This window comes from Rhineura floridana, chromosome 21 (genome assembly GCF_030035675.1).
Source record: "Rhineura floridana isolate rRhiFlo1 chromosome 21, rRhiFlo1.hap2, whole genome shotgun sequence".
Taxonomy (NCBI): Eukaryota; Metazoa; Chordata; class Lepidosauria; order Squamata; family Rhineuridae; genus Rhineura; species Rhineura floridana.
In genome coordinates this window covers 2530495-2803677 of record NC_084500.1, presented here as the reverse complement: position 1 = coordinate 2803677, position 273183 = coordinate 2530495, and the positions used below count along the sequence as shown (strand labels likewise).

At 47.8% G+C, this 273183-nt stretch overlaps 8 protein-coding genes and 1 non-coding gene across 29 annotated transcripts; 4 read left to right on the top strand and 5 right to left on the bottom strand.

Annotated features, from left to right (window-relative positions):
• Nucleotides 1–1809: 1809 nt before the first annotated feature.
• GAS2L2 (growth arrest specific 2 like 2) lies at nt 1810–16682 on the top strand. The gene is made up of 6 exons (XM_061605153.1): nt 1810–2816; nt 5559–5797; nt 6732–6839; nt 10202–10298; nt 11668–11983; nt 14511–16682. The coding sequence occupies exons 1-6, from the start codon at nt 2459–2461 to the stop codon at nt 16402–16404; spliced, it is 3012 nt and encodes a 1003-aa protein (XP_061461137.1). The 5' UTR covers nt 1810–2458; the 3' UTR covers nt 16405–16682.
• A 16671-nt stretch (nt 16683–33353) lies between these two features.
• RASL10B (RAS like family 10 member B) lies at nt 33354–49671 on the bottom strand. Its single transcript, XM_061605046.1, has 3 exons — nt 49456–49671; nt 35650–35774; nt 33354–33624 (listed from the first exon to the last, which is right to left on the bottom strand). The coding sequence occupies exons 1-3, from the start codon at nt 49669–49671 to the stop codon at nt 33354–33356; spliced, it is 612 nt and encodes a 203-aa protein (XP_061461030.1).
• A 14189-nt stretch (nt 49672–63860) lies between these two features.
• AP2B1 (adaptor related protein complex 2 subunit beta 1) lies at nt 63861–133800 on the bottom strand. 3 transcript variants are annotated; one of them, XM_061604734.1, is made up of 22 exons: nt 133567–133798; nt 126715–126772; nt 125890–125995; nt 124082–124217; nt 121552–121797; nt 112113–112303; nt 111387–111608; nt 109292–109412; nt 108543–108638; nt 107598–107713; nt 106404–106569; nt 104637–104735; nt 100726–100985; nt 99423–99615; nt 89800–89841; nt 86602–86748; nt 85966–86111; nt 84202–84331; nt 80829–80913; nt 79402–79488; nt 67926–68080; nt 63861–67615 (listed from the first exon to the last, which is right to left on the bottom strand). In XM_061604734.1, exons 2-22 carry the CDS (start codon nt 126749–126751, stop codon nt 67541–67543), a joined length of 2856 nt encoding a protein of 951 aa, XP_061460718.1. In that variant the 5' UTR covers nt 126752–126772; nt 133567–133798; the 3' UTR covers nt 63861–67540. The 3 variants fall into 3 exon arrangements, with proteins under 3 accessions (XP_061460718.1, XP_061460719.1, XP_061460720.1); XM_061604735.1 differs by lacking the exon at nt 89800–89841 and having other exon boundaries at nt 133567–133797; XM_061604736.1 differs by lacking the exons at nt 63861–67615; nt 67926–68080 and adding an exon at nt 72536–72713 and having other exon boundaries at nt 133567–133800.
• Nucleotides 133801–135937: 2137 nt separating this feature from the next.
• Nucleotides 135938–141793, top strand: PEX12 (peroxisomal biogenesis factor 12). 3 transcript variants are annotated; one of them, XM_061605058.1, is made up of 4 exons: nt 135938–136041; nt 136946–137111; nt 138321–138886; nt 140299–141793. In XM_061605058.1, exons 2-4 carry the CDS (start codon nt 136986–136988, stop codon nt 140696–140698), a joined length of 1092 nt encoding a protein of 363 aa, XP_061461042.1. In that variant the 5' UTR covers nt 135938–136041; nt 136946–136985; the 3' UTR covers nt 140699–141793. The 3 variants fall into 3 exon arrangements, with proteins under 3 accessions (XP_061461042.1, XP_061461041.1, XP_061461040.1); XM_061605057.1 differs by having other exon boundaries at nt 135938–136050; XM_061605056.1 differs by having other exon boundaries at nt 135938–136054.
• A 3655-nt stretch (nt 141794–145448) lies between these two features.
• Nucleotides 145449–145545, bottom strand: LOC133374515 (Z30 small nucleolar RNA). Its single transcript, XR_009759910.1, has one exon. It is a non-coding gene; the product is annotated as a Z30 small nucleolar RNA (small nucleolar RNA).
• A 2896-nt stretch (nt 145546–148441) lies between these two features.
• On the bottom strand, nt 148442–179591 carry UNC45B (unc-45 myosin chaperone B). 2 transcript variants are annotated; one of them, XM_061605044.1, is made up of 20 exons: nt 179363–179591; nt 177513–177674; nt 176721–176757; nt 175495–175670; nt 173879–173968; nt 171106–171273; nt 168947–169115; nt 167021–167191; nt 166452–166623; nt 163580–163880; nt 162469–162563; nt 160846–160987; nt 158354–158494; nt 157696–157823; nt 157301–157367; nt 156352–156465; nt 155625–155740; nt 154243–154360; nt 150931–151086; nt 148442–149181 (listed from the first exon to the last, which is right to left on the bottom strand). In XM_061605044.1, exons 2-20 carry the CDS (start codon nt 177672–177674, stop codon nt 148915–148917), a joined length of 2790 nt encoding a protein of 929 aa, XP_061461028.1. In that variant the 5' UTR covers nt 179363–179591; the 3' UTR covers nt 148442–148914. The 2 variants fall into 2 exon arrangements, with proteins under 2 accessions (XP_061461028.1, XP_061461029.1); XM_061605045.1 differs by lacking the exon at nt 179363–179591 and having other exon boundaries at nt 175495–175986; nt 177513–177527.
• Nucleotides 179592–181443: 1852 nt separating this feature from the next.
• RAD51D (RAD51 paralog D) lies at nt 181444–201551 on the top strand. Of its 5 annotated transcripts, none has more exons than XM_061605378.1 (11): nt 181444–181532; nt 183781–183874; nt 185358–185419; nt 186223–186341; nt 188073–188154; nt 190467–190601; nt 191438–191533; nt 193323–193413; nt 195309–195379; nt 197056–197223; nt 200776–201035. In XM_061605378.1, the coding sequence occupies exons 2-11, from the start codon at nt 183796–183798 to the stop codon at nt 200932–200934; spliced, it is 1062 nt and encodes a 353-aa protein (XP_061461362.1). In that variant the 5' UTR covers nt 181444–181532; nt 183781–183795; the 3' UTR covers nt 200935–201035. The 5 variants fall into 5 exon arrangements, with proteins under 5 accessions (XP_061461362.1, XP_061461363.1, XP_061461361.1 ...); XM_061605379.1 differs by lacking the exon at nt 181444–181532 and adding an exon at nt 183310–183338 and having other exon boundaries at nt 200848–201035; XM_061605377.1 differs by lacking the exon at nt 181444–181532 and adding an exon at nt 183310–183338.
• A 166-nt stretch (nt 201552–201717) lies between these two features.
• Nucleotides 201718–236227, top strand: RFFL (ring finger and FYVE like domain containing E3 ubiquitin protein ligase). Of its 6 annotated transcripts, XM_061605374.1 has the most exons (9): nt 201719–201831; nt 210741–212277; nt 215771–215868; nt 221078–221278; nt 223711–224097; nt 228164–228247; nt 229345–229552; nt 230961–230984; nt 232446–236227. In XM_061605374.1, the coding sequence occupies exons 3-9, from the start codon at nt 215860–215862 to the stop codon at nt 232634–232636; spliced, it is 1104 nt and encodes a 367-aa protein (XP_061461358.1). In that variant the 5' UTR covers nt 201719–201831; nt 210741–212277; nt 215771–215859; the 3' UTR covers nt 232637–236227. The 6 variants fall into 6 exon arrangements, with proteins under 6 accessions (XP_061461354.1, XP_061461358.1, XP_061461356.1 ...); XM_061605370.1 differs by lacking the exon at nt 215771–215868 and having other exon boundaries at nt 201718–201831; XM_061605372.1 differs by lacking the exon at nt 210741–212277.
• On the bottom strand, nt 235965–262596 carry LIG3 (DNA ligase 3). Of its 7 annotated transcripts, none has more exons than XM_061605364.1 (20): nt 262490–262596; nt 260104–260682; nt 259208–259351; nt 257831–258028; nt 257122–257273; nt 255769–255935; nt 254698–254775; nt 253036–253204; nt 251007–251162; nt 249985–250116; nt 249109–249188; nt 248909–248996; nt 247121–247198; nt 245770–245893; nt 245309–245451; nt 243690–243764; nt 242821–242967; nt 241913–242087; nt 241032–241126; nt 235966–237100 (listed from the first exon to the last, which is right to left on the bottom strand). In XM_061605364.1, exons 2-20 carry the CDS (start codon nt 260642–260644, stop codon nt 236864–236866), a joined length of 2979 nt encoding a protein of 992 aa, XP_061461348.1. In that variant the 5' UTR covers nt 260645–260682; nt 262490–262596; the 3' UTR covers nt 235966–236863. The 7 variants fall into 7 exon arrangements, with proteins under 7 accessions (XP_061461353.1, XP_061461348.1, XP_061461347.1 ...); XM_061605363.1 differs by lacking the exon at nt 262490–262596 and adding an exon at nt 262187–262472; XM_061605366.1 differs by lacking the exon at nt 262490–262596 and adding an exon at nt 262187–262472 and having other exon boundaries at nt 235966–237097.
• Between the last annotated feature and the right edge of the window lie 10587 nt (nt 262597–273183).

The window sequence follows — 273183 nt, the reverse complement described above, 5'->3', positions numbered from 1 at the left end:
TGAGAATCCCAAGGGCCGGATACAGAACTCTGCAGGGCCGCATTCAGCCTGAGGCTTTCCACCCCTGCCCTTAAAGTAAGATTCTTGGAAACGTAAGAGTGAACTGAGTTCCCAGGTTTAGTTGGGGGGGTGGATCCTAGTGTTCAGAGGTTTCCTCAAAAGATGAGGAAATTGTGAGTTTTACCCAATGATCCGCCAAAGATGCGGGCTGGTCTCCACCAAACGCCACACCTTCAAGCCGGTTCCGTGGAGGCACACTGGCTTATGGCCATTGTGACATCACACAGATTCTCCTGGCAAACGCTGGAGAGGCAGTGCTTTGTGATAGGTAGGAAGAGGAGGGTCTTCACTACCCTGAGGTGGGGAAGGTGTGAGAGTTAAGCAGCAAGTGTGGAAGAAAAAGAGAGTGCCATTTTGGTCTCCCTCTCTTGTCATGGCTGCTGCATTTCCGAAAGGACATGTGTTGGCATTAATGCCTCTCCCAATATGAACCTACCCGGACCCTTGGCTCTTCTTTCAAGGCCTTTCTCCAGGTCCCCCTTTGAGGGCCTGAATGGTGGTGACAAGGAGACGGCCTTTTCAGTTGTGGCTCCTTGTTGGTGGAATGTGCTCCCCAGGGAGGTCCACCTGGCACCTTCATTGACATCCTTTTAGCGCCACGTAAAGCATAGAATCATTGAGTCGTAGAGTTGGAAGGGGCTTGTAAGGCCCTCAAGTCCAACCCCCTGCTTAATGCAGGAATCCAACTAAAAACATCCCCGACAGGTGGCTGTCCAGCTGCCTCTTGAAGGCTTCCAGCATTGGGGAGCCCACCACCTCCCTAGGTCATTGGTTCCATTGTTGTACCACTCTGACAGGAAGTTTTTCCTGATGTCCAGCCAAAATCTGGCTTCCTATCACTTGAGCCCATTATTCCATGTCCTGCACTCTGGGACGATCGAGAAGTGATCCTGACCCTCATCTGTGGGACAGCCTTTCAAGTCCTTGAAGAGCACTTGTCCCCCAGGCATGAGATAATGTCTTGTTATTAGTGTGCTGCCAAAACTTCCCATGGCTGCATAGGGGCGTGTTGTTGCATTGTTTTGTTTTATAGTATGATACTTTGTTTTTGTTTTTAATATTGTTGTAAATCACTTGGAGACCTTTGGGTGGCCAGCGACTAATAAATCTAATAAATAAAATTATGATGATGATGATGATAATTATTTCTAGATTTGCCTCGCAACATATAAATTAGCAGATTCGAATTTTATGCAAACATAAGAACATAAGAAGAGCCTGCTGGATCAGGCCAGTGGCCCATCTAGTCCAGCATCCTGTTCTCACAGTGGCCAACCAGGTGCCCGGGGGAAGCCCGCAAGCAGGACCTGAGTGCGAGAACACTCTCCCCTCCTGAGGCTTCCGGCAACTGGTTTTCAGAAGCATGCTGCCTCTGACTAGGGTGGCAGAGCACAGCCATCAAAGCTCTGCCCCCGCTAGTCCTCACTTTTGGGGGGTGCGTGCATGATCGCCCTGAGTGGTGAAGCCTGAAACAATACGTCTTGTTTGTAGTTTTCTTTCTAAACATGCTGAAGTTGTGTCTACTGAGGTGCAAACATGTGTGCGTTGCATCTTATTGCATTAAATCGGAAGCTGGACCCTGCACCAAGCCAGATGCCCCTTCTCCATGGTTTCCAGTGAGTGGACATTTTTTTCTCCACCTCCACCCACCCCTTTGCTTTCCCATTATCTCATTTGCTCGGGGCTGATCAGCATTGCGAAAAGGAGGCAGAGCTGTTTGCTCCAGCTGATGGAAAGCGACATCCGATCTAGGAGGGTTTAACAGGGAGTGTTTTGTCGGGAGTTGCCTGTCACCAAGGAGAAGGCGAACAGGACTCTCAAGAGGAAACACAACAGAGCGTTGACCAGGCCCTGAAAAAGAGTGTCTCCCTCTTTTTCTGGATCTTGCACCAGAAATTCTGAAAATTCCTTAAGGGGTGGTGAAGGTGAGGGTGTAAAATGGGAGGCTTGTGGTTTAAGGGGGATGCGAGAGTTGCCTCGTGGAGCGTTTGCTGACCAACGGGAGAGACATTCACCTGCTTGCTGAGAAGGAATATTCAACTGGTGACCAGAACTAACCATCAGGACCGCGAGGTCATGAGATGCGGATCTTGGGAAGTCCTCTCAGAGAAGCTCCTGTCTTACTGGTATTTTGATAAGAGGATTTGGCCATGTTGCTTAGGGGATCAAATGTTCCCTGGTTCTGTGAGAACTGATGGAGAACAAAGGAAGGGACGAGAGGAGGGAGTAAGTTGGCTCCATACACAATACAACCTCCATGGGGATTCTTTGATGCCTCAGGTGGTTGGGAGCCGTTCAAGGAATGGGGGCTCATAAATGTCAAGGAGAAAACTGGAATTCTAAAGGCTGATAAGCAACTTTCTCACTGAGTCCCCTTCAGGGCTCTTCTTGCAGGAAAATGCCAGGAATGCAAGAGACTCGCATGAAGAGCATCCGTCTGTATAAGACCAGCGAGCAATACCTCTACGCCATGAAGGAGGATTTGGCGGAGTGGCTCAAGGAACTCTATGATCTGGACATCGACGTGGGGTCCTTTCTGGAAGTCCTGGAGACGGGGATCTTGCTTTGCCACCATGCCAATAGCACCACCCAAGTGGCTCATGACTTCAAGCAGAGGTACCCGGGTCTGGGCAACAATCTCCAGCTGCCCATGTGTCAGGTGACTTGCAATGACTTGGCCCAGCCGGGGACATTCCAAGCCAGAGACAACGTGTCCAACTACATTCAGTGGTGCCGGAAGGAGATGGGCATTCAAGGTACCCAACAAGGCAGGATTGTCAAATATGGACAGATTGTGGCCCTGCCCTCTGGAGCAACACAGAACAAGCCTGCTCAAAGATTTGAAGGGTTCTGTTGCACAGAAGATGAAGCAGACCTAGTTTTGGTGGTTTTAGAGAAGTGACAAATGGCGACTCCATGTCAATGGGGTAACAGAATCCGCTCCAGGTTTTAATCTGAACTTTCAAGGAGTCGTCCAAGGTTCTGAAACATAGGTTTCAGAACTTTGGACAACTCCTTGAAAGTTTGGACTAAAACCTGGAATGGATTCTTCTGCCCAACTGACATGGAGCCACCAGCCTCTGCTTCAGAGGGCAGGACTAACACCAATGGGGGGAAATTGCAAGGAAGCAGATTTCAGCTGAACATTCAGCCAAATGTCCTGCTCATCAGAGTTGTTTGATGGTGGGACAGGCTGCTTCAGGAAGTGGTGGGGTTCTCCTTCACTGGAGGTATTGAAGCAGAGGAGGGAGGACCAGCCTGAAATGAGCACAGGGGTTGGGCTAGATGACCGCCAAGATCCTCTCCCAATTCTGTGATTCATTTTTATCTGCCCTTTCCCCTAATATATCTAACATGGTTTGGTTGGAGAATTTCATTGCAAAATTCAGATAAGTGCAAATTTCTGTTCTCATATTGTGTGGATTTTATAGAATCGGCTTTAAATGCGAACCGAATTGAATTTTTCTCTTTTCCCTACCATATGCTGTGTTTAAGATTTTATTTGGAGATTCACCTAAAATGTGGGATACAAACGGATGAAATCAGGGGTGGGGAACCTGTGGCCCTCCAGATGTTGCAGGACTAGAACTTCCATCTTCCCTGACCATTGGCCATGTTGGCTACTGGAGCCGATGGAAGTTGGAATGCAACAGGATTTTAGAAGGCCACTGGGTCTCCATTCTGTTATTACAGAACATATGCTCTGCTTGTAGAAGGTCCCAGGTTCAATCCCCTGCCTCTGCAGGTAGGGCAGGGAATGTCCTATGCCTGAAATCCTTGAGAGCTGCTGCCAGTCAGTGTAGACAACACTAAGCTAGATGGACCAAGGGTCTGACCCAGTCAAACTCCTACGTTTCTGTGATGAAGGGCTATCCCTTAGATCTGGGGTGAGGAACCTCCTCCCACTCTGATGGACCAACTTGCGCAGGTGGCTGAGGCCACCCACCTGTCAGTTACCTGACATCAGGATGATGCCAAGTGACTGAGGAGTGGAGAATTCAATCTTGCTTTATGCAGGGGTCTAAGCAGGATTGAACCCCCTGCTCTTTGGTTAAATCCTGCTGCTTTGGCTTCATGCGCCGGTTCCCAGTGGAAGTCTCAGGATTCCTATCAGGGTGATGCTAGCTGATTGATGGGTGGGCATAGTTTTGGGAAAACGGCCTTGCAGGCCAAATTAGACCCCCCCCAGCAGGCTAATATTGGTTCCCTACCCCTGACTCAGACCACATCCACACCATACATTTATTCCACTATTATTCCACTTGAAACAGTCATTCCCAAAGAATCCTGGGAAGTGTCATTTGTGAAGGGCACTGAGAGTTGTTGGGAGATCCACCCCCATCCCCTCCCAGAGCTATAATTCCCAGAATGGTGTAACAGTCATTCTCTCTTCTCAGAGAACTCTGGGAATTGTAGCTCTGTGAGGGGAATAATGGTCCCGACAATTCTCAGCATCCTTCACAAACTACATTTCCCAGGATTCTTTGGGAAAAGCCACAACTGTTTAAAGTGGAATAATAATGGAATAAATGTATGGTGTGGATGTGGCCATAGGTGACGTACCAAATTTGTTTTCTCCAGAGGGTAACACCGGAACCAAGGGGTTCGTAATACAATACAGCAGATTATTGAGTACATATTAAAAAAAACTTCCTGACTGGTACAAGCTGAATGAGACTGGAAGAGGTTGATTTGGGAGTGGGCACACTCTCTTTCATTAGAAGCTTCTAAGCAGAGGTTAGATGGCCACCTTGCAGGGGTGTTGTATTATTTATTCGTTTGTTTATTTCATATGTTAGTCACCTAATAGCAAACATACACAAATTTAAAACAAGAATCACAGATAAAAACACACCGGTGCCCTTGAAAAAGCCTAAAATTCATCAATTCACTGAAAGCCAATCAAAGACGTACATGCTAGCCAATAAAACCTTGAACAACCCATGAAACAGCAAATAATAATAATAACAGGGATAGTACACATCAAGGGGGTTGGACTTGGTGGCCTTATAGGCCCATTCCAACTCTACTATTCTATGATTCTATAAGGGCCAAAGGCCTGAGGTAAGAAGGAGGTCTTTGTGTGGTGCCTAAAGAGGAATACAGAAGGGGCCAGGTGTGCCTCCCTGGGGAGAGCATTCTACAGCTTAGGGGGGCCACCACTGAAAAGATCTGTCCTCATGTTGCCACCCTCTGAACCTCCCGTGGTGTGGGCACATGGAGAAGGGCCTCTGGGGACGAATACAAGGTCTGGGTCAGTTCATACGGGGGGAGGCAGTCCTAGAGATTTTCTAATAGTAGATGTTTGAAGACTGGAAGGGCCATAGCTCAGTGGCAGAGCACCTGATTTGCATGCAGAATGTCCCAGGTTCAGTCCCCAAGGGCATCTCCCAGTATAGAGAGACACCACGAGTCTGACTCCGTTTCCCCTTGGCCTTTCCCCACCGTTGGGTGCCCACCCTTCCTGCCCTCCTCCCCGCCCCTCTGGTGTGTTTCAGAAGTCCTGATGTTTGAGACGGAGGACCTGGTCTTGCGCAAAAATGAAAAGAACTTTGTCCTCTGCCTCTTGGAGGTGGCCCGGCGAGCCGCCCGCTTCGGCATGAGCGCCCCCACCCTCGTCCAACTGGAGGAGGAGATCGAGGAGGAGATCCGCGAGGACTTGAACCTGCCGCCAGAGGAGACGCCCCTCCCCAGGGCCCGGAGGAAGCCTGACAACTTCAGGAACCTGGACCAGATGGTAAAAAATGGCTCCGAGGCAGGTGGAAATACTCTTTACAGGGGGAAAACACAGGGCCCCTAAACTGAGCATGCTGGGAGACCGATTTGTGGCGGGGAGGGGAAGCGGGGGGGAGGAAGGCCATGCTGCATAAGTCATCCACCCTCCCTGCCCCTTTGAAGCCATCATCTCCTTTTGCAGTTGGTTATTGGTCCCTTAACTCAACCCAACCCAACCTGGCCAGCTAGTCTGCAAACCTGAAAAAGCTACGTCAGCAGAGGAACTGGGAGGGAGAATCTGAGAGCTGGAGGGAGGCCTTTGGAACCTAGTCCATGGGATTGGAAACTTTATCAGCCTGGCGGCCACATTCCCTTCTATGCAACCTTCTGGGGCCCACGTGGCCCTGGTGGGTGGCACAGGAGGCTAAAGTGGAACAGGGCAAGGAATGTGAATGCCACCTCTGTGCAGTCGGCTAGTTTCTACACGGACTCACTCGCCCCTCTCGATGCAGGCAAGCAAGAATGTGATCAGCGTTCGAGGACATGTACCAGCCATGCAAAAACACTCCAGAAGGGTGCGAAGCAGAACTGATGATGGATATCTTCTAGGGAGAGGCCACAGTTTTCCCACCCCCAAATGAAAGATTAGACATCCCTGTTATTTATTTGGGTATTTCTTTTTACATTTATATCCCGACTTTCCTCCTGGAGCTCAAGGGGGGCGTACAGTGTTCTCGTCCTCCCAACAACCCTGAGAGGTAGGTTAGGCTGCAGGATGGTGGTTGGCCCCAAGGTCACCTGGTGAGCTTCAGGGCTAGGTGAGGGATTTGAACCCTGGCCTCTCAGGTCAGGTCTTGCCAAACACTTTAACCATTACACCACACTGTCTCTCATCACCATTGTCGCTGTTGCTATTCTTACTCATTGCTCTTCATCTTTTCACCCTTTCCATGAAGGTCCAGAACCTCGTCAGCTGTTGCACCTGCCCCGTTCAGTTCTCTATGACCAAAGTCTCCGAAGGGAAGTACCGCGTGGGCGATTCGAGCGCGCTCATTTTTGTTAGGGTGAGTCTGCTTGAAAGTGATTTGAAGAGCTGCTGCCATTGTCATAGGAAAAGTGGAAGCTGCCCTAGGCCACATCCACACCATACATTTATTCCATTATGATTCTGCTTTAAACAGTCATGGCTTCCCCCCAAAGAATCCTGGGAAGTGCAATTTGGGAATGGTGCTGTGAGTGGTTATTCCCCTCACAGAGCTGAAATTCCCAGAGTTCCCTGGGAAAAGAGAGTGACTGCTAATCCACTCTGGGAATTGTAGCTCTGTGAGGGGAACAGGGGGTCTCCTAATAACTCTCGAACTTTCACAAATGACACTTCCCAGGATTCTTTGGGGGAAGCCATGACTGATTAAAGTGGAATAACAGTGGAATAAATCTATGGGGTGAATGTGGCCCTATCCTGAGACCTCTGGTCCATCTAGCTTACATCAGGAACATGAGATGCAGGGCTGGCACCAGGCATGACTGGGTCCTAGAGCACCAGCCTGCCCTGGTCTCGTGGCTCCGTAGTCCAACCGCCTCATACAGGCAGCACAGGGCTAATAAGCCCACCCACGCATCCCACCTAACTCTCCTGTTAATTACAAGCATGCATGCATGCCATCAACCAAGATGGCGGCGGGAGTGTCAGACCCTTAATGATGCCTCCGCTACTATCTTGGTTGATGGCAGGCATGTGCATATAGTGCGCATGTCATTCACAAGGACAGAAGAGGTAAGTGGGGCGAGTGTGAGGGCTTATTGAAGCCCGCACTGACTGTATTGGGGGGGGTGTCTGGGAGCTGACACCACTGCGGATCCCAGAATGGGAGCGCTACCCTCCCACCCTACAGAGGGACCCTTCAGGGGCCCCTCTGGGCCACCACGGCCCTCGGCCAGGGCCCAATCTGGCCGCCCTTTGGCACCAGCCCTGATGAGATGGAAACCTCCTTCATCCCAAGAACCTGTTGCAGCCATTGCAATGTGTTGTGCCTGGTGCGGTGCGATTTTTAGCTATATTTTTATGGCTGCTATTATTTCTTATATAGAAATAAATTGTACAAAATCATAATACAATAAAATACAATGGAAGAAATAAAAGTACAAATACAGTTAAAATTAATATGAGTATTTAATACAGACATGCCATGGACCACCTGAATGACGTTCATGGACCACTGGTGGTTCATGGACCACAGTTTGGGAACCCCTGATCTCAGTGATCTTCCAAGTCTGTACAAGAGCAGACAGTCTTTCCGGTAACACAGTTTATCTGTTAGAAACAAGACCTTGAACTTGCCCCGGTAGCTGATTGGCAGCCATGTAAACATGCCCTTCCTCTGCAAACACCAAACCAAAAGAAGGATTGTCTTTGATTAAAAGACTGCTAGCAGATCTGTCAGAAATATATTTAGATCAAAGTGAGCAATTTCAAGACAGGAGAATTTGCTTGAGAATGCCCAGCCAAAAAACCCCCCAAACAAAACCATGCACTATAAAATTGTTTTGGCTCTGCCGTTTCGAAAGCCGTCGCCTTTCAGCTGCCAAGTGGATTCCAACAAAATCCTAGTCCATTGTGTGACTGATTTTTTTTGGGGGGGTTGCTTTTTCTATGGTTTGTGGATGGCGGTCCTCAAGTCTTTGGCTCTACTGCTGTTTCCTAGTCATCTGAAAATATAAAACATTATTTTGGACTAAGGATGGAAGGATCTGTCAATTTCGGTTCTCTCTGCACCTTATTTTTCTAATCTTAAATTTGGTTCTCCACATTTCTGCAGCAATTTGCAATTTTTTTAAAAAAATCCGCATGAAAATTCTTCAGTGTGAACGTCTAATATACACATTTTTGTATGCATTTTTGACTCATCTCCACAATTTTGCAAGCAATTTCTCCCACTGTATATCATGCATTTTATATGTTATTTTCATGACTATATTCATTTTTATGCCCACCTTCCCCTAGAATATGCACAATATACACATTTTGTAAGCATTGTTTGGTTGGAGAAATGCATTGCAAAATTCAGATAAGTGCAAACTTCTAAGAATGGCTCTGTTTTGCTTCTCATATTGTTTTGGAAAGTGTACATTTCATAAATTTGGCTTGAAATATGAACTGAACTGAATGCCTTCCCAATCCCTAGCTTGGGTTAAATGGGATTTTTTAGAAACAAAAACCTACCAGTATGTAGGACCTAGAGATGAAGAAATATCATGTGACCTACCATAGTGTGTTGCTTTTATATATGCAGATAAACAGGCTTGTGAAACAATGATTAACAATCTATTTATTCACTGCCTAACGCATGACAGTCTCTAGGCAACTTACAATCAAGCTGTAAAACTTCAGATTCCCAGGAAAAATGTTAACCTGGTGCCAAAAAGATGTCTGTGTCAGTGCCAGGTAGGCATCACACGGGCAGGAATTTTGATTCTGTTTACATTTCAAGCTGAATTTATCAAATTTGCACTTTGCGAAACAATATGCGGACCGAAATACAGCCATCCTTTGAAATTTGCACTCATTTGAATTTTGCGACGCAGTTCACCAACCAAGCAGCATTTATAAAATGCATCTGTTAGGGGAAAGTGTGCATATGAGTGAAAACAGCGTGCCAAAACGTACACATCAGTAAAACTCCCTACTGCTAGGGCCAAATTTAAGATCCTGGCTTTAACTTTCAAGGCGCTCCACGAGGCTGGCCCACTTTACCCAAAGAGTCGCCTCCACTCCCACCAGGGGCGCCGGCTTACAAGATCGTCCTTGAATGGTTCGCTTCTTATTCCCCCAACAAAAGCAGCGAGATTGGGGAGGACACGGTCCAGAGCCTTTTCAGTAGTGGCTCCCTCACTTTGGAATTCTTTGCCAACTGACCTCCGTCAGGCCCCTTCCTTGTTATGCTTTCGTCGGGCCTTGAAAACCTGGCTCTTTAACCAGGCTTGGGAAGGGGGTTAGGGTGGCAGAGGGTAGTTCCGTGGGGGGTTGTTCAGTTTTTAAATTTTATGCTGTTTGCTTTTTGAATTGTTTTTACATGGATTGTATTGTATTTTGTTGTACGTCGCCCAGAGTGGCAGATTAACCTCTGCCAGATGGGCGTCTAACAAATCTAATAAATAAATAAATAAAAATAAATACAAAAGTTTATTAGGAAAGCTTGGTATTAAAATGCTAGAGAATTTTCATGAGGTTTTTTTTAAAAAAGCTACAGAAATGTGAATAACTGAATTTACGATTGGAAAAAAGGAGAAACAGCGAGGACCAAAATTGACAGATCTTTCCATCCCTACTTTCGGGAGAGCAGTCCACAGGAATTGGTGCATAGGAATGCATGTGTGGTTGTGGCTCCAGGTCAGTGCATGGCGCTCACCTGTGTCATTTCTGCCCTAGATCCTGCGGAATCATGTGATGGTCCGAGTGGGCGGTGGCTGGGACACCCTGGAACACTACTTGGATAAGCACGATCCCTGCCGATGCACCTCGCTCTGTATGTCACCTTGGGCTTGTTGCATGTAGAGTAAGGCCATGTCTGTGCCTATCGCTTTAAACCCAAAACATATCTGTGCCATGCTTCTTCACGTCTTTAACCCAGCATTTCTCAAAAGCACATGCTGTTGTACATCAGAGACGTTTGGCCATCCGTCAGCATGGCTGCGGTTGTCCAGCGTCCAGAGCAGAGGGGAGGGACAAACAAATCTGTCCGTTTCCATTTCTCTCTGTTTCACATTTTTCCAGTCCTAAATGCAGTATGCCACATTTCTGCAGCAATGTGAGGTGTTTTTTTTTTTTAAACCTGGTGAAAATTCTCCAACAATTTAGTGCAAATTTCTCCTAATAAACTATATTTTTTGTAGGGAATTTTGACTAAGCTACACATTTTTGCAAGCCATTTCTCATTATATAATGCATTTTTGCATGTTAATTTAACTCATATATTCATTTTTATGCACGCTTTCCCCTAACAGATGCATTTGTGTCAACACTCTTCAAATAAGTGCGAATTTCAAAGGATGGCTAGGTTCCCATTCTCATATTGTTTCAGAAAGTGCAAATATGATAAATTCGGCTTGAAACGCAAACTGAATTGAAATTCTTGCCCATCCCTAATCTACTTGGAGTGCCCTATTGTAGGGTCGAAGGGAGGGATGGAAATATTTTAAATAAAATAATAAGAATCTGTGGAATATGCTTCCCAGCGAGGTCCCACCTGGTGCCATCATTGACCTCTTTTCAGTGCCAGGTATAGATGTATCTTTTCTCCCAGGCATTAGATAGATTGAGATGATGTTTTGTTTTTAATATGCTACCAAACTTTTATGTGGCTGTGGGGGTATTGCTATTGTTTTGCTGCTGTTTATTGTTTTTGTTGCCTTTTATTTATTTTGTTTTAACATTGTGTAAGTTGCTTGGGGACCTTCAGGTATCAAGCGACTAAGAAATCTAATTAACAACAACAACATCTGTCTAGGACTAGCATTGGATACAACACCTACAATGCAGTCCTTCTAGGGTGGTGGGAATCTTAGGCTCAGGAGTCCCAGGCTATGGTCTGAAGGCACATGAGGCCAGCACCCTGCTGCACCTAAGCAGGGTCCAATCTGGTCAATGCCTGGATGGGAGACCGCCTGGGAACCACATGCAAGCCGCCTTGGTTTTCTATCATGAAAAGAAAGGCAGGGTAGAAATGTAATAAATAATAATAAACATGAGTTCAATGCAGCCAGGACAAGACAAGCCACATTCGTGAGCAACTTAACCCTCACAAAATAGATTCTAGTCCCTGAAAGTGAACGCCATAATAAATGTGTTAGGTGTGAAGGTGCCACCAGACTCCTTGCTGTTGTTCCTTTCTGCAGCTCACAAACAAGCCTTGAAGATGGGCAGTCCTCAGAAGGTTCAAGCCACGCAGGTCCAACACGAGATCACAGCCCGCTTAACGCCCAGGAAAAACAACCCCCACAAGCCCCAGCCTGCTTTAATTGTCACCCGGTCCCAAAGCCCACTGCCCCCAGTGGAGTGGAGGACCTATACGCTCCACAGCCAAGGCACAGGGGGGAAGGTTCCACCTTCATCTTCATCACCACCAAACAACGGTGGTCGCAGTGACAGGAAAACGGCAGGCCTGCTGATCTCCCCGGAGCCCTCGGAACATCGCAGGGTCCCTTCAATCAGGTGATGTTAGATAATCTGTGGAGAGATGGGTAGGATTTGTTTTCCCAAGAGGCTCTTTAAGGGTCTGCTTCTGAGCAAACCAGATTTGGGGCTCAGGGTAGCTGGAAGAGTGCGCTGCAGAGGTTCCCAGACCTTTCCCCCCCATGGACTGCTTGAAAATTGCTGATGGTTTTGGCAGGCCACATAATGAAGCAATTGTAGCATGTAATTGTCGCAATTGAAATATGCTATGCTAGATGCTAGATGTTTTTTAATTGCATTTTGATTGCTGCTTTTGTTTCTTATATTGCATTGTATGGTATTACAATTTGCTTTCTGTAGAATAAGAAATATTTATAACAAATAAACAAAGCACTAAAATAGTTAAAAGTCAATAAGGATATTTATTGCAGATGTGACGTGGACCACCTAAATGAAGCTCATGGACCACTGGTGGTCCGTGGACCAGATTTTGGGAACCCCTGGTGTAATGGTTAAGAACATGAGCTACAAGCTAATTTTTTTTAATCCATTGGTGTTCCACTTTTCCTGCAAGGATTTCAAAGATTATTTAGCTCTTCAGAAGACCCATAGCAGTGGCTTTCAGTCCTGTTCACCCTCCACAGACCATCTGAAATTGCCGGAAGACTTGGCAGACCACCTAATACATTTTTTTTGTATGTTCTACAAATCAAAGCACATACATCTACTATGTCTGAAGGCACATGAGGCCACCACCTTGCTGAAGCTAAGTAGATCTGGTCAGTGCCTGCATGGGAGATCGCCACATGCATGCCACCTTGGGTTCCATGATGAAAGGTCTAAGATGGGGTATAAATGTGAGAAATAAATAAATAAAATATTTTTGAACGTTGTTCGCTATACATTTGGACGCCTCTTAAAATAGCATTATCAAATTTTGCATTATAGTTCCTGAGGCCAAAGGGAAGGTTTTTGACTATGTTTGGATGTAGCTGGATGCCATTTTGAATCAATATGGCGGACTGAACCTTTCAACACTGCACTGATTTTGAGCAAATTTTGCATGATGGTTTCTGAGATTAAAAAGAGGGTTTTTATCTGTGCTTGGGTGCAATTGGACACAAGTTTGAATCAAGATGGTGGACTGAACTTTTTGAAACTGCACTGATTTTACCCACTGATTTCAAAGCTGCACTGATTTTTTTGGCTTCTTAGAATTCTCAAGAAACACTGGGAACAACTCTGCTAGTAACTTATATTTTAATAACCATAGCCTTGCCTTTCTAATGTGATGGAAGCACCTTTTTTTTTTGTGAGCGAAGTTCTGGGAAGTCGGGTGTCATGTTTGCTATTTTTTTTTAATGACCTTTCCTAGCCCTGGTCAAAATGGCCTCAATATCTGTAATCAGAAAAAAAAAAAGTGCCAAGTCACATATAGATATTTTCAGCTGTTCCACAGCCTTTCCACGGAGCACCTAAACAGAGCTCGTGGGGTAGAAGTGGTCCGCCGGCCAGCTCTTACCAGTCCAAGTACTGGCTTAGATTAAGGGATGAAGAGATCAGCCTGTTTGGGGGTCCTGTCAGTTACTCATGTGCTCATTCATAAGTCTCTTTCCTCACATTTCCGCAAAATTTTGCTTTCTTTTTTTAAAAAAAATATATATACAGAAATTCACATTTGTCCTAAACAAAGTGTGAAGAACATTTGCCCTCTAGATGTTACTGAGCTACAAGTCACATCAGCCCCAGCAAGCATGGTGAGTTGCAATTCGGCAACATCTGGAGGGCCAACATTTACCCCACACTTGCCCTAAACTATACATTTTTGTTTGCAATTAACCTTGAAATGTGCATTTGTGCATGCATTTTATCCTAAAATATTAATTTCTGTGTGCATTTTAACCTAAAACAGAAATATCTATGTGCAGGTTTGGTACATTTTTGTGTGGAGATTTGTATTTCAAAATTCAAAGACAGTGTGAAAGCTAATGGGCAACTGCATTCTGATCCACTTGTTACTCAGAAAGGTACGAATAAGGCTGATGCACTTAAAAATGCAGTCTGAACAAAATCCTTGAGGATACTTAACTAGATGACCCTATGGTATGTCTTAGTAGAAGGAAGTGCTCTAAGTTGCATTTTGTATGAAATAAATGCCCCCTCCTTTGCTTTTGTTATTAGCAGAGTGGCTTGAATAAAGCAGGCAGAGTCCAGAGAGAAAAGAAATCCTGATAATATTTTACTGTGGGAAACTGAAAAAGAACAGGGTATAGCTTGAGGAGAAATAACAGACAGGTTTGTCTTTCTTAGGTCAGGCCTTGTTCATAGCAGGAAGTCATTCAACAACTAAACATGTACAGGGAAAACTCCCTCAAAACTACACAGCCAATCAGAGCATGAGTTACCTCAGCAAGGATCATGCCACTCTGACTGGTTGCTAGACAACACCTCTACCTGCCCCCTTCTTGGCTAGTTTACTTGCTCATAACAGAATTAACCCTTACACTGCAAACTGAATGATCCCTGCTGGTGTACTTCCAACATTTACAGTATTTTCCTTTTTCAGGGTGAGGGAACGCTCTGTTACTCCAGTCCGGAAGTTGTCAGCCCCTGAAGAGAGACCCGGATCCAAGCTAGCTCTCTCGGCACAGAGTGGAAGAGAGGCCTGTTGTGTCCTGTTCCAGCAGAATGGAAACATGGAGAACAACTTGCATGTTCAGCAACCTCTTCTGGAGCCACAACGTGGATGGTCACCCAACAGAGTCCAGATGCTGGCTCCTCAGAAACAGAAACCAGAGAGGCTGGCACTGCCTGGAACCGTTGCAAGGAGGGATGCAGTGATTCGGCTACCAGGAAAGTTCCAGCAAGAAATGAATGGCCCACAGACTCGTTCATCTAGCCCAACCAAGTCCTTCCAGGCACCTTACCAACAGCCTGCCAAGGCCCTGATGGAAAGCTCAGTGGGACCGCAAGGAGGGGTTACTGGAAATGGATGGAGGAAGGACTTGATAGCCCGGCGATCACCCTCTCCAATAAAACACGTGTGTCTGGTTCAGAAAGAGAATGGCAGCCCCAAGACCTCAGGTAAAGTTGTTCCAACTTCCAGAAGGCCTCCAGCTCTTAGTAAGAGCTATCAGGAGACCTTCTGCCTTAGAAATGGGGGTAATAACTTGGACAAAGGCCCAGCCAGCTTGCACAGCAAAGGACTGCTCAAGAATGAGGCTGCTCTTCAGAGAGAACGGGACAAGATGGGCAATCTGGAAGAATCAATTGTCAGGCTTTCTGATAGCTCAGGGGATGGAATTGGCCAATTGACCTTGGGACCAAAAATGAAAGGCAGCAGGACATCATTGGGGCAAGAGAGCATTCCAGGAAGCCCTTGTAAGGATGATCAAAAGAGTTATGAAGACACTAAGGAACCTGCAGGGGAAAAGGAACGTGTCTATACACCGCTGCCTATTAACCTAGCTGAAGAGCAAGCTTTGTATAGGAGCCTAGAGGATGAGATTTTGGCCAATATCAGGGAGCTGGAGGAAGTCTCTGAAGGCAGCTACCTTTCTAGAGGACCTCAGTCGGAAGGGTTTGGAATGGACCATGATCGAGGGAGAGACTGTATGGCCTTATCCCCTAATGGGCAGAAGTCATTCACACCCACCCTGTCCCCTTTGCAGAACACCACAATCAGGACCTCAGTCTCTGGGGAAGGTGTGCCTCGGAGTGGAGTGTATGTGCCCAAAAGAGAGGTGAGATGGCTGGGCACAGCTGGGCTGCACTATGACAGTGTGATCCAAGAGCTCTCCATGACACTCAACCAGGAACGCGCGGGGACTGAGGAAAGTTTGCCTCTGTTGAGTCGTTCTCTGGTGAATGGAAACCAAGCTGAAAAGACATTTCTGGGGAGACAGGGAGCTCCTGAGGAGAACTGTGTAGCCCCTGAAATGGAAGATGAAGAACCATCTCACACAGTCCATGAAGCTCAAGCAGAAGTCAACACAAATGGTGGAAACTCTCAAGAAGTGCCAGATGGAGTCTTTGATTCTCCAGAGAGTCTTACCGCTCCTGGGGACACAAAACTGCCTCAGAGTAAGCTGAGGCGGTCTCTGAAGAAACCGGAGCGCGTGCCCTCCATTTACAAGCTGAAGCTGCGCCCCAAAATCCGACCACGCAGAGACAACAGGCCGGAAAAGAGGCCTTCAAAGATTCCCACTCCGGTTGCATGCAGACACGCCCAGAGAGGGTCCCGTGTTAAGGGCCAGGCAAAAGCCCACAGCACCAAATCCCAGACCCCAGATGGCCCAGTTAGTGGGAGGCAAAATAACTCAGGGAACACTGGGTCTGAAGGCCGGGCTGTGCTTTCTGAGTACAGCCCATCCTCCAAGCAAGATGGGGATCCTGGGAGGAAAACAACCATGACAGAGGGGAAAATGGAGGTGTCAGATGAAGAGGAATCCTGGGTGTGACATTTTCTAAATATGCAATTGCAGTCTCACTGTTGCAATTGCAGTCTCACAATTGCAATTGCAGTCTTTTGATCTGCTTAACCCCCATCTCCAAGCTTTGCAACCAGCAGCCTCACTTTTTTTTGCAAGAAGGATGCATTGAGATTTGCATCACATGTGTTTACAGTTATGTGTTAGCTACATGATATGTTGAATGGTTACCTCCCTCCTACTCTCTCAGCTTCCTAAATAATTAGCAGGCACTGATTGCAGGTCTTTGCTTATAACCATAAGGACTAGATGCTTCCAACCTTTTGAAAATGAAAGCTCAGGTTCCGTGGATTCAACATGGGTCACCATATGTCTGTGGCTGTATTGATCCCTAGACTACCTGGATTTTGCGCCACGGAATAAAGGTTGCCAAGGGAGAATTGTGTCTATTGATCATTATCTTTGATCTTTTTTGGGGGGGGCAGAGAAGTAGACTTTCTGGAAAGAAACTCCAGCTTGGATGAATACAGGTGTTGGGGTAAGGTGGGGAGTATTTAGTTGAGTAGTATCTGTATGTCTGTGTCTTAGTTCACAAAATGAAGATGGCTCATTTGACCAGAGTCTAGTGTTCTGGTTGTGCTAGAGTAGGCATGGGCAGCTGCCCATGGGACAATTTTGACCTGCCCCTCAACCTTTATCTTGGTTGTCCTGCTAGTCCAGGGTCAAAAAACCTGTGGCTCTCCAGATGTTGGACTCCCAATTCCCATCAGCCCCAGCCAGCATGGCCAATGGTCAGAGACCATGGGAGTTGGAGTCCAATGACCTCTGGAGGGCCTTCATCCCAGTCCTGCACCAAGAAAAATTAAATTCCACTCCTGGATTTTGTGGGATAATGAATCCGGGTTTTAGTCTGCACTTTCGAGGATCTGTCCAAGGTGCTGAACCTATTTTGGGAATAGGTTCAGCACCTCAGACAGCTCCTTGAAAGTGCAGACTAAAACCTGGAGCAGATTTACTGCCCCACTGATACCGGAGTCACCAGTCTCTATTGGGTATGGGTAGTAGCCAGTGTTAGTCCAACTCCAGTAGACCCTCCATGCTTGAAAGCCCCGTGATTAGCTTTGAAGTCTCAAAAATCGAGACTTCAAAAGGAGGCATCACTTGATGTCACTATGATGTCAGGCAGGTGACTGCTTCCATCTGCCAAGTTTGGCCCACCAAGGGGTTGAGGAGATGAAGGTCTGGCCTTCCGGCTGGAAAAAATTCCCCACCCCTGCTCTAGATTTTATTTTGAAAATCTCTCTTCATAAGGACTAGAAGCTTGGTCATTCCCCCCCAAAAAACTCTGAAAGCTGAGATTCTCAGCATGCTCAGAAGCTGATACAAAATACTGTGGCTTTTCTGCATCGAAATGGATTGGCAGAAACCTCCTGACCCTCTTTTGTAGAAGCAGATTTATCTGTAAATTATTGGAGGAAATGATTATGCCTCAGAATATAGCCTTTGAGGGTGCAGACTAAGGTTGCCATGATATAGACTATGCATGTTTCTGTTAAAATAGGGAAAGCCCTGACAGAAACTAATTCCAGGTGTTTCACTTATAATCATGAGTTCTGGAAACTGTTTAGTAGCCAGTGGAAAGAACAAGCAACATAATGTCTGAAACTCTTACTCAGCGAATTGTCTGTTTGTCCATTAAAAAAATACCCTCTGTACACGCAATAAGGCATTAAAATGCTTACTGGCCATGCCATGGTATGTGTGTTATAATTTGGGGTGCAGTCTGTCTGCAGTGACCATGTGGGGAAGATTTTTTTAAAAATATTTTAAAAGTTGGACACACTTTGTGGTCAGTCTCAGAGATGCAGAGTCCCTGCACTCTTAGCAAAAGCTGACTGTGTCTCTCCACATTTTCCTTCACTACCCACAGCACTAGAAACTTGACTTTTGAAATGAAAGCAGAGGGTCAAAGTAGATGCAAGGACCAAGTTATGCCGGTGCATAAAATGGCAGCTATATGTCTTCCTTGTCCATAACATCAAATAATGTCTGCGCTGGCCGGGACTGATGGGAGTTGTAGTCCAAAAAATGTGGAGGGCAGTTGGAAAGCGTTCTGTTGACCTAACAGGCTGGTATTGATCTGAGTTCATTCTTTGTCTACTGCTTTTACCAATCCATTTTCTCTTCCTGCAAAAGAAATTTAATATTAATATTGATATTTTGAAATATCAACAAATGAAAGGAAATAGTGATACAATTATTGTTCTTAATATCGATATTTTAGAGGCAGGTTTTTTTTAAAAATCCATTTGCAAAAATAGCAGCTGAAAATCACTACATAAAAATCCAACTCACAACGATACAGAATAAGAGAATTAATGGAAAATTTGGTACCAAATCTGAATTGGGCAGAATTCTAGCACATCCCTAACCAGTAGGTTCAGGAAGGCTGCTTTAAACTTTATGGAGGGGATGGGCTGGGATGCCATTCACCACAACCCTGCGATTCCTGTGATCCTTTGATCGGTCTCAGACTCGCTTGCACTGATCCCATGAGAAAGAACTCAGGTGGAAATGGGAACAGGCAGAAGACGTACATTTCCTCAGGCTTGCAACCCGATCTAAAGTCCCAGGTCATCTCTTTGGGAGGATCAGCGTTGCCGTCTGGCTAGGCCTTTGGGGCAGATGTTCATGACTCCTTTTGGCAGAATTAGTAGGAGGGTCCCGAGCCCAACAGGGCTTGCATACTACCTTTGGAAATAAGGAATAGCCCATGTGAAGCCTTCCGGTTGTTGTTGGATTCCAAGTCCCATCACCCTGCCTGTTTCAGGAGAAAGTTGGATTTTGTGGCGAGAGGAAGAAGGAGTGGGGGAGAGGTGACTCATAAGAACATCAGAAGAGCCTGCCGGATCAGGCCAGTGGCCCATCTAGTCCTAGGTTTCACAGTGGCCAACCAGAAGCCTTTTACAGGAAGCTCACAAGCAGGACCTGAGTGCCAGAGCACTCTCCCCTCCTGCGATTTCCAGCAACTGGTGTTTGGAAGCATACCTCTTCTGAATCATAGAATCATAGAATAGTAGAGTTGGAAGGGGCCTATAAGGCCATCAAGTCCAGCCCCCTGCTCAATGCAGGAATCCAAATCAAAGCATTCCCCACAGATGGCTGTCCAGCTGCCCCTTGAAGGCCTCCAGTGTCAGAGAGCCCACTACCTCTCTAGGTCATTGGTTCCATTGTCGTATGGCTCTAACAGTTAGGAAGTTTTTCCTGATGTCCAGTCGAAATCTGGCTTCCTGCAACTTGAGCCCATTATTCCATCTCCTGCACTCTGGGACGATCGAGAAGAGGCCGGCCCTCCTCTATGTGACAACCTTTCATGTACTTGAAGAGTGCTATCACATCTCCCTCAGTCTTCTCTTCTCCAGGCTAACCATGCCCAGTTCTTTCAGTCTCTCCTCACAGGGCTTGGTTTCCAGTCCCCTGATCATCCTTGTTGCCCTCCTCGGAACCTGTTCCTGTTCTGAACCTGTCCACGAAGGCAGAGCACAGCCATCCTGGCTAGTAGCCACTGACAGCCTTTTTACCCTCCATGAATTGGTCTAATCTTCTTTTAAAGCCATCCCAGCTGGTAGCCATCACTGCCTCCCGGGGGAGCGAATTTCATGTTCTGTGTGAAGAAATAATTTCTTTTGTCTGTCCTGAATCTTCCAACATTCAGCTTCATTATAGTCGATGGGAGTTGGGGTTCAAAACAGGAAGGCACCAGGTAGGGGAAGGTTGCTCTGGGGATAGCAAAGAAGAAGGAATGCCATCTTTTTTTCTTTTTTTAAAAATGAAGGATTGAAAGAGTTTAGCCACCTCAACAGTGCCGTTTCAACAGTCTGCTGCTCTGATTGCCTTTCCGTTTCTAACGTCTCTGCTGGATAGCGTCTCAAAATGGGAAACTTTGAAAGCAGTCGTTCTAATTCTCCTCCATGAGTCATCACTCCTCCTCATCTTTGAATGATAGTGAGTGTGCTTTTAAGCCACAATTGACTGATTGTTCCCAAGTTGAAAGGGATGAAGCAGCTCTGGTGGATGATGGCAGAGAGAGAGAGAGAAGCGTCTGAGTCAGGTGCACATGTGAGACTTCAGTGGAGAACGTCACCCCAAACTCTGTGAATGACGTAAGAGGAGCCCTGCTAGATCAGACCAGGGAAGGAATGGGGATTTCAGCCATGATGGAGCTCTCCCAGCAGCGGTGCTGAACTAAAATCCAATTGCCAGACAGTTTGCTTCTATATATGGAAGGGGGGGGGCATTGTCTTAGTCCTTTGTCCTCAGGCAGCAAAATATCTTGGCCCAACAGGAAAAGTATTATGATATAATCAGGTATATCAGGGGTGGGGAACCTCAGGCACAGAGGTTCCAAATGTGGCCCTCCAGACCTCTCCGTCTGGCCCTTGGAACTTTCCCCATGCCACACCCCTATCCCCAGGCCACACCCCTCGCTGGACCTGTTTCACACCCCGGGTGGTTTTGCCTGGCTGCTGGACTCGCTTGCTTGTCTAGGTTAACAGGGAGAGGGGTGAGGGAGGGTGCGTAGAAATTAGCCTGCTGTGCAGAGGCAAAATGTATTGCTCCGCCCACTTTTTCCTCTAGTCCCGCTCACCACTGTTATGTGGCCCTCGGAAGATTGCCAAGCAGGGAATGCGGCCCTCAGGCTAAAAACGGTTCTCCACCCTTGAGATATATGACCATATCGAAACAGGGCCGGCTTTACCATTAGGCAACGTGAGCCAGTGGCTTCAGATGGTAAATACAGCAGGGATCTCAGTTCCCCATTTTTCCAATCTTAAATTCAGTTTTCCACACGTCTGCAGCAATTTGCGGCATTTTTTTAAAAAAAATCCTTGTGAACATTCCTCAGCATATTAGTGGGAATTTCTCCTAATAAACACATTTTTGTGTGTGCAGTTTTGACTAATTTGTGCGTTTTTGCAAGCCTTTCCCTCTAATATAATACAATTTGGTATGTTGTTGTCACTCATATGTTTATCTTTATGCACCCTTTTCCCCCGAAGAGACGCATTTTGGTAAACCTTGTTGGGAGACCTGCATTGCAGAATTTGGATCGGTGTGAATTTGACAGGGTGGCTGCGTTTCGGTCCTCATATTGTTTCAGAAAGGGTGAATTGGATAGATCCGCCTTTAAATGCAAACTGAATTGAAATGCTCCCCCACCCATAGCTGGCAGTGGTGGTGAGATGTTGGACAGTGGAATTGCATGTCCCACGGGGTCTGTCCTGTACCCCCTACGCTAGCTTGGCGATAGCCATGCTGAAGATTCAACTGCTAAGCCGGTTGGTTTCTGCACCCAGAATGCGGTGGAGGAGGTGTCCCCTTGTCCTTCACCTCAGGCAACAATGGATATTTATAATCACTGCCATCTAGAGCAGGGAAAGGAGCTGAAGAAGAACTGAAAAGCCCAAACCAAACTGCAAAACGCTCTGGAAATAATTTTAGAAACTCTCCTGGCTAAACCAGAATTCAGGGAGCGTGGAAGGCAGGGCCGAATGAATGAGAGAAGCGGTAAAGGCATGGGACCCGGGGGTGAGCACAGCTCATCGTCATAAGTGCTGCCTTGTATTTATCTGTGCTTGCGAAGTCCTGTGCTCAGGGTTGGCAAAGCGCTTTGTGCAATGCTTCCCAAGTGCCCAACACTTCTTCTTGGGCTTCTCCTCCTGGTATTCCAGGTTTTAAAACGGATTGCATGGAATGGCACTGTGAAATAAACGGACCGTTTGGCATTGTAATATGCTGTTTTGTATTAGCTAGACATATAAACCTGGTGTATATGTTTGTTTGGGGATTATGGGGTTAATTCGTTATACCTGTCCTGGTATCACAGGGGCCCTGTTCAGGGCTCAAACTGGTAGGTGGGAAATTCACTGCAGATGTGACAGTTTGTACATTAACACGTCTGCTGTGGGCAGAAAGACCCCAGCAATTTGTTGAGGCTTTGGAGGGGGGGTTATGTAGCCCCAGGCTTTATCTGCCTTGAGAGTGGCTTCGAGAGACAGATCCAAGGCAGAATCTCAGAGACAAAGGATCACACACCAGGCAAATGGACATGAGAAAATCTGCAAGTGTCGTAAGTTGGTAGAGACAATAAGGATGTGTGTTTAAACCCTTGTTCATTTGATCTTTCTGCTCTGTTGGTGGCATTTGCTGGATTTCTGTCACCTTTCCTTTGTAAAACCCTTTTCCTGAGAAAGATCTTTTTTTTGGTAAACTTTTGTCTTTGTTTCATCCAGACCTTGCGGTCTCACCCACGTCTAAAAGCCAAGACGCACATTACTTTGAGGGAAGCTTTTGGCTGTTTGATGGAAGGTACCCAGGGGTAAAATAACACTTTCACCTGCTGGCAGTGGAACAGACCAAAGGAAAGGGTGCGCAAACAGAGGGGGAAAGTCTGTTTTGGCCAGATCTTCCTTCCCTGTATGGCACAGGACCCAGGATGCAGCTTAGGATGCCATCACAGGCACACTCTGGCTTTATATTGTTAACACCCCTACTTTAATCAGTGCCCTTTCTTTGGAGGTATATTTTAACACCACACCTCTTGCACAAAATGTGCCGTTGGAAAAACAATCCATTCACTTTGTGTGTGGTTTTTCCATATATATTCAACTGCTGGCTGCTATAACAGTGGCCTCCAAGAGAGTAGCAACCAGGGTGGTCATTTTTTAAAATACACCCCAAAAAAAGCACTGAGAAAAACAAGATGGCGGCCTCTTTGATTCTCATCCCTGCCCCCAGCAAACAGATTACAGATTGCACCTGAAATATAATCAGAGCTGAAACAGAACAGCCAATTTGAGTTGGGTGAAAGAGCTGAGAAGTGGACCTTGTCAATGGTCAATCCATGGAGGATCAGGCTATCTGTGGCTGCTAGCCATGATGGCTATGATCTGCCTCCATGGCCAGAGTCAGTATGCTTCTGAATGCCAGTTGCTGGAAACCACAAGAGGGGAGAGTTGTGTCGCACTCAGTTCTTGCTTGCGGGCTTCCCATTGTGGGTATCTGGACTAGATGGATCTTGGACTAGATGGGCCACTGGCCTGATCCAGCAGGCTCTTCTTCTTAAAGCTATCCCTGAGATTAAAGACTGTGGTTTGCTGGAGGTGGGTCATATCAAGACATCTTAGATAAGCGCTTGGCCAGAGACTGGCCTGACCATCAATAGGCCACCAGGGTGTGGTTCCCAAAATGTTGGAGGACAGACACTGAGACCTACCTGATTTCTTCTTTCAATTTGATCTCTATCTCATAACAAGGGTTGTTTTACAAGTTTTATGGTCACCTGAAAGACCTCCCAGCAAGAAATCCATGCTGAAACAGTGAGGCTGCAATCCGATACTCACATGCCTGGGAGCAAGCCTCGTTGAACTCAACCGGACTTACTTTTCCAGGAGACCTGCATGGCATTGCCCTGTAAATCTGAAAATAAAAACAAAAATAACCCCCCTTTCCAAAACATCAGGTCCTTTGAAAACCATATAAAAATATTCTGCTGAGTCTCACCCTTGCCCAGAATAACATGTTTGCCATGTCCTCTGCACACTCCCTGGAAGAGGATCATTACGGCACAAAGATTCGTGTGGACATTTCCTCCATCGGTGACAGGAGAATATGGAGAATTTGTAAACTCCACCGGATTGCAGAAAGTAAAGGAAAATCCTCTAGTCACCTCCCCAACATCTCTCGCGAGGAATGGAGAAGGCCCGTGTACTTATCCCCTTTTGTGACAGAAGACAGGAGGGGAAAACAGGCTTGAACCAACATCCGCGGAAAGATCTTACATACAAAAGATCTTATTAACTCCAAGCGCCGCCTACCTGAGAATGCACAAATGACAGCTGGGAAACTATAGAGTTTGGATGAACGTTGCAGGGATGGAGCTCTAGACCCAGTCCTGAGAATTGCATTCCTTAGCATTGCTGCTGGGAATTAGACCTCAAGAGTTCCGACAGAGCCACAAGGGGCGCATCGAATGGACACACATGCCCCTTTTGTGTTACTTGCAACGGGGTGGAATGCGATGTTCCCTAGCGAGAGCCTGCAATCAGGAGAGACCTCCAATGCTATCCTTGCAATTCCCATTGAACTTTTTGGAAGAGTATCCAATTTAAAAAAAAACAAAAAAAACCCCCTGACATTAAAAGCAGCAGCAATGAACTCCTGTGTAGTTCTGCATTTCTTAGCCAGTGGCAATCCAGATGTCAGTCACAGTATTGAAGGAACTTGCATATAGAAAGAAAGGAAAATAAAGAAGAAACAAACAGGATGATCTGATTGCTTGCACGGGGAGCTAACATCCAGGCCTTCCACCTCTACATCCAGGCGAGAGGTCAGGAGGAGAGCTGGTGGGTGGAAATTGATCTGGATTGAATTGGATTCATCTGACTAGTTAGAACTCTCTAATCGTCCCTCGCCCATTAATCTCAACAGGCATTTAGCTAATAAGTTAATCAACGGAGCCAAGACTGTGCCTTGGTAAAGCAAGATGAAATAAAGCATAAAGTGGTAGATGACTTATTCCAAATGGATACATTCGCCTTGAGCAGGTAAAAATTCACTTACTAACTCTTTCTGTGCTGGAAGGTAGATATCAAAATGTTCTATATAATTTGCAGTTTTGCATCCGTGGTGATAACAGAAGTGAGGATTTGTTGCATGATGACTGCCCTTTGTCTCAAGGCATCGTAAGAGTTTTTTTTTAATGGAAATATAAAACACATTAGGAAGGCTGGTCAAATCTCCAAGAGACAGCATACCTTTGACAGGGGTCCCCAACCTTTTTGCACTCAGGGGCGCCTTTGGAAATCTAAAGAAACTGTCATGGGCACCACAAAGTACCCATTTCATAGAAGAAAAATGGGGGATGCTCAGCAAAACAACTACAAGACTCTAAAACAAGTAAAGAATAAAAAAAAAGTCATCCCCCATAGGTAACCTTCTCAGCAATCAATCAATCATCAGGAGGGGGACGGGATCTTGGGGAATGCGTAAGGGCAACCCATTGGGGACTTCTGGATTATGGCAATGACTCAGAATGTACCCTGCTTGGATCTTGCATTGGCCAAAATCCTGTGTGTGGATGTAGCTAAATCTCAAGCTTGAACATCCATCTTCATTTGCAAAACTGTTCTAAATTATTGCATATGGGCTGCCATGGCAAATGGCCAAAAGAACTGAAGCAGAACTGAGTCTATAATGTGTCTATACATTATTATAATGTATAATTCTGAATACCAGTTGTCGGAAATGGCAGGAGGGGAGAATGCTCTCGCGCTTAGGTCCTCTGTGGGCTTCTCATAATAATGGGCATCTGGTTGGCCACTGTGAGAACGGGATGCTGGACTAGAGAAGCCACAAGCCTGATCCAGCTAGGAATGGAAAGATCTGTCCATTTTGGTCCTCTCTATTTCTCCATTTTTAAATTCAGTTCACATGTCTGCAGCAATCTGAAGATCTTCCTGAAGCTTCTCCAGCATTTTAGGGAAAAATTCTCTTAATAATAAAACATATTTTTGTAGGCAGTTTGGCGAATGTATACATTTCTGCAAGCCGTTTCTCATCATAAAATGCATGTTTGCAAGTTATTCGTGCTCATTTTTATGCACTTTCCCCTACCAGACGCATTTTTGTAAACACTGGTTGCAAAATTTGAATAAGTGTGAACTTCGAAGGATGGTTGTGTTTCGCTTCTCATATTGTCTCAGAAAGCGCAAAGATTGGGCTTGAAATGAGAATGGAATCAATTTTTTTCCGCCATCGCTAGCTTCAGCAGGCTCTTATCTCCTTATGACTAACTAACGTAGGTTCATTAGTTTCAGTGGGTCTACTCTGTAGAGTTGAATACAGCGTTGAATATTAGTTGAATAAAACCCAGTGGGCTCCAGTCATTGGTTTTAACAGTTTATGGGGAAAAAAATTATTATTGGATTTGTTAATGTCTCATCTTTGATTGGTTGTACCACTGAGATTTCAGTTTGTTGTTCAGTGCCCTGCACGGTGCTTAACATGCCCAGTTAAAATTTCATTGAAAGATTGTCACTAAGTAAGTTCTACTCAGAGTAGGCCCATTCGAATTAATGCATCTAAGTTAGTCATGCGTTTCAGTGAGTCACCTCTGAATATGGGCGTTTCCAGATGACCTGGTTATTGAGCATTCATCCTGCTTTGTGCGTAGGGAGATTAGATTATGTTGGCTATTTAAGGAGCGTTCATTCCGATTTGTTTGTGGGCGCCAGAGAGGGCTAGATGATTTTGTGTTAAACCAGTGCATTTTCCTGTTGTTTTCCTTGTTGCAAGAAGTCTGATAAGAAAGCGGGTTTGTTGCACAAGAGAGCCAATCCAACTTTAATTGCACAGCCTGGATTTGCAGGTACATGATAGAGTCCCACCTGAAAAATAGCAACAGTCTGAAAGCAGCCTATGACTGATGTTGGGTGCAGCACCAAAATAAGTCCCTGGATGTGCTGCATAGAGTCCAACATAGTACACCTCGGGCATAGTTTAGGACTGATGTAGGTTTCCCGCTCATGTTAATAAATCCATGATTCTATCCTGGAACAAATTGCTAACATTTGGCAAAACTTTTTTTTTGGACACCTGCAGAGCAGCTGGGTACAATGCTGTTTAATGTTGGGTTACTCAAGCTCCCTGTAATATCATCTCCAAACATTTCTGACCGTAAGATCTGTGTTGTAATTTGGCTGAAGATACCAAAATGGACTTTGAATGTAAGCCTTTAGCTTAATATATGAAAGTCCACAGCTTAATATATGAAGTCCAACCATAAAAAGGTGCCTTATCTGGGGGAATGAACTCTGCTTTTCATATTAGACATGCATTTACGTAGCTTAGATTTCACACTATGCCCACAGAATATCTGACTAATAAATTCTTTAATAAACAAATGAAGGACCATCTCTGTGTATGACTGGGCCAGGCAGAAGATGTTGCACATTATACCCTGCACTGCCCTTCATACGGGTCACCTAGATATAGATTCTTTGATTCATTTTGGAATTTTCTGGGTGGTTTATCAAATGATTGCAAAATTAGATGGTTGCTGGTCAATATAGAATAGAGTATTATTTGTAGGATAGCTTTATATGGGGAAGGGCAGAGCATCTATTCCACAGGCAGAAGGCCAAGGTTCAATCCGCAATGGTATCTCCACAAAGAGCTGAGGGAGCGTCCCTCTCTGAAACCCTGCAGAGCTGCTGCCAGTCAGTGCAGACAATATTGAGCTAGATGGCCTGCCTAAGGCAGCTTCCTATATTCCAAATCTGTCGATTTCGGTTTCTCTGTTTCTCGTTTTCCCAGTTTTGAATTCAGTTCCCAAACCTTTTCCCCCCAGACCACTGCTAACCATGGAATGAGTTTTCTGCCTTCTGTAGCAATTGAAGTGTGCTGTGGCTGGATGCTGTGTGATTTTTCAGTTGCATTTGTATCGCTTCTTTTATTTCTAATGTCTTGCATTTTATTGCACTACAATTTGCATTCCGCAGAATTCAGATTGTAATGCCATAAAATGCCAGCTAAGAAATGAAACGATCCACAAAAATGCGATGACAAACCACTATGAATATTGAATGCGGACAATGCCACGGGCCACCTGAATGAAGCTCACAGACCACGCGTGGTCCACGGACCACAGTCGGGAACCCCTGGTGCAGATCATATTAGGCTGGATGGTCCAATGGTCTGACAGCTTCCTAGGCACTACCAGCGAGAAAATGCCGGGCTACATTTTAAACCCCAAAACAGCGTTGCCTGCCAGGGGGATTCTTCTTTAATTTAAATGACACAATTTTAGGTTTTAACAGCTTGCATCTCCCCCAAAATGTGCATCTTGGATTATCTTGATTGTTTCTATGATTTATGCTACAATGGGCGATGGCTGGGAACAATAAAAATCTGATGGAAGGACCGTGCGTAAGTACTAGGAAGGTGAGATACATTTGTATCAGGATGAGGAGCCTGGCACCCTCCAGCGGTCGAAGGGCTCCAACTCCTACCCTCCTCTCCGGCCACTTCTGCCACTGCTACCCCACAACCTATTCCGTATAAATTAAATTCTAAAAACACAGAAAGCAGCAGGCACCATCTTAGAAGAGGCATTTACTTCTGCAAGAGAGAAAGGCAATACCATCTCACAAGTGTGGGTAGCAATTGTATTTTAAAAAAAAAAAAAAAAACCAAACAACTGCTGTCAGATGAACTGGAGGTACATTTTTCATCAGGAGGAAGGTTTTTTAATGGATCTATAGAAGTAACTCATTGGCTAAGCCTTGCATCCGTTATCCCACAGTTCTTCAACCTTGGGTCTCCGGCCAGCTCAGCCAACGACGAAGGATGATGGGAGTTGTAGTCCAACAACATCTGGGGACCCAAGGCTGAAGAACAGTGCTTTCTACAGCAGGTGTGAGGAAGCCGGATGTTGTTGGACTACAACTCCCAGCATCCCCTAGGCAGCTCGGCCCAAGGTCCGGGATGATGGGAATCTGAGCCCAGCAACACTTGGACAGCAATGGGTTCTCCATCCCTGATGTCGCATTGTCTGCTCTGAACTTCTCAGCGGAAAAGTGGAGTATTGTGTAATAAATTATAAATCCCATTGCGAGAGAGTTAATAGTATTATGAATGCTCTGGTCTGAAGTCAGCAGTGCAGTGGCAAACCCAGAAGCACACAGTCCCTTCATGATAGTCATGCCACCCCCGATGCAACCACACCCCATCAATCGCTTGCTTGCTCTCCATCATCATTTCCACACTCTTCAGTCCTTCTTGTGCAAGCCTTCTCCCATAACAGCAAAAGTCCCTAGGAACCCATCAGCATGAAAGGGGAGTGTGTTAGCTACTGAGAAGAGTCTTCTCTGTGGCTGACTCACCTCCTTTCACTCTGATTGGCTCCAATGAGCAAGAAAGAACAAGGAAGCATGTTAGAAGACTCTTCTCAGTGGCTAACACATTCCCCTTTCACGCCGATTGGCTTGTAGGATGCTAGAGACATAGGGACCTGGCTGGGACCCTGCTCCCAAAAAAGTACGGGGGGATCTAGGACCCCCTCTGAGACCCTGGATGACTACACCCCTGTCTAACACAATTAGAATCCTCCAACATGCAAAGCCAAATTTTGCAACTCTGACCAAGGCTGCAATCTTACACGGGTTTACTTGGGAGTCAGCCCTACTGAACGCAATGGGGCTTACTCTCAGGTTAAAAAAAAAAAAAAATCCCCCAGCACCACACAATGCCAAATTTTGCAAATCTGACCAAGGGTACACAGGTGTGCTGGGGAGTTGGCCCCAGTGATCTTAATGGGATGTATTCCCAAGTTTAAAAAGAAAAGCACAGGACCGCACTCTGAATTAAATGCCACTGCATGAATTCATGTCTATTGCATCCTTTTGTTTGCAATATGGGGAGGGGCTTCATAGCCCTGCAGCCCCACCCTCTCGAGGCCACTGTAAGCCCCACTGCTGCCACTTTCTCCCAAGTTAAAGCTAGCAATTGCGCTCAGCGGAGGTGGTCGGGCCTTTTCACATTTCGGGAATTGCCATGCTCAGTTTGCCACTGGGCTTATCAGGAGGGGGAGCTTCCTGTGTCCCTGGCAGATGGCCTCAGAGGCCCAGCAGCCCACAAAGCCAATGGTCAGGGGTGACGGGAGTTGCTGTAGTTCAACAACATTTGGAGCCAGTGGACGCTGGTGGCGCCGCTGTCAGTGTGCAGTGAATCTGCTCCGGGTTTCCGTTGGAGCTTCAAGGAGCTGTCCAAGGCGCTGAAGCCTATTCCCAAAATATGGCCAACTCCTTGAAAGTTCAGACTAAAACACGGAGTGGATTCACTGCAATGACATCGGAGCCATTAGTGTGCATTGTCTGGAGGACCACTGTCTCTCCTAGGATACAGTACATGCTCAACAGGGAGTTGCAGCCAACCAAGAGCCTCATGAATGTACATTCCTGCAGTCTTCCCTTGACAGCTGCCACATTTGTTGTTTGAATGAGAGAATCACAGAGACAGCACCACACAGCGATGGTTCTCATCACTTTGCATCAACTCCAACTTGCCTGCAAAGCCAGTTTCACACAACCTATTGCTGGTCGTGGACAGGCAGGGCTGGAGCATGTGTGCAAGCTGTTGTCAATGCACTGTCTGCAGTCTTATACCTGGGACAGTCATCTGTGGAAGCTGCTATGTGGCAGCTATCAAGTGATGAATGTGCATGTATGGATCACCCTTTTGTGGCCCCAGTGCTTTTGCAGAAACAAGCCGGTGCTCACTTGTGGTCCTGATGTTGCATGCTCAAATGCCCACTTTAAGCATCTTTGTTGCGCACCATTGAAATGTAATGTGTGATTTGGCCTTTTGTCTTCACTGTCCACAACACATTCCTCATTCTTACAGGAGACTCAGCTTCAAAGCAGCTTTCGCAGCAGGAAGTTAAAGGCATGTTTTTATCCAAAAGAGCATATCTAAACAGGTAAACCTAAAAATGGTAAACCTGGGCTGTCCCACTGCAAAGGATGAGCCACATAACTGAATGATTCCACTTTAATTAAAAAAACAACAACCCTGCACACAGAAAGTTAGCATGCCAGGGAGAACCATAGAAACATTGTGTTGGAAAGCCATCAAAGGACATTCAGTCTAACCCTCTTCCAATGCAGGAAACCCGCTACTGCAGCATGCAGAATGTTAGCCTAGAACCCTTCTCCCTGACATGCTAGTTTTCTATGGGCAAGGAGTTCTTAAGCTTACTCCCCCTGTGCACCAAGTGAGGACCACACATGCTTAAAGAGAGAAGTCCTCATTTGTTGTCCTTCAACTCTGGAACGTTCTCCCCTCCTTAGGGGACTGATCAACTCCTGAGCCCATATATCTCCTAAAAGAGGTGCAAGTCAGTAACGGGGAAACTGAGGCTGTCCAGATGTTGCTGGTCTCCAGCTCCTTAGCCAACACACCTGTAGGTCAAAGACGATGGGAGCTGTAGATCAGCAACATCCGGAGAGCCACAGACTCTGGGGCATATCGGGATGAAGTTTGCTTTTGTTGGCTAAGCACAGGTGTTTAATCTCAAGACAACAGCATTTAAAATCACTTAACTAAAGCATTTGCTATTAATGTATAATTACTCACCCTGAGCTTTTGGGGCATGGGGGATAGGGATGGAAGGACCTATCAATTTCGGTTGTCTCATTTTTCCATCCTTAAAAAATCCTCATAAAAATTCTCCAGCATTGTAGTGAGAATTTCTCCTAATAAAACACATTTTTGTCGGCAGCTTTCACTAATCCACACATTTGTTTGCAAGCCATAGAGTGCATTTGTGTGTGTGTGTGTGTTATTTTCACTCATATATTCATTTTTATCCACACTTACCCCTAACATATGCGTTTTTGTAAACGTCGTTTGGTTGGCAAAAGGCATTGCTGAAGTCGAATAAGTGTGAATTTCAAAGGATGGCTGTGTTTTGGTGCTCATATTGTTTCAGAAAGTACAAATTTGATCGATTCCGCTTGAACTGCGAACCGAATTGAATCCCTCGCCCATCCCTACACAGGGGGCTACAGATGAAATAAAATAAATCCATAGACGAGGAGCAAGGAACAGAGTGTGTGAAGAGACCCTTTAAAAAAAGGAGCCCGCCCCCCAAATAAAGGCCCTTGTGGAAGGGCCATAGCTCAATGGCAGCACATTTGCTGGACATGCAGATGGTCCCAGGTTCAACCCCTAATGGCATCTCTAGGTAGGATTGGAAAAAGATCCCTGCCTAAATCTCTGGAGAGCCGCTGCCAGCCAGAGTAAGCAGGACAGAGCTTGATGGACCCAAAGTCTGTCTTGGTTTAAGGCAGCTTCCTGCATTCAGCTATGTTCCAGTTGGTCATTGCAATTACATGTCTAATGTCGATTCCCTAGATCATTCCTGGGTAAGACAGGGGAACATGCGGTCTTGTCATCATAACCCCTGGGCTGCTCCATTCCCTATGTTTTTTAGGTGTACTCCAAAAGTTTATTACATGCGCCTGGAAATGTGACACGCAAACATCTCGGCACCTGTGGCTCCCTGTTGTGCTTAGAGGGCAGTGGCAAACCTGGTGTTATGTGTGTCGTGGTTGAAAAGGCCCACGCAACAAACGCCCTCCCGGATCCCTGCGCAATCTCAGCGCGGAGACGATTTGAGGGTTCCACCCTTCCCCTCCTTAGCTGTTGCCCTGTTAGCTCTTCCCAGCCTCACCCCACCCTGGGCCCTCTCCCAAGGCCACCTCCACCTCTCCAATCCCTTTATCCAATCCCTAAGGGCCTTCCTCTCCCATTGAGCATCACTTGGGCAGCCCCCAGCCAGGATCTGAGCAGAACTTCAAACTGTGTAAGGTTGTGATCAAGCAGGATTTTCTTCCTGTGGGTTGAGAGATGTGCATTCCACCTCCCTACCAACCTCCCACATTCTCATTCCCCCCCCCCCACAAATCATTCACTGATTGCACACTTGGAAAATCCAGGATCCAGCTAGCTGCATGAGGCAACCAGGTGCCCTCTGAAGGCTCAATCTTGGATGATTCCCAAGAACATCAGTTTCATCAGCCGATGACTCTCATCTTCTGGCTCATGATCCACAGCAGGGGGAAGGCCCTTTTGCCTTTGAAAGAACCAAACCTCCTCTGTGACTCTCCTGCACCAAGGATCCAGCAAACAAAATGGGACAAAACGAAACAAAAATATCCCAAAACCTGGATTGTCTCCATGGGGCTGTGGACGGATGCCTTGTTTGAAAAGAGTCATGTGTGGCCTCCAGTGCCCACCCACACCCTCCAGATTGAAAGAAGGGCTCCTCCTATACACATGGCAGGTGGGCGGGTGCAGGTGATGCCCATAGAGGGGGAGGGGCCAGCAGCAACAGGAGGAGGTTGCCCTTAAAGGTCTCACATAATAGTGCACCGGTTCCTCCGCAGCGCCCCCTGGAAACGAATGGTGGTGTGGACGTGCTTGCACCGGGCGCACCCCACACTCTTGAGGAGTTCACTGAAGAGCAAGAGGATGTGCCAGTTGTACTTGGCCGAACACTCGATGTAGCCGCACTTCCAAGTCTTCTTCACCAGGTTGGAGACATTCCAGCGGGGGATTACTCGCCCTTTCTGGAGGTCCCGTTTGTTCCCCACGATAATGATGGGTGTCTCTGAGGTGCCGATGACCCTTCAGAGAGAAAGAGAGAGAGAGGGATGGAGGAAGGGTTGATAAGCACAAGTCAGGGGAGGGGGAATGAGAAAGGAGAAGGGAAATGTAGATGCTCCATCTGCGGAAGGGCTCAGAGGTCCCAGCAATAAGCTGTGGTAGTAATCCAGCACATTACTTCTGGCTCACACAATAGCTTCTGCCTTGAAGGCACAAGAAGAATCCTTATGAATTACAATCAGGGGTGTAGTCATCTGGGCCCCCAGGGGATCTCAGACCCCTTAAGTTTTGGGGAGCCAGGTCCTATGTCTCCAGCATCCTACGAGCCAATCCGCATGAAAAGGGAGTGTGTTAGCCACTGAGAAGAGCCCCAATGAATCTCCATGGCAAGCTAGCCTTTTTTAGTTCAAAAAGCCAAGACAAGTTATGGCGAGGGGAAATTCTGTAACTGCAGAAGAAGAGACGGTGAATCCTGAGGATAGCATCCCATCTACATCATCCAAGCAGTTTGGTAGCAGCAGGAGATAAAATGTGTAGACACTGAATCCAGACATCCAAGCAGCATCTCTGACAGGGAGAAAGGGCAGTCAAATGGTGACAGTGACAGAGAAGCAGAAGGCAGCATTCGAACCTGATCAGAGTGGTTTATCATCTTAGAAGGTTGTGTGATCTTAGAAGGGGGCACGGCTGTGTCTATCAGGAAGGGACCCTGCGCTTCCAAATTGGTCACTACACTACTGATTACAATGAATGTGAATTCTCCTTTGTGCTGTGGGCTAGTTTCTACACCCCCACACACCCCTCTCTCTGTCCTCCATTCAGGCACGCAAGAAGCATGGTCAGAGTTGAAGGACACATCCCAGCCAGGCAAAATACGAAAGAAAAAAGGAAGAAGGATTCAAAACAGGGTGCAAAAGAAGGTGTGACTGGGGGCCAGACGGAGAGCTCTGGAGGGCCGCTTCCCCCCCAAATACCAGACTCCAGCTTTGCGTGTTTGTTTAAAGGGCTATGAATATGCAACGAAGTCCATGCTTTGGTCTACTTTATTGGACTGAGGTGCTTGCTTTTAACAGAAGTATGAATTATTAGGGATGAGAGAATCTGTCGGGTTTGGCTCCTCATTTTTTCCAGTCGTAAGTTTGGTTCACCCCATTTCTGTACCCATTGGCAATGAGAAACACAGTCGATACAAAAATTCATGTGCCCATTTCTCTCACGGCAAGCATTTTTTCGACATATACGCTTGCCTCATTTCTGCATTTCTGCAAGCTATTTCCTCTCACGTAATGCACGTTCGCGTGTCATTTTATGTATGCATATCCTTGTGTTGGTGAACTGCACCACAACACCCAGAGAAGTGTGGATCTCATAGAAAAGCTGCATTTCAGCTCTCACATTGGTTGGGGGAAATGCGGACGAAATGAGCTGCCATTAACAATGCAAACTCACACCTTGCTTCCCCCCATCCCTTTGAGTGAGTGCTGTAAGAAAGAGGGGGGCACCCCAGTTAGTCAGCCATGAAGCCAATGTGAAGAAAAAAATACTCATGGACAGTGCATCCGATATCCACGGACTCTTGCTGTTTTTGGGCAGTGGGGCAGTGAATCTGCTCTGGGTGTTGGTCGGAAATTTCAAGGAGCTGTTCAACGTGTTGAAACCTATTCCCCAAACAGGCTCAGCACCTTGGACAGCTCCCGACAGCAAATTTGCTCCAGGTCCTACTCTGGCCTTTCAAGGAGCTTTCCAAGGTGCTGACAGTGGCTAAAAATTAGATTCAGCACCTTGGGAAGCTCCTTGAAAGTAAATCCACCCTGGTTGGTTCAGGCTTTCCAAGGTGCTGAAATCCACTCCCAAAATAGGTTCAGCACCTTGGACAGCTCCTTGAAAGGTCAGACTAAAACCCGGAGCGGAATAACCGCCCCTCTAACACCAAAGCCACCAGTCACCACTGTTTTCAAGACTCCCCAAATTAACACCTGGATCCAGCACCACCACCCTTTTCTCCAGTCACATCCAGGACAGGATGAAGAAGAGGCATATTTTTACCTTGTTTCTAGGATCTGCTGCCTAATGGTTTTGACATACTCAAAGCTGTCAAAACAACAGATGTCATAGACCAAGATGTAGGCATGAACACTCCGGAGGCCCCTGCAGCACACGTCCGCCCACTCCTGCGAGACAGACAGGGAGAGAGGGACAGATCAGGGAACACACAGCACAAAACTCCGCCATGGCAACATCCCCTCCCAGCCCACCCACAACCTTGGAGGGAGAGTTCACTCTCACTCATCAGCTCAGTTGTGGAAGCAGCTCCTCAGGTGTCCAGATCAGGAAGATACCCACCCTCCCCCCAGGGCTGGCCCTAAGATAAATAGCACCCTTGGCACACACGCATACCCCTGTCAGCTTTGCAGGGCCACCCAGAGGTTTTATTTGCAACACATAATGATTGGTAATGTTGCATTAAAGTAACGCTGTGCTCCACCAATTTTTATCACAAATGACATCCAAGTGGACATTGGAAAAGAAACATAATTTAAAGCTGGCTGAAGATCATTATTTTCTTGTTAGTACCCAAACAACCTGTAGAACCTTGGGGGGGGGGGGGAAGGTTCCATACACTTGCTTTTTGCCACCCGAGAAAACATTTAAACATTATTAAAAAAACAGCCACTAGGTACCAGGAAGGTACCAGAAAAATAAATGGGAAGCTGACAGCGGAACATCCTTATAATGTTCTTATAATGCTCCATTCATTCATGCCTTACACACAATAATAGAGTGTATTAAATCCACTCTAGTCAGCCTTGGCCAACATATCAGGATCATAAATCGGGAACAACGTTCAAAACATTCAAAAAACACAGCCACTAAGTTGAGCGAGGCACCTCCCTCCGCTTGCTCACTCCTAAGGCCAGGCCTGCCCCTCCTCCCACATTGTCTCTTTATCCAGTAAAAAAAAAAGTGAGGAGTGGGAGAGCTGCAAAGGAAAGCATCCTCAGTGGGTGCAACACAAAGGAGCTTGAGGGGAACTGGAATTTCTTCAAATATTTTGCTCCGAGAAAAGCCCAACCACTGACCCCCTCCCGCACATACATACGCACCTTGGAGAAAATGAAGGTACCTTTGCAGAATTTCCTCCAAATATTCTCTATCATTGCACAGGGGGGGGGGAGAGGGAGAGACCACAACCATTTTTGTTTCTACCACCTCCAATCATGTCCCAGAATGATGGTAGGTCTGGCGGATTGTGGAGGATGCAAAATGGCAGCCACGATGTCAGTGCTTTGTCTATTATCGCCCCTTGCAAGGACAACAAGGGAAAAAAAGAAAAATCAAGTTGGAGGAGGCACGGGGGGGGGGGAGAAAGATACTAATTTCCTGGCACTCTGAGAAACAGTTGATTTTGTCCTTCCCACCGAACTTCTCTACCCACAAATAGGGTGGAGAGAAGTTGAAGTGGCTATTTGTGCACAGAACTATATGGAAGAACACCGAGCGAAGACATGGAAAAGGGTGCAGGATGCGGGGCTGAGCTTAAATTTTTTTGTCAGAAGACAAGCTTCCAGACCCCATGATTCCAAACACAGGATTGAGAGTGTGGGGGCAGTAAATTCTTTCAGAAGCCAGGGCAGTTAGTGAACGTAAGGTTTCTAGTGAATGGGTGGGGGCAGGGGAAGAGATATTATTACAGAAAAAAGGAGCATTGTAGAGTAATATTCTGCGAGAGAACGGAAATGGTCCAAATGTGCCACATTTATACAGGTCACGCCATCCAGTTTTACATGATGCAGAAATCGCCTCACCTTCTCAGATGCTTTCTTAATTTGTTAATTAAATTATTATTTCTTTATTAAATTTATATTCCACCCTTCCTCCTAGCAGAGGCCCACACGGTATGTAGGTCAGGGATGGAGCACCTCAGGCCCAGGGGCTGAACGCAGATTGCCCATTCAACCCTCAGGACTCTCTCCAGGCCCTGCCTCTCACCAGCCTTGCTCTTCACCCTCCTTCAGTGCTTTTGCCTGGTGGAATGATAATGAAGATTTGAATTTACTGTATATCCTGACCTTCCACTTGAAGGAGCCCAGGGCAACAAACAAGAACAAAACCATTGAACAAGAAAAAGGAAAATGTACTAAAAACAGTTTAAAAAGTTCCTAAAAACACAATTAACGATTAAAAGAAAACATTCTGTGGAGGGCAACAAGGATGATCAGGGAACTGGAAACAAAGCCCTCTGAGGAGAGACTGAAAGAACTGGGCATGTTTAGCCTGGAGAAGACTGAGGGAGATGGGATAGCACTCTTCAAGTACATGAAAGGTTGCCACACAGAGGAGGGCCAGGATCTCTTCTCGATCATCCCAGAGTGCAGGACATGGAATAATGGGTTCAAGTTGCAGGAAGCCAGATTTTGGCTGAACATCAGGAAAAATTTCCTAACTGTTAGAGCCATACGACAATGGAACCAATGACCTAAAGAGGTAGTGGGCTGTCTGACACTGGAGGCCTTCAAGGGGCAGCTTTACAGCCATCTGTCGAGAATGTTTTGATTTGGATTCCTGCATTGAGCCGCGGGTTGGAATTGATAGCCTTAAAGGCCCCTTCCAACTCTACTATTCTATGATTCTATCGTTTTATGATACTATGATTCTATGGTTCTAAAACACGGCTCAAAATATTCTAAAACCCAGTGAAAAACATTCTAAAAGATAGTGAAAAAGTTTCATCAACGATCTTCAGGTTCCCAGGGACAGTCCTCGTCAGCCATCCAATGCCTGGGTAAACAGGAATGCTTTCAAATTCCTCCTGGAAGTCAATAGCGACAGAGACAGACGCACCTCAGAGTGGAGGGCATTCCACAAATGGTGAGCCACCACTGAAAAGGCCCTATCACCAGTCAGGGCCAACTGGGCAGCGCTCGGTGGTGACAGCACCAACAAGGCCTCGTCTACCGATTGTAGGCTCCAAGATGGTTATACTGGAGAAGGCACCCATTTAGATACTTCGGTCCCAAGGCATTTAGGGTTTTATAGGCTAGGACTAGCATCTTGAATTGGGCCCAGTAGCTCACTGACAGAGCCACCGGCTGTCCTTGAACTGGGCTAATGATTCCTGCTTACCTGGATGGAAGAGATGGATGGAAGAAATGTATGCACAGACATCTCTGACTTCTATGTGACTGGCATGGACCCTCCTGTACAATGGTAAGAGTCACATCTATGGCTCTGCCTGCATTTGTCCACCACTGGCATGGAGGCCCTGGAAGGCTGCCCGTGAGAGAATGGGGCCCTTTGGCAGGAAAAAAAGGTTCCTTCCTTCTCTCCTGTGTAGATTTTGTTTATGTTGTTATTTATTTATTTATTTATTTATTATTTGATTTATATCCCACCCTTTCTCCCAGCAGGAGCCCAGGGCGGCCAACAAAAGCCCTAAAAACACTTCAAAACATCATAAAAACAGACTTTAAGACACATTAAAACAAAACATCTTAAAAAAATGTTTTAAAAAGCTTTCAAGGCATCTTTTTAAAAAGGTTAAAAACATTGTTTTTTAAAAAAAGGTTTAGCAACATATTAATAAGCAATAGCTTTAAAAAGTAATGCATCCTTAAGCATGGCATTTTATATTTTTCCATGGAAAATGGAAATGGACTGCCTTCAAGTCGATCCTGACTTACGGTGACCCTATGATAGAGGGGTTTCAAATTATTCACGGTGTGGACAGGAGGGCATTTTCGCTTCTGTCATCACACTAGGGCCAATTGGCGTCTTTCGACGAAGATTCAGGACAGACAAAGGGAAGGACTTTTTCGGCACCGCGCAGAGTTAAGCTACGGAACTTGCTCCCATGGGAGGCAGCGGGGGGGGGTTTGCCAACTTGAAAAGGGGATTTGACAAATTCATGGAGATGAAAGCGGTTAGCAGTGGCTACGAGCCACAACCGTCGGAGGCAATACACTTCTGAATACCAGCTGCTGGGAATCACAGATGGGGAGAGTGCTCTTGCACTCAAGGCCTGCTTACGGGCTTTCCAGAAGGCGCATCTGGCTGGCCACTGTGAGAAGAGGCTTCTTCTCCTTGGCGATCACTCGTGACCGAGTAAGATTGTCTTCCAAAATAAAGTCCTTAACAAAGGATCCATCTGAATCTATATCCACCACCGATGCACCAGTTCATGACTAGGGGCTTCTGGATTTCACAGTCCTGCCCCCGTTGCCATTCGCCGATCGCCACGGGACTTTTGTTATGGAAGACACCTGTGCATGAATTTGTTTTATGTGGGGAGATCGGCACACGATGACCAACACACAATCTTGACAGAAAAAGGCTTTGATCCAATGGCATGGGTACCACGATGATCGGAAGTCTTTTATCTGCTGCTGCCTTCATCCGCCTTCACAGCCGTTGTAACATACACATTGTTATCCTCCACCTGTTCTGCCGTTGAGGACTTTCTTGGATCGTTCTTTGTCTGGCTCCTCTCCCTTGACCTTACCGCCGTGGGTGACCCTGCTGGGAGTACATGACTCCCGACGGCATCGCTCACAGAGTTCATTGGAACACGCAAGGCCACTCACCACTGCAAGGTGACGATCCAGCCAGGGGTGCAAGAAGAGGATATGCTGGGCTGGTTGGGCCCCCCTGTGATTCAACCCAGCAGGCAGGCTCTTCTTTTCTGATTAAGCTTCGTTTGAGAGTGGAGCAGGCTGACTCAAGAGGTGGGGTGAGCCGTCATTCGCTGGAGGCATTTAATCTTCGCATCCTTTTTCCTCTCCGACGCTCACATCTGCTCTCTTTGTGTGGGCAGGCCACTCTCAGGACAGTCAACCGTGCTGGCTCTAGAGAGTCCCAGACTCCTCCGCAGAGCCACCGCCGGCTCACTGTGCACCGAGTCACACTGTTCCAGTACACTTCTCTTTTATAAGCGGCCGTTTTATTTTTCATTTGCCGAAAGAACATTTGGAAAACACCTGGGGGGTTCCCCAACAGGGAACGGCCTGGATTCTGAGCAAGGCTCCTTCCCTCTCGTTTTGTCCTTGGCAGAAAAAGTGATGGGAACAGAATTATACAGTATAAGTCCAACTGAATGCCAAGGCCATGCCTGGGGCTCGCCGATTCTTTATCTGAAGCTGCCTTTCTACTCTCTCTGTGACGTCAGAGAAGCTAAGCCTGGGGTCGCCAACCTTTGCGGACCAAGAGGGCACATTTCAAATTTGGAGAGCGTGCTGGGGTCACCAGTCACAAAATGGCTGTCGATGGTGGTGGTGGCATGACACAAAATTAGTCACAGTGTCGCATTTCCCCATCATTGTATTTCCATGCTAGAAAAGCCTTGTCCTGTTGAATTTCTGCCTGCCCTACAGCTGTTAAAGCCACAAGAACCCTGTTTTTCCCCATTGCAAGCCCTGAACCAAAGCCTAAGCTGCCATCCTGTACCCACTTAACTGGAAGTAAGCCCCATTAAACACAACGTTTAATGCCATTGTACCGTAAATTAACTTAATAGGAATTCTTAATGAGTGCCTGGCCTTTAGCTCCTTCAAAGCAGGAGACATGCCTATGCCTCTGTTTTCACATTTGGGGGTGGGATTCTATAACATTCACCCACATTTATTGTGTATTTGGAGAAAATAGCTTCTAGGCACTACCTGAGCTCAGATGAACCCAGCATAGGAAAGATGCATCCTGGTTGCTAGGGAAAAAGGAAGAGCAAACTATGGAAATGCCAAGGACTAGGCAAAAAAAGACAGAAGCAGGAAAACGTCACTAAAAGGAAGACCAAAACAGCAGCTCTATAGGACCCTGGGGATTCCTATTGCCTGGTGTCCAAACAACTCACTTATCAATCACAGCTCTGACTTTGTTCATTGGCTAATAACACTGACAGGCAGGGACAGGCAGGCTCATTGCACATAAATCACTTAGAAAGGTACCTGCACTTTTTGCTCCATAACGTTTTTTCTAGGAAAGCTAGAGACTTGGTTTTTTAAAAAAATGAAAGCACAGATTCTAGGCTATCAGGTGGGGTCCCATGGTGCCGTGGGTGATGGGTTGGCAACTCCAGAGCTAAGCCAATGGCAGAAACAGAGGCTGGAACTCATCATGACATCAGAGGTGATCAGCCCATCACTCTTGGAACTTGCTAGTATGACAACCGCACAATCAGGATGGTGAAATGAAATGGAAATGGACTGCCTTAAAGTCAATTCTGACTTACGGCAATCCTATGAATAGGGTTTTCATGGTAAGTGGTATTCAGAGGGGGTTTACCATTGTCTTCCTCTGAGGCTGAGAGGCAGTGACTGGCCCAAGGTCACCCAGGGAGCTTCATGGCTGTGTGGGGATTTGAACCCTGGTCTCCCAGGTCCTAGTCCAACACTCTAACCACTATGCCACACTAGTACTTGTCCAAAAGGCAGAATCACTGCAGACCCTTTGACAAGAGCCGACTATGTTCCTTCTGATGCTGGGATCCCCAACGTGGTGCTCATAGACACCAGAGCACCCTCAGGCACCCTCCAGTGCACCAAGGACCTTTGCTCCTCCCAATTTTTATGGCTTTGGCTTTGCGGGATGTTTGATTGGGAGCAGGTTGCCTGCGTGTGTGTGCTTTTTTCGTATGTGCTTTTTTGAGGATAGGTGTTTTGCCTGTTTTGGGGGGGAGGCAGTTCTGAGCACTGTCAGTTTTCCTTCTGCAAAATGGGTATTTTGTTTTGCCCATGACAGATTTTCAAATGGGCCCGCAGGCTCAAAGATTACTGGCAACCCTCTGTAAAATCTAGTGGTACATCTTCCTTCCTTTGGTTGAAGGGGATCATGCCTGATCCACACTTCTCCCCCTCTAACTTCAGGGATAAGAACCCCACAAAAGGCACTAGCCTGAAAAAAAACAGTGATTATGCTGGGCACATAGGAGGATCCGCTATCCTCTGTGCACCAGCTTGCTTGCTTATAAATTTAATTAAGGCACTTATAAATCACTAAATATTTTTTTAAAAAAAATTCAAGGCAGCATACACAAAGCTAAAAGGCAGAGAGTGATCACACAACATCATAAAAGACAGCATAAAATACAAGCGCATAAAAACGTCACAGTGGCTAAGAAAAAAATGCAATAAAATGTATGATCAACAGCTACTCTGAAAATGCCTGGGGGAAAGGCCTCTCGCATACCCCAAAAACATAAAATCTTTGGCATGTGCTTTAAATCTACAGGAAGAGCCTTCCACATTTCATGCAGTGCTCTGTTCAGGGTCTTACACAAGGCCCCTTTTGAGCTTCTTCACCTGCATGCAATTCCTGCCCGCTATAGGCGACCAGGCTAGCGCTTCAATGCAAGGCTGCTGAAACCCTGGTGCTTACTCGGCAATGAGGAAAATACACTCTGTATGTGCACAGGGGAAGTCTCTACTGTGAGTTCACTAACAAAATATCCATCATTACCAGGAAAAAGTGGAGTGGAGGGGGATTGGCTTCCATCACAAGAGAATTTCTCCGCCTCCGCCCCCCACTAGAAAGCATTACTATTCCGTCACAGGAGTTAGAAACCCTCCCCTGGCTACACCCCTCAATGGCTCTTCTCTGTGCCTGGCCAGAATGAGTCCTTGAAGTGTGATGATGCCTCTCGTTTGCCTGGATGGAGAGAAAGGGTGCCTAGAAATCTCTGGCTGTTTTGAAGCTGGAAGTTAGGCTATTGTACGTAGGTAAGTCTCGATCTGTTGCTCCGCCCACTTTTGCCACTAACCCTGCCCACCCACTGACACACTCCTCCTGCAAGGTTGCCCACAAGGGAAATGTCCCCCTTGGGCTGGAAAAGCGTCCCCCTATCCCTGGCATATATTCAACTGTGCTTTTGGGGAGGGACTACAATTTCCTCCCCCTGCCCCGCTGCTGAACCCAGGGGAGATTTGGCCCAGAAATTTTAATTTGTTCCCAGGGAAGGGAAACAACCTGTTTGCATAGGCCGTCTTAGAACTGAGTTTCTTGGTTGTGCTCAGACAGGAGTGGGGGACACATTTGGCCCTCCAGATGTTGTTGGACCTGAACCCCCAGCAGCCCCTGGAACCAGGATGGCTCATGACCAGGGATGATGGGCGTTGCAGTCCAGCAACATCTGGAGGGTGCAGGTTCCCTATCCCTGAACTAGTGGCTGATGAAGCAACAAAAGACAGGAACATATGGAAATGGGCTGCCTTCAAGTCGATCCCCACTTATGGCTACCCTACGAATAGGGTTTTCATGGTAATTGGACTGAAGCTCAATCCAGACAAGACTGAGATGCTGTTGGTGGACGGGTTCTCTGATCGGATGGTGGATATATACCCTGTCCTGGACGGGGTTACACTCCCCCTGAAGGAGCGGGTTCGTAGTCTGGGAGTCTTTTTAGACTCTTCCCTCTCACTTGAGGCTCAAGTAGCCTCGGTGGTTAGGAATGCATTTTACCAACTTCGGTTGGTAGCCCAGCTACGTCCCTATTTGAGTAAAGAGGACCTTACATCAGTGGTACATGCTCTGGTAACCTCACGTTTGGATTACTGTAATGCGCTTTACGTAGGGCTACCTTTGAAGACAGTTCGGAAGCTACAACTAGTGCAAAATGCGGCGGCCAGATTGCTGACAAGGACCAAGCGGTCCGAGCATATAACACCTGTTCTGGCCAGCTTGCACTGGTTGCCAATATGTTTCCGGGCTAGATTCAAAGTGTTGGTATTAACCTATAAAGCCTTATACGGTGCGGGACCATGATACCTTGCGGAACGCCTCTTCCGATATGAACCGGCCCGTGCACTACGTTCCGCTACGAAGGCCCTCCTCCGGGTTCCAACTCACAGGGAGGCCCGGAGGGTGATGACAAGATCTAGGGCCTTCTCAGTGGTGGCCCCCGAACTATGGAACAGTCTCCCTGAGGAAGTACGCCTGGCGCCGACTCTGCTCTCCTTCCGGCGCCAGGTCAAAACCTTCCTATTCTCTGAAGCATTTTAAGTTGCACTGATTTACTTTTTAAAATGTTTATTGTATTGGATTGATGATTGTATTTTAGTATTATTTTGTTATTCATTGTATTTTTATGCTGTTTTATGTTCACCGCCCAGAGAGCTATTGCTAGTCGGGCGGTATATAAATTTAATAAATAAATAAATAAATAAATAAATAAATAAGCAGTATCCAGAGGGGGTTTACCATTGCCTCCCTCTGAGGCTAGTCCTCCCCAGCTGGCTAGGGCCTGCTCAGCTTGCCACAGCTGCACAAGCCAGCCCCTTCCTTGTCCACAACTGCCAGCTGGGGGGCAACTGGGCTCCTTGGGACTCTGCAGCTTGCCCACGGCTGCACAGGTGGCAGGGCACGTAACCCCTGAGCCACTCACCGTGGGGGTGATCTTTAGCTGGCCCTTAATGCCCAGGAGACACGAGAGGGGATTTGAACTCATTGACTCTCCTCCCCACTGTGCTATACCAGCTGTCAGGAACACATACATGTGCTTATAAATGCTGTCAGCTCTTCCAGGATTCCTTGGGAATAAGGCGCTTTGAGGTCCCTGTGGTCTGTTAAGAACACAAACAGAGCCTGCTGGATCTGGCCAGTGGCCCGTCTAGTCCATCATCCTGTTCTCACAGTGGCCAGCCAGATGCCCCAATGGGAAGCCCCCAAGGAGGACTTGAGCGCAACAGCAACTCTCCCCACGTGTGATTCCCAGAAGAATACCCCCTCTGATCATGGAGGCAGATCATAGCCATCAAGGCTAGCAGCTCCTGATAGCCTTATTCTCCATGTATTTGCCTAATCCTCCTTTAAAAGCCATTCAAGTTGGTGGCTGCCTCTCGTGGGAGCGAAGTCCATAGTCTAATTACGGGCTGTGTCAAAAAGGACTTTCTTTGGTCTGTCCTGAATCTGCCAACACTCAGCTTCATTGGATGTCCATGAGAACGTTCTGTTGTTCTCGGCCTTCTGAGTTAGAGCCAGAATTGTTCGGTCAATTGTTGCTGCTGCTGTTCTAGGGGAACTGAGGCAGCTTAGCAGACCCAGAGTCTAGCTAGCTCTACACTGTCTATACTGACTGGAAGCTGCTCCTCAAGATTTCGGGCAGGGTTCCTCCCAGCCCAACCTGGAGATGTCAGGGATTGAACCTACATGCCAAGCAGATCCTCTGTCATTAGGGATGGGGGAGGGATTTGATCCAGGTCTCATTTATTTATTCATTTGTTATACTTGTATACCACCCCATAGCTGAAGCTCTCTGAGCGGTTTACAGTAACTGAAAACAAATACAATTGAAAATACGTATTTTTTTTTAAAAAAAACAATTTAAAACACAATTTAAAAATTTAAAACAATATAAAACACATGCTAAAATGCCTGGGAGAAAAGGAAAGCCTTGACCCGGCGCCAAGAAGATAACAGTGTCGGCGCCAGGCGCACCTCGTCAGGGAGATCATTCCATGATTTGGGGGCCACCACTGAGAAGGCCCTCTCCCTCGTCGCCATTCTCCGAGCTTTCCTTGGAGTAAGCCAATCTATCAAATGCACATTTACTGAAACAATAGGACCGAAACACAGCCATACTTCAAAATCTGCACTCGTTTGAATGTCACGGTGCCGTTTGCCAGCCAAGCAAGGTTTGCACAATGCACATGTTAGGAGAAACCGTGCACAGAAAATCTATAGGCAAATGTAACACACAATAGCCATTATATTCGTGACAATTACTTGCAAACATCTGTACATTAGTCAAGACTGCAGACAAATGTGTTGACTTGGGGAAATGTAGACTAAATTGCTGACAAATATTCATGAGGACTTTTTTTTTTTTTAAATGCAAATTGCTGCAAAATGTGAGATTGGAAAAATGAGGAACCCAGGGAACCGGAACTGGCAGATCCTTCCATCTCAATTTATTCCCTGAGCCACACAGCCTTTCTTTATATTTTAAAGAACAGTGGAGTCGAAAGATTTCAAAAATAAAATCATGCAGATGGATGGATGGATGGATAGATAAATCTATGGAAAGAAGATGTCGCAGAGCTAACCTCTGCATCTGGATCAAGCCTTGAGAGTGGAGATGGAAGGATCTGTCGATTTCAATTCTCACAGTTGCTCATTATTCTAATCTTAAATTCGGTCCTCCACATTGCAAATTTCTTCTAATAGATAATTTTTCGTTTGCCGTTTTGACTTGCATACACATTTTTTGCAAGCAATTAATATAATGCATTCTCTATATGTTATTTTCACAAATATATTCATTCTGTGCAGACTTTCCCCTCATATATACATTTTTGTAAAACATTGCTTGATTGGAAAGCTGCACTGAAAAATTCAGATAAGTGCGCATTTTGAAGGATGGCTGTGTTTTGGAAAGGGCAAATTTGAGCAATTTGGTTTTAAATGCGAATTTAATCAAATTTTTCGCCCTTCCCTACTTGAGAGTAACCCTTACAGGCTCTTTCCCACCCCATTTCCAAGATGGGCTTGAACTGTATTTATTTCTTTGGAACATGGAGACGATTCGTTCTGTGGAGAGACAGGCCGTACTGTGGCGCCAGCCATGAGTCCGTGTCTGCTGCGTTTATGAGCAGCCCGTAGAAAAGGGTGATCATTTCATTGCTTTTGGCTGAAGGGAAGACCTTGCAAACAGCCCTTCGTCACAGCTGACGAAGTGGGTTAACGTGGGGAGCTCACGTTGATTCCCACAACAGTAGCCCTGTAGCGTATATCTCAGGTGGGGAACCTTCATGAGCCCAAGGGCCACCTTCCCTTCCAAGCAACCTTCCGAGGGCCAGATGGCAAGAGTGGGCAGGCCCAAGGCCAAGACTAGGTGGAGCGATGAATGTCACATTTTCCTTTGTACAATAGGCTGGTTCCTGCACAAATTCACACGCCCCTTTCTGTCTTCCATCCAGGCAAGTGACTGGCATTCTCAGAATTCAAAGAAACATCCCGGCCAGGTTGAAAACACTCAAAGGGGGTGCAAACCAGTAAAGGGTGTGGTCTGGGGAGAGATCCAAGGGCCAGATAGCGAGGCCTGGAGGGCCGCCTTTGAACCCCCTTTGGGTCCGAGGTCCCACATTTATTTTATTTATGATTATATTTCTGTCCCACCGTTTCCTCCATGGAGCTCAAGGGGACTTACACATTTCCTTTCCGCCTGCCCAAATTAATCCTCACAACAACCCTGTGAGGTAGGTTAGGCAAAGAGATAGCGGCTGGTTGCCAAGGTCACCCACCCGGCAAGCTTCATGGCCAAGTGAGGATTTGAACCCTGGTCTCTCCCAGGTCCTAGTCCGACACTCTAGCCACTACCCCCTCCCACTTTTAAGCTGCAGTAGAGCCAGAAGCTCTAGGTCGAAAATCTGTGCATGTGATTCAGTTGCGCCAAGGATGCTCACCCTTCCTTTTACCATAAACCTCCTAGGGGAACTCAGCACATTATTTTCCCATAAAGAGGAAGGGTTTTGCACCTCAAACGTTTTTGCCTGGTTGGAGCGTGACCTCAGCCCCTGATAATGCCTCATGTCTGTTTGTCTGGATGAAGGACAGAGCAGGGTGCCCGAGCATGTGTAGAAACGAGCCTGATGTACAAAGGTAACATTTACAGCCATTGTTGTGGCTACTTGTGCATCTGGCCCTGCGCACCACAGCCATGTGGCTCTTGACCAGATGGGAATGCGGCTCTTGGGCAGAAAAAAGTCTCCCTCCTCTGGCCGCTCAGGTCAAAACCAGCACTTTGAATTGGGCTTGGAAACAAATGGGCTGCACGGACCCGTCTGAAAGCGCGTGTGCAGTGCCTGCCAGAATCCCTGAAGCCAGGGAGCGCCCTGAACGTGGCAGCGATATCCAGTGGATGTTTTTCATGGCAGGGGTGGGCGGAATAGGAAACCGCCTGATTCCCAAGCCAGGCCAGGCACAGCGGTCCAATCAACCTAACAGTATTCACTCTGATTGGCAGCACCTCTCCAGGGTCTCAGACAGAGAGAAAGGTCTTTCTTATCAACTTGATCTCTTTGTTATATAAGTAGAGATGGCAGGATTTGAATCTGGCTCCTTCAGCATGAAGGCTTAAGACTCCACCCTCTTCCGGGCAGAGCTCCTCCCTCTCTTGCCATCAGCAGAACAGAAATAAGACAGGTGCCTTCCCCTCCCACCTCCTCCCTTATCTTTCTAATTTGGTCTGTTTTATGGGACACAGAATTTGAAGCTTCTCCATACAAATGTTGGATTGCCTGGATGCCGAATATTGTTGCTCTTATCTTTATTATCCTGCCTTTCCTCCAAGCAGCCCGAGGGGGCAGACATGTTTCTCCCAATCTCTCTGTTTCATCCTCACAACAACCTTGCAAGGTAGGTTAGGCTGAGAGGCAGTGACTGGCTAAAGGCCACTTCATAGCTAAGTAGGGATTTGAACCCGCATTCCCCAGGTCATAGGACAACACTCTAACCACTTTGCCACACTGGCTGGCAATCCAGTCGGGCTCACCCAGCGAAGAGGGGGATTAGGCACCACACCAAACATCTTTAAATTAAAGCCCTACGCTCACAAGGGCCCCAGGCGAGCCCTCTGGCTCCATCTTCAGACTAGTGATTGCCGGTGGGGCAGAAGGCAGCAAGCTCAATGGTAGGTGGAGTCAAGGGCCAATGAGCGGCAGAGCCAGCTGGTTTTGCCCCCATCCTCCCCCTCCCGGCTGAGTTCTACAAGGGGCAGCACAGAGACGGAGGTGAAGGCAGCTCCCAGTCTGGTTGCAAGTTGGAAGGCGGGCAGGCGGGGGCTGCCTCAGGGCAGCCTGAGGTTGGCAGCCTCCGCTGGTTCAGAGCCGTCCGCTCTGAGCACCCGCAGTGAGAGCGAGCAAGACCTACCTGCAGGGTGTTTACTGGAAAAGTCGTGATGGGGGGAAAGTCCATGATTTGTAGGTCGTGGACGTGGCCGTTCATGACCACGGCAGGCAGGTAGACACGGCGGGCCTTGGTGGGGACACAGACCTCGCTGAACTCGTTGTAAAGGAACTGGCGGACAATGGCGCTCTTCCCGACTCCTTGAGCACCCAACACTGCAACCTTGAACGTTGTCACCATGCCGCCCAGCCGCGGCCCCTCTGCGCGACGTGGCGATCGGCTCCTCGGCGCAGTCCGCTGCCTTTGCGCTGCCAGGAAGGCCCCCGGGCTGCATATTCCGGCAGCTGCGATGTCAGCCACAGTCAGCAACCATGCCCTCACCGGCTTGGCCTGTCACTGGAAGACCAGGAGAAACATTGAGAACTGAAAAGGGGCCACCCTGGATCAGACCACGCACCCGTCAAGTCCGGCATCAGCTCTCGCTCATTGTGTGTCCTCAAAATGGGATAGACTGCCTCTGTACATGGAGGTTGTACTGAGTGATCTAGCTCAATGTTGTCAGGTTTCAGGCAGAGGCCGAGTTTATTTATTTATTTATTTTCACTTCTACCCCACCTTTCCTCCAAGGAGCTCAAGGTGGCATACATGCTTCTCTCCCTCCTCATTTAATCCCCACAACAACCCTGCCACGTAGGTTAGGCTGAGAGGTAGCAACTGGCCCAAGGTCACCCAGCGAGCTTCATGGCTAAGTACCATGGGAAGAGGGATTGACTGCTAATTGCAGCTCTGTGAGGGGAACGGGGGTTCTGCTAACAATTCTCAGCACCCTTAAGAAACTACAGCTCCCTCTGTGAGGGCGTCGCTCTGAAAAGCAGCTTAAAATGCTTTGCATGCATACCTACATTTTGATCAGAACACACGAGCCCGGCTGGATAAGACTGAAGGCAGCAGAGGCTGGTGCACCTTGGACAGCTCCTTGAAAGTTCGTACTAAAACCCGGAGCGAGTTCACTGCCCCACTGACATCAGAGCCACCAGCCTCCATTGACTGAAGGCCCTTCTAAGGCCAGCTCTCCTGGTCCAAACAGGAAGTAGCTAGATACTTCTCCGGAGGTGGGCCTCAGAGGTCTCCAGACAAGCAAGGAGGACATTCCAGCCAGGCAGCATCAACAACATACACTCAAGGTGAAAAGCAGAGCCAGTGAGGAATGTGGGCCGGGGAGAGTTCCGGGGGCCAGGTAGATAGGCCTGGAGGGCCACATTTGGCCCCTGACCCTGAGGTTTTCCCCCAACCCCTACCCTAAATGGTTTTGGGGCTGGATTGTTTGGAGGGGCTGCCATCATTTACACCAACCTGTCCATGTCCAGAGCTTGGCAAAGTTACTTTTTTGAACTACAACTCCCATCAGCTCCAGCCAGCATGGCCACTGGATGGGAGTTGTAGTTCAAAAAAGTAACTTTGCCAAGCTCTGTCCATGCCTTAGGGTCGGCATACGAGGCCCTGTCTGTGTCTGTCTGCTCGGGACAGGCACATCTCTCGATTTCATCCTTTCCGTTTCTGAAGGGCACCTCTCCACATCTCTGACCCCTTTCTCCTTTGAAAAGCCCTCGTGGAAATCTACCCGTCTTTCCATCTGAATGTCTTCCCATAGACACAGTTTCGCGCACAGTGTTGCTGGATGTGCACATCTGTGCAAGCCACTTGCCCTGAGACAGGGGTCGCCCAAACGGTGGTCAGTGGACCTCGGGGGGCCCACGATCTTCATCCAGGTGGCCTGTGGCGCATCCAGACTCAATAGTCATGTGGATTCTTAATTGCATTTGTATTGCTTCTGTTACTGTATCTCTTGCTTTGCATTTTACCGTATTATGGTTTGAATTGTATGGCACGCAAAATTGTAGTCTGAAAAATACAGTTTTAAAAAAAAGCAATGCAAATACAATTAAACATCACACAGCATCCTAGCACAGTACATTACAGTTGCTGCAACAAGCAAAAAAATCATCCCCCCCCCCAAGGCCCACAGCAATTTTCAAGCGGTCCATTGGTGGGGGAGATGTTTAGGAACCTAGGCCCAAAGACAATGCGTTGCGTATGTGGTTTTCACTGACACATGCTTCTAACGCACATTCCCCATGCACATTATTTGGTCGAATAACAGGATCGCAAAATCTGGTGCCGTATGAAATTCGGGGGATGGCTGTGTTTCCATTCCATTAGATAAAATTGGCACTAAGATCCTAACTGAGCTGAATTTCTCATCTGTCCCTGGACGGCACCCCTGGGAAGTTGAACAGATTGTCCCTGAAGACACATATGTTCTTTGCCACTTTTGTGGGGTGGTTCTGAGTGGGCAGCTGACGTAGTGGGTGCTGTTTTATTGCGCTTACAATCTGTGCTGGGCAGCAGCGCAGTGGCACATTCAGAAGTGCAGGGTCCCTTCATGACAGCCAAGCCACACCCCATCACAGCCACGTCCCCTTTTCCACTTTCACTCGTCTCCCTTGCTCTCTGTGTCATCTCGGAGTCAACTCTCCGTTACAACAGACATCCCTAGGAGGCCATGAGCATGAAAGGGGAGGGTGTGTGTTAGCTACTGAGAAGAGTCTTCTCAATGGCTGACTTACCTCCTCTCACTCTGATTGGCTCCAATCAGCATGAAAGAACGCTTCTCAGTGGCTAACACCTTTTTCATGCTGACTGGCTCGTACATAGGGATCTGGCTGGGACCCTGCTCCTAAAAAGGTAACAGGTCTATAATTCTAAGACTTTTGGGGTGTTTTAAAAGGCTAACATTTTAAATCAGGTTGTGTATGGTTGCCATGTGTTAGGGATAGAAGGATCTGTCAACGCTCCATTTTTCATTTTTATAATATTAAATTCAGTTTGCCGCATTTTTGCAATAACTTGCATTTTTTTAAAAGAAAAAATCTCATGAAACGGCTTCAGCATCTTAGTGTGAATGTCTCCTAATAAACATGTTTGTGTGTGTAGTTTTGAGTAATGTACAGACTGAAATGTGAACTGAATCGAATCTCCCCCCTACCCCACCATGTGCGATGTTTGACACTTTATCAGAAGATTCTCCTAACAAGGGGGATGCAAATATATTACATCGGGGTGGGGATCCTGCGGCCCTCTAGATGGTGTAGGACCAGAGCTCTCATTGTCCCTGACCATTGGCCATGCTGGCTGGGGCTAATGGGAGTTGTAGTCCAACAGCATTTTAGAAGGTCAGAGGGTCCCCATCCCACTATGAAATAAATAAAAGTTTCACATGAAAAGTTGGACGAAGCCATGAAGTGAACTCTCCTTCCTTTCCAGCAGAGTTTGCATTATTTTAACAGCTACTAGGCAGGTTTTAAATTCCCTGCATCTTTAGGGAAAACTTCACCTGCAGGCTTTCTGTCTGTTACTCCAGGTGTTAAAGTCAGCATTGGCAGGGAACAAGACGAGACGTCACCTCCCGCGCTCTCATCTCTGCTGCACCCCTACCAGTAAAGGCAAACCAGATTGAAGTTAATTAAACTCTGCTCCAGCACCGCTGCGTATCCTTAATGTAATCTGCCGGTATGGATCTTTCTGATGTAATCAAGTCAAGTGATGTGTTAATTTAGGAGGCCACAGAAATGAACTGATCTTTCACTTCGTCTTCCCTCCACCATAAATCTATTGCTCTCCGCTGTTCCAAGAATCTTCCTTTCCACGGCGGAGTCTAAGAGCTGGGATTTTCTTGACCGAGGACACTTACCCACCCTTAATTCCCCATTGCATAGTTAGGACGACGAGACTAGATGGCGACACACCTCTCCATCCTTGCCACAGCCCAGGGGTGGGGAACTTCTGTAGCCCTCCAGATCCTCCTGGACTCCAATTCCCATCAGCCACAGCGCCCAATGGTCAGAGGTGATGGCAGTTGGAGTGCAGCAACCTCGAGAGGTCCACAAGCTCCCCAGCCTTGCTGTAGACATTTGTTGGCAAGGCAAGGCTTCTAAGTGACATGGAAACACCTGTCAGCCTTGAAATCCATGGCCAGGGGGCACTCAATCATAGCCTTGAAAAGGTACTCAAAGGTCATCTAGTCCAACCTTCTTTAGAGGAAGAATCAGGTCACTTTTGACACGTGTCGGTGTGTTACTCCCGACAATTTAAAGGAGTCCTGTGCTTGAAGGGCTAGCCAGTTTTAGTCCAGTTTCAAGATGAAGCACCCTAAAAAAGGAGAAGAGGAGGACAAGGGAGGGAAAGGCTGAAAAGGAGCACCAGGGGAGTAGATTGAGCCAGCCATACACATCTAGATTGAGCAGCCATACGCAGCTCCCCTGGCTGAAGTCTTTCACACTAGGATGAGACGGTGATGTCTCTATGGAAAATGTAGTCCTTTCTGAACTTGCCTCTATGCGTATAAATTAACCCATGCAAATTTGATTCAAATCTGTGTCCTCTTTGGGGAGATTCATTTCCTCTCCTTTGGTAGTGCATAAATGGCCAAGCTAGCGGTAGCTTTTCAAGAGGACGCTTCTTACAACCCAGCAATAGATCTCCCCAAACAGTTACCGCCTAAGTTTGAAAGTCTGCATTGACACTCTGCTGCCAAAGCTGGCACTTGGCACTCTCTGAGCAAGCGCCGTAAACACAGAAAGGATGCAAAAGATTCCGAGGGGATTTGGGATTCTGCCAGACTCCCGACACAATAGGATGAGACCCAGAATGGGGCATCATTCAGGGAAAGGCGGAAGGTCCACCTGGCGGATCTGAAGGCAGGGAGGGAGAGCGAGCGAGAGCAAGGGCTTTGGAAATGGGAAGCTAGCAGTCCCCAAAGCGAGCAATTCAAGGTCATGAACGGTGCCAAGATGGCTGGAAGTGGAAACAACAAAGACTTTGGTCCAAGCTAAGAACGGCCCCGCTGGGTTACGAGGAGGGTCCATCTTCTACAGGATCCTCACAGTGACCAACCAGATGTCTGCAGGGAGCCCACACGCCAGGGTTGGAACCCGCAGCCCTTCCTATCTGTCTGTTCCCCCCAGCAGTGGGTTTCCTGCAGGTATACGGCCTCTGTCTGTACATTTAGCAATCAAGGCCAGTGGCAAAGGCTTGTCTCAAAGATTAAGCCACGCATGTCTAAGGACACAAGGGCATTACAGAGATAATAATATTCATCATCATCATCATCATCATCATCATCATTATATTACAGTCTGCGTCTGTGTTAGAATTGCTTTTCATATTGCTTAGAGTTGCTTTTAATATGTTTTCTTTAATAATATTTTTAACCCTTTTTTTAAAAAAGATGTTTTTAAAGCTTTTTAAAAAATGTTTTAACGTTGTTTTGTTTTAATGTATTTTAAGGGGTTTTTTTAAATGATGTTTTAAAGTGTTTTTAGCGCTTCTGTTTGCTGCCCTGGACTCCTGCTGGGAGGAAGGGCAGGATATAAATCAAATAATAAATAAATAAATAAATACATTATTATTACTGACACTCATGTACACCTATTCAGGAGGTTGTCTATAATCATAGAATTATAGAATAGTAGAGTTGGAAGGGGCCTATAAGGCCATTGAATCCAACCCCCTGCTCAGTGTAGGAATCCCGAAAAGCGGTCCAGAACAGTGTTTTTAAAAATTGTTTGCATTTGTGTGCAATTTGTTGTGTGCGTGTGTGTGTCCATACATTAATTATGTGTTGTTGCAGAAGTTATTTTGTCCAGAACCCGCAGCCGGGCAGCTTCTTTGAGTGACTCCAAGCCCCAGCATTACAGAGGGAGGGAGGACAAAGTCATCTGTGCCCTCCTCATTCCCATCATGCACTCCTTTATAACCCTATGTGCACTGGTAGCCCGTGGCTCCGATGCCAGTGGGGCAGTGAATCCTCTCTGGGTTTCAGTCTGAACTTTCAAGGTGATGGGCCTACTTTTGGAATAGGCTTCAGCACTTTGGACAGTTCCTTGGAAGTATGGACTAAAGCCTGGAGCGGATTCATTGCCCCGCTGGTGTCGGCGCAACCGGTCTTCACTGCTTAGAGGGCGCACCCCTTAATCCTCCTTCCCCTCTTAAACGAAAGAGCCCCAAAGCCTTCTTGCAAAGCAAAATTGCTTTAATCCCTATCGGTAATTTTAGCCCCTCTTTTCTGCACCGTCCTTAGTGCTACAATATCCTTTTTTGGACAGAGCTGGCCCATGACATTTTTCCAGCCTGAGGCAAAGGGCAAAATAACACATGCACACGCAATGTCCGCCGACAGACGCCAACTAGACTGTGAGCCGAATCTCACTTTATCCCAAGCAGTGGGACAATATTGCCCACAGCAGCCGAGGGGAGCAGGGTTGTTCAAGGGTGTCAGGACAGGCTATGCTGTGCACACAGGTCTGATCTCTAACAGAGGGGAATGATGCACATTCCTCCACACCACTGTCTGCCACTTGATAGTAGAATCTGCCTAAGTGTAGGGCCAGCCTCGCTTTTTGAGATCAAGTTGCCAGCGTCCTTTTTAACATGGCCCATATTGCTGCCCAGATGCTGACATAATTTGCAGGAATCAGATGGGGGGAGGGGGAAGGCAGCTGGTCACAAGGACCTGAATGTGTATGAAGGTTGGGGGAAGAAAAATGAACAAGCAGCCATCCCTTGGTTTCTGACTTGCATTCAGCACTCAGGGGGCATGCTGCTCTAGAACACAGAGACCGTTCTCTCCACATCAAGAAGCACAACCTGAAAGCTGGCTTGGTGTGCGTGTGTGTAAAGCAGCCAAAGTTTTGGAGGGCTTGCATCGGTGCAGAGAGCAGTATATTCATTTGTGTGCCTACGCGAGGATCACAAGACAGCCACATGCCTGGCTATACATCCATGCGCACAAGGAGCAGAGGAGATCCCACAAATGGAGACAGCCACATTTCATCAGCTGATCTATGGCAGCTGCATATGAAGCCAGCATGCGCGGCCTTGTAAAAACACGCATGCACGCCAGACTGAAGGCTCATGATGTTCAGAGGACAATCAAGTTGGGTATTTGGTGGCAGAATTTTGCTTCAAAATGTGCATTCCTGGTTTGATTGGAAAATGTGTTTTTTAAAAAAAATGTTTGGGGGGGATGCAGAATCGCAGCTGGAGAAGATTGAAATGCCAACACACCCACCTCCTACCAAAAGGGGGGGCATTCTCACAGGGCCAGCCTCTCCCCAATTAATGTAGAAATAACCCCTCAGAACAGCAAATCCAGACTGCAGCAGGCCTTAAAGGAGATAAAAAAGGGGTCATGTTCAATCTTATCAATGGGAAGAGCTGGCAGAGGGCTTCTAGCCACAACGGCTTATGTTCTCCCTCCACTGTCAGAGGCAGTATACTGCCTCTGGACACGAGTTGCTGGGAATCCCAAATGAAATGCGCTTAATTAGGAAATTGCCTTCCACAGTGTCAGACCATTGATCCATTCAGCTCAATATCATTCACACGGACTGGCAGCAGCTCTCCAGGATGTCAGGCAGGGAGTGACAGGAATTGAATTGGGACCTTCTACATTCAAAACAGGTGCTCTGCCAATGAGCTAAGGCCCCTACCACTCACATAGGTCCCAAGTCTGGGTGCCAAACTGCATGCACCGGGCAACCTCAGACCCCCCCCCGAACAAAGAGCGAACATATCCATGGATATGTCGTTGTGGCAGTGATCTGCACCACCCTCCGACATCTGACCCCCCAACATGCAGGCAGGGAGCATACATGCGCATGTCCCTCCATAGACAGTGCACTGAGCATGCCATCTGCAAACAAGCTACCGTGAGGCACAGCGCCAGCCATGTGCATGGAGGGAGTGCATGTTGGGGGTGCAACTCTGGCAGCACAGGAAGGGGATCAGATGCGCCATGCACCAGCGCAAGAGGTCACAGGGAGACCCAGCGGGCCTCCCGGACAGAATCTGCTTCATTGCAACCGGTAGTTTGGGGGCTGGCTCGGGGTGCGCCGCTGTGGCCCTTGAGTGACAGAGGCAGAACCGGAGGCCCCCCTGGGTTAAAATTGGCGTCTGCGCTCCCAGTGAACATGGCCAGCCTCAAACACACCCACACCAAGTCCTAGATCCGCCAGCAGGCTTAGATCTGAACACCGCCTTGATACCAGGGCAACCGAACCAGCCTGCTGCGAGGGCCAAGTTCCCTCTGCGTGGTGCAGATCAGGCAGCCAGTCACTGTCACGGGACTTTCAAATGCACCTCTCTCCCCCCCCCAGTCCCCAAAATTCCAGCAGCAGCTGCCGCCGCCAGATCTCGTCTCTGGCTTCTCCTCTCAGGGTGGGGGACCCCAAAACCATGTGTTTGGCCACAGAGATCCTCCAGGATCCTGGCCTTGATGAGAGAAGGAGAGTAATGAACGATTCCTCTCCCTCCCTCCCCCCCCCGCCCCACATCCTATTAAAAAAACACACGAACCCAACTCCATCTAGGTGTTCAGTGTTGACTTTGTGTATCGGGCCACAATTCCTGCACTGCATTGAGTGCAAAGGACAGGTACCTGGGCCGCCTCACCTGTGCAACACCCTCGCTGCATCTCCCCAAGGATAACCCATCATCCTGCCTGCTGTAAGGTGAGCTCCCCTCCTTTGCCACCTCTCTCTCTGCGCCCCCATCCCTCAGCCCCCAAACCCATCCTTTACCTTGCGGTGATGAGGACGCCAAGGGCACTCTCCCCCCAATACGGTGTCTCCAGTGGTGGGTCCCAAATCCTTGAGAAAAAGGGGGGGTGCCTGTTGGTTGCAGAGGAGGAAAGATATTCCATTCAGTACTCCCGTGCAGATCTCGGAAGGTTTTGGAGGGGCTTTTGGTGTGTGTGTGTGTGTGTAAGCTCTGATCTGTTTATTTTTGCAGAGAACTGGAGGGTTTTTTTTCCCTGCGGCTACTTGGAGGTAAAAAAAATTCTGTAGAGGAGACTTGCAATGGGAGGCGAAGGAGGTTAAAAGGATTTCTCCTTCATATTCTCTTCTGGATTTTTATTTTTCATGGGCAGTTGTCTCTTCGCATCCCCTCACCCCACCCCCTAGATTTCCTTGCCTTCCTTTTGCAATGCAGGGAAGTCAGCTTGGATGGAAAGAGGAGGTTGTGAGTGTGTGAGAGACAGGGAGGGAGGGAGAGAGGGGGGGTTAGAAAATCTCCTGCTCCTGATTGCAAAAACTCCACAGGGTCACAAAGACTGACATGTTCCATCTTTTAAGGAGGGGGACAGCTAAGGCTTCGCCGGTTCACCTCTAGCCATGCCTGTTTAAAGTGAGATATAAAGTGGAACATGAAGTGGATTAATCCTGTGGTGTGAATGTCACCTTGGAGGCTGCGGAGGCTGTGAAGACCCAGACCAGATTCAGGGATGCCACTGAGCCTGCAGCTGACAGGACCCCCAAAAGCAACCTCACTAAGCACCGGGACCTGTGAAGCCAGGAGCCCCATGCACCCCTGTCCCTGAAACCCCAAGAAGCCAAATGACTCCTACGGTGCTGACCAGAAGCAGTGGCAGAAGGAGCGTGGAACGGAGGAGGAGCACCCATCTGCAGGCCGGAGGGCTGGTCCTTAAGGGAGCTAAAGCATGGGTGCCCAAATTGTGGTCCATGAGCTTAATATAAGAAGAACCTGCTGGATCCGGCCAGTGGCCCACGAGGGAACCCCACAAGCAGGACCCAAGCGCAACAGCAACCCTCCCCTCCTCTAGTTTCCAGAAACTGGTATTCGGAAGAATACCCAAAGATGTCGGAGTCCGGGGTTGTGGGTGGTCATCGGCCCCTTTTTTGGGGGGGGGGAGCAGGGTACCAGCAAGGTCCCTATGTAGGAGCTGATAATCATGAAAGGGTGTGTGCTAGCCACTGAGAAGAGTGCTTGTCCTTTTGTGCTGATTGGAGCCAGAGTGAAAGGAAGTAAGTCAGCCGTCGAGAAGACTCTTCTCAGTGGCTAACACATACCATCCCCTTTCATGCTCGTTGGCTCCTAGGGAACGTCTGTTGCAGTGGAGTATCGACTCAGAGGTGGCACGGAGTGCAAGGGAGAAGAGGGGGAGTGGAAAAGGGGCCGTGACTGTGAGGAGGCATGGCATGACTATGGTGAAGGGACCCTGCCAGGGTCTCAGGGGAGCTTAGACCCCTTACTTTTTTCAGAGCAGGGTTTCAGCAAGGTCCCTATGTCTCTAGCATCCTAAAAGACAATCAGCATAAAAGGGGAGTGCATTAGTCACTGAGAAGAGTCTTCCAACGTGCTTCCTTGTCCTTTCCTGCTGATTGGAGCCAATCAAAGTGAAAGGAGATGAGTCAACCACCAAGAAGACTCTTCTCAGGAGCTAACACGCTCCCCTTGCATGCTGATTGGCTCCTAGGGACATCTGTTGTTGTGGGAGAAGGTTTAAAAACGATCTCGTTCTTAACGCAGCAGCAAAAAGCAAGGGAGGCGTGGCTGTGACTAACGCGACTGGACCCGGCACTTCTGAGGCATACCACCTCTGACTATGGAGGCAGACCACAGCCATCATGGCTAGTAGCCACTGATAGCCTTCTCCTCCATGATCAGTGCAGGTGGCCATGGCGTGTGAAAATACAATTCAAAATTATACCGCATCTGGCCCAGTGCATGACAATTGCCACAACAGGCAGCAAAATCATTCAGTGTTTTGCCAAGACCCGTCGGCAGTTTTCAAGTAGTACCAGGGCGAGGGGGTAGTTTGGAGGACCTGGTCTAAAGTTCCCCACAAGGGAGTGGAGCCTGAGAGAGGTAGTCTGAGGCAGGGGGGCACGGAGGCTTTAGAAAAGGGTTCAGTGTGCGTTGGTCACTCGGAGCTCTCTGTGGTCCTGAAACGTGTGTCTTACCCCCAGTGGGATCCAGCACCAGGACGTCACCCGAAAGAGCTGCCCATTTCACACGCGATTAAAATGAAAGGGATCAAATCTGCACATGCACCAACACCCCCCAAATAGGGGGAAATATATTGCTACTGTGAATTATTTTGTGTGTTTTCGAGACATTCTCCCTCCCCCAAAAAAGATTCATTGCTTGAAGCAGGCAGGAATCTGTGCCACGTGGATCACCCTTCACCAGTGTGGTGCTTTTCAAATGCAACAAATAATAGCAACTAACAAGAAACACCACCACCAACAAACAGCTTTAGGCTTCTGGCATCATCAAGAGTCACATCAGTTGTTCCAGCCACCTTTTTCGCCTCTGCCTTTTTAACGTAATAGTTGTGTGTCCAAACGGACCCCCCAGTCCTAGCTTTTGGATACCCAGCGGACCCAAATGGACGTAACATTTAATCAATGGGCCAAGAACACAAGTTCAGATTGGAAGCCATCGAAACACTGGCTCGAGGTGTGAAATTTCAGTGAAATTGAATGGAAACAGTAGAACATAAGGGCACATTACACAATAATTCTTAGGGTTATTATTACAAGCTACCAGTCTTTCTGAAAAACCTCTTTGCTCTTTCCCCCCCCGTAAGAAGTCTGCTGTAGCAAGGCGTGGATCATAAGCAGCAGTTTTTAATTTTAATTTACTTTTTACTTCATGTATTTCCGGGTGGGTGGGCGGGCTAGAGTTTTGCTAGGCTAGTGATTTATGTAAATGCATTTGCAAGGCTGTATTTATTTTATTTTAGGTTGAACCACTTTCACCTCAACCCAAATGTCTGGGCTTGTGCATGGTAGAGAAGCTTCCATGTGCAAGACATTTGGATGAAAAAATGGACACCCAAGTAACAATTCCTTTAAAAATGCCCTGCTTCGCCCACCCCTGGTATGCGGTCCCCGTAAGGTTGCCCACAAAGGAATGTAGCCGTTGGGCTGAAAAAGTTCCCCCACCCTCGCCTTAGGCAATCCAATATGGCTGCTATTCGGACAAGGTCACAGAAAATGGCTGACACATCTAAAAGAGCAGAAAAGAGACAGGGCCGCAAATGGTGCAGGCCTTCCCCCCCCCCCGCCCCCCATCAGTGGGTTAAAAAAAAGGCACATTTGCCACCGCAGCGTTTGGTCACAGAGAGAAGCTCTTTGCACCTCTCCAAAACGGAGGGAAGATGTCCAATCCAATGGGATGTGGGAATATTTAAGGGATGCAAATGTAGGAGAGACCAAGCCTGATTTTTGAGGGGGGATTTATGGAGAACTTTCATAGAATTCATAGGAGGTACTGGTGGGCACATTGGTGCCCAGAGGCACCATGTTGGTGACCCTGCCTTGGAATCTTCTGTTGACACTGCTGCCCAAGGTCCTCTGTGTAGTCACAAAGGAAATGGCCTTTTCCATAGGCTCTCCAACAAGACACATCTGCTACAATCTTCTCGGTGCCAAACTAAGCCCAGGGGTCTTCGATCTCAGTTCTGCAGTTTTGTGTTTTTAGCCTGTGTTTTAATCTTATTTATTGCTGGTTGAAATTTTGCTCAGAAATTGTATTCACATGTTGTGTGGACAGTTTTATTCACACTCTAGGTATACCTCTCTCTGGAACTGTTGGATGAAGGGCAGCTCAGAAATTAGCCAGGGTAGCTAAAATAGAGCCTCCACATTCAGAAGAAGAATACCTTCAGAATTATTTGATTCTCAGCACCACTCCCTCAAGCTGCAATATCTAGACTCTCCTAACTTAAAGGGGTCTGGAACAAAACCGATCTAAGCTTGTGGATGAAATCTGCCAAGTTCCCAATCTGAATCGTCGTCATTGCATTTTCCAAAGTACACACACAATTGGTTTGCAGTGAAGTCATAATCATGGGCTACACTTGCAGTCCTTTTCAAAATAAATTAGTGGCATTGTCATTTGCCATCTTTGGATCTTACACAGCGAGATAATTTGGCTAGGAAAACACATTAATTTTGTTTTCTCCGTCTTCTATGGTAGTTCCTGACCTCAGTATTTAGCAGAAGGCAATCTACTTGCTGCACTAATCACGCAAGAAAGAATCTCTTTGGGCATTTTCTGGATTTCAACCGACCAAAATATTTTGCAATTCTCAGCTGCAATCTTTATACTGAAGCTGACCAAGCCAAGCCTCCATCAATGATGAGAAGTCCTAACTTCCTGCATCTTCTGACAATGTTAATTATATCTGGGGTCCCCAATGCGGCGCAGCTTATGAAGCCCATCTTCACGCTCAAGACTTCTGAACCCATTTATTTTATTTTTTTTAAGTGAGACTTGACCTTTTGGGGATTGGTGGGTTTGGTTCATTTATTTATAAAAAATATTCATAGGCCATGCCCACTCATATAAAATATTAAGGTGGTATAAAACTATGGACTGCCTTCAAGTTGATCCCGACTTACGACGACCCTATGAATAGGGTTTTCATGGTAAGTGGTATTCAGAGGGGGTTTACCATTGCCTCCCTCTGAGGCTGAGAGGCAGTGACTGACCCAAGGTCACCCAGTGAGCTTTGTGGCTGTGTGGGGATTCGAACCCTGGTCTCCCAGGTTGTAGTCCAACACTCTAACCCAGCGTTTCCCAACCAGCGTGCCTCCAGATGTTGTTGGACCACAACTCCCATCAGCCTCAGCACTGCCATTGGTCAGGAGAGATGGGAGTTGTGGTCCAACAACATCTGGAGGCACACTGGTTGGGAAAGGCTGCTCTAACCACTACACCACATTGGATCTCAATGCAATACAAATCTAAAAATACATTTAAGATTTAACGTTTTTAAAGGTGTCTGAATAGGTTTTAAAGTTTTTGTTTTCAAGATGTTTTTTGGATTGCTTTTAGGGCTTTTGTTTGCCGCCCTGGGCTCCTCCTGGGAGGAAGGATGGGGCATCAATTAAATAAAGATTCTAGTCCTCATGGTTCTGAAGGAAGGGCTGATTTAATGAGGAATGCAAGAAGCTGTGTTATATAGAGTCAGGCCATTGCTCCAGCTAGCTCAGTATCATCCACACTGACCGGCAGTGGCTCTGCAGGGTTTCAGGCAGCCATCTTTCCCCCAGCCCTGCTACTTGGAGATGCCGTTGAGGATTGAACTTGGGACCTTCTGCATGCCAAGCAAATGCTCTACCGCTGAGCTATATTCATCCCCAAGTGCACCAAATGTGTAGGGAGGCAAGGCACTCTCCCTGCCCTCCCCCAAACATGCACAAAATGTGCGTAAGAGAGATATGGGAAGCAGTCAATTCAGTCTGGGCCAATAGCTATCTACAGTGGGCACTGAACAAATGTTTAACTGAGGAATGAGAAACCTGCGGCCTTGCAGATGTTGCTAGACTCCAGCGCCTATCAACCCTGACCACGCTGTCTGGGACAGAAGTCCAGCGACGTCTGAAGATGTTGCCCCTCCTTGGTTTGACTCGTGCCACTTCAGTCGAGATTGGACGTGGGCTACCACAGACCCAGAGAAGGCAGGGATCCTAACAACACCCCCCCCAGTGCCATGCCCCACAACCTTGGAGTCATTCCATTCTCTTCCTGAAGAAACTCCACTGCAGGCAGCCCAGTCCGTGTAAATGACATTTATTGATGATACAAGGCAAAGCGTAAATCCACCCCACTTCCCACAGTCGAACGTCTCCGAATGCAGCGATTCTGAGCAAAACCAAGACCCCTCCACTTCACAGCATGCAGACAAAATGACACGGCACAAGACCCAGCACACACACACACACACACACAGAGAACACAAACAGGGTTGGGTGGGCATCTCCAGCAGGTATGTGGCCTCCGCCTGCCATTTTGTTTCACTGTAGTCTTCTGAAAGCAGCCAAGGCATGCTGTTGTGCCCCATCGACTCCCAGGTGGAAACATTACAAGATCGTTCTATTTTCTGCGTCTCCACCTTATCTCAAGTATTTCACAACTCCCCATGACATGGTCTCCATGTGGTCAAATCAGTTCATTCCCTCCCCCCCCCAAAAAAAAAAGGCCAAGGAAGTGGTTGTTCAGGACACTCTGAATTCCTTTACCACCTTACTGAGGGGCAGAAACATCACATGGGTATTTCTTGCTCTGTTGGGCTCAGGGGTGTGTGGAAGGAGATCCTCGGTGCGCAGGCTCACACCGCTCATCGGCACGGATTTGCGGGTCCCCACGCAGTGAAACTTTGAGGCCAAACAGGAGAAGCCCAACCCCCGACAGTCTTGAGCTAGCTCCCCAAATCTTCTGCTCCATTTAGTCTCCTGTTTGAGAGATGCTGTGGTGCGTAAACCCGTGTTGCCTTTTGCCACGGAAATAGGGCCAAAGGAAGTTTGCTGGCTGCAATTACCCCCTCCTCACACACACGGCTTGCGCAGTCAGAGGCAGGTGACAGAAGTGCACTCATTGAGCTTCTGGGGGGCTGCTGTGTGACTTGTTTGAGCAGGCCTGACTTACAGCCATGGCTTCTAGAGCTTTGGCAAGTGGCCAAAGCAGGAGATGTGAACTATTCCCATGGGCTGACGCTGCCTCCCATGGGAAGCTCAGCTCCCGCGTTTCAGTGTGGAGCATGCTGGGGCCAGAACCACATTCACGGGACACATTTATTCCACCTCAGTTCTGGCTTCCCCCAGAGAATCCTGGGAAGGGTAGTTTGTGAAGGGGGGCGAGAGTTGTTAGGAGACCCCCAATAGGAGTGACAATTCCCAGAGTTCCCTGGGAAGAGGGATTGGCTCTTAAACATCTCTGGGAATTGTCATTCTGACTACACTCCCCAGGATTCTCTGGGGAAAGCAAGACTGTTTAAACCGGAATAAACGTATTGAGTGAATGTGGCCCAAGGGAGTCGCGCTTGGCACACAGAGCGCCCTGTGAAGGTTGTTTCCCCTGTGAAGGTTGTGGCCCCGTTTTTTTAAAAAAAATAGGGCTAGTGACGCAATTCTTGGGCCCATGATGACTCCAGCATCCAGCTCCGTTCCAATGAATAAAAAGCTTTCCCGTCGCCGAACATGCTTTGACGTGGATCTTTCTCTGGGATTGAGGGCCATGGAAGCACCAGCCGGCTCACTCAGCATCCGAGGTGGGGTGGAGCGAGGCAGTGGCTCCTCCACTGCCACCCCTTTCCCTCGGCGCTTCAAGGCGATTCCAGTGCCTCTTCTGTTCCCGTGTCTGGTGGAAGGAAGAGAAGGCGTGTCGGCCCTTCTGAGGGAGAGCGGAAGGAACCGCTGAAGGCTGGGCACGCACTGCTTTGACCCTGCACATGCTCTGAGGGCACGCAGACGTGAGGCCAAGGAAAGGGGGCAGCCAACTGAGGGGCACAAGAGGGAACGGCAGGTGGGCGGCGAGGAGGAGGTCGGTTAAACATAAGCCACATCCACACTGTACATTTATTCCACTATTATTCCACTTTAAACAGTTACGGTTTCCCCCAAAGAATCCTGGGAAGTGTAGTTTGTGAAGGGTGCCGAGAGTTGCTAGGAGACCCCTATTCTCCTCACACAGCTACAATTCTCTGAGTAGTTTGTCAGTCCTTTTCCCCAGAGAACTCTGGGAACTGCCGGCCTGTAAGGGGACTATGGCTTCCCTAACAACTCTCAGCACCCTTCACAAACTGCACTTCCCAGGATTCTTTGGGGGAAACCATGACTGTTTAAAATGGAATAACAGTGGAATAAATGTACCGTGTGAACGTGGCCATAGAGGCGCGGGAAGGAAAGTCATCTCATATCGCAGTCATGGGTTGCATGCAGGTCGGGGCAGGAAAGCTATGCTGCCCTCTGCCCACCGGCTGTGCTGGCTGGGGGCTAATGGGAGCTGGAGTCCCCAGAACATGCGGAGGATTCCCAGCCCCGATTCAGACGCTAGTGGTGTGAACTGGCTGCCTCCCAAGGGGGCCCTATCTCAACCGTACCCAAGGAGGCGGCTCTTGTGGCGATTGCCCTTGAGCCAGTGCTAGAGATTGGCTACTCCTGCTCTAGCAAAGTCTGGACTAAAAACTGGAGAGGGAAGGGGTGGCGGAGAAGAGGAAGAAGCTGGATGAAACAGCCCGCAGCTTCTTCTGCCCGCTACGCTTCCTCTACGGTTCTGCCTGCCCCGTTTCCTAATGATGTCATGCATGCGACGGACCGCCGCATCAGCAGCCCTAGAAAGGAGTGTGCATGCATGAAACGCATCTGGGAAGATGTCAGGAGGGGGCACCAGCAGCCTGGCCGCCCCGACGCCTTTCACATCTCCTGGTGGCCAGCAGAGATGGGTGGTTCTGGTGTCAGCGGGGCAGCGAATCCCCTCCGGGTTTCTGTCCGAACTTGCAAGGAGCTGTCCAAGGTGCTGGAACCTGAGGTTGCAGCCTTCCGGGCAGCTCCTTGACAGTTCAGACTAAAACCTGGAACAGATTCACTGCCCTACGGACACTGGAGCCACTAGGCTCCGCTGCCTGGGGGCTACCAGCAAACAAAGCCCATCGCAGCTGCCATTTAACACGGCTTTGGTTTCACTGAAAGGCTCATGTACCCACAAAGACTGCAATGTTTGGGGCTGGTGGATGGGGAGAGGGAACATCACATTCAAGGGGGGAGGGAATGAGTTTCAACTAGTGCCAAATGTGACCCCCCCCCCAGACCAAATCACATAAATTCTCAGTGTTTTTCCCCTCTATAAGACTCACAGAGCTGGTCTGATTCAGGTACCCCCTCCTTTCACCTCATTTGCTTGGGTTAATTGCAAAAAGAAAATATATATAATCATCATCAGAAGTACACAATACAAAAGCATAAAGTGCAGTGTGTGTTTTTCCTCCAGCTGGGCAGAGACGGAGCGCGTGTGTCTGCAGTGTTTAAAAAGGAGCCTGCATGTTATAAAATGTCAACTAGAGGCCTTCAGTGGTTCAAGAAAATGCAGAGCATTGGCACGAGATGGAGAAGCCCCACAGGAACGGATGAACAAGACATGGCATGGGACTGGCGAGGGGGAAATGGGCGGTGCAAAAATAAAATAAGTGGTTACAAACTTCTCACAGATGCTAAAAGTATCAAATGGGACATCCCTCTACTGGTACCGGCAACGTGGACACTACTCGCTACCTTGGTTTCGCCTCAGCACGGCACGCCGAGGTTTTAGACACAACACAGAGAGCTGCTTTTCCCGCGTCAAGAGTGTTCTTGGCCTACGCCGACAAATGGGAGGTTGGCGGTGGTGGCAAGAGTGCCTGGGAGTTTGGCCCCGTCCCGATTCCCTGCCTGGTGAGGCCGGCGTCGCCTCCTCCGGGGAGTTAGTTTTTCAAAATGGCGTCGTAGACCTGGTAGACATACTGGGACACTTCAGGAGCTCGGCATTTCAGAGACAGCTGTGGGAGAAAAGCAGAGGGAGGGGGATTTTGGTTTATTTCAAGGAGGAGGGAGTGCAAGAAGATTGCAAAGGAAGGTTTCCAAGTCCTCCCTGCTTCCCAAAGCCAGGGTAACAAATCAGAGGGCAAATCCTTATGCCCGTTTTCCCCAGAGACGGGGCCGGCTCTACCGTTAGGGAGAGCGAGACAGCTGCCTGAGGCGGCAGATGTCAAGGGGGCAACAGTGAGGCGCTGGAGGACGGAGCTGCATGCGCCAGATCCTCTGCCCTATACCTCCAGTCGGGGTGGCCCTCGCCGGGAGGGGCCTTACCGTGTAGTTGGGGTTCCCCGGCTGAATGCGCAACTCGGCCAGAATCCAGATGCCGTTGGTGAGCTTCAGCGACTGGTACAGCATGTCCTGCCCTTCCACGTTCCTCTTGGCGATAGTGTAGATGTTGTTGTTCTGGAGCTTGCTGGAGACGGTGTCTTTGCAGAAGGGCAGACGAGAAAGAAGCCTCGTTAGGTCACGTTAAGCGCCCAAACCGATAAGCGATACCGTTAATGTGCTCTACAGGGACAGGTCTGGAAGCTTCAACAGGAAACCGTGACCCTCCGGATGTCATTAGAGCACAACCCTGATCATCAGCCACGCTGGGCTAGGGCCGACGGGAGCTGGGAATCCAGCAACAGCCAGAGGGCCAAAGCTTTCCCATCCTTTGCATTTATGTTTTTCTATTGGTGTGTAAGCCGTCTTGAGGGCCTTTTTGGCCGAAAGGCGGCCTAGAAATAAACACTAACATAACATCCTTGCATCAGCATTAGGAACTAAACCAGTATGCCGGTTACATGCTAGGTCCGCTAAGCCCTTCTCCGGTGTTCAGAGACATAAAGAGCTTGCCCTCGAAATGTGCGGGTGTTAGAATCATAGAACAGTAGAGTTGGAAGGGGCCTTTAAGGCCATCAAGGCCAACCCCCTCAATGCTGAGTGTTGTTAAACTTCTGAGAAAAACTCCAATGCGCTCCTTGCCAGCCTCCCTTTCTTGGAGCTCTTCTGAACAGGCAACTCTTCCTTAACTGCCATATTTTGCAACACCCCGATCTCCGGACACCATGCTGGATGCAGCATAGGAAACCTCGATTCCCCAAATGCCGGATTTGGAAGAGGCTGCCATGTTGACCAGAGCAATGCCCGCTCCCCCTGCTAGATTCTGGGAGAGCTGGCTGAAGAGGTCACGCAAGGTTCATTTACACACAAACACACCCCAGATTCACAATCCGATGGGCTTCCCTTGCCCGCCCTTAGTTGCTGTGGAAACAGGGACACCCCAGTGCCTATTGCTTTCCAGGGCCCTACAGAACTTTCTCCCAGGAAATGTGCCATGGACAGCGATCAGCCCAGCCCTCCCCAACCTCAAAATGCAACACAGGAGGTTGGAATAACAGGGCTTTGGAGGGGGTGGTGGAAGTCCCATCAAGCCTACCCCACAAGGGCACGACAACCTTGCAAAAGCTGACTCCCCAAACCTAGGCCAGGACCCCCTGCTTATATAATGATTGTTCCGCAAACACACTTCATTCGCAAACTCACAGACACCTTACTTTACAACGGGTAATATTGTGTGTGCGTGCATGCTGTCTCTCTACACCAGCCACTACACCACTATTTATAGGGTTTATCTTTTTTAAAAAAAAATCAGGATGTGCTTTTGAAATTGCCAGCTAGGCAGAAGGTTCTGACAGCCTAGCAAGAATGTTGGGAGACTGTTTTTTAAGATGTGTGTGTGTGTTTTTGGAATGTTTTAAAACTGTTTTTAGTATGTTTTTCCTTTTGTGAGATTGTTTTGTTCCCGTTTGCCGCGCTGGGCTCCTTCGGGAAGGGTGGGATATAAATAGAGAGATAAAATAAACAGAGAATAGCATCAACTGTATTTATTTGTTCATTTATATCAGCAATGAAATAATAATAAGACAATAACCCGTCCTTAAAAACGCTCCCACAAAAGAATAGCTATGGAAAGAAAACACAGGCAAATAAAGCTCCCTTTCAATACCTGGGGGGCCGAAAAAGATTTTACAGGTAAACGGCACGAAAGGGTGACTGAAAGTTGAGGTGCTATACGGGGCAGAGGTTTCGTCATTTCCACATCCTGTCCAGTGCCTAGCACACTCAATTTACCTATATCCTATTTTACTATGGAGCGCATCCTTTGGGGAGTTGGGGTTCTTCCCTTGCATTCGCGGGGAGTGATGCCAGCCAGCACCCTCCTCCCAAACTCCACTTTTTCGGTCCTTGCATGCCAAAGCTGATGTCACCTTCAGCAGGAACAAGCAAGGTTGCTAAGCAACATCTCCTGGCAGTGCCACACACACGGTAGAACGCCTCGGGCCCACGTGATGGGGGCCGCTTTCATAAACAGGCACTTGCTCCGAGTGGCCCCAAAGGGTGCCAAGACGTCACCAAAAGCAGTGGGAGCGGGGGAATGGGCAGAAAGACGACACATCAGAGTTGCCGATTCGCCAGCGGCTTGTGCCAGTTCTAAAAGTCTAGTCCCAACATTGCATCGGCACTCGTAACATGCCACAGTTGAGGACAGAAGTGAGGAATCTCAGGACAAGGGCAAATGCGGCCCTCCAGACCTCTCTATTTGGCCCTTGGGACTAGCTCCAAGCCACACCCACTCCCAGAGGCCACACCCTCCTGGAGTGCTATTGGCCTGGCTGGGACACGTCCCTGAACTGTGATAATGCTGCTTGCATCGTAAGGAATTGATCAGCCTCTTGTTGGCAGAAGCGCAACACTGGAAACGTTTCAAGAGGGGGATCATGTACAGGAATGGCATCCAAGAGCATGGCAATCAGCCCTTATGGAAAAATTCACTCAAAAATTAATAGTCTGTGGAGTTACAAAAGAAAGATAATTGGGTTTTTGTGCAGTGGAGATTTACAGAATTTGTTCACATAATGCCTCATGGGCCAAACTCCATTGACAGCCCTGGCCCATCTCTGGAGACATTTTTTTCTTCTCTTTCCTTCGTTTCTTTTGAATCCTTGGTCGCACAGAGTATGTTAACATCTTTACGGGATATTCATTATCTCAGGGTTTTGAGGCTGGATCGTCATCACAGTTCTGTATCTGGCTGTTAACTGCTGCACTTGATGCAAAATCTTTTTAAACTTCACTGGTGGGGGACGCTTTGAATGTTTAAGATATAATATTACTTCTGGTGGGGAAAAAACTTCATAAAAAGTTAATTTATATATATATATAATATATATATTATTTTATTTATTTATTATTTGATTTATATCCCACCCTTCCTGCCAGCAGGAGCCCATATATATAATATATATATATATATTACGTGCATATATATTTTTAGGTGATTAACAGAATCCTTACAAGGATCCAGAGCAAGCTTGGGTGAAGTTCAGTTTGTTGTTTTCAAAACTAACTAACTAACTAACTAACTAACTAACTAACTAACTATCTATCTATCAATCAATCAATCAATCAATCAATCAATCAATCAATCACCTCTTGCTTGCCTGAAAGGAGATATTCTGTTGTTATGTGCCTCCAAGTCGACTATGACTTATGGCGACCCTATGAATCAGTTACCTCCAAGAGCATCTGTCATGAACCACCCTGTTCAGATCTTGTAAGTTCAGGTCTGTGGCTTCCTTTATGGAATCAATCCATCTCTTGTTTGGCCTTCCTCTTTTTCTACTCCCTTCTGTTTTTCCCAGCTTTATTGTCTTTTCTAGTGAATCTTGTCTTCTTATGTGTCCAAAGTATGATCACCTCACTTTCATCATTTTAGTTTCTAGTGACAGTTCTCGTTTAATTTGTTCCAACATCCAATTATTTGTCTTTTTCGTGGTCCATGGTATCCGCAAAGCTCTCCTCCAACACCACATTTCGAATGAGTTGATTTTTCTCTTATCCGCTAAGGAGATATATATATCTAAATGAAATGATGGAGAGATTTGTGTGTGTGTGTCTCTCTCTATATGTCCACAAACCACTGCCCTTTTGCATGGCTAGAATGTAGCTTATATTTACTTATTTATTATCATTATTGTAGAAAAGGTGGCAGGCACATCATGCTCCACCCACTTTTCCCTCTGGCCCTGCCCACCAATGACATTCAGCCCCCAGAAGATTGCCCACAAGAGAATGTGGCCCTCAGGCTGCAGAAAGGTTCTCTACCCCTAATTTAGGATGATATCCTGGGATGGGGGCACGCTACAAGTCATGCAGGGGTGCAAGCAGGTGAGTGGGGAAGCCACTGAATGAGAAATAACGCTTCCTGAGAATCTCTGCATTCATTGAAGAAGAAGAAAAGGAAAGGTTCACAGTTGTCATGGCTGCGAGGAAATGCTGGAAACTGCATGGGTAGCGTCTACAGAAACCTCAGAAGCCAGAGAGGCGGATGAGCGAAAACTCCAGCAGCCAAAGGGGGAGTACCAGTGCCCTGTAGGACTCCCGGCTGGCAAACCCAGAAGGCGTTACACACGCAAAAACCCACCTTGGAGAATAAAGTATGGGGTGTGTGTGGAATCGATTCAAGCATACGCACCATGTGCAGGTTGCAGCATCCGGCGTTTGTGACAGCAGAATCTGAATGCCCACACGCATGGGGGCAAGACTTCTCATCGTTGCCCATGTGGGGAGCACACCTCTCCTCGTTTGATAGTTTGAATGGAGGCCACCGTTTCTTGGAGCTGTTCCAGGCCAGCGCAAGAGATCACGGGCGGACCGCTGCCCAAGGCCTGGAAGGCGCCAATCGCTTAAATTCCAGGGTGCGGGGGGGGGGGGGAGATGTATGTGAAGTGTTCCTGCTTCGGTGCAAGGGATGCATTCTCTTCTGGGCAATGTGGCCACTGATGGGAGAGAGCCAAGTGGAGCAACCAAGGTAAATTTTACCTTTGCGTAGGAGGCTGGTGCCTACACAACTCTACATCCTCCGATCCATGTCAGAGTGGAAGGGCCCATTGCAGCCCCGCAAAAAAGCACTCGAGCGTGCGAAGACAGTGTGGTCTCCAGTCTCCCTCTTCTGTACCAGCCTGCGTATCGGCACCGGGTTTGTAAAACAGCAATCTGTTCGGACAACCAAAGCTGCAAAGAGGGAGACATTGCAAGCTGGGGGAAACCGCAAGTTCTACAAAAACAACCTATATCTGGAGAATAAGGCTCTAAACCTAACCCAATCCCGGCGCCGCTACCTTCCTCCATCTCCTGAAAGAGGATACCGTCAGCAAGGCATACCAGGCATTTGCTGGAGATTCCATGCTTCGCGACGGCTGTTTCCCAACAGAACAACTTTAAATGCTTTAAAAGCGCTTAAAATGTACTAAGCGCCGCACCGAGATTAAAGGCAAGACAGCGGCCGCCCCTGCCCACAACTTCACACGGTCTCATAGGCATGACCCCAAAGAAAAGGGCGACGAGGAGGGAAGAGGAAAACACCAAAGCTACGTAATTAATCTAAAGAGAGAGCGGCTGGAATAGCCTCTGAGGAGACAGCTCTGGGAGGGGAAGAGCCAAAATGCACAGGTGACACGGCTGGGTGAGTGTATGGGTGGGCTTTGTGGCCCGTCTTCTTCCCTCAGACGGGGACAGGCCGCCAAAACACTGCCCCCAGCTTCCAACTCATTCTTCTTTCCCTAAAACCTCTGAAATTGGCCACCCAGGACCATCCCAAGACATTTTTGCGGCCTGAGGCAACAGTCAAGACGGCACCTCTCCGTGCCACACCCAGGAGCCAGCGACACTGACAAGTTCAGTCTTGCTTCATCACATTCTCTCTCCGTTTGTTCATCCAGAAGCCTTGTTCATTCTCTTGATTAGACGTTTTGGGGGGGCGTGGTGCCTTTGCCATTCCCTTTCTGCTGCCTCCGGCTGGACTGCACTCTGAAGAACGTAAGCAGAGCCTGCTGGATCAGGCGAGTGGCCCTCCAATCCAGCACTTGTTCTCCCAGGGGCCAAACAGATGCCCATTAGGCGAAGCCCGTAATCAGGGCCCGAGCACAACAGCAACTCTTCCCTACCGTGGTTGCTAGCAACTGGTATTTGGAAGCATACTGTCGCTAGCAGTGGAGGCAGAGTGTAGCCATCATGGCTAGCAGCCATCAATAGCCTTACCCTCCATGAATTTGTTTTGCTGTTGTTATATGATTACGACTTATGGCGACCCTATGAATCAGTGACCTCCAAGAGCATCTGTCATGAACCACGCTGTTCAGATCTTGTAAGTCTGTGGCTTCCTTTATGGAATCAATCAATCTCGTTCGGCCTTCCTCTTTTTCTACTTCCTTCTGTTTTTCCCAGCATTATTATCTTTTCTAATGAATCATGTCTTCTCATTATGTTTCCAAAGTATGGTAACCTCAGTTTCATCATTTTAGCTTCTAGTGATAGTTCCAGTTTGATTTGTTCCAACACCCAATTATTTGTCTTTTTCGCAGTCTATGGTATGCGCAAAGCTCTCCTCCAACACCACATTTCAAATGAGTTTATTTTCCTCTTATCAGCTTTTTTCACTGTCCAACTTTCACACCCATACATAGAGATCGGGAATACCATGGTCTGAATGATCCTGACTTTGGTGTTCAGTGATCCATCTTTGCATTTGAGGACCTTTTCTAGTTCTCTCATAGCTGCCCTCCCCAGTCCTAGCCTTCTTCTGATTTCTTGACTATTGTCTCCCTTTTGGTCAGTGACTGTGCCGAGGTATTCTTGTCAACTTTAAAGTTACATAAACCTTCTGTTTCTTTACACCTCCCTTAAAGCCATCCAAGCTGGCGGCCATCACCACCTCCTCTGGGGAATGAATTCCATAGTTTAACTAAGCACTGTGCTTTGCTCTGGTCAACAGACTCTTGCTTATCCTGCGTTGCCTCTGGGGTCGAGCTTCTTCCATTACCACCTCCTCCAAGCGTCGATGCGGGCATGTCCCTTGCCGGAGCATGATCGGGGGGGGGGCACTGACGCCCTACTTGCAGGAGGGCGTTCCGAAGCCTCGGAGCGAACACAATGAGGAAAAACAAAACCCTCAGCCCCATTTGCCGCCATCCTCCGCTCTCGCTGCGACGGCGCTTTAAATAGACCCTCGGCCGCCCTAGCTAATGCTCGATGAAGTTCTTTTGACATGTGCAAAAGAACCCCCCAGCTGTTAAGCAAACACAAAGGGGCTGCGCTGCTGCTGTTGACTTAATTGTTACATGTGCGGCTTGCTGACATGCTTCAAGAGCTTAGTCACCCTTGGAGGCTTGAACGGGGGGCGGCAGCACTTGGGGGGCAGCGCAGAAAAGTCGGCAACTTGTTATCAATTGGCCAAGAGGCCCCCAAACGGAGCGGAAGGCAGGGAAGGGTGTTGAGCATCCGGTGACTTCGACACCTCCTGGGGCCTACTATTTGTGTGATCCACCCCCTACTTTTTAAACCGCAGGCCCTTTTCTTTTTGTGTGTGATGGTAATTGTGAAGTGCAGCACTGTTGTTTTTTTTAAGTCAAACAAGAGAAGCGGTTGGGACAGAGCAGCTGTTGGAAGGAGGGTGTCACTGAAGTACGAAAAAAGGAAGGGGAAAAAATCCTAACCCACGCACAGAAAACGAAAATTACGCCCTTGCAAATAAACTGGGCATCTAGAAGTAATATTAAAATAAAATAAAAACCGCAAGCTTACTTTCCTTCCCAGGAATGCTGGGCACAAACAGAATAATCCTGGATGCATCTTTTGCAACGCTGGAAATCTAAGCGCGTGCCTGTGCTGTGCATATAGATCAGAATGTGGGTCTACAGATATATAGATTATACAGGCACACACAAAACCGTCATTAAAAAAATCTGGGAAACAGAAAGGTCTGAGCTGATGCATCCAACATTCACCAGGCAGTCCTCTCCCAGGAGGGCATTCCATAAAGGGGGTGAGCACAGAGAGCCCCCCCCCCAGTTGTCACTGGTCTCACCTCTGAAGTGTGGTGGAGCTCATGGAAGTGGGGATGAAAAAGGGCACAGGGAACAGTCGGGAATCTGTCGGGTGGTGAGGGCAATGAGTTTGGCCCCGACAGGCAATCCCACAAAACGGGACTCGCACAGGCAGCCTGGCTTTTCCCTCACTGTCCTCACCCCAATATATTCCTGGCCTGTGATCGCTGTTCCTTCTGGCATGGGAGCCCAAAGGGTTGCCCCTTACCACCTCTTATGCCCAGAGCCCTCTCTCAGAAAAGACAGCAGGAGACCACTTCTCCCATTCCTTCCAAAAGCTCACCTTGTAGCTCGTGTTTCCTCACAAAGCCTTTGGGATGCCCCTGCTGGAACTAAGCCAGAGTCTGTGGTTCCCCTTCCCCCAGTTGTCTCTCCACGCAGAAGGTCACAGGCTCAGTCCAGAGTTGCTGCCAGTCAGGGTCAACAACACTGGGCTGGATGGACCAACGCTCTAATTTGGTGTAAGGCAGACTCCTAAGGGACAGGGAACCTGCGGCCCTGCCGATGTTGCTGAACCTGTGGCCCTGCCGATGTTGTTGGACTACATCTCCCATCATCCTTGACTCTTGGGCTGAGCTAACTGGCAGCTGATCAGCCCTGAGTCCAGCAGCATCCCCATGTTTCTTAAGCAGCGCTGTGATGTTCCATCCACAGGGACGGCATCATAGAACTTCATAGATTTCACATTTCATCGCTCATGCATTTTCAAGCCAATCTTAATGGGCTTAAGGACTGGAAACTTAATTTAAAACAAAAACAAAAAAACGGAAACGGAAATGTAAGGACAGGAATCCTGGCATGAACAAAGCACCAATTTCGGGAGTGTCAATCGCCTTGTTCCTGCTTCCATGCCACTGTGATGAATAACCTTTGAGGGTTCCCCTCCGCGATCATCTCCTTAGATCAAAGAGAAGGGAAAACTGCGGTGGAGAGGTAAAGCCTTTCGGAGAGCCAGCTGTCACGGAGGAAGCGACGGCGTGTGTGGAAATTCTGCCAGTCTCACTCAGCTTGTGCAGAGCCTGGAAAGTGGGTCATGCCTGATAAACAAGATTCCTGTTGCCTTTTATCAGTTCAGGCTGGCTTCCCCTTTCTCTGAGGCTGACGCTTTGCCCCCACAGCAATTACAGACGACGGCTTGGCTGCCTCTTCCGCCTGCTACTCTCTGCTTTCTTGTGTTTCGAGATCAGGCTGACGGGCTGAAATGGAGACAGCGGCATCTCCAGGAAGCGGAAAGGCAGCAGCTCAGGGGTTAGGGGATCTGCTTTGCGTGCAGAAGGCCCCAGGTTCAATCCCTCCACCGGCATCTCCAGGTAGGGCTGGAACAGACCCCCATCTGAACCCCTGAAGAGCTGCTGCCAGTCAGGGTAGACAACACTGAGCTAGACGGCCCGAGTCAGTGTTAGGCATTATAGGAAGGAATGTAGGTTAATGCAAATGATAATAACAATAATACAATTTTATTTTTAGGCCGCCTATCTGGCCGAATGATCAAGAGCTGCATTTAACGTTGTAAAGAAGAGCCTGGCTGCTGCATGGGGCCCGTGGCCATCCTGTTCCTCACAGTGGCCAACCAGAGGCCCCAACGGGAAGCCCGCTCTCCCCACTTGTGACTTCCAACAACTGGTATCCGACAACGGAGGCAATAGTATGTCGCCATCATCAGTAGCCATGGACAGCCTCATTGTCCGAAATGGATCTGTGCCATCCCTTTAAAAAGCCATCAGAGTGCCTGGCCAGCGCTACCTTTTACGGCAGCGAGCTCCAGAAGTTCAGAGGTAGCCAACGTGGTGCCCTCCAGATGTTGCTGGGACTCCAACTGCCATTGTCCCTGACCGCTGGGCCACGCTGCCCGAGACTGACGGCGGCTGAAGTCCAACTGCACCAGGAGGCTCTGCGAAGAATTCCTTCCTTGTTCTCAGACCTGAACCTCCTGCCATTCAGCTTTGCTGGATCATCCCCAGTTCTAGACAACACGCATGTGGATTGGAGACCAGTTCCAGTCCACCAACGCCACAGATTCATTCAACGGATCTCTGTGTGGGTCTCCCAGACCCAGTTTCACCTCTTCCTCAGTATGGTGGTAGTTAAGGCAGACACAGCGAGCAAGCCAGCAAAAGAGAATGGCGTCCCACGGTCAGACCCCCCCCCTTGATTTGGGCTCCTTCTCCTTCCCTTTCCGTTCCAACCAGGTTTCATTTAATGGCATCAAACACGTTTGGTTCGTTAGAGCTAGCGGAACACCCCTTGAGCGCGCTGAAGCACGCGGACCGGCTGTTGCCTTGCTCAATGGCAGGTGGAGCTGACTGATCTACTCGTGGGTGTCGGTCGCCCAGAGAAGTCTTTACAGGACAGCACAGAAACAACGTCAAACGCCACCAATAACCGATGCTGTTTGGAATGCTCCATTTAAAACATGTGGAGAGGCGGAGGACCCATTTCAGCCCAATGGCTGCATTCCTTTGTGGGCAATCGCCCAGAGTCTGCATGCCAGTGGCATGCAAGGCCAGAGGCAAAAAGCGGATGGGCGACTCTTAGCTTTGTCCCGAAGGCAGCCACCCAAAAGCCAGAGGTTCTATGGCTCCCCATACTCATCCCTCAGCCAGGCAGGCTGACGGCATTGTTACAGTCTCAGGACAGAGTCCGGTTGGGGAAAAGCAAGGAAGGAGTGCCCAGAGCGGAGCGAGTGGGGGAAAGCAGCCGGGGGACAGCTCAGACAGCGAGGTCTGGAGGGCTGCCTTTCTCCTCCCGTCCCCCTAAACTCTTACAAGGTGACACAGAAAATAGAGAGCTAAGGTTGCACCAAAGCCATGAAAAATAACATAGGAAGGGGGTGGTAGAAATGCACAACCAGCTGACTGGACTGGCAGGTCACTCTAACTTCGACACTGGCAAAAGGGCACCGCCCCACTCCACCCCCAGGCATCTGAGGGCAGCAATCAGAAGGGAAGAATGCCCCCCCCGTCCAGCCACACCCTCAGCATCCTGTCGCCTGAAGCTGTTGCCTACATCTGCCTAACAGCAGGGCCAGCCCTGGTGTCACCCGCACTCTCTCCTTGGTTCGGTGGTCTGAAGGAGACTCCGGCCGCAACGTTGTTGTGACTTTCTCTCCCCATTTGTCCGTCAGGAGGCCTTGTTCGCTCTCTCGATCAGACATCTTTGGGCGCACGGTGGCTTTGCCACACCCTTTCTGCTGCTTCTGGTTGGGCTGGACTCTTACAGCCACAGGAAGAGCTCTGCTGGATCAGGCCAGTGGCCCGTCTAGTCCAGCATCCTGTTCTGACAGTGGCCAACCAGATCCTCCAACAGGAAGCCCACAATCAGGACACGACACAGCAGCAGATCTCCCCCTCCTGCGGTTTCCAACAACAGCCATCGCGGCCAGTGGCTGCTGAGAGCCTTGCCCCCACAGTCTGGCCTCTTCTGGCTTTGCTCTGACCTTCTGACCAGCTTCTTGCCTTAGGGCCTTCTGTCTCCCTAATCTGTGGTGAATCTTACGAGGAGACACAGAAGGTGGAGAGTTAATCCCACTACAAAGCCACAAAAAAAACAATGTGTGCGTGTGGTGGGGAAAGCTAGATCAAACTAAAACGGTAGTTTCTTGCAATGCCTAAAGCAGTGTTTCTCAACCGGTGCGCCTCCAGATGTTGTTGGACCACAACTCCCATCAGTCTCAGCCAGCACTGCCAATGGCCAGGAAAGATGGGAATCGTGGTCCAACAACATCTGGAGGCACGCCGGTCAAGAAACACTGGCCTAAAGCAAGGGTTTTACAAATCAAACATCTGCAAAAAAATGACCAGTTAGCATTATCTACTCACCAGCATTCAGGTGGCACTCTTTAATTTGGAACTGAAGTTCATTTTCATTAGGAATGTCTTTCCACGTCGCGAGGAAAACTTGGCGTTCTGTTGGGGTGGAGATATAGACAGAGAAGAGCTGTTTTGAGACATCCCAACACTGTGCACCTATAAATACACACTTGTGGATTAGGCGGGTAGGGCCGGTTGCCTCTGCCGTAATCCTGTCGTTTGGATCCGCTAGTAGTTCTTATGCTCCCCACATGTTAGTTGTTTCAAATGTATATTGATGTTTAAGAGGATACCTTAAGAACATAAGAAGAGCCTGCTGGATCAGGCCAGTGGCCCATCTAGTCCAGCATCCTGTTCTCACAGTGGCCAACCAGCTGCCTGGGGGAAGCCCGCAAGCAGGACCCGAGTGCAAGAACACTCTCCCTTCCTGAGGCTTCCGGCAACTGGTTTTCAGAAGCATGCTGCCTCTGACTAGGGTGGCAGAGCACAGCCATCATGGCTAGTAGCCATTGATAGCCCTGTCCTCCATGAATTTGTCTAATCTTCTTTTAAAGCCGTCCAAGCTGGTGGCCATTACTGCATCTTGTGGGAGCAAATTCCATAGTTTAACTATACGCTGAGTAAAGAAGTACTTCCTTTTGTCTGTCCTGAATCTTCCAACATTCAGCTTCTTTGAATGTGCACGAGTTCTAGTATTGTGAGAGAGGGAGAAGAACTTTTCTCTATCCACTTTCTCAATGCCATGCATCATTTTATACACTTCTATCATGTCTCCTCTGACCCGCCTTTTCTCTAAACTAAAAAGCCCCAAATGCTGCAACCTTTCCTCGTAAGGGAGTCGCTCCATCTAGTCTAGGATTCTACCTTCAGATTGGCCAACCAGACGCCCCAGTGGGAAGCCTAAAAGCGGGAACTGGGCGCAACGGCAACTCTTCCCACTTCCGATTCCCAGCAGCTGGCGTTCAGAGCCAAAACGCCTCCGACCGTGGGGACAGAGCACAGCCATCAGGGCTAGTAGCCACGGAGAGCCTTCTCCTCCACTAATTTGTCTAGTCCTCTTTTAAAGCTATCCAAGTTGTGGCCATCACTGCCTCCAGGGCATAGTTTTACTAGACGCTGCGTATCTTAACTGCATGCTCTGCTCCTTATCTAAGTGTCCTGCGGTGCTTGGAAATGTGGAATTGTGCTGTACTTTATTGCATTTATTTGTGGTACTGCAAACTGCTTTGGGATTTGCTTTCAAGTGTGAAGTGGTATTTGAAGTACCCAAATTTAATAAATGTTGATCGCATGCCTGGTCGCTTGAAGGGGGTCCTGCTGCCTCTTCACCTGTCCTGTTTCTCTTGCTCCAGACATATCGGGATCTAGGAGCAGCAAAAGATACCAGCCCCAGTTCCCCTCTACCTGAAGTCAAATGACAGAGAGGCTTCATTTACCCATTTTGCCATCCTCTACGAAAAGCACATTGAGGGGGATCAGGCAGCTGAAGTAGAAGACATCGATGTTGTTCTTCACAGCCACCTGACCGAAGAAAGAAAGGACGAGAAATAGAAAATGATTTCCAGCCCTTTTCTCTAACTAAAGTTCTCAAGGGGTTGGAGAGAAATCCAGGACATGATATGCAGAAATTAAAATTTACAATAGAACCAGGGATGAGGTTTCCTGGGAAAATTTGAACCAGAAAGTGGTCCAGGAAATATTCTAATATTCCTACGGCATACTTGACCGCTAGCCACGTGGACTGTTGGGGCTGATGAGTTAAGAGTCCAGCAACATTTGGAGGGCGACCTAAGAATACTTTGCCCACAAGGCAGACTAGAGAGCAAGTGTGGCGAGTTTCAGGCCTCTCGGCCAGCTTCGAACTGATTGAATATAATAATATAATCTTAGTAGTAGTGCTGGTGGTAGAAGCAGTAGTAGCATTTGGTTTTGTATGTAGAATTATTGTTATTGTTATTTCTATCCCGCCCTTCCTCCCAAAAGGAGTCCAGGGTTGCAAATAAAGGCCAAAACATTAAAAAAAATCTTAATATTGATTCCTTCCTGTTGGGATGTATAACCCACTTCAGAGATCTCGATGATGCCTTCTTGCAACTCCATTAGGGTCTCCCTCATTGGGAGACTGTCCCACATTTAAGGGAGAAGACGAGGAGTGAGTCGATGGCTGCCATCTACCAAGTCCACCGGCTCATTCATTCTGATTGGCAGCGCCTCTCCAGGCAAACAGGAACCTTCCCCCTTAGCGGATGCTTTTAATGCAGAAAGGAGGGACCTCAGGCCCCAGGCAGCCCTTTGGGCCCCTCTTCCCGGCCCCTGAGCGTCTCTCCAAAGGCTCCCTGCCTTGCCCCTGTCTGCTCCGCCACCTCCTTGCTACGCTCCCTGTGAACATCAGGCAGGAACCCACGGCATGTGCATTAAGGCACCCGCTGAACTCTCGGGTGCTCATCCAGGGACGCAGAAAGCTGCCTTAGACTGAGTCGGGCCACTGGTCCATGTAGCTCTGTATTGTCTACACTGACTGGCAGCAGAGGCTCTCCAGGGCTTCAGGGAGGGGACTCTCTCAACCTGGAGATGGGACCTTCCGCATGCAAGGCAGGTGCTCTGCCACCCAGCTACGCCCCTTCCCCTTTGCACCGTGGTCCTTTCTTCCTCTGCCCTGTAAAACTCTCACCACCCACACCTCCCTATTGCCCCTACTTCGAACAGCTCTCTCCTGCCCACCACCCTATGCAAGGAGTTTCTCTCCCAGCCAAAGAAATCAGCGCTGGGATTTCAGAGTGCTGAATTTCTGCACCCCGTGCCGAGCAGCAAAACCGATGAGCCCTGCCACCCTTGCGGGGGGGGGGGGGTGCCCGCCGCAGAGCTCTTGCAAGCTGCACTTGTGAGCCTACGTTGGCACAGCCCCGTGCTTAAGAGGGTGCCAAGTGCCAGGTGGCTGGAAAGCAACTGAACGAGCCGCACGAAGAAAATGTTCCAAAGCCGGCCGCGTCGGCAAGCGTCAATACAGCCGGCACGCGCTGAGTCAGAAGGGGCTGCGTGCCTTGCTGGGTAAGCGCTCTCAAGAAAGATCGCAGCCCACGTGCCACTCTCTCTTAAACAGGAACGTAAAATCGGGCAACAGGGCAGGTTTGTGACAACTGCTTTTGACTGGTCCGACAGCAAGGCAGCCCCTTCCAGGAGGTCTCCAGTTGCGAGAAGCGGCCCGCTGGACGAGCGCCAGGATTGCAAAGGGCTTTTCGGTTGGACACACCCTGGAAGTCAGGCTCCACGTCTTCCCTCTTGGCTTTTCTGGTCATAACGCTTCTCGAGATGTGTGCCTCCAAGCTGCCTACGGCCTAGATCTCTCCCTTTAAATATCCGTCGTCTTTTCAGTGCCCGCTAAAGACCTTCCTCTTTCAACAAGCCTTTTACGTACAGATCTTATCCCAGTCTGCATCTGTGTTGGGATTTTTTAAAAGATTTTTTTTTTAAAAAAACTTTTCTTTAAAGATGTTTTGTTTTTATGATTTTTAAAGAAGTTTGGTTTTATGATGTTTTTAGCGTTTTGTCATCTGCTGCCCTGGGTTTACAAGTGACCAGTAATTTCTGCACCCCTCTACCACCCACCCACCCACCCCACTAGGGGCTGCCACCCCTTCTCACTTCGCTTGCCAACCCCGCCTATACCCCACCATACAGCACCCCCAAGGCCTCCCCCCTCTGCCAGGCGCCTCCTAGCCACTACTCCATCCCCTTTGCCATGCATCCCCTTGCACTTCCTCCACCCCACAGGTCACCAAACCTTCCCCCCACTCCCCACATACCTTAAGGCCTTTCTGCTGCTGCTTACTTGCCCACCCGTTAGGCCCTGCCCACCGCCCCTCTCATCCTCCCACCTCACCACCACTGCTGCCAAGAATATGTGAAAGATGTCGTGCAGACTACCCCTTGTCTACATGCTGACTGGAACAGCTCTGCAGATTTTCCCAACCCTACCTGAAGATACACCAGACACTGAACCTGGAACCTTCCCCATGCAAAACATGCGCTCCTCTTGCACTGAGCTATGGCCCTCGTACTGTTTGAGCTCACACCATCCAACAAACCACAGTTGCAAGTGGCTGCCAAACCAGGAACTGAAACGAGAGTTCGAACTGACTTGCAAATCAGTTTCGGCAAACTAGGCTTTCATGTTTCATCTGCTCTGGTTTAGGGCGCTGCTTCACCCTCAGAGACCACTGTCTGGGATACCACAGAGGGAACTACGGCTTGCCTGGACATCTGAACCAGAAACCATGGCTAGGAGGGCAAACTCTGGTTAGTAGAAACCACGGCTTGGCACTACACCCGAGCCGACTTGGAAGGTCTGATCCTCTTTAAAGCCTTCTAATCTGGAGTTCGCTTCTAGAGGCAGTGAATTCCACACATCCTTTTTTTGAACGTCCTGAATACTGCCAAACTATTTCACTGGATAATCCCAGTTTCTAGTTCAGTGGTAGCCAATGGGGTGCATCCTCCAGATGCTGTTGGACTCCAACTCCCACTGTCGCTGACTATTGTGCAATGCTGGTTAGGGACTCATGGGAATTGTGAGTCCAACATCATATGGAGGGCACCAGGCTGGCTTTCCCATTCTAGTGGGAAGAAAAACAAACGCTTCTCTCTCTTCCTTGTCCCAGACCATGCATCATATAAAAGAGGCATCGCCGAAAAGCTTGAGGATTCAACCGTCATTGCTTTCCTAACCCTAAACCCACATCCAGGTCTCTTCCCCTATGTCTTCCTCCCCCCCCCACACACACACTGCCCCACTCATCGCAGGGTTCATACCTGGAGGTTGTTGAGAGGCTCCATTTTCATGACTGGTCCGAGGGTGTTAAGGGGAAGAGAGACATCAATGCTCTGGTTTGGCATCAGAGGAGTGTGGATGGCCAGCGGAGTACTTGGGATGACCCCAAAGCTATGGGGAGAAAGAGGAAGACAATGAAGGTGAAACGCTCAGCCAAAGAAGCTTGAGCATGATACGGATGCTTGAGGAATTCAGCATCCATGAATTTTGATGCAAACAGATCTGATCCATGCTGCTCAGTTGCCTCCACCTTTTCCGCTACAATTCTTGGCTAAAAAAAGGTGCCAAAATACATTCAAGATGCGTATTCTAGGATAAATTGTGTTTAGAAAGGCGTACAGCAATGTCAATTAGGTATTTAAATTAAATTATAACATGCATATTCAAATGTGCATTGAAATACAAATCTTCCATGTTGATTTTTGTTTTAAATGCGGGTTTCTGCAGAAGCAGGATGGAACATACAATCAGTTCAATGGGAGCTGTGTTTGAATCCCTTTTAACGCCTGAGCTATAAGCTCTCAACGCTCTGACCCAACAATGATATATCGACAGACAAAATCTATACTCTTTGGTTAATAGAACTTTTTCTGTGCCACGGTTCATGGGATTCTGCCCAGTTCTGATCTGATTCCTGTCAAGAATATACAGGCTCATGGAACATTTACACTTGCGAGTTTCAATGTTTTACCAACAGCGTTTTACTCCACAGCAGATTTGTGCAAATCCCGTTTCCAAACAGACTGCGTCCCCGTAAGGCGAGAATCTCTGACACACATATTTTTATACTGTAATTTCTATTTCGACTTGAGGTATCGTATAATTTACCCTCTTCTGACGGCTTTGCCGGGTTGTCCAGATGAAAGATTGGCAACGCATTGTTTATCGGATAAAGAGCTGTATTCAGTTAACTGATATTCAAAACAGACCCACTGAAATTAACGAACCTAAGTTAGTCATGTCTATTAACTTCATCGGGCCTACTCTTGAGTAGGACTAGCATGGAATACCATCCAGTCTCATATACCGCTGAACAGGTGGTTAACCTTTTCCTAAATGCCAAGGAGGTCAAACGACCTGTATTAGTTAATGTGGAGAAATGGCATCCTTTGTGGAGGATGGAAAGAGGTGCACCTGGGCTCCTCGGCCGAAGAGTGGCTTTTGTTTTGCCGGGAGAGAAGACTGAGAGGATGTTAGTGGTGGGTTGATCCAGGCAGGATGAATATGGAGACAAACTAAATGGCTCTAGTCTGGTAGTGGTGCCTCAGTTTTGGTAATCCTGCCTTCTGGAGGCCCTTGTGGTTGTTGGGAGTTCACCACCTAATAGAAATTTACCTGTTTTATCCACCTCTTGGTGGTCATTATTAGATTGCTTTGCAGCACTGATTTTGCGGCTTCATTGATCATATTGTTGATATATGATGGTTTTCATATGGTGGTTTCATTACCAACAGTGCTACTGGATGGTATTTACTTATAAGAGCTGTGATGCGATTTGCAATTTGTTTTGTAATTTGCAACTATGTGACTTGTTTATTTGTACGTAAACCGCTTTGAGGTCACTCGTGAGAAAAGCGGTATATAAACTTTGTCGAGAAATAAAAAATAAACGGCTGTGCTCTGTATTCTAACCTGATTGGGTGTTATGGCTGTAAGAAAGATACTGACTGACAGACTGATGAATGTGTGCAAAACTGGCGGGGCCAGAAGGAGACTGCTCTTTCGCTCACCACCCAGCGCCTTACCTGTTCTTATTGAACTGAATGGCAAAGTCCGTCATGTGCTGCAAAGCTTTGTTGGTGAAGCTCATATCCATATAGATATGTCCTTGCCTGTGATTGAAGGTCCCGGAGATTTCCAGCCCTTTCGCTTTCACGGCTGGCAGCCAGACCTGAAAGATTAATCAGGGAAACAGTGGTCAGGGTGCCACGCGGAGCCAGGCTTGGAGCGGTATTTACAGCTGATGAGATATTTACATCCTGCCTTTCCGTTTGAAAAGTGGCTGGCATTGGCAAATAAACCACAATCAGACTTTGGGATTTTCACTTGTATAGAAATCTTTCCAAATAAATACAGAACCACAAAGGGAGGAATCAAAAATAGGAACAGAGGAATCTGCCTTATTCTCAGAGACTTGGGGCATCTATCTCAGTACTGACCACTTGCAGCCGTGGCTCGCCAGGGTCTCAAGCAGGGGATACTCCCAGGGCTACCTGGAGAGGCTACCATTGAGGATTGAACCTGGGACCTTCTGCACCCAAAGCAGATGTCCTGCCACTGAGCTATGCCCCGTTTCCCAATCATTTAACCAAGAGCAAACAACTGGGGGGGAAGTGTATGGGGAAAAGGGGAAAGGTCACGGCCACGTTCCCTGGGAGTACCGATTTGGGAGACACGTATCCACCGGGCGCCATGCCGATGCCCGAAGAGAGCTCAAAGAGGTCATTGAGTCCGCTGCTGACCACGGCTGGAGTCGGCGACGGGGCAAAGGTCGCGGGAACCGATGACGGGATGAAGGTCTGTCCCACCTGGAAGCAGGTACGAGGAGAAAAGGGTAACGGCATTTCAACCTTTTACACAGGGCAGGTGCTTTTCATTCAATAAACCATGAACTCGGGCAACATCCTGAATATATTAAGGCTCTTCACTAGCCTCGCTGAATTACCAAGAGCGCCAAATAATACATTTGCATACCAATGCGCTCTGCAATTTAATCCAAGCAATCATTCCCCATCTCCTTTGCCGCCGGGATCATCCTTTGAAACCGCCGCTAACAGCTCTCCTTTTGCCTCAAAAGGCTTTTGGAGGGGGAGGGCTGGTGGTGCTGAGGGTGTGTGTGTCTGCGCGAGACACGCTCAAGGGAGCAATTCTGCCCAGGTGACGCTAATCAGCTCGTTCCCATTTCTGCACTCTCAATTACATGCAAAACAAGAAAATGCACCCAGGCCATTAAATAATAAGAGTTTGCAGGAACTCGGGAAGGTGGGGCAATGAGAGTACAAAGATCCAAGTGCCTTTAAAAAAAAAAAATGATGACATTAACTCCCTGGAAATACGAAGTTTCCTTATACGGAGACCAGATATTGATCCCTGTGAAATGGAAATGGACTGCCTTCAAGGGTGTTCACGGTAAGCGGTATTCAGAGGAGGTTTCCCATGGCCTCCCTCTGAGGCTGAGAGGCAGCGACTGGCCCAAGGTCACCCAGCGAGCTTCGTGGCCGTGCAGGGATTCGAACCCTGGTCTCCCAGGTCCTCGGTGCAACCCCAGGCCTATCTATTATGACTGGCAGCAGCTCTCGGGAGGCCTCAAGCCGAGAGAGGCTTCTCCTAGCCCTCCTATCTCACACACCTTTAACTGGAGATGCCGGGGGCCGAATGGGGAACAGCTGCAGCTCACTGGCAGAGCGTCTGCTTCGCATGCGGAAGGTCCAACGGCATCGAGGGCTGGGAGAGGCCCTTGCCTAAATCCCTGGAGGGCTACAGTCAGTCAGCGTAGCCAGTACTGAGCTCTGCATGAGAAAGGTCCCTGTGCTCGTTTGGCCGGCAAAACAGGTGCTCTGTCCCCAACCTTTAGACCAGTTCAGCCTTCAGGTGCGAGTGACGTCATGAGCCGCTTTATACCGAGTCGGACTGTCGGCCCGTCTAGCTCGGTATTCTCTCTGCACGCCGACCGGCAGTGGCACTCTAGGATTTCAGGCATGGGGGCAGGGGATGTCTCTCCCAGCCCTACCCGCAGATACCGGACATTGAACCAGCCATTCTGCCTGCAGTGCCACTGAGCTGCAACCGTTCCCTCGAGAGAGGAGGAGGCAGCTGCTCTTTCTACGGAGGGCAGCGCTGCCTCCTTTGCCTTTGCAGTACAGGCTAGTTTAGAGTGCGTTTAGGCAGAGCCTTGGTCCAGGATCTGATTAAAACACACCAAAGAGGACAGGATCTCCTCCTGTCACAGGCAGTCTCAGGTCTCCATCTCTCTAACATGGCTCAAAAAAAATCTTGCTGGATCCTGAATGTAGTAGCAGCAGCAGCAGCAGTAATGATAATTTAGTTATGGACTGCCTTCAAGTCGATTGACTTACGGCGACCCTACGAAGAGGGTTTCCATGGTAAGCGGCATTCAGAGGGGGTTTCCCATTGTATCCCTCTGAGGCCGAGAGGCAGGGACTGGCCCAAGGTCACCCAGTGAGCTTCATGGCTGTGTGGGGTTCAAACCCTGGTCTCCCAGGTCACAGTCCGACACTCTAACCACTACGCCACACTGCCTCTCAATAAATAATAATAATAATAAATGATGCACCTCTGATGGGCACATGGGACTATCTGAAGCAACGCTTGCCTAGCAAAGGTTGTGACCCAGTATCAAATGCAGTGCCTGAGAATGGTGCATCTTGCAGGAGGCTGTCTCTGCTGCATAGAAATGGCATCACGATTGCCGCCTGAAATGCTTTGATTGCCTTCTCCGCTGGGGGCCGGGGGTTCTCCATCGTAAATCAAGCGTCCGGAAGTGTGAACACAGACAATCATGTAGTAAGCCCGCCTTCCCAGGCTACTCCATAAACAGAAGCCTTGGGTCAGCCCAGGGTCACCTCCATGGGAGGTCTCACGGAACCCCGAATCCACTTCGTACGGACTCAGAGAGGAAATTCCCTACTACAAGGGCAATGGTAATTCATGGGGCGAATGAAGTATGAATTGGACCACCCTTCCACCCAAGGCTGCTGACTGACTCCACGGGAGATTCACAAGTGAGCCGTGGGCAGTGTCCCAACCTTTCCAATAATGCATGATTCTAGAATCTGTCTGTGGATCTATGGATCCTCCCTCCTCCATGTTGAGCTTTTGACTAAACTAGGCAAGAACCTGGGAGATCTGTGGTCACATGCCTGAGGCACAAAGAACATCAATTCTCGAGAGAGAATTGTTGGACAATTACCAGGGTCCTCCCAACCTCTTTCTAGCAGGCATCCCAACTGGATTAGGATCAGAATACTCGCCCTTGGGAACCAGTGGGTCAGCCAGCTTCCCCCCACCCCCAAAGCTCCAGCACCTCACGCCAAGTCTGCATTGTGACCTCCACCTCGCAGTCCTTTGTCTTCCAACGATCTGGGAAACATCTCCTGCCCTCTAGGTCTGAATTTCCAATTTGTTGTCATCGTTATGTGCCTTCAAGTCAATTACGACTTATGGCGACCCTATGAATCAGCGACCCCCAAGATTTCCGATATCTCTGGTTGAAAGGAGTCCTGGTCCCTTGCTCTCCCCTATAGCTTCGAGACTCGCAGACTGCGTTCCCTCTTGTGTTCCAACGGCTTAGACATCAGTTCCCTTGACTTGGAGAGTCGTGTTCGGAGAAACTGTGGAACATTTCTTGCCCTCCCAGCCGTACCTGAAGATGCCAGAGACCTTCTGCAAGCAAAGCAGATGGTGTCTGCCTATGATAGAACGATGGCCTCTCCTATGTGGTCTTAGGGAGCCTCTAGTGCATATGTCAGGAAGGGCTGATGGGAAAGGGGTGGAGATGTAGAAGAGGACAACGGAGCATTAATATTTTTGGGGGGGAAAAATGAATGGAGGACACTTACTGCTGGGCTGCCTCCAATTCCCCCGCCAAGGTCACTGCCAAGCTGCAAAAGAGACAGGGAGAGAGAGAGAGAGAGAGGAGAGGGATGGGGGTGAGAGAGAAAGAGTTCATTTCAACTAGGCTGTCAGGTGCCAGGAAAACAGAGACCGTGTCGTCCCTGAGAGGCGCCATGAGTAGACCGGGGCGCCCAGCGGGAATGTCGATATAGCAAAAGAGAGAGACAGCCCCATGTCCGAAGCCCAAAAAGTCCACAGGGAAGAAAGCTGGATTTGGCTGAAAGCAAGGACGATACACACCGCCGCTGTGCTGGTCGCAGAGATTTCACAGCCACGCTCTGAAGAACCAGCCAAGCCAGGAAGCCCGCTGCCCCAAATGTACGGTTTTTAGTAAGGCCAGTTGTATTTGGCTGCATCCAAACCATTCCTAGATGACCATCCACACTATGTTTTTGCAACTGGGAAGGGGGTGGCAAGTATTAATTAATTAATTTACAATTTATTGTTATTTTCTGACATTTATACCCCACCTTTCTTTCACCAAGAAACCCAAGGCAGTATACATGTGGTTCCCAGGCGGTCTCCTATCCAGACCTAGACCTGTTCCACTTCGGCACGGTGCAGGCCTCGTGTGCCTTCAGACCACGAGCCTGGGGCCAATGTGTGCAGAAATCTGTGGCTTGTGTGAAGCCTGAACGCAGCATATACACAGGGTAAAAATGAAATCTGTTGCTCTATCCACTTTTGCATCTGCCGCACACTCCCCCCAAAGAGTTGTCCATGTGGAAATATGGCAATTGGGCCGAAAGAGGTTCCGCACCCTGACAGGTGATGGCTGCTCTGGATTTCTGGCAGGGTTTCCCCCCCAGCTCCAAATAGATAAACAATATTGACTGGATTTATTAGTCACTTGTTACCAGGACTCCAAGCAACTTACGACAATGTCAAAAAGAAATATATCATACCATGAAAATAAAACAGCAACACCCCCATGAAGCTTTGGCAGCAGACTAATGACAGATATCATCATCTAATCTCCGTCTACCAATTGCCTGGGGGGAAAAAGTACATCTTTACCTGGCGCCAATGAAAGCATCAGGCAGACCTCACCGGAGAGCTTATTCCACAGATGGGGAGCCACAACAGGAAAGGCCCTCTCCCTTGTCACTGTCCTCTGAGCCTCCCTCGGAGAGGGGACCTGGAGAAGGGCCTCAGAAGAAGTTCTAAGGGTCTGGGAGAGGTGTTCCAGAAGATGTTGGGGTCCTAGGCCGTAAAGAGCTTGAGAGGTCACAACCAGAACTTTCCTTGCAAAATGCTGCCGGAGATTGCACCTGGGGTTACCTTGTGCACACAGAGCATTTGGCTCTCCACAGCAGCTCTTTTCGCTCACTCTGAATCCAGCCAAGCGCTACGCTTCTAGAGGGAAAAATATCTCTGAGCATTTCTGCACAATGACTTCCTCTTGCAGGTGCAACTGCGAACAGCTACTGCCTCGTTTCCCAATTTACAACCACATCTGCAGGCAAAGGGAGCAGGCTTGGATCGCACGGGCAACTGCTCCTGCCACGGAGGAGTCAGCGGTGCCCACCCCCGGGGATTTCAGGCGCGTTTCCTTGCAAAATCAGAAGCGGAAGGGGGAGGGAGCAGCAAGCAAGCTTCTTACATAAAGCGGTGTCAAAACAGTTTGTGAAGAATTCTACATAATAAAGTCACGTGTTTTTATCGGTTCGTTTGCCAAGATTATCTCAAAAAGCGCCACGGGATGTGGGAAGCCAGCTTTGAAAGGGACAACCAAAGCCTCTCATTTATTTGTGTAATATTAATTTATACACACACACACATATATATTACACACGAACACACAGACCTCTTCCCTGGGCTTTGCAGATCTTGATGAAATTGTGGAGGGAGAACTCCTGTAGGCCCAAATTCCTCTACATAGGAAGAGGCCTCACACCGAGTCAGACCTTTGGTGCATCTAATTCAGTATTGTCTACACCAACTGGCAGCAGCAGCTCTCCAGGATTTCAGGCAGGCGTCTCTCCCAGCCCTACCTGTAGATGCCCCTGGGGATTGAACCTTCTACAGGCAAAGCAGGTGCTCGGCCACCGAGCCGCTGCCCCTTCCCCAACGAGTCTCCTGGGTGGAGTTTCAACTGGTAGCTTTGTGACCCCAAAACAGGGCCTTAGCCTAGTAAGCTTCCTGGGACCGTGTGTATGCTCTGAGACTTCTCCCAACCCAGAGGGAAACAAAGAGGGCATGACATCAGCCCCTTGTGGCAGGCAGGCGGCCTGAAGCCCCTGGGTTGGCCCGGACAGACATAAACACAAGGAGCCCAATGGAGGAGGGATGCAGCCCCAAACACCTAGAGGGCACAAAGATAGGGTAGGCCTGCTGGTGTAGACAATATGGAGCTAGATGGCCCAATGCTTCATGCGTTCCTAGCGAGAAGGGCAAGGCACTGTCCAGGGTACTGAAGCTCCGCGTCAGGGACTTATTCGGCAGTTTCCTCTAGCAGCTCCGATTTCAGCAAGGTAGATAACAATATACTTTTAAAACCAAGTAAGTGGGGGAAGCCTACGGCCATCCTACCCTGAATATGCCCAATCTGTGGAACAGTCTCCCTGAGGAGGTGCGCCTAGCGCCGACACTGATATCCTTTCGGCGCCAGGTTAAAACCTTCCTCTTTTCCAAAGCATTTTAACTTAAATTAACATGATTTTCATATTTGTTGTACTGATTTTGAATTGTTCTTATTTGATATGTTTTGATTGTATTATATTGTGTATTTTATTGTTTTCTTTGTGTTCACCGCCCAGAGAGCTATTGCTAGTCGGGCGGTATAAAAGTCTAATAAATAATAGTAATAGTAATAATAATCTCCTCTGATCTGGGAAGCTAAGCAGGGTCAGGCCTGGTTAGTGCTTGGATGGGGGACCGCCTGGGAATACCGGGTGCCGTAGGCTCAGAGGAAGGGAATGGGAAACCACCTCTGAACACCTCCTTACCTGTGAATCCAACAAAGATTCACAGGGTCGCCATAAGGCGTGATCGACTTGAAGGCATTTACCAACAACACAGTGGGGGAAGGTGCAGTTACACGCAGGTTCTGCGTTCAGGCTTCCCGGAGGCATTCTCCCGCGCTTCTCTCTGCTTGTTTTTCAGTGTTTCAGTTATCATGGTTTGCTTTTAGCGAGTGTTTTAATTTAAGGCATCTTAATGTTCTGACTGAATTTTAATTGGGTATCATGCACGTGTTCTATAATGGATTTTACGGTGTGAACCTATTAAGAAGCCATTTTGGATATAAGCAGTATACAAATCAAACAACAATATATTGTCCCTTTTAAGAATTTTAGAATGCCTCCTTTTGGTCAGTTTTAACTGACATTTCTGCCTCACTTGCTCCAGTTCTCCAATATTTTCCTAGTGTATTTTATGGCATTACAATGTGCATTCCATCAAATTCAAATTGCAATACAGTAAAATACAATATGAGAAATAAAAAGAGCCATAAAATACCATTAAAAAACAAATACGTATCCTCAATGTGGACAGAATGATGTCCACAGACCACAATTTGGAAAGTGCTATGAGTAAAGCACCAACACCTGTTACGAGTGACCTGAGCCAGTGGGGAGCAATAGACAGAAAGACAATCTGGTCTTCCCTCTGCTGATTCCTCCTCTAAAGTGTTTGCTGCATTTTCAGGCTTTGCTCCTCCCCTTCCTCTTTTTTCTTCCTGTCTTTGTTCTTAGTGAATTAGTGATGGCTCCCTAAGTGGAAGCCACACGTCTGCTTCAGCACATATGACTTGACCTCTCCGTAAAAAACCTTACATTTTTTAGTCTTTCAACAAGCGGTCTTAACAAAAATTATTTCTGCACTCTAAAAAAGCCCATGCCAGGGGCACCAGATGCTTTGGACTTCCAGTTCCTATTGGCCACAGTTAGGGATCGATGGGAGTTGTAGTCCAGCAGCCACGTGGGCTACTCTGGGCTCATGCCATTTCATAATAAAAAGCTTCTACAAAGTTAGCTCCAGATGCCATCCAACACATTTTTTTAATTAGCTTTCATATAATGCAGCGGAGAGGGGGATCATCTGTTAAAAGGAAAGAAGAATAAAAAGAATGGATGTTTCTACTGAACCAATTAGGAACAGCCAGAATTGATCAGCCTAAGGCATTGGGAACTGAATAAAAAGCCAGAGCAGAAATGGAGAGAGAAAAGAGATGTTTTCAAATTTGCCTGGTGGTAGAAACATCTCAGTCTGGAAGGCATATGACGCTCTAAACCTTGCTGAGTGGTCCAGATCCTGTCAGTGTCTGGATGTGAGAATGCCTGGGAACTTATTTATTTATTGCATGTGTATACTGCTTCATAGCTGAAGCTCTCTGGGTGGTTTACAACAATTTAAAACATTAAAAGCAAATATACAAATGGATCAGGGCAAAGGCCTGTCTATTAATGTACCATAATATAATATAGTACATAAACGGAAGCCTAGAAATGTGCCTTATGCCAGGTCAGACCATGGGCCAGGTTAGCTCAATATTGTCTCTCCGCGGTTTTTCACAGAGGGAGTTTCTCTCCCTGGAGATGCAGCCAGGGACTGAACTGGGAACACTCTGCATGCAAAGCGATGGCCCTTCCTCTAATTGATAAATAAATAACGTAAACATAGAAAAGAGATCCAGGACAGAGACGAGACGACTAACAAATTTGGCCATCCATGCTCAAAGTCTGAGGAACGTAGTGGAATGTGAGAAACAGCTTCTGCCCAATCATCTCTTCAACATTTAGTCCTTTCAGCTCTGATGTTTGTTGGGCGCAGACAATGTCTGGTGAATCTCAAGGAATTGGTCGAACCTCAAGTGAGGCAAGGCACGGCAGGGCTCTTTGCAAACGGCAGAATGAACCGTCCAAAAATAAGCTAGATAAGCTGCATGATGAATTCAAGGTTGCAAAACTCGGCTCTCTCCCCCCGCGCCCCCACGAGCACAGATTCCTCTAGCACTGTCAGTATTGGCGGTTCCAGCTTACGAGGGACACACTGAAGCATTGTCCTCTTGTCCGAGGCAGATGGCAGCCAGTCGATGTTTAGACTGGAGTCCTTCAGACTGCAAGTGGGGACTCACATGATCAAATGCCCCTCCATGCAGAAGGAAAAAAATATCCCTGGTTAACTCCCCCCCCCCCCCAGCATTCTCAGGGAGAAGACAGGAATAGAATCCTTCTCCCTGAGATGCTAGTTTTCTATAATGTAAGGATTAGGAAGGAGTGGAATACTGAGCACTCAATCATCTGCTGCTGTCTGAAGTATCACAGTCCACACACGGGCTTATTAAGGCGATCGGCTGCTTGTGAAAGCCTCAGTCGCCCTAACTGATGGGTAACGCTAGCAGCCTCTGGAGCGACAGAGGGGAAATGATGACAGGTGCCAGTATGAGCGTGGGATGGCAGTCCCTGCCCTCTTTGACTTTTCTTGGCTCCGGTCCCTGCAAGACAGGCTGCCCTGCGAGTCTGTTCCAGCGACAGAAAATTCTCCTCCGCATTATACACCTTAACTGCAGGCATCCGCCTGCTCTTTGCGGCCTGGATTTTCATCTAGGCACCATGGGCAAGGCAGGCATTCCTTTGCCGAGGTGCTGCCAAGTTCCTGCAATGTTACGTGAGGGACGTGGAGCATCTGAGTCCCAGCCAGGATGAGCAGCAGGGCTGAGCTAACGCACACTGACGCTGCAGAGACCTGCCGTTCACAGGCTGAACGATCCGCGAGGTCTGAGGCAGCCGGAAGCTGCTCTGTAAGACGCGGAGCCTTAATTCAGGGGCTACAGCGATAAGATGTTTCTTCAGCGGCCCAGAGAGCGGAAGGGAGGCCTCGAAATGTCTCTCCCGGGTGGCGCGAAACAACCAATCGTTTCCTGCGCAGGGCCCAGGCTGGTGCAACTGGGCCTAGTTTCAGAACGAAAGCAGAGTTGCTATCCACTGCGAGAGGAGCAGACTGTGGAACCAGAGGCTGAACCGGAGCATCCTGGAAACCTCAGCTTGTGTTCTTTATTTACTGTTTGGCACTTGTAGGCCCCCTCCCCGTTCACCAAAATGGCCCCAGGGTGGATAACAAAAACGGCAGAGTTCAAAGTAATTAATATAGATGCTAAGAAAACCATAAAATAAAACTACAGAACTAAACCAGTAACAGAGTTTTTTTTAAAAAACGAATTCACACACACAAGTTTCTAATCCTCATGACTGCAAAAACAGGCTCGGGAATGCATGGGCACCACCTACTTAAAATCCCAGAAGCCGGAGGGAGGGAGTTCTAGTACATTTTTAAATGCATTGCAATACCCACTGCCATTAACTCAGCATCTTGGGACTGGAGCACGTCTCGGGGGTGAACTGCTGAACGGTGCTGGAGATGGTCCCAGATTTGTTCCAAACTAGCAAGCTAAAGGGGGTGGGGGAAGGGAAAGACAGCCCCAAACATCCCAAACACGAACCGATCACAGCTGGAAGACACATGGGATGGCCTGGCAACAAGCAGCCAGGATGCAAACCTGTCGGCACACGCAAATCTTTTTGCTCGCTGCAAGCCTGCGTGGGGATGTTTGATAGCCAATCAAGACTCGAAAATGGGCAGGGTGAGAGCCAGCCCACACGTGAGGGGGTTGTTACGAGCGCAGCCAGCCTTGCGGGTCACCCCTCAAGCCCATCTCAGGAAGGATTTTGGTAGCGCTGCAAAACGGCACCAGCTTTTGGCAGCCCGCTAGCAGGGCGAGTAGTGGGGAGGGGGAGAAGTTACTACCTCAAATGTGAGGCTTCCTGCCCCCACCTTAATGATCCGCTTTCTGCTTAAGTGAATCAGGGAGATATCCATGGTGCGAGTTTGTTGTTATTTGCCTCCAAGTCGACTACGACTTATGGCGACCCTATGAATCAGCGACCTCCAAGAGCATCTGTCATGAACCACCCTGTTCAGATCTTGTAAGTTCAGGTCTGTGGCTTCGTTTATGGAATCAATCAATCTCGTTTGGCCTTCCTCTTTTTCTACTCCCTTCTGTTTTTCCCAGCATTATGGTCTTTTCTAGTGAATCCTGTCTTCTCATTATGCGTTCAAAGTATGATAACCTCAGTTTCATCATTTTGGCTTTTAGTGATAGTTCTGGTTTAATTTGTTCTAACACCCATAGCGCGAGACCAACAGCAAAAACTAAAACTAGGCAAGCGTCTAGCGTTTTGATACTTGGGCGGCCGCTGAAGACAGTTTTGTTTATGAAGGTTTCCCCTGAACTGCGACCCAGTCATTTCACGGAAGAATAATCATACGACTACAGAAATGTTTTTTTTACCGCAGTTAGCTTACAGAGTTTGTAACCGTTTTGCGTTTTATATTTTATCTTATTGTACACCGCTTCAGCAACGTTTCGGTTGCGAAGCGGTTCATGGGTCTGCAAATAAAATAAAATATAAAAAGATGGAACGGGGAGGGGGAAGAGAAACTTATAAAACTAAAATAGGAAACAGCATTTTAGCAGCTGCACGGAGAAAAGGAATTAAAATGCTGCAAGTCTTAAAAAGCCACAAGTTAAGCACGCAGAACAGGAAGTGTACAAGCTAGTTAAAACCTGGAATCGCCGGCTGCTACTACACAGGTGTTCAGGGGGTGAACGGCAGAAATGAGCAATGTGAGAGACAGCCACCTTGTCACTTCTTAGCCTCTCTTACTCCCCATCCATCCTCCCAGATGCCACTGACTCCGCTCACAGCAAGCGCTGACATCCCAACAGAAAAGAGCGGGGCAGGAAGAGAAGCCTCAACATCAGGAAAAGCATCTCCACTCCGTGAAGGAGGGTTGCCCCCTCCTCCCAGAGTTAGAAAGCAGGGACTTTCTTTCTTTCTTAACAGCGTCCTAACTGCCGTGACCAAAACATTTTGAATAAAACAACTCCCTAAAAGAAACCCAGGGAGGAGAAAGAGGAGGTGAGTCTTCCGCTCAGACTGAACCTGCCCTTCTGCAGATCGGAGGCTCATGAACTAGGCCTTGGCCTTCAAGACCAGGGCTAGCCACCGCAGGATAGGGGTGAGTTAGGAGGAAGATCTCTCGAGTGATTTACAGCAGATCTGCGGGAGATTCTGACTCCCAATTGTTTAAAAACAGCAAGAACACTTCTCTCCCCTGCTGCACTTCCTAAATTATGCTGCCATAATCAAGAAAACCTGAGGGGAAACCGGGAGCTCAGTTCTGGTGCTGAAAAGAAATCCCTGCGTTCAGCATGTCCTTAGAGACACCCCATTCCTTAACTCTAAGAGTTATGTTGCCTCATCTCTACCATTTTACACCTGGTCATGGCTGGAGGATATTGGGGTTCTCGTAAAAAATAATTAAAAAGCAAAACAACCCCCCAAAGTAGACCCCACAAGTCTGCTGTCTGCCCAGCCTGGCTGCAAGAAATGCGAGGGTCATGCACAAAACGGGGAGCTCTGTCTCCCTCTCTAGTAAAAAAAATAAATCAATCCGACAAAAGAGGCATGACGTGACATCACCATGCTCCACGTTCCTCATCTTTGGCTCAGCTGTGTTGGCCAACACTTGCAGGGAGCAGGAACACACGTCTCGATGATGCCACATCATGCATTGACAGAGGAGAGATGTGAGCAGCCGATTCCAATGCCAAACGCACGTTGTGCATAATGCTGGGCTGGGGTGAGAGAGAGGGGGGGGGAATCTGCGGCCCTCCAGACGGTGTCGGACTCCACATCACAACCCCGGAGGCCAGCAGTGACTAAGCCAGAAGGGTTCAGAATCCTCCAAAGGAGCCAGACCTGCCTCTGAGCCTGATGCTGGTGGTCAGAGGGCCACTGAAACTGAGGCTGGCAGGCAGAAGCCCCCCTCCCACCTGAACAAGAACCTGGGCATCCTCCCCCGGGCCCAAGTGCCTCCCAACCTGCCTCGCCAGTTCAACAGTGGAGGCCGCCCACCAGGTGGAAGGCTGCGGAGTGCGGGAGAAGCGCCCGCCTTCAGGCCAGAGCGCTGTCCCTTGAAAAGACTTCCAGTTCTCCAAAAGGAGGCGGAGCCCGGGGAGAAGGGGACGGGAAGCAGAGGCTCAAAAGGCCTCCCTCAGCTTCCAACCCTGGCTGCAGCAAGCTGCTTGCTAGGAGCTCTCCCTGGTGCTGAAACAGCTGGCCTGCCTGGGCCCCGTGGGCTCAAAACGGGACACTTTAACTCCCATCTACCCTGGCATCAGAGGCGATGGAAGTAAGCATCTGGGAAGTCTACAGGTTCCAAGTCTCTGCCATAATGTTTAGTTCCACCCTAAGCAACTTTCTGTCCACCCTGGATAAAAAAAAAAAAAGAGGGGGGCAGCGATGGGGACAGAGAGAGGCGCCAACCTTGTTTTCGCTGACCTACAATAAGGACGGGCGAAATGCAGTAGAAAGAACAAGCAAAATGCTTGAGTGGCAGTTGGCTGGACCCCCCCCACTTCCATCTTAGTAGAGCAAGGGGAAGGCTTTGGATATTTAATCACCATGCAGTTAGTCTAAGGACTGGGCTTGGGGGCTTCCAGAGGCTCTTCCAAATCTCCATTGTAAAGAAGCTAAACGTTACAAAAAGCCTAACTCACCAGGCTGTCCAGCCCTCCGCCGAGAAGATCCACAGCGCCCATCTGCATGGAGGACACCTGGGGCACGTTCACCGGCGGGCCAAGGTCGAGGTTCAAGAGGTCGCCCAGGAGGTCGCCCTGGGAAGGGATCACCTGCGGCTGCTCCAGGTTTGTAGCGGCTGTGGTTCCCATCGGGCTGTCTCCTGCATCGGTGCTACAAGGGAAAAAGGGGTTGGGCAGTTAGACGGGTGCCTTGTTAGAAAAGGAGGACATCTCTGGGACTGGTGGGGCGGAAGGCAGAACGTCCCAGTTTCAATCCTCAGCGTCTCCAGCTAGGTCTGGGAATTTCCCCTGCTCAAAACCTGGTCAGCTGCTGCCGATCAGTGTACAATAAGTTGTATCAGTGGGTCTTAACCTTATTTTTTTTTTTTAATCATGGACCCCTCTGAGAATCTGATGAAAGCTATGGACCCCCATAAATAAATATTGTATTGTATGTACTGCCTTCAAGTCGATTCCGACTTATGGCGACCCTATGAATAGGGTTTTCATGAGGCTGAGAGGCAGTGACTGGCCCAAGGTCACCCAGTGAGATTCATGGCTATGTGAGGATTCGAACCCTGGTCTGCCAGGTTGTAGTCCAGCACCTTAACCACTACACCACACTGGCTCTCACCATAAATAAATAGATAAGATTGTAAACAGATAGATATAACTAAACACTAACACTAAAGTCAGGATCATTCAGACCATGGTATTCCCGATCTCGATGTATGGATGTGAAAGTTAGACAGCGAAAAAAGCGGGTAAGAGAAAAATCAACTCATTTGAAATGTGGTGTTGGAGAAGAGCTTTGCGGATACCACAGACCGCGAAAAAGACAAATAACTGGGTGTTAGAACAAATTAAACCAGAACTATCACTAGAAGCTAAAATGATGAAACTGAGGTTATCACACTTTGGACACATCATGAGAAGACATGATTTACTAGAAAAGACAATAATGCTGGGAAAAACAGAAGGGAGTAGAAAAAGAGGAAGGCCAAACAAGAGATGGATTGATTCCATCAAGGAATCCACAGACCTGAACTTACAAGATCTGAACAGGGTGGTTCAAGACAGACGCTATTAGAGGTCACTGATTCATAGGGTCACCATAAGTCGTAGTCGACTTGAAGGCACATAACAACAAATTTTATTGCATTGGAAATTTATATATATAAATATCAATAAATAATTTTGTGCCCAGTTCACGGAGCCATACAGGTTAAGCTTGGTGGGCCAGCTGTCTGTCTTGGCACAAGGCAGCTGGCCATGCTCCTACCTTCCGTGGTGGATGGGCAAGTGCTTGCGGTGGATCCCGTGGCTGCCCTCCACGAAGGCGTTGGGTGGCTTGTGGTACACGGAGGCCAGCGAGCCAATGTGGCAGATGAGCTCGTCCAGCAGAGTAGGCTCAATCAAGTCAGTCTCTTCTGAGATCAGGGGCTTCTCAGACAAGACCACCTCCTTGGCGGTAACGGGGTCTGTGGAGAGCAGGCGCCAATAGATGTAGCCGCGGTCCCGCAGGTCCGGGTTGTCAGAATCCTACGGCAAAAAAAAAAAAGAACAAGCCCTCTAACTAAGAAGATTCAATTCAACTTTTCCCCAAAAAATAATTTGTGGATTCATTCATTCGCAAGGATGAAGGCAACATGGTGTCAATGATGGCAAGCAAATGAGACAGAAGAAGCTACCAACAGAGCCCAAAATGTCATCTAGATCAGTGGTTCCCAAATGCTTTTCTCCCGTGGACCACTTGAAAATGGCTGCCGGTGTAGGCGGACCCCTTAAATCGTTCTTCTGCCTGCGGTAAATGTATCATATTGTAAATGAGCCAGTGTGGCGTAGTGGTTAAGGTGCTGGACTACGACCTGGGAGACCAGGGTTCGAATCCCCACACAGCCATGAAACTCACTGGGTGACCTTGGGCCAATCGCTGCCTCTCGGACTCATGAAAACCCTATTCGTAGGGTCGCCGTAAGTCGGAATCGACTTGAAGGCAGTCCATTTTATTTTTATTTCATTGCATTACAATCTGAATTCCATAGAATGAAATACAATATAAGAAATTAAAAAATGCCACAAACGTGCAATGAGAAATCAGTATTTAATGTGGACATGCCGTGGACCACAGTTTGGGAACCTCCAATCTACATCTAGATAAGTAACCAATGTACCTGGCTGGCTGCCCGCATCCACCGGAACCAATGAAAGATGCGAGCGTGGTCTAACACAGGAGGCAGACTGAGGTGGCAGAGTCCTCAGCGGGCCACAGAGGGGACTGCGCTACTTCAGAATGTCTGGGTTCAATCCTTCAGTACTTCCCTACAAGCAAAACCCCAGCACAGGCAGGAAGCGAGCGGATCTAGAACTTCTCTTCTACAAAACCTCTGACGAAACCCCTGGAGTCCACTGACGGGGCAGCTGGGGCCCTCCGGATGCCGTTCAGCCCCAGCCAGCACGGCCAATGGGCAGGGATGATGGGAGATTGAGTGCAATGACATTCAGAGGCCACAGCTGCATACGAAACAAACGCACACTCATTCCCTGCTTGCACCTCCCTTCCTTTCCTCTGTTGTTCCCTCCGTGTCAGATTTTAAGACTGATGGTCTCTGTCCCTTTGTACTTTGTTGACAGATATAGCACAATCACCCCTCTCCCAGATAAACTAGCTTTCTACCTCGGAGGTTTTTGTTTTGTATGGGGGAGCATTCAAAAAATGTGACCTGCCACAACAAAATACATTCCCTGCTACAGTCCACCTACCATCTCAGGACGCTACCACCTCATTCTCCTGCATGCAGAGACCAGGGGTCCCCCATGAGCGATTCTTGCACTGCAAGATTGCTCTGCACAGATGTGTTCGGTATTTCCATTCTGATTAAAAGTATAGATTTGAGCACTGTTCTTGGAAAAGTGAGAGAGCACTTGTCGGTGTTTTTTGGTTTGTTTTTTAAAAGTGGCATTTTCTGTTAAAATTTTGCTCTGAATGCTTTGCAATGCTTTCTTTTTGAATGGCTTAATGTTTATTCTGACACACATAGGCTCAAATATGGCTCTGGAAACCTGGAGCTGACCACAGGTTGCTTTCAAATTGAGGTGAATTAAACTCCTGTTATCAACCCTGGTGTGTTACTGAGCACAGGCAGGAAATGTATTATTAGCCCACCCTAAACAAAATGTTCTGCACCATATTCAGAGAGTGGAGGGTGCCAAGCCTTACAGAGTGTATTTACTGAACAGCACAACGCTTTAAAAAAAAAAAGCCCATACATTTATACCATAAAGCTTCTAAATAAATACAGCCTTCTAAATTTGCTGCATGGAGGCGCTGCTAGGTCAAAATGTCAATGTCATAAATCACGAAGCCGCCTGCATAATAGCAGGATCAGGCACTTGACAATCACAACTTGATGCAGATGAAATTGCGGGTAGATAATCTCCTGCTTTGTGCAGGCTTCTGAGCAGGAGAGGGGCAGAGAAGAGCTCTCTCCCCCTGTGGTTAGCCCCCCAACCCCCCCAGCAACTAGCAATCAGAGACTATGCTGACCCTGAAGAGATTTCGTTCCCAGCTCTCATGGCTAAAAGCTGCCTGTCTAACGCCCCTGGAGTCTCTTATGCAACCGGCCATCACACCACGCCTTGGCAAAGAATATTCTACAGGATGGCTCTTGGTTGTTCAGATGACAACAACGCTGCTTCCATTACGTATGGGGATACAGGGAGGGAGGAACACCACTTTCGTTGTGGGAGAGTTTCACACGTTCAAAATATATTTATTGCAAAACTTGCAGGTTGGGCCCTTCTGTCTGGGCTATTGTTATGGGTGGGGCAGAGATGAGTTTTGAAAAGGGATTGGAAGGAAGGAGGTAATAATCAGATTTAATTCCCTTAAATATTAGACAGGCGCCATATCTGATATCTTTTCGGCGCCTATTGAAGACTTTCCTCTTTCAACAAGCCTTTTAAGTAGAGACAGTATTGAGCTAGATGGATGGCCTGATCCAGTGTAAGGCGTGTTCCAGATAATAGTCCAAAACATCCAGAGGGCATCAGGTTGATGAACGCTGGGCCAATTAGCAGCACCAGAAGACCCTCATCACAGAGTTTAGTCTCCTCACGCACACACCCGGCCTCACATCAAATTGAGGCCTTCCTCGTCTTAGAATAGGAGAAACTTTGCAATAAGCTCAATTACTCTCAGAGAGAGTAAGAGGAAGAAGCAAAACATCTTTCTTCTCCTAATGAATCAGAGTTTTTGGAACAATCAGGCAAGTGTCTTGTTTTGATCTGGTCTTCTCTCCTTCCCCCCCCCCCCCCGAAAAACTCAAGAACAATTCCAAGACCTGGGACGCATCAATAAGCCATCGACGCTCCAAGGATGCTATTAAAACACGGTGTGACTCAGCTGAGTGGGCTCCTGAATGCCAGGCGTTCGCCTGGCAGCACGAGCGAAGTCTACAAGGAACTGGAAGTGATCTCAAATAATTGTAATAATAATAAAGCACCCTGTTGTGCAGCCTCAACACAGCTAAAAGGGGGTCCCGAGGCAGGAGATCATGTGCTTGTAAAGGATCACCGGTAGTCAGAGACCCTGAGGCCGGCAAAAAGCGAGGGAGGGACCTGCTAGAGCCAGCTGAACATTAGTCAGAATATTTTAATTATTTGTAGGGCTGCAAGCTCAATTACGATGGATAAATCAAAAACTTATTTAACCAACTGGGGGGGAAAAACACCCACCCTATTACTTTGATTTTTTAAAAAGGTTAATGCTTTTCACATGTTACAAAATTCTTCCAAGCTACACAGGAAGTGGATTGGACTGTGGAAGACCAACCCAAATTGTGTTTGCATTTTGACAAATGTGTAGGGCAGTACAATATCTCAGAAAGGAGGTCAGGTCTCCTGCTCCCCTGGTGCATTCACTAGAGCTGCCCAATTGCCCTGCTTTTTAAAGTTTGATAGAAATATCTGTGGGCTATAGGTACATTCTTAAACCACAAGGTTTTTTTTGCCTATGAATGAATATATATATAAACTGCAGATGGCAACGTCGCAAGATCCCAGCGGAGTTTAGCCCCGTTGCACCCAGGATTTTTCCAGCCACTCAGCAGTTTCTCATTCTCCCAACAGAGGGAGCATCATCGCATCAAGTCTTTTCTCCATCACCCGGACACAGAGCGACATGCAGCTTACCTGCGTGGCGAGACTCAGCACCTGCTGGACCAGTTCCTGCGTTTCCGACGGCTTCTTCAAAAACAGCTTCACGATGGCGGTCAGGAGGGTGAGCTGCACCTAGAACAAATCGGGAGATGCGACAAGGCAGTCAGGAGGCTGACCTCTAACCTCCCTGGTAAACTTTGGGAGGGGTGTGTGTGAGAAATAGCCTGATGGAGCCCCTTCATCTCTCTGTCTGTAGGGAAAGGATACAGATCAGAGGAAAAGCATCTCCTTGGCATGCAGAAGGTTCCAGGTTCAATTCCTGGCAGCATTTGCAAGTAGCACTGGGAAAAAGACTCCTGCCTGAAACCCTAGAGAAATGCTGCCAATCAGTGCAGAGAATGCAGTAGGGCCCCGCTTGACGCCGCTTCGCTTTACAGCGGTTCGCTAATGCAGCGGTCTCAATTAGACGCAATTAGACTAAAGCCCCACTCATACGGCGCTTGTTCAGCTTTTATGGTGGTTTTCGGGCATCGCACACCGTTCTATTCAATGGGTTCCGCTTTACAGCAGGGGTCCGGAACGTAACCCGCCGTATGAGTGGGGCCCTACTGTACTAAGCTAAGCAGACCAATTCAATAAGGCAGCTGCTTAGGACCTCCCTTCCCGCGCCCACCCAAGCAGCTTGGGCTGTTCTTTTCCAGCCCTCCGCCCACAACTCATTTTGCTCGGGTTTGTCCCTAAACCCACCTCGGCCCAATTCCTCACTGTCCCCTTCCCCAGCCCCTCATCTCCCTACACTGGAGCCAGGAAGTGGCTGCCTTCGGAGGCCAATCCAGGGAAATGTCCCACAGTTCCTACTTCGGCGTCTCGGAGGAGAAAGCTGCGTCTGGGAGGCTGAACCTTGAACGGGAGGATTGCCGCTAGAGGGGAGGATCCAGAGCAGTGTGTTGTTGCAGGCACCTCTAGAGCCCCCCGTTTCTGATGGCCAGGCTGCGAATGCCACCCCGGTGTAGCCGAAACGACACTGCCCGTGCAGAACAGGGAGGTGAATGGAAGGCTTGGGAGATTCCTGAGGTTTGCAAAAATAAAAAAAAAATATGGGGGGGGCAATCCCCAAAACAGCACAATGGGGAGTGAACTCGCTCAGCGGCTATTGAATGTTGCCTGCTGGAGGGGCAGACACACATGAAACTGTGTGTGAGGGGGGTGTACGTGCTGGGGGAGTAGTGGCTCGAACCCTGAAATTAGCGCAGCCCACACTTGCTCTGCCTGGATAGCCTCGAGGGCGCCGCCCGTTTCGGCTGTTCCCTGCCCTTGAATGGAATGTCAGCCTGCTCTTAAAAGCCGCGCTGCTAAAACAAACAGGTGAACCAGGGACCAGCTATTGGCAACGCAAGCCCTGCCACACAGCATCCCGTCGAGGGTCTCCCTGCTGCGAGCCCGGCACCTCCGCAAAAAATAAAAGGATTGGGGGTGGGAGAGAGGGGACCTGAGAGCTGCCAAGGCCGAAGGTGGTGTTCCCTCTTTGCTCTCTTAAGTTGGGTCAGATATGAGATTCCTCCCCAGCCGAGGGCTCACTCTATAATGGCACCTTCGTAACAACCACAACGAACTGCATTTGAGACGGGGATTTAAGAAAGGCGAACGGCCCTCTTGCCTCCATCTCTGTGATCCCGGAGGACTAGAATCGCAGCACCGTCAGGAGCAAAAACCAGCCTCATCCAGTAATGAAGCCGCGAGGTTGGTCTGGAAGCAGGCAGCTGGTGCAAAATGCGGTGGCGAGGGATGCAGGGACGTTACCTGGGTGCTTTCGTCGTGGAAGCCCTCCAGAAAGCTCTCCAAGAGCTCGTCTGCGTTGTCGATCCTCTCCGCGTATTCGCCCACAATCCAAATCATGGCCGCTCGGGCATCCGGCTCGTCCAGAGAGTCGAGGTTCTCACATAAGGTGGCAATGATGCTCTCGTACCTGGTTGACCAAGGCAGAGTTAAGGGCTCGGGTTTCTTCGCCGTTGCAGAACTCCTGCGGCTGAGCTTCCGTTGCTCTGTTCAACTCTTTCCAGGCCTCTAGACCTCAAATGTAAGGATTCTCACCTCCACCTCTTCTCCACCAAAGCAGCTGTTAACCTTTCCCCATTCCTTACACTCTGGAGTCCCAGTAGGGTCAGGGTGGGGAACCTACAGGCCTAGCCTGCCAGGGGTTCCAGTTTGGCCCGCAAGTCCCTTTTCCTGATATGCACCTGTCAGTCAAGGAATATCACACCTGACGGGCAAGCTGGGGTGGGGAGAGTGGATCCTTGCAGCAAGCAGGACCAAGCCACCAGTTGATGGGCAGGTGATTCAATCCTACCCGATGCAGCTGCACACGCCAGTCCCCCCACAGGAAATGTTGTATTATTTGCCCAAGTTCCAGCATGTCTCCATCCCTCCCACCTCATCTCAGACCACTAGCCAAAGCTGGCTTGTTGCTGATGGGAATTCCCCAGAAAGTCTGCTGGGACCAGCCATTAGCCTCCTTTCGGAAACAAGCAAGAACATTGTCGGTTCTGGTCGAGCTCTGAAAACGAGGACTGAATTCCCACTGCTGTTGTCAAAACTGCTGAGGGTTGTTTTCAGCGTGCATGGATTGTTTGTATGTTCTTAAAATTTGTCAACTGCCTTACAAATTATGTAATTGAAAGACGGGATACAAATCAGGTAAACCAAAACGCTAACCATGGCTCCCTTGAAACCAGGGGTTTCTTCAGGGAAGGAAGCCCTCGCGCCCCTACACTCCTAACCACAGTTAGGAGATCAAGAATCGTTTCTTCTGCCCCAGGCCTTTGAGCTGAAGTGGTGGAATCTTTGGGAAACAACACTTTTCAACAAGCCTTTTAAGTAGAGACCTTACCTAGTCTGCATCTGTGTTGGAATTGCTGTTAAAGACTTGTTTAAAGATGTTTTGTTTTAAAGATGCTTTTTTAAAAGAAACAAACAAACAAATGAGCCAACACTTACTTATTGGGATACTTGCGGAAGATGTCCCGGATGACCACAATGGCCTCCTGGACGACATAGTTGACCTTGGTCTGGATGAGATCCAGGAGGGTGCTCACGCAACGCTCAGCCGATTGCTGCGAGGAGGGACAGGGTGGAAAAGAAGGGCAGGTGAAGCAGAGGTTTGGCCCTGGACGCTGGCCAGGATCCAACCCACAATTTTGCAACCCACCTCCACCCCTGGCATTACAGAAGTTGGAAGGAGATCCCTGGCAGGGGAGAAGTGTTGAGCCAGAGGCAGTTTCCACATCTGGACAAGCAAGAGGCAAAAGCACTCAAGGAAGGTGTGGAGCATGGCCAGAGAGCGGTGTGGTCTGGGGAGAGGCCAAGGCCATATTGAGAGTACTGGAGTCTCCAAGCTGTGTGCCCGGAGAAGAAGGACAGAAGGCGTCTAGGAGCCCGAACATCAGAGGAGGCTGCCCGCTCTGTCTCTGCATGACTAACTGATCGGGCCTTGACTCCTTCCCAAGAGCCTTTGCTTCTTCTGCCACATCTTGGCAGCGGCTGCGATTCCACTTTCCCTGACAGCACAAATCTCTGCCCCAGAGGAGGATGTCCACCACCACCAGTGCTCTGTAATGGAGCCGCAGACCAGTGGCAGAGCCCTGCTGCGCATGCAGAGAGTCCCAAGTTCACACAGGGGAAGGGACGTCGCTCAGTTCTGTCTCCGCTGACTGGCAGCGGCCCTCCAGGGCTCCAGGCAGGGAACTCCCCCAGCCCTCCTTGGAGACGCCGCTGGGGAATAAACCTTGGGGCCTCCCACGTGCAAAGCAGACACTCTGCCACTGAGCGACAGCCTCTCTCCTAACTAAAGCCACCCTAACCCTTCGCTTAATCGGACCTAGGGACTGAATGTGAAAGCAGGACATGTAATTTTTTTTTAAAAGAGCCAAATTTCTGACTTGCCTCAACCTTGATGGCGCATCGTCCGATGGCACGCACGGCCTTGCGGACAAAGTCGACGTCCACTTCTGTGGCGTACTCCTTCAGCTCGGCCAGAACCTGTTGCAATCAAATAATAATAAAAACAGCGAAAACTGATTTAGTGGATAAAGGGTCGGTGTCTCTCCTGCTCTGAGCCAAAGGGAATTTGTCTCCCTTTAAAAAAAAAAAAAAAAAAAAAAGTGTTGACCTCGCAGTGCACAGCTGGGACCTCGGATGAGCGACAGGAGAAGAACCACAAGTACCTCATTCGGGGCCCTCCGGTAAGAACCTAAGAAGAGCCTGGATGCTGGATCAGGTCAGTGTCCAGCCTTCACAACAGAACGTAAGAGCATAAGGAAAGCCCTATAGCTGGATCAGGCCAAAGGGGGCCCATCTAGTCCAGCATCCTGTTCTCACAGAGGCCAACCGGATGCCCCGACGTGAAGCCTGAAAGCTGGACTTGGGTGCAACAGCAGCTCTCTCCTCTTACAATTCCCAGAAACCGGCACTCAGAGTAGGGTTGCCAGGTTCAGGGCCTGAGACTGATCCTGTATCTTTAGGAGAAGAGAAAGTCAGCCAAGTGCAGGTGGTTCTTGCAACACTGTAATGGGAAAAACCACAAGGTGGAATTCTCCCTTCCCCCTGCACAACGTTTAAACATACAGAAGGCCTCCTGGAGGCCGGGCCTGGCAAACCGTACAGAAAAAACCCAGGCATAAAAACCAGGAGACCTGAGCAATGTTGGCCTGCGACGCCAAGCGGATCATGATGTCCAGCTTCTCCAGCTTGACGTAGATGGGGTCGTTGTACTTCACGAAGAACACCTTGATCTCCTGCTTCAGGATTTCAGGCCTGGGGAACAGAACACGCACACACACACACATCACAATCACCACAGGGAATATCTCTCATTTCCAATAGAAGGTGGTCTGGCTTTTGTTTTCAGTGGCTAACCTATTACCAGAGCTGCCCCCCCCCCGGCCTGACTTTGCAATGATTTGCAAGCAATCTATCATCATCATCTGTTTGTTGGTTTTTTCAAAAAAAAAAAAGAGCTCAAAGCAACTTACAAAAGCAAGCTTTAAAAACAGATATAGAAACACTTGCGAAGCTTCAGTCCGTATCCGTTTGATCGGTAATGGGAATATAAAACCTACACTGGCTAGAACATGCGTTCGATTTACCTTCCGTACTCTACTGCGCATTAAGAACGGGTGCACCTGACACAAATGGCGTGAGAGAGGCTCAGCGGTACGAAGATGTCTGCAACAACAGCCCTGCAACAACCACCAGCAAACGTTTCAGAAAGGCGGCCTTGAGGTCTCTTCCATCTTTCTGAAACTTGGTGATGTCTCTACTGCGGCTATTCCTTAGCAGAGGTTTGTAACTGAATATCAGAAAGAAAAGCAGCGTTTGGTTCCAGTTCAAAATATTCAACGCCCTGCGTGTGGCTGTATGTGTGGGTCAGTTCAGACACGCAGCAGTTCCCCCCATACAAGGACAGTGTCCGGTTGTGGGAACTGCCGCCTCCGTGAGGCCCCTTCGCTTCCGGTAAAGGGCAAAAGTCACAGCAGAAAACTGGAGTGTTTGCATTCATCCTTGAAAGCCCTTGTTGAGGCTGCCCCCACCATCTACGAGCAGGTGTAGGAACCTATCCCTGTTCTTTTCATCTTAGTCCTACGTCTGGTACCAAAGCTTCTGCTAAAGAAATAATGTCCAGGAATGCATCTACTTTGTCACCTGGGGAATTACTATAATCAATCAAACCCCCAAGAGGCAAAAATAAAACCAGCCTACAGCATAAATTTAAAAAGTAACACGCTACCACCAGCAAAATGCATAAAGCACGAAAGATATCGGACTTAAAAAAAAAAGAAAAATGCCTGTGGATATTATTATTATTATTAAAAGGCCTTGAGCTGGGGCAAGACAGAATTAAACGCAGGTGCCAGGCAAGCCTCTCTGTGAAAAAAGGGCCCTCCTTGAGAACAGGACTGGAAATCCTCTGGTTCGCAGGCCAAATTTGGCCTGCAAGGCCATTTCCCCCCCGAATCACACGGATCTGCCCCACAGCTGGGCTAGGCTAGATGACGGCGGAAGAGGAGAGGCTAAGCTAGGCAAGGTGATGACAGCAAGGGGGTGGGAGCAGGAGTGGTGGGAGCAGGAGCAGCACACTGCTTGGAGGCACTGCAGGGTTGGACAAGGGAGGTGGAGGGTGCCTGGGGTTCCTGATCCTGAGGTTACATGCCGTAGCATAGTACCAAATTCAGAAGAGAAGGGTCTCTTCATGATAGTCACAGCCACAGCCCCCCTCCCCCCTTTTTGTTCCTGTTGAGAATAAGATCCATGTTAACACCGCCTTCCACCACAACAGACATCCCTAGAAGCCAATCCGCATGAAAGCGAAGAGAGTTAGCTACCGAGAAGAGTCTTCTCACTGGATGACTCGCCTCCTTTCACTCTGATTGGCTCCAATCAGCAGGAAAGGACAAGGAAGCAAGTTAGGAGACTTTTCTCAGTGGCTAACTCACTCCCCTTTCATGCTGACTGGCTCACAGGATGCTGGAGACATAGGGACCCTGCTCCCCCAAAAAGTAAGCGCTCTAAGACTTCCCGAGACCCGGACGACTGCATCCCTGGTTACGTGCTGCGGTTGGTGTGCAAAGTGCGCAGAGGTGGAAGCCCCTAGCACAGACATTCGGATGTAACCCACTTTGAGATCTGTTGGTAGCGAGCGCTCTACAAGCGACTCAAACAGTTGCATCTGAATTAAGGAAGCAGGTTCAGGAAGACGTTCCTGAGCAGCCTCCCACCCTCACTCCGAACCTTTTCTGCACGATCAAGTTGATGTTCCTCAGGGCGACGTACTGGACCTCGGGCTCCCCAGACAACAGCGTGACGAGGGGAGGGGCCAGCTTTTTCAGCAACATGCTGTAGTAGTCAGAGTCCTTGGGGAGCAACTCCAGGAACTTCATCAGCACCTTGACGGCCGACAGCACCACAGCGGAGTTGGCGTGAGAGAGGCGGGGGGTCACTCGCTCGCATATGCTGCCAAGAGATGGGAGGTCAAGGTTTAGGCTGTTCCTGCCTTACCGAAAACTCTGGCTGTGAACCCATGATCTAGTGGATTTCAGCTGAACCCTACACCCCAGTAAGGAGGCATTAAGTAGCTCCTTTCTATGGTAACAATAAATAAATAAATAGATCCAGCCCTGTGAATTTCTGTTTTTCTACTTTGCATGCCATGATCAACTTAGGAAAAATATCTGGCTTATGGAAAACCTTAACAATCAACCCAGGAAACCAGAACGATCTCGTTTTATCTTGGCTAGCCGATGCCGACAGAGGCATCCTCTACGCCTGCTTCCGCGCCTTTGATTCAAAAGACACACACGGCAGTGACCATGATAAGAACCTTGTGGCAAGGGGTTCCATGGGTCAGGCGCACATTACGCAAGAGGCATCTCGTGCCTCCGCCCGGAGGTGTGAAGTTGCTGAGCTGTGCAAAAGGGAAGCCAAGCAACGGGGGACCTCAGCACACGGATGACCTACCTCTGGGCTTCGCGGTCATCCTTTGGGTTGTAGTTAGAAAGACAGTCCAGGATGAAGATCTGTCCCCACTCGGTGCACTCATTCAGGGCGGTGAGCAACTTGTTGATGTTCTGGGGGTTAAGGTCCAGCAAGTTGCTGTTTGGATGAGATTCGCTGATTTCGGACAAGGCAGCTACGGCATTGGCCACCACCTAGTGAAAGGAGAGAAGGCAATTATTACTACTGCCACTATTAATTGCACTTATACCCCACCTTTCCTGCAAGGAGTTCAAGTTGGCATGCATGGTTCACCCCCACCTCATTTAATCGCCTCAACAACACTGAGAGGCAGGTTAGGCTGAGAGGCAATAATAGCAAGCTTCAAGGCTGAGTGGGGATTCAAACCCTGGTCTCCCAGGTCCTGGTCCAACACTCTAACCACTACACCAGATGGCTCGGCTGTGCATTCCATGCTTTTGCAGTCCTGCACACGTGGCGATAGGGCCCAAAATAGATCAGCAGGTGTAGCTGAGGCTGATTTGTTTTTTTTTTTAAAAAAAATGCATAACCAGATAGCTACACTTGAGAATATGTAAATAAGGAAGAAGGTCTCTGAGCATACGCAAAGTAACTACACACACTGATGGTCATCGGGGAGTAGAACGGAGTTGGCGACTTGTGACCCTCGGGTCCAATTTCACGTGGGTGGCACAGAGGGAGAGGGGTGGAGAGGAGGAGTGGCAGAGACAGACTTCAGACCCACCCGCCACCAGTATGTCACCCCCCCAAAATTAGCCCGGGGGGGGGGGAATGTGGCCCTCAGCAGAAAAACAGCTGTCCACCCTTGAAAGAGAAGATGGAGCGGAAGCAGAGCTCCAGGTGCTAAGGAGATGCTTTGCACGCAAAAACTTGCAAGCTTGTCACTGGTACCCCCAGTCTGAAAGGATGCCAAGTACCCCCCACCCCCAACGAGACCCTGGAGTGTTCTTCCACACTTGTCTCATTGCAGAAGCTCTGTGTGGTCATCATAAAGCAGGCCAAAGGATGGGTGTAAGCCCTGGACCCTCTGTATCATTTATTTATTTATTTTAAGGACCAGACATGTCCAAAGGCACTTTCTTTCTTTAAATTATTCTCAACAGCGCCAGGGAGGCTGTGTGCGCGTCTGTAAGAAACTGGAGAAGTGAGCCAATCCTTCACTGCCGTTCAGCCTCACACAGTGAATGAGGTCTCTTAATAAAATGCTCGGAGGTGGGGGAGAGAGAAGACAGCAGTCTGCCTCCCTTCATCAAGAAAAAGGAAATGTGGTAGACAGGAAAGCAGCAGAAGACACGGGACTCTGAGGAGGAAGAGCAATTAGATCACTTTTGTTATCATCCAAGGCTAATTGGAAATTAAACCAAGTGTGGAATGTGGCTAACGAAGGAGAGAGCGCTGCCATTTAAATGCCCCTGAATCTTCTATTTGGAAGCTAGGGAGGTGAAAGGCAGGTGGACGGCTGCGGCCATGTCACGGAGGGGGAGGCTATCGGGGGGGGGCAAATGAGGCAAAGCAATCGCAGGCAGGCGGGGCGGCCCTCTAGTGCCAACACACACACACACCATTCCACACTCAAGAGGAACTTGGAAGAACGTTAAGAGCAGCCTCCCTGGATCAGACCAAAAGGCCCATCTAATCCAGCCTCTGCCTCCCAAAAGCCCACAAGCAGACCCTTGAAGGCAGAGCCGTCCCCAGCGACGCATCCAGCTTTCAGGGGTAGACTGCCTCTGAATGTGGAGGCTCCATTCAACACAACTGATCGCCACCAACAGACCCGTCGTCCTCTCTCCAGTCAGTGTACACACAATACCGAGTAGTTGTTGTTATTATTATTAAATATATATCCTGCCTTTCCTCCCAAAGGGAGCCCAGGGTGACAACCACATGATAAAATGCTAAAAACATCTTTAACAAAACATCCTAAAAATATCTTAAAAAGCAATTCCAGCACAGACGCATAAGGTCTCCACTTAAGAGGCTTGTTCAAAGAGAAAAGTCTTCAGTAGGCACCAAAAAGACAGCAGAGATGGTGCCCGTCTAACCTTTAAGGGGAGGGAATTCCAAAGGGTAGCTAGTTGGACAAAGGCTCTGACTCCATATAAGGCCCTACGAAAACTTATCTAGTGGTGTTTTGTTTTGCCGGGCTTCTGCCAGAACGTGAAATTCATGGGAATAGCCATTACGAAACATTCTGTTGTGATTTTGCTGCCTTTTATTGATTTATGGCATTTTTGTGGAGGAGGAGGAATGTACTCTACTGTGCTTTCCTTTTCAATATACTGTACTTGGCAGGGCCTTTGGGCCAAAAGACAGTTTAAAAATGAATGGCAACAGCAATGGTGATAATATACCCCCCTCTTCCTGCCCTCTCCATTGTCCTACTGAACATTTTTTTGGATCAGGAGTTGCCAACGTGATGCCCTCCAGATCTGGCTGGATTCCAAGTCACTTCATCCCTGACCATTGGCCATGCTGGTTGCTGGGCACTGGAATCTGGCAACATCTGGAAGGCAGTGCACTGGCCTCCCTGTTGCTACTTTGCAGCGTCAGATTGGCTTTTCTGTTTTTGGTTTCTTTTTCACAGCGAAAGAAAGGAGGAGGGCAGAGAAGAAAGGATTTGCACTTTTAAATAATAATAATAGCACGACAGCCAAGAAAGGATGCAGAAAGACTTCTGGGAAAGAGAGAAAAGATCGCAGCTGGGCCCATCACAGCAAGCAAAAAGAAAGGAACAGGCCAGACAATGGACCCCTTGCAGGGAGCCGCCTCCGTCCGGCATTAAAAATAAGAATGGAAGGGGGAGTGGAAGATTAAGGGGGCGCACTTGACAGAAAGGGCTTGACTGAAAGTGCTTGGCAGAGGAGGACCAGGGCCTCTTCTCGATCGTCCCAGAATGCAGGACAAGGAATAATGGGCTCAGATGACAGGAAGCTGGATTTCGGCTGAACATCAGGAAAAACGTCCTGTTAGAGCAGTACGACAATGGAACCAATGACCTAGGGAGATGGTGGGCTCTCCAACCCTGGAGGCCTTCAAGAGGCAGCTGGACAGCCACCTGTTGGGTGTGCTTTAAGTTGGATTCCTGCATTGAGCAGGGGGTTGGACTAGATGACCTTAGAGACCCCTTCCAACTCGATGATTCTATGTTTCATCATCTTGGACAACCCCAGAAGCTTCTACTTCAGCACCGAAGGAGAACAGACAATCACCACTCAAGGCAAAACCACCCAAGTCGTACGGAACAGGCAGAGGGCTCAGAGAAACCCCAAAGAAGTGGGGGGCTACTTATGCCCGCCAGAGGTCCAGTGAGGAATTCTTAAGAGGGAGATGAGGTCTTAAGAAGGGGGAAACAAATGCGTCCCCCATACCCACACAAAAAGCACCAGCCGCTTTCGCCAACCTGGCGCCCTCCAGATGTTTTGAACGACAGTGCTTGCCCACCCCCACCCAGCATGGCCATCGGGTGCCGAGGCTGATGGGGGACTCTAGGCTAGAGAAGGCAGGAAGCTGTTTCACGACATGTCAGGCCATCGGTCAGTCTCGCCCAGCACTGTTGCTCGGCCCAACTTCTCTCCACATTCTCAGGCAGAGACAGAGATCTTTACGAGCTGTGGTGCCTTTGAACCAGAGACACAAGAGGAACCAGCCTGTTGAAGAGGACCAAACAAGAAAACGACATGCCTGCCATTTGGGGATTATCAAAAGGACAGTTACAACGAGCCACGCTGACAGCAAAACAAATAGCCCAACACTGCAAAGCCTGGGCCACAGCTGGCCACAGAAAGCTGGCCACAAGACCTTTTGCAACTAGCAGCTCACCAGGAACTGCTCCTCCACAAACTATATATATGTAGACAAACGCAACCCAGGGGTGGGCATTTCTCCAAGACAACGGCTGTTAATCCGGGACTCCAGCAGAACAGACACTCATTTACCTCGATCCGAGCATATAAACCTGACGGCTACGTAACATGCCAAACTGAGCATCAGAAATGAAAGAAAGGGGGGGGGGGAATGAGGGCAGAGGCAGGCTGGGAGGAAATAAAGGATTGTTAAAGTTTTATTGTAATAATGTGAAAACCCTAATAAACTATACATTCCCTTTGGAATTCCCTCCCCTTAAATATTAGACAGGTGATGTCTCTGTTATCTTTTCGTCGCCTATTGAAGACCTTCCTCTTTCAACAAGCCTTTTAAGTAGAAACCTTATCCCAGTCTGCGTCTGTGCTTTTTAAGATGTTTTTAAACCTTCTTTTATATATATATACACTTATATTAGTGCTTTTGTTTGCTGCCCTGGGCCCCTGCTGGGAGGAAGGGTAGGGAATGAATGAAGGGTGGGGAATGAATGAATCATTCATATATATATATATATATGCGAGAGAGAGAGAGAGAGAGAGAGAGAGAGAGAGAGAGAAAGATAGAGGGAGAGATTTGGAAGCAAGCTGGAGGATTCATCCTTTGCCCAGCACCAACTTGTGCTTCATCAGGACAATCTCTTGCCTTGTGGCAGTAGTCAAGTGCTGCCTCCATGTGGCTCGTCATCAAGAGAAACGGCACAAGGGACATCCAGCTTTTGGAAACTATCAGGGCTCCAGACAGGGGAGATTCAGGTTAAACCAAGGCCCAGTCTGGCAGAACCGGGGCCCACTACTGACCCCTGCAGCCTCCTCACTTTCGTGCTGTACCGTACCCTTCATTCTATGCACAAGAAGGAGCAGTAACCACATGCTTTGTCATTTCCCTCTCTGAAAGGAGCTGCGGATTGGGCCCAGAGGGCGAGGCAAGCAAGTGGGCTTGGAGCTGATGCAGCGTGGTGGCGAAGCGCATGGGCTATAAATGAGCATGTTTATACACACACAAAACCAGGACTGTGGAGTCTGAGTCGGAGTCGTGAGCAATTTTGGGTGGAGTCGGAGTCGGTAGAAATGTACCGACTCTGACTCCGACTCCTTCATAAATGGCAAATGTATATTAACTAGTAATAACAAATTGACTGTAGTCAAATGGTAGCACAAGGCATTTCATCACCACCACGTGAATCCAGAGCTTGGAAAAGTTACTTTTTTGAACTACAACTCCCACGAGCCCAATCCCTGGGGATACTACAGTAAATTTGTTATTACTAGTTAATATACATTTGCCATTTATGAAGGAGTCGGAGTCGGACAGTAGAGAAATAGAGGAGTCGAAAGTCTGGCGTACCGACTCCACAGCCCTGCACAAAACAATTAAATCTCACCTCTGCTATGAGACAAGCGGACTCAGACAAGGCAAGCTCTCTCATGCACTTTATTTATTTATTTATTATTTGATTCATATCCCGCCCTTCCTCCCAGCAAGAGCCCAGGGCGGCAAACAAAAGCACTAAAAACGCTTTAAAACATCATAAAAACAAACCTACAGATGTTAAACAGCATGAGGGACAAGATGGTACCCCACAGCACAACTGCCAGGGGGTGAAAGAGAATCACCCAGTGCTATAAATGAGTTTTTATTTATTTATTTATTAGATTTATATCCCGCCCTCCCATTAGCCCACAAAAACCCTTATCACAAAAAAACCTTGCGACAGTTAGATAAAGAGAAGACATAAAAGGGAGGTCTCTTTATGCTCACTAACATGAAGAGACAGTTGCTTTGGCGAGAACACAATGTCTCCGAGAACCATCAATATTCATGGAAGGAAGTCTGAACAGAACCGTTTTGGAACGATGCCTGTCGAAAGCCAGACGGGGCATCTGATTTTCTAGCAAATGGGGTGGGGGAGAGAAAGAGAAACGGCTAACAGCAAATTTTTAGGGCAGCAAAGCTAGATGCTCTCGGCGCTGCCGCCTCCGGAAAAGCCACAAGGAGATCCTTAAGGACGGGGAAGGTGAACCTGGCGTTTGGCCAAGGGCCCCATTGCTGGCAAAAAGGCCCGGGCTGTGCAGTTGGCAGCGAACACTGGCCCATCCACTCCATCTCAAGCCCGGAAAGGAGACGGCCAGGCGCCTGCATGGACCCCAGGATGGGCGTAAGACACTTCTGCAGCACAAGAGACGGGAAGGCCTCAGAAATCAGGGTTTGGCACCCAAGAGACGACTATGCAGCAGTGCCTGGTTAACATTCCGTGGCAGGTTCTAGACCAGAGATGGAGAGCCTGGGACCTTCTAGATGAGAGTGGGCTGGTCTCCCATCATCCACAGGCAACAGGGATAATTGTCAGGGAGTCTAGTCCAACCACACCTGGAGAGCCACAGGTGCCTCACCCCTGACAGACAAGGTGCTCCTGACCCGTCATGCTTTGGCCAGCCTTGATGGAACTGGAAGCACCTTAACACGGGGAGCTAACCGAAGCCTTCGAGATGGGGCAGGAGAAAAGCCTACAGAGCAGCAGTCCTGTAACGAGAGAAAGCACGGCCTCTTGCGGGGACAACCTAGGCCAGGCTCCTCCTACCTGCTGGCCCTGCAGATGTTCTGGACTGCAGTTCCCATCAGCCTTGTACACACGCTGACAGGACTTGGGGATTAAGGGGCTAACTAAAGCCACACACACATATACACATCATAACCCTTGAATCAATTAAATATCAGGCAGGCGCCATCTCTGCTATCTTTTCGGCGCCTTTTGAAGACATTCCTCTTTCAACAAGCCTTTTAAGTAGAGACCTATCCCAGTCTGCGTCTGTGTTAGAATTGCTTTTAATATGTTTTCTTTAATAATATGTTTTTAAACCTTTTTTTTTTTTTTAAAAAGAGATGTTCTTAAAGTTTTAAATAAATGTTTTTAACGTTTTGTTTTAATGTATTTTAAGGTCTTTTTATGATGTTTTAAAGCGTTTTTAGCATTTCTGTTTGCCGCCCTGGGCTCCTGCTGGGAGGAAGGGCGGGATACAAATCAAATAATAAATCAAATAAAAAAGATAGCTCAGTGTTGGCAGATTCATTCTATTCACCAGCCACGTGGAGGCAGGACGTTGTCTGCCTCAGTGCTTCGATGGTGGAGGAGCTCACAGCAGATTTGGCTTTCCAGGGCTAGCAGCTCAATCACTGAATCCCCCAAATCCTTACTTTTTCTTTCCACAACGTGCTTGACCCTCTTGGAAGAAAAGCGTCTGTCCCCTGCTCAAATCTAGATAAACGGACGGGTGCAGAACACGATGTGCTCCCTGCTGACATACGAAAGGCCCCTATCTGCACTGGCATCCCGTCAGCTTGTATTTATTTATTTATTGCACTTGTATACCGCCCCATAGCCGCACCTGTTCACACAGGCATTCCTTTGAGCTCTCAACCCGAGTCTCCGGTTTTAAGAACTCTGTTGTTTTAATGGGATTGGTTTACTGAATGTTTTAATTACAGACGTTTATATTTTAATGGGATAGCTTTATTGTGCACCAGCAACCTGCATGCCTCACAAATCACAAGAAACCAACACAATCAGTGCAGGTTTAACATCACTGGTTATAATCAGCACCATTTTGAAAGGTGCAGTTGGCATTCTGATCCAAAATGGCGCCCAACTGAATCCAAACATAAATGAAAAACTTGCTCCTTGATCTGAGGAACCAGAATTCAAAATTGGGTGACGATATCTTAAGAGGTGTCGAAAGGCACAGCAAACAGACAACTTTCCAAAACATAATAGTTTTTTATGGAAAGTTGTGTTTTAATCCCTGTGCAATGGCTTTTTATACTTTGTCAACAACTTAGAAGCCTATTTTGGCATTAAGCAGCATATATTATTAGCAGCAGCAGAATGGCAAGAGCTCTTGATCTGCTTGGCCTAGAACAGCCTTTCCCAGCCAGTGGCCACCAGATGTTGTTGGACCACAATTCCCATCTTTCCTGACCATTGGCAATGCTGGCTGAGGCTGATGGGAGTTGTGGTCCAGCAACATCTGGTGGCCCACTAGTTGGGAAAGGCTAGCCTAGAAGAACAGGGGACACACATAAGACAACAGTAACAATCGTTGAAGACAAGGAATTGATATTCTGACTCTCAACAGGTTCAATAAAGCAAGAATTTGTGGAGTCTAAAGAGCAGTCCAAATGTTCCTACAAGATGAAAGTCAAAATTTTCACAAACAAAAGTCGATATTCTCACACAGCTTAAGAGATCATTGCTGACACTTGCCATAAATGTGTTAAATAGGAATACCTTCTTCTAACTCAGCAGAGGAAGGAACAGGCAAGGGAGGGCCAAGTATTGCTGGATTACTGCAATGTGCTTTATGTGGGGCTGCCCTTGGGCCTGGTTCTGAAGCTCCAGCTAGTGCAGAATGCGGTGGCCAGACTACAATGGCGGCACATGGCAAGCAATGTGTGACAGCCTTGTTAAAACATCTGCACTGGCTGCCCATCTGCTACCGAGCCAGGTTCAAGGTCCTTGTATTAGTTTACAAAGCCCTGAACAACTTAGGCCCAGGGTACCTTAGGAACCACCTGAACCCTTCTATCTCAGCTTAGCCACTGGGATCATCTGCGGGAGTGTCGTCGGTCATCCCCCTAGTCGGTGAGGCTCATTTGACAACAGCAAGAAATTGAGCCTTAAGATTCATCGGCCCAGTCCTGCGGAACGCTCTGCCACTAGAGATTCAGCAGGCACTTTCTGTTCTGACTTTTAAACGCCTGCTGAAAACTTTTCTATGGGGCCAGGCTTATGCAGGCAACTGAGACGATATCTTTCTGAAGTGGTTAGTTAATGACTCCCGATTTTAAATTTTCACATGGTTTTACTGTGTATTTATATATGCTGTAAACCACTTTGGTTTCTTTAAAAACAGCAGGACATAAATATTTTTTTAGAGTATGGAAGACAGTAAGTGGCAGGTGTGGCTTATAAAAGGCACAGAGCTCCCACTTTGCGTCAGCGAGGTTCTCAAGCAACAGAGAAGGAATGTCTGCTCTGACCGGCACGGGGGTCACCAGGGTTTCAGGCAAACTGGAGATGCCAGAAATTGAGCCTGGGATCTTTTGCATGCAAAGCATGTGTTCTACCACCGAGCTACAGACAGTCACCGCTTTGCACACACAGAGCAGCAGCTGCGCGACCCCAAAGACACGGAGAGGAAGACAACGTTGAAACGGCAAACAGCTTCGCTGTAACAAACGCCTGTCGCCTTCCTGCCTTTCGGAGGCTGCCGCCCCCGCTACCACCTCCTCCTCTTTCTTGGCGGTGCCGATAACGTTTTTTGTTATTTCACTTTATTTGTGATTATAATCTTATTTGTTATTTAATTTTTGTAAATTGTACTGCTTTTATTCCATTTTTATAGTGTATTTTTATACCTCCGTTTATTTTCCTTTGAAAGCCACCTTGAGGGCTTTTGGCTGAAAGGCGGGGTATAAATAAAATGTAATAATAATAATAATAGAGGCCCCAAGCAGTGTCACTCCAAGCGCCGAGGAGGCGTCTCCAGTGGGGCGAGCACTTTACCATGGGATTGGAGTCGGCAATGAGGTCGCGCAGGGAATCCAGAAAGCCCTGGTCCTCCACCATCTGGGCGTTGATGTCGTGCAGCTTCGCCACACAGACGGCCGCCGTCTTGCGCACATAGGGGTCCTCGTCCTTCAGGCACTTGCGGAGGGGCTCGCACAGGTACTCGGTGATCTTGTCCACGCGGATGCACCCCATGGTGCGCACCGCCAGGGCGCGGATAAGAGGGTTGGGGTCCTCGCAGTCCTGCGGGCAGAGAGGCAAGCAATCGTAAGAGTGTTTGGGGCCACGGGCAGCGCCACCCAGGAGGGCAGAGATGGAAGCCCTCCGCTTACTAGGACTCAGTCAAGCTGCCTTCTCAGCCTCGCGTATAAGATTTATATATATAATAATGGGCTCAAGTTGCAGGAAGCCAGATTTCGACTGGACATCAGGAAAAACGTCCTAACCGTTAGAGCCATACGATAATGGAACCAATGACCTAGAGAGGTAGTGGGCTCTCCGACACTGGAGACTTTCAAGAGGCAGCTGGACAGCCATCTGTCGGGAATGCTTTGATTTGGATTCCTGCATGGAGCAGGGGGTTGGACTAGATGGCCTTGTAGGCCCCTTCCAACTCTCCTATTCTATGATTCTATTTGAACCTTGGACTTTGACCTCTACACCACACTGGCTCTCGCAAGTGGATTGTTGCCACGCCTGCAGCCTTCCCCCCTCTATAGGGAATGCCAAGGAATTTCACACAGTTAAGAGTGTTGGCGTATGAGCAGAGTTCAAATCCCCACTCAGCCACTGACCCTTAGGCCAGTTGATATCTCTCAGTCTAACCTGTCTCACAGGGTTGTTGCGAGGATGAAATGGGGAGGGGGGAATCATGTACTCCGCCTTGAGCTCCTTCAAGAAAAGGCAGGATATAAATACAATAAACCACTGTGATATTTATTTAATTTATCAAAAACATTTTATACCACTCCTTTTAAGGCCTAACAAGCAGTTACATAAAAGAACAAAAAAACACAAGAAAAATCAATGTCAAGTCACAAAAATAAAATAAAACCTTAACAGGTTTTTTTAAAAATCTATATCAATGTAGTAAAAACCATTGAAAGCAGGACAAAAGAAAAAGAAAAAAACACACTATAATTTCACTGCCTGCCTAAAAACCACCAGGAATAAGATGGGGCTAGTCTAACTTCATTCAGGAGGAAATTTCATAACTGGGGTGCTGTCACAAAAAAGGCCCCGTCTCGTGTTGCCACCAAGTGCATGTCTTCTGCTGGTGGGACACCCAAAAGGACCTCAAGAGCTGATCTTGGCCCACAGGAAGATTCATATGGGTGGAAACGGTCTTCCAGAAACCCTGGATTGAAGCCAGGATATTGAGGCGGGAGTGAGACCATTAGTCTTGTCTACCCTGATTGGTGGGGCTCTCCAGGGTTACAAGGATGGGTCTTTTCCATCCCCGGGCTGGGGACTGAACTTGGGACCTTTTGCATAAAAAACAGCTGCTCCACCACTGAGCTGGGGCCCTTCCCCTAAAAATACAGCAAGATCCAAGCCCTCATGGTTCTGAATAAAGGGACAGCTTAAATAAGGCCACGTTCACATCAGACGTTTTGCCACTATTATTGTACTTGAAACAATCACGGCTTCCCCCAAAGAATCCCAGGAAGGATAGTTTGTGAAGGGTGCTGAGAGTTGTTAGGAGACTCCCCTTTTCCCCTCACGGAACTATAATTCCCTGAGTGCTTTAACAGGCAGTCCCTCTTCCCAGGGAACTCTGGGAAATGTAGCTCTGCGAGGGAAAATAGGGCGTCTCCTAACAACTCTTGGCACCCTTCACAAATAACATTTCCCAGGATCCTTTGGGGGAAGCCAGGACTGTTCAAAGTGGAATAAATGTATGGTGCGAATGTGATTACCACGCCAGACCACTGGTCCAGCTAGCTCAGTACTGTCTACAGACTGGCAGCAGATCTGTAGGGTTTCAAGCAGGGGGCTTTTCCCCAGCCCTACCCAAAGACGCCAGAGATTGCATTTGAGACCTTCTGATTATTATTATTATTATTACTTATTTATTATTGCATTTATATTCCATTTTTTTCTCCAAGGAGCTCAAAGTGGCGTATGTGGTTCTCCCCCTCCTAATTTAATCCCTGCAACAATCCTGTGAGGTAGGTTAGGCTGAGAGGCAGTGACTGGCCGAAGGTCACCCAGTGTGCTTCATGGCTGGGTGGGGATTTGAACCCGGGTCTCCCAGGTCCAACACTCTAACCACTACACCACACCGGCTCTTGATGTAAGGCAGGTCCTCTCTACCACTGATCCATGGCTCTTCCACTAGGGCAAGAGGGCTCTTGTGCCTCCGTACAGCCAGAACAAGCACGGCATACGATGGCATCTTCACAACACCAGTGATGGTGGGGAGGTGGGCGTTTTTCCTCTATGTGCAACCCGGCTATTCTGACAGTGGACATTTTGCTGGAGTCGTGCGATAACATGAAAGAAGCACACGGCCCCTCCAGATTACCTTTACAAAACTGTTCACAGCCATGATGGCCATATCCGGCTGGCTTTTGGCATAGTTCATCAAATACAGGTACACCAGCTTCTTCAGTTCCAGGTTGTCCGTTTGCATGCAGTTCACCACATCTGGAAAAAGGGAGCTAGAGAACAGAGAGAGAGAGAAACTGTTGGTCTGAAGCAGGGAGCCCTAGGCTGGTAGGGGATCAATGACCCTCCGGTATGGTGGGGGAATAAAATGGTTATTAAATTTATATCCCGCCCTTCCTCCCACAAAGCTCCTGGGATGGCAAACAAACATCTATAAAACCTATAAAAAAATTCTTAAAATCATCATCAAAACATCTTTAAAAAGAAAACTTCTGAGGCAAAGAATCTCATACGAAGCAAAGGCGCTTAGAGAGTGCCGGGGGGGGGGGGGGAAGACCGCCAGGAAAAAAAGAGCAATTAGAATTATCAAAGGGCTGGGGCAGTTCCTCTATTAGGAAGAGTGACAATGTTTGGGACTTTTAGTTTAGAAAAAAAGGCATGGCGGGGGGGGAGAGAGAGACACGAAAGAAGTATGCAAGATTATGCATGATGTGGAGAAAGTGGATAACTCCCCCCCCCTTCCTCTCTCATAAGACTAATACTCGTGGACATTTAACGAAGCTGAACGTTGGGTAGATTCAGGAGAGACGAAAGGAAGCATTTCTTCCCACAGCGCACGGTTAAGCTATGGAATTTGTCCCAACAAGGTGCAGTTGCCATGGAAGATCCACCAAAGCGGGACCAGAGCGCAACAGCATCTCTCCCCTCCTGCAGCTTCCAGCCACCAGTATTCAGAAGTGTACTTCCTCTGACCGTGGGGGCAGAGCATAGCCATCCTGGTTAGTAGCCGCTAATAGCCTTATCCTCCATCCTCCCTATAGGATGATCTTTTTGGCCTAACTGGAGTCTGACAAGATCTGGAGGACACCGCATTGGCTCCCTCTGGTGCAAAGAATCGCATACGCAGGCGCAAGGTCTCGACGCAGGTCCCTATAACGGTGGCAGGGAACTGGATATGGCTGACAGATCCGTGCACAGCCCTTTGAAAGCCCCCAACAATCAGCTGGCTGTTGGGATGCTCACAAGACACAAGATTTGCAGGTGCTGTCAATCATCTGATAACTGGTGCCTGCCTGCACACACACCCCTTTGGCCCGGTGGGCTCTTTACCTACCCCCTAAGATGTCACGCATTATTTATTTATTCACTTATTTATTAAATTTATATCCCACCCTTCCTCCCAAAGGGAGCCCAGGGCGGCAAACAGATGACAGAGCCCCAGAAACATCTTTAAAAACAAAACTTGCTTAAAAACAAAACAGTTTAAAAGCATCTTTAGAAATAAAACCAGCTTTAAAAACCTCTAAAAACAAAACGTCATAAAACCCAAAAGTTCTTAAAGACAACTTAAAAAAAAAAAATTCCAATATAAATACGCAGACTGGGACAAGGAATCCGCCTACAGGGCTTGTTGGAAGAGGAAGGTCTTCTGTATACACAAGTTGGTTAGGTAAGGTGTGGCCAAAACAGCCTGGCGGGCTGAATTAGGCACATGGGCTGGAGGTCCCTAACCCCCCGGCCCTACAGAGCTCAGCAGCAGGGCAGGGACAGGAGGCCTGTGGCCCTCCTCCAGATGTTGCTGGCTTGGCAATGCTGGCTGGGGCCGATGGGCACTGGAGCCCAAGAACCCCGGGAAGAGGGGCGCAGCTCCACCCATCCCTGCTAGAGGGCTCTGCAGCGCTGGGCTCCGGCTTTACGGACAGGGAGAGAGGAGCGAGGCGTCACCTGACGTCTTTTCCCACGGTCATGGCGGCAATCACTTTCTTCACGGCTTCTTTCCTCTTCTCCTTCTTCTCATTGTTCAGCTCCGCCTTCAGCTCAAAGATCTCCCCTGGAAAGACACGCGAGGCCGTAAAAGAAGAGACCGGCAGGATCCTGCCCCCAGAGGCTTGCCCGTTTGCGGCTCCGGCAGGCAGGACTCGAACTGACAGGGTGGAAATCTGCAGAGAAGCAGATTTGCGGCTACACAGTAAGAGAAAGTTCCTGGCTGGGGAGGGAGAGGGCGCTTCTTTGCTGGAGGCATTTCAGCGGAGGCCAGGCGACTACTCGCCACGGATGCTGTAGTCACCCACTGTACTGCCGGAGCCTGTGCCTTCGAGGACCAAGCAACTTACTTTTGTTTTTAACAACGTAAATGTCCATAAAAAGAATAAAACAACAAGAATCAACCCCACCCGGCTATAGAAAGTGTTGGCAGCACACTGGTACAGACAACATCATCTCGGTCTATCGAATGCCCTGGGGAAAAAGGGAAGTCTTCACCTGGTGCCAAAAAGACGTCAATGAAGGTGCCAGATGGGCCTCACTGGGGATCCCAGTCCACAGATGGGAACCTCCTTCATCACATGAAGGTGTGAAAACTATTATTAATATTATTATTTCTACTGCTACATTTATTTATACCCTGCCTTTCGGCCAAAGGCCCTCAAGGCGGCTTACAAAGAAAAATAAACACAAGTATAAAATACATAAATGAAAGCAATACAATTTACAAAAATTAAACTAAATAACAAATAACATTATTAAGAAAAACAAATGTACAAAACTAACCTTTTTTATTTGTGGTGAAGTATTTGGAGTCCGTCATGATTTCAGCTTCTTATCACACCTGGAAACAAACATATCCGTATTTTAGCAAAGCTTAATGTATTATTATTTCCCTACTACTACATCTATATCATTTACATCCCACCTTTCCTCCAAGGAGCTCAAGGTGGTGTACAAACATGGTTCTCCCCCTCCTGATTTTATCCTCACAACAACCCTATGAGGTAGACTGAGCTGAGAGGCAGTGACTGGCCCAAGGTCACAAAAGGAGCTTCACGGCTGAGAAAGAGGATCTGAACGCTGGCCTGGCAGGTCCCTGTGCGACGTTCTAACCGCTACACCCCAAAAGCTACGCAATTCATATGAAACAGCATAAAACGATCATTTAAAAAACAGCAACGAAAACAGGCATTCAGAACAGTAGATAAGATGCAATTATCAAATTGTAGTTAAGAACCAAGAGCCAGTGTGGCGTAATGGTTAAAGTGTTGGAGTATGATCTGGGAGACCAGGGTTCGAATCCCCACACCGCCATGAAGCTCACTGGGTGACCTTGGGCCAGTCACTGCCTCTCAGCCTCAGAGGGAGGCAATGGTAAACCCCCTCTGAATACTGCTTACCATGAAAACCCTATTCAGAGGGTCGCCCAGAAGTCGGGATCGACTTGAAGGCAGTCCATTTCATTTCAGTTAAGAACCAGGCTTTAAAAATACTCTTCTAGCTGCTTTCAGAGTTAAGATAAGTGGGACCTTCTCTTTATCAATTGCAACCATTAAAGGCCCCTACTGAGTCAGACCAATGGTCCACCCAGCCAGGTGAGTAGCCGCAAGGTCCTGGGGGGCCTTCACAGACATGCCCTACATGTTTCCACAGCCCAACCCATCAGAGGCACCCTGCTTCTAAAGAAGGGATTTTATCCCGATACTCGCCAACGGCACCCACAAAATGCACCCTTATCAACACTTTCATATCATAGGAACACAGGAAACTGACACACAGAGTCAGACCACTAGCCCATCTAGCTCAGTACTGTCAACACTGACTGGCAGCTGGGGATCTCCAGGATTTCATACTCACAGGACATTCCTAGCTCTACCTGGAGATGCCAGCTTTTAGGCTGATGTTTTATTGCTTGTAGGTTTGTATTTCTGTTTTAATGAAGCTGTTTGGTTTTGTAGTGTCCACGGTCTGGAAATTTTTTAAAATACTAAGCTCAGCATTTCTTAAAAAAAAAATCATGCTGTTTGTAAAAGCTTTACACTGTTAAGCCAGTGCGTTTTAAAGAAATCTATATTAACCACCTTTACAGTACATTTAGCAAATCTCAAATAGGTTTTTTTTAAAAATCATCTGGATCCGGTGACAGCTCCTGAAGTAGTAATATTAAAGTCAAACAGCCCCAGGTTTGATTGCAGAAGTCCATTTACTCCAGTCCTTTGCCGACTTGGTGCCCCCCAGATATTTCTGACTCAGGTTCTCATCAGTTCCAGCCAGCGCAGAACGTCATAAAACTCCAGCCCCTAACAAGATCTTTCCCCTTCCAAAGGCCTGGCCAATTTTTAAAAAGCAAAACACAAAACCCTTCAAATTCCTCCTGAACATAGGCAAAGAAGAGGACTACTTGATCTCCGTGGGGGGCGGGTCCAGAAATGGGGTGCCGCCACAGACAAGGCCCTCTCTTACATTAGCACCCTACTTGCAATCCCCACCCCCAAATCATAAACTATGGATTAGAGATTATGAGGAAAGTCTCTCCTTCCAAGCGCCTGGATCCCAAGTCTTTGCACAAGGGCTTCGTACACTATTACCAACACCTGTGGGCAGCCCACAAGCAGGACCTGAGCTCAACAGCGACTCTCCCTCTCAACTGGAGGCCTTAAAGAGGCAGCTGGACAACCATCTGTCGGGAATGCTTTGATTTGGATTCCTGCATTGAGCAGGGGGTTGGACCGGATGGCCTTAGAGGCACCTTCCAACTGTACGATTCTATGATTCCCCATTTGCGACTGATAAGAACTAAAGATGAGCCCCCCTGCTGGATCAGGCCATTGGCCCGTCTAGTCCAGCATCCTGTTCTCACAGTGGCCAACCAGATGCCCCAATGGGAAGCCCCCAAGCTTGAGTGCAAGAGCCCTCTCCCCCACTTGTGATTCCCAGCAACTGGTATTCGGAAGCATCCTGCCTCTGACAGTGCACAGCCATCATGGCTAGTAGCCACTAGTCCTCTATCAATTTGCCTAATCCTCTTTTAAAGCCATCCAAGTTGGTGGCCACCACTGACTCTTGTGGAGCAAGTTCCACAGTTCAACTACGTGCTGTATGAAGAAGTCCCTTCTTTTGTCTGTCCTGAATCTCCCAACATTCAGCTCCGTTGGGTGTCCCTCGAGTTCTAGGGTTACGAGAGAGGGAGAAAGCCATTTTTCTATCCATATTCTCCATGCCCTTCTGTCTATACCTCCCCCTCCAACCGGTTCAAGTTGCTTGTAACATGCATTGGTGCTTCACTCCCCACACCTCCAATGGTGAAGGCAGAGGACAGCCATCCTTTCCAGTAGCCTAACCCTCCGTGAATTTGTTTTATCCGTTTTTAAAGCCGTCCAAGTTGAACCGTCTCAGCAGCCATGTCGCTGATGCGTCATGTGTCTCTGGACTATGCATTTGGCCTAGATGAGGTAGGACCTGGCCGGACCCTGGACACAGCACAGGAATAAGATGAGCACTCAAGAAGGTTCAGTGTTTGTAAATGAACACCCTGCCCCTCTTTCCAAAGGTGCAAGAGAGAAAGGCAGAGGGAACGTAAGATGGGGCCTTATCCCGACTCAGACCAGCGGTCTACCTGGCGCAGAGCTGTCTACGCTGACTGGAGACGGCTCTCCAAGGTTTCAGGCAGGAGTCCGTCCCAGCTCTACTTGGAGATGCCGCTAGGGACTGGACCTGCCACTCAGCTATGGCCCTTCCTCAAAGAGAGAGAGAGAGAGAAAAATGCTTGGTGGACTCCTCTCTTTCCTAAAAGTCCAACGTAGACCCCAAACACAATCTTTGCCCACATTCACACTGTACATTTATTATTCCACTTTAAACAGTCATGGTTTCCCCCAAAGAATCCTGGGAAGTGCAGTTTGTGAAGGGTGCTGAGAGTTGCTAGGAGACCCCTATTCTCCTCACACAGCTACAATTCCCCGAGTAGCTTAACAGTCAGTCCTTTTTCCCAGAGGATTCTGGGAATTGCCAGCCTGTAAGGGGACTATGGCTTTCCTAACAACTCTCAGCACCCTTCACAAACTGCACTTCCCAGGATTCTTTGGGGGAAACCATGACGGTTTAAAATGGAATAACAGTGGAATAAATGTACCGTGTGAACGTGGCATTTGAAGCATTGCTTTCAACACTGATTATCTCCATCCAGCTGGAGTGATCTAAGTCAAGGAGCTGGGCAGGGAACTATGGTGCTTGCCAACACTTCCCTTTCTCACTCTCTCTCTCACACACACGCACACACACACAGCTCAACACCACAATGGCACTCGTGACTGACAGGCTGCAGTGCATGACAGCAGCCCCCAGGTCTATCTACATCAGCAACTGTGTGTGTGTGTGTGTGTGTGTGCTTTCCTGCAAGGGTGAAGTCAGGAACCATGTGGCTTCTAATCTCAGAGTCATCTAGCCATCCCCAGCAGCTTGAGCAGTCTGAACCGGAGGAGCGCCTCACTGGTGCCATCATGTCAAAGCAGGGCGTTTTTCAAGGAACAGAGAACCAAAAATCAGCCTTAGCAAGAGAGAAGCCCCTGGTAACGGAGTGAGCAGAAACGTACAGCATTGGGAGAGACCCATCAATCCAAAACAGATTAGTGGGATGTTTGGGGGGTGGGGCAAGGGGAGAGAGCGAGAGCGAGAGCGAGAGAGAGAGAGCGTGTATCCCATATTAGAAAATTATTATTGTTTACTCAATGTATATAGCAAATATTTAACCCAACATTAAATAACAACAACAACAACAAACTTTATTGCAGACTAAGCCATAGGCCATGTGCAAGTAACATTAAATATGACCTGGGCAGTTTACAAACAAACATTGCTGAAAATACAATATACAAACCATGATTCAAATCATCAAAAAGCAAGAAAAGACCGCAAAAAAAAGAAAAAAAAAACTTTACAACAGAGACAGCACAAAGGAGCCAAGATTTAAAATGCAATTAACATTTAAAAACACAATTAAAATGCCTGAGTGAATGACCAAGGCGAGTGAACCTGCTACAGAAAAACCTGAAAGAGAAATTAAGACTCCAAAACCGGCACGAAGGAATCAAATCTATTTCTTAAGATATGACACAGGGCAATTGTGCAGTCTGCACCCCGGAAATTTGGCACCGGCACATACTCCAATACAACTTGGATGCAAATTCATGGGGAAACTGGAAAAATCTTTTATTTGTAATACTCAGAAATGCTGATACAAAGGACGCAAAATAGACTTCCCAAGGCCTGTCTTGCTCCTAGCATGTGTGAAATGGCAAGAGTGCCCTCTGAGCAAGTGCAAAGTGCATTTCCCTCTACCTATACTTCTGGGTTAAAAAGAGAGAGATTCCTTGGGCAAAATATCTTTTATTTCTTGGCAAGTTTAAAAATTCAGAATGACACTCCAGAAATCAAGCTTCGCCAACCCTTCTGGCTAAACTAGAAGGGGAAGGAAGGCTCCCCCACCTCAAAACATTTATTTATTGATTGATTGATATCCTGCCCTTCCTCATTATATCAGTTCGTTATCCTAAGCCTTTCCTCTGTGGTTCAGTTTTGGGCCTGTTCGAATAATATGGCACAAGGGCAGCCTGGATTGGTCTCTCACTTGCATCCCATCTGCCTATGTACTTAGAGCAGCGTGGCAGCACCAACCCTGTGGAACTCCCTCCCCTTAAATATTAGACAGGTGCCATCTCTGCTATCTTTTCGGCACCTACTGAAGACCTTCCTCTTTCAACAAGCCTTTTAAGTAGAGACCTTATCCCAGTCTGCGTCTGTGTTGGAATTGCTTTTTAATATGCTTTTAAGCCTTCTTAAAAAAACAATGTTAACCTTTTTTTAAAAAAAGATGTCTTGAAAGCTTTTTAAAAAAAAATGTTTTTAAAGATGTTTTGTTTTAATGTATTTTAAAGTCTGTTTTTATAATGTTTTAAAGTGTTTTTAGTGCTTTTGTTTGCCACCGTGGGCTCTTGCTGGGAGGAAGGGCAAGACATAAATCAAATAATAAATAAATAATCATACCACTTTAAACAGTCATGGCTTCCCCCTAAGAATCCTGGAAACTGTAGTTTGTGAAGGGTGTCAAGACTTGTTAGGAGAGCTCTGTTCCCCTCACAAATCTCAGCACCCTTCGCAAACCACAGCTCCCAGGATGCTTTGGGGGGGGGAAGCCCCAACCACTTCAAGTGGTATGACACTGCTTTAAATGCCTAATGCAGATCAGGCACTGAACACATCCCCTTCCCATCTAGAAATCTAAATGAAGTGAAGGGGAGTTACAAATGTTTGGGAAGAGAGACCCGCTGGCACTCCAACCCTCCAGGGCACTCCCCTCCCCAAGTTCATCTGTGACCTGACCCAACTCTGGCTCCGTTTGGATGATCTCTGCCAGCCCCCTTTGCCTCTCTCCGTCTGTCCCAACAGAAAAAGGGCATGTCATCTGCTTCTCAAGCAAACCCCAGCAGAGGAACCCCATGGGGGATCTCTTTGGGGCCCTCCCTTCTTTCCCCCACTACGAAAACAACGCCCCTTCACTCTCTCTAGCCTCCCCCCCTCCCCACTAACTCAGGTGCCTTTCCTCATTTCCTGGGTTGCACGTGGCTCCCCCATTCATACACCCCCCCACACACTATTCCTTTGCAAGGCCAGATCCGCCCCTGCAACAACACCCCCGACCCATCCCTTACCCCCCCAACTGCAGCTGAGCTCCCCTCTCAGCTTTCTCCCCCATACAAGACCTCCTTCACCCCCATCTTAAGTCTCTCCCCCCCACCGCAAAGTAAGGTCTACTCTCCCTCATTCCTCAAGGGCTTCCCCCGCTCCTCACAGCCAACTGAGCCCCAACAACAACCACTGCAACCCCCCCCCAAAACCCAGAAAACAACAGTAAGAGTCCTGTTAAGAGTCTGGGGGAAGGGAACCCTAATCCTCCCAACACCCCCCCTCAAGCTGCTGCTGGAAAGAATTGCCCCTCCCCAAAATTTCAACCCCCACCTTGGGAAAGCCCCAACACCACCCTCTTCTTCCTCCTCTTCCAACCAAGCCCCCTCCCAAGAAGCTAGAAAGGGCTTCCTCATCCCTCCCTGCCCTCCCCCAAGTTGATGCTGCCCACCTTTTCAGGGAGAAAGAATTTACCCCTCCCCTATTTCCATAATATCTCCCTCCCCATTTAAATCACTTACCATAATAGGAAAGCTTCCCCCTCAAAAAAATTCATTCCAGCCTCCTCCCACCCACCCCAAATTCACTCCCAGCCCCCCACAACCACTCCTATCCCTCTCCCATCCCCCATATCCACTCCCAGCCCCCTCCCAGCCCCCCAAATTCACTCCCAGCCCCCTCCAGCCCCCAAAATCACTCCTATCCCCCCATCCACTCCCAGCCCCCTCCAGCCCCCCAAATTCACTCCCAGCCCCCTCCAGCCCCCAAAATCACTCCTATCCCCCCATCCACTCCCAGCCCCCTCCAGCCCCATATATCCATTCCCAGCCCCCATATTCATTCCTACTCTCCTCCAAGCCCCCCATAATCACTCCCATCCCCCCCACTCCAAACCCCTCCCCACTTATTTTCCAGGGGGCGGCGCTACCCTGCAAGGCCCCTCCCCCGACCCACCTGAATGGGGGCGGCGAGTGCTCGAGGGGCCTCTTTCGCCCGGGGGGCGGCGACGGGGGGCGGCTGCAACGGAGGCTGCAACGGCTGCGGAGAGCCAGAAAGAGCTTCGGCTGGGGAAGCGGCCGGAAACCGGGCAGTCTGGGAGGACCGACCACAGAGACCCGCCACGCCTTCCTGCTCAGAGCGCCCCGAAGCGGCAGAGCGGGGGGAGCCAATACCGGCTGCGAGTCACTTCCGGCCCGGAGCGCGGAAGGCAGGGAGCCATAGATAAAGGAAAGGTTAGAGTAGCACGAAGCACACGAAACCTGGCAATCGACAGTACCTTTTTTTTTCTTTTAATGTCCATGCGACACACAAAGACCCCTCGATAAACGCTGAAAGGAGAAGGACGGCGGAATGTTTTGTTTTTAACCAATGAGACGCAGAAAGCTAGAGAGGAACCGCTCTACCCCTGCAGTGGTAGTTTTCCGGTCATATTCCCCCTCTCAGAGGATGTCCCGCCTCCTTATCATGCTATAAAATATACTGTATTATTATTATTATTACATACGCAAATATTTAATTTTACGTATTAAATAATACACTTTCATTTTATATAATAAATATAATAGGTATAAAATAAAGTTTTATTTCTTAATATATAAAATTAAATATTTGCAATATATAACTATTGCAAACATATATTTATTGTTATGCACTGGTGCAAACTTGGAACTGCATTCATTAAAAGATACATTCATTAAAATATTTAATTTTATGTATTACATAATAAAATTCCATTTTATATAATAAATATAATGCATATAAATTGAAGCTTTTATTAATATATAATTAAATATTTGCAAATTATAAATGTAATATTTCTATATTAATATATAATAAAATTATATAAGAAACTAGATATTATATATCTAAAGGATATGTCTCATAACAAAACTGCATAATGAAGTTATATAGTGTGGTATTATATATTTATTACACATTATATGAATTTATTATATATTCATTGTTATTTTATATTATCTATTAATTTGTTTGTTTGTTTGCAATTTCCTATTATGTAATCTTTTTATGTAATTTTATTATAAATTATCCAACACTAGCCCTGCTCAGAGAAGACCCATCAAAGTTAATGGACATGATTAAGATATGTCCATTCATTTCAATGGGTCTCGCAGTCATCTCAGAGTGCAGGATATGGAATAATTGTCAGCCTGGGCTCCTACTGGAAGGAAGGGTGGAATATAAATCAAATAATAAATAAATAAATAAAATAATGGGCTCAAATTACAGGAAGCCAGATTTCAGCTGAACTTCAGGAAAAACTTCCTAACTGTTCGAGTGGTACGACAATGGAACCAATGACCTAAGGAGGTGGTTGGCTCTCCAACACTGAAGGCCTTCAAGAGGCAGCTGGACAGCCATCTGTCAGGGATGCTTTGATTTGGATTCCTGCATTGAGCAGGAGGTTGGACACGAAGGCCTCATAAGCCCCTTCCAAATCTATGTTTCTATTCTGAACAGGGCTTAGGCTGCAACTCATTACATGTTCATTCAGAAGTAAGCTCCATTGGGTTCAATGGGATTTATTTCCACTTAAGTGCATATTGCATTGCAGCCTCAGCTGACTACAATCCAATGGGGTTGAATTAATGAGCCAAAGGCTGCATCCAATACACACACTTACCTGGGAGTAAGTCCCATTGAACCCAAAGGAGCTTACTTCCATGTATACATGTATTGGATTGCAGCCTGAGTTAGTCGTCTCCATTTATGGCTACAGATCTACTCCGAATAAGACTACCACTGAACCACCCATAATTTATAATTAAATTTTGTTGTTATGTGCCTTCAAGTTGATTACAACTTATGGCGGCCCTATGAATCAGTGACCTCCAAGAGCATCTGTCATGAACCACCCTGTTCAGATCTTGTAAGTTCAGGTCTGTGGCTTCCTTTATGGAATCAATCCATCTCTTGTTTGGCCTTCCTCTTTTTCTACTCCTTTCTGTTTTTCCCAGCATTATGGTCTTTTCTAATGAATCATGTCTTCTCATTATGTGTCCAAAGTATGATAACCTCAGTTTCATCGTTTTAGCTTCTAGTGATAGTTCTGGTTTAATTTGTTCTGACACCCAATTATTTGTCTTTTTTGCAGTCACACAAGTATACAATATAATAGGAAATAACCAGTTCATGAAAAGAAAGAATATAACACCTACAACAACAAAAATGACATAGCAACGAAATGCAGTAAATTTATATCATGCGTAACAAAAAACGTAACGTAAAGCAAAGCCACAGGCTGCCAAGGGCGTGCAACATATATAAGAAAGCCACGCTTGAGCCTTTCCCTCCTCGCTGCCTCTATGGTACCATAGGGATCAGGAAAGGGGAGGGCTAGAGCGGACGAGCTTCCGGCAGCGCCCACGTTGGCACAGAAGACAATGAGACCATAGAGCGGAGGAGGCTCAGGTTGGGTTGGTAGGTGAGAATTGGGGGAGGGAGAGAAAAAGACCCCTCCGTTTCTCCTCCTTTGTCTTCCCTCCATTGGGGGTTGGGGAGAATGGAAGCACGTTCTGCAGCTTCCCAATTTTGGGGGGAGTGGGTGGGATTTTTTTTGGGGGGGGGTTATGAAACTGAAATGTCTCCAAATGCTACAGGGAACCCTGGTTTTTTTGGGGGGGGGGCTCCGTCCACAGCAAAGCCCCTCTCCTCATGGGTGAAAAAAATGAAGGCGCAGCCCTAAGTTTGCACCAGTGCATGATCATAAATGACACAGCAAGGAGAGTGGCTGTCTACTATAGCCAGGATGGAGTTTTCATATTCTGCCATGTTAAATTGAAAATAAACCCTCCCCCCCCCGCATGCCATTCTGCTGCTTCCCATAAGCTCATTTCTTCCAAATTACAGACTGACAGCAGTTCAGGCAAGGGTTTCTCTCAGCCCTCAGGGACCTTCTGCACACAAAGTGGGTGCTCTACTGGTCTTCCCCAAAGAGCAGGGTCTCCACATTCTGCACCTTTTCCCTTTCAAAAGCTTCCTGAAGGCTAGAAGCTTGCTGTGTTTTAACAAATCTGAACCACGGGGGTGGGGTCACGTATTGAAAGGCAAAGAGCCTTAGTGTCCCTTTGCATCCAAAAGCTTTTCAAGTTAAAACCATGTTATATTTGGAGGCCTTTGCATCCTGAACGCTTCTCCGACGTTTTAAATTTTGTGGACATTCTTTGTTTAAATTTCTGAGGTTTATGTTTTGAATTCTGTTTTTTTTTTATCACCTTTGAGACCTGGATGGTGAAAAGCAGGGTGTTCCTTTTTAAAATCAACAAGGCAAACTGCTTGTGGTAACCAATTTCTTCATTTGTTTCATTGACAAAAGATTTCATAGGCAGTCTGGATTCTCCACCCCAGAAGAAGGCATGGCGGAACGTGGGGCTCACCTCACCGCTGCCTCCGTCTATGAGGACAGGCCATCCATCTTTGAGGTTGTGGCCCAGGACAGTTTGATGTCTGCCGTGAGACCTGCTCTTCAGCATGTGGCCAAGGTAACAAAAGCGTCCTGTCGGCATGAGCGGCTCATCAGAGGCCCGTACTTCTGACCCTGTGCTTGTAGGGCTGGCCCAAGACAGCTTGCTCCCCACAGAGGTGCCCCTACCATGTCATGCACAGAAAGAAACTGGACAGCTGGTTGAATCTGTTTTCATTACCGTCAATGGGATTGTGTCCTCCACCCCGCCTGAGGGCAACAGGCTAGTTATGGGGGCACACACCACTCTGTCCTCCAACAGAAGGGTATGGTCAGAAAGCTCAGGAGAACATAGAAACCTGCTTTATACTTTAGAACAATCTTTCCCAACCTTTGGGTCCCCAGACATTGCTGGAGTACGCGTCCCATCATTCTTGACCTTTGGCCATGCTGGCTGGGGCTGATGGGAGTTGTAGTCCAGCAACATCTGGAGACGCAAAGGTTGGGAAAGGCTGCTTTAGATTCTTGCAGGTTTCCCAGAAGAGGCATCTGGTTGGCCACTAGGAAAGCCCAGTGCTGGACTAGATAGATCCAGCAGCAAGACTCTTATTTCTTTATTTCATTGTATTTATTGCATTTCTATCCCACCTTTCCTCCAAGGTGCCCAAGGTGGCGTTCGTGGTTCTCTTCCTCTCCATTTTATCCTCACAACAACCCTGTGAGGCTCTTGTGTTCTTAATACCAGTAGCTGGGAATCACAAGTGGGGAGAGTTGTTGTTGCACTCTGGGTCTGCTTGGAGGCTTTCTAGAAGGTGTGTCTGGTTGGCCACTGTGAGAACAGGATGCTGGACTAGATGGGCCCCCGCTGGCCTGATCCAACAACCAGGCTATTTTTAGGCTCTTATAACGAGTTAGACCATTGGTCAATCTAGCTAAATATTTTCCACAGCAAGTGTGAGAAGCCTTTGGCCCTTCCAGACGTTGTTCAACTACAGCTCCCAGCATCCCTGGCCATCCTTGATGGGGCTGGTGGGAGTTATAGTCTGGAGGGCCAAAGGTTTGCCACCCTTAGCGACTGGCAGGGGTCCTCTGAGCTGTCACGCATATTCATCCTAATTTGTGCAAATTTCAGTATATTCTTAAGACAGAAGAGGGCATCCCCACCCACCGCTGCTGTGTGGCCGTCAGGTTACTCCCAAGAGATTGCGGCCCTCACTTGGAAGGAGAAAAAGGACAACTTGCTCACCCACCCACCTCTTTCTTAGGCCTTGTCTGTCTCTTGCACTAGGTGCTGGCTGAATCCAACCCTGGCCGTTACGGCTTCCTGTGGCGTTGGTTTGACGAAATCTATGCCCTCCTGGATCTCCAGCTCCAACAGCATTACCTCTCTACGTGCAGCGCCTCTTTCTCCGAGAACTTCTACGGCTTGAAGAGAGTGGTGCTGAGACGACGACGCGGCAGCGAGCTGCAAGGGGGGCCGGTCACCGCAGGGCTGTCGCGGAGGCGTCACTGGAAATCTCTCTGCCTCCTGGTCCTCGTCCCTTACCTGAGGACCAAGCTGGAAAAGCTGATCGCCCGCCTCCGAGAGGAAGACGACTACTCCATCCACCCTCCCTCGTCATCTTGGAAGCGGTTTTACAAGGCCTTCTTGGCCGCTTACCCCTTTGCGAACTTGGCATGGGAGGGCTGGTTTCTGGCCCAGCAGCTCTCCTACATCCTAGGGAAGGCCCGGCATCATTCCCCGCTGCTGAGGTTGGCCGGCGTGCAGCTGGTCAGGCTTACAACTGAAGATGTGCGAGCCTTGGAGGAGAAGGCGTCTGCTGCCATTAGAGGGTGTTCGCAGCCGGCCGGCAGGTGGGTTGAAATGGAAAACCGGCACGAGAACAGCCAAACCCTGTTTTCAACTGTGGGGATCTTAGGAGATAGCAAAGAGGGAGAGAGAGAGAGAAGGGGAAGATGGAATGTTATGTGCGTGAGAGATAAGGCAGTGGAGAATTAAAAGGTTCCTATAGGCCCAGAGCTGCCACCATCCCCTCTCCCTCTCTCTCTCATTCCATTTTCTTTCTCTTCCCCCTTTTAGACCCCCACAGTCCAGACAGTTAACATAACAAGCCTAACCACATTCACACCATGCGTTTATTCCGCTATTAACAGGCATGGCTTCCCCTCCAAAGAATCCTGGGAAGGGTTGTTTATGAAAGGAGTTTTAGAAGACTCCTGTTCTCCTCGTAGAGCTATAGTTGCCAAAGTGGTTTAAGAGTGAGTCCCTCTTCCCAGGGTACCCTGGAAATCGTTCTCAGGAACCATTGTGCCAAATTTGGTTACGATTATATTTGAAGAGGTGTCACCAAATCACCGCACTTTTGAAAAACGGTGCCCACCATTTTGTTTCAAAGTGGCACCCAGTAGTATCCAAAGATAGACCAAACCCTGCTGCTCCACCTTGGGTATTGTTATTTTAATTAATATGTATTTATTTATTTAATTAAGTAACTAAATAAATTTATATCCTGCCCTTTCTCCCAGAAGGAGCCCAGGGCGGCAAACGAAACACGAAAAACATTCTGAAATGTCTTAAAAACAGACTTTAAAATACATCAAAACAAAACACATTTAAAAACATATTTTAATTTTTTTTTTACAAACGTATAAAAAAGCAATTCCGACACAGACTGGGATAAGCTGTCTACTTGTTGAAAGAGGAAGGTCTTCGATAGACGCTGAAAAGATAACAGAGACGGCGCCTGTCTCATATTTAAGGGGAGGGTATTCCAAAGGGTCGGTGCCACTAAAGGTCCCCTTCCTATGTTGTGCAGAATGGACCTCCTGATATCTGCAGGAGGCTCTCACCTGCAGAGCGCATGCCAGAGTTCCCTTCATAGAGCAACTGTGCTCAGAGTTCTTGGGGAAGAGGGGCCGACTGTTCAACCACTGTGGGAACTGTAACTCTGAGGGGAACAAGAGTCCCCTAACAACACTCTTTGCAAACTACCCTTCCCAGGATTCCTTGGGGGAAGCCATAACTGTTTAAAGTGGAATAATAGTGGAATAAATGTATGGTGTGAATGAGCCCTCTCTCTATATATGTTCCTCCCTCACAGCAATTAAGTTTATTAAAAAATGATACCTATTGGTGCCAGTTCAAACTGGTTTTAAAAATCTAACTACTTCACCCTGGAGGGATTTTTTTTTTCAGGGGTGTCTGCTAGCCCCATAGAAGGTGCCTTCTGTCCATGCTTTTCTGAGTGTCTGTCTGTCTCTTGCAGCCTGAAGCAGCAGGCGCAGTCAGCCCTGCAGAAATTCTTGGGGGCGCTGGCCTTTTCCCTCTCCACCGGCCTCTCCGTGGGGGTCTTCTTCCTCCAGTTCCTGGAATGGTGGTACTCGTCCGAAAACCAGGAGTCCATCAAGTCGCTGACTGCCCTGCCTACCCCCCCACCCCCCGTGCACCTGGACCATGGGGCAGACTCCCCCCTCTTGCCCAGGCTCAAGAGCGTGTGCCCGCTGTGCCGCAAAGTCCGCACCAACGACACAGCCCTGGCCACCTCTGGGTTCGTCTTCTGTTACCGCTGCGCCTACGGCTACGTGAGGCATCACCAGCGGTGCCCCATCACAGGCTACGCCACAGAACTGCAGCACCTTGTCAAATTGTACGCCCCTGAAAAGTGACAGGCACATCCGGTGCCGCCCCCCAGACTCAGTGCACGGACGCTGTCTTGCCAGGGTGCTTTTTTGCTGTTGTACGCCCATGAAATTTATCCGCTCTGGCGGCACACAGGCATTCCGTCACTTCTTTTTCGCCCAGCGACCTCTTCAGGGCTTGGCTACGTGCTGTTGAGCAGGGGGTTGGACTTGATGGCCTTATAGGCCCCTTCCAACTCTGCTGTTCCATACTCCCTATTTGGAAAGCAGGCAGGCTCTGTTAAGAATTCTCTTGTTACCTCGTTCAGCTTATTTCCCGTAGAAGTTGGGGGTCATCAGCTGAGGGAGGTAACTAGAGAGAAAAGCCTGCCGTACCTTCTTCCTTTCAGTATGGCTTGAAGGCAAACCTCTGCTGCAGACTCTCATATATGAGAATCCACAAGGCTCTCAACAGCCAATCCACTGCGGACTTGTGCCAGGACCCTCTTACTCTCACTCGCCTAATTTCCCCCTGCTCTTCTGCTGCTGGGGAAATTTCAGCAGAGGACTAAGTTAGGCATGGCGTTGTGTGAATACCTGGGGATTTATTTTGAGAATGGCAGCTGTGGCAAAACCTGGACAGCATTTTACCTCTTTCTGCCCCTGTCAGTCCTGATAAAACCTATCCGAAGCTGCTGTTTACATTTCAAGGAAAGCTCTGACGGTTTCCCGTAAAAGGCAGACGGCAGCTTCCCAAAAGCATTTTTTACTGGGAGTTAAACCATCCCATTGGTTCGGAGGCTGCTCTGGCTTCCTATAGCTGCTGTTTCATGGAGGATACGGCTATCAGTCGGTACTAGCCATAATGGCTATGATCTGCCTCCATAATTGGGAGGCGGCATGCTCTGAAATACCAGTTGCTGGAAACTGCAGGAGAGGAGAGCGCTCTGGTGCTTAGATCCTGTTTGCAGGCTTCCTGTTGGGGCACCTGGTTGGCCACTGTGAGACCAGGATGCTGGACTAGATGGGCCACTGGCCTGATCCAGCAGGCTCTTCTGATGTTTTTCTTTATGTAAAAAATATGCACGTTAAGATTCATCACTTCTAATGTAGTTGTGAGAGCAACAAATATTTTTATTATTATTTAGTTAAAGCATTTTTTATCTCACTCTTCAGCCAAAAAAAAAGAAGGGCTCCCAGCTCAGCTTACCGATGTCAGTGATAGGACTGCCCACAGGCTTACAACGTAAAAGGCACAACACAAAAGGAAAAGGGATTGGAATGGAGGAGGGCGGAAAGCAAACTTGGACAATAGTGTCTCAGTTACAGATTTCTCACCATGACCGAGGGAATGGAAAGATTTCAAGGAAAAGAGGAGTCTTCCGTCTTTCACTAAACTGGATGGACAGCCCCTTCAGTCCCATCCCCTCCACAGTAGCCTGATGGAATGGGTGCTGTAGATGAGAGCTATTGGAGCCTGATGGAACAGGTATTTTAGCAGTGGCCCTAACTACAGAATTCCCAGTTGTCAGAGCCTGGCTGTGCTACATATCACAGGGACGGGCATCCTGTGGCCCTCAAGATGTCACAGCCAGCCAAGGTTTATGTCGGGGCAGCCAACATGGTGCCCTCCAGGCAATGTGGGACTCTGAACGCCCATAGTCCCTGACTATTGGCTGAGAAGAGTTGGGGTCCAGCAACATCTGGAGGGGCACTGGCGTAATATGCAGCTGGGCTCTGAGACAGGAGTGGGGAACCTGTGTTCCCCCCAACTTCCCAGATACGTTTGCACTCCCATTTCCCATCAGCCTCAGCTGGCATGGCCAATAAGCAGGGATGATGGGAGTTGCAGTTCAGGAACATATAAGGCCACCAGGTACCTCATCCTTGCTCTACAAAGCCAGGTCTCGTACAGGATAAGATGAAAGCTAGAATGGACTGCACCAGCCTTCAGGTGGGGTGTCCCCCCTTCCTTTTCTTGTGCTCCCATAAGTTTTTTAAAAAAACACCACACAAGCGAAATCAGGCAGCACAGGTAACAGACTGAGCTAGGACCTTTCCTCATCTTGCACTCCAGTGATGGAGAAGCCTGTTCATTCTTGAAAAAGAAAGCCTTAATGCCAAGCTAACGTGAACCATCTTGCAAAACTGCAATGGATTTCTTGTGGCACCCAGAGGCAAAAATCAAGTGCCCCTTGGATCACGCAAGTGAGTTTGAAGCTCTTTTCTTGGCCCAAGCAGTGGTGTTCGATCTCGTGTCCAGAATTATTATTAGATTTATGTCCTGCTCTTCCTCCTAAAAGGAGCCCAAGGTGGTAAACAAGAAGTGATAAAACAATAATGGGATACGTACAGATGTACACCCCCGTAAAGGACTCACCTTGGTCAAATGTTCCCACATAAAATCTCTGTAGCAGAACATCACCATTTGTATGCCCCCTTTCCATAGCCAAGCCACGCTCAAGGCGGATTACAATATCAAAGAATGACACAACACATTCTAACAGTTAATATAATAAAAATCAAAATTTAAATTGTCAAACGAGTCATAAACGATGAACTAATGGAAAGGTCTCAATGCAATAAAATTAAGCAATCCCCGCATACTTCACCGTAATGTCTCAACAACAGAAATACAAAGCCATAGTTCCAAGAACGGCAAAAACGCTTGGCTGAAATTAAATCTTGCCTAAAAAAATGAAAAAGTGGAAGTGGACTGCCTTCAAGTCAATCCAGACTTATGGCGACCCTATGAATAGGGATTTCATGGTAAGCGGTATCCAGAGGGGGTTTACCGTTGCCTCCCTCTGAGGCTAGTCCTCCCCAGCTGGCCAGGGCCTGCTCAGCTTGCCACAGCTGCACAAGCCAGCCCCTTCCTTGTCTGCAACTGCCAACTGGGGGCAACTGGGCTGCTTGGGACCATGCAGCTTGCCCACGGCTGCACAGGTGGCAGGGCACGTCACCCCTGAGCCACTTGCTGTGGGGGTGATCTTTAGCTGGCCCTTGACGCCCAGGAGACACGAGCGGGGATTTGAACTTGCAAACTCTGGACTCCCAGCCAGGTTCTCCCCACTGTGCTATACCAGCACAAGGCTTTATAGGAGGGATGGGGAATGCACGGCCTTCCAAATGTAGCTATCAACTCCAACCACTAGTCATGCTGGCTGGGGCTGACGGGGTTTATTTTTTCACAGAAGTATTTCTACACGGCCCTCTCGCTGAACATCAGGGCGGCCAAACAGCAATCGGGAGCGCACTTCCAGGCTCCTGTGGGCTCCTTTCCAGATGCATCTTTACTTGCGCCACACCTGACATCGCCTCCGATGCAAGTGCGGTTTGGGGAAAACAGCCTCGCAGCCAAATTAGGAGCCGCCTTGGCTTAATTTGGCTTGTGGGCCAGAGGTTCAGCGCTGCTGCACCAAGCCAAGAGTTCCTGTTAGGATGTGGGAATGAGGACTTTGCATGCACTTCCAAATGAGACTCTTAATGCACTGGGGTAATGTGTAAAACTCTTCTGGAATGATATTCTGTAAGCTCCTGTTCCACAGTACAGGCCTTTACTGTTGAATCTTCCACAACACTGGTTCTTCCTACATGCTTTCGTGCAGCAGCCGTATCCTGAAAATATGAAAACAGTTCGTAGTTATTACTTTCGAAGTAATGCGATCCAAAATACAGAAGAGCAATGACATTTACTGCATTAGTCCTTAGAGCACAGCAAAATAAAACAAGGAACCCAAGTTTCCATTAAAAGTGCAGTAGTCGCTATTAAAACGAATACATAAAATAGACACAGAGCCTTAGAATGAACAGGCTTTGCTTGTTAATGGGGTTCCAAATCAGTCCATGGACCGCTAGTGGCCTGCGAGCTGCATTCAGGCAGTCTGTGGCATGTCCACGTTAAGGATGCACATTGATTTTTAATTGCATTTCATTGCTTCTTTCACAGTATTTTGTTGCATTACAATTTGAATTCTGTGGAATGCAAATTGTGCGACAATAAAATACAGTGATTAAATTGCAATTAAAAATTATGCAGCATCTAGCATTCCCGTGGCTACAAGAAGCAGAAAAATCGTTAAGTAGTCCGCTAAAGATTGTCAGCATTTTTCAAGTGGTCCATGAGGGGGAAAAAATTGGGGACCCACTGGCTTAGAAGACAAATAAACATTACTTTTAAAAAAGGAATGTATATGGATATAAAAATAAACACAGATAAGTCTCCCTTTCACCAAATTGGTGCTCTGCACCTGCTTTTGGCCTACAACTCTCATCGCCCCTAGCCAGGATAGCCATTTTAAGAACATCAGCACCGAAGAAGAGCCCTGTTGGATCCGGCCAGTGGCCCACCTAGTCCAGCCTCCTGTTCTCACAGTGGCCAACCAGATGCCCCAACGGGAAGCCTGCAAGCAGGACGCGAGCGCAACAGCAACTCTCTGCCCCCTGCAGTTTCCAGCAACTGGTATTCAGAAGCATGTTACCTCAGACTGTGGAGGCAGAGCATAGCCATTATGGCTAGTAGCCACTGATTCTTCATGTATTTATCTGATCTTTTAAAGCCATCCAAGGTGGTGGCCATCATTTAAACCATTGCAATTGACTGAGAGCCACCAGTAGATCCCATTCTACCTCCTGCCTGACCCTGGATTACAGTCTCCAGCAGTCATTTAACCCAACCCCTATCGCAACCCAAAGCTAGGAAACCACTGGTGCGAACATCAGAAATCCAGGCGATGTGGACAGTGCAACCCAGCCACCGCCAAGGAGAACAGTTTGCCTGCGTACAGACAGCCAAAGTCTGCTCAGAGAGAAGATTACGTGATCATGTCCTGGTCAGAGCCAAGCCAGAAGCTGTGGCAATACCAGGTCAGACTATACTTGACTCATCATTGCCTCTGGCATATCTTACAGGCAGTCTCCAGGCCGTAGTTCAGTGGCTAGAGCATCTGCTTTGCATGCAGAAGGTCCCAGCTTCAATTCCTGGCATTCCTAGGTAGGGCTGGGAGGGACCCCCATCCGAAACCCTGGAGAGCTGCTGCCGATCAGTGTAGACAATACTGAACTAAATGGCCTATGTTCCTATTTAAATCAGCCCTTAACAAACGATGGCTGGTATAGCACAGTGGGGAGGAGAGCCTGGCTGGGAGTCCAGAGTCTGAGAGTTCAAATCCCCGCTCGTGTCTCCTGGGTGTCAAGGGCCAGCTAAAGATCACCCCCCCAGGGAGTGGCTCAGGGGTGACGTGCCCTGCCACCTGTGCAGCCGTGGGCAAGCTGCAGAGTCCCAAGGAGCCCAGTTGCCCCCCCAGCTGGCACTTGCGGACAAGGAAGGGGCAAGCTGAGCAGGCCCTAGCCAGCTGGGGAGGACTAGCCTCAGAGGGAGGCAATGGGAAACCCCCTCTGAATACCACGAAATCCCTATTCATAGGGTCGCCATGACTCGGGATCGACTTGAAGGCAGCTGATTTAATTTAAGAACACAAAGAGTCCTGCTGAGTCAGGCCAAAGGGGGCCCATCTATGCCAGCATCCTGTTCTCACAGTGGCCAACCGAGTGCCCCAGCTGGAAGTCTGAAAGTAGGACCTGAGCGCAAGAGCAGTGCTCCCTGCTTGCGATTCCCAGCAACTGGCATCCAGAGGCATCCTGCCTCCAGCAGCGCAGACGGAACACAGCTATCGTGGCCAGCCCTTTCTTCAGAACCAAGAGGACTAGAACCTTAACACTCTTGTTGGGGGAGGGACATACCTCAGCAGCAGAGCACATGCTTTTTGCATGCGGAAGGTCCTGGGATCAATCCCCAACGGCATCTCCAGGCAGAACTAGGAGAGGCCCCTGCCTGAAAACCTGGAGAGCCGCTGCCAATCAGTGCAGAGAGCACTGAGCTAGATGGGGCCAATGGTCAGACTCAGCAAAAGGTCCACTTTCTCAGCAATGGACATCAGTTAACCCCTTTCGATGATTACCAAATGTCGTTTCCGGGGGGGAAAGTTGCTGAGACATTGCAAACAAGTCACTGACAACATTGGATTTTTCTCAGAGTAGATCTAGATTACATTGGGGTGGAGGGGTGGATGTATTATGGGCGGCACTTCTGAGTAGGCATGCACAGGATTGCAAATGCAACTTAGGAACGTCCTGGATATTAAAAAAAAGACTTTGGGGCCTGATACAGCCAATAAATGATTTGGGGCTCTCCTGTTTAAATGCACATTAAAGTTCCCCGCTCTTACCTCTCTCTGCAACGAAGCTCCTCGCCGCCATCTTGCTCCAAGAACAAAAATGGCTCCCGCGGCTTCCGCCCTCTCTTTCTCCCCAGCCAATCACGGCTCCCGAAGCCAGACCAGGCGGCACGCGCGGCCAAGCACCCAATCGCAGTTCCCCGCCAGCAGCAGGAGTGAGAAGAGGGCTACTTGCGTGCGCGCCCACATTTCTGGCTCCTATTCGAATGCTGCTAGAGGTACGGCAGAAGAACTCGACAGAATGAGGGAGCCCCCACTCCATTATTTACTGCGCTGGTGGGGGCCATATGTGGCCCACCAGATGGTGCTGGACCCGGAACTCTCCCCAGACAGGGCACAGCCCTGCTTTGCAACCTTCTTGAAAAATATATATTTTGGCGCCGAATCACAGCACCTAAAAAGAGCCCATTTTTTCAACCTTAGCTTTGAGGTCATATGGACTAGGACCTTTTTTTTTTTAATGAAATTTAAGTTTTTCACACAGTCCTGATAATAAGATCACTGCTGTAAACATGTCCAGGCGGAACCCCTTATTCTAACTTAGAAGAGGAGCAAGACACAGATAAGTGTGGGGCAAGGATGGGGAAGTGGCCAAATGCATCTGTCACAGCAGAGTGCAGAAATAACCCTCCTGTTAAGACAGTAGTTGGAAGAATAAAGGAACTTAAGGTTTATTACTATAAAGATGTAATGTCATACATGCTGAAGCAGCCATGCAGCTTCCACTCAGGGGGCCATGACTAACTCACTGCGAACAAAGACAGGAAGAGAATGGAGGAAGGGGAGGAGCAAAGCCCGCAAAAACAACAACTAACACTTTAGAGGAGGAATCAGCAGAGAGAAAAATAGACTGCCTTTTTTTGTCCATCACCCCATGCTGGTTCAGGTTGCTTGTTTGTTACATGGGTTGTAACAACACAGATGTGGTTTATAAACAGCACACAGCTCCCACTGAGTAAAAGCAAGGCTGTCGAGCAGCAGAAGAGCACCATCCGCTCTGGCTGGCAGCAGCCCTCAAGGGTTCCAGGCACAGCACATTCCCAGCCGAACCTAGAGATGCTGTTGGGGGTTGAACCCGGGACCTTCTATATGCAACGAAGATGTTCCCACTGAGCTATGGCCTCCCTAAGCTGCCTTATACTGAATAAGCCAGTTGGTCTAAGTAGCTCAGTGTTGTCCTCCCTGACTGGCAGCAGCTCTCCAGGTTTTCAGGCAGGGCCCAGCCCTTCTATGGCTCCAAGCCATGACTTTGGACTTTGAACTGGGTCTTGACTTTGAACTGCGTCTCGCAATGGACTTCCTCAAGCTCATTCTGACATTCCGTCAGGCTTTAATGCATCCAAGGCTGAATTTCTGAAATCTTTCTTCCCAGGCCCTCCTCCCTACACTTTGTGGAAGGAAGTGTAAACATGCCAAGACAGGGAGAAAAAAAACTACTTTTTTGACAGGACTAAGGAAGGTTTTTTTCAGACATTGCTTTTAAATAATTATTGAAGACATTTGCTATCGATCTATATGGCATTTTAAGGAAGCCACGGAAGAGGCCATCTTTCTGCAACAAATCTTTTATTAATAAGCCACCACCCTGTAACAATAAATATCACTAGCAGCGGGTCTACATAAAAAGCTCTTTGAATTTCCAACACGCCAAAACATTCAGTAGACAGTGAGCATACTATAGTTACAAAAGCTGTATAAAACCAGGAACCTCTAAAAAACAAAAAGGAGGGTTGTTCTGAACTCGACAAAAGCATTTCAGGCTGCTTTGGAGAACTTTTCTGAATTCTGATACCCCAGCAGGCAGTTACTTTTCGAAAGTACCAGGAACCAAATTCTGGAATCCACTGCACAAACTGTTTAGGAATGACCTCGGGGACTATTTCTGTGGGGGGCAAACATGCAGTGTGTCATTACTTAAGCTCTGGAAATAATGCTTCAGTTTTCTAATGCAAGATCTTTACAGATTCAGTCACTTCCTCCCCACTCCTCTAGTCCTCATTGTTGTTTGGATTTCTGTTTCACGTGTCTTTATGGCGGAGACACAGGTTTGATCAGCCCATAGTCCATGCACTTCACGAGGCATTCGCGAGCCACGTTGAGGACATGTTGTCGCTTGGGGTCATCTGCCTGCTTGCCAATGATGGTCAGGATTTCCAGCATTTCACTCCCCACTAGTTTCTTAGCCAGCTCGTGGTCCGCGTGGATTAAGTTGTAAACAATCACTAGTCCTCGGTGCTGTATGTCAACCTTGTCGTGAATGCAAAGCCTCTGCAGAATCTCTAGCCACTGGGTTGTCTGCAGAAATCAGATTATTTTTTTTTAAAGGTTACCTCCACATCATTTAAACATCTGAAATTCGTCACACCACACAACAGATCACGGCCATATCCCCACCATGCATTTAAAGGACTCTTACCCCACTTCCAGCTGCCGTGCCTTCCCCAAAAAGAATCCTGAGAATTGTGGGTTGTATTCAACTAAGTCAGTCATGTCCATTAACTTCAATGGGTTTATTCTGAACCAGGCTAGCTGCCACCCTCTAGTTTGTTGAGTGTGGAGATGGTTGGTAGGAGATCCCTCACAGAGCTACGGTTCTCAGCACCCCTAAGAAACTACGGTTCCCAGGATTCTTTGGGAACTATTAAAGGGATTCAAATGCTTTAAATGTGTGATGGGAAAAACAAGTTGACATATAATGGTCAAAACTCAGGATATTAATCTTGTAACATCTTATTTTCACACTAGGGACTGTTAGGGCTGCTCAGTCATGGCTTTTCTGCAGTCAGCTAGATGCAGAATTGAACTGTGGTTCCACACAGCATTGTAGGGACATGTTATCCTTTGTCTAGAACAGTGTGGGGCGATTTCAGGCCCGGGGGCCAAATGCAGCCCTCTAAGCTTCTCAATCAGGCCCTCAGAACTTTCCCCACAGCCCAGTCCTGCTTTGCGCCCTTCCATGACCGTTATCGCCTGGCAGGATTGTGTCCTTGAACTCTGATTGTGCTTCTTGCTTCCCTGGATAGAGGCTAGAGAGTAGTGTGTAGAAAGTAGAAGCTAGCCTACTGTACAGAGATAAAACTCACATTTGTCGCTCCACCCCTTTCGCCTCTGGCCCCGTCCACCCCTGGCATATGGCCCTCAGAAGGTTCCTCAGAAGAGACTGTGGCCCTTGGGCTGAAAAAGGTTGCCCACCTCTGGCCTAGAATATTTACTCAGAAGTGCATCCCGTTGAGCAAAGTTCCCCTGCAACTTTAATTAGATGTTTCTTCTTTGTGGTTTCTGCCTCTAATTGCCTCCCATTTGGTGATGCATTAGTGAGGAATTATTACTTAATTTACTGTGTCCCTGTGATGAGAGAGGGCTTTAATGACTAGTTTCCTCTCATTTTTTCCTTGTTTTTTTAAAAAAATGCACAATAAAAAAAGAAAACAAACAAAATGAGAAAACTGCTAATACAAGCTTTCTGCCCAGTGGTGAACACAAACTACTAATTAAAGGACAATTCATTGGTGCTAAACAAGAAGCAATTACAGACAGAATCCACAAAGAGGAAGCTTCTAATTAAAGACGTAGTAACTCCCCCAAAGCTTCAGAGGTCCGCATTGGAAAGGCAGGCAGCACAATGGAGGCTAAATAAGAAGCAATTAGAGACAGAGGCCACAAAGAGACAGCTTCATATTAAAGGCACAGTAGCCCCCAAAGAGGAAGCTTCAAATTAAAGTCATAGTAGCCCCCCAATAGCTGCTAGAGTACACACTGGAAAGTCTGGTAGTGCAATTGCTTTTTAAGCCGGGGGGGGGGGGGTAGTTGCCAAAAATCAGATCCTGGTGGGGGTAGTGGGGAGAGAGTTGGGTGAACTAGAATGCAATGGGTGGGCAGGGACAAGTCAGAATCCCATTGCCTGGCACATGCTAAAATTCCTGGGTAACGTTTTGCCATGAAAAGGTGTACCAGGAGCCCCAGAATGATTCCATAGAATGGCTTGTGATTATCAAAGCAATTTCAAACACACACTTATGCTCAAGGGCAATGAGAGCCTCTTACCACTTCGGTCAACTTATGGCAGAGTTTCTTGTGCGCCGCTGTGAGCATAGCCAGGGCCCCTGCAGCGGCATTCTGAACTTTATCATCATCCTCGCCGCACAGCAACACCACCAGCTTGAGTCTGTCGTTCCCATCTGCTATGAATCTCTCTTGAACCTGCCGCAGGCAAAGCAAGGGAAATTAATTCAGTGCATACCTTTACAAAAAGTGAACTTCTCCAAGTTAGGTTTAGGGTGAGTGTGGCGAACCTATCGCCGTCTAGATTTTTGTTCACAACAGGAGCAGGGAACATCTTAGACCCCCCAGATGTTGCCAGACTTCAGTTCCATCATCCCTGCCCTTGGCCATGTTGGCTGCTGGGATTTTGAGTCCAGCGACATCTGGATGGCCACGGATGTCCTCTCCCCTCTCCTGGTTTAAAATGTGTTTATGCCATAAATTCAAGAGAGTTTCAAAGCAGTGTACAAAATACATGCCAGGGGGAGGTAGAAATTAGATCGGGATCTGCTAGTGGATTTCAGGTGATGTGCAGTAAACTTTATTTATTTAATTAATTTATATCCTGCCCTTCCCCAAATGGGGGAAGGTTTTCTGACTCCCAGCTGTTGAACAACAGCCACAACAACATGACCGCAGCGGCATCCCTGAGATCATCTGTAGGAGCATCGCTGGTTGTCTCCCGAGTTGGTGAGGTCCATCTGGTCTCAACACAAAAGCGAGCCTCCAGTTAGCCCAGCCCTGTGGAATGCTCTTCCAATAAAGGTTCAGCAGGAGTCTTCCGTATCCGTTTTTAAACATTGGCTGAAAACCTTTCTGTGCTGCCAGGCTTATGCAGATAATTAAAGAAAAAAAACCTGTTTTAACAGTGAGCTAGTCATCAGTGGGTTTGGTTTTTATGTGGGTTCTTTTTAATATATACATATGCTTCTTGTACACCACTGAAATTGTGGCATATAAGTGTTTTTATAATGTCTGAAGGACCACACGCTGTCTAGATATGGGGGTGGTGATCTAAGGGATCCAAGGCAGAGGTGGGGAACCTTTTTGGTTCGGTGGGCCAGCTCTTTATCTACCTGTACGGGCCCACTTTGAGAAGTGGGCATGACCACCCGCATGCCAATCCTCTGATATCATAATCAGGTTATTGACAGGTAGATGCCCTGCCTCATCAGAGCTGGCCCACGTCGTTATTATAATTATATTATTGTTATTATAAATCCTCATGGAAATTCACCATCATTTTAGTGTGAATTTCTCATAAGACACACATATAATAATAATAACAATAATAATAAACTTTATTTCTACCCCGCCCTTTTTCCAATAGGACCCAGAGCGGCTTACAACTAAAAACAACACCATTAAAACATACAGAAGTATACAATTAAAAACAGAATTAAACTCTGAGAAAAATTAAAACCATAAAACATACATTAAAAACAGCGGACAATTTAAAATAATAAAATCATATCATGTAATCACCAAACCTATGACACTTAATCCTGGTCGTTCTCTATCACAAATGCCCGTTGAAATAAAACAGTCTTTACTTGTTGCCAGAAAGACGGCAAGGAGGGAGCTGATCGCACCTCACTCGGAAGGGAGTTCCATAGCCTAGGGGCGGCCACCGAAAAGGCCCTATCTCGTGTCCGCGTCATATGTGCTTGCGAAGGTGTAGGGAACACAAGAAGGGCCTCACCTGAAGATCTCAAATCCCGGACAGGTTCATGTAGGGAGATACGGTCTGTCAAATAGTCTGGACCTGAGCCGTATACGGCTTTGTAGGTCAAAACCAGCACTTTGAATTGTGACCGGAAACAAATTGGCAGCCAGTGGAGCTGTTGTAACAGGGGAGTTGTATGGTCCCTGTAACCAGCCCCGGTTAGCACTCTGGCTGCAGCTCTTTGTACCAATTTAAGTTTCCGAACAGTCTTCAAAGGCAGCCCCACGTAGAGCGTGTTACAGTAGTCTAAGCGGGATGTAACCAAGGCATGCATCACCCTAGTCAGATCAGGTAGCTCCAGGAACGGGCGCAGCTGGCGCACCAGTTTTAATTGGGCAAATGCGCTCCTGGATACAGCAGCAATCTGGGCCTCCAAATTCAAAGCTGAGTCCAGGAGTACACCCAAACTGCGAACCTGAGACTTCAGGGGGAGTGCGACCCCATCCAGCACTGGTTGAATCCCTATTCCCTGATCTGCCCTCCGACTGACCAGGAGTACCTCTGTTTTGTCAGGATTTAATCTCAACTTGTTTGCCCTCATCCAGTCCATCACTGATGCCAGACACTGATTTAGGACCTGTACGGCTTCCTTGGCTTCAGATGGAAAAGAGAAATAGAGTTGAGTGTCATCAGCATACTGATGGCACCGAACCCCAAAACCCCGGACAACCTCTCCCAGCGGTTTCATGTAGATGTTGAATAACATGGGGGACAAAACGGAACCCTGAGGGACCCCATAGGTCAATGGCCAAGGGGTCGAGCAGGAATCCCCCAGTACCACCTTCTGGGTTCGGTCCTCCAGGAAGGATTGGAGCCACTGTAAAACAGTGCCCTCAAGTCCCATCTCGGCAAGGCGGCCCAGAAGGATACCACGATCGATGGTATCGAAAGCCGCTGAGAGGTCCGGTAGAACCAGCAGAGACACACTCTTCTCTGAGGCATTTTAATCTAAGTTATTTATGTAAATGTTGTAATTGGTATTTTAGATGATGTACTTTTATATTTGTTATATTGATCTTGTAATTTTATTATTGTATATGTTTCTATGTTTGCCGCCCAGAGAGCTGTTTGCTAGTCGGGCGGGATATAAGCTGAATAAAATAAATAATAAAAATAAAACTCCCCCTGTCCAGTTCTCTGCGTAGGTCATCCACCAAGGCGACCAAAGCCGTCTCTGTCCCATAGCCAGGCCTGAAACCAGATTGAAATGGATCCAGATTTGATAGATCCAGCTTGAAATGCGAACTGAATCAAATTTCTCCCCCCTCGCTAGTGACCAAGCAGGAATGTTCTCCCCGTGCTTTCTGCAGGGTTTGGGTGCACGAGGGAGTTCCCTGCAGGGGGGAGTTAGTGCATGCAGCCAAACCGAGCAGGATTGACACACCCTGGTGGGCAGGAGTTTCAGTCGTGCTTTCTGTTGGGAACCGCTGCATGTGCTAATTCTTCATGGGGAACTAGCATGCGCAGCTGGCATCACCTGATTGACACGTGGGTTTAAGAAAAATGGCCAAACTGGAACCACTGGCAGGCCATGATTGGCCCATGGGCTGGAGGTCACCCCCTCCCACCTCCCGAGTTAAAGCTTTTACCTCTTTGTTGACCACGAGGTTACACATGCACTCCGTGGCTGCCTGTCGGAGCTGATCGTGGTTTTCAAACATGTAGTTTTCAATGTCTGGCAGGGCTTTCTCTTTGATGATCTTCTGTCTGAAATTAGTGATGATGACATGGGGTGAAATTATACAGCATGCACCCATGTGCTAATCGGAAGGTGTACTAGAATTCTACACCTCGCAGGGGTGGAATTCAGGAGGCAAGGTAAGAGCAGGCTTTCTCTACCTAACTCAGAAGAAGGCCAGTTCTCTGTGTCTAAACCCCAAAGCTATGGGCGATGGGAAGCAAGATCTGGTGGACTGTTAATGCCCCTCCAAGTTATGCACAGGTTGTGAATATGTGTAAGTATAAACCATATCTCCTATAAGACATCACAGTCTCCGCTGACCTTCTTTCCAAGGAAACCAAACCCTGAGTAAGTGCAGGAACCCATGGAAGTCAGTCACCACGCGGAGATTGGGGTATAGTGCAGATGGGGCCTTATTTTGATACTGGCAATGAGATCTGGTGCTGCAGGACTGGCTGCGTGGCACAAGCAGCCCTGTCCAACAACAGAAAGGGTTGACCAGCGGGCTCAGGAGAAGCGGCAAAGGGGCTGCCACCACTCTCTCCTGTCATCTACTGCCTGGGCTGATGGCCTCACTGCCTCATAGGAGGGCCGGCCCTGAATACAGAGCTAGGCACTGAAACCGCTGAGATTAAGCATGTGTTGCATAGGATTGTGTTGGATCTCGGCCCCTATCTGCAGGTTTATAATCTAAATAAAATTGACACATGGGTAAACTGGGGACAGGGGACATAATGGATAGACAGAGAAAGAGAAACCAATGTGCTCAGTGGAGACTGGTGGCTCTGATGTCTGGGGTCAGTGAATCTGCTCTGGGTTTTAGCTTGAACTTTCAAGGAGCTGTCCAAGGCGCTGAAACCTATTCCCAAACTAGGTTTGGCACTTTGGACAGGAAAATTTGGGCTAAAACCTGGAGCGAATTCACTGCCTCACTGAATCTACTATATATTTCGGAAAGTTGTTTGTTCCGTATGCATTTGGACAGCTCTTAAAATAGCACAACCAAATTCAGCGTGATGGTTCCGCAGATCCTGGAATAGGTCTTTGTTTATATTGAGATAAAATTGGACACCATTTTGAATCAAGAAGGCAGATGGCACCTTTCAAAACGGCACTGATTTGGGAATTTCTTGGCATTCTTGAGCTAGTTTAAACTATTTTGCCATGTTAAAAAAGGCATGAGGAAAGCAGATCTTGCCACCCTTCCTAAAAGCCTAGGAAGGGCCAAATTTTCTACTGGTATCTGGTGGCAATGAGTTCCACAGACCAAAAACGGCCACTGCAACTCACCTGAGCTTGTCGCTTCTTCCTGAAAAGTTAGTCAGACCCATCAGAGCCTCGTAGTTCTGGAGGCCGTCCCGTTCAGTGTTCAGCAAACCGACCAGCGGCCGCACGACTTCATACACCTACGAGAAACGCAAGTGTGGTAACAACACCCTATTAGGCCAGGGGATCAACCCCTGACACCTCCAGCTAAAAGAACCAGGTAAGAGGTTTGATGAAAGACCTCCCCTTGCTCAAGACCCAAGAGAGCTGCTTGCCAGTCAGTGTAGACTAGGACCACATCCGCACCATACATTTATTCCATTATTATCCCACTTTAAACTGATATGGCTTCCCCCAAAGTATCCTGGGAAAGGTAGTTTCTGAAGGATGCTGAGAGTTGTTAGGAGACCCCAGTCGCCTCCCAGAGCTACAACATGGAAGTCCGTCCTTCTTCCCCTGGAATTGTAGGTCTGTGACAAATATTTATTTATTTATTTTATTTCTTTAACTTTTATACCGCCCATAGCGAGGCTCTCTGGGCAGTGTACATCAAATATAATATATACAATCAATTTTAAAACCACCTAATAATCAAGACAGCAATTTAGACATACTACAAAGACAAAATAACATAATAACCCATATTAAATACAAATACATGTGTTTATATCTCTCTCCGGTAGCTGAAACCTGTTCTGTTCCTGCCGTCTTCACATCCTTGAGATGCAACGGGAAGCCCAGATTTACTCACCCTCTCCCCGGGGAATGCTATGTCTGGATTGGAGATGGCGGCAATCTTGGCCAGGGCGTGTGATGCTTTTATCTTGCCAACCTCTGTGCCTTCCAGAGCCAAGGGTATTAGGGCCTAAGAATAAGGAAGAGAGAAAGATGGTCAAACTCTGGAGTACAAACTAAAATCTTCACCTTAGTACATCAAATAAATAAATAAATAAAAATATGAAGTGGGGTCTCCAGGGAGGGGAAATATGTCACAGTTCCTTTTTCTGTACTATTTGAAAATGAATTTTTTTTAAAGAAAAAAAATCAACTTATAAAAACATAAGGAAAAGATGGTACAAAGTATAAAACTTGATGCCTGTTTTTACTAGATTTCCTTCTTGTGCATCATAGGAACCTGTTACAGCTCCATTTAGGTTTTTTTCCCTTTAAAATATCCCCTCTACCTCCAAATTGTTCTCTTTGAAAGTTCTACTTAGAGGAGTTGAAAAAAGTGTCTATGTTGTGGTTGTGGTTCTGATGTAGATTCACTTATTATAAAAAGGTTAACCAGAAAAATAAAGAAATAAACATCAAAATAGCATAGTTCCTAATTATTGTGCATTATATGCTAGCTAGATAGGCAACCCTCCCACCCTAACCCTTTGTCAGCTAACAACAAAATCCATAACATCTGATATTATAAATGCTGGGGAAACAACGGCTTCTAAGCAATTCGTCCATATTCTCCTGAGAGTGGACAGAGCCATTTTTTGTTGCATGCAAAGGGGCGGGTTTCAATCCTCACCAGTGTTACAAGGTCCCTGCCAAAAAGCTTTCCTCCCTAGTCTAGCACAAAGGGCATTCCTGGATTTTTATTTGCACATTATGCGAGCACACATTCACATCCCCAGATTAATTGCACTACACATTCCCACATAGAAGCGTCTCTTTTGGATTCAGAATATGTCAGAAGAAATTACCTTTCCGCCCCCTTGAGCAACAATGGTACCACGGTCCTTGGCGTCTTCGCACAAAGCAAGGAAAACTCTGAAATGTAGATTTGGGATAAACATCTATCACTGTTGTTGATTACATAAGAAGAGCAAAGGTCTGTCTCTGTGAAGGTTAGGAGGACTAGCCGGGGCTGATAGGTAATCCCAAATTTCTGGAAGACCCCAGGTTGGGGAAAGCTGATCTGCTTAGCCTAGCATTCATTTAAAGCATACACCGTCCTGGGTTCCTACTGGGAGAATGGGCAGGATATAAATCAAATAAATAAATAAATGACTTCTCCCATTTACTAAAATGACTTCCTTGTCGTTCTCTGTGATCTCCTGGGACTTCTGACAGGACCTAAGTGAGTGGGGCGGGCTACCTGGCTAAGAGCTCTTTTGTCTGATCAGTCAAAATGGCGCTGTCTGCTTTCACCATGCAAACCAGGGCAGACGTGACTCCAGCTGTGATCAAACGTTTCACACGCTTTGTCACAAAGTCTTTCTTGTCCTGCGAGGGAGAAAAGAGTCACAATTAAGCCCAGCTTCCATCTCAGTCCTAAGAAAGGGCAAATCTGTCAATTTTGGATTCTCCACTTTTCCAATCTGAAGTTCTCAGTTTGCGATTTCTTTAACAACTCCTCATGAATATTCATCCATATTTTAGCGTCAATTTTTTCTAATATATACATCTGTATGCAATTCTCCCTAATATACACATTTTTTCCAAAGCAATTTTCCCTAACATAATGCATTTCTATATGTGATTTTCACGAATATATAGGTTTTGTTGCACACTTTCCCCGACAGATTCATAATTGTACACATCACCTGACTGGAGAACTACCCTGAAAAATTCAGGAAAGTCCAAAGGTCCAAAGACGGCTGAATGTTGGTCCTTGTATTGTTTCGGAAAGTGTGAACGAGATGCATTTGCCTTTCAATGTGAACTGAATCAAATCTCTGTGCCATCCCTACTGTGGAGTTTTTAGAAGTTATCAACAGAATTTGGCGCTGCCAAGGACAGCCAGCCTCCCCCACCTTTGGGTGTTCCTCGGGAACATGCTGCTTGGAAAACTTGGCCAATTGCACGAGTTCTGGGACGATTTCCTTCACGTCATAGCTGTTGGTGCAGTTCACCAAGACGAGGGCTACCGAATACAGAATGGTCTTGTCGGTTGTCTACAAGCAGAAAAATTAAAGCCGTGTTTTTCTCCTGTCTAGCGTCCAGGTAACTAACTGCATGCATTGCTGTCTCATTCCTGAGAAGAGTCGTTGTCCTTGTGTGCTGATTGGAGCAGGAGTATAGTGGCACATTCAGAAGTGCCGGGTCCCTTCATGATAGTCACAGCCATGCCCCCTTTTCCACTTTCCTGGTTTCCCTTGCTCTCCCTGCAATCAGCACGAAAGGACAAGGACTCTTCCCAGTGGCTAACACACTCCCCTTTCGTGCTGAATGGCTTGTACGTAGGGACCTGGCTGGGACCCTGCTCCCAAAAAGAGTAATGGGTCTGCAACCCCCCACAACCCCAGACATCTACACTCCAGGATTGGAGCCAACCAGAGTGAAAGCAGGTGAGTCAGCCGCTGAGAAGACTCTTCTCAGTTGCTAACACATGCCCTCCCCTTTCATGCTCATTGGCTCCTAGGGTCGTCTGTTGTAGTGGAGTATAGACTCAGAGATGACAGGGAAAGCAAGAGAGACGAGGAAATGTGGGGAAGGGGACATGGCTGTGAGGGAGCGTGGTGTGACTATCCTGAAGGGACCCTGCACTTCTGAATTTGCCACTACACTACTGTCCCAAGGGCCAGATACAGAGGCCTGAAAGGCCGCATTCAACCCACAGAGGCCCAAGGTGCCCACCCCTGATTTAAAAGCAATCAACCAGTGGAGATGTGTGAATAAATAGCAGTTATAATACCTATAATTTGCTGCAAATATATATATATATATATATATATATATGTATATCGGAAGAGATTGGAAAAATGAAAAGATATCAGAGGAAAAAGGAAATGGATCATGAATGGCCACCAGAGGACCACACTTAAAAATGAAACGTAAAAATGGTAGCCAAACAGTTACAGACACACTTGGATGAAGCAGATTATCTAGATCCATTCCAATCGGGCTTCAGGACTGGACATGGAACTGAAACAGCCTTGGTCGCCCTGGTGGATGATATGAGGAGGGCGTTGGATAGGGGAGAATATACCTTCCTCGTCCTCCTGGATCTCTCAGTGGCTTTCGATACCGTTGACCACGGTATCCTTTTAGATCGCCTGGAGGGATTAGGAATAGGAGGCACTGTTTTATGGTGGCTCCGTTCCTATCTCTCAGACAGGCATCAACGGGTGGCATTGGGGGATGAGGTATCAGACCCTTGGCCTCTTAAATGTGGAGTGCCACAGGGCTCTATCCTCTCCCCCATGCTATTCAACATCTATGTAAAGTCACTGGGGGCCATCATCAGGAGATTTGGGCTGCGGTGCCACCAATATGCGGATGACACTCAGCTCTATCTCTCGTTTAAGTCCTCACCAGAGTTGGCTGTGGATACCATTTCCAAGTGCCTGGAATCCGTAAGTGGATGGATGGGAAGGAATAGGCTGAAACTTAATCCCGACAAGACCGAGGTGTTGCTCGTGGGAGATAGGGGAAGGTTGGGGGATATAGACCTGGTGTTCAATGGGGTAAGATTATCCTTAAAAGACCAGGTCCGCAGCCTCGGGGTCATTCTTGACTCCCAGCTGTCCATGGAAGCTCAGGTCTCGGCAGTGAGCCGGGCAGCTTGCAATCAGTTACATCTGATAAGAAGACTGCAACCCTACCTTCCTGCCCATTTGCTCCCACGGGTGATACATGCCCTGGTCTTCTCCCGCTTAGACTACTGTAATGTGCTCTACGTGGGGTTACCCTTGAAAACGGTCCGGAAATTACAACTGATACAGAATGCGGCGGCACGCTTGATTAAGAACAGCCGTCGCCGTGATCATATCACTCCGGTGTTAGTGGATCTGCACTGGCTACCAGTTGTTTACCGGGCCCAATTCAAGGTGTTGGTGTTGACCTTTAAAGCCCTATACGGTTTCGGCCCAGTTTATCTGAAGGAGCGCCTCCAGTATCACCAATTATGCCGCCTGACGAGATCAGCCACACAAGACCTTCTCTCGGTCCCACCAGTTAAGATAGCGAGGCTGGTGCGGACCAGAGAGAGCGCATTTTCGATTGTGGCCCCCACCCTCTGGAATTCCCTTCCTTTTGAGCTTCGCCATGCCCCTTCCTTGATAGGCTTCCGCCGGGCCTTGAAGACCTGGCTGTTTAGGCAGGCCTATGGGATTTCTGGGGTGGGTTAGTTCTTAATATTGGTATTATTAATTGTTGTTGTGGTTCTTATTGGTTTTATTGTATTTTATTAAGTAAATGAACGTCGCCTAGAGTGGCCGTTAATTCGTCCAGATAGGCGACTCAAAAATAAAAATTTATTATTATTATTAATATCCCTTGTTTGAACGCGTGTAATACAGCCTACCTTGGCTAATTCAAACATGGCTTGCAAGGCCACCTCATCCTCCACAAAGTCATCCTTCACATCGGCATCCAGAGTCAGGTAAGCAAGACCTTCCACTGCCCACTTCCTCGTGCGTGTGTCTATGGCAGGGTTGCACAGCCATCTGGAAGAATGGGATAAAGGTGGTAATGATGATGATATATTTGGAATGTGTGTAGACCTCAGAACCAGAGATGGGGCACCTGTGGCCCTTCCAGCTGCTGTTGGTCTCCAGTTCCCATTGTCATCCCTGAGCATTGGCCATGGATGCTTGCCATGAAATCCCTATTCATAGGGTCGCCATAAGTCAGAATCGACTTGAAGGCAGGCCATCCATTGGCCATGCCCGCTGAGGCTGATGGGAGTTGGAATCCAGCAACATCTCGAGGACCACAGGTTGTCCATCCCTGCCCTACACATTCAGCAATTCCACAGCGGTGTACAAAATCAAAACAAGAATGAGATCACATACGCACATTTCAGTCCTTACAAAAGACTATCAGCCAACACTGTCAATGAGTAGATGCACTTCTCTGGGAAAGCATTCAGAAATACAAAGGTCTTGGAAGCCGCTTAGGGGTCTTGTGTTCTAGTAAGTGGCTGATTTTGTTAAACGAGTAGAGTGATCAATGGGTGAAAAACCATAATAGTCTAGTTACTATGAGGAGTGCACCCCACACAGGGCAGGTGCTGCTGCGGGTTAAGGCTCTAGTAGTCTGGACAATTGGCGCATGGAGCACCCCCTCCCCGAGACAACCAGGCAGGAATATAGGGAATAAGGGAATCATTCTGATGTCTTATATCCATGATATATTTTTTAGATTGTAAGCCTGCAGGAAGGGACTGTCTTGTACTAACTGACTGTATGCAAGCCGCTCCGAGAGCCTTTTTGGCTGAAGAGTGGGTTATAAACGTCATAAATTTTACTATTATTGTTGAGATTTTCTAATGCTCTAATGTAATTCTATGTTCTTTTTTTGTACGTCGCCCAGAGTGGCCGGACAACCAGCCAGATGGGCGACTAATAAATTTAATAAAATAAATAAATAAATAAATAAATATTATTAATATTATTAAAAATAATAATAAATATTATTAAATAAATAATAAATAAATATCTCCTGTACTTTGGAGGTTCCCCCGCCCCCGGTAGTCCTCATCACTATGGCCACAGTCTGTCCTAGGTCGCTCCAGCTCTCTGCATTCCCAAACTTTGGGTTCTCTACCTTTTGGGTTCCTGTGACCTATTGACCCTTCCTCCTGTCTCCCTTGCTTTCTGCTGCTTATCATGCTGTCTCACTGTCTTCCCCAACCTTGTGCCCTCAAGATGGTGCTGGCCTGCTGATCGTGGCTTGCTAGGGAGCCAAAAAACCCAACCCTGTGATCCTTGGTTTGGGTATAAAGCAAAGCCAAGGCTTCCCATTTTGTGTATCCTGCTCACGCCAAGTGGGGTTGGGCAATGTGGAGCAGCACATGTCACGTCTCCCCGATAAGCGCAGAGAAGCCAGGAAGACTTGCATGTGAGTACAAGAGACTAAGAAGCAACTGGTGCAGAATCTGCCCTTCCAGTCCTCTCAGATTTCCAAAGGTAGGCCTTCCACTCACTTCCGACACTGCCTTGCCAGCTTCTCGGTCGATCCTTCAGCAAACTGGCGCAGCCCGTAGTCTGTGCCCCCTGCTGAGCCCAGCTTGCAAAGGCCCTGGGAAGAGAATCAAGGGGGCACCTGTTGGCAATCAGTACTGCAGAGGAGGAGCCTTTAAAACAAACCCTAAGCCCGAATGTGAAATGTACTTCAAAGGTAGACCTCCGCCCGTCCACAGCCAAATAGTTTGGTTTTAGATCAGGTGTGGGGACTCTTTGGCCCTCTGGATGTTGCAGAGCTATAACTCACATCCGCCCTGGCACTGACCATGCTTTTGCTGGGGGACTGATGGGAGTTATAGTTTAACAATATCTGGAGGGCCAAAGGTGCCCCACACCTGCTTTAACTCTTCTTCTTCTTCTTCTTCTTCTTCTTCTTCTTCTTCTTCTTCTTCTTCTTGAATTTATATCACCCCTCCTCGCAAAGGAGCCCAGGGCGGAAAACATAAACAAAACAATTTAACAAGAAAAAGTGAAACATACTATCAACAGTTAAAAGGATTCCAAGATACAATTACAATTAAAAACATTATTTCCCTTAACACCCTCCCCCCTCAAATATTCCCTCGAATATATTGTCCTTTTATTGTTTTTACTCGCAGTAGAGCAGTATAGCTCTCTCTCTCTCTCTGCCATCCCTCACCACTCGAACAATCCAAACTCCAAACAGGAGGAAGCAATCCAAGTCGCACCCATGTTGACTCAACTGCTTTCTTTGTCTTTATCAATATTTTATTTCAAATTATCAATATTTTATTTCAAAATATTGATATTTTCCAAAATGTTGATTTCCAAAATATTGGGTTTTTTTTTTCATTTATGGATATTTCCTTTCAAAATATCAACATTTTGAAAGAAAAAAAATCAACATTAATATCAATAGTTTTGGATAGGGGGGAAAACTGGAGTGGTAAAATCAGTAGATAGCAGACAAGGAACAAATTCGAATCAATACCGCCTGTTAGGTTGACTGAATGCTTCCTAAGCAGCACCAGAAAACAGATTCCATCCCTATCGCTGACAGAAAACACACACACACAGTTCCCCACCAACCCCTGATCTAGGAGAACTAACCACTAGAGCCCTGATCTTGATCTTCTCGTTCTGGGTCTTCTTGTACATTTCCTTCAGCAGGGTGACTCCGTTGGTGATGACGAAGGTAGCCCGGCTCAGCTTGGTTGAGGCGTGGATCAGGGCTTCCACGGCCACCAGCTGGTCGATCTCCCTCTCGGAGCCACAGAGAGCTACCATCATCTCCATGACACCTTTCATGCCCAGCAGTTGGTTCCCCAAATCAAAAGGCCCTTGCAGGACACCAGAGACTGTCTGGATGGCATGTACAGTCTTGTCCATGTCCTGGGGGTTGATGTTGCTCCTAGAATTGCAACCAGAATGATCAAGGGGATGGAGCGACTCCCTTACGAGAAAAGGTTGCAGCATTTGGGGCTTTTTAGTTTAGAGAAAAGGCGGGTCAGAGGAGACATGATAGAAGTGTATAAAATTATGCATGGCATTGAGAAAGTAGATAGAGAAAAGTTCTTCTCCCTCTCTCATAATACTAGAACTCGTGGACATTCAAAGAAGCTGAATGTTGGAAGATTCAGGACAGACAAAAGGAAGTACTTCTTTACTCAGCGCATAGTTAAACTATGGAATTTGCTCCCACAAGATGCAGTTATGGCCACCAGCTTGGATGGCTTTAAAAGAAGATTAGACAAATTCATGGAGGACAGGGCTATCAATGGCTACTAGCCATGATGGCTGTGCTCTGCCACCCTAGTCAGAGACAGCATGCTTCTGGAAACCAGTTGCCGGAAGCCTCAGGAGGGGAGAGTGTTCTTGCACTCGGGTCCTGCTTGCGGGCTTCCCCCAGGCACCTGGTTGGCCACTGTGAGAACAGGATGCTGGACTAGATGGGCCACTGGCCTGATCCAGCAGGCTCTTCTTATGTTCTTAGAGGTAAGCAAGTGCACAGGAAGGAAGGGGGAAGACACAGTGAGGTTTGGGTGAACATGGAGGCTGCATTTTGTCTTGCAGTAGAGCTGACATGCCAGCATCCCATACCACATTTAAGCCTGGCATGCACCTTTTCCTCTCCCAGAGCAGAAGGCAATCCGTTCCTTGACTGCCCGCTGTAAAGTACAGGTGAAATTGCCGTTGACTTTCCACATGAACAATGTTATCCCACTTTTTGCGTGATCCACACCATATATTTATTCTTGTGTAGCTCCACTTTAAACAGTCATGGTTTCCCCAAAAGAATCCTGGGAAGTGCAGTTAGTGAATGGCGCTGAGAGGAGACTCCTATTCCCATCACAGAGGTACAGTTCCAGGGTGGTTGAACAATCAACCCCTCTTCCTAGGGAACTCTGGGAATTGTAGCTTTGTGAGGGAAATAGGGGTCTCCTAACAAGTTTTATTACCCTTTGCAAACAACCCTTCCCAGGATTCTTTGGGGGAAGCCATGACTGCTTAAAGTGGAATAATAGTGGAATAAATGCTTGGTGTGAATGTGGACAATGTATTGTTGTAGGCAGATCCACACCTCACATTTAAAGCACATCCACATTTAAAGTACAACTCCCCCCCCCACGAATTCTGGGCACTGTGGTTTCCCCCTCACAGAGCTACACATTCCCAGCACCCTTAACAAACTACAGCCCCCGTTATTCTTTGAGAGGATGTCATGTGCTTTAAATGTACATTGGCTGTGCTTTAAATGTACGATGTGGACCGGTCTAATGTACCGGTTAAATGTATGATGTGGACTAGCCATGCTGGTGGGCATGAAGGTCGCCACACACCAGGGGTGGGGAACCTCTGACCTTCAAATCTAGCCCACTAGGCCATGGAGACTGGTGGCTCTGATGTCAGTGGGGCAGGGAATCTGTGCAGGGTTTCTTGTTCAAACTTTCAGGGGGCTGTCCAAAGTGCTGAACCTATTTTGGGGTTGGTTTCCAGCACCTTGGATAGCTCCTTAGAAGGCCGGACTAGACCCCAGAGTGGCTTCACTGTCAATTAGCTGTCCATGGTGCTGAACCCATTTCGGGGATAGGTTTCAGCACCTTGGGAAGCCCCTTGGAAGTTTAGACTAAAACCTGGAGAGGATTCCCTGCCCTTTTGACATTGGAGCCATCACTCGCCACTGTCACTGGACCCCCCATTCCCTCCCCCCCGCCATTTTTGGGAAGCCACACCCACTTGCTCTACACCTGACATAATATATGACACAAGGGCAGGACTTCACAAGCACCATCAGGAGCTTAAAGTGGGCTCCTGATTGTTCCTTTGCTGGAGCAAGGCACGTTCCCAGCTGCCCATCAGGTGATGGGCGGCAGGAGTGTGCCTTGCTCAAGGAGGGGGGAAGCAGTTCCTACTCCATGGAAACCGCTTCTTCCTGCTCCCAGCACTGCTCTTTGAAGCCCCCCGCAGGGCTCCTTTCCACCTCTGGAATTAGGGGTAGAGAGATGAATGGGGAGATTTGCAAAGCAGAGCACCAGCAACGCCCCTTGCAGTATGGCCTCCAAGCTTGGGAACCCCACACAAGGGATTTTGACAGGTGGGCCATAGAATGCCCTCCAAGTACAGTCCCCAAAAGGTAGGCACCCTTGCCAACCAAGTATATTATATTACTAGAGGCTTCCGTCCCTGCAAACCCCAACATCTAACCTCAGAAAAGGGAAACCCAGGCACCCCCCTCTCCAACCCCCCCCGTGCCTTCAGGCATTGGCATGTGATGGCTGCTGTCGGCACATTCACGCTCCACATGCGCCCGCCCCACCTCACCTGCCTGCCTCGCCTGTTCCTCCGCAGCTCTCCCAGGCTGCCATCTACTGTTCTACTCTTTTTGCAAGCCTTCCAGGGGCAATCTGACCCCTTCCTCCATTTTGCACCTGTGCCCATCCTTGCAATTCCACATAAGCCTTCCCCTTTCAGCCAGACTCACTTGATGTAGTCTTCGCAGGTCAGCCTGAAATTCTCTCTCTCTGGGTCACACCGCAAGTCATCGTATAGCTTGTTCAGAAGAACTGAAGCCGTCAACTGGGTGTTCTCCGTCAAGGGCAGGCAGTTGGGCATGTCAGGGTTCTGGCCGGCAACTTTCAGGATCTTTTTCAGACCTGACAGCAGAGCGGGGCGGGCGGGTGGGAGTGGATATGGAAAGGAGAGAGAAGGAGTTCAAGCTCAAACGCAGAAGCATAACCTTGGGCTGTGGGCAGAGTGCCTGCTTTGCATGCAGAAGGCACCAGGGTCAGTCCTTGGCATCTCCAGATAGGTCTGGGAAAGATTCCTGTCTAAACACCTGGAGAGCTGCTGCCAGTCAGTGTAGACAATATTGAGCTAGAAGGACCAGCGGCCTGATTCACTACAAGGCAGCTTCCTATGTTCCTTTTGAGTCGACCTCTGAGGGAACCAGCTGATGGTAATCAGGTCTAGCTTTGCAGCTTTTAGTTCCCAACCCCTGTTGTAAAATCTGGGTAGACCTTTGGAAAAAGAGAACAGTGAAGCTGTGCTCACCATTGTCAATCACAAACAGGGTTCGGCTGTTGTCATGGATCCTCATGTCCTTCCTCGGGACGTTTTTATTGAGTAAATTGAGCGCACGGTCCCGACCTTGCCCAGAGACCTTTTTACTGGGGAGCATGTTCAGGAGGTGCATCGTGATGGCCTTCAAGTCCTTCTTGGTATCTGTGCAAAAGGAGGGAAAAAAGGCAAAGTCATTTCTGCAAGATCCCCATCTACAACTGGGTTGGCAAAGGTCTGTCAAATATATGCAGCCCTTTTATGGGGGTCAGAAGCCTCAAATAAGGGTCTGACAGCTTGTAAAGAGCTAGCAGCTTTCACAGTTAAATGCTGTGAGGGGCATGATACACAATAACATGTAGCTTATCAGTATTGTTATGACTATAGAGCAGCCTTTCCCAACCAGTGTGCCTCCAGATGTTGTTGGACCACAACTCCCGTCTTTCCTGACCATTGGCAATGCTGGCTGAGGCTGATGGGAGTTGTGGTCCAACAACATCTGGAGGCACACTGGTTGGGAAAGGCTGCAATAGAGGATGAAGTCACCGGGAAATGTGGGTGTGATCTCTCTCCCAAGAGTTCATACCCTGTCTTGTATTAGATCATAAGTGCAAGACAGCTCCTTTTAAGTAGACAGAAGCAGTACACAATAACAGGTAGCTTATCAGTATTGTTATGACTATAGAGGATGAAGTCACTGGGAAATGTGGGACCATAGTAGTGAACATTCAGCAAGTGTTCTGCTACATAACAGTGCCATTGATTGCCTCTTACAGAGGAGTCTCTGTCTGGTATAAAGCACAGAGGCTCAGAGCAAGGGAGACACAACTCAACAGACATCAGACATTGAACATAGATAAGGCCGTGCACTGAAGGCTCCATTCTCTGTATAACAGGAGGGGGCCTTCCCCAGTTGCTGAATCAGGTCATATTTTATCTGCTATATATAATTATAATAATATCTGTTCGCTGTAGTAAAATAAAGCATGTTGATTAGCACATCTTGGTGTCAAGCCTTTTTGCCTATCTGAACGTATTCTAAAAGACACACCAGGCTCCATCCTTGGCTGTCTTTTAGGTTAATGCTGCCTCCTACATTGGTGGTCATCTTTTAGTGGGTTGAGTACAATCTGATCTTGATTAACACATGATCCTTTTCGGTATTTTTGTTGTTGTCGTCATCATTGTTTTAAAACTTTTTTCTGCTTTATGTATTGTACTACTTTATCGAACCACCAGGGCTTGGAAAGTTACTTTTTTTGAACTACAACTCCCATCAGCCCAATCCAGTGGCCATGCTGGCTGGGCTGATGGGAGTTGTAGTTCAAAAAAGTAACTTTTCCAAGCTCTGCGAACCACTTTGAGACTTTTTTTAAAGAAGTGTATAAACCGACTGATAAATGACATTAATGCATAATAATAATAATAATAATAATTATTAGTAGTAGTAGTAGAATGATAGAATCATAGAGTTGGAAGGAGCCTGTAAGGCCCTTGAGTCCAACCCCCTTCTCAGTGCAGGAATCCAAGCTGTTCATATGCCCAGGGGCTAGCTTTTGTTTATGATAGCCTTCCTCAGTCTGATGCCCTCTACAGTTTCCCCACCTCTGGATACATTTCTTTGTTTCCCGGGGACCAAAGAAGTAAAGATGCAAGATGAATACAATGTCGAACGTTAGAAGGCCCATAGCTCAATGGCAGAGCATCAGCTTTGCATGCAGAAGGTCCCACATTCCATCCCTGGCAACATCTCCAGGTAGGGCTGGGCCTGGAGGGACCCCTCTCTGAAGCTTCCCATCAGTGTACGCAAGACTTAGCTAGATGAACTTGGCCACTGGTCTGACTTGGCTGACTGCTCTTACGATCATTTGTGAAGGCATCTTTCATCATGGTTGCCAGGCTATTGCCAAGGATAATTACCCAGCACGAGGGCATCCTCTTTTCCATGCTCTTCGTTCTTGCCTTCCGCAGCTAAAGAGTCAATGAGGGCCTGCAGAAGATTAGAGACGGCCAGCGAGATCTCCTCGTGGTCGATGGACATCCACAGGCAAATATTGTTGATTCCCAGCACGTGGAGGACAGCTGTTGCCTGTCCAGAGAGAAAGATTTGGATTTCACCTGATATACTGTGTCTGCCAGAGTTTTCTCATAGCTAACTGCTTTGGCCCTTAGCTTTGCCAAGCAAAAGTTGAATTCTGCAACGTGTGTTTATGTGCCCGCGTTCACATTTTGGAAGTGATGTGTATTTGCATATTTCCTTTATTCTTCAGCTGTTGCTAATCTGTGCAATGCTTCTCCCAGCCCTGAAAAACTATGCAGCACATTCCCCCTGACAAGGGGAAATCTTATGCAGCAACTTCTCTAGCTTCTGAGAATTCAGTAGGTGTCATCAACACATGCGTATCCCGTAAACCATAAAGTCCAGAAACTTACTACTCTTTTTAAAAAATGAAACCAAAAATGCAACAGCCAAATTTCTGTGCCCAGCTCCACATTCAGAACCCCCCCCCGCTTTTCTGGATTTGCAACATTCACATAGCCCTGCTAAAAACCCCATTTTTTCCTCGCTCCTGCATGACCTGAAAGCAATGAATGGCACCTGTAAGGTGCTGATGTACTAAACTGTATTCTGGAGTGTGACTTGCTGGGAGGAGGGAACGGCTTGGAGGATGTTCTGGTAAGAGCGAAGGGGAGTGTGTGGGAGGATGGAATTTTTAGGGAAGGAGAATTTGGGATTTGGCAGTTAGCAGGTCTTGGACAAGGGTGGAGGAGAGTATATTATTATTATTATTAACATTAATATATCAATTATGTCTTTGTGCATAAACTGTCCTTCCGCATAAAGAGACCAGGATTATATCTATATTGTTCATACTGTTGTGTGGACCCCAATCTGAAAGACTCCCAGGGGGTTCCTGTGCTTACCCAGGGTTTGGTGTCTGTAGAATGAAGGTCAACCGAGACTGTGTTGTCCTTAGGATAGATAGTTTTATTTGCACATCTATACAACTTGGGTGTAAGGTGGAGGGGTTCTCAGCATTAACACCGGATCTTGCTTCCCTATTAAATTTCTAGAGGGCTCCCCAAAGCCATAGCTTGGGATCCAGCACCAAGGGTGCAGTCATCTGGGGTAGCAGGAGGTCACAGACCCATTACTTTTGTGGCAACAGGGTCCTAGCTGGGTCCCTCCGTACGAGCCAATCAGCATGAAAAGGGAGCATGCTAGCCACTGAAAACAGTGTTTGTCCTGTTGTGCTGACTGGAGCTAATCAGAGTGAAAGGTGAGACAGCCACTGAGAAGAGTCTTCTCAGTAGCTCACACATGGCCTCCCCTTTCACGTTGACTGGCTCTTAGGGGCATCTGTTGTAGTGGGGTGTTGACTTGGAGATGACGTGGAGATCAAGGGAGACAAGAAGTCAAAAAGAAGGTGTGGCTGTGAGGGGTGTGGTGCGACTATCGTGATGGGCCACTGCGCTTCTGAATTTGTCACTACACATCTGCAGCACGCAGAGCAGTCAAGCCTCTCTGTGTCTTTTCAGTCCCCAGCTTTGCTTCAGACTAGCATTAACACACACAAACCGCTTCTTGGTTCCAGGACGAAGGGGGCCTCCAGCCAGGCGAGGGGGGAGGAGGGCCTCTCTCCTGAAAGAGTTCCTATAGCGACAGAACTACTCTGGACCACATCCCGCAAATTGACCCACCAAGCAAATAAAGAGACTGGCTAGGCCAGAACTATAAGCTTATGAAAGGAAATGGCTTGGCTCGTCCAGCGGGACCCTCTCACGCAAACAGCATATTTTACAGGCACAGGATTATTTGCTGAATGGGCACCCACAGATATCATCCAGACCACCCCTGCAGTCCTATAACAATATATTTGATGAGCTAAACAACTGACTCGGGTTTGGATGACACACAAAGCCAAACTATGGCTTAGCTCAGCATAGCAGAAGAATGACTAGGGAGGGGCAAAGTGGCCACCACAATCTTCTGTTCTGGAGCCTGCACATTCACACACTAAACCACGGTTTGGCTTAATGTTACAGGTGTGAACCAGGTCACTATGGAGAACACTTACCCGTGCCTTGTGTCCTGTACACATCCCCGAAAGGGTCCTTACAGCCGCGAGGATCAGCTCTGGGCTTTTTGTTTCAATCAGCCTCACAAGCAGGTTCAGGCCGTTGTTCTGGAATATCCTCTCTGCGCCTGCTTCCTCCCGGCCAAGGACAATGAGGTTGTTTGCAGCCTGTTTTTTTTTAAAGTGGGCACAAGATATGCAGGAGCTGAGGGCAGCTATTCTGTTTGCAGCATTTATTATTATTATTATTATTATTATTATTATTATTATTATTATTATTATTATTTATACCCCACCCTTCCTCCCAAAGGGAGTCCAGAGCAGCAAACAGATGATACAGCACTAAAAAATCTTAAAAACAAAACATCTTCAAAAAAATCTTCAAAACATCTTAAAAAGCATTTCCAGCACAGACGCAGACTGGGCTAAGGTCTCTACTTAAAAGGCTTGTTGAAAGAGGAAGGTCTTCAGTAGCAGGCTGGGATAAGGTCTCTACTTAAAAGGCTTGTTGAAAGAGGGAGGTCTTCAATAGGTGCCGAAAAGTCAACAGAGATGGCGCCTGTCTAATATTTAAGGGGAAGGAATGAGAATGAACAACTCTGGATTGAGAAAACAGTCACAATACAAACTGTCTTTTGAAATCTGCGGAGTTCCTGCTATGAAATACGCTACAGAGAGCATAATCTATCATGCGCTCACACAAAGCTACATCTGTATCACTTGGCAAGGGATGTGTATGCACTAACCAATTTGTAGCACGAACATGGAGCTTTTCTCCGTCCAGAATTGTTCATGCTCGCCCTCAACTTGCGGCTTTCAGTCTAGATCAGCCTTTCCCAACCGGTGTGCCTCCAGATGTTGTTGGACCGCAACTCCCATCTTTCCTGACCATTGGCAATGCTGGCTGAGGCTGATGGGAGTTGTGGTCCAACAACATCTGGAGGCACACCGGTTGGGAAAGGCTGGTCTAGATAGGTTCTAGGTCTCCTGCCATCCACAAGGGAGGGAGTAGTTACTTCATTCGAGAGAGAGAAAGAACCTTCTCTTTGTCACTGTGTCTCGATTGATTCTAGAATACAATGTCATGTGTATGCAGCCCAAGAAATAGCTTGTTAGTCTTGGTTCTGTCTGCAGTTGCACTGAGAGATGTCCCAGTATATAGAGGAAACAGAAAGGTGCAACAGAGGACACCGCACCCTGGATGCAACCTCTGACTAGGGCTTTACGTCTAGTTCCTGCTGTGGGGCAGTTCATGTGGATAGGTCTACCAGTGGCTATTAGTCATGACCAGGTAAATGGAACTTCCATATTCAGCACCAGTCTACCTCTGAATGCCATTTGTGGAGGAGCAGCAGCAGAGAGGGATGTTGAGTTCATTGCCTTGATTGATGGTGTTAGTGCCTTCCAGATGTTGCTGGATGCCAATTCCCATCATCCCTGACCACGGGCCATGCTGGCTGGGGCAGATGGGAGCTGGTGTCCAACAACATCTGGAAGGCACCAGGTCGGGGAAGGCTGTTCTAGAGAGAAACAATGGCCTGCCTTGAACAGGACGCAAACCACAGTTTGTTTAAACCACGGCTTGTTTAACAAATGGTGTGTTGTCCCAGAGATGACCCAACAAACCATGGCTTGCTTCTCCAGAATTTGCTTTGTTTGTCAGGTTCTCAGGCTTAGCAGCTTGGCGAGCATCTGGGATGGAGGGGACCAAACCAGCTGTGGCTAAGGAAAGGTGCTGGGTGTCCTGCTTTCCAACAGGATGAGGCTCAACCAGGGTGTAGGACAGTGAAGTTCAGGCTGGACGCAAGGCAAGGTGCAGGCTGGATAAAAGGCTAGCCACTGGCCCCACAAAGCTCTGAAGCCGCTCCAGGAAGGAGCAAGCTGGAACGGAGCTCTTTTATAGCAGTAGCCCCAGGTGCAGCCTAAATGTTAGCACCACTTGTGCTGCAAGAGGCTGTTCTGCTTAAAGGGACCCAGCCTTCTCTAGTAACCTCCTCCTGCGATGGAACCAGAGAAGCTCAGGTCTTCCAGGGTCTACACCCGAGTCCTCGGAGTCAGAGAACAGCCATGCTACATCCTCAGGCTGGGATGGGGGGTGGGGGTTGGCTCCAAAGATTCATCTGGTGACAGCACCTCTGAGGCTGGCCCTGTGTGGGTTGCCCTTCTTCAGGTTTGGAGTCCTCGCCGCTATCACTTGATGATGAGGAATCCAAGCCCCAGTCCCTGACACTGGGTTTGCACGTAATTCCAAGCCATAGTTAAAACAAGCCGAGGTTTATCAGCCGGCAACATACCATGGCTTCAGATCATGCTTTGTCGGCAGTCAATAAACTATAGTTAAGCCACTGGGCAGGGTTCACACATACAACTAAGCCACGGTTTTATACAACCATTGTTGAACAAACCATGGTTTACTGCAGGGGTAGCCAATGAGGTGCAGTGCAACTCACATCAGACTGGACCACTGGCCATTTCTGACTGGGGCGACGTGAATTGGAGTCCAATATCATCTGGAGGGCACCACGTTGGCTACCCCTGTTTAAAATTATATGAAAATTAGGCCAACGAGGAATATTGTCCCCTTGCAGTTTTCTCTTTGAAATGGCAGCCTGGTGCGCTTTCCCCCCTTGAGGATGGGGGCACTTCTTGCCTCTTGGAACGTTTCAAAGGTTTCCGGACGAACACAGAAGCGTGGAACAAAACAGCAGTCCTTCCCTCGTGAATTTTACATGCACAAGAAATCTCACCGTAAATAAAAAAAAGGAACCCTAACCTTCTCTCGCTTTTCTTTTTCGCTCTTCTCATCCAGCAGGATCTCAAACATTTGCTGCACCCTGGCATCGGTGGAGAATTGTACACGCAGCTAGGGCGAAGTTGAAGGGGGAACACAGAGACATTTCTTTTAATTTCTTTATAAATGTATTTCTAAACTGCCTCCTTGCAGAACGTCAGCAACATAAAAACCTTTCAAAGCAATACAGGATGATCCTTAAAATGATCGGCTACTCAAGCGACATTTTAAGCAGTTGTACAGGCCTGTTGGCAGAAAATAAAAGCCTTCAAGAGATGCCTGAAAGTCCAAAGCAAGGATGCCCGCTGAATCTCTGCCGGAAGAGAGCTCCACAGCATGGGATTGGCGACACTAAAAGCCCGACTTCTGGTTGAGGCTAGTCGGGTTTCTGTAACACAGTTTGGGGGACAATGAACAGCATTCCTCCGGATAATCTCGAGGATCGGGCTGAGATAGAAGAGCTCAGACAGTCCTTAAGGCAGTGATTCTCAAACGGTGCGCCGGGGCACACCGGTGCACCGCAAGAGGTGGCTAGGTGTGCCGCGAATATTATGAAAGCATATTATTATTAAGCTATTTTTATTCACAGTTTAAAATATATTAATATATTTTTAATTTTGTACACGAAGCGCGCCAGAAAATTTTTATATGTGTTACAGTGTGCCGCAAACCAGAGAACCACTGCCTTAAGGTATCCTGGACCCAAACTACTCAGGGCTTTTTATATCACTAGAAGAGCATTCAACCTGTCTCAGTGTTACACCCAAAAAGGTTCTTTTCATCTGGAGGAAGCTCCAAATAATCACCAGATGGGAAACCAGGATATAAAACAACACCTTTATTGATTATCTGTTGCAAAAGAGAGACTAGGTATTCGACTTGCGTCTGAAAACCCGTCTGAAGCATGATTACAAAGGTACAAGTGATATATGCTTTCAAGTCCTCCTCCTACAGCCCCTCCCTTATTGCTTGTTAGCAACAATTCTCAGTGAGCTCCATTGTCTCGCGTTTAGCTAGCTGTCTAACCTTGAGCTCCTTGTGCTGTTCCTAGCACTATCTACTTGGATGGTGTCCAGTTACATGAGAACAGCAAACTAGCATTTAGTATCAAACAGCAACTGAGCATCTAGCCTTCACAGGGACATTAGGAATTTATTCTCTGCTTCTTATGTTAGGTCAGGTTAACTCATTTTCTGCTGTGCCAAATCAACACTACATACTATGGTTCCCAAACTATATATCTCATTTCATATCATCAGGAGGATATGAGCAGCCAGTGCAGATGTTTGAGCACAGTTGTCCCATTCTGTCCGCCATGTGCCCCCATTGGTAGTAGTCTAGCCGCAGCGCCCTATACCAGCTGGAGCTCATCCCTAACACTAGCTGAATAACTAGTTAAATAACAGGCAGTCCGTTGACAGCACTCTGCCCTCCAGAGCTTGGAAAAGTTACTTTTTTGAACTACAACTCCCATCAGCCCTAGGCAACATGGCCACTGGATTAGGCTGATGGGAGCTGTAGTTCAAAAAAGTAACTTTTCCAAGCTCTGTCCCTGACCATTGGCCAGCAGGTGACCAACCTCGCTCTGTGCCACATACCTTCTCCTGGATGTGGGCTCCTAGACGCCGAAGGGTCTCCTGGAAGTTTTTGTTTCTGGGCTCAATGGTGGCACACCTCTGGATATCCTTGAAGGCCTGATCCAACTTGCCCAGCTTCTCCAGAGCTTGGCTGCGTCGGTATAAGGCCTTAATATCTGACGCATTGATGTCGATAGCTAGGGGGAAACAGCAATGGACAGCTGTCATTTAGTAGCAGCTATTGTATCTGGCTGGGACAGGAGGGGTGATGGTCTGCTGAGAGACAAGCTCCTTTTAGCTCCTCCATTCCAGCTAGTCTTTATATAACCATTCTCCACCCTTGAAGAACTGGCGCCTGCGTTTGCTCGTTTCCCTCCTCCCTCCTCCTCCCTTTTCCTTTTGTGTCGTGTCGCTTAGGTGCAAAGTGAACCGAGGCGAGCAAGAAGAAGCACCAGCGCTTTTCACTTCTCTGTTCCGCTTGGATTGCAAGCTGGCAGGCAGGGGCTATCTTGTCTGAAAATGAAAAAATGAAAATGAAATCCTTTATTTGCATTAGCTACAAGCCATTGTATCTTGTTTGTTATCGATCTCAAGCAGTGCTTTTCTGGGGTAGGGGGAATTGAGGTGCCGGTACTCATATCTTGATAAAAGTGCCATGGGTGGCAGCACGGCATGGCTGCAATGAGCAGCCAAAAAGCAGGTTCCGGTACTCTGTACTTCTGAATATTCAGTGAGTACTGCTACACACACAAAAAGCCCTGATCTTAAAGTGAGCTGCTCCGGAAGCCCTTTGTGCTAAAGAGTGACACAGAAATGCTTGATAGGTGCTTGTAACTTTACAAAGGGAATCAAGAAGACAGATTCCAGCTGCAAGGGTCTCACCCTTTCTGCACCTCACCCTCCTGAGCTTAATTTGTGCCCTTTACATCAAACCTGTCTTTCTGAGCTTTGTTCTCACCCTTTTATGCCTCCCGCCTCCTTGATCTTAATTCTCCCCCTTTCTGCACCCCACCTTCCAGAGAATTGTTACCCTTCTGCCCCTCCTCCTAGGCTTAATGATGTTTGCCAACTTATGCCAGCTCCCTCATCAACCTTTGTCTTCCACTGCTGTCCTGGGACCATCTCTCCTGGAAATGTGACCTGGGATAGTGAAATGTCCCCCCAAAAAACATTTGTGCAATTCATTTGCTTGTTTGTTTTGATTTGTGAAGGTTGGTCCAAGATGACAGAAGCACTGTTTGACCTACCTCTGGATGCATCCGATGCTGCCTGGGTATAGTTCTCCTGAAAATTTACAAAGAAAAATGGTTGGAATCAATGACTAAGAAGGTTGGCTTTGACCTGAGCTAAAAAACTCCCACTAACACCAACACCACCTGCACTCCTTTGCCTCCCATTTTCCAGTCTGACTGATCTACCACTAGGGATGTAGTTGTCCAGGGTCTCAGGGGGTCTTAGTCCCTTTTTTGGGAGCAGGGTCCCAGCAGGGCCCTGTGTCTCTAGCATCCTATGAGCCAATCAGTATGAAAGGGGAGTGTGTTAGTCATTGAGAAGAGTCTTCTAACATGCTTCCTTGTCCTTTTGTGCTGATTGGAACCAATCAGAGTGAAAAGAGGTGAGTCAGCAACTGAGAAGACTCTTTTCAGTAGCTAACACTCCCCCCTTTCATGCTTATTGGCTCCTAGGGACATCTGTTGTTGTGGGAGAAGACATTAACAAGGATCTCATTTAGCAAAAAAGGGGGAGGGATGTGGCTATGACTATGATAAAGAGACCCTGAACTTCTGAATTTGCCACTACAGCTTTTTCAGTATTCCATAGCTACCCAACTCACTTGAGACTTCATAAAATAGCCTGGCTGATCTGCTGACTTGTGAAATTGACTGAATTTTACAAGTCACTTTCAACTTGTGAAACTGACTGGTATAAATTGGACCATCCTTGGATGATCCCCTTTTACAGGATGATCTTTTCCTCCAGGGCCTGCTTTATCAGCAGTCCTCCCTCCCAATCTCACTACCCCCATCTTGCTGTCTCACCTTTTTCAGGAAACAGGCCGCTCGGTTACGGTACAACACAGCCTGAAGTGATTTATCCTTGGCGTCATCGAGGGCTTTGGAGTAGCTTTTAATAGCGTTCTCGTAATCATTGGCTTGAAAATACTGGTTTCCCGCCTCCTTCAGCTGCACAGCATTGTCCATCTAGGAAAATAAACCACCAAATCTGCCAAGGACAAGGATAGGGAACCTCCGGCCTGAGACTCTCCAGGCTGCTCTAACTGGCTCACTCTCAATCACATGTCCTTTTCTGCAACCTCCTGAGGGCCACATACCAGTGGCCGGTAGGGCAGGGGACTGAGCAACGAATGTGAATTCTACCTTTCTAAATATACGCTCACAGAGCCCTCCTTAGTCTCCATTCCAGACAAGCCAGAGGCTTGGGCTCCTTCTGGGACGAAGGGCGGGATATTAATTTAATAAACAAATAGATAAATAGAAATGGTCAGAGTTCAATTTAATTGTTGTAAGCCTCCCAAAGAGCTTTGGCTATGGGGCAGTATGTAAATGCAATAAATAAATAAATAAAAGGCCCCATTCCAGCCAGGCAAAAACATGTGAAGAAAGTGAGGAGGCGTGGTTTGTAGAGAGGGTGTGTGGTCGATGGAGAGGGTGTGTGGTCTGGGGAGAACGTCAAGGGCCAGACGGAGAGGCCTGGAGGGCCATATTTGACTTCCAGCTCTGAGTTCCCCCCCCAGTTGTAATAAAGGTATTGCCTGCCTTTGGATTTTGCGTTTCCTGTATACCTTGGGTTACATTCAACTAAGTCCTACTCAGAATAGACCTAAGTTAGCCATGCCCATCAACTCCAGTGGGTCTACTCTGAGTAAGACGAGTGGTGAACTATGCCTGGTACCCTCTGTATGCGTTGCTTGAGTGGTCATTAACAAGACCACATCCACTCCACACATTTATTCCACTATTGTTCACTTGAAACCGTCATGCCTTCCTGCAAAGAATGAAACACTTTGCTGTAGGCGACTGGTGTGCTCACAGCCTTCCAGTCAGTCTAGACAATATTCAGTTAGATAGATAACAGATTTGACTCGGTCTAAGACGCCTTCTGATGCTCCTAAGTCCTCCCTTACTCTTTTTTTCCTCTTACGCTAAAACATGCCATACGTCTGATGAGACGGAAGCTCTACGTCCAGGAAAGTTTATGTCGTGACAGATTTTGCTGCTAGATTTTCATAATGAAAAAGTGGAAGTGGCCTGCCTTCATGCCGATCCCAACTTAGGGCTGCCCTATGAATAGGGATTTCATGGTAAGCGGTATCCAGAGGGGGTTTACCATTGCCTCCCTCTGAGGCTAGTCCTCCCCAGCTGGCCAGGGTCTACTCAGCTTGCCACAGCTGCACAAGCCAGCCCCTTCCTTGTCCGCAACTGCCAGCTGGGGGGCAACTGGGCTCCTTGGGACTCTGCAGCTTGCCCACGGCTGCACAGGTGGCAGGGCACGTAACCCCTGAGCCACTCACTGTGGGGGTGATCTTTAGCTGGCCCTTGTCACCCAGGAGACACGAGCGGGGATTGGAACTCACAGACTCCGGACTCCCAGCCAGGCTCTCCTCCCCACTGCACTATACCAGTTTTTCAGGAGCCGGAAAACTCTTCCGCCACCTTTCCTGAAGCAAACTAGTCCAGTGAGTTGCTATCTTTGGGCAGGCTTATGGTGCCTCTGGGATCTGTCACAGTCACCTGTCATTCTCACATTCCATCCCCAACAACCATTATTTTCAGTCCACTCTGACAAAACACACTGTTGATTTTCAATACAATAACAACTGCTATTTCATCTCGGTTCATGCTCCCCAGGTACCCCCGGATTCCCTTACCTTCTGCGGTTTCCAAACTCTGAGATGGTTCACTAAATCCTGGTGGTTTCCCCGTGGATCAATGAACCACGGACACCTCTCTCCTTTTTGCAGTGCACTGATACGAACGCCTGCCTGGGCTTGAGTTAGATAGCTATATATAGCTCAATGAAATGGTCACAGGCCAAGGACTGTAGCACAATAAGCTTAGACCTTAGGGGTGAAGGTCTAACCTAACGAAGGAGATGGTTGGCCTTGAATCAGGTGCAAAGGACGCATCTCAATAACTTGGTGAAATGCATATCCAAAAGGTGCATTGCCCTTGGACAAGGCTTAAAGGGAGACTTTTTAAGGGCAATACAATAAAATAAATGCAGGCAGTCACCCTTGATCCCCCCTCCCGAAATGAACACAGCCCCTTCGCATTCTATTTAAGGAACCACCAGACATTTGAAACTCTGGAACAAATGTTTTTTTACGCCAGAGGCCTAGAAGAGTTTCACGAGCAGCTGCAACAGACAGGCCGTCTCCAGTACCTTCGAGAACTCCCGGCCGGCAGAAATTGCATCCAGAAATTACGTTCCTTCTACAAGTGCTTGGGGGAATTAAAAAAGAGAATAACCCCAGAAAATGGTAGACACAAAACTCCAAATATGCTGGCCGAAAAGGAAACGAATGGCCTGGGCTGATGAATTGGAAGCTTCTTCTAACAGAATGCATTTTTGTATATCATTTTCACCAATATCTTCATTTTTTATACACACCTTTACTTAAAAGGTTAAGGTGTCCCCGCACTTGTAGTGCGAGTCGTTTCCAACTCTTAGGGTGACGTCTTGCGACGTTTACTAGGCAGACCATATATATGGGGTGGGATTGCCAGTTCCTTCCCCGGCCTTGAGTATGCCGGGTACTCATTTTACCGACCACGGATGGATGGAAGGCTGAGTGGACTTCGACCCCTTTTACCGGAGATTCGACTTCCTCCTTCCGTTGCAATCGAACTCCGGCCGTGAGCAGAGCTTCGGCTGCGTTACCGCCGCTTACCATTTTTTTGTTGGGGAACTGCATTGCCAGATTCGGAGAAGGGCGAATTTGGAACGACATTAGTATTTCAGTTCTCACTGCTGCTTCAGAAAGTGCAAATCTAACATGTGTGCATTTAAATGTGAATTGAATGGAACTTCTCCCCCATTCAGTGGGGCTCATTCCCTGGCGAGAGTATTGCAGCCCAGAATAAAATAGCTCAGGGGTTCCCAAATGGTGGTCTGTGGACTTCATACAGTGATGGCTGGCTCTATGTCAGTGGGGCAGTGGAGTATGCTCTGGACTTTAGCCTGAGAACCTTGGAAAGCTCCTTGAAAGTTCAGTCTAAAACCCGGAGCGGACTCCACTGCCCCACTGACATGGAGTTACCAGCTGCCACTGGATATTTGATTGCATTTGTATTGCTTCGTTTAGCTGTTATATTGTATCCTCCGTGGCGCAGAGTTGTAAGCGGCAGTAACGCAGCAGAAAGCTCTGCTCACAGCCGGAGTTCGATTCCAACGGAAGGAGGAAGTCGAATCTCTGGGAAAAGGGGTCGAGGTCCACTCAGCCTTCCATCCATCCGTGGCTGGTAAAATGAGTACCCGGCACATGCTGGGGGATAAAGAAAGGCCGGGGAAGGAACGGGCAATCCCACCCCATATATATGGTCTGCCTAGTAAACGTCGCAAGACGTCACCCTAAGAGTCGGAAACGACTCGCACTACAAGTGCGGGGATACCTTTACCTTTTACAATTTGAATTATTGCATTATTGTGTTACAATCTGAATTCCCAAGGAGTCAAATAATTAAAAATACAATAAAAATATTGCATTTTATTGTATTACAATTCCCATGGAATTCAAATAAATAAAAATGCAATTTACAAATCATACAGCATCTAGCACTGCTCATTACCATTGCTGCAACAGGCAAGTAAATCATTAAGTGGTTCGCCGAGACCTCCCCATGATGCGGAGAAAAGTTTTGGAACTACCGAAATTGCTCATAAAAAACACTGTACTGTCACTTCCTCGACCAGCCAGCAGGTGGCGCTAAAGCACAGACTCGGGGGACTCGGGGGTGGAGAGCGCACTCACCGCTCTAGGAACAGAGCTGGAAATAGACAGCTGCAGAGAAGGCGCTCAGTTTGCGTGATTTTATGGGGTAAGTCAGTGGAAGTTTTGCAGCTGCAGAATCAAAAGGTCTGTTTCTGGGGTTCTGGTTTTGCAGGCGAGCCAGGAAGTTGCAAGTCTTGAAAAGCTGCCAGTTGCATTCTTTTCTCATTTGGCCCTTTGTAGTTTTTTTCCAAAAAAGAGAAAAGGAAGGAAAATTGTGATGAAAAAGGGGATTAGTTCCCACAATATGTACGGTGCGGATGGTTGGAAAACGTTGGTGGTAATCTGATCTTGTTTTCTGTCTCTTGCGTTGCTGCAAGTTATTTTGCTAGCAAAACCAACCAACCAACCAGGGAGAGAGCGGGGATCTGAGCCAGCATTCATGCATGGGTGCAATCTTGCTAATTTTAACAAAAACGATGCCCAGTTCATTTGAAACTGATGGGCATACCCTATAGAGGTGTCCACACGTTGCACTGAACAAGTGTGCCATCTGAGCTGAGCCGTCCAAATCCACAAGTGTACAGTCTTTCCCACAAACACTGGACACGTGTAGAGGTGGCTTGTCCCTGTGCGCAGTGTAATGTGTGAACGCGCCTAGTATCTCAGTGGAAGCCTACTGGCGTATCTCAGTTGCGAGTCCAGCAACATTTGGAGGTCACCAGGTTCCGCGCTCCTGCTTCAGTGCAAAGAGTCCTAAAGTGCATTAAATTGCTTTCCCCTGTGCTGGTCTTACATAGATTGTCTTATATTTTTGTGCTGATTATTCTGTGGGTGTTGACTTGTTCTTTCTGTAGATGTGCGTGTTTTGTTTTGCTTGCATTCATATAATTTTGACACCTGCCCAGGGATGGTTCTTGTTAATTGTGTGTGTGTATGTATATATAAATGTGCAAGTCTTAACTGAGTGAGAGAACAATTTTTTTTTGTTGTGCATGTACTTAAATTCCTTAATCATATAATGTGTATATGTGATCTCCGATGAAAGAATGTTTTTTAACGATACTTTTGAATATTTTTAACAGGGTTTTTAGAATTTAATTGTAATTGTGTTTTGGAACATGTGTAACTATGTTTAGTATGTGATGTTTTTTTCTTGTTAAACTGTACTATTTATGTTTGCTCCCCTGGGCTCCTTTTGGTGGAAGGGTGGGAGATATATATGTGTGTGTATGTTATGTGCCTTCAAGTCGATTACGACTTATGGTGACCCTATGAATCAGCAACCTCCAATCTAAATAAATAAATAAAGTGTACATTTGTGAACTGCCCAGAGGACTTTTTCTTTTAATGGGTGGTACGTAACATCTCAAAAACATGGGGCCCTTTCCCCTAGTATGTTGAAATCTTATTCTGGGTGGCTTAGAGAGACGATTATTTGCATAGGATTGTGATGCATTCTGATGGTGGTGGTTCTTTTAGCATGCGTGTTTGAGTGCTCAACAATTAGGAATTAATTAATTACAATGAGTAGGGATGTTTTTTTGGGTGGGTGGGTGGGAATGGCTCAGGCCTCCTCCCTGCCCAGACCTTGAACCCAAGGTCTCCACTGAGGAGACTCCAGCAGATCTCCACGCTGCCAGTGATCCCAAAGGGCCATCGTATCTGGACCTCCCTGATCCAGGACTGGAGATCCCCACACCTCTTGCCTCAGTTTGCCACCTTCCACAAATGTCTCTCCGAGGAGTAGAGGAGATGGCAACGCTGCTGAAGTGGGGTTATTTGGGAGGAGGGGAAACACATGGAAATACCTGCATGGATCAGGGCCTGACGGAGAGTCAGGAAGAGGCGGAGCCTTCAGCTCCTATTTTTATTTGTTTATTTACAGATCTAGAAGAAGCTTCCCGAGCAAAAGGTATCAAAGGAGTGCACAATGAAATAAAATACAAAACAGTACAGACTTGGCAAATGTTTTTATTTTATTTATTTATCAAGATATATATACCACTTGATTGTAAAAATCAAAGAACATCCTCTAAGTGGTTTTTTTTAAAGAAAACATTAAAATTATCATTTAAAAACCAATCATTAGTAACATTTATTTACAAAAGAAGATAGTTAAAACAATTGAAACTGAAAGCAATAAAACTATGTCTCCAAATCGATTTTCCATACAATGATCGGGTCGCATTTCATGGAAAGCCTGTAAAAGTCCCCCTCACCTTCATTGTTGAAGCTCTGAGCTCCACCTTCTTGACCTGGGGAAACGGTCAGTAAGTCTCTGAGAGGACCTGGCCTGGTGGTCTGCCTTATGGTTCCAGAAGGGGTTCAGCCCTCTGTGTGTTTCTCTTTTCTAGGCTTGCAGGCCAGCCATGATCCTCCGCGTAGGGCTGTGTCCTGGCCTCACCGCTGAGATGGTCCAGCTTCTGAAGACCAGTGGCATCAACACTGGTAAAGACTCGACTTTTAGCTGGTTTTTGGGAGGTGGGTGGAGAAGAGTGAGAAGCACTTCTGTTCCGTGTCTGGGGGCGGTGATGGTGGCCTTTGAAGCTTCTGGCCAGCCATTGTCCCAAACGATCTACAAAGCTCTCAATGATTTATGCCAGCGATGGGATCCCTAGTGCCCTTGCAGACTGATTTGGATTCCTGTATTGAGCAGGGGGTTGGACTTGATGACCTTATAGGTCCCTTCCAACTCTACTATTCTATGATTCTGTGTTGTTGGACTTCAACTCCCAGCAGCCAGCACGCCCAGTGGTCAGCAGTGATGATGGGAGTTGAAGCCCAGTAACGTCTGGAGGGCCACAGGGTCCTTGACCCTGATTTCTACAGTTCCAAAGAACATGGCTTTTGACAAAGAACGGCAGCAATCATTAACAAAGAAAAGCAAAATATCTATATAGAGAGCCAGTGTGGTGTAGTGGTTAGAGTGTTGGACTAGGACCTGAGAGAGTCCCGGGTTTGAATCCCCGCTCATTGGGCAGCCTTGGGCCAGTCACTGCCTCTCAGCCTAATCTACCTCACAGGATTGTTGTGGGGATTAAATGGGGATTAAATGAAGAGGGGGAGAACCATGTACCCCACCTTGAGCTCTTTGAAGGAAAAGGTGGGATATAACTGCAATAAATAAATAAAATATATCTGTATATATTATTTAAATGAAAAATAGGGTTTTTTTTAGGGTGTGTGTGTATGCATCCAAAGGGCTGCAGGTTAGACACCCCTGACAGAGTTTGCGATTAGATATAAATGCTTGACTTTGGTAATAAACAAGAACGTAAGAAGAGCCTGCTGGATTAGGCCAGTGACCCATCTAGGCCAGTCCTCACAGTGGCCAACCAGATGCCCAAAATGGGAATCCCGCAAGCAGGACCTGAGCGCAACAGCAACTCTACCCCCTGCAGTTTCCAGCAACTGGTATTTGGAAGCATACCGCCTCCGAGTCTGGAGACAGAGCGTAGCCATCCTGGCTAGTAGCCACTGATAGCCCGGTCCCCCGTGATTTAGCTCTATTGTTTTAACTGACCTAGAGTGTTGTGTCTATAATGTGTGGATTTCTTCACATAATTCCTTTCATTCTGTGCAAGTATAGCAGTCATGTTGCGTGTGCGTGCATGCATGTGGCTTTTTATTTTTTATTTTTAAAAACATGAGCAAACAGTCATAGGTGAATAGGGCTTGTTTGATCAGGAATGGAGATTTCAAGCTAGGTCATCGTTAGTTAGGATTGCCATTTGGCAAGTTTCAAAATGCTTTGCTTGGAGTGGAGTCAGGCGGGGAGGTTTGGTCTGGTCAGGGGGTTCAGCCTCCTGAATCAGAAGCTGTAATCAATAACAGCAAAAAAACCACCCTTTTTTTGCACCATATCTAGTGTTTGGGTCTATTACAGTCTGGTTTCCTGCTGATGATTTCTCCTCTCCGAAATGCTTTATAGTGGTGGATCTTGTCTCGTCAGATCTGGAGGAAGTTGCTCAGAAGTGTTCCTTGTCTTACAAGGTGAGTTCATAGGAAGCTCTCTTACACTGAGTCAGATACTTGGTCCATCTAATCCAGTACTGCCCACTGAGACTGACAGCAGCTCCCCAGGGATTCAGACAGAGGACACTCCAAACTTGACCCGGAGGTGCTGTGGGATTGAACCTGGGCGTTTCCGCATTCAAAGTAGGTGCTGTGTTACGGAGCTACGGCCTTTCCCCAGGGTAAGGGGTGCGTTTCAAGATGGTGTTAATACGACTGGACTGTTCAGCACACACAAACGATATCACAGTCCTTGCCTTGCATCCCAGCAAAACAAAACGAATGAAGCTCTCTCAAGGTTTTGCTGCAGTCGGCTGCAAAGGCTAGTGATCTTTGTATCATCATCATCCCATATTTCTATGCTGCTTTTCAGGGCCAAAGGCGGCTTATGTGCAAAGTTAAAACATTTCAAATACAGATGAAATCAACTCATTCGAGGCTGTAAAACTAAAGCAGCTGTGTGTATCAACCCTCCACCGATCCTTCGCCAACTTGCTGCCTTCTAGATGTTGGTCATTTTCATCCTTTCATCCATTTATTGATCATTTTCATCCTTTTGGATGCTTTATTACCATCAAGCTGTATAGAAATGTGGAAATAATCCCCAAATTATATTTATTTAATCATTTGTGAGTTATGTTCCGTGAACTTGCTTGATGTTGCAAGCCCCACTGAGCACGGCTGACCATGGATAAAGGGCATATGGTGATGCTTGTGTTGGAGATGGAGGTTCTCTCCTCTTATTTCAGGCCTTGCCTTGACTCATTCTGCTTTCTTTGCAGGCTTTGGTTGCAATAAGACGTGTCTTGCTCGCTCACTTTGCCTCCTTCCCGGTCAACGGAGCAGATCTCTACGAAGAGCTCAAGAACGCCACGGCCATCTTGTCTACCGGGAGCAAAAGGCAAGGGGCTACAATCCCAACTGACTTCTTTACTGGCGCTTCCAGCCTAAAATGGACCTTTCCCACTAACTCCCCTGTGTAAAGTATACGGGGTTTTCACCATAGCTATGTCGAGGGATAGAGCGGTGCAGTTCTACACCCTATAGAGAATTGCAGCTCATGGCAACTTTCTTTCTTTTAAATTCCCTCACCAGAATGTCAGGCTGTGGGTAAACCATTGTAGCATGTGGCCCCTGGGCTAACTCCATGTGGCCCTCCGGAGGCTGTGATCCATTCTTGCTCTTTGGACCACTACTGTAGGACTTCTCTTCTACATGGTGTGTGAGAGAGACAGGTAAAAGAACTAGGAAATATAAACCCAGCCTCCAGAAATGAATATAAAAATTGGGTTTGTGTATCTTAGAAAACGTAATGCCAAAATAAATAAATAGGAAAAAAAATCAACTTTAATCTCCTCAGACAAAAAATATAGGAAACAACAAAAAATATACCAGGGAGTAAAATATCTGAAATCTCATTATTGTGAACATATAGCCAAATATCAGCTGATATAAACCAAGTCTTACGTAACAAACCATTTATACTGTGAACCAAATGTGTTTCTACCCTATAAGGGTCTTCTTTAGTGGTCAGTATATATGTGACTCAGTCGTGTCACTGCATATGACAGTTTGCTGTTCGGTCAGTACATAATGCATTGATACATGTTCTAAAAATACATTTGTACATGTTGATGAATCGTGAGTTATCCTATGGATTGCCCAATCACTCCTAATATCAGGGCTTTCTCCAAGATAGTAATGCTTCCAAGGGTCAGCTAGCAAACTATCTGTATTTTTTTTTATAGACATACTGTTCGTCTGAGAAGATGAAAGTTTAACAGATTTTCCTATTTATTTATTCTGGCGTTACGTTTTCTAGACTTACACACACACCCCAATTTTGTCTTGTTCGTGGGGGAGAGATAGGCCCAGCACAAGCCACTTCTCTTCCTGACTACCAGATAAAGAGGCTTGGTTGCCCACCCCGGTATAAAGAAATTAGCCACTTTAAAAACAAAAGGTGATTGACCACCTGAAGCATAATGGCCACAGGGCAGGCAAGGCTGATAGCTAAGCTGTTTACTGCTCTGCCTGTCTGTCATGCAAAGTCAGGCTCTGGGTGCAGAAAGTTCTGTGGGTGCTCTGTTGCCTTTTAGACAGGAATGGGTGAGAAATGCGATTTGGTTTGCATTTCAAGCTGAATCTATCAAATTTGCACTTTCCGAAACAATATGAGAACCGAAACACAGAGCCATCCTTCGAAATTCGCATTTAGTTGAATTTTGCAATGCAGGTGGCCAGCCAAACAATGTGTACAAAAAGGCGTATGTTCATGGAAAGTGTGCATAAAAATGAAGATATGAGGAAAAATAACATACAGAAATGCATTCTGTGAGGAGAAATGGCTTGCAAAAATGTGTATGTTAGTCAAAAATGCCTACAAAACGAGGAGACATTTGCACTAAAAGGTGGGAGAATTTTCATGACGATTTTTTTTTTTAAATATTGCAAATTGCTGCAGAAATGTGGACAACTGAGTTTAAGACTGGGAAAAATGAAAAATGGAGAAAATTGAAATGGTCAGTTCCATCCCTACTTTGGGAGGTGTGGACAAGATGGTCAAAGATGGCAACCCACATGTGTCTCTGTTCGGAAAGTTTTCATTTTCCTTTCCCTGTGGCTGTTTTAGCTTGGACAAGATCCTAGACTCTGGCTTGTACACTGGGGAGGTGACGGAGTTTATGGGGACAGCTGGTGCTGGCAAGACTCAGGTAGGTTGCTTGGGAAGGGGCATCCAGCAGCTGAGGCCAACGGTGGTGGTGCAGCAGCCGCTGGTGCTAGTCTGATGTTCCTTTTAACACAGGGATTGGGGACCTGAATCCAGCCGGCCAAGTTGGACTGGTGGGTGGGTATTTTCTGAAGACAGAGCAGTTCATAGATCTGAAATAAATAAAAATGTAAAAAGCCTCTTCTAAGATAGCATTGTCTGTTGGAATTAGAGACAGCAATGCTTGTAGTTAGTCACCTGAGCTTGTGTGGTTGTGGGGTGATAGACACACACACAAAATAATTTATTTTTATTTTATTTATTTATTTATTAAATTTATTAGTCGCCCATCTGGCTGGTTGTCCAGCCACTCTGGGCGACGTACAAGATAAAAACAATACATTAAAACGTTAAATTAAAAAAAAAAAGATGACCCACAACCAGCACACACAAAAAAACCCCAGGCCACCTCAGCCAGCCGGCTTATGTATCCCTCCCAAGAGGGACAGGTGATGGGAATCAGTCACAGCTGGCTGGGTACCTGGGGCCTGGTCCTGCAGGAGGCCCGTCTGCCAGGCAGCAGTCCCACTGGGAAGGGTGGTGGAGGTGGTGTTCCAACAGCAGCAGCAACAGCAGGCTCTCCTTCCCTGGGTGGCGATGTTCTCCTTCTTCCTGCACATAATCCTTGTGTTCCTCTCACTGATTAGCTTGTAATTTATTTTTCTTTTTGAGCCTCTCTTCCTTCTCCTTTTCAGGCTGATCTCTCCTTTGTTCTCCACTTTTGTGAAAGGATGTGACATCCTGCGCTCCCATTCAGTGATGGCATTATACGTTAGATGTATCTTACATATTTATTAAATTTATATCCTGCCCTTCCTCCCAGAAGGAGCCCAGGGTGGCAAATAAACCTTTTTAACATTCTTTCTCACCTTTACCAGTGGTCTTAACAGATTATTGTTGTTGCAACTGCTGTGTGTTGACTTTGATAGGTTATGGGCCCAGAACGCAAAAAGCAACATTAAAAGGTGCAGAAATTTTTATTTATTTATTTTTGGAGGGGAACACAGAAAAAAAAATTCTGCACCTTTTAAATTTGCTTTTTGCTTTCTGGGCCCATAAATGCCATCCATCGGTAGCTTTGTAAACACTTCTGAAAAACAATGACCCATTGTTGCGTTTTGAAAAACCTCCTTGATTATTGGGAGCATCTATTTGATCAAATGGAGTAATCCACTGAATGTTTACAGGGCTAGTAAGAAATAGAGGATATCTCACACTCTTCTTTTTCTGAACTTAATATGTAACATACGGATGTACGTATTTGATTGCCCATGGAGGAGCTGTCCCTAATTGGGAAGCTCTTACTGCTGAATGAACACCAACTTTTTGGGGTGCACGTGTGGAACCATCAGGCAGGTGTGCATAGCAAAGTATATGTAGAAACATAGAATAGTAGAGTTTGAAGGTGCCTGTGTTTTAAATTGTTTTTATATTGTTTTAAATTTTAAAATTGTGTTTTAAATTGTTTTTAAAATATGTGTTTTAAATTGTATATTTCTTTTAATGTTTTTGATTGCTGTAAACCGCCCAGAGAGCTTCGGCTATGGGGCGGCATACAAGTGCAATAAATAAATAAATAAGGCCACCTAGTCCAACCCCCTAAGTCAAACCATACCCAACAGATGTCTGTCCAGCTGCCTCTTGAAGGCCTCCACTGTTGGAGAGCTCACCAACTCTCTGGTAATTGGTTTCATTGTTGTACCACTCTAACAGTTAGGAAGTTTTTCCTGATGTTCAGCCAAAATCTAGCTTCTTGTAACTTGAGGCCATTATTCCATGTCCTGCTCTCTGGGACGATCGAGAAGAGATCTTAACCCTCCTCTGTGTGACAACCTTTCATGTCATTGAAGAATGCTATCCCATCTCCCTTCAGTCTTCTCTTCTCAACCCTAAACATGCCCAGTTCTTTCAGACTCTCCTCAAAGGGCTTTGTTTCCAGTCACCGGATCATCCTTGTTGCCCTCCTCTGAACCTGTTCCAGTTTGTCTGCATCCTTCTTAAAGTGCAGTGTCCAGAACTGGACGCAGTACTCAAGATGAAGCCAAACCAGTGCCGAGTAGAGGGGAACCAATACTTCATGTGATTTGGAAACTATGCTTCTGTTAATGCAGCCTAAAGTAGCATTTGCTTTTTTTGCAGCCACGTCACACTGTTGGCTCATATTCTTAAAAAAATATGAGTGTTTAAAGTGGTATGATACTGTTTTAAATGTATAATGCAGATGGGGCCTCTCTCTCTCCCCCCCAATATTTCTAGGTGTGCCTCAGCATAGCAGTGAATGTGTCCCATAACCTCAAGCAGAATGTCTTGTACATCGACTCCATGGGGGGCTTCACAGCCTCGCGCTTGCTACAGCTGCTTCAGGACAGGACTGAGAATGAGGAGGAGCAGGTCTGTGTTGGCCAAAGAGGGCAGAGGGCGCTTGGGGCTACTTGATGGCCAGAAGGGCAGTTCATCGCTTTTAACATAATACAAATCAATAAGAGCGGTCCACTACAAAAACTACATTTCAATACAATAGAAACAAAACTGTGCGTGGTGTTCAGTGACAGTCCTACTCAGAGTAGACGCATTGAAGTTAACAGACTCTGAGCAGGGCTATCACTCTGTGATTCTATTCAGTGGTAGTCCTACTCAGAGTTGACCCATTGAAGTTGATAGATATGTCTGACAGGTGGGTGTGGTTTGCCCAAAACAGTCTTGAGGGCCAAATTAGACTTGTGGGGTGGAAGTTCCCCACCACTGTCCAAAGATAAAACCACATGCGTCTGATGAAATGGATTCTAAACCACAAATGCTTATGCAGTAATACATTGCTTACTTTCTAAGGTCCACAAGAGTCTTCTGTCCTCCACAGCTACCCCATTGGAACATGTTCAGTACTTGACCTAAGGCAACCCCCCCCCCATATCTACAAACCAAGAATAGCACTAACCAACCTTGCAGGGTTGCTGTAAGGGCTGAAATAAAAATATTGTAAATCCAAACAGCAAAGTGCCTTGAGGCGCCTTAAAGACTAACAAATTTGTTGTGGCACAAGCTCCCACTGAATGTTGGCAAAGCAATTTAAAAAAAATATATAATGTACTCATTCTGTAAATGCTTAATATTGTTTAAAGTGTTGCTTCTGTGGCAGAATGGAGTGTGCACAGGAAAAGGTGTGTCCTTGGCGATGCCTGTGTTCGCCTTAATATAATCTCCTTCTCACCCCCACTCCCCCCCCACAGGTGGAGGCATTGCAGAGGGTGCAGATCGTCCGCGTGTTCGATGCCTACAAAATGCTGGATGCATTGCAGGACTTTCGGAGCAGCATGGCGCACCAGGTGGGACTCATCAAATGATCCCTGTTTGCATGGCGCCTGCCTGTTTCTTTTTCAACCTTCAAATCTCGAGCCATTACATACGTTTACCCGGGAAACCCTAGATGCGTTGGAACTGAGTGGCATTCTGTGCATGTTCCACTATACCCTTCTCTGTCTATTACCATGCATCTTCCAGGGCTGAGTCCTGGCATGGAAAACAGCTTGCAGACAGGAGTCCTGAACCTAATTTAAGCTGCGGACTGCCCCAAGATCTAGAGCCTGCCCATTTTCTCTAGCTCCTCTTCCCCTTGGTTTTCTGCTATCCAGGGCCTGAATGCAAAACTAACTTATGTGCTGCACACAATGGATTGCTCCCCAGTTTTCTGAGCGGTGAAAGCTTCCAGGGGCAAAACGACTGGATTTGGTGTCCTTGGAGGGAGGAAGATCATCAGGGGCTGATGATGACATAATAGTTTAAATTGGCTTTATTTATACATATTACAAGTGCAGCATAATTGGAAGCAAATGGACTTCTCCTGCAGGCAACAAAACTGCTGATCATGCTTCGGTCCCAAAGCAACGGCAGGGGAGAAGGCTCCAGTCCATTCATGATTACGTTTTTGGTTGCTTTGCTGACCACGCCCCCACCAGACCCTATTATTATTTATATTTATTGGGCCGTTCACCAGTAGGTCCTCGGGTGGGTTACAAAATCTAAAATACAACATTAAAAAGAATTAAAACGCATTTCAATCATAAGATACCTGAAAGACCATCTTACCCCTTATACTGCGCTCTGCAGGTGAGGGCCTCCTGCAGGCACCATCTTATCAGGAGGTCCGTTCCTCACAACATAGGAAGAGGACCTTTAGTGTGGCAGCACCTACCCTTTGGAATTCTTCCCCTTAAATACTAGGCAGGCGCCATCTCTGCTATCTTTTCAGCGCCCACTGAAGACCTTCCTCTTTCAACAAGCCTTTTAAGTAGAGACCTCATCCCAGTCTGCATCTGTGCTTTTTAAAGATGTTTTTAAAGCTTTTTAAAAAAATAGGTGTTTTTAAAGCTTCTTTTTAAAAAAGATGTTTTTAAAGATGTTTTGTTTTAATATGTTTTTAAGGGTGTTTTGTTGTAATATATTTTATACTGTTTTTATGATGTTTTAGAGTGTTTTTAGTGCTTTTGTTTGCTCCCCTGGGCTCCTTCTGGGAGGAAGGGCAGGATATAAATCTAATAAATAAATAAATAAAAAGAGGGTGGTTTTGAAAACATGCATCTCAGGAGCCGAAGGCCAGAGTAAACAGGTGTGTCTTCAGCATTTGCTGAAAACTGTGTAGCAAAGGTGCCAAACACACTTTTGTAGGGAGGGAATTCTGCTATTTATTTGATTTATATCCTGCCCTTCCACCCAGTAGGAGCCCATCTGTTAAGAGTTTTTGGGAGATATAAATTGCAGCAGAGGGCAGAAATAACTGGTCTGTTAAGACTGGTAGTTGAACGAATGGAGTAACGTAAGGTTTATTACTGCAAAGAAACAGAGTCATCCATGCTGAAGCAGCCATGTGGCTTCCACTCAGGGAGCCATGACTAACTCATTGAGAAGAAAGGCAGGAAGGTTAGGAAGGAAGGGGAGGAGCAAAGCCTGCAAAAACAACAAACTCTTTAGAGGAGGAATCAGCAGAGGGAGGAATAGATTGCCTTTCTGTCTATCCCACCCCTCCTTCTCAATCTTCATTGTTTATGCTCAGTGTAGAATTCAGATTTTTGGCATGGAGAAAGCATTGTCTTGGGTTGTCTGTGCATCCTCCCTCAGGTCATGAGTGCATCAGGGCCGGTGAAAGTTTTGGTGATTGATTCTGTCTCTGCTGTCATTTACCCTCTCTTGGGAACCCAGCAGCCTGACGGTAAGTAGCAGGCACCTGCCCCCTCTGCTCTCTCTACAGCGGGGAGCACTTACTAATTTGGTGTGTTCGTGCTCATACTGCTTTGCACAGTAGGAACATTGGCAGATCTCTGACCCATGGAATGTAAGAGGCGCCTTGCTGGATCAGGCCAAGGGAGGCCCATCTAGTCCAGCCTGTCCTCACGATGGCCAGCCAGATGCTTCATTGGGAAGCCCACAAACGACCTGAGTGCAAAGAGCACTCGCTTCCCCACTTGTGATCCACAGCAGCTGGTCTTCAGAGGTTTACCGCCTCCAACAGAGGAGGGAAGGACCTTGCAGTCTTAACATTTTGAGACAGGGGAGGCAGCAGAGCAGGATGGGGACAGCTGTGCCCCTCCAGATGTTGCTGGCTTCTAACTCCCATCTGCTCCAGCCAGCATGGCCAATGGTCAGGGATGATGGGGATTGCCGCCCAAAACATTTGGAAGATACCAGCCTTCCAAAGGGTGATGTAAATGATAATGGAGTGGCAACCCTGGGCTCCTACTGAGAGGAAGGGTGGGACAGAAATTTAATAAAAAAAATAAACCATCTGATCTTCCAAACTTTTGCTAACTGAAGATAAGAGCTTGCAGAATCAGGCCGGTGGTCCATCTAGTCCAGCATCCTGTTCTCACAGTGGCCAGCCAGATTACTGCCGTTATTTTCTTATTCTTTATTGAAATTATTTGTCCTTTTTCTTCATAAAAATGAACTCAAGGCGACATACAGTAAAACAATTAAAACCAATATAAAACTAACACAAATAAAAAGTTGAAGAACAGAATACATGGGTAAGATACATGGATAAGTTGCCCATGGGAAGCCCGCAAACAGGACCTGAGTTCAAGAGCGCTCTCCCCTCCTGTGGTTTCCAGCAGTTGGTATGTGGAAGCGTACTGCCTCCGACTATGGTGGCAGAGCACAGCCATCCTGGCTAGTAGCCACTGATTGCCTTCTTATTCTCCATGGATTTGTCTAGTCCTCTTTTAAAGCCATCCAACCTGGTGGCCATCGTTACCCCTGGTGGGAGCGAATCCCATACGTTATGCGCTGCGTGAAGAAGCACTTTCTTTTGTCTGTCCTGGATCCCCCAACAGTCAACCCCTGTGGCGGGAGTGAGAGCCCTGGTTTCAGTTGTTCACTAGAAAATACAACAATGCTGGGAAGAACAGAAGGGAGTAGAAAAAGAGGAAGGCCAAACAAGAGATGGATCGATTCCATAAAGGAAGCCACAGACCTGAACTTACAAGATCTGAACAGGGTGGTTCATGAGAGATGCTCTTGGAGGTCACTGATTTAGAGGGTCCCTAAAAGTCAAAATCGACTTGAAGGCACATAACAATAACAAAACATTAGAGGCTCAAATGATGAAACTGAGGTTATCATACTCTGGGCACATAATGAGAAGACCTGATTCACTAGAAAAGGCAATAACGCTGGGAAAAACAGAAGGGAGTAGAAAAAGAGGAAGGTCAAACAAGAGATGGATTGATTCCATAAAAGAAGCCACAGACCTGATCGTACAAGATCTGAACAGGGTGGTTTATAGCAGATGCTATTGGAGGTCGCTGATTCATAGGGTCGCCATAAGTCATAATCGACTTGAAGGCACATAACAACAACAACAGGAATGAAACCAAGTTTGCGAGCACATTGTTGAAGTGGCAGGGGATCCTGGAAGTCTGGAAAAATGCCTCCCCCCACTTCCACATGTCGTGATGCGGTTGTGCATTGTGGATGGGTGGTGGTGGAGGCACCCAAAAATGAAGGGGTATATTTCCCCTTAGTGGGTGAAAAACCCCTTGGTCTCTGGGAGGGATACACTTAATAGCAAAGCCGAGAGGCCCACCAGCGCTCTGTGTTTTTTTCTAGGCATGGCCCTCATGACTCACTTGGCCTTGGAGGCAAAGACGCTGGCCAGAGAGCTTGGGACGGCCGTCGTGGTAAGTGCCTAAGTGCTGCCGCCTGCCACCATCTTACCTGTGCCGCTGCTAATTGCGCAGGGGAGGAAAGCGGTCTGTTTGCCACAAGGGTGGCAAGCCTGTGTCGGCCTGAGAGCCACATAGACTGTTGGCCAGCACTCTGATGGCCCCCGCCGCATTGCCACTGTGGACACAGAAAACTTACTCTTCTTCCCAAGGCAGGTTGAGGCTGCTGGCTGTATTTATATTCCACCTTTATTCATTGTAGTTTTTATAAAAATATTTATATACTGCTATACTTCCTTCTATTTATTTATCATTTTACATGAAAAAACCATGTAAAACTTTTTAAACCAAGGATCGTTAACTATCGCAGAAAGGTATCGTCTCAATGGCCTGCATAAGCCTGGTGACATAGAAAAGCTTTCAGCAGGCGTTTAGAGGTCAGACCAGAATCTCTGCTGACAGTGCGTTCCACAGGGCTGGGCCGATGGCACTAAAGGCTTGATTTCTCGTCGTTGCCAAATGAGCCTCACCAAGTCAGGGGACCAATGATGCTCCTGCAGATTATTTCAGTGATTGAAATGGGATTTAAGGGTTCAGGCTGTCCCTAAAGAGATCCTCTAAGGATGGTCCTCCCATTTTATTCTTACAACAATCTTGTGAGGCTGAGAGATGGTGACTAGATGAACGTCACTTAGGTTGATGGCTGAGTGGGGACTTCTCATAGTCCTGGGATGCAGGGGGTGGGCTTGCAGTGTTGTGGTCTGCTCTGATGCTGGATCCCACGGAAAATTGCTGGTTGGGAGTTGCAGGACCAGGGACAGCTCCGCTTGAGCTACTTGTGCAGCAAAGATTGACAGCCCCTTTATGCCTCTTCCTCCAGACTCCGCCTTCTTGTAGCGACCTTCAGGGCCTTAAAGGGCCAGCTCTCTGGACTGAAGATGGGCATGCCTCCACTGTGCTGTAGCCTCCCTCCTCGTGCTCCACTGGCCTGGTGATGTACAGTGGGAGGCACCTGGTTCTTCAGGCTTGGGGGAAGCTGCTCTGGCCTTGTAGGTGGCCTGGGAGGTTCCTCTCTGGGAGGTTAGGTTCCTCTCTGGGGGCTCCTGCCCAACAGACTCGGGTGCAGTGGTCTCCCCGTCTTGAGCAGTCTGCTCTGAGCCCTGAACTTGACCTGGCTGCCCATCTGCAGCTTCTGACTCCGTGTCCAGATCACTGCTAGGTTCAGGAGTCCTGACAGTGTTTGTGCCACTACCAGGAGCGTAGTGACAAATTCAGAAACGCGTGGTCCCTTCATGATAATCGTAGCCATGCCCCTTTCCCCCTTTTTTGCTGCTGAGTTGAGAATGTATCCTTGTTTATGCCTTCTCCCACCACAACAGGCATCCCTAAGAGCCAATAAGCATGGAAGGGGAGAGTGTTAGCTACTGAAAAGAGTCTTCTCAGTGGCTGACTCTTCTCCTTTCGCTCCGATTGGCTTAGTCAGCCAAAAGGACAAGGAAGCATGCTAGAAGACTCTTCTCAGGGGCTAACACACTCCCCTTTCCTGCTGATTGGCTTGTAGGGTGCTGGAGACATTGGGACCCTGCTTCCAAAAAAGTAAGGGGTCTAAGATCCTGGATGACTACACTCCTGACCACTACTCTGAAAGACAGGTGATGGAGGGGAAAAATCCACTGCTCTTTTTTTTCCAGCTGACCAATCACGTGACCAGAGACGCCAGCAACGGCCACCTTAAACCGGCGCTGGGTCGCTCGTGGAGTTTTGTACCTAGCACCCGCGTGCTGCTGGAGCACGCCCAAAAATCTCTAGGGGAAACCAGCACCTGTCGAACTGCAACCTTGACAAAAAGTCCTCGACTGGTGAGGATTTGGGGAAGTCACCTTATTTATTTATTTATTATTTGATTTATATCCCACCCTTCTTCCCAGCAGAAGCCCAGGGCCTCTGAAACCATGGATCAATACTAGGCAGTGTGGCCTCATGGCCTGGAAAATTACTGATGGCCTGGTATATTTCTTGACTGTGGTCTGGGTCTTTATGCATTTATTTAGAGCATTTGTACCCAGCTCTTCAGCCTCCCCCCCCCCCAAAAAAAGAGGCTCCTAGAGCAGCTTACATGTAATAAGTTACAAGGTGGTTCCGGTCTGCAGGTTTAGACTCTAAAAGACAAAGGGGTAAGGAGGGAAGACTCAGGTCCCAATTCTTAAATAGTAGTTTGTAAAATGACCAGCTGGGATGGAAAGAGTTTAGGGGCAGAAGGCACCTAATGGAGGTGGCCTTTCAGCAGTGCTGATGGATTCTGAGATGCAACATGCCGTGGTGTGCTCTAGATTTAAACGGAGGTGCAGGAAGCTCATCGCCTTGGGCACATCTCCAATCATGCACCGATAAAGATTGCCACACCTGATGGCCTGTTTGATTGTGGGCCCCAACAGTTGCCCGATCGAGCAGATCAGCACTCTAACCACTGCCTCCCTCTCATATATTTTGTCTCTTTGTCACGCGCTGTCTGGTTGAGAAAAAGTGTACCCTGGATAAAAATATGTAGGTAAAGGAGGCAGATCTATGCAAATAGGAGGAGATTCAGTAGCCAGTGGCTCTTGATCTGTTCTATAAGAAAACGTAAATGACCTGGAATTGCTGTACACCCTGCTGGTAGGGTCTAAGCAATAAATTTGACCTCTACCATGCCTGCCATAATGATGCTAATTTTTGTTTTAGCTCTACAGCAGTCCATTTGAGCATGCACAGAGTTCATGTCGCTCCCCACTGCGCAACTGCAGCTTGCCCCGTCTTAGAATTAAGGAGGGCTTCTTCCTTGGGGCAGATTGCAGTGATACCCTGCAGGCTTTGAGCCCTCCCTGCCCTGCTCTCCATCATCTCTTTCTCTCTAAACCCCATAAGAACATTCTGAGAACACCCCCCAAACGATCTTTGAAAGGCCAAATATATTCTTAACCTTCAGATTAAGGAGATTGCTGCAGGCTTGCCCTAAAACTTGCCTATTGACTTTTCTAAGGGTCGTGCCAATTATTTTGACATTGTGACTTTTCCCAAATGTCGGCTAATCTTTTCAACGGCTAGATTTATGTCCCTTCTTTCCACTGTACTGGATGGCTGTTTTTTTGCGGTGGTTGGGGCCGGGGGGGTAGGGGTATTCCTTTATAAAGCGATGGCTCTCCAATATAAATGAATAAATAGCTGAGGGGATGGAAAAATAAACATGCTAATGTGTGCCCTTTTTATGTGTAACTTTTACAGAGATGAGTGCAACAGCTTATTTACTCTTGCTAAAATACCCAGGGGGGACTTCTGATTAGTATTTGGCTTACTAATTGGTTGATACAAACGAAACAAAGACACTTGCTAGACTATTATTTTTTTGTTTCTCTTGCAAAGATTTGTAGAGATTCTGTCTGTTTCAGGTGTAAATTTAGGGTTTCTCCCCCCTGTTTCCTATTGTAAGGTATGCACCATATATGTTAACTCATGTTATGTTTGAAATTGTATGGTCTTGGCACATTTCAAAAACCCTTTATTTATTTATTTAAAGCATGTATATACTGCTGGCGTAGTGGTTAGAGTGTTGGACTACAACCTGGGAGACCAGGGTTCGAATCCCCACACAGCCATGAAGCTCTCTGGGTGACCTTGGGCCAGTCACTGCCTCTCAGCCTCAGAGGGAGGCAATGGTAAACCCCCTCTGAATACCGCTTACCGTGAAAGCCCTATTCATAGGGTCGCCATAAGTTGGGATCGACTTGAAGGCAGGCCATTTCCATTTTGAATATACTGCTTAATCATTTGCATTTCTAAGCAGCACACAGACACAAAATCCGAGCCGTACATAAAATGAAACGACGATAGAATCAGCATGAAACCAAACGCTACCTTAAAATGCCTGCCGCAATGAGAACGTTCAGCAAGGAGTGTTCCCATCTAACCTCAGTTGGGAGGGAGTTCCACAGGCTCAGGCGCACTGCACTGAATGCACGGCTGGTAGCCACGAGTTGTTCATCTGTGCCATGGGATGTCACCAGCAGAGACTCCTGCAAGGATAACTGAAGATGAGCCTGCTGGATCAGGCTAGCGGCCAGTCTGGTCGGGCATCCGGTTCTCCACAGTGGCTGGCCAGATGCCTCTTTGGGGAAGCTGGCAAGCAGGAGCCAAATGAAAAACCAACTCTCCCCTCCAGCAAATGATATTCGGAAGCACGCTGTCTCCAACTATGAAGGCAGAGCATAGCCATCATGGCTAGTAGCTGTTGATAGCCTTACCTTCCATGAATTTGTCCAAACTTCTTTTGAAACCATCCCAGTTCATGGCCATTGCTGCCTCCTGCGTGGGAGCGAATTCCAGTTTAACTTCTCAGTGATGATGAGCCTGCGTCCGTATAATCAAATCTGACTGATTGAAAATGATTTTGAAGCCTTTTTTCCCCAAAAGGCTTCTGCCAGTACTGTACCCCACCACTAAGCAGTGGTGTGTGGCATAACTGCAGCTTCAGAGAATCATAGAATTGGAAAGATTCTATAAGGCCACTGAGTCCAACCCCCTGCTCAATGTAGGAATCCAACTTAAAGCATCCCTGACAGGTGGCTGGCCGGCTGCCTCTTGAATGCCTCCAGAGTTGCAGAGCCCACCACTTCCCTAGGTCATTGGTTCCATTCTTGTATTGCTCTAACAGGAAGTTTTTCCTGATGTTCAGCCAAAATCTGCTTTCCTGTAACTTGAGCCCATTATTCTGTGTCCTGCACTCTGAGAAGATTGAGAAGAGATCCCGGCCCTCCACTGTGTGGCAACCTTTCAAGTACTTGAAGAGTGCTATCACATCTCCCTCAGTCTTCTCTTCTCCAGGCTAAACATGCCCAGTTCTTTCAGTCTCTCCTCATAAAGCTTTGTTTCCAGTCCCCTGATCATCCTCATAGCCCCCCTCTGAACCTGTTCTGCAAATTGTCTGCATCCTTCTTAAAGGAATTGTCCAGAACTGGATGCAGTACTCAAGATAAGGCATAACCAGTACCAAACAGAGGGGAAGCAATACTTCACACGATTTGGAAACTATACTTCTGTTAATGCAGCCTAAAATAGCATTTGCCTTTTTTGCAGCCACATTGCACTGTTGGCTGATACTCAGCTTGTGATCAACAACAATCCCAAGATCCTTTTTGCATGTAGTATTGCTGAGCCAAGTATCTCCCATCTTATAAGCGTGCACTTGGTTTCTTTTTCCTAGGTGTAGAACTTTGCACTTATCCCTGTTAAATTTCATTCTGTTGTTTTCATCCCAATGTTCCAGCCTATCAAGATTTTGTAAACTGCCCAGAGAGCTTTGGCTATGGGGTGGTATATAAATGTAATAAATAAATAAATAATAAAGATCCCTTTCTAATTTTGTTTCTGTCCTCCAGGGTATCAGCTACCCGTCCCAATTTTGTATCATCTGCCAGTCCGATAAGCGTTCTGCTTGTTGTCTTTTGCAGCCTGTTGGGATTCGGGCAGATCTGGATCTGGGGAACTGGGAACCGAAGGAAGGCAGTTCGATGAGGACTGGAGAGGAGGAACCATGATGGAAGATGCTAACGAGTGTGCCTGCCTGTTGAGCAGCCGGCTGTCTTGCAAGATGCAGAGCCCGTATGTGGAGAGCGCCGTTGGGTCTTCTGGGCTTCAAAAGGAGAGGACAGTGTCCTGTTTTCCTGAGTATTGACATTCCCTGGATTTAATCGAGGAGGAGCTTTCGGCTGGTTAAAGTTACATGGCGATGGTTCCACGCAACTGTCACTTAATTTGGACTAATGTGCAGTTCGACAGAGTAATACTGCTACTAATAAAAAAAGGATGGACAAAAAAAGAGACTCCATGTTCTTATTCCTCATTTTGCCACCCCATTCTGAAATCCTGATTAAACACATACGCAACCACAGTTAAGGTGTTCAAGGTGTGTGCGCGTGGGACTCAAAAGCCAAAGCGGATCAATAATGCACACACACAGCAGCGTGAGACTCTTCTGAATTTTTAGTGGCGACATTCTCCACTGAGGAGGGCAAAGGGATATTATTTGGATTATTTTAATTTTATCCTTTGGGCCTTCCCCTCACGGCTGTATTCGAACTGTGGCCTCTTCGTCGCTTGTGTTCTGGGCGGCTTTTTTTTCAGCTGAATTGCGACCTCCGCTCCGCTTGGCGGCGAAGGACGCGGGGAGACCTCTCTAGCCCCCGCACCTCCTCCGCTCTATGGTGTTCTGCCTTACTCTTATCACCCCAACCATAGAGAATAAAGGTGGGAAGCGCGGTCGCTCTCCTCGCTCCGCCACAACGGAAGCCCCGCCTTCCCCCTCCCTTACGTTGCCATGGCGGCGAGCGGCGCGGCGGCCGAGGGGGCGGAGCCTAGGCCCGCGCCCCGCCCACTTCTCCTTCTGGGACGTCAGTTGGAGTCCGGCCTTCGGCGGAGGAGGAAGTGGTGAAGAGGTAAGAAGGGGGGGGAATATATTGCTGTGCTGTAAGAGAGATCCGCAATTTGGGGGGGGTCGCTATAGGGCTGAGGTGGGGGCAGGGGCAGCTGTTGTCTTGAGAAGGGGGGGCTTGTAATGAGGGGAGAGCCTTATTTTTCCCTTAACGAGAGAGCCTGGGGTGGGGTGGGGTGGGGTGGGGTAGGGAGGGGAGATCCAATCTATAGCGTCATAAAATAAGGACCAGGGGGCTAGTTGTTCTATTCTTTTTGAGGGGGGGCTGGATTGTTGTGGGGGAGGTCAGTGGAGCTGGGGGTGTGCCTCTCAGTAGGAAAGTGGGGTGTGGGGGGAGGTCCCTCGGTCAGGTAAAGTGGGGTGGGGGCTGCTTCTTAATGAAAGGGGGTAAACGGGGGGGTGGGCGACTGGAGAGGGAGGGGACGTGGGGGGCCCTTCTTAATGGAAAGGGGTAAATTGGGAGGGCTGGCCCCTGAAGAGGGAGGAGGAGGTGTGGGGGGCTGCTTTTTAATGAGAAGGGGTAAACTGGGGGGAGGCCCCTAGAAGGCCACAGTTTGCCCATTTCTGGTGTAAGCTCTAAATTGCCTGCTATGGGCTCGGACTGAAGCTTTATAGGAGTTCCGTCCTCCCACTTAAGATGGGTGTGGGGAACCCTTGGCTCTCCAGATGTTGCAGAACTACAACTCCCATCAGCCTCCATGGCCAGTGGCCGGGGATGATGGGAGTTGCAGTCCAGCAACATCTGGAGGGCCACAGGTTCCCCACACCCTGTCTGCAGTGGTTCAGACAGTCGTACCTGGAGATGGCATTGATCTGCAACCTTCTGCACGCAAATAGAGCAGGATGCAACTACAGCCTGACGGGTGGCTTAACTATCTCCAGGGAAGGAGTGCTGTCCACCTCCTGAGGCAGCCTGTTTCTCCATCGCAGGGCTGTTATTGCTAGGAAGTCCCCCCCCCCCCAATGTCGAACCAAAATCTGCTTCCCAGGCATTTCCATCTGTTGGTTTCAGCCCTGGCTTCTGGAACAGCAGAGGGAAAGTCTGCTGTCTCCTACACAGCAGCCTTTCAGATATCTGAAGACGGCGAATTGCAGCGTCTCTGTTTGTGCGTTTCCCTCTTTGGGGTGGGGAGAGAAAAGAGTGTGGTACAGCGGTTAGTGTGCCAGGCTAGTCCTGGAGGATACCCGGGATACTCTGCTGGGATGCTGACTAACGGCCAGCCACTGCTTCTTTGCCTAACCTTGCAGGGTTGTTGTGAGGACAAAATAGGGAGGGAAAGAACATAAGAAGAACCTGCCAGATCAGGCTTGTGGCCCATCTAGTCCTGCATCCTGTTTTCACAGCGGCCAACCAGATTCCCGTTGGAAGCCTGCAAGCGGGACCTGAGTGCGAGAGTGCTTTCCCCTCCTGCGGCTACTGGCAACTGGTATTCATAAGCATGTACTGACGAGGTGCGCCTGGCGCCAACACTGTTATCTTTTCGGCGCCAGGTCAAGACTTTCCTCTTCTCCCAGGCATTTTAGCATGTGTTTTTAAATTGTTTTTTAATTTTTTTTAAATTGTGTTTTTAAATTGTTTTTTTGTGTTTAAAATTTGTATAATTGTTTTTGTTGTTTTTAATTGCTGTAAACTGCCCAGAGAGCTTCGGCTATGGGGCGGTATATAAATGTAATAAAATAAATAAATAAATAAATACCGCCGCCACCGACTATGGAGGCAGACCATAGCCATCCTGGCTAGTAGCAGCTTGTAGCCTTACCCTCCATGGATTTGTCTAATCTTCTTTTAAAGCCATCCTTTAAAAGCATTTCAAAATGCTTCCCATGGTCCTCTGACCTTGCTTTCTAGATGGAGTGAGGCAATTCACTCAGGAGGCAGATCCTGGGGGTGCGTGGGAGTAGCACCCCCCCCCAGCCATTTTTCTCCATTGGAGATCAAAAGTGTTTCTGTCACAGGCCTGTTGCAAACCCTCTGAACTACCCTGCTCCCCTTGGGTGCGTCGGATGACGCTCTCCTATTGCGAACCGAAGTGAGGTTCAGCTGTGGAGGCTCCGTCCTGCCCTTTGCCTAGGGCAGAAAAATGTTTTGGGCTGGCCCCTGTTTGCTTCTGATGGACGATGCTTCCAGTTCGGGAATGAAGTTCTTGGCTGCTGCGAGGAAGTTCTGAGTTTGAACACATCTTTGGTTGTGTTGCTGACATTGTGTTTAGTTGTAAGTAGCGGATTTTAAAAGTCGCAAAGATTTGCTATGATGTTTGTAGGCGGCTTCTCAATGACGTGTAAAAGCTCAATTTGACATTGCTTGGAATGGCTAGGTTGGGGCTGGAACCCTGACACACACTTACCTGGGAGTTGTCCCCCTGAACCTGGTCGAACTTACTTCTGAGTAAGCGTGCTTGGGAGTTGGGAGTTACGCTTTTTAGGGTCTGTTCAACTTCCTTGCTTAGTTCCCCCCCCCCCCAGCAGCTGTAACAAGATTCTCTGAAGGAAATGCTGCTTTCCATATTGGAAGCAACTTGATAAATAAACTTTACTGCTAAAAAGCGAAAGCAATGTGCGGTGGCAACATGCCTTGAGTCAGGTTAGCGCAGAGCCGTAAGAATGATTTGCTGTGAGCGCTTGGCCCTGGGAGTGTTGTAGTGATGGAAATGTAGAGTGCTCTGGCTGGGGGCTGATGGGAATTGTTGTCCAAAAAGCTCTGGAGGGCACCAGATTGGCAAAGGCTGGGCTGGAACAATATCTGCTTGAGTTGGGTAAGTTCTCCTTAAGAGAATTTCCACTGTGTCCTAATGGATGCCATTTTCCGTAACTGAGGGGAACTTCTGTGGGATCCCGTTTGAAGTCTTGCTTCTGTTTATCGTGGTGGAAATTAAGATGAGGACCTTCCTTGAAATCTCTTTAGTTGACCGCTGTTGCAAACCATGGTGGGAAAATGTTTTAAGGAACTGTGAACATTGGGGCTATCAAGGGTCCCCCCCCCAAAAACCCACCCTTGTCTGCTAACATAGAAATAACGTACCAAGTGGCGTAGTTTCTCCTGCCACCAGCAAAATCTCTTGTTGAATTTGTTCACCGTCCTGTTATACATTGTGCAGAAAAGAGATCTTAACATTTTCTGGTTTGAAGGAAAAAAAGGAATTAGCGGGCACTTTTGTGTAGCTGGTATAGCGCAGTGGGGAGGGGAGCCTGGCTGGGAGTCCAGAGTCTGTGAGTTCAAATCCCCGCTTGTGTCTCCTGGGTGTCAAGGGCCAGCTGAAGATCACCCCACAGTGAGTGGCTCAGGGGTGACGTGCCCTGCCACCTGTGCAGCCGTGGGCAAGCTGCAGAGTCCCAAGGGGCCCACTTGCCCCCCAGCTGGCAGTTGCGGACAAGGAAGGGGCTGGCTTGTGCAGCTGTGGCAAGCTGAGCAGGCCCTAGCCAGCTGGGGAGGACTAGCCTCAGAGGGAGGCAAGGGGAAACCCCCTCGGAATACCCCTTACCATGAATTCATAGGGTCGCCATAAGTTGGGATCGACTTGAAGGCAGTCCATTTTCACCAGCGCTTTTGTCTGTTGTGTATTGTATGTTATGGCTAATGGCTTAAGCAATAAAACTGATTACCACACAATGCCTTTCCTTAAATCCCTCCAGAGGCTCCTTTATCCACCCCTGAATCCAGCACAAGCTCTTTGCCTTGCCTTCAAAGCCCTCCAGGTCCTAGCCGCTGCCCCCACCCTAACATCTGTCTACCCTTATCTTGAAACATCCCTGTCTGTGATGTCAATGTCTTCACCTACACCCACCTCCACTGTCTGAAGGTTTTCTCCTCCCACCAAAGAGTCTACCCTTTCTCTCCTGCAGCCCCCTCATGATTAGAAATGCCTCCCAAGACCCATGTGTGATGCCACCTCTCTTACTCCCTTCAAATACCTCTTGAAAAAACCCCTTTCCAAGAAGTCTTTGATGTAGCTCCCTGTAAGGCCATCGAGTCCAACCCCCCCCCCCACTCAGGAATCCACGTTAAAGGATTCTGTCGAATTTTTGATTGTACCTTCTTCGGGGCAGGGACCTGTCCCCTTGTATTCCATAAAGCAGGAGTTCCCAAATGATGGTCCCTGGGCCACCAGTGGTCTTCAAGCTTCATTCAGGTGGTCCGTGTTATGTCCACCTTAAATATTCATATTGATTTTGAATTGTATTGTTATTCCTGCTTTTCCTTCTTCTATAGCATTTTCATTGAGCTGCACTTTGGATTCTGTGGAATGCCAGTTGTAAAATACAATAAAACACAATCTAAGCAATGAAAGAAACAATGAAAATTTAGTTAAAAATCATACAGTCTCTAGCACAGCGCAGTGCAATTGGTAGAAAAATAATGACGTGGTCCGGCAAGACCCTCAGCCGTTTCCAGGTGGTCTGTGGGGTGGGTGAGAAGGTTGGGAAACCACTGGTTATGATATTCTACGGGCTGTCGGCACTTGCAGGCACCCCAGTCCATGTTGCATTTAATCCTAGTTTGCTGTAACGGTGTATGAACGCAAGGGCCACGGATATTTCCGACGGAAGTGCTTTTCCGTTTCTTGATCCTTGCCTCTGAAGTTTGTGACGTGGGTCATACGTGCACAGGAGCTCTTTGGTTTATGCTTTTTCGTCTTTCCCCATATGTCGAAGCGGCGCCAAGGCAAGTCCACCGCTGCTAAGCTCGAGAGCGGGTTTTTATCTGGAACCGAACCTGTTCACAAGTGAACATGAAATGGCGCATGTTTATGGGTCCCAAGGGCATGGCGCCGTCGTGACATGGGCTTTGCCCTCAGTACTGCTTCAGTTACTCGGCTTCTTCCTCGTCTTTCTGTGCAACCTCAATAAGGAACTAGAGGAAATGGTTCTTGGGTTTCAGCGATCTGGAAAATATGGTGTTTATTTACTTTGGGCTATCTTCAGCAGTCTGGAAGACAAGCGGTAGTTTTCCAGACTCCGACTGAGGTCAGTGTTTATCCGCTCATCTGGCCTACTTGCTGGTTGATCCGAATGGGTGGATGGAGAGGATTTTGAAGAGAAGGGCTCAATGGTAGAGCACCTTATTTGCACGCAGAAGGGTTCAATCTGCGGGTAGGCGGGGAATGTCCCCAGTCTGAAAGCCTGCAGAGCCTTTGCTAGTCAGTGTGGAGTGGACTAAATGGGCCAGTGGCCTGGCTCAGTAAGCATCTTGTACGGGGTGAAAGGACATGGAGGAGGAGGATGGTGAACTGACCTGTTTTTGGACACTCTTCTTGGCAACAATTGGATCTTAATGGCTGCAGGGCCGGTGTTGCACGGTGACTCAGCGACAGTGGATAATGATTTACTTGCTCTGGAGAAATAGGCTCAGGAACTTTGTCGTGTCTGTAATCACTCTGCTCTGTATTTCCCTGCTCTGTATGGGGCTGGAATGTTGCAGTCCCATACAACTTAATGGGTTCCCTGTAAGGCAAAGGGCTGCAGCAGCAGAGAACAGACCCTACATTTCCTTGAGGTCCTCTTGCTGTTCAGTGTTGATCAGAGTTCTTTAAAACAACTCCTATTCCTCAATCATCATTGTTATTATTTGGACAGTTTCTATACCGCTTATATTTAAACAAAAGCAATTTACAACATAAAACACCTTAAATAAACAGTAAATACAACTCCCACCCCAAATTTCCACATTCTGCAAAACACCATTAAAACAGCTGAACAACGTCCTCTTCAGTATCAAAATAAACACTGTACATAAAAACCAGCTGTTAAAATACAAGAGAAATTGATAATAAACATAGTAAACAACTGAACAAAGTATCCTTTAGACATCAGGGAATGAAATTACTAATAAAAAATATCTAAATTCAGCCTTTTTAAAATAACATAGTACTGGCAAATGTTTTTAAATAGCTTTGTCATTTTTTGGGTGGGGAGGAGAGAGGGAATGCCAGCTTGCATTGATCTGGTATTCCTTTATTGTGTGTCTAAGAGCCACGTGATCAGACACTCTGGCGATTACATAGACATGATAAGAGTCCTTTGCAGTTTGCATTAGATCAGATCTATTTGTTGCAAATCTTTTTGGTGCCAGGTTAAGTCTTTCTCTCTTTTTTTGTATTTACCCAGGTATTTTAATTGTGGGAGGGACTGTCGCTCAGTGGTTACAGCACCTACTTTGCGTGCAGAAGGTCCCAGTTTCACTCCAGCTTCTCCAGAAACTCTGGGAGAAACTCTGCCTGAAACCCTGAAGAGTTGCTGTCAGTCAATGTAGACAGTACTGAGCTGGATGGGCCAGTAGTCTGACTGCATATAAGGCAGCTCCAATGCATAGTGCCTCAATCTGCTTTGTAAATTTATCTCCTGCCTTTTATTAACGTTGCTAATGTGTTTTGGACACATAATGAGAAGAACGGATTCATTAGAAAAGATAATAATGCTGGGAAAAACAGAAGGGAGTAGAAAAAGAGGAAGGCCAAACAAGAGATGGCTTGATTCCATAAAGGAAGCCACAGACCTGAACTTACAAGATCTGAACAGGGTGGTTCGTGATAGATGCTCTTGGAGGTTGCTGATTCATAGGGTCGCCATAAGTCGTAGTCAACTTGGACGCACATAACAACAACAATGTGTTTTACTGCATTGAGGTTGAATTAATTTATTATCTATATTGTCATATCTGGAGCTTGTTATGATGAAGGGTGGTGTAGAAATCTTTTATATAAAACAAATGGGGCACTCTGAAACCCTTACCTCTAAATGTGGTCTTCTAGAACCTTCTTGCCCCCGTCCCAAATTGAAGCTGCTGTGTTTGGGATACGTTTTCATTCTTGAAGACAGGGAGCAGGAACAGAGAAGGTCAGGCTGAGGCGTCTTAAGGAAAGGGTTGGCTAAAGCAGGGGCATCTTGCAAGGCTTCCATTGGCTTTCAATTGTTAACAGATGTGTCTTAACCAGGGCGATCCTTCCCGCCTTAAAAAACATACCAAGCAAAGATTTTGGCAAGGAGATACTGGCTTTATTCACTCGTAGGAATTCTTCTGGCCCGTTCCTGCTGGCGATATCTTGGTGGGAAACTGCCGCAAAACAAAAAGACAATTGGTACCTGCAACAAAGTGTTGCAGTGTGGAATGCCCTCCTGCTGGGGTGCAAGCCAGCCGCACTCTCCTCTAGGACACTCCATTGTACTTTTCCCACCTCATCCCCCCATAGTTTTCCAACATGCTATATTCTGTGGCTACTGGGCATAGTCAGTCCTTATTTGGCTGGCTTTTTTTCTGGGGAGTGAGGGCCTTTAAGTTTTTTTTTAAAACAGAGATATTTTGTGGCCCATAAAAAAACTCTGTCCTCGCTCACCTTCTTCCTATCCCGTTTCCCTCTTTTGCAGTTAGTTAAAATAGAGCATGTGCTGCAATTGGGAGGCCTGATTGAATCTAGTCTTTTCCCCTCTTCTACGTGGGAGTGCATGGATGTGCAATTCTTGGGTGTAGGCTTGTTATTTATGGCTCATTTTGGTTTCTGTTCCCCCCCCCGATTTGTTGTGCTTGTGCAAATTGTGAGGTCCACCTGGGTGTGCAATCACCTGTGTGTGTGTTTTTGCGGCGTAACAATTGCCACTTGCTCCTGAACGTCACTCTTAGGAGAAATGATAATAAAACATACACGAGGCCTCCAAAATAAATTCACCATGTGGGTTGTTGTTGCTGTTTATTACATTTATATCCCACTATTCCCCTCAGGATGGCGTACGTGGTTCTCCTCCCTCACCATGTTAATCCTCACAACAACCCTGCGACGTAGGTTGGGTTAAGAGAGCGACTGGGTTGCCCAGCGAGCTTAATGGCTGAGTGGGAATTTGAACCCTGTTCCCCCAGGGCATAGTCCAGCACTCCGACCATTACACCACGCTGCCTCCTGTGTCCTTTTAAAATGGTGTGCCTATTCAAAGCCTGCAATCTTAATATGCTAGTGATAATAAGCAAACCAGCCATCTGTCGGGAATGCTTTGATTTGGATTGCTGCATTGAGCAGGGGGTTGGACTTGATGGCCTTATAGGCCCCTTCCAACTCTGCTATTCTATGATTCTATGAAACATTTGCACACAGTCCCAAATTAGGATCTCTCTACCTCTCTGATTACGTCCCACCTATCGTGTCACTTTTGGCTGGGTGGCCTCGCCCACCTGAACCATAAAGAGGGCAGAAACTTGCTTCAAAGCAGCAGGCCCTTCCCATGATGACCCTGGGGGCTTTCCACACCTGGTCAATTTACTCGGGAATTATGAGGCTCCTTATAATTATTTTAAGCTCTGACTTGTAAAACAAAAACAACAAGTTGGAATCACGTCAGACTGAAATGAGTTGGAAAACCAGGACTTCTTCAGAGGAGGAACGTTCCCGAGCAGGTTTTCTGGGAAGTGAGTCAGGTTGAGTTGAATGGACTGGACTTCCCGATGAAGAGGTCAAGGAAATGTTTAGGCTTCAAATGCCCTGGAAGGCCGAGTGTGCGGGGAATCATTGTTAACTTCAGAAATCACAGCCGCCACCCCATCCATTTGCAGAATTTCCAACCGATATTCACACATGCAAACATTTCTTGTGGATGTCGAACTCTGCCACGCTGCTTTGAACACATCAAGCTGCCTTATCGTGCAAGCCTTTATCCTGCAGAGCCAGTAGTCCCTCATTTTTCCTTAATTTGTCTAATCCAGTGTAACTCCCAAACTTTAATTCTCCCACAGATGACTTGAGGTTCTTGGTGGACAGCTTAATGGAATTTTTTTCCTGCGTGTTGTAGCAATTATAATGTGTTGTGCTAGATGCGGTATGGTTTGTAATTGTATTTTTGCCATTTTGCATCTAGTATTTCTTATATTGTGTTACACTTTGAATTCTATAGAATTCAAATTTTTGTTATTTTTTTCTTTATCACCTTCTACAGTCGTCTCGAGGCGATATATAATAAAAACAGGAAAAACCCACAAAAGACATTTTTTAAAAAAGCGGATACGTAGTAGACACCCATGACAGAGACCCATTCAGACCAGCTGGGAAAACCTGTCGGAACAAAAAATGTCTTCACTGGTTTCTGGAAAGTGCAGATGGGTGCCTGTTATATCTCAGCAGGGATGCTGTTCCACAGAACAGGGGCAGCCACATTGAAAGCCCCGCTCGGAGTTCCTGCGGAACGGGCCTCTGGGACCTTTGGAACTTGCAGGAGAAACTGTCCCATAGACAGCAGTGGCCTAACTTGGCATGTAAGGGACAAAGCGGTCTCTCAGCTCACCCGGTCCAGAGCTGTAGACGGGCCTTATATCTTAGCACCAACACCTTGAACTTGACTCAGTAGCAGATGGGCAGCCAGTGCGAAGCCTGCAAGGAAGTTGTTACATGCCGGCAGTAGTTTGCTCCCACAAGCATCCTAAGTGCCACGTTCTGTACGAATATGCTGCGGACCACCTGGATGAAGCTGGCAGGTCACAGTTTGGAACCCCCTGATCTGATCCCCCTTTAAAGCCGTCCAAATTGGTGGGTGTTGCTGCATTTGCTATTGCAAGAAGCTCCAAGGTGGCTTCTAAGTCCACAGAGTCTGGACCACCCTTTAAGCGAAGATGCTGGAGGAATTTGCCTACAGAGGATTTGCTCTGCTATGAAGCTGCTTTCTTCTCTGGTCTGCCTAGCTCAGTGATGTTTGTTTCAGCCTTTGCCAACCCGGTGCCCTCCAGATGTTGTTGGACTATAACTCCTATCCGGCCCCAGCCAGCACATTCATGTGATGATTTAATTTTCAGAGGAGGGATGGGAGGGTCGCAACTGCTTAGCAGTGAAGGGAGAGCACCCTGTATATGCCCAGAGGCATCCATTGTGGCTTAACCTGCTACTTAAACATTTTGTGCCGTGGATTCATTAACAGATCTTGAGCTAGCCACTTATTCCTATAAACTGGGAAGCAAAATCCTTTTCACAGGCAGGAATCTATACATGTGTACTCTGAAGGCAGTCCTTTTGTTTTCAGTGGGGCCTACTCCCAGGTAAGCACCCATAGGATTGCAGCTTCTTTATTATATTGATGGGTCCCTTTTTTTCAAAAATGAACTCAAAGTGACAAATGTTAAAAACAGAATAAATACATGCTGAAATACCCACAAAATACACCAAAAGAAGATCTAATTCAGCCTGGCTATCAACAAGCATAGAAATTAACGCCTGGGCAAATAAACAAGCTTTTTTTTAATCTGACCCCAAAAAACAGACAGCGATGGCACTGGCTTAAATGGTGTGTAAACCATTCAGTGTCCACTGTGCTGGCAGGGGCTGATGGGAGTTGTGGCCCCAAACCCCTGGAGGGCACTAGGTTGGCAAACGCTGGCAAATAAGCGCCACCACATCATTCCTAATCTTGCTTCCAGATGAAATGGAAATGGACTGCCTTCAAGTCGATCCTGACTCGTGGCGACCCTATGAATAGGGTTTTCATGGTAAGCGGTATCCAGAGGTTGTTTCCTCTGAGGCTGAGAGGCAGGGACTGGCCCAAGGTCACCCAGTGAGCTTCAGGGCTGTGTAGGAATTCAAACCCTGGTCTCCCAGGTCCTGGTCCAATACTCTAACCACTACGCCACAGTGGCTCTCTGCTCCCAGACATATAACTATTTTTCGACGGGAGGCACCAGAGATTGACCCTGGCTCCTCCTGCATGTGAACCTCCCCCTTGCTCAGCCGCAGCTGCACATCGCGCCGCTCGCTCGGCAGCCCTCCCTTCTGCGGAGTTGCCTTCATCAGCTGTTTCCCTCTTGCTGTGCTCCCTCCCCCACCTCCCCAGGTGATATGTGCTACGGGCCTTGCATCAGCCATTATTCCCCATAGCCTGTCTCTTCTCCAAATAGCCGTGGCTCGGGCAACCTGTTGCGCTCTTGGATTCCTAGGGTGGGAGGGCTGCTTGTTGGGAACAGAACTACACAGCAGGGGTTGCTGCTCCTGGCAACTAGTCTGGTCGGTTGCACCCGCGTTTAAAACCGTGGGAGACTAGCTGCGGTCTGGAGGAGCATTGGTGGCTGCGTTGTTCCGAATCCAGCCATCGGTCTAATCCAGCTCAGGGTAGTCAATACCAGGAGTGGGCAGCCCTAGGATTGTGGCTCTGATTACAGAAGGCTCTGGAAGCAAAGCAACCCTCTGGCGCAAGTGAGCTCGGAACTTGCTAGGGAGAGATGAGAGGAGGGGGGGGAAAGGGGGTCTCCATAAGAAGGGCCCTGCTGGATTGAGCCAAAAGGGCCCCATCTAGTCCAGCATCCTGTTCTCACAGTGGCCAACCAGATGCCTCCATGAGAAGCCTGCAAGCAGGACCTGAGCGCAAGAGCAACTCTCCCCTCCTGCAGTTTCCAGCATCTGATATTTGGAAGCCTGCTGTCTCTGTGGAGGCAGAGCGTAGCCATCGTGCATCGATAGCCTTTTCCTCCATCTATGTGCAAAGCAAGTGTGCTCTGCCGCTGAGCTGAGGCCCTGCCTCTGTACAGGGTAGGTTGGCCGCTAACCTTTTCTCTCTTTACAGCTGCTCAGGAATCTTTTGCATAGGTGCCATCTGAACAGTAAACCTGGGGCAGCTGCTGCGTGAGAATGCCAGTTGACTCCCCTTAATTTTGGATTGGGAGTTACTGTGTTCTTCCCGTTGTTAAACAATCAGGTATTGGAAGTCCTTGCCGATCTACGTCAGATCGCCCAGTGATCTCCCAGTGGATCCCAACCTCCCTTCTGCTCCTCCTTGCCTTAAAGTACTGTTGTGAGCATGGGGGTTGGGATGGATGATTCCTGTGGGTCCCCTTTCCAGCCTCTGATTTGGAATCCTATGCCTTGGAATGAGGTCAAATGCTGGTCAAATGAGTCTTTTGTTAACCAAATAGATTGGCCAGGCAAAATAATGGGCCGATCAGTTGCCTAGCAACGGTGAATGGGCCAGGAAGACCCCTTTTGTCATTGAAACTCTGCAGGAGAGCCTCCCTCCCCCCACACTCCTGGCAGCCAGCAGAAGTGTGCTTGTAGTTTTAGAGTGTCTAGAGAATTGCTGGGAACTGGAAGGCAGGCAGAGAGACTGGCTCTCTGCACCCTGGCCTTTGGAGTGCCTCCTGCAGCCCAGATGGAAAAGCTGGATATTGGACTGCTGATGCATTGGAGCCCTCCATCCTTGAGCTCAGGTTGGAATGTGTGTAAATAAATAAACCATATTTCATAAAGACACTGCAGTCTCCGCTGACCTTCTTCCCAAAGAAAAGCAAACCCTGGAGGGGCACAGGGACCCCCGAGATCTCACCGCTCGGAGATTGGGGGAGGCGCGCAACAGTACGCTGTGGGCCTGTTTCATGATCTCCCACTTGCTGCAAAAGAATGAGCACGCAATTAGATGTGGCAGGAGTGGGACTCTGCAACTCTTGTTTTCCCATAGAGCAAGTCAGGGGAGGGTTCTTCAGTGCTGCGATCCTTCTCTGGCTATTTCCGATGGGTGCTATATCTCAAAGTGAGGTGCAGATGATGCATGTAGAAAGCAATTAACAAGTAACAATAGCAGTCATAATACTTCTGGGCATGGTTGCCCACCTAGAGAAAAAAATTGCTGGGGAGAAATTACTTGCACGGAGGCAGAGGAGGGTTCAGTTTTCTCTTCCCTACTTCTCCCCCCCCCAAGATAAATTCCTCAGTGGTCCCCACCTTTGTAGGGAATTGCGGGCTCCTTGTTTTAGACTGGCTGTTGCTGCATCTTGCGTGGAGTTCAGCACTGGTAGCTTGAGAGTTCTTTTAAAATTATTTTTAATTAAGTGTGTAGCCGGCAGCTGTTAAAACTCATACTGGATTGTTGTACTTTGTAATCTTCTGTCATGATTTATGATGATGATGATGCTTTGGAACCTTGTTTTATATTTTATTTTTGAAAGAAATGCACTTTTCTGTACTCTCGTCCTTCGCTTAGATATTTCATGCATTCTTGAAAGAAATAAGAATGTGCTTGGGGTGGGTCGGACGAGCGAACATCTCTCTACTTTGGGTTTGTGAGAGTTAGCAAACCTGAGCCTTAACCTTTTATATAAAGTAATCAGTGAAGTGCATTTCTCTCACTCTGCCCCCCCCCAGCCCCAGGAGCCCTCCCTTTTACGGCCAGGAACCTTTCTGTTCTGCAGGGCTGTTTCATATCCATTTGCGTAAACCAGAGCCTTTGTCTAAGGACAGTGTGTTCTGGTTGGCAAAGAATTCTTATGAAGAGCCTGCTTTCGCGTAGGAGAGCTTACGAGGACCGGACGCAGGTATTTATGTCTGCTTTACAGTTGATGGGGACAGTGAGAATGGACTTTTATGTGCGTCGCTGCCTTGTGCTGAGTCAGACAGTGTGGTGTAATGGTTAGAGTGTCAGACCTGGAAGCCCAAGGTTCACACCCCCATTTAGCCATGGAGCTCACTGGATGACGTTCAGGGGAAGGGCCGCAGCTCAGTGGTAGAGCATCTTCCTTGCTTGCAGAAGGCCCGAACTTCAGCCCCCGGCATCTCTAAGGCTGGAAGAGACTCCTTCCTGAAACCCTGGAGAGTCGCTGCCAATCAGTGTAGCAATACTGAGGTAGATGGACCAATGTTCTGGCTCATTAAGGCAGATTCCTATGGGGTATAAGGCAGTGCCTCTCAGCTTAACCTACCTCGCAGGGTTATTGTGAGGATAAAATCAGGAAGGGGAGAACCACGTGTACCACCTTGAACTCCTTGGGTGAAAAGGTGGGGTATAAATGCAAGTGCCGCCCCCTGGATTGGCTGTCAGTCAGAAGGCAGGCGGGTGGGGGCTGGCTGAGGTTGGTGGGGCAGTGCTCCATCCGCCCTAATGGGCCGGCCTCCACTGGGTGTGGCCAGTTATTTGAATATTGAGTCGCGTCGATTGCGGAATGAGTATCCACCCCTGTCGATATCTGATGTGTAAATTGACTGACGTATTGTTCTCCCCAGTTACGTATATTGGTGGGATGTAAGCACAATCATATGAATACGAAAGAGAGAGAGGAGTCCCATGCAGAGCCAGCCAGAGGCTTTCAGTGATGACTGAGGTGAGCAAATCCAACCTTCCAATTTTGCCCCTTGATGGCTGAAGCCTCTGTATGGTATCCTGTGGACAGGCAACCTGGGGATTTTCTGAAATGAAGGTGCAAAGGTGCAATACTTAAAATAACTGCAAGGTCGAGCTTCTCGGTAACACGGACCACCCCTCTACAGCGCCAACCCTGTAGGTCGGGCCCATAGCACTGGGTGTCCCATCCTGTTTCTCCCTCTCCTTTTTCTACCACCCACATGGGTGCCTCCTTAGGGCAAGAGATGTGGGATTCTCTCTGCCTTGTGGGAACCTCATCCCACTGTCCCCAAAATACGTGCCTAATGCTGTTTGTCCTTATAGAATTGTTGTAAGGATTGCTGGAACAAGGTCTGTGCAATGCATGTACCTGTTATTGCCTACTCTGTATCTTGGAAAGTTGTTTGTTGGTTCGCAGTGCCTTTGGAGACTTCTTAAGACACCGCAGCCATATTTAGCTCCTGAGCAGGTTTTTGTCTATGTTTGAATACAGTTGGGTGCCGTTTTGAATCAAGACGGTAGACTGACCCATTTGAACCTGCACTGTTTTTTTAAAACCGCTGATTTCAAAACTGCACTGATTCTTTGGTTTCTTACCGTTCCCGAGCTGCGAGTATGAGGCTGTGAGTGTGTATATAAAACCTGCTCTTCCTGGATTTTAGGTACCCGCTGGGCTTTGCTCAGTCCTGCCAAAAGGCTTCTGCCAAATGCGGCCTTTTGAAGCAATGATCCTTGTTCTGGAAAAGGGAGCTTCCTTTCATTTGGAGCATGTGATGACAGCTCCTGTCTTGCGGGGTGTGAGCACGTGTGTGAGTTCAGGAGGTGCCTTGCAGCAATTTGTCAGGCTTCTTCTGCCCTGGTTAAAGGACCGGTTTTCCTTGTTAATTTGCAACTCGCACCGTACTTAACCACGTTGAGTCACTCTAAGTGGAAGGCAGAAGATCTGCTGCGGTCAGATGCCAGCCGGCTACGGCGAATGCTCGCAAATGGGCGCAAGTCTTGGGCTCGGGGCAGCGGTCATTTTCAGTAACTCATATCCTTTTGCGGATGCGTTGCTTCTCCTGGTGAAGGCTAAACAACAGCGCCGTGGGCTTTAGATGCTCCTGTGCCCCTTCCTGGCCTTGTCTCAACGGCACTTCGCCTTTCCCATGGCATGAAGGCTGATCCGAAAATTGGTTCATATGTAAGTTTGTTTTGGGTTTTGGGTTTGATTTTCGTTTTGACGCAACGCAAACCCTCGACTGCGGAAGCCGTGACCCTGCCGCATGGATCCTGCCTGGCTTAGCGAGCATAGACCTGTGATGTTGTTGTGTCACTGTCTTGGCTCCTGATCCTGTTGCAGAAATCCCCCTGAGGACATCCCCGTGGCCACAGGGAGAATTCTGAAGTCATGGGGCTGAGCTGGGGGGGGGGCAAAAGAGAGCCACTGTGGTGTACGGGTGCAGGCCTGGGACCTGGGAGAGACCAGGGTTCAAATCTGCACTCAGCCATGAAGCTGACTGGGTGACCTTGGAGGCCAGTCACTGCCTCTCAAGCTAACCTACCTCGCAGGGTTGTTGTGAGGATCAAAATGGGGAAGTCAAAATGGGGAAGCCATGTGCCCCACTTTGAGCTCCTGAGAGAAAAGGTTGGGCTATAAATGCCATGAATGAATGATGTTGGGCGGGAATTATGGGGGTTGGCTCTTTCCAGATACTCCTCCTGTTGTTTTCAGACAACACTCTCACGCTCACCTTTCAGGAGAGGCAGTTAAATAGGATGCTGGGTCCGCAAGACTGTTTTTGACCCCAACCCAGTGCCTTCCCCCTGTTGCTGGACTCCCAGCCAGCATGCCTTGCATGCGTTGCTAACCGCTGGGTTAGTTTAAGCTAGGAATTATATATTTTATGTTATGTTATTTTAGGCCCCAGCTTTTCATCCACGGAGCTAAAGGTGGCTGCATGTGGTTTTCTCCTCCCTGTTTTAGGCCCCCAACAGCCCTGTAAGGTAGGTTAGGTTGGGAGAGAGTGAGTGACCGGCCAAAGGTCACCCAGTGAGCTTCATGGCCAAATGGGTATTCGAACCCTGGTCTCTCCCAGGTCCTGGCCCAAGACTCTAACCACTATGCCACACTACTCTTGTTGGCTCTCTAATCTGGATGTCGCTAGAGGAGTCCTTTCCCAACCTGGTCTCCTCCAGATTTCTTAAAATTTATTTATTACATCTATCTCCCACCTTTTCCTCTAAGGAGCTTGAGGCGCCGTATGTGGTTCTCCTCACCCTCCACTTTATCCTCACAGCAACCCTGTGAGGTAGGCTAGGTGTCAGGTTGGGGAAAGGCAGTCCAGGCTGGGAACAGATTTTTCTGAACTCCTCAAGCCTCTGCACCTTTTTCTGGCTTGGATCTTGTTGCCGGAGCCTCACGCCCGCCTTCCTGTGCAGTGCCGGGTGAGTCATTTGACCTTCCGTACGGTTGGCTTTCCCAACAGAAATGACAGCATTTCCTGAATTCAGAGCGGCTGCGGTTGCTTTAACTTTCACTCCTGACAAACGCGTCACGAGTGTTAGCAGCGTGGGAGAAGATCCTGCTGTGAATCCCCCCCCCCCAAAAAAAACTTTCTAAAGGGCAGTTTCTATCAAAAATCAAAAGCTGCAGAGAGCAAAATAAACACAAGGTATTTAAGCTGGGACAGTAGTTTTGCTTTCTGCTGTTTTGCCTCCGTAAGCTCCTTTTGTCATTTTTTTGGCTTCCTTCTCCTTTTCCTCTCTCAGGTGGTCATTTAAGAATGATGGAACAGCCCCTAAACTCTGCATGTTGTTCGACGCCTTGTTTAAATCAGCCTTGGCCAACGGGGTGCAGTCCAGACGTTTTGGACTACATGCTGGCTGGGGCTGATGGGAGCTGTACTCCAAAACATCTGGAAGGTGCCAGGTTGGCCACGGCTTAGCCAGTGTGGTGTAGTGGTTAGAGTGTCAGGCTGGGACCTGGGCGAGACCAGGGTTCGAATCCCAGCTCGGCCATGAAGCTCACCGGGTGACGTTGGGCCAGTCACTGGCTCTCAGCCTAACCTACATAACAGGCTTGTTGTGAGGATAAAATGGGTGGGGCCTTTGAGTGGTGGGCGGGGCTACAGAAAGCAAGTGGGTGAAGCAAAACTAATATTGCACAGCAGGGCAGCTCCTACATGCTTACACACACTTGCACCCCCCTCTTTGTCTTCCATCCAGACAAGGGAGAGGCATGATGGCAGTTCAGAGAGGCACCCTGGCCAGGTGAAAGCATGCCAAGGGGTGCAGAGCAAGGGCAGCGAGGCAGTGCCTAGCTTCCTGTGAACTGGTTGCTGTCTGTTGCTCCTAGTGGTGTTTGGAGATGCCCAGATCTATCTTTCTCCCCCCCTCCCCAAATCCTGAGGAACCTCCCCCTCCTCGCTGCCTTGCCCTTGTCCTGGAAACGGCAGTTAGTGCAGAATGCTGCAGCCAGACTGCTGCAGCCAGACTGCAGACAGGAGCGAGACCCTGTCAGTGTATCTAGACACCTCTGCTCAGAGATCTGCACTGGTTGCCGATTTGTTACTGGGCCAAGTTCACGGTGTGACTACTGGTATATAAAGCCTTTAACAGCTTGGGAGCAGTTTACTGCCTTACCCCGTATGTGCTCACTCAAGCACTTCAGTCAGCAGAATAGGCAGGCGCCGCATAACACTTGTTATGAAACTCCACACTTGGAAGGAATTGTTCCTTTAGTCTGGCAGCACCTACTGTTTGGAACTCCCTGCCTGTTGACGTCAGGCAGGCGCCTTCGTCGTATTCGTTTTAGTGCCTCCTTGCAACTTTTTTGTTTAGGCAAGCCTATCCAGACACGTAGGTGTTGATGTGCTTTAATCTTTTTGGCCTGGTGCTATTTTAATGGTTTTAAAAATGTTTTTGATGACTTGTTTTTAACAGCTTCATTGATAATTTTAGGGGTTTTGTTTGGTAAGCTACTTAGAAGCTTTTTACAGCCAAACGGTATATACACTTTATTAAATAAATAAATATTCTGTATTAGCAGAGTGGGGAGGAGTGCCTGGCTGGGAGTCCAGAGTCTGTGAGTTCAAATCCCCGCTCGTGTCTCCTGGGTGTCAAGGGCCAGCTAAAGATCACCCCCACGGGGCGTGGCTCAGGGGTGACGTGCCCTGCCACCTGTGCAGCCGTGGGCAAGCTGCAGAGTCCCAAGGAGCCCAGTTGCCCTCCAGCTGACAGTTGTGGACAAGGAAGGGGCTGGCTTGTGCAGCTGTGGCAAGCTGAGCAGGCCCTAGCTGGTTGGGGAGGACTAGCCTCACAGGGAGGCATTGGTAAACTCCCTCTGAATACCGCTTACCATGAACACCCTCTTCATAGGGTGGCCATAAGTCGGGATCAACTTGAAGGCAGGCCATTTCCATTTTCATTATAAACATACGTATGTACAGACCCGGTGGAGACATTCCTCCTTCCCTCCCCACCAGTCTTGTTTTTATAAGGCCTGGAGATGCCAGGAGTTGAACTTGGGACCTTCTGCATGCAAGAGAGCTGTGGCCCCTTCCCAGTCACATGAGTTGGTTGGCCTGTCTCTGGACTCTGTCTTGGAAGGATCCTCTGTGTGAACCGCCTGCCTTCCCTCAACTCAAGGATGGGCAACGTGTGGCCCTATTGGCAATCCCTGACCACCATGCTGGCTGGGCCAGACGGTTCTTGTCCTCTAGTGAGATCTGGGGCAGGGACACAGCTGACGTATGGGGGGAGGAACTGTCTCCTAAAGGGGAGGCACGTTTGATGGTGCGGTGTCGGCCCCCTTGTTGTGCGACCCACCCAGGAGATGGTGTTGTTTCTCTTTGAACGAACTTCAATGAAAGACGAATCGGCATAGCAAAGTAGCCCACTGGAGGAGTTCTCCAGTCATGCCCTCTTTAGGCGTGTGTGTGCGAGATGAGGCAACACTCTGTCACGTGAGCCTCCTCCCAGTCTGAACCGGTCCCGGTCAGAAACGGGTTCTCCCCCTCTGCTGTGGGTGAGAGCCAGGCATTCTCACGAGTTGGGCCGCCCGGTTGGTCCGTAAGTGGAGAAAACATGCACAGCGCTGCCTCTAGGCCCCCAACTGCTGCTCCTCCCTCCCCAAACACTTCTCTCCTGCCTGACGAAACCGGCTCTGCTCTGCTCACTGATGTCGCCTTTTGGCCTTTTCTCCTCAGTTGTCAGCGGTTATCATGTGGGCGACGTGTTGCAACTGGTTTTGCCTGAACGGGCAGCCCGAGGACATCCAGCACCGCCCGCAGCAGGGGACCCGCGCGCAGGCATACTCCAACGCCGGCTACAGCTCCTTCCCCTCCCCCACGGGCGCCGAGCAGGGCTGCAAAGGCTGCGGGGCGCGTTTTGGCAGCGCCTCCCTTAAGGTGAGTGGCGGTGGGTCCGGGCCCGTCTCGTCCAGCATCCTGTTCTCATAGTGGCCAGCCCCAATGGGAAGCCCGCAAGCAGGACCCGGGTGCAACAGCAGCTCTCCCCTCCTGCTGATCCCAGCAACTGGCATTCAGAAGCATTCTGACTCTGATCACGTCAATTCCTCACTTCAGGTGGAAAGAAGTTTGGGGGTGAGGTGGGGAGGGAAAATGAGGCCTGGGTTTGGTTTCCTGTGGGGGAGGGAGGACTAGAGACTTGTGGCGCCTTTGGCAGTTATTTGCTTTACTTGTAAATGTGGAAGGAAACAAGGCTGTGCGTTCTCTGTGTGTATCCATGTGCGCACCCATGTGCGCTCACACAAACACACGTGTATGCATGCAAGTCCTTCCCAGCCCTCCAATCACTTGGATAGGTGTCGCCTTCCCCCAGCTCTGATGGGTGTCTTGTAGAAATACACTGTGAGATTTCCAGCCATCTCCAAACCATTAGTTTCCATCAACTGACCATTATTAACTACCACCTTAACACTGCAATCCTTCTCCCGTCCCCCCCCCAAAAAAGCTTGCTACGTCTTGGGGACATTTTGGGTTCGTCTCAATAAAGGTATTGCCCGGTTTTGGAATCTCGGTTTATTTTCCTACAAATTAATTGCTGGAATCCTCCCCTGCACCACTGTCTTACTTTAATTTGTTTTAATCCTTCCCTTACTCCTAGATCAGAGCAGAGTTTTTACCTCCCTAATAACCCTGCAAGGTAGATCTGGCTGAATGCGCTCATGGTGGCCCAAGGTCATGCAGTGAGCTTTGCAGCTAGCTGGGGTTTAAATCCAAGTCTCCCTGGGCCTAGACCCAAACGCCAGGCACCACAATGCTAATAACCACCCTCCCACACTGCTTCTCAACTTCCTGTGGACTCCTGAAAGACATGCATGCACTTGGAAGATCTCCCGGGCAAGTTTGTGATCTGCCGGCTGGGTGTTCCAGTATCCTCGCTGTTCCAGTTTAGCTTCTGCTGAAAGCTTTTAAGTCAGCCGAGCTGGTTTGTTGACGGCCAAAGGTCATCGCGAGACAAGGCTCCTTTTAGAACTCACGAGGACTGCATGCTGTGTGATGAATATAACCATTAATTTTACTACCATTGCCAAACCAGGGGGAAAAAAGGCATCATGTGTTCATGGAGAACAGGAAGCTCATTGAACCATTTTATACTGAATGGCCTCTGTGGCACAAGGCGTTCACAACGCTGTTGTTTCTCTCTCTCTCACACACACACACACCCCGGAAAAATGTGCTTGTTAGTGAGGAGGCCAGCAGAAAAATGGAACATAGAAAGTGGCCTTACACTGACTCAGACCACTGGCCCTTCTAGCCTATACTAACGCTGCAGCTGTTTCAGACAGGGATCCCTCCCAATCCTACCTGCAGATGCCAAGGGTTGACCCCCGACCTTCAGCATGCAATGCTTTAGCTCTGAGCTGCGGACCTTTCCCATAAAAGCCTGTGCTGGCTCTTTTGGGGGATGGGACTGTGGAATTTGGCCAGATCTTTCTCTCTTGCTGGCTTTTTTCCCACTGAAGGTGGGAAGCAGTAAACATTTTGCTCAGGGTGCCCACAACCTTACGGGACGAGGCAGGTCATAAAGCTGTTAAGATTCAGGATGCTTAGTAGTTGTTTTTTTTAAAAAAATTGTTAGGGGAAATGCTCTGAAGTGTGCCACGATGTTAGAGAGCAGATCTCCCTGCTGACTTTTGTGCCTTACAACGAGCCAAGTGGTGAATGCAAAGATTCTAGAGATCCCCAGTCCTTGTTTAGGGCCTACTGTGGCCATAAATAGTTAATGCTTTCGTTCCCTATATTCTGCCCCCCCCCTGGCTTGCCACGTGTGGTATAATTCATAGGCATAGGCATTACACTTCTTGGCAGAGAGTTTAGCTTACTTCTGTCCTTCCCCTCCTCCCCAAATTCAGTTGCCTTGACCTGTCTTGTAAGGCCCGATTCCCACTTTCTCTTCCGACATGGCGAATTCCCTTCGTAACGTATCTCCGGGTCACGGCACCTGGTATTTTACCACCCAAGGGACACGTGGATGATCTGGATGACCGAGTAGGCTTCCTGACATGGTTGAAGGGCCACGTGTCTCTGCGCTCATTGCCTTGCGAAGTTGGTTTTACTGTGGCCACAGGGAGCACCAGAATCCGGCCTCTCTGGGGAGCAACACGGGGTGCCCCTTCTGACTCTTTGGACTACAACTCCCATCAGCCCCAGCCAGCCCAGCCGTGCTCCCTCCCATCAGCCCCAGAATCCGACGGCGCTGCTGGCTGAGTCTGACAGGAGTTGTAGTCCAAAGTATTTGGAGGGGCACCAGATCTTCCTCTGCCCCTGAGATCCCCATCTTGATGTTTCTCCCCTTTCTTCCCTTTTTCGAACAGCACGTCTGCCTGGACTGCAAAAAGACCTTCTGCTTGGCTTGTTCGTGCCAGCCAGAAAGCGGCCCCTGCCTTTGCCACCTCTGCGAGCGGTTCCGAGCCACGGCCTTCCAGCGGGAGGAGCTGATCAAAATGAAGGTGAAGGACTTGCGGGACTACCTGGAGCTCCGGGAGATCTCCACGGAGATGTGTCGCGAGAAGGACGAGCTGGTGTGTCTGATCATTGGCCAGCGGCCCGTGGGCCCCCAAGTGGACAGGCCCCCCTGGGTCCCTCCGCTGACGCTGGTCTCCCCTGTCCAGGAGGAAGATCCGCCTCCACCTGCCGCACCGGACTCCTCTCCTGAGTGTCCCTCAGCAGACCCGGGCTTGCAGACTGAGGAGCAGCTGCAGGTATTGCCCACCCCGGCGTCATTCTCCTGTCAAAATCCCGGGGTGGTCCTTTGCCCTCGTCATTGGGTGATTTGGCAAGGTTACCGTTTGCACTTAAGAGTGAACACGCCCCATCTCGTCTGATCTGGAAAGCTAAGCAGGGCCAGGCCTGGTCAGTACTTGGATGGGAGACCGCCTGGGAATACCGGGTGCCGTAGGCTTAGAGGAAGGCAGTGGGAAACCACCTCTGACCATGAAAATCCTATGAATATCAAAAGATTCATAGGGTCACCATAAGTCGTAATTGACTTGAACAACAATGCCCACTTCGTTTTTTTTTAAATCCCTGGCATTTATATATTGCCCAGTCTATTTGTTGTTGTTGTTGTTGATAATGATAAATAAAATTTATATCCTACCCTTTCTCCCAGTAGGAGCCCAGGGCGGCCTCTGGGCCGTTCACATATTTCACATATTTTTTACATTAAAAACAAATAAATACAAGCCCAATCGAAGCCAGAGAACAGTCAGTAACAAAATGTGTGTGTGCCATAAGGATGTACGAAGCTGCCTTCGACTGAGTCAGGCCTCTTGGCCCATCTAACTCGGTATTGTCTACACTGACTGGCAGCGGCTCTGCAGGGTTCCAGACAGCGAGTCTCTCCCAGCCCTCTCCGGAGATGCTGTTGGGGATTGAACCCCGGGTCCTTCTGAATGCAGGGCAGATGCTCTGCCACTGGGCTCCGGCCCTTCCAGCCCAACGGCTGATGTCAAACCAACATAAAAACATCAGGAGCTCGCTAAAAGCAATTTAAAAGCCAAGCAAAGGCCTGGAAGAACATAGAAAGTGGCCTAATACTGAGACAGGCCATTGGCCCATCTTGCTGAGTTTTGTTTACACTGGCTGGCAGCAGCTCTTCAGGGTTTCAGGCAGGACACCTCTTCCAGCCCTACCTGGAAATGCTAGGATTGAACCTGGGGCCTTCTCCATCCAAGGCAAGGACTCTGCCATTGTGCCACAGCCCTTCCTAACATATATGAATGAATGAATGAATTTATTTTGGTCACAGACCAGCCAAGCCTGACATATATGCCTTCAGTTGGTCAGCACGTATACACATGAGGGGGCAATCCTTTAGATATTCAGGCCCCAAGACCTTTGGGGTTTTGGAGGTGAATACCAGCCCTCTCAGTTGGGCCTGGAAACTGGCTGGAAGCTGTGTTGAAGATGGCGCGCTGACGTGATGCAATCCTGTCTGTTACCCTCCAGTAACAACCTCGCCCCTCCATTTTGGGGGTAGCCGAAGCTCCTGGATCATTTTCAGAGGCAGCCCCACGTATAACGCAGTCATCCAACTGGGAGGTTACTGGGGTATGAGTAACGCCTGTCTCTTGTCAAGAGAAGAGTTGTGGTTGGCTACGTCGTCATCAACCACACAAGAGTGGGTGGGGTGGGCTGGGGTTGCAAGCCCTTTGCCTGCAGACTGCGAGAAGCAGCAGTCTGAGTTTCTTAGCCCTTAAAGCAGGTTCTTGTGTAAGGGAGCTGGGGGAGACTGCCTGTGGCCCTGAAAGGCTTGTGCAGGGCCGCTTTGGATGCTCCTTCAGACTACTGAGCTTTGCTTAGAAAGCTCTTTAAAATAGGCACTGGGGGGGGGCTGCAGTGGCTGGGTTGCTGCGTAAAAACACCTGCTAGCCCAGCCCTTGCCTGTGGATGATGTTGTGGACTAAGAAGTCCTCAACATCACAGCAGCCACGCTGGCTGGGGCTGATGGGAGTTGTAGTCTAAAACTATCCGCGGGGCCCCAGGCTGGCGAAGGCTGTGCTAGCAGATTTTGTGGGGCTGATCAGTTGCTGAAGCTTTCTCCAGTTTCTTTCCTAAGGTTTATCATGTGGCGCCCTCCCCCACCAGTTGTCTTCCGTTTGGGTTTTTTCAGTTGACTCCTGTGGGTGCCACCCCCTCCGGTTACTGCTGTGCCCCTCTCCCCGCCCCCACTTGGGAGACAGAGAGGGGGCATTTGCACACACACTTTACGTTCTCAAGGGCTCCTGGCAAAAACTAGATCCGGCAGAAGTAACGAGCCTTGGAAAGAGCGCAGAGCTGAAAGAGGAAGTGGGGGAAACTGCTGTTCTTCCAACTTCCTCCTTCAGCTCTATGTACTTTTCGAGGGAGAAAATAAATAAATAAAGGTAACTGTACTCACCTCCTCATTGCCAAGGTGGTGATGGTTCATTGGCTGTGTGGGTGCCCGGGGCAGACCTCAGTGGTCCGCTGAACCCTCAGGCGCCATGTTGGTGACCGTTAAATCTATATCAGCCTGATTCAGCCTGTGGCAGCCAATCTGCTTGATGTGCCTGTTGGACTCTTAGCTGGACTCTTTTAGCCAACTGGAGAACCAGAGGGAGACTGAGGACCCCTTTGCCCCTCTTTGAGACTCTGGGATGGAAAGGGCCTCCCTCCAGAGGTCGGAGCGCTCTTGGCCCGGCAGCGGCTGTGTCACAAAAGAGCTAGGCTGCCTTGCATTCTCCGTGATGTCAGGGCTGCCTCACAATGCAGAACAGCAGGGCAGAGCCAGGCCTTCACAGCATGGTCCCCTGGTGGCCCTTTGCGGCTCAATCATGACTGACCCAGCTCTGCTTCCTTGGAGGCACCATCCTAGGGCTTTCCTTCTCGAGCCCAGGCAGTCCTAACGGGGCTTAGTCAACTATCAGGTAAAGGGCCCGGCTAACCATTTCAGGGTTCAGCTTGGGTATGGTGCCGACTTCCGGAGCTTCCTCTTAGGATTCCTTGTTGCCTCATTGAAGTCAAGAGGGACCAAGAAGCCAAGCGGACTCTTACCTATACATCTTCCCCCCCCCCGCCTCCTCCTCCCTTGAATGGTGGTTTTTATAGGGCAGAGGTTCACAAACGCTGGTTCATGGATCAGCAGTGGTCCGTGAGCTTCACTCAGGTAGTCCTTGGCACTGTCAGCCAGTGTGGTGTAGTGGTTAGAGTGTCCGACTGGGACCTGCGAGAGCAGGGTTGAAATCCCCACTCAGCCGTGAAGCTCACTCAGTGACCTGGGGCCAGTCAGACCCTCTCAGCCTAAGCTGCCTCGCCCCTTGTTGTGGGGATTAAATGAGGAGGGTGAGAACCATGAGTGCACCTTGAGCTCCTTGGAGAAAAAGCGAGATATAAATGTTGATAATATCAACAACTATTATTATTATTGATTTTAATTGCTTCTTTTATTACATTGTATTTTATTGTATTGCCATTTGAATTCTATGGAATTGTTGTTGTTGTTATGTGCCTTCAAGTCGATTTTGACTTATGGCGACCCTATGAATCAGCGACCTCCAATAGCGTCTGCCATGAACCACCCAGTTCAGATCTTGTAAGTTCAGGTCTGTGGCTTCCTTTATGGAATCAATCCATCTCTTGTTTGGCCTTCCTCTTTTTCTACTCCTTTCTGTTTTTGCCAGCATTATTGTCTTTTCTAGTGAATCCTGTCTTCTCATGATGTGTCCAAAGTACGATAACCTCAGTTTCATCATTTTGGCTTCTAGTGACAGTTCTGGTTTAATTTGTTCCGACACCCAATTGTTTGTCTTTTTCGCGGTCCATGGTATGCGCAAAGCTCTCCTCCAGCACCACATTTCAAATGAGTTGATTTTTCTCTTATCCGCCTTTTTCACTGTCCAACTCACATCCAAACATAGAGATCGGGAATACCATGGTCTGAATGATCCTGACTTTGGTGTTCAGTGATACAATCTTTGCATTTGAGGACCTTTTCTAGTCCTCTCGTAGCTGCCCTCCCCAGTCCTAGCCTTCTTCTGATTTCTTGACGATTGTCTCCCTTTTCGTCAGTGACTGTGCCAAGGTATTGATAATCCTTGACAAGAAACAAAACAAGCAATCAAAATATAATTAAAAATCGTACAGCACCTAGCACAGCGCTTTACAATTGCTTCAACGGGGCAGAGAGATAGTTAAGTGGTTTGCAAGACTCTCAGCAATGTTCAAGTGGTCCATGAGGAAAAAAAGTTTGGGAACTAACTACAGTTCTAGGGCCTCCAGGCTTTCAGCTGCCGCTTTTCCTTCTAGGCAATTGAGCATGTGTTACCGAGCCAAGACGACATGGCGGAAGTGGAGAATGCAGTAGAAGCGCTGATCGAGGAGGAGACGCAGGTAGGCGAAGGCACAGGATGGCGGGAACTGGGAAGGCTACTTACCTGGGCTGGCCAAGGCAGGGGTCACCGGTGTGCCCGAGTTGAAAGGGCAGGGGTTGCAATAAAAACGGAAAGTGGTCTGTAGGCTGAAAAGCGCTCTGAAAAAACCCTTCTGGGAATGTGGTCCTGTGGAAGCCTCAGTCGCTTGCTTCTGCAAAGCTGGAATGTCACAGTGGGGTGTTTCTCACTGGTTGACCAGCCTCCATTTCCCCAAATCCCCTGCTCCGGTCCTGCATGCTTGCTACTAACCATTTGCTGAACCTGTCCCATGCCGCTCTGATTTCAAAACGTGAACGCATCTATATATCATTTATGCTTTCCTTCTCAGGCAGTATTGACTCCAAAAGGGAGCTGCAGCCATTTGCAAGGGATCCTGTGTGTGTAACCACTAGGGATGGAGGAGGGTGTGGTCCGCTTTTTTAAAGAAACTGGCCCAATTTGCAACTCACAGACTAATACACCGATTGGAACATAATTATGCTTTGGATTTTGTGCTTCCCCAAACTTTGCGACTGTGATTCTCATCGTCCCTGCCCATTGGCCATGCTGGCTGGGGCTGATGGGGTGTAGCGTAAAACCTCTGGAGGGCACAGGTTGGGGGAGGATGCTATAGTCTGTTTGGCTTTGTACTTTCTGTGCATTTTTAATTAAAGCTAATTGCTGAGCCTCCAAAAAAAAAAAAAAGCACACACTCATTCCACAGTCTGCACCCTGATAACTGTAAAGAGTTGTGCCCTGATAAATATGCCCCCCAGTACTTGGGCCCACGCCAGAAAGGCATTGCAGGCACATAATCTGCTTCTCAAATAGGATGCTTGGATGTCCTTTGATCCTTATGTGCTTGATAAAAAAGTTTATGACTTCCACTTAAGTAGCAGTAGCCGCACCTGAAGACACTTCTACTAGAGTTGGTGCTTTCGCATCTAGACCTGGAGGGACAGTTGGTCTTACTGGACCTCCCCAAGCTCTGGGTAGCAGATTGTGAGGGGGTTCTTTTTCACTGCAATAAGACAGGCTGCAGCATCAGTTTCACCTCCCAACTACTTTGTATTTCAGTCCACTGACTCAGAGGATAACTTAGTTTCCGGACGGCGGGCCTCCCTCTCTGACCTAACAAGCATGAGAGACATAGATGCTCTCTCAGTGAGGCAGCTGAAGGAGATCCTCGCTCGCAACTTTGTTAACTACAAGGGCTGTTGTGAGAAATGGGAACTGATGGAGAGAGTGACCCGCCTTTACAAAGAGAAGGATCTTCAGCAGCTGGGTAAGTGGTGTTGTTTTAAAACAACTTTTCATCTTTGAATAAGGGTGGGAATAAGAAGGCTTCTTTGGTTGGCCTTGGAGATCACAACGGGTTCTGCAGGCCAAAACCTTGAATGGTCTGGAAGAGAGCTATTGATGAGGCAACTTGGAGCGTCTTCAGAGGGCTCCCTCACCAGGTCAGCTCTCCGGAAGCCAGGAAGGAAAGTAAAATGTATGAGTGTCTGGCCCAATATGACCTGTTAGTCTGTAAGATCTCTAGGCTGTCAATGTGCTGAACCGTTGCCTGGCCTCGATAATGGACTGGATGAGAGCTAACAAACTGAGGCTCAATCCAGAGATGCTGTTGGTACGCGATTTCTCTGATCAGACGGTGGATATATACCCTGTCCTGGACGGGGTTACACTCCCCCTAAAGGAGCGGGTTCGTAGTCTGGGAGTTCTTTTAGATCCTTCCCTGTCACTGGAGGCTCAAGTAGCCTCGGTGGCACGGAATGCGTTCTACCATCTTCGGTTGGTAGCCCAGCTACGTCCCTATCTGAGCAGAGAGGACCTAACATCAGTGGTACATGCTCTGGTAACCTCACAATTGGATTACTGCAATGCGCTCTATGTAGGGCTGCCTCTGAAGACAGTTCGGAAGCTACAGCTTGTGCAAAACGCGGCTGCCAGATTGATAACAAGGACCAAGCGGTCCGAACACATAACACCTCTTCTGGCCCGCTTGCACTGGCTTCCAATTTGCTTCCGAGCCAGATTCAAAGTGCTGGTTTTGACCTACAAAGCCTTATACGGCGCGGGACCACAATACCTGTTGGAACGCCTCTCCCAATATGAACCTGCCCGTACACTGCACTCGACATCGAAGGCCCTCCTCCGAGCTCCGACCCACAGAGAAGCTCGGAGGGTGGTAACAAGAACTAGGGCCTTCTCAGTGGTGGCCCCCGAACTGTGGAACAGTCTTCCCGATGAGGTGCGCTTGGCGCCGACGCTGCTGTCTTTTCGGCGCCAGGTTAAAACCTTCCTCTTTTCTAGGGCTTTTAATTTAACTTAATTCAGTTTTAAAGTGTGTTGTAATTGTTTTTAGATCTTTCATTCTCTGTACTTTTGCTGTATGATATTATTGGATTTTATTGTATATATTTGTATTGCTTGTTGTTCACCGCCCAGAGAGCTATGCTAGTGGGGCGGTATAAAAATTTAATAAAATAAATAAATAAATAAATAGGCTCCCTCCCTCCCCATTCCAAATGCGTCATCGTAAGCCTCGTTCCTCTTCTCCCAAGTAATTTTTCCAGCCCTCTGTCCCTACTTCCCAAAAGGCACTTGTAAGGGGATGGCAGATCTTGTTGCTCTATCTCTAGCCCTGTTGCAAAAGGGTTTTTAATCGAACGCCTTTTTTCTGTTGACAGTTTCTGATACAGATGATCAAGCTGGTAAGCAGTTTTTCCTTCTATCAACATGGTAGCTTAATCTGAGGGACTGGAGTTTATTTTGTGGGGAAAACTTTTATCTCATTTCTGGAAAGCGTGTGGTCATATATATGGATGACTTGATATTCTCTGTCATGCTAAAGAAATAGGCATAGGAGAGGTCTGAACTGCTGATCAAACTGCTGTACGCCTTCCGTCTCTGGCAACAACTTCTCTACCAGAGGAATGGCAGCAGTTGATGGAAACACCAGTCTTTTAAAATGGTTTCAGAGATTGTCTAACAAACAGACTTTGGCTTCATGGCCCTGCCAACCAGTCAGTCTTTAGTGAGGACAGAGATAAGCCTTGTATATTGGGCACAAGTAAGCGTGGGATTTGTTGAAGGAAATTATGTGTCTTGGATGTGGTGGAATTTCTTCAGGGTGCTGTTAAGCCTGGGGCTAAGGGTGGTGGCTGTGGTAACTAACAGAACTTGTTGGAACAACTTTTGGCAATGCTCTTTGCAAAGAAATGCACCAGTCAGGGTAGGTAGCCGGTGCCCCTCCAGAAGTTGTGAGACTCCACCTTCCACGGCCAGTGGCCAGGGATGATGGGAGTTGAAGTCCCGCAATTTCTGGAGGGACACAGGCCTGCTCGGCCTGCTATATAGGTCACCAACTGGGTAAAAGACAGTCAACGGCAGCAGGGCCTAAAATGGTGTGGTGTAGTGGTTAAGGTGTTGGACTGTGACCTGGGAGACCAGGGTTCGAATCCCCACACAGCCATGAAGCTCACTAGGTGACCTTGGGCCAGTCACTGCCTCTCGGCCACATGAAAACCCTGTTCGTAGGGTCGCCATAAGTCGGAATTGACTTGAAGGCAGTGCATTTACATTTATCACAAAGAAACACCCTGAAGAGAATAACAACTAGATCATCCAGATACTCCTCAGGATGTTCACATCCCTGCCCATTGGCCATGCTGGCTGGGCTGGATGGCACTGTAGGTCAAACATTGCTGTAAACCGCCCATAATTGCTGTAAACCGCCCAGAGAGCTTTGGCTATGGGGCAGTATATAAATGTAATAAATAAAAAAACATCCATCTGGAGGGCACCAGGTTGGGGAAGGATGCTGTAGAAGCATGTTTGGTTTTGTGCCTTCTGTGCATTTTTAATTAAAGCTAATTGCTGAGCCTCCAAAAATAAGGACACACCCACTCTACAGTCTGCATCCTGATAACTACCCCGGCCATAAGCAAGCATCCAGAGGATGCTCCTGTCCCGTTCATTGCGGTTCCTCTTTGCTTCCACATCCCTTTTTAGTTCCTCCAATCCTTTCCTAGGCCATTTGGGAAGTACGATGAGAATGCTAAAATGGCAACGCCTAAAGTTGATGCTGGGCAGTTATAGGCAGCTGCTCTTGCCTAGAGATGGACTCTTTCCCAGCAGCATCCCCTCAAAAAAATCTCCTTTTGTGGTTCCAGCTCCATCAGGTAACACCACGCTCCCCGGCTCAGAAGACAACCTCTGCAAGATCTGCATGGACTCCGTCATCGACTGTGTCCTCCTGGAATGTGGCCACATGGTCACTTGCACCAAGTGCGGGAAGCGCATGAACGAGTGCCCCATCTGCCGGCAGTACGTGATTAGAGCCGTCCACGTCTTCAGGTCTTAAGGGGCGTCCGAAGCAGGACAGACTGCTGTCTTACAAGATTCATCCACCGTGACGGAGAGCACACGGGTTCCAGCCGTCCAGCCGCCATTCCTAAGACGATAGGTGAGATGAGGGATGGAGGACTGCCGAAGGCTGGAGCTTTGATAGGCTGTGCGCCCCACACAATAACTGTACATTATACCGCAGTGCCTGGAGAGCTGGAAGTCCTCAATAGAGCTAGAAAGGAAAGTGCTGTGCCTCTCTGTCTCTCTCTGTCCGCTCGAGACAGGGCATAAAGAAACGCGTGACGACTGTCCTCCCAGACGTCAAGGCTCTTCCCCTCTGGGGCGAATAAACAAGGTGGTCTAAAGAGGAAGAGACATTTGCTGCTATCAATTCTCCTCCTCTTTTTCTTAAAGAAAAGGGGAAAAAAAGAGGCCTTTTACAGGGACTTCGCATTTTTATTTCTGGGACTTGTTCCTTTTTTTGGGGGGGGAAGGGTTTTAACTTTTAAACAAGCTCCTCTTGGGTTTATTAGCTAGCCTTGCAGGTCAGGCTAAAAAGCTGGCTCTTCTGTAACCTTGGATTTGTGTTCTGAGCAATTTGCAGTGTCGTAGTGGCCGTGGAGAAGTTTTTTTTAATCTGTGGTGGCCCCTCCTGATAGTGCAGGGTGGAGCCGGGAGTGGATTTGCAACTGTGAACGAGAAGTTTAGTTGGGTTTCTTGCACGCATGTGTCTCAAGGGCTACTTCCTTGTTTTTTTTCTTTCTTTCTTTCTCTCTGACTTTCCTCCTGTGAGGAAGTTCAGTGGTCTTTGTGGAGCTGCAGGAACTGTTTCAAGTCTGGTGTTCCGTGTAGAAGAGAAGCCATGCCATTTGGGTTGGGTCTTGGCTAACGGAATTTTGCATTGGGAACAGCAAAGCAAAGAACCTACTCTGACATAACTTTGACACTCCCAAAGGCCATTGTGTGAAGATAAAACATTACATTAGCATCAGTGTGCAACTTGAGCTGTTCTTTTTGTTTGATTTGGCGCATTGGCCTCTGGCGACTCTCTGCTACAATTTCTCATACTGGAACGAACAAATTTCCTGTCGTCTCCCTTCAGGAGGCCAAATACCGCTTACTAATCAATTTTGTTTTTATTTTTGAAATGCTTGCTTTTGCCTTAACATGCCAAGTTTTGCTGTCTCCGTTGCCTCTGTTGCGAAGGGGACCCTGTTAACTACCCTTTGGAGTGCTGGCTGAATTTGGATGTACCTGATCAGAGAGGGGACTTTGTCAATGGTAGAAGAGATTCCTAGAGGTGTAGAAGGGCTTCTGCCCTTTTCTTCACTGAGGTCAGCTAAAGTGGCGGCTACATAAATTTCCCAGCCAGCAGCCCTGCAGTTTGTTTATTTATTCCTCTGAACCTTGGACCGAATCTCACTTTTTACAACTGACAGCCTGGAGGAGACAAAATAATACCCCTGTCCTAACAACAAAAGCCTGTCTCCTTCCCGATAACAGCAGAGTTGCTCATCAGCAACTATTGGAGATGGTTTGGAAATATGCAGGGGAGTCGCCGAGTGGTTTACAAACATCATCTGCCTTTCCCTTGTGGCCTTTAACAACGTGGTACTTTTTCCAGTAGCTGCTTCCTTCATTGAACAGCGTCTTAATGCTTAACTGGACCCAGTGGCCTTCTGGATAAAACTCGTTATTTTCTAATTTATCAAAAGTGCCTCACACAGATTCAAGCGCCGGTCACTATTCATGAAAGGGCCTTCTCCGGCAGAGGAAACCCACATAACCCAGAGCGGCTACCAACCTCTATCAGCCCAGGTAGGAAGACTCTGTTGTTCAGCTGAATGTTCCCTCTCTTTTCCCTTTACGCATCTTCAGTTTCAGTTTTCCGGTCAAGTCCTAAGGCTGTATGTACTTGTGGAGTTAAACCTTAGAATGAACACAGAAACAGTAGGAAAAAAACTACAGCAAGGAACAAATGACGGAGAAGGAACAAAGATGTCTTCATGAGCTGGTGGGAAGTCTAAGCTGAAATTGAGGAGCATTAAAATGAACAATAGATTTCCTGCCTGGGCTGATAAAGGTTGATAACCCAGAGTGGCTGTGTGGGCAAGTCTGCTAGGAAAATGTGGGTGGATGGGTGGGCGAGTGAGTGCGTGGGGCTTAATAACTGCAACTTGCCTTAACCCCCTTAAGCCTTGTGTGGCTACAGTGAGGTGAATGTATTGAGGTGATAATGTGTATATGGAGTTGGTAGAGATTGTCTGGCTGCTGACTACATGCTTGCCTGTAGGTAGACGCATGCTAACTGTGAGCAGGCTGGCTGCATCCTCCTTATGGTAGTAAGGCCTCCCCCCCCCAAAAAAGAGAGAGAACGCTTTGATGCTCATAGAAGCATGAACTTCTGAAGCATCTGAAGGAAAGTCTCTTTCCAGAAAAACGTGTGCATACACAATGTACTCTATGCACTCTCATACACGGCTATTTCCAAAGATCCGAATTGCACTGTGAGCCTGGCCTACGGGCCTACAATGTGATGGAGCCACTCCTTTGCTCTTTCTTTCTGGGCAGCCTTCTGTTCTGCAGCTGTACTGTCTATGCATGAATCTATAACCTTTGCAACCAGCTTAGCCTTTATGGACAGTGGAAAAGAGTGTTTCTCTTGAGAGCGATTCTAAACCAAAGACATCCTTCATTGGCCTCTGCCTGTATTGCTCAAGTACTGGAAATTTTTATAACCCACACCTGTGCCTCTAGGGAGAAGAGAGCAGCAAATCTCCTTTGTTTACTTGTCTCAGCAATGGACTGCTTACCAAAACCACACACCAACCGACAGCGGATGCAGAGGAAATCTTTACATTCCAATATTTCTACTTTTTAGCTAGAGGTGTGACCCACTGTCCCCTTTGATCTTCAGGATTCTCTCCTTTTGTAGGAATAGATTTTGCAACATTCTACCATCTTCACGCTCCTGCTGCTGGGTGGGCTGACTGCATATAGGGGTGAATTTATGTGGGGTTAACATTGCGGGAAAGTCGCTATCCCGTGACATTTCCGTCTGTCCCACTCCCGCCAGACTCTGGTGAAGTTCTTACTTGGTTGCAGATGGAACTACAATGAACAAGAACGTTTGATCAAGGGAATAAAGTTTGATCACGAAAAAGTGAAAGTTATCAGCAAGAAATAAACTGGGAATGTTTTTTTTTTAGTTAACTCTGGAAAGCAGACTCTGGAGACCAAACTAAAAGTGTGTGTGTGTTTGGGGGGGGGATAGGGAATTTCTCAATAACAAATCCACAAGCTGTTGACATCAACTGTCAACATTTATAATTGATGCTTCCTCCTTTTATTGCAAAGTTGAGTATTCTTTCTGGGCTGTGAACTGATCATTTAGTAAAATGATGCTGGTTTGTGACTTGACAGGGAGCTGCTGCACTAAACTGTGGAAGATAAAATTCTTCCCAATTTTTTTTTCTAATATAGCAAATGTTTGCTTTGTTTGACCAGTGTGAAAGTAAATGTACTATTGAGGCTTGTTGACCCACACACAGTTTCTTACAGATGGTAGAACCAAATCCTGCCTTATAATTTTGTAATAAAATGAAAATGTCTTATAAAAAGCAGCTTGTCTTTGTTTCAAGTGAGAACACGTTCCTTTGCCTCAACCCTCCCAGTAAATTTTTGGTACAAGATGTTTGACAATCTGAGTTACATGCACTGCCCATATTGTTTCTGGCTGGTATTCGATGGACAGAAATCCCTCCTGTTGCATTAATAAGGTCCAGCACCTCCTTTGGCTACCTGGTGTCTTTCAACTGGTTTGGACTACAACTCCCATCAGCCTCAGCTAGGTTGAGTAACACCTTGGGGGAGTTCAGTCTGTGCCCAGGGCAGACACACACACAAGTTTACTCTATGCCAACTGTCGGTAACATCTTTAGAGTTCAAGTGTGTAATCGCTGTATTTGGCTCAGGAGAGAGTTTTAGACTCAATACTGGGATGCTTTTTTTGCAGAAGGGGCATTATTTCCATTTATTCATAAAAATATGACCATGAGATTAGCTCTATGAGGTGCTGTTTAAATTGATTTCCGTGATGTCAGTTTTTCAGAGCTACTAATTTCATTCTCAAACATTTTTTAAAAACATAGTTAAGTCCTCAGAAGCCACTGCAAGCTAGAACAGACAAGAAGTCCTTGTTTCCAATGTCTGTTCTCTGCCTCGGCACCAGGTTGAACACCATCTAGCAAGGGGCCACGAGCCTCCTTTTCCGAATGCATTCCCAGATCCAGTCCGGGGAGACCTGCTTGGCAGCCAGATTCTCCTCCATGGTTCCCATCACGTGCGTCGCCGAGGTGGTGTCAAACTCTTGGACTAGGTCTCCGTCGTAGGCTACGAAATACCGCCTGATTTTGCTGAAGCCTTCCACGGACGAAGGCAGGTACAGCTTCACCCCAGTGAATATATCCAGCAGCATCTGCTGATGTAGAAATGGGGAAAACATGCAACAGGCTGGTAAACGGGAGTTCGGCTTGCTTGAGAGCCACCAGGCCATTTCAGCTAAGCCATACCTACCTGCCTCACACATGACATCAGGCGAGGGCAGGTTAGGGGTTTTGCAAGCCCATCAGTTGCACGTGCCCAACAATCACTGGCAGGCACTTTGGGAACAGCCACACAAGGGGCTTTGCCAGCTTCTTTTGGAAAGGAAAAAAAATGCTCTGTTTGTAAAAGCAGGTTCTCTTTCCAAAGGAAGCAGTTTATCTTCAAAGCACTTCCCCCCAGGGCTTTGTGTGCAAGCTGCTTTCTCTGCACGAGAGAAAACGTTCCACTTTGAGGAGTGTTCCGCCATCTGCAGAGACTTCAAAGGGGCTCCCTCTAACAGACAATCAGCCTTGACAGATGTCAATCACGTGACATCAATATGATGCCAGCTGATTGAGAGGTGCATGGGCCTGCCCACCTATTAAAGTTGGCCTGCAGGAGGCTAGGTTGCTAAGGATCTGGTCGCCAGATCCAGTCTCCCACCCACCCCCAAGACGCCCTTCACAGGAGGAAATCAGGGCTGTATACAGCCCTGCTCCAAAAAAGCTGTGAACTCCCATAGGCTCATCTTCATAGGGATTGTGAAACTGTTCCTCCAAAGACTGTTGGCCCTCAACCTGCCTCATCCCAGACCCACTTCTCCTGCTGAGAGTTGGAAGCCAACACCATCTGAAAGGCCACAGGTTCCCTTAAAAGGGAAGCAGCCACCATAGTACTTGCAGACTGAGAAAATCTGTGCCCAGTGGAGAGGCGCAAGAATGTAAAAAGAACCCTAGTCCAACTGACTTTCTTCTGTCTGTCCTGCATCTTCCAATGTTCATTGGATGACCCTGTGTTCTACTTGATGAGAGAAAAACATCTCCTTATCCACACTGTGCATAATGTACACCTCTATCGCATCCGCCCCTTCCTTGCCATTTTTACAGAACTAAAAAGCCCCCAATGCTGCAACAACCTTTCCTCATAGGGGAGTCGCTCCATCCCCTTGATCATTCTGGTTGCCCGTTTCTGAACCTTTTCCAGCTCTACAATATCCTTTTTGAGGTGAGGCGACTGGAACTGTACACAGTATTCCAAATGCGGCCGCACCATAGCTTTGTATAACGACACGATACTGGCAGTTTTGTTTTCAATCCCTTCCCTAATGATCCCTGGCATGCCATTTGCCTTTCTCGCAGCTGCCGCATGCTGAGCTGACATCTCCAAGGGTCTCGTTCCTGGTTGGTCACCTCCCCTTCAGACCCCATGAGCCTCTGTGTACAGTAGGGCCCCGCTTTACAGCGATTCACTTTACAGCGATTCGCTAATACAGCGGTCGCAATTAGATGCAATTAGACTAAAACCCCACTCATACGGCGCTTGTTCCGCTTTTACAGCGGTTTTCGGGCATAGTGTACCATTCTATTCAATGGGTTCCGCTTTACAGCGGGGGTCCAGAATGTAACCCGCCATATGAGTGGGGCCCTACTGTATATCACTTTGCACTTGAACTGCACCTGCCATTTTACTGCCCCGTCGCCTAGTTTGGAGAGAGAAAGGAGATCTTTTTGGAGCTCCCCATGCGCTTTTAACCCTGAACAAGCTGGTGTCGTTAGGAAACATGGCTACCTCCCTGCTCTGCCTGAACTCCGGATAATTTATGAACCAAGTTAAAAAGCATAGTGTGTGTCTATGTGTGTGTGTGTGAGAGAGAGAACACAAAAAGGCAGTGAAATTGTTAAAAGGAGGGAAGAGAAGAAAAATATTTTTGGAGAACCTGACTCGGGTGGCGATGACGCCAAACAGCATGTATCAGGATCTGACATCATTCCCCAATCATGTAATCACAGTTGGCCAGCAAGGGGAAAGGTGACAGCTCTTAAGGTCAGGTGGAAAATCTGTACTTTTCACCCAGTGCATATTTGGGAAGCTTCTGAAAATGGACCCCCAAATGCAGATCTCAGATGATCTCCATGGTAAACAGACCATGAGAACCCCTGTTCGAAACCAAGCTGTGGACTATAGGCCACCGGGGGTCTGCGACCAGCATTCAAGTGGTCTGTGGCACATCAGTGGATTTGTGGTTGAACATGGAGACGGCACATCTGTTCACATTTAATTATATTGAATTTTAATTGTGTTTTAATTGCTTCTCTTACTTCTTTTATTTTATTGTATTGCATTCTATGGAATACAATAATAATGCTTGTTTAAAAATCACACAGCATCTAGCATTAGAATTGCTACGACAGGCAGGAAAAGCTGTTAAGTGGTCCACTGAGACCCTCTGCAATTTTCAAGTGGCCCCTGGGAGAAAATGTATGGTGGCCCCTGGTTTAGAAGAATCTTTCCCTGAGACATCGTCCCTCTATCTCTCCGCCCTCCGCCACAGACCAAGTAGAGGGTGGGGAAGATGATGACAGATTCCTGGTTAAATATCAAACGAGTTTTTTGCACACCGTGTTAAGCGGGCTGGGCCATCTGCCTTTTTCAGTCTATGGGTACGAAAGACAAGGACAATCGAGTTTGCTCCAGTGTTTTAATGGCTTCTGACTGTCCTGGCATCTATGTTGCTAGTCCTCATGCTGGTCTTAGTGCCTTCCTGCGCATGAGTAAGTTAACTTGCGTACCAGCTCTCCAGTTCTCCTCCTCTGCAAGAAAACGGTAGCTGTGTTGTGGAACTGTCCAAGCCCAGTTTTACCCACTTGGTTCTTCCCAACCAGGCTGATACATAAGAAGAGCGCTGCTGGATCAGGCCAGTGGCCCATCCAGTCCGGCATCCTGTTCTCAAAGTGGCCAACCAGATGCCTCTGACGGGAAGCCCACAAGCAGGCCCTGAGCGCAAGAGTACTCTCCCAACTTACGATTCCCAGCAACTGGCATTCAAAGGCAATACAGTGGGGGGCACAGCATAGCCATTGTGGCTAGCCATTGATGGCCTTATCCTCCATGAATTTGCCCAATCCTCTTTAAAGCCATCCAAGCTGGTGGCCATCGCTGCCTCTCGTTATGGGAACACACAGTTAAGGGTACAAGACACGTCTGCTGCGTCAGACCAAAAGGCCCACCGCGACCAGCGTTGTCTCCAACGGCAGCCAGTGCCTGGTAAACCGGAGCCAGGCTGCCTTTTAACAGTGGCTGCTCAACAGACCTCCCCAAAAGACATCGGGCCCTTTTTTCTATTTGTAAGCACTGCCTGTTATCTCTTATGCATATTTTCATCAGTTATCTGGGAAGACCTGGTCTCGAAGCCAGGAATACTGCTCCAGGTTTCTGCAGAGCAAATATGCACAGAATCTCCCTGACGCTGAAAACGCGTTGCTGAGATCCTAGCCCTCATGGCTACATGAAGGTACATACGCATTTCTGCTTATAAACTAGGGAGGCGATGGGAAGGAAGAGCAACAGGGAACATGCCCTTGCCCCAGTCATCTACATCTCTATATATTAAAAATGCAGAATTTAGTTTCCAGCTTTGGCAAAAGCTATGCAAGATACATTGCAAAGCTGTGTGATACTCAACAGCAAGTTCTGCTCTGATCTGGAGTTATCCTGCCAACAGGAGTGAGCGAGGCTGTTGGGAGTAAAGCACCAAGGCTTGTAACAAGAAACCTGAACCAGTGAGGGGGTGATAGACAGTAGGAACTACTGGCTGATAGGAAGATTGCTTTTCTCAGGCTTTCCTTCCTTCTCCTTAAGAGTCAGTTTTAACCTCCTGACTTCATACTAGCCACATACATGTCTGTACTCAGACTGGCTTTATTTCCCAGGAGTAATAAACATTGTTGTGTTTCTTTATTCTTCCAACCACCTATCTTACCAGGTTACTTATTTCTGCCCCCAGTTGTTATATATGCCAAACTCCAACAGAGGTCACATCCTCTTACCTTTCCCTTCTCTCCCTCCAGCTCAGACGCTTTCCTTTTCTCGCCTCGCTTCTCCTTGGCTTTCTTCAGCGGGGACCTTTCGACGGGTTTGCTGGCTAAAAAAAATAAAATAAAATGTTTTACATCGGTGAGTTTGGGTGTCTTGCAAGGAGGAAAGAAACGGCAGAGGAAAAGGATCGGGGAGGGCAACTGATGCTTGGCAATAAGTCATCCCCATTTCAAAACATTTGTTGTCTACCAGTTTATTTATTTAATTTATATCCCACCCTTCCTCCCAAGAGAAACCCAGAGTGGCAAACAGTGAAAGCGCATTAGAACACCTTAAAAACAACAGGCTTTAAAACATTTTAATAACATTTTTTTAAAAAAACTTGTTAAAACATCTTAACAATTCTAACACAGACGCAGACTTTTTGTCTCAAAGCGACTGAACGGTTTTCTAAAAAAGCAGCCAATACCAAATTTAAAATACATCAAAAGATAAAAAGAAACACTATTAACTCAAAGCGCTCACCCTGCAACAAGAAAGAGGACACATCCAGCCAAGGGAGTGATCCGGGGGGATGTTTTGCAAGGGGCTTTCCTACAGAAAAGCACTTTGCAAACCGGCATCGTGCAGGAGCGCTCCCTCGGCTCAGCAGTCAATGAGCGGAAGGCAGAGATCCGACGCAGAAGCGACCCCGCCACGCCGCCTCCCGCTCTACCTGCCATGCGCTTAATTAGGCCCTCCCACAGCTTCTATGCTTCTTGCCCTGTGTCGTTGGGCCTGATCTGAGGAATGCACCTGTTGCGTGTGGGTGATGCCCCAGGGTAACTTTCAACAGCCCTCCCTCACGGCTACGAGGCTGTTCCCACCCACACCCACCACCCCGGCCCCTCACCTTCAGGCTTCTTCAGTTTCGCTGGGGACTTGCCGGAGGGCTGCTTCGCGGCCTTGTGAGGGGTGGAAGACCTCGACTGGCCTTCGGGCTCTCCGCTGCTGCCGGCCGTGGAGTTCTCCTCCTCTGTGGCGACCACAGTGAACTCGGACTTCTCTTTGGACAACTGGTACAGCTCCTGTCCCCAAAAGACCAGGCGTTCTCCATTAGAAAGGAAGAGACGGCCTCGCAGCACGCCAAGGCGGGCAGCCCCGAGGAGAAGAGGAAGCTGCCTTGCGCCCAGTCAGGCGCTTGGTCCATCTCGCTCAGCGCCACCTACTCTGACTGGCAGCAGCCCTCTGGGGTTTTGGGCAGGAGAAACCCAAGCCAAACGAGACGCCACTGGGGATGGAACCGGGGACCTTCTGTGTGCAAAACAGGTGCTCAATTTAAGATTATATCGAGGTGCTATTGGCAGGGCAGGGAGGGAAACGAGGGCCGAGAAGGGGAATGGGGAGGGTCTAGGGCCAGATGTTGTCGGAGTCCAGCTCCCATCAGCCCCAGCCAGAGAGCACGGCCAATGGTCAGGATGCCAAGAGATGCAGGCAAGGGGCAGGAATCAGGGAACCCGGAGAAGAAGCGGACAGGGCAACTTTGGAGCTTGAGAAACAGGGGAAACGAAGGCACACATCTCGGGGACGGCTGCAGGTGCGGAGGAAGGAGGCAAAACAACTGGTGAGGGGAGGCCTCCGTGGAGCCTGGGGCAGGCTGCATGCTGAGGACAGGAGGCAGCAGAACAGAAGCAGGGAGATTGGGACCAAAGGGTGGAGCAGAGGTGTGGGGTGGGGAGCAGAGAGTGAGCACGCGTGTGCCACAAGCCGAAAGACGCGTCCCGAGCTGCAGGAGCGGCTCCAGAGGAGCTGGTGACTCACCCGGAGTTGCGGGAGGGTGGTGGCCGACGCCCAGTCCTTGTCGTCACGGATCCGAGTGCAGCGTGGGAAGCGGATGGAGATCCCGTCGGCGGTGTGGGCCTCTGCTTTGGAGAACTCGGCCCCTGTGACCTCCCAGACGGGTGCCTCCTGAGGCAGGAGGCAACAATCACCGAGTGAGCCGCCACCGCCACCTTCTTGTCCAGCCCTGTACCCCCTGCCTGGTGCTTCTGCGTTTATTCCCATTAAATTATTGCAAAGCTTGTGGGGGAGACATCTAGTGGCCAACAGCCAGAGTTCTGTGTGTGTTCTGCACAAGCCTGGAAGAGAACTCAGCATCCAAAGAATTCCCAGTTTTTAATTTTATTTTTTTAAAGCAAGCTACTAGTCCTCATGGCTGTAGAGATACTCTCCGGAGCATTGGGAGCAGAATTGTGGTGATTTCAGCACACCCAGCCAGGATTACACACACTCTCCCTTGTTTTCAGCAAGTTTAAGAACTCAGTTCCCAATATTCAAAGCGGGAATTTTTCTTTCAACACGGGCAGGAGATTGCAGGCGATTGTGGCAATATGGTGCACTCCACACTCGTATGAAAACCCACTCTGGGTCTTTAATTATACGTACATAATTATACAGTTTTAAAAAATATATACACACAAGCTCTTGGTTTCCCATCTAAGGAACTGACTGGGTTCATATCTGCCTGGCTTCAGCTATCCAATGGCATGAGCTGATTCTAGGACATTTACTGAGCTTCCCAAACCCATAAAAAGTCCACGTTGAAAATCAGAGTCCATTCCGATGGCACAGGGAAAATTCCATTCCAATCCCACACCCCACTCCTGCCCCCACCCTCTCAGGCAGTTTACCTTTGGATCGGGAACGATGAAGTCTGGGTAATAATTCTTATTTATCTTTAGCCAACTTGGAATTTTACTGGGATCCTAGGAAAGGGAGGAGAAAGCCTTCATCAAACTAATTCCATTGCTGTAGCCTGCTAACACCACGACCCCAAAATCTTTGAAGATTAAGACGACACAAACGTAAGAACAGCCCTGAAGCTGGATCAGGCCAGTGGCCCATCTACTCCAGCATCCTGGTCTCACAGTGGCTGGCCAGATGCCAACGGGGAGCCCACAAGCAGGGCCCTCCTCACTTGTGATTCCCAGCAACTGGGATTCAGAGGCATGCTGCCTCCGACAGTGTAATTCAGGATCATAGAACTGTAGAGTTGGAAGGGGCCCATAAGGCCATCTAGTCCAACCCCCTGCTCAATGCAGGGATCCAAATCAAAGCATTCCCAACAGATGGCTGTCCAGCTGCCTCTTGAAGGCCTCCAGTGTCGGAGAGCCCACCACCTCTCTAGGTCATTGGTTCCATTGTCGTACAGCTCTAACAGGAAGTTTTTTCCTGACGTCCAGTCGAAATCTGGCTTCCTGCAACTTGAGCCCATTATTCCACGTCCTGCACTCTGGGACGAGGCAGCGCACAGCCACTGATAACCTTTTAATCCTCCACGAATTAATCTGTCTAACCCCCTTTTAAAGCCATCCAAGTTGGTGGCCGTCACTACCGCTCGTAAGAGCCAATTCCACATTTAATAGGAGGATGCTTAACCACCATGGAAGCAAATCAGGGTGAATGCTTGTTGCTGTGTAATAAGCTCCCTGCAAACAAAGGACAAATGCTCAATGAAGACCGGATAAAGCGTCACCTGATGGCTCAGATACGCTATTCCTGGCAACCTGCAAAATACTAGCTGTGAGGGCATGTGCTCCTTTGGGCGGAAGGGTGGGACAGAAATTTAACAACCACCGCCATGTAAACTTTGCCCAAGCAAATCGGGATGAACGCTCGACGAACAGATTGCCTGGAAGCGTCCAACGGCTCAATTCAGGTGCAACAGGAAAAAGGATTAAGTAGCCTCAGCCAGCCTCGGCCTAGGTTGCTCACTCCTCCTTTCACACACGAGGGGAACATCGGAAGCTTCTCTTTCTAGGTTGCCGTCAAACCAACAACCAGCCGTGGTTTGCACAGAAACACAGTCTGCTGCGTTTGGACAAAACGGCAAACGATGGTTTGCCGCAGATGTGAAAGGGGAGAGCTTCTCCCCTTGCGCGCGCAGGGAGGAGAGGAAGGAGGGCACAAGTCTGAGGCTCACTGTGGCTGGTTCGCAACTCAAGCATTTTAAGTAGATCTTTTCCAGTCTTCCAAGACTTACACACACAAAAACAACCCTGGTTTTGAGGACTGTCTGAATGCAGCCAATGCGCGTGATATACATTAGCGCACAGGTTTCAGTTCGGCTTCCCTGTTGAACTGAGAGTGTATCTGCAACCCTAAGAAGAGCCTGGCTGCAGCTGGATCTGACCAAAGGGGGTCCATGCAAGTAGTCCTGCATCTTGTTCTCACTGTGGCCAAGCAGACCCCTCTTCTAGGAAAGCCCACAACGGACGCTCGAGACCTTCAACTTCTCTGCTATGCAAACCTTGCTGATCTTCACCATGTCCAGCTCCTTCTGCAGCCGGGCAAGGGTGGCATCGTCGTGCCCGCCGGCGCATTTGGTCACCGTGCACCACTTCTGGCTGTCAGGGTCATAGCAGCCCATGAGGAAGATGGACATCATGCCACCTGCGGCAAAGAGAGGGAGAAGGTTCCTCCTCCCCCAGAAAACCCCCGTCACTGATTGATTAGTACTACATTTTTGTCCCACGTGCTTCCAACAGGAAGGTCAGGGCAGCTCACATTCCCTTCCCCCTTGATCTTCACAACAATCCTGTGAGGTGAGGCTGAGAGAGAGAGCGCAAGTGACCCAAAGTCTCACAGTAAAATCCACGGTTTAGCCAGAATCTCTCTCATTAAAGCCCAGTGGCCTGAATCTCCATACAAGACAAATTCCTCTGCTCCAAATGTAACCCTAAAGAAAAAGGTGATTTCTAAGATACCCACCTTTGCTCCCTTGGCCGTAGAAGGCCCCCAAGACCACCAGATCTGCTGTATCGGCCATTGCCCCCTCGTTCAGGTAGTCCTTCTTTACTTTGAGCCAATGGCGTTTTCCTGGCTCATAGATGCTCTACGCAAACCAAAAGGAAGAGGCAGGGAAAGAGGCATGAGAAGAGGTCGCTGGCCAGAACTCCCTAGAGCATCATTGGGGGCGCTCTCTCTCTGTGTGTCATTTTTTAAAAAAGAAAAAGCAAGCTTCTAGCCCTTATGTTTGCAAAAATATGTATGGAAGTATAAGACCAATGCCTATTATTATTAAGAGTTATTCCCTAGCCTTCACTCAAAGGTCCTGGGGTAGATTATAACCATTTCAAAATACAGCATTAAAAAAGAACCTGAAAACACAATACTGGGTGGGTCCTAAAAATATACGTCTTGGGTGTAAAGGCTAGGGTAAAGAGGTGTGTCTTCAGCATTGGCCTAAAACTGTACAAGGAAGCTGCCAGACATACCTCAGTGAGGAGTTCCACAACTTAGGGGCCGCCTCTCCTGGGCCACCACCCCTTGAGCTTCTGAGGGTGGAGGAACTACCATAAGTCCCCCCCTCTGCTGATCTCAACACCCGAGAAGGTCTGTAGGGAAGGAGGTGGCCTTTCAGATATTTGGGACCCAAGTCGTTTAGGGCTGTAAATGCTACCGTGACCATCTTAAATACGGGCTGGAAACAAACTGGCAACCAATGCAGCTGTTTTAAAGCAGGTTATACTAGATGGCTGCTGCACTTTGGACCAGTTGAAGTTTCTGAGTTGTCTTCAAAGGCAGCTCCACGGAGGAGACGGCAAAGAAATTTCAAGATGGAAATCTTAGTTTTAACATCCTTATGTACCCTGCTTTTCCACCTAGAAAGTGATCAAAATGTGCCCACTCAACCGCTTAGATCTCTGGAGGTGCCACTTTCACAAGCGCCACATAACACCCTTGAGAGAAATCAATCTTTTCGTGGGGCAGCACCTACTCTCTGGAACTCCCCGCCGATTCATATGAAGCGGGCACCTTCCTCATACAGTTTGACACTGACTGAAACTTTATAGTGTTTAGGTAAGGCTATGTAGACACGTGATTCTGTTATGTACCTTTCTTTTTTAAAAAATGTGTTTATTTCATGTATATTTTGATAATTTTATTTACTGTTTTTAAAATCTGTTTTTCTTGATAACTTTTAATGAACATTTTATATCATTTTATGTAAACTGCTTAGGGTTTTTTTAAATTAAGTGATATATAAACAGTATTAAAGAACTGAATAAATAAATAAAGCAGCTGGTGTCTCGTCTGTCAAAACCATAAGCCTACATGCCTTTAAGTCTTTCAGTACCAATCCCTCTAGTCCCTCACGGATGACCCGATTGATCATATCGGCAAGGTCTGAAGCTTTCTGAAAGACAAAGGAAATTGCCACGTTAAAAGGGTTTCCAGAGGAGTATAGCTGTTTCTAGCAGCAAAAACTAAAACTGAAAATGAAGAGATCATAAGGAAATAAAATGCAGAATACTAAATAATGCAATTTATTACCTTATGAACAGTGGCCATTCATTATCATGGGTATGTACACAGACAGACAGACAGACAGACAGACAGACAGACAGACAGACAGACACACACACACAGACACACACACACACACACACACAAAGTGGTGTTGGTAACACAGACATCCTGGCATTGGTAAGCCAGTTAACACATGTAGGTTGCTTATCTGCTGGAATTGCTTTTTAAGATGTTTTAAACATTTTTTAAAAGATGCTCTTAAGATGTTTTGTTTTAACATGTTTTTAAAGATGTCTTATTTTAATGTTTTACAGTCTTTTGTTTTAAAGATGTTTTAAAGTGTTTTTAGTGCTTTTGTTTGCTGCCCTGGGCTCCTTCTGGGAGGAAGGGCGGGATATAAATTTAATAAATAAATAAATACGATGATATTAAATAGTGCAATAAATATACTGTTAAAAGGAAGAGCTGGGTAGGCGGGTTTTTCCTGCTCTTGGAAAGGAGAAAAGACCAAGGAAGTGGATTTGAAAGAAAAGTCTGAGAACCGTACTGTTTCCATTAAGAGATGTACGTGTGTGTTTTTGTCACAGCAAGAGATCCGTTTTGCCCAGTGCTCTGTCTCGGACCAGGAGGGCAGGCGGATACACTGCGGAAAAACCGGCTGTTGTGCCTAGGCTTGGGAGAGCCAGGCTCTCCATCTGCTTCAAGCTTCCAGAATTCAGGTAGGAGTTCCGTTCCCACCACAGCCATGCCCTCAACCTCCCTACCTGCCCTCTGAATTATGACAGCTGCCATCCACCGAGTCATTGCCCTGGTCATCTAGCTTGGCCCTGTCTGAAGCAGGGGAGGGGGAGGGAGCCTGTGGGGCCCCAGATGTCACTGGACCCTAACTCCCAGCAGCCACCATGGCTAATGGCCAGGGATGATGGAGTCCAGGGAGGGTCACAGGTTCCCCATCCCTGCCCAACAAGGTTTCAGGCACACGTCCTTCCTGTCGCCTGACCCTCTGAAAGGGAGATGCTGGGAATTAAACCCGGGGCCGCCTGCATGCAAAGCACATGTGATCGGCACTACTCTGTTACCAACGCAGGTCAGCGCTTCATCTGCTGCAGCATTGCTGACATCTACTGATCTGCTTTCTTAACTATGCTCTCCGAGATGCTCATTTTGACAGGGGATGCCAAGGACTGAATGTGGGGACTCCCTTTAGCCAAGCACATGTTTCTGTCTGCAGTATATCTACTTTTTTGGGGGGGGGGAGGTTGCCATCCATGGCCTGGATCAAGCTGGTATTCTACCAATGCCTCTGTTGAATTTGGACACATGGGGATAGACTTACTGGGTGGTATTCAATGCTAGTCCAACTTGGTAGACCCATCGAAGTTAGAAGACATGACTAGCCTAGGTTCGTTAATTTCAGTGGGTCTACCCTGAGTCGAATACAGCCCAGCGTCTGGATTTTGGAAGCATTTGGAAATTATTAGGGTCACGCTGGGGCTTCTGAGAATACCAATCTCCTTCTCGAGCTTTCTAAGAGTTCAGCATTCAGTGCCAGGATGTTTCCAAGCTTGTTCACCTTGCAGTCCAAAGCGGTACCCACCGTGACGTGCTTCATCTCCGAAAAGAGGATCCGGTTGGGGATTTCCACCATGTTATCGTGGAGGAATTTGCGGCGCTCTCGGAGGGGCCTGGAGGAAACGGCATAGGCAGAGAAGAAAGGGTGCGGCAGAGGATGAGAAAAATGGTTCCAGGACCAAACAGGCCTGTATTTCTGGAGACACCCAAGGGAATTGGGCCCACCTGTCCATCAAGCTGACGTCGTTGAAGTAGATGCAGTCAAAGACGAAGAGGCAGACGTTGGCGTCCTGGAAAGCGGCTTTCTGCAAAGGGACAGCAAAATGGTGCAGGGGGTTGGAAAAGACCCTGGAAAGCTGGTCTGGAGCCCCTCCATTTGGAAAGGCCCACTGGCGTCCTAGAGCCCCCAAGCAATGCTGCAAGCTCTGCCCCTCCATCTGCTCTCCTCTGCTGTGACTGGTCCTGGTCCTGAGTCCAGGATTGCTGGATTCCAGTTCCTATCATCCATGGCCTTTGGCCATGCTGGCTGGGGCAGACGGGAGTCCGTTTTGTATAGCTCACAGACTGGGCCTCACATCCTTCCATGCTGCTATCTTTTCTCTCTCTCTGGGCCGCCTCTTGGAAACGGAGCTGATTCTCACCAAAGACAATGCCTCTGTCCAATCCAGGATCCAAAAGAGGCCCAATGCTTGCAGAGATTTAGGTCTTCCCTCCCTCTCTGTCTCCAACTTTGCAATCCAAAAGCGACTGTTTTTTAGAACATACGGGGCCACTTTTTCTCTCCACCCCATGTTTCATCAATTTTAGGGGATCTTTCCTTGTTTTCTCCACGTGACACCCAATCTCGCCGCTGCCTCCCGCTTCCCAAGCGGAAAAAATGCTGTAGCCGGCCTTCCCCAACCTGGCGCTCTCCAGATGTTTTGGTCTACAACTCCCACCCGCTGAGCTAAAAGGCGTTCTCTCACAGGGAAAGGGCCCCAATCCCCTTTTCGGTCGCATCAAGTTGTTCGCCGCTGTCTTTTTATAAAAACGAACCCGCCTCGTCCCATGGCAACACAACGGGCTATTTCATCTACTTCTGGCCCGGAGGAGAAAGAGTACCTTATGCACTCCAAGAGTTCCGAAAGGCAGCGGCTTCCCTATCTTGGTGTCGATCAGAAGGACTTCTGCGTCCAGGATCATGCTGTGCCCTCCTGGGAAAGCCTTGGGGATGAAGTCCTTAAAATGGGCCACCTGGTTTAAAACACAAGCACATCACCATCCTGACGGGGCCAGGCCCTAACATTAGGCAGAGCGAGGCGATCGCTTCAAACGGCGAATGCTGCTGGGGAGCTACAGCAGCCTTCGGAGGTTTGTCCCGAGCCCACCAGGCATGACCCTTTTTAGCACCCGATTTGGCCCGATGCCTCAAACACTATCCCATCACCAGCGTTGCCTCCTCCGGTCCAGCTTCCATACTTGGAACAGGGAGGGAGCCTTCCCCTCTTCTTTTCCTTCGCCTTTAGGAAGCAAAATGCTCGGCGTCGGCCCTACTTCTGGAGGTCTTTGTGCGGCACTGCTATAAAGCGCTTTGACTGCTTTTATCTCGTGTGTGTGTCTAATTCCTGGCCCGTTAACCTCCCCCCATTAAACCAACAGGACTTTTGCAGTGTTTAGCTACACATTTGCAGAATCCCAGCTTAGTCTTGCATATGGATGAAGAGACCTGTGGTGTAAGGCAAACTGATCAGTTAAAAAAGCCAACTTCATAACCCATGGTTTGAAATTGGCCTGTTTTGAAAGTGACCAGCATTTGTCTTATTCAAAAATCGGGTATCTGGTTTGTCAGAAGAAGTTGGGATGCTGTGAAAACAAAACCTGCAGAGAACCTTTCCCCAACCACATGGGGTATGCATGTGTGGATACATGACCTTGAGGCTTTGCTTGAGCTTGTTCCAACTTGTGCACTTCACGCTAAACCATGGTTTAGTATGATGTGGGAAGCAGGGCAAAGCAGCCGCCTACAGGTATGAAATTACTGAATTTTACCAAGATTAGTGGAACGTGCTAGGCACTTGGCGGGGGTGAGAAGACGGCCACTTTTTCTTCTTTTTAACAGGAACCGAGCCAGAGGTTCAGCTAACCTTGTGTGGAAGGACAGGTTTCAAGCTGCGGCTGAAGTAGTTGAAGTGATCGCCTTTCTTGTGCACCTGGACGCGCTCTCCGTCATACTTGATCTCCGCATACATTCCGTTTGGGCATTTCTTCATGGCGTACTCGATGGACTTACAGGCTTCAGCCTCATGGAAGAAAAAAGGAAGGGAAAATTCCACCTGACGACTTTTAATTGCCGACTGCTCTGCAAGCCACGTACAAGTTGTCTTCTACCAAGCAGTCTGCCTAAAACAGCACTGTCCACCCCCTCATCTGACAGCGTACCCTCCTGGCATACAAGCAGAGATCTTCCCCAATCCTACTCGCCCTCCAAGATGCCGAGGACTGAGCCTGGGACCTTCTGCAACAACCCAGTGACCTCCAGATGTGTTAGACCAGAACTCCCATCAGCCAGTATAGCCATGCCGGCCGGGGCCTATGGGAGTTGTAGACCAAGATATCCAGAGATCACCAGGCTGGTCTACACAAGAAGAACCTGTTTTACCTCTGAAGAAGGGATTCTCCCAACTTTAAGAGGACCCCACTGGCAGATCACAAGGCATCTCCTTTCACAGAAAACTGTTTTGGCCTACTCTTCGTGCCTGAATCCCTCAGTGCTTGGCAGGTACTCAGAGGAGCCAAAATCTGGCTCTGGTGCTATTGCCACTGATAGGAGCCAGGCTCCGCCACGTAAACATAACACAGCGGAAGCAGAGGTAGCAGCCAATAAGGGTGGGGAATTATTATTAATTATTATTACTACTAACTGGATTTGTTAGTTGCTTGAAAGCCTAAGGTCTCCAAGCGACATACTAGAAAAATAAAAATGTCATGTTGTTGCATTGCTGTTTTGTGACAAAAGCCCCCATAGAGCCACAGGAAGCTTTGGCGGCACACAAGTTAACATAATCTCAGTCTATCAAATGCCTGGGGAAACAGGTAAGCCTTTACCTGGCACCAAAAAGATGTCAATGAAGTCAGCAGGTGGACCTCACTGGGGAGGCCCACAGGGGAGGAACCACAACTGAAAAAGCCCTCTCCCATGCCACAGAAATCAAAAGTGCGTGTGTGTGAGAGAGTGACCCTCCGAGGCAGAGTACAGCTGAGTTTACTGACAGAAGAACTAGTCCGAAACCAAGAACCCCCAAACTGAACATTAGCATTAAGAAGAGAAAGAACCTGACGGCGATCCATCTCATCAACACCACCTGTGGCTTCACAGGGACAACTCGACCGACATTGAAAGGATGCCTGCTAAGAACAGCTTTTGCTAATTTCCACAGGGTTGGCCATGGGGCTGGAGCAACTCCTCTACGAGGAAAGACGGCCAACGTTTTGGGCTTTTTCTTGTTTTACAGAAAAGGCACGCAAGGGGTGGAGGACACGATACAGGTGTATAAAATTATGCATGGTGTGGAGGAAGTGGACAGAGAGTTTTACTCCCTCTCTGATGATACAGAGACCAAATGGGGTCATCCAATGAAGCCGAGCACTGGACGATTCAGGACAGACAAAAGAAAGTCCTTCACAGAGAGCGTCGTTAAACTAAGGAATTTGCTCCTAAAAGTTGTAGTGATGACCTCCAACCAAGATGGCTTCAACACAGGCCGAGACAAATTCATGAAAGATAATAAGGCTAGTATATGGCTACTAGCCACAATGGCCATGTTCTACCGCCACTGTCAGGGCAGCATGTTTCTGATTACAAACTCCTGGGAATCACAAGTTAGATGAATGCTGTTACACACAGGGCTTCCCACTGGGGAATCTGACTGGCCACTGTGAGAACAGGATGTTGGGCTAGATGGACCACTGGCCTCATCCAGCTGGCTGGCTCTTGGATTCCAGAAGGGCCGTGGACTCTGGTTCACGAAAACTCATCCCATAACAAATATGTTAGTCTTTAAGGTTCTACCAGACTTGTTGAAAGTCAAAATGTCGACAGAGATGGAGCCAGGGGAGCTCGGTGGTGCCGATGCTGCAACCAAAAGACCTCAACGGATCAGTCGCTTTTTTTACCAGCATAGGTTGAACGGGGGTCATCAGCGTGGCCTGGACACTGAGGGTTCTCTTCAGGCCGGGCACCTTCTGGGACTCTTGTTGGTTCCTCAGCACTCTCTCCACCACATCGTGAAGGTTGCGCGATGCTTTGAAAGCCTCGTAAGCATTTGGGTCCAAAGCATCCAAGCTATAACAACAACAGGCAAGGATAGGGACAAAAAAAAGTGTTAAGAAAAAAAATCACCATCTTTGGGTTCCACCTATTTGTTTAGGGCAGGGAAAGGGAACCACTTGCGGTCCGCTGGCCCATGATCAAATAATTGGGTCTCGCAATCTAGTGATTTGTTTTGCTTTTAATACTGAATTTTAGACTGTGGTAACCCACCCTGGGACCTGCTGGTGAAGTGATGATGATGATGATACAGAACAGTGGGTGGAGAGATGCCTCTGGACACACAAGCAAGCCATGATAGGGAACAGCCTTCTCTGGCTTTCCCCCAACTCTGCCTGCCAACAGCTGGTACTCAAAGGTGGAAAGCCTCTGTGCACTGAGGTTCCATTAAGTCGTCTTGCCAACAGCTGTCGATAAGCTACATAACATTTTAGTTTTTCTATGTATTTTTCATCTGCGGCCCCCCCATTTTTACAATCTAATTCAGTTTCAGAGAAACAGAAAGGAGACATCTCTTTAAAAGGAGCTAAGTTCAAGGTTCTGGTTTTGGTGTACAAAGCCCTATATGGCTTGAGACCAGGATACCTGAAAGACCGTCTTACCCCTGATATACCCAGTCGATCACTGCGCTCTGCAGGTGAGGGCCTCCTGCAGATACCATCTTATCAGGAGGTCCATTCCACACAACATAGGAAACGGACCTTTAGTGTAGTGGCACCTACCCTTTGGAATTCCCTCCCCTTCATTATTAGACAAGATCCTCCGTGGCGCAGAGTGGTAAGCGGGGGTAACGCAGCCGAAGCTCTGCTCACGGCCGGAGTACGATTCCAACGGAAGGAGGAAGTCGAATAAAAGGGGTCGAGGTCCACTCAGCCTTCCATCCATCCGTGATCGGTAAAATGAGTACCCGGCATAAGCTGGGGGGTAAAGAAAGGCCGGGGAAGGAACTGGCAATCCCACCCCATATAAACGGCTGCCTAGTAAACGTCGCAAGACGTCACCCTAAGAGTCGGAAATGACTCGCACTACAAGTGCAGGGATACCTTTACCTTTTTAAATACTAGGCAGGTGCCACCTCTGTTATCTTTTCGGCGCCTACTGAAGGCCTTCCTCTTCCAACAAGCCTTTTAAGTTGAGACCTTATCCCAGTCTGCATCTGTGCTGGAATTGCTTTTTAATGTGTTTTTAAAGGTTTTTTAAAGTTTTTTTTTAGGTGACGTTAAAAAAGTTTTGTTTTTAAGATGTTTTGTAGATTTTTTTTAGTGTTTTGGCATGTGTTTGCCTCCCCGGGGCTCCAGGCGGGATATAAATGTAATAAACGATATCAGCATTGTCATCTGTGGCCCTCCAAATCACTCTGGGCTGATGGGAGCTGGGTCTGCCACAGGTTCTCTCGCCCTGCTCCAAAATAAGCCCCAAGGCCAAGAGATCTTCTTATGTCTCCATCATGTTCCTTTTGTTTAGACTTTGGCATTCTTTCTGGAAGCCGTCACACACACACAGCTTACACATGCTTGGCGCCAGCGTTCATTTTCAAGTCGTGTTTGATCAGCCTGATGATGCACTTCAGGTCATTGGCGGTGCACCTGGAAGAATTAAAAAAAAATGCTCTACCAGTCAGGAGATCATTGCCCAAACGGCTCCCTCCCACGTGGGTTGGGAAGAATCTTAGCAGAAAAGTTTTCAAAACGCAGCCCTGCAGAGCCGGTGTTTATTTGGGGGGTTGATGGGACAGTGAAGTCATGTTGTGCCAAATACTGGGAGTAGTTTATGGAATTGGGCCATAAATGCTGCACTCTGCCGATGATGGTTCAAGTCTCTGCCAACTGGAAGAGACCAGTTTTCACCTGGTGTTGGGCAGCCAGAGGGAGTCCTCATCATTTCCTGGTCTCAGCATTGCCTAGAACAGCCTTTAACAACCTTCAGATGTTTTGGACTGTAACTTCCATCGGCCCCAGTTGTCCCAGCGGGGGCTGATGGGAGTTAATAGTCCAAAACACCAGAAGGGTACCAAGCTCGCAAAGGCTTGCCTAGCATAGGGATGTGTGAGAGTCTCTACATACCTGTTGGAACGCCTCTCCTGATACGAACCGGCCCGTACGCTACGTTCTGCTACGAAGGCCCTCCTCCGGGATCCAACTCATAGAGAGGCCCGGAGGGTGGTGACAAGATCTAGGGCCTTCTCAGTGGTGGCCCCCGAACTGTGGAGCAGTCTTCCCGAGGAGGTGCGCCTGGCGCCAACATTGTTATCCTTTCGGCGCCCGGTTAAAACCTTCCTCTTTTCCACTGCATTTTAATTTAAGTTAACTTGATTTTCATATTTGCTGTACTGATTTCAGATGGTTCTTATTTTATATGTTCTTACTGTATTATATTGTGTATTTTATTGTATTCTCTGTGTTCACCGCCCAGAGAGCTATTGCTAGTCGGGCGGTATAAAAGTCTAATAAATAATAATAATAATAAAATAATAATCTAGAGGACCACAGGTCCCCACCAGGCTTTCTCCCAGCCATTCCTTCGCTCTAGCTTGATCTCCCTAAGCCGGAAGTCACAAACGCCTCCCGCCCTTGCTGTACCTCTTTGCAATATCCTGCAGCAAGTTTTGCTGGTCGTCCTCTTTGGAAAGCTTGGAGAGCTGCGTTAGGAACTCATCCACCTCTTGGATCATCAAGAGGCTCTTGGCAGCAGGGGGGCAGGCTTTGCTCTGCTCAAAGAAGATCCGCACCGTTTCGGACACATCCCCCTATTCAAAACAAAGGAGGAGGTGGATGCAAGAACTGCAGTCCAGCTTGAGGGCCACATTCCCTTCTGGGAAGCCTGCTGAGGGCCACAGGCCAGTGGTGGACAGGGCCACAAGCAAGAGCAGGCAGAGAGTTTTACCTTTGTATAGTAAGGCTAGTTTCTAAACGCACTCACATGTGCCCCTCTCCCCAACCTCCATCCAGGGTAGCAGGAGGCATTATCAAAGGTCAAAGCCATATTCCAGCCAGGGAAAACCGCTCATGCGACTCAGGTGAGGGGCATAGCCTGGGAAAAGCCCCAAGGGCCAGGCAGAATAACCTGAAGGGCTGCAGTTGCCCACCCCGCCATAAAACATCCCAAAGCGATTTAACATGGATTCCTGCATTGCGCAGGTGTTGGACTTGATGGCCTTATAGGCCCCTTCCAACTCTACTATTCTATGATTCTATAATTCTATGAACAACAAAAGCATCAATAAATTAAAAAAAATACGTAAAACCAACTTGAAGTCTGATACAGACTGGGATAAATGTCTCCACTTAAAAGGAATGTCAGACGGGAAGGTCTTCAGTAGGCACCAAAAATAAATCAAGAGAAGGCTCCTGCCTCATAGGTTAGGGCAGCGAGTTCCAAAGGGTAGGTGCCACAATAGTGAAGGCCTGCTTCCTCCACTGTATGGAACAGATCTCCTGAGACTGTGTCTGCAGCAGGCCCTCTCTAGCAGAGCTCATTCATCACCAGCTGAAAGAGGTTCCTAAAGCAGTTTACAACTATCAGCAATAAGGCAGCACCTGCCCTCAGGCCTACAATCTAAAAAGAAAACACACTACACAAAAGGAAAAGGGACGGGAAAGGAGAAGGAAAAAAGCAAACTGGCACCGATTCTTAGTTACACAGTTCCTAATATGTGTCCGTCCTGGCAGGGGTGGGGTGGGGGGCAAGAGCCTTGCAGCTGCTCATTCTCTTGACAGGGAGGTGCGGCCAAGTTGGTCTCATTCTTGCCGTGATATGCATGCAAAAGTTCTTTTGCAGAAGCAGGGTAGGGCTGGCATGCACTTTAAAACGCTGTCATCTCCCTGAAATATATGGCACTGATGGGCGTTGTGGTCCAAAACATCTGCGGGGGCATTAGGCTAGTGAAGGGTGGAATACCCGAAGGCCTACTACGCAGCCAGCTCTGCACTCACCTGTTCCAGGTCTCGGACCATGTCTTCCTGGCTGCAGCTGAATATCCTGCCGAACAGCTTGACAATCTGCTTGTCGTTCAAGTTATAAACGCTCTTAATCACCCCCGGCAAGAGCAGCTTCACCGTCAGGTAGAGATCCCCACGAAAGCCGTCTAGGAACAGCAAACGGCAGGACAAGTGAGGGTGCCTTACCTTGTCTCGGTGGGCAGCTTTTGCCTGCAGCAAAGACTCCGCTTAGGGGCCTTTAGAAGCAAGGCCAAGGATTCAGAAGCGTCTTAGCAGCAGACAGCGAGGCAGAAAGCCAGCAAGCAGACGCTCTACCACAGAGCTGTGGCTCTTCCCCTACAGATGCCAGGTGCTGTACAATATATTAAGCCATCAGGAAGAGCAGTGAACTGTGTTCACCTTACTCTAAAGCGGGAGGGCCGTAGCTCAGCAGTTAAGAGCGTCGGCTTTGCATCCGGAAGGTCCCAGGTTCAACCCTCAATGGCAAGGGGGCTGGGACAGACGCCCTGCCTGAAACTCTGGAGAGCTGCTGCCAATCAGTGTAGGCAACAAGGGTCTGAGTCAGTATAACTTATATCCCATCTGGCAACTCACACACACCACTCGCTCTCTTGAGGTCACGCTCTGCATCAACACAAACACTCCCACCCATTTAAACAAAGAGAGAGAGAGAGAGGAGGGGGAAAAAGAGAAGAAATTGCACCTCCACTGGTTCCCTTCTGCAGGAAGTCCTGGATGATCTGGGTCTTGACATTGTAACTGGGCTTGTCGGCCACCATAGCACAAAGCTTCCTGAATTCCCGCAGCAAACAGTCCTTGTGCTTTGGGTCACTCTTCTCGACGGATAAGCTGGGCTTGCGGGGAGATCCGGAGGCGGCTTCTTCAGAATTGCCTGGCTTAGCTGTGCAGAGAGAGCGCTTCAGCGAGAGGTGCCACCGACCAGCACAGCCGATGAGTTCCCCCCTCCCCTCCAACATTTATTTCTGCTTCTAGCCCATCCTTATCCCAAGGACCAAGTGCAGATAACAACAGGGAGGCTGATCTGTTTTTTTGTTGTTGTTTAAACTTGAGTAAATACAAGGCTGCATTTCTCCACTTTCCAATAGCTGAAACACTCTGTTGTTTCTGGATTAACGTACCCTAGGAGAGTCTTTAGGACTCAGACTTTCATCAGCCCTAGCCAGCATGACCCAACACTCAGGGATGACCAGAGCTGCAGTCCAGCAACGTCTGCAGGGCACCACCTTGGCTACCCCCGTTCTCCTAGAACGTCTGCCGAAGATCATCATCAACAAATAGTTTGCTCTTGTCACATCAGCAGGCCTGTGCAGTCTGTTCCTGGGCTTGGCTCATCAGAAGTCAGCCTCACCCATGGCATTCAATGGGGTACAGGTAGCTAACCTGTGGCCCTCCATAAGAACATAAGAAGAGCCTGCTGGATCAGGCCAGTGGCCCATCTAGTCCAGCATCCTGTTCTCACAGTGGCCAACCAGGTGCCTGAGTGCAAGAACACTCTCCCCTCCTGAGGCTTCCGGCAACTGGTTTTCAGAAACATACTGCCTCTGACTAGGGTGGCAGAGCACAGCCATCATGGCTAGTAGCCATTGATAGCCCTCCAGATGTTGTTGGACTCCAATTCCCATCAGCCCCAGCCAGCATCACCAACAGGCCAGGGATGATGGGGGCTGTAGTCAAAAATAAAAACACCTGGAGGGCTCAAGAGTAAGGGTAATAGAGCGCCCTCCATATGTTTTGGGGATGCAACTCCCGTCATCCATAACCATTGGCCATGCTGGCTGGGGTTGATGGCAGCTGGGAGTCCAACAACATCCAAAGGGTATCAGCCTAATCCAGCAGGGCTCCTCTCACGTTCTTAGGCCTCCTGCCAAATCGTAGGCCAACAATGATCACCTACCGCTCTGCCTGAATGTGAGAACAGCCTGTTGAGCCTGGACCAAGCCACGTCCAGGACTACGGCAGATTTCTCCTCACCCACACAGAGCCACAGCGGCAACCTTGCGCTGAGACGGCAGCGATGTGTCAAAACTTAAAAAGGAGAGGTCTTCCATCTCTTACACACCTGTAAACCCCGAAAATTTCTTTGGCGATGGATCAGAAGAAGGCGCCGGTGTTTTCTTGGGAGAGGTTATTTGCCCACTGGGAGAAATCTTTGCCTGGACGGTTGCCTTTTTCTTTGGCGTGTTTGCCGGTTTGGAAGTAACATCTGTGAAGAGACAAGGGGTTAGGGCTTAAAAGACTGGCAGAGTTTATTCTGCACCTCTACGGGTATGTCACAGTATGTGGCCAGGGAGTATCTGTTTTCTTTTTTTAGAAGCAACTAACAAAAGTGCTGAAACAGGCATCTAGTCCTCAGTTTTATTATTATTATTAGTTGGAAACCCATGTTAAAAAAAGTAACACAGACACCTTATGGTAAATTGGTTAACTACTGGGAGGATCCTTTTGGCAAAGTGATGGAAGCAAGATCAAGTACCATCAGTGGAACAGAGACCAATACTTAAACATGCAAACTGCAATCTGAGTGGCTCTAAACCAGGAGCGGGGAACCTGTACCCCTCCAGATGTTGCTAATCTACAACTCCCATCACCCCGATCATTGGCCATGCTGTCTGGAGCTGATGGGAGTTGCAGTTGAGGTCTGCTGCTGTTAAGATGGTTATTTATTGAATTAGTTGCATTTTGTCTGTTAAAACAATGCAAGATATTTTTTTTAAAAACCATGTTTTCCTCCTATCACAGTTTATCATGGACACCAAGACGGCAGTTTGTGCATCCCTCTACACAAAGATTGAAACTCATGGTTTGATCCTGGCTTGCAATCTTGCTTTGGAGAACTGTCCAAGCAGAGTTTGGGGGGTTGATGTACTGGTCTACCTTACAGAGCTGTTGCAAAGCAGTGAAATGCTCTGAACGCTGGATCCGTCCAATCGGAGTATGATTATGACTGCTGCTCACCTGAGATATGCTGGCTGATCAGCTCCTTCTCGCCATCCTGCAGCTCCTCCCAGCCTTCCAAGTCGGTGAGGTCCTCAATCCTCTTGGTCGTCGTCCGAGCCCTCTCCAGCTTTTCGAATATGCACTTGACATGGTACCACTCTTTCATGTCCCCGCCGGATTCCGTGAAGGGGTTGGGCACCACCTTTCCTATGCGCACCATCCCTTTGAGGATTTTCTCCTTGCACTTCTTGCAGCCCGCCGTGCCTCGCTTGGCGTAGTCCACGCAGTAGCGCTGCTCCGCCATCTCGGAGGCTGTGCACAGGGGCTTCAGATGCCAAACGAACGGAGGTGCTGGAAGGACAAAGCCACAGGTGCACGGCTGGTACTGCCGGCTAGCCAAAGACAGAGCAGTATTTCTCCACCTGTGGAAGGCAACGGTCTTCTGGAAGCTGCGGTCAGCGTGAGCTTGAGTTGTCTGTGTCGACAGCAAGAACAATTTCTCACTTCTGCTGAGGGTCCTGATGGTCTGTAAGAGAAGCGCCTTGAGCAGAAAAGGCATGCAGGTTCCTGGTCTAGTCTCCCCCTCCTAGTGTTGATCTAAGATCAGAAGGGAAAGGGGGAAAAGACACATAAAACTCTCTTCAAGAGAGTACAAAACCCGATGACACATTAAATCTTCTTGTCTTTTTAAGGTGCCCCAGGACACTTGGGGTCCCTGCTCCAAAAGACAGACACCACTACCCTTGTGAAAATCATTCTTCCTAGCTCTGTCAACAATGAGATAATTTTATTTATGATTCATGTATTAAAAATATTTATAAAGCCAACTTTTAGGGGAAAACCCTCTCAAGCCAGTCAATAAATAAATAAAGGGAGAATGTGGACAGAGAAAAGTTTTTGTCCCTCTCTCCTAAAACAAGAACTCGGGGACATCCGATGAAGGTGAATGTAGGAAGATTCCAGACAGACAAAAAAAAGTGCTTCTTCACACAGCGCGTAGTTAAACTAAGGAATCACTCCCACAAGAGGCAGTGATGGCCACCAACTTGGGTGGCTTTAACAAATTCATGGAGGATAAAGCTGTCAGTGGCTCCGAGCCATGATGGCTACGCTCTGCCTCCATGGTCCGAGGCAGCATGTTTCCGAATACCAGTTGCTGGAAACCGCAGGACGGGAGAATGCTCTTGTGCTCAGGTCATGCTTGCGGGCTTTCCATAATCACAGAATCATAGAACAGTGGAGTTGGAAGAGGCCTATAAGACCATCTAGTCCAACCCCCTGCTCCATGGACATCTAGCTGGCCACTGTGAGAATAGGATGCAGGGTTTGATGGGTGAATTTGGCCTGATCCAGCAGGCTCTTCTTATACTTTTATATTCTTAAACAAAAAACTAGTTGTTGCTAATAATAACAACACTGATGTGATTAATATTGACACTATTAATAAAAAAGTTATCTACAGCTTACTAAAACAAAAGACCTCCAAATGGTTTACAACACACAATCTAAAATATTCACTAAAAATGCCAATTGAAAGAAACAAGAGAAACAAGGTACATAACCTTTTAATAAAATCCGTAGTCTAAAAACGCTTTTATTAACTAAGACAAAGTGCCAAAATTACATGCTAAAATTAAATGCCTGGGCTTGTAATCTTAAATAACAATGTAAATATAACAATAGCAGACACGACAATAATAGGCACAATAACAGACATACTGTTATTCTTGTTGGCTATATTACTTGGCATGCCTATGATTATTATTCACAGGCATGCCAGGCAACATCACTGGCAACCAATAACAACAACAACAATATAAACATAATAATAGACACAATAATAAGAATAGACTTACTATTATTGCATCAAGTATTATGTAATTTTATTATTATTATTGTTGGCTAAATAGTTTGGCATGCCTATTATGATTATTACTGTCAAAAGACACAGCAAGCCACCAATAATCATAATAATAACAGAAATAGAAATGACACCAGGCATGCCAAGCAATCTCCGTGGCGGACCTGCACCCACCTGCAGCTTCTCTATTTAGCTCACACACCCTCCCTACCATCCGCCTCCCCGCTGCCCCAAGCCCACCTCCGGCTGCAAGGGCCAAAAAGGATCTCTTCCGCCCATCCCCGTGGCCTCTGACACCTGGCAGCCTGGGGCGCTTGAGGGCTACTGCGCAGGCGCCCCTTTAAGCCCCGCCCCTTCCCTTCCTGGTGATGGTTGGTTGGTTTGGTGTGAAGGAAGGCCGCAAGCCCCTCCCCCTCAGGGCGGTTATCAACAGGGCCTCAGGCCTTGGCTCTCTCGTCCTCTCTCTCTCGGAGGAGGCGGCCGGCGGGAGGAACGGGCTCCTCCGCGCGTCCCCTCCGCCCGGTCCCCGCCGCCTTCGCCTACCGAGCCTCCTGTCCCGCAGCGGCGACCCCTTTAAATCCGGGCACCTCTCTCCCCCACTCCTTCCCTCTCGCTCGCCGCCTGCGCATGCGCGCCAATGACGTCACCACGCGCTTTCCCTCCCCGCGGTCCTTTGAAAGCAGGGCGAGGCCGCGCCCCCGCGCAGCCGGCCCCTTGTGACTCCGCCCCTTCCCTGGGCGAGCCACGCCCCCTCAGTCCGAAATCTCAGGTAGAGTTTTCTCAAACTGGATTCTTAATTAGTCTGCTAAATGGCATTCTCTGTGCTTGTGTGTGTGTGACTTGCAAGGCCCGAAAAGAGGCATTTGAGGTCTTTCAATAAATGAATAAATAAATTTCTGGGCTGGAGGGCGAGATTATAACTTTAATGAATAAATCATTGTAATAAATAAATAATAAAACTGAATAAATGCATGACAACATAAAAAAATAATCTGTGCTCCTGGATAATAATAATAATGAATAATTATTTGCATTCCCTGCCTGAAACCTTGGAGAGTCATTGAGAGTCAGTGTGGACAGCACTGCGTTAGATGGACCAATGGCCTGAACAAGACAGTTTCCTCTGTTCTGAGTAAGCACTCATGGATCCAGCTGCGTCCCAGACTACATGGCACATTGCATTTATTCATTTAAAATATTTCTATCCTGCCTTTCTACCCTATAACAGGGCACTCAGGGCCACTTACAATAAAATCACACACATACATAATAAAATTGTACACAATTTGTTATGTGTCTTGAAGTCGATTATGACTTATGGTGACCCTATGAATCAGCGACCTCTAATAGCGTCTGTCGTGAACCACCCTCTTCAGATCTTGTCAGGTCTGTGGCTTCCTTTATGGAATCAACCCATCTCTTGTTTGGCCTTCCTCTTTTTCTACTCACAAAAACATTAGAGTAAACTAAAATACATAAAATACAATATATATATCAACGCACACATATATAGGGGGAGTGGTACTAAAAAATTAAAATAAAAAGCTTAAAAACAGTCTCAGGCTCTCCCATCAGTCCCTCCCATGGGCTCTTTGGAACAAAATGGTTTTTAAAAGTCTCTGGAAAACCACTAGGGAGGGAGCAGAACAGGCTTCTTGGGGTAGGCTATTCCAAAGCTTGGGGGCCACAGCTGAAAAGGCCCTCTCCCGCGTCCCTGTCAGTTACATAGGAGCATGACCCATTGAAATCCGTCGCACTCTTGAGGACACATGCATAAATCCAGTTGCAAGGCTTGCTGGAATCAGGGCTGCAAACCTGCACCCTTACTTGAGAGTAAGCACCACTGAACTCAGTGGGAGAGGTACTTCTGAGTGAACATGCATAGGCACCAGCGCTACTGCAGGATTTACTTCGGAGCAAAGGTGCGCAGAGTCAAGAGATCCTTGCCAGGTTTTCCGAAACGCCCACAAGAGAAAAACCGTTGAGAAAAACACCTGAGATCACACTCTAAGGATTATACTACTATTGAGCCAATGCTAAGGGTGGGGGAGGAAAGTGGTCCTGTATCATCAGGACAGACTTTTGGGGAATCCAAGTCTGAATCAATAATAATAATAATAATAATAAAAAAGCAACACACCCCTCCAACTGCAGCTGTTGGAAATAGTTTCCAGCCCTCCTTCTCCTCGATAGCTTTCTGCGAGCAGGGCTGCCTGATGGGGAAAATTAAAAATGGGACTCTCCCCCCCGCATCCCGAAGTGGTACAGTCCCAGGAAGATATAAAAGCCTAGCGGATGACGCCATCTGAGTTGTTGATTTTCAGAGGGAAACTGGTGTGGTTGGGGTGTAGTAGGTTTTCCCCCAAAAATTATCTTTGGTGTAGGCATGTTTGTTTTGTTTTGACCAAAACTTTGCATCTATATATATACACACACACACAGAGGAGAACTTTAGCTAGTTTGTGTATGTTGGAAGGGAATCTCTATTGTCTTTGACGCTGTAACGCTGACTTCTAATACTTTTGGTAGGGCTATTTCTAAATTAGCAACCTGCAGATTTTGCAAATATTTCCTTCAGAGAGAGAGAGAGAGAGAGACTGACATCTTAAGGTGTTTTTTTTTTTGAAAAAAAAATCTTATTTAGGGTACAGGAGTGCGCTATGTAACATTGCATAGAAAAAGTTCGTGATTTGAAAGGATTAAAAATAAAAACGAGGGGAAATAACCTAATTGTTGTTAGTCTACAAGAAATGTTTGCTAAAAGGAACATTCCTCTCTCCTCCCCCCCAAAAGTTATATGTTGCTTTATAGCTATCAAGATGTGGCTTGCAAACAATCCTTGCAATAAAACAAGCCATTAATGTTGGACAAGTCTTCCTCTCTTAACTTTTTAGGTCATGGGTTGGGTGTGTAAAACAATGGATGCTGTCTCCGATTCAAAGTCATTTTCATAGGCTCTTTTGGGCGTGGAAGTGATTTTGTAGAGTTGTTGTCTTCGCTGCCTGCACAAAAGGCAAGGGGGATTAAAAGGGTAAAAGTCAGATTAAACGTGAAAAATTTGTAAAAACGTTTTATTTCTTAACTTAAAAGAATGTATACACCTATACCTAGAGGGGAAAAAAAACTCTTTCAATGTTCACCTTTTAAAATAGAAGGTGCTGGAGCCTTTTCTGTAACCCCTGATAACTTGGAGTGAGGCTGTAGTATCAATCAATTTCAGTCTCTCTCATTTTTCCAGTCTTAAATTCAGTTCTCCACATTTCTGCAGCAATTCACAGATTTTTTTAAAATCTTCATGAAAAGTCTCCAGTATTTTAGTGCAAATTTCTCCTAATAAACATCTTTCCATAGGCAGTTTTGACTCATGTACACACATTTGCAAGCAGTTTCTATTCATCGAATGCATTTTTTGCATCTTATTTTCACTCATAGATACATTTTTATACAAACTTTCCTCTAATAGATGGCGTTTTTGTAAACATTGCTTGGTGAACTGCGTTGCAGAATTGGAATAAGTGCCAGTTTGGGGACCTGGCTCCCCCAAAAGTAAGGGATTTAAGACCCACTGAAAAGCTGCATGACTACACCCCCGGCCTTCCCAAACTGAAATGATCCCATATTCCTCTTACCTCTGCCTCCATTTGTAATCTCCCTTGTGGCGATGTCTAGATTGCAAGCCCTCTGGGGCACTATGTATGCAGATGGTTCTGTGTTAACAAACAATAGTAATAATTTATACTAGATTCCTGTTATCTCTGAAAAGACAGAAAGTGCGTTTATCAGCATGGCCTTCAGTGATTTCTTAGCTAGAAAGCCTAAAACATGAGTGGTGCATTATATATATATATAATATATAAAAATATATAAAATATAACATTTTATTTTTAGGCCGCCTATCTGGCTGAATGAACGGCCACTATTAAGTGACTAAAGGAGCAGAGAAAAGCAGAGGACCTCCTTATCCAAGCTTGTTTAGCCAAGTGGGCAGTGTCTGATAAAATTAAACATGCCTTTGTTAAAGAGGAGAGGGTAGAGTGCATAAGAGGCTAGTATATTGGGATGGCATCACTGAGCAAGTGGCATGAATGAATGGCTTGTGCGTGTGGGGGGGTCTGATAGCTGGTAGTGCCCCTGCCAAAGAACTCTATGAAAGCCTTAACCTCGCATTGCAGACTTTGAATTGCCAACATTTCTCAGGAAAAGTCAGGGTTTCCTTAAAGTTTGTGAATGTGGTGATGATTCGATCAAAGCATTTATTATTTATATGTTTATTACACTTGTTAGCCAAAAGTCTCCCAGTAACTTAAAACACATTTAAAAACAAATATATTATGCCATTCATACAAAACACCTACAATTCATTAATGCACACCTATGTATAATATAATTGTTTATGTTTATATCATAGAATCATAGAATAGGAGAGTTGGAAGGGGCCTATAAGGCCATCAAGTCCAACCCCCGGCTCAATGCAGGAATCCAACTTAAAGCATCCCCACATGTGGCTGTCCAGCTGCCTCTTGAATGCCTCCAGTGTTGGAGAACCCACTACCTCTCTAGGTCATTGGTTCCATTGTCGTATGGCTCTAACAGTTAGGAAGTTTTTCCTGATGTCTAGTCAAAATCTGGCTTCCTGCAACTTGAGCCCATTATTCTGTGTCTTGCACTCTGGGATGATCGAAAAGAGATCCCGGCCCTCCTCTGTGTGACAACCTGTCATGTACTTGAAGAGGACTATCATATCTCCCCACAATCTTCTCTTCTCAAGGCTAAACATGCCCAGTTCTTTCAGTCTTTCCTCATAGGGCTTTGTTTCCAGTCCCCTGATCATCCTTGTTGCCCTGTTCCAGTTTCTCTGCATCCTTCTTGAAGGGCGGAGACCAGAACTGGTCACAGTATTCAAGATGAGGCCTAACCAGTGCTGAATAGAGGGGAACTAGTACTTCATGCGATTTGGAAACTACTGTTAATGCAGCCTAATATAGCATTTGCCTTTTTTGCAGCCACATCACACTGTTGGCTCATATTCAGCTTGTGATCAACGACAATTCCAAGATCCTTCTCACATGTCGTACTGCTGAGCCAAGTATCCCCCATCTTATAACTGTGAATTTGTTTTCTTTTTCCTAAGTGTAGAACTTTGCATTTATCCCTGTTGAATTTCATTCTGTTGTTTTCAGCCCAATGCTCCAGCCTATCAAGGTCCCTTTGAATTTTGTTTCTGTCTTCCACGGTATTAGCTATGCCCCCCAATTTTGTATCATCTGCAAATTTGGTAAGCATGCTTTGTACGTCCTCATCCAAGTCATTAATAAAATGTTAAAGAGCACTGGGCCCAGGACCGAGCCCTGTGGTACCCCACTCATTACTTCCACCCAGTTTGAGAAGGAACCATTGATAAGCACTCTTTGAGTACGATTCTGGAGCCAACTGTGGATCCATCTAATAGTTATTCCATCCAGCCCACATTTAGCTAGCTTGCTAATCAGAATATCATGGGGCACTTTGTCAAAAGCTTTGCTGAAGTTGAGATATATTATGTCCACAGCATTCCCACAGTCCACAAGGGAAGTTACCCGATAAAACAATGAGATAAGATTAGTTTGGCAGGATTTGTTCTTCATAAATCCATGTTGACTCCTAGTAATCACTGCATTGCTTTCAAGGTGCTTACAGATTGACTGCTTTATAATCTGCTGCAGAGTTTTTCCAAGGATTGATGTTAGGCTGACTGGTCTGTAGTTCCTCGGTTCCTCCTTCTTGCCCTTTTTGAAGATAGGGACAACATTAGCTCTCCTCCAGTCATCCGGCACTTCACCGGTCCTCCATGATTTCACAAAGATAATAGACAGTGGTTCTGAGACTTCTTCAGCCAGTTCCTATTAAATATCTATATCTTAATAATGTTATAATTTTTACAATGTTAAAGTCTTATTGCTATTTTAATGAATAAATTATATCATTTTATGTAGGTAGCTTAGAGAATTTCTTTTGATTAAGTGGTACATAAAACTTGCTAAATAAAAAATAAACAATTATTATTAATATTAGTAGTAAGCAGCTTCAAAACAAAAGAAAGATGATAGATATTTGCTCATGAAATACCAAAACAGGGCTATAATTAAGATATTAGTATTAAATTAATTAGTGCCAATGATTTATATGTCAACCGCACCGTTAATTCAACACATTGAGAAACTGCATGGCATTTTTGGAAGCAACACATTCTTTCTGCAATAATCATTAATCGGGCTCCAATTTCTTACAAAGCTTTGTCCTTTCACTCTTGTTTCAGAAAATACGTCAATTTTGCAACTGAAGCAAAACTCCCAAACTGTATCCATCTACACACTTATCATGAGTGTTTGCATTTGCATTCTCCTCCTCCCTCTTTGTGCAAATTACGTAGCCTGAAAACATCTGGAAGGGGCCTGTAGGTTTTTTATCCCTATTTTTACTACTAAAATTTGGCAGACAGCGAGGGCCCTCTTTTATTATGACTTTATTTTTATTTTTGTTATTAGAATATTTTCTGCAATGTGCTTCTAAAATGGTGTCTTGCTTTGCAGTTTTTAAAAACATTTTTTTAAATTTGAAATTGTTGGCTATTTTGACGCTTAACAGTGCAAAGTATTGGGGATATTTATCCTACTTATCTGAATTGTGCCTCTCCTTCTGAAACTGGCCTGGTGTTAGTAAAAATGTGATGGGAGCCCATTAGTAAAAACGTGATGTCTTCCAAATGTATCGACAAAATTACCTGGAGAGGAAATCTTAAATGTGTGCAATTTGATGTTCAAGACTGACGCTTAGGCAGAGCTCTCTGAAGCCACATCTAAAGGCTTCCATGCATCCATTCCTTTGCTAATCTCTGTGGAAACCTCACCTGAAAGCCTTTTTTCTGATTTTATTTTTTTCTTGAAACTAATAGAGCCTCATTTTCTTTCTCTGGGAAACATAGCTAGCTTCAATCTGCACAAATAGCATCGTAATTGTATCTACCGGCTGCATCGCAGGAACAATTTTACAAAGATGTTATAGATACGAGGACAGACTTCTAATAGACTCTTAATATGCATGGTGCTTGGGTTTATGATCTGGGGGGGCAATGATAATGGAGAAGAGAAAGCAGCGCAAGATGGCTGGGAGTGTGAGTGTATAAAAAAACCATCCTCAAATTTTAGAAACATTGTCAAAGTGCACCGTTCAGAACTGGGGTTTAGGTCACGAATGGGGAACCTGTGGCCCTCCAGATGTTGGACTCCAACATTATGAAACATTATGCGAACCAAAACAAGAATTCACACTTCCCCGAATTTTGCAATGCCATTCTCCATCCAAGTAGTGTGTACAAAAATGCATAAACTTGGGGAAAAGTGCACATAAAAAAATACATATATTAGTGAGAGTAACGTCCAAAAATGTGTTGCATTTGGGGAAATTGCTTTGCAAAGGTGTGTATGTTAGGCAAAGCTGCATACAGAAATATGTATACTAGGATATGTTCGCGTTAAAATACCAATGAATTTTTATGTGGACTTGTAGATCAAAAATTGCAAACTAATGTGAAAATGTGGAGAACTCAACTTGACTATGAAAACAGAGAAACCAAAATGGACAGATTTACCCATCCCTACAAGTTACAAACGGTCAACTTCCTAACTGTTAGAGCCATATGACAGTGGAACCAATGACCTAGAGAGGTAGTGGGCTCTCCGACAATGGAGGCCTTCAAGAGGCAGCTGGACAGCCATCTGTCAGGAATGCTTTGATTTGGATTCCTGCATTGAGCAGGGGGTTGGACTTGATGGCCTTATAGGCCCCTTCCAACTCTACTATTCTATGATAAAGAAACACTCCCTGTTCTGCCAGTTCCAGTGCATCTTCACCCATCTCTTCTGAAATCAAGGGCACATGTTGCTAGTCAACCCCTGCCCCTTTTTTACGGAAAAACCTGGTGGGATCAGCTTAAGTGCATTGTTTTGTTTTTAATTCAGCTGAACTTCAGGAAAAATTTCCTAACTGTAAAGTAGTATGATAATGGAAGCAATGACTTCAAGAGGTGGTGGGCTGTCTACCAGTGGAGGCCTTCAAGAGGCAGCTGGACAGCCATCTGTTGGGAATGCTTTGATTTGGATTCCTGCCTTGAGCAGGGGGTTGGACTCGATGGCCTTAGAGGCCCCTTCCAACTCTACTGTTCTATGATTCTATGAGATTTTGTGCCCTGCTTACCTCTCAACAATGCGCCCTGGACCCAGCACATCTCCTCGCCCCAGAGCTTTGCTTTTCCTACTTGTTCTTCTAATTGCACGTGCTTTATGAATTTAGCTTGCCTTCCTAACATCAGAGGGACTAGCCCCAGACAGTCTGGGTCAAAGAGCAAGTGGCACACCTCTTGGTAAACAAGCCAATGACACTGAAAACTGAATTGGACATCAACACTGATGGCAGGATAACACCTCCCACCCTACCAGAGGACACCAGGCCAGCTTAGGGAGCTCAGGGCAGGCCACACAACACACAATTTCCTCCTCCAAAACCTTGTCACCGCAAAAAGAAATTCTGACCATGAATTTCTATTCCCAGAGTATCGGGGGACGTCCTTCGCCTTGGATGACTCCTCCCTCTGGTTGCGACCGGCAGGCCCCAAGATCTTCTAGCCGTCACACCAGGGGAGGGGCCCTCCAGACTGACTGGCAGAGTGGCACAACCCCTCAAGTTCTGGCAGACCACGGGCCTTTTCACGGCTAATGACCGCTGACTGTGGACCCATGTCAGGAGAATAAAGAAGATCCAGCTCACAACATTTAACGGCAATTAGCTTTCTAAACATAAATCAAATTAAGAGGAAATTCCCTGGGAGGCCCTGACTATGATGTAGGCAGAAGCCACTTGTGAAATCAAAACTTTGTGTGAACATGCTAACCCTGGGGAAAAAATAAGGCTGGTAGACTTCCCCCCATGATACATAATGAAGTTGTTGACCTAGTGTGTGGTAGCTGTGAAGAAAGTGAATTCTGTTCTCAGGAGGAGGAATGCCTTGAGTGTGTTGATCTTCTGCCAGGCAGGCCAGCAGCAAAGAGTCAATCTTGTCGGCATCTGTCACAATGACATGGGTGGTTTCTTCAGGGGTCTGGCAGGTCCTGAATCCAGTGGGGATTCCTAAGTGTTGGTGGGCCTCCCTTTCTTCGAGGTGGGCAATGTGTTCCCCCTGACAGTGAAGGGTGTCAGTAGGACTTGGTTTTTCAAGCTTCCATTGATGTCAGGTCAAGTCATTTATTATGGTCACAAGCCAACAAAAGTCAATACAAATATAGGAAATACAGTTAAAAACCAAGTGCAAATTATACAATTTACTTCACTCAACAAACTGGCAGGGGTCTCCTCCCCCCCCCAATCTACATCGAGGTCAGAAAAAAGTCTAGCAACCTTTCCAGCAACCAAACATGACCAACCCCCTAGACAAAACAGCACTAAGAGATTTTCTTGGAAAAGATGTTAATAGAGAGAGAATTAACCATCCTCGACATTCACTATACAGACTGCAGTGTAGAAGAACGTGTTTGACAAATTCTACTGCTCCAGCTCCAGACAGACATATCTGCATTAACTGTGGTCATTTATCGCACATTTATTGAAGCAGAGGCCCATCCAGCTGCTGGCAGTTGTGGTGCTGGTCAGCAAGTCTTGCGGTTCCTCGGGCTTCTCGGCAACTAGCTGATGTAGGCAAGAACACTGACGCTTTTGTCATGAAGGCTGAAGCCTTCTGGTCCATGAAAACTATGGAGAGGTTCGCTTCTCAGGTTTGGCCCTGGAGAAGGGCGTGCTGCATAAGGGAGTTTGAGTACTGGCATCTGCCTCCTACAAGGGTAGCCGAATGTTCTCATGTGTTAACTGTATTGGTTGCCATGGCCCTGATGTTGAGCTGTGCTGAGTCGAGGGCTGAGTTGGCCAAGAACACCGTCATGAGAAATCTACTTAAGCCCATCCAAATGTTGTTATTGTGATTTTATAATGTGACTTATTATCAGGTACAAACCTTTCTGATCAACCTAGGCTGTCAGTTCTTTTGATTTTGGATGAAATAAAAAAAGGCGGATAAGAGAAAAATAACTCATTTGAAATGTGGTGCTGGAGGACAGCTTTGCGGATACGTGGACCGCGAAAAAGACCAATAACTGGGTGTTAGAACAAATTAAACCAGAACTATCATTAGAAGCTAAAATGAGGAAATTGAGGTTATCATGCTTTGGACACAAAATGAGAAGATCTGATTCACTAGAAAAGGCAATAATGCTGGGAAAAACAGAAGGGAGTAGAAAAAGAGGAAGGCCAAACAAGAGGTGGATTGATTCCATCAAGGAAGCCACAGACCTGAACTTACAAGATCTGAACAGGGTGGTTCACGACAGATGCTGTTGGAGGTCGCTGATTCATAGGGTTGCCATAAATCGTAATCGACTTGAAGGCACATAACAACAACAAGTTGGTTGAGAGTTTTGACACAGGATGCTATATTCTCTGTCAAAGAAGCTAATCCTAATTGTTTATAACCTGCTCAAGTAAGAACTATTTTGCAGAATTAATAGATTAGATAAATAAAAAGCTGTAGTTCTTCTCTAGACAATGTTATGTTGGTTAGAATTGTTAAAACTATTTTTTTAAAAAAAAATTGCTTTAGAAAACAACAAAACAAGTTTCTTCCTCCCAAACACAAACTCTTCCTGCATTACCTTCAGAGACCATTAAAACATCTAGAGAATCTCAAGAGTGGGGCTTGCCAGTCAAAACTGATCTCAGAACTACGGCTGTTGAGTTCTTTGCCTTGTGTGTGGAGGATGAATTTCCTCTTCACAATTTAGGGCCAGCAGAGATTGTCCGACTTGCAGTTGATCCACTGGCGGAGAGCCGTGGGCCAAGAGTTCTTGCTCTTTGGCTTGTGCCTCTGGGCAGACAGCTCCCAGATAAATATCTGCAGGGTAGGAGAAGCAAACACAAGTTCAGGATACAGGCTGGAGTCTCCCAGGTGTTTCCTTTTCCTTCCAAACAATGTAAATCAGAAAAAAAATGCAGCAAGGATCACACAAGTTCATAATAAAAGAGTTTTACATTCTCGAGTGTTGCTTCACCCGTAAGAGTCTCAGTTATAAACATAATTCTTCTATAGGTTTAAACCATTTTAAAGGCTTATCCTAAAACCTTTCTCCATAATGAATTCAGTGACGGATTCCAGTCAT

Coding starts and splice junctions, on each gene's coding strand:
- GAS2L2 (XM_061605153.1), top strand. CDS start 2,459: ATGCCAGGAATGCAAGAGACTCGCATGAAGAGCATCCGTCTGTATAAG. Junction 5,798..6,731: donor TCAGGAACCTGGACCAGATG/GTAAAAAATGGC, acceptor CTTTCCATGAAG/GTCCAGAACCTCGTCAGCTG. Junction 6,840..10,201: donor GCGCGCTCATTTTTGTTAGG/GTGAGTCTGCTT, acceptor TTTCTGCCCTAG/ATCCTGCGGAATCATGTGAT.
- RASL10B (XM_061605046.1), bottom strand. CDS start 49,671: ATGGTGACAACGTTCAAGGTTGCAGTGTTGGGTGCTCAAGGAGTCGGG. Junction 35,775..49,455: donor TTCCAGTAAACACCCTGCAG/GTAGGTCTTGCT, acceptor TCTGTCTCGCAG/GAGTGGGCGGACGTGTGCTG. Junction 33,625..35,649: donor CAGCAGATCCTAGAAACAAG/GTAAAAATATGC, acceptor TTCTCTCTGAAG/GGTCATCGGCACCTCAGAGA.
- AP2B1 (XM_061604734.1), bottom strand. CDS start 126,751: ATGACGGACTCCAAATACTTCACCACAAATAAAAAAG. Junction 109,413..111,386: donor AACTTGATCGTGCAGAAAAG/GTTCGGAGTGAG, acceptor TCTGTTCCCCAG/GCCTGAAATCCTGAAGCAGG. Junction 84,332..85,965: donor ATTCAGTTCAATAAGAACAG/GTAAGGCGCTGG, acceptor TTCTCCCCATAG/CTTTGGGGTCATCCCAAGTA.
- PEX12 (XM_061605058.1), top strand. CDS start 136,986: ATGGCGGAACGTGGGGCTCACCTCACCGCTGCCTCCGTCTATGAGGAC. Junction 137,112..138,320: donor CTCTTCAGCATGTGGCCAAG/GTAACAAAAGCG, acceptor CTCTTGCACTAG/GTGCTGGCTGAATCCAACCC. Junction 138,887..140,298: donor TGTTCGCAGCCGGCCGGCAG/GTGGGTTGAAAT, acceptor TGTCTCTTGCAG/CCTGAAGCAGCAGGCGCAGT.
- UNC45B (XM_061605044.1), bottom strand. CDS start 177,674: ATGGACAATGCTGTGCAGCTGAAGGAGGCGGGAAACCAGTATTTTCAA. Junction 157,824..158,353: donor TTCCCGAGGAACACCCAAAG/GTGGGGGAGGCT, acceptor TCTCCCTCGCAG/GACAAGAAAGACTTTGTGAC. Junction 157,368..157,695: donor ACAAAAGAGCTCTTAGCCAG/GTAGCCCGCCCC, acceptor TCTACATTTCAG/AGTTTTCCTTGCTTTGTGCG.
- RAD51D (XM_061605378.1), top strand. CDS start 183,796: ATGATCCTCCGCGTAGGGCTGTGTCCTGGCCTCACCGCTGAGATGGTC. Junction 190,602..191,437: donor CTGAGAATGAGGAGGAGCAG/GTCTGTGTTGGC, acceptor CCCCCCCCACAG/GTGGAGGCATTGCAGAGGGT. Junction 195,380..197,055: donor AGCTTGGGACGGCCGTCGTG/GTAAGTGCCTAA, acceptor TTTTTTTTCCAG/CTGACCAATCACGTGACCAG.
- RFFL (XM_061605370.1), top strand. CDS start 212,209: ATGAAATGGAAATGGACTGCCTTCAAGTCGATCCTGACTCGTGGCGAC. Junction 224,098..228,163: donor AGACTGAGGAGCAGCTGCAG/GTATTGCCCACC, acceptor TTTTCCTTCTAG/GCAATTGAGCATGTGTTACC. Junction 230,985..232,445: donor TGATACAGATGATCAAGCTG/GTAAGCAGTTTT, acceptor TTGTGGTTCCAG/CTCCATCAGGTAACACCACG.
- LIG3 (XM_061605364.1), bottom strand. CDS start 260,644: ATGCCTTTTCTGCTCAAGGCGCTTCTCTTACAGACCATCAGGACCCTC. Junction 258,029..259,207: donor GAAATTTTCGGGGTTTACAG/GTGTGTAAGAGA, acceptor CTCTCTGCACAG/CTAAGCCAGGCAATTCTGAA. Junction 241,127..241,912: donor GAAACTGAAGAAGCCTGAAG/GTGAGGGGCCGG, acceptor TATTTTTTTTAG/CCAGCAAACCCGTCGAAAGG.